The sequence below is a fragment of the Aphelocoma coerulescens genome, chromosome 2 (assembly GCF_041296385.1).
Source record: "Aphelocoma coerulescens isolate FSJ_1873_10779 chromosome 2, UR_Acoe_1.0, whole genome shotgun sequence".
In the NCBI taxonomy this organism is placed as follows: Eukaryota; Metazoa; Chordata; class Aves; order Passeriformes; family Corvidae; genus Aphelocoma; species Aphelocoma coerulescens.
The window spans coordinates 124,091,504-124,313,216 of NC_091015.1; the positions used below are offsets into that span (position 1 = coordinate 124,091,504).

General features: G+C 37.8%; 1 protein-coding gene, 1 long non-coding RNA gene and 1 other non-coding gene across 4 annotated transcripts; 1 reads left to right on the plus strand and 2 right to left on the minus strand.

Moving 5' to 3' along the window:
• Nucleotides 1-18,995: 18,995 nt before the first annotated feature.
• TRNAG-CCC (transfer RNA glycine (anticodon CCC)) lies at nucleotides 18,996-19,066 on the minus strand. The gene has a single exon. It is a non-coding gene; the product is annotated as a tRNA-Gly (tRNA).
• A 6,680-nt stretch (nucleotides 19,067-25,746) lies between these two features.
• Nucleotides 25,747-35,249, minus strand: LOC138105073 (uncharacterized). The gene is made up of 3 exons (XR_011148372.1): nucleotides 35,211-35,249; nucleotides 26,894-26,960; nucleotides 25,747-25,821 (listed from the first exon to the last, which is right to left on the minus strand). It is a non-coding gene; the product is annotated as an uncharacterized lncRNA (long non-coding RNA).
• A 47,811-nt stretch (nucleotides 35,250-83,060) lies between these two features.
• On the plus strand, nucleotides 83,061-203,820 carry ASXL3 (ASXL transcriptional regulator 3). Of its 2 annotated transcripts, XM_069004681.1 has the most exons (13): nucleotides 83,061-83,247; nucleotides 102,968-103,050; nucleotides 103,392-103,394; nucleotides 134,010-134,118; nucleotides 135,473-135,584; nucleotides 145,125-145,246; nucleotides 157,626-157,743; nucleotides 158,665-158,784; nucleotides 163,202-163,365; nucleotides 184,339-184,435; nucleotides 184,910-185,015; nucleotides 190,872-192,813; nucleotides 195,184-203,820. In XM_069004681.1, the coding sequence occupies exons 1-13, from the start codon at nucleotides 83,176-83,178 to the stop codon at nucleotides 198,856-198,858; spliced, it is 6,723 nt and encodes a 2,240-aa protein (XP_068860782.1). In that variant the 5' UTR covers nucleotides 83,061-83,175; the 3' UTR covers nucleotides 198,859-203,820. The 2 variants fall into 2 exon arrangements, with proteins under 2 accessions (XP_068860782.1, XP_068860781.1); XM_069004680.1 differs by lacking the exons at nucleotides 83,061-83,247; nucleotides 102,968-103,050; nucleotides 103,392-103,394 and having other exon boundaries at nucleotides 134,016-134,118.
• Nucleotides 203,821-221,713: the final 17,893 nt, after the last annotated feature.

Consider the following 221,713-nt stretch of genomic DNA (forward strand, 5'->3'; position numbering starts at 1 on the left):
ACAGAAAGGAATTTCTTCCAAATTGGAACAGCACCATCAACAAAAACCCAAAGTATTATTAAAATATTATGAGTGACAAAATTATAACCAAAACTGGTTTGCCATCTTAGAAAGAGCCTTTGTCTTTGTAGAAAGAATAATTAATTGTTTTAGAAAACTAGGCATTACAATAGTTCTCACACTGGTTAAAATACAGTGAGGGTTAATTTGCTTTTAATTATTATGCATATGGCTTGTTTTCCAATGGAGAAATACAAAGCTATCCCTTAAAATTTCTATTAACCTTCCACTTTTATATCCCTTAGAGTTTCACTCAGAGTATTATTGCTGTCATGGCACCCAACCTCTAGCTATGCATATTCCTCAGAAGGCAAGGTATGTGACTTCCCTGTGAGCCAATAAAATCAGTGGGATGGTTATTTGGGTAATTCTGCCGGCACTTCCCACAGGACAGCATGTAAGTTGATATGCAAAGACTACCCAGGAGCATGGGGTAGGATTCAAAACTCTATCTCGTAACATGGGAGTCCCACAGACCACTGTAACACACTGTTGGAAGCCACTGAGTCAACTAATTAAAGAGAATTTTATAGCCAGACCATTTGTTATCTGTACCCTGCACTAACATGGAATAGCCTAAAGGGAGAAATGGCTTTCTAGCTTTTAAAAAAATCCTTTATTGTCATATATCCTTTAATGTAATTCTTGTGTTTACATGGATATGCTGTAACAAAGCTCTCCAGTAAGATTAATATTGATTAACAGTATTTTTTGAAAGTAGGAGAGGGAAACTACACTGAAAGTATTAGTGCAGAAAGACTTAAAAAATGACTAGAAGAAAAGATAACCTAAAAGATGAATAGTAAATGATAACAGAGACCCAGTGGAATTTACCTAATACCATGATGATAAACAGCCCCCTGGATCTAATTCAGTTTTTCCCTTTTTCTTAATTCAGCCTTCAGAAGTATATTATCCTATTTCTATAACAAACCCTTCTGAAATATGCCATTTTGTAGATTATTTCATTAGTAATACTCTCAATATCTGATGAAACAACATATCATGACTAGCTGTTAGAACCAGACATGGATTTTCTGATATATCATTCCCCAGATGGAAAATGGTTTTCTATGAAAAAGGAAGTACTCATAGGAATATGTTGATTTGATTTAAAATGAAAAAGATTTAAGTTAAGATAAAAATATTCCGATCAAACATTTACAGACTAAACAGCAGGTTTTTTAATAAAAAATGATAAAAAACTTATTTTATATCTATAAAATTTAAAGTAATTTTATTTAAGTATATTCCTTCTAAGTTTCCTGCATTGTGATAAGGAGACACTATTGTTGTTCCATTAGATGAATTTCCATATGTCCTTTTATATAGCTGAGAAATTCTCATTCAATTTTAGAAGAGACATTGCTGAGCTTGGTGCAATTCTAAGATACAGTGCTAAAGAAATATCAATTTATTACTGTCTTCTTTTCCAGTACCATGCAACAGCCAAATATATCACAGAAAATTTGGAAAAACTATTGGGATATAAGAGGGTTTTTAGCAGAAGACTAGTGTTCATTCAGTTAGGAAGTTAGGATATTTGCTATTTCCAAGCAAAAAGAAAGTCAGTGTGTTACTATATTTGTAAAGCTTTGTTGATATTTAATATGTTCATCAAAAGTATAAGTCTGCACATGCCTCAATTTAAAAATATCACTAACATATCATCATATGTCCAATAGCAAATACTAATGAGGACAAATGTTAACATTTGAAGAGACTTTTGGTCATTCAAATTGTCTTGCTCAATCTCCAAAAACCACAGTAATCGCTTTTACAGTTCCTTTAATTGAAAGTACAATAATCACATTAGCAGCAGAAAATAAGCGCAAGCAGGCTTGTTTCAAGGTTAAGAAAACAAGGCACAACATAATCATTCTGAACGTGATCCAACCCTCATTACGAATTGTTATGTCAAAGAATTCTTATCTGTGTGTTTAATACAGCACATATCAGCACTGAACCAAATGGCAATATGATAGTTTGGGGACTGTACTGTCTCTGTGGAACAGGAGGTAATGAGATGCTCTGAGAGCAGTTACAGAGAGCACAGTGATAAAATAGGCCTATAAGGTATAACCTCCTCATTAGACACTGAGATTTCACCACATTCAGTAGCATGGTTGCTAGTAAATCAAAAGTCACACCTTCTATTTACTTGTGACATTTGTTACATTCACGAGTCACAGTCTTATCAGTCAGCAATCCTCTCTCCTCTAAGCAGACAGGCTCTAGAAGGTCTGCAAATCAGGAACTCAGCATTCCAGCCAAATCACACATGATGCGTGTTCCTGCAAGAACCAGGCACACAGATATTTCAGTTTCACATCCTTTTCAGTCCTGATCATGAGTAGATGATTTCCATCCCTCAGTGCACTGTGAGAGACACCTCAAAAATTTTCTTTCTCTGTCTGTATCTCTGCTGAAGTCACTAGTTTCTCATGAAGATTCTCCCACTATCAGGACTATCCTTCAATTCCATTTCCCTTCATGACGCCGACAGCAAGCATCCCTAGTTTTCTCACCAAACATCTCACCTAATTTAGGGTCAGTTTGTCTCTTGACAAGAGATTGTTTAGTTTCCTTTAGGCATTTAACAGTCCCTTCTAATCTCCAGGAGAGAGGGGACTTCTAGCTTGAATAAAGATCTAACTTTCTATCTCTTTCCTGTCAAGCTACTTCCAACCTTCTTTTCTTGGCAAAATGTCTTTCCACCCTTTTGTTCTTGCTTACTAGCTTTTACTCACCCTCACAAAACCTGCAAGTCACCACAAAAAGGACATTTTATTGGACCTTTTCATAGACCTCAGACTGGGATTTTCCATCTCACTGGTCTTTCCATTTATTACTTCATCATTCTCTTCTGCATAAGGTGTAATGGCTCATACCTGTCCATCTTAAAAATGAGATAATGAGAATGACTTGTAATTCTGACCTCCAAACTGCACTGCTAGCTGTGCACCTCTAACTATTTGTTACATCATATCATATACATCTTCACTTCTCTTTAAGCAGAAGAAACTATGATCTAACTTTCCATTTTCTGAGTTAAGAGTTTGTTTTCCTGTTAAATCTCTCTCTGAATCAACAAAAGCATCTGACAACACTTCACCCAGACTGAAAGATACAACTTACATTGAGCTCCTTGAGGTTTTCTTTTCACCTTAGCTCTAAGTACATATGGAATTACCATGTATATTCACAGCCTATAAAGGAAACATCCACTTCTAGTTTTTGCAGTTCAAGATGCTTGGAACAAGTAGTCTATTTTTTTCAACTGTCAAGACAGGCAGTTCTCATTCAGTATATCTCACTAGAATTTCTAGAAACCCTAGATGAACTCTTGAACTGCTTCCTTTAATCTGTACTCCAGAAGTTGAGGCGTTGTTTATTTCTTTCTATCCTTGGGCAGAAATTCTCTGTATGTTTTTTTCTTCCTTCTTTAACCTTTTCTCATATTCTGCCAGCTTATCTTGGAGATTATAAAATACCATCTGAATGTTTTGCTGCTTAAACATCGCACCACTTAAAATTTTTATTTGAAAGAGAAAAAAATCAATGAAACAGTCAAAATATTCTTCTGTACTCTTTTTTAGCCTTTACTTACAAGTTTCATTTTTAATTTTGTTCTAGATAAAAGTGTTCTCTCACAACTAATGATACCCTTAAAAAAGGAAGCTGTATGATAGAGCTTATCATGAGCGTTTAGATCACCTAAAGACATTCTCTGTATCAATCCTTATCCAATTAGTCTATTCAGATACATAACTTCCACAGTTTTAAAAAACATCTTTCATTTTTAGAGAACGGACTGACTCCCTACATGTTTAGTATCTGCTTAAACAATGATATTCTGAGACACAGAATTAGCCCATAGCTAATGCTACATTGAGTAACCATACTTTTATTGTTTATTGGGACTGGAAGTGGGAGCTTCCTACCACTTGTACAGTATTTTAGTTTTTTCTCTGTCTATACCTAGCATGGCTTCTTCAACCTGTGCAGACTAAAGAGGTAAAGTTAAGCAATTTTCAGACATTTTCATCTGGTACTGACATGCTGTTCTCTAAGGGTCTGTATTTCTGTTGCTTATAGACAGAAGAATATAAAAAAAAAAATTCTCTAACTGATTTTCTGCAAGATAACCTAAACTAAAGCCTAGGAGATAATGTAGCAGTTGGCTGCATAATAAAGACGGCATCACAATGTCCAGACTAAAAAAAGGAAACTCAGGAGACAAGTTTAAACCTACTTTTTCTAATGGTAAGGCATTGTTATGTAAACTCAATGTTATATTAACACTTAAACAAAATATTTTTTTAACTTTAAAACAAACGAACAGTCAGAGAAAGGGAAGAAGCTGTCATGTAACGATGAAGCTGACCGCTCAGGAGCCACTTACACCACCAAGAAAGGAACAGCTGGGACCAATAATAAGCTGTTATCCTTCTTAGTGATTAGCTGAAACTTGACAGAACAGATGTATTTAGGAGTTTTGGAACCAGCTCTAAATTCTGGAGGTCACAAGTCTCTTACTGAGACTCTTCAGAAAAACAAATCTCTTTGCAGAAAATTAAAGCATCTAGGGCCTCCTCTGAATCTAAAGAGGGGCTTAGGGAACCATCAGAAATGATCTATGGTTGTTTTCACTGAAACACCCTTCCAGCCTTCCTAATCTCCAGTATACCCCCATATCATGTTTCCTGCCCTTATTTCCTTTCCTGATGGAGGTGTAGGCACAGCACTCAGCAACTCATGCATGTAAATGGTGGGGCTCAAAACAAGCAAAGATGCTCCTCATACAAACCTTGAATTCACAGGATCTACTCATCTTCCTTCTACTTTAAACGGCACCAAATTTCACTGAGATGGAGAGAACTGACTGAAGGCATTTTGTCTTCATTCTTAACTTCAGGTATAAAGACATGTCTTTGTCTTCCAGAAATGAAAAAACAGTTTTTCAGAAATGATGGGACCGTTTCTAGATGGAATACCTGAGGAATGTAATTTACTTTGGATAGCATGTTAGGCTACATTTTGCAGCGGAGTTCAGTTTGGTAGTAAATTTTATTGTGGAAAAGTATTTATTTCAAACTACTTTTATTTTGAAACCATTGTGTCACTGTTTCTATTTCACTCTAATGGCTATTACTTGGCCTTTTTATTGCATTAATAGTAAGCAATAATAAGTCATGGAGGTTTTATTCAGAGAAAGATGCTAGGAAGTATCCACAAAAGGACAACAGTGAAGACTGAAAGCAGAAGTAGGGACTCATTTACTTCAAGTCTCTCTGCCAGTTCAGGCTACCAAAAAAATGGAAATAAAAGCCAAGAGTAAATGTAAAAACAGGTATTCCATTATGCCCCGGTTTTCTAAAAAGTCAGACAGGTTTTATGAAGAGAAGAAAGATTAGTTCAAATAAATAAGAATATTTGATACTGAACTACATGCATAACACAAAATCTAACAGGAAATAACTAGTAGAGTAGACTGTGTTAAAATAGATTGACAAAATGCCATGTGATATGGCCTATAACTGAAAATATTAATAGAAGAATAGAAGAATAATAGAGATTAGCCTGAATTTTTTTTTCTGAAAATTGTCCTCATTAATCTTCACTGATGAAAACCAGCAAGCAATGAAAAAGCACCAGCAACACCAAACTCTTCCTCTCCTTCCACCCTTACGTGCAGAGTCTGCTCTATGGATCAGAAGGCAGAAGCATGCTGCCAGTGTTCAGCATGCCACACATTGGAGAGATTCCTGTGTGCTGTGCCTTCTGTATTCAGAGAATGACAAAAAGTAACACTAGCCATTGGGATGGACAAGGTAGAAGTCAGAGGCAGGGGCTGGGGACTTTTTTGACTGTGGTGTTCTTCCTGTCAGGTAGGATCTCTAAAAGTGGGTTCTTGAGAAAAACACAAGTTTTCTTGATTATCTATTTTAAGCCTAGAAGTTGCAGAATTTGCAAGAAAATTTCTCTTTGAAGGAGAGATGTACTTGTTTACTACATAGAAGCAATGAATTGCTGGAATGACCTTTCAGTGCCACTTTATGTTGACATTATCCATTTCTTCTCTGAGTCTGAACATAACACGTCACTGATACGAAACCACTGACTACTGGCTAAAAAACTGTGAAAAATGACAAGGAGATTTTTTCAGTCATGGAAAGATGCCTTCACTTCACTAAGTTCCACTGCACATTCGGTCCCTCTGAATCATTCTGTTTGAAACAAGAGCTGGGAAAAAACATTCCTGTCCCAAATATTCATCTAAAAAAATGTACATAGATGTTTTTTTCCTCAAGTCAAGAATTTTATGGACTAATCTCTCAAAGATCTTTTGACATGAACAGCACATAAATGAAATAGATCATAGAAAGAGAGCCACAGTATAATGATGTAAAAATGACTTTTTCACTACTTAGTCATCCTGTACAATTCAACAATCTGAGCTGCTTTCTTTTGGCATTGCACAGCAGGCTTGCCTCTATCCTTGAAGAGTAAGCCTGCTGTGCAATCAGCATATACAGCCCTCCAAGGCTTGCTTGGCCTAGAAGGCAGCCTGCATTACCAGTTGGATGGAGCCCTTTGAGACTATTTCCAGCAGTCATCAGTCACAGTAAGCTCAGGTCCACACTTCTCAAACCAAAGAAGATGCAACGTGCATTGAATCCTCCATTACTTAAGGATGTAACTGACCATGAATATTATTAGAGTTCTGAAAGTAATTTCAGTGCCCAAAATTCAGTTTGGTAGGCAGACAATTTCTCATTAATAACTTCAACAGATGTGTTTAAACTACAAGCAGTGATCAGACAAAACTACTCTCAAATTATTAATGAAAAGTTCATCTTTTCTAGAAGTAATGCTGCAAAATAACCATCTTTCATAATAAAGTAGAATTACTAATTTACCTTTATTAATGTCATCAATTAGCCTTTAAAATTCATATAATAGGTAAGTCTTACCTCAAATCAGCAAAAGATTTTTCTGTATTGTCTAGCTGTATTTGCTTCCTGTTCCATAATTAATCTAATTCTTTACATTCATTTTTTAAAATTTTCCACAGTGTGATAGTTTTCAGCAATTTAACTAGGAATTTAAGAAACAACCAACCAACCAACCAACCAACCAACCAAGCAACACCACCACCACCAACAAAATCCCATACCATGTAAATTAGTCAAGGCTAGATTTCCAAATACTGAGTTTTAAGCACAGGCATATGATCATGTGCAAAAATTCATGACAGCATATCCCCAAAGAAAGGGAAATTCTTTCAGAGAAGGCACTTAAAGAAATGAGTGCAACTGGAAAAATTGCATTTATGTAAGAGAACAGCTTCACAAATCCAGTTAGAGTTCCCCTTGTTGCACAGTTCTTATATTATCTATGCACAGATTTTATTGTGGCACCTGTATTTTTACAATTGCCTATGTTGTATGTGGATATATGCATATTTGTAGGCCACCATCTTCAAAAAATACATGTCCCTCTTACTTTTGTCCTTATATATGAAATTTTTGTAAATAAGCCCTGCACAGCAAAATCATTTCTAATGACAGCAAAAAGTAACAATATTTGCATATGATCTGAGTCTGGGACTGTTTATTTCAGGGTGTGCAGAGTCAGTGTCTAGCTTTTATTGCTAGACCATTCAAGTACTTAGAAAATATGGAACTATTTTAGGCAGATACCTAAAATACTTGACTTTCAGGAAAAATCAGTGGTTTTAGTTGCCATTCCCCAGAGCATTTTTCATTCAGTTGCCTAAATAGAGAGTTGTCCTCTTTCAATGTCAAGTTTCTCATAACATAATTGTCCATATTCCACAGACAGTGGTGGAATAAAGCACAGAGAGTGACTCCTTTCCTCAGCTGCAACTTGAAGAGATGCTGACATTAAGCCGCTGAAAATTATAAAGTGTTTTCACTAAACTTCCTACTTTATGGAAGAGAGGTTAAATTGCACTGTCTTTCTTGTACCAAATGTGACAGATGGTCACAGGAGCCAAAAATGTGAGCATTCACAACACAAGCAAACTCTACTTTCAAGAGCAAGAGTATCTGGTACACAAAGCTGCAGCTTCCCCACAATGAACAAGGTAAACATAAAGCACTGTAGCAGTTCAGCAGTAATAAACAGGTGGGAGTCTTCTATTTGGGTGATACTTGTAAAGTGGTCTTGCTGCATTAGATTTTGTAACCCAGACTAATGGGCTGTAAGCAGCTATGTAAATGGGTTAAATTAAGAGGGAGGAAAATACCTTTTGATTATCCTTATATATACACATGTATACACATATAAATTAGGTGCACACATACATAAATACCAGGTTTCATGACCTCATAATTCAATAGGCAAAGAATACACCACAGTATTTTAAGATCAGTATTTTTAAAATTTCTTCTTTAGGATCTGTCCCATTTTTCTGGAGCAGTAGTATCCTGCATAGCCTAAGGATCTTTTTCCTTATGAAAGAACTGCTTCTGAAAGGTATACCTGAAAGGTAGTTATAAAAAAAAGCAAGGAATCAAAACTTTTGTAACAGGTGTTAGCACAGATATGCGAAGTTGTGCAAGGTATCACAAGGATGTCAGATTTTTAAGACCCTCAAACTTCAGAATGTGTAATAAGTATCTGTATAGGTATGATAATTAATGCAAATTCCTCTGTTCCTGAACTGCCAATAGTGATTCTCAAACACCTGAGTAAAACTTTTAGGCTCAATACCAGGAGAGCTTGGTGAAATGCGATACCCTCTGATTGTACATACACAAGATATATGTATATCTGTCCTGGCCTTAAACTTTGCAAACCTGAGATGATTATTACATTGTGTCCAGATATAAATATGCACACAAACAAACCATGACATGTTTTGTACCAAAGGCTCAGGTTCATGTTTAAGCTGTGTTGGAAGAAAACTGTCAGTGAAGAGGAATTTTGCATCTTTGACTTCCTGCACTTTTCTCAGGACTTTTTAACCAAGGCAAGCAAATCCTGACAATGTGGGCTTTTGAGCATACGGAGTATTAGCCATTGAGTCAGTGCAAGCTGGTACCTATTACAGGAGACAGAGAATTTGCTGTCAGGTTTTAGGATAAACAAACAAGAATGGTGAGATACTCTACAGTCTGTGATCCAAATATCAATTGACTGAATATCTGCACTTAATGGCTTGCTGTAGTGGATAATAGCCCACTATCCTGGCTAAGCTGAATGAGTCCCTTGGCACCTGGTCATTCAGCCGTTCTATACATGAACAATATTCTTCATTCTTCCTTGCTGCTGAACAAGACCACTGGTGTTTCATGAGGTAGAATTCATATGCTGTTATCTAAGCATTTAGCTTTTAGACATTTAAATGTCAGCTGACCAAACGAACTCACTTCAAATTCAATGGCATGATGCAGTAGCCTCCACCCTGTGATTCACCTTGACTTAAAACAGGCAAACTATGAAGCACTGAGTGAATTGCTTGGTCCGTTCAAAGTTGGAGACTCTATATTACTGTTGTGAGGAGAATACTATAGAATCATAGCCATTCCTTCCATAACATCCTTTAAGCTACACACTGGCTTTGACAAGCCAGTGTCTTAATCATAGAAGAGCAACAATATCTCCAAATACAACTTTAAAAAACTTTCTCTGAAAAACAGTAGAGTGTAATTAGAGGAATCATATAATGTAATCCTGCACAACTAGAGGTATGAGTTATTGTTAAAAACAAGACAGCCCTTTTTATAAAACTTCAATTTCTACAATCAAGGAACTGTATCAGGCTCTAAAAATGCAGTATTTGAGGCATCCAAGTGCTGTTACCAGTTCCGAGCTCTACAAATCTCATAAAATAGGCTTTGTACATTGCTTTATTCCACTTAGCAGTCCTCTAATACTCCTCTAGAACACCAAATCAAATATTGCTCAAGTAAATAATGGATGCAGTTATTTAGAGTTACTAGGAGAGGCAGCATGAAAACAATAAAAAAAAGTATAGGAAATAAATGCCCTGCAAAACATTGTAGAATTACTGAATATCTGCATGCTGACCCATCAGTCATTTCCACATGTTTTTAGATCTCTTGGTAAACCTGCAGTTTGGTAGAGCATAATTTTTAACAGACAGGGATATAAACTTCATCTTCCCTGCCAAATTTAGAAACCTGTGTGAATCAATGAATTTTACCATGCTTAATTTAAGATTCTGTCATATATAAGAAGTCTTGGAATTTTTCCATAGAAATTACAGGCTTTCTAAAAGCTACTCTGAACCACATGAAAGCTTTTATTGTTTTATATATGTATGTACGTGATTCATCTTTGATGCTGTAATATCGAACAAGTTTATACAAGATGCAAATAAAAGAGTAATAAAAATTAACAGAATCTTAGGGGGGAAAATGGTTGTTTCTTCTAATAACATGTTTATACAAAGCACAATGTTCAGTAAAGAAATTCATTAATTCACTTTCCTGGATTGCACAGTTTAGTAAGTGATACAGCAGATACGAGCCATCATTTACAAGAAGATGCCATCTGCTGAGCAAACATGCAATCAGCAGGCACTTCCTACTACACTGGAATCTTTTTTGTCCTTTATTGATTTTCTCCCTTGCATTTCTAAAGCCCCTCAAGCAATCTGAGCCAGTGCAGCAAATGAAGAAAGCAAAGGACTTCTCAATGACCCCAATATCAATTCTGCTTTGTGCTTCACACTGTCTCAAGGCTATGGACCTCATAGGTTAGTTCAAGCAAGAGGCAGAAAATAGTGCATAAAGTGTGTGTATGTATACAGTTCCAAGGCAACTCTGTAGAAATGACAGCCTACCCTTTGAGATTAAACATATTTCAAAAGAGCATTACAACATTAAGCATACTCCAATGCAAGCATTAAATTATTCACCCCTACACCATTTAATTTTTGCTTCATAATACTTCTCTTGCTTTGTTCCACTTATTGTTCAGTTTGCTTCTGCTCTTTATCTACTTCATGTACATTCTGATCCAAACATGAGACCTGGAGAATTTATGCATAAATAGATGTGTTAGTATTCAAAATTTATTGTCCTACATCTATATATGTCAGAAAAAAAGCCTTAGCCATTAAATACTTTCACAGTTACCATTCTTAAACTTATTTTGGTTTTCCCTTCCATACCAACTTTTTCATCATGTAGGTTTAAATATTCTATGCTTTGAATGATAAAGTGCACTTTTAAAATAGAAAATACCTCTGCTGCTTCATAAAATGTTTTTCATCTTGCAGAAAAAAAAAAATCACATAAAGTTCTGAAGTCAAAATATATATTTGAAATAGCTTTCATGGAATGTGTACAAGGGGAAAAATAGAATTTTATTAATTATTATCTCATGCAAAATACAGCTAAGAACAGCTAACAGGAGGAGAGAAAAGGAAGTAATATATTACAATATCTCATTTTTGTCTTTTTCATTAATCCACTCTATAATTAATTGGCATCTCAAGAAAAACAAGTCTTGTCTATTGTATTAATTTCATTTGCATCATTAACATGAGCACCAAATATTAAATGAAAGAAACTATGATTAATGCCTGTAGTAAGGAAAATTTTGCATTGCTTAAACAAATTGCATAATATTTATACTATTCAAAGTTTAAAATTCCATGTAGAAGATATAAAAATTATTAAAATAGGCGTTCATATTCCCATTCTGAAAACCTTTAATCAATGAGAAAGTTCTCCCTGGAAATTACCACTATCTTTTGGATATCATTTGCATACAAATCTGCTTGTGCAAACTCTTTCTCCAAGCTTTTAACACAGAAGCAAATACACAGGTGTAGACCATGATGTATAACTCACACCACACCTCTCTAGGTTTCCTCCAAACTAATGATGTGATCTTTGTCACATTGTGTCTACTTACTTTCAGTTGGGGAAGGGCTAACAACATTAGTCACTGCCATTAATGCCTTGTTTTGAAAATACTATTAGCTATTAGAAGAATCTTCTTTTTTTAAAAAAAAAAAAAATCAGTTTGACTTATTAAACCTGCATTAAAAATAAACTACCACATAATCCATTATCTGAACTCAAACCATTCAACACCCCCCATCTCTCATCCAAAAGTGGGGAAGTATTGCTGCATGCAGACTGTGCCAAGAGCCCTTCAAATGGAGTAACACTAAAAACCTGGGGATGATATTCCATGAAAAGCTGCATACTAACAGTTGGATAGCAGAATTACAAACCTACAGACTGATTGTGCAACAAAACATCCTCCCTGCTGATGCAGCAGAAATTCTTGTCTCTGGGCTTTGAGAAAAAATAAAAAATCCTGTATCTAAACTGAATAGGCTCAATAGATGCTGACACTTCAGTGTTCTCTAACAAGTATATGGTTTACAGAAAACTCCTTGTCTTAGTATTTAATAGCTAGTTTTGCTGCTCTGTCTCACTTATGACAGAAGACTGAAAGCAAATTAAATTTTTCCCACATTTCCTGCTGTTTTCAGAGCCATTCCACAAAAGAAGAAAAGGAACAAGCACCTGCTTAAGACAAAGACATTCAAAAAGTCTAAAGACTGAAGTCTAAAGTGTTTTCTTTTCTAACAATGACAAAAAAATAATGCTAGTGACTGGTCCAGACTCTACTACTTTTACCTCATGGCTGTCTTGAAATGCATCTTTATTCCTAAATCAGCTACTTGGCTCTCAATCTCTTCAATGCTCTTCATATCTCATAGAATGAAGGAATATTAAGGGGCCTTAAGGATCACCTAGTCCCAATCCACTCTTTTCAAAATATTATGGTTGGTGGTAAATAACTCATTTTTCTAGTTTTAAATAACAGACTACAAATATGGTTATGCTTACTGGATATGCAAGCAGGAAATGAAGGATAATCTCTCAATTCCTATATAATGGCACAATATTAGGTAAAGCTACAGATGTGACAATCTAGCTAGTAGATGGAATGGACAAGCTTCCCAAAAAAACACTAACAATTCTGAGTCTCTTTGGCATTAGAAGATCCCCCTTGGCTCTCTTAGAATACAGTCTCATCTGAACTGCTCTGCACTTTGACCGTCACTAGTAAATGACAGCTTTTGTACTTTCAGCAGCCTTTGACATCTTAGTTAAATTTTGTTCTAATAAGAAGAAAAAGCCTCTTGACAGCAATGATATGAATGTTGTCTAACACAGAGAAATAAGGCTTTGGAAGAAAAATAGGAGAAAAAGGCGTAGTTGAAAGAGAACTTAAAAAAAAACACCCTAAAAGGAGTACTACGTGCATCTCGAGGACCTCTTTATCCTGACAAAACATGAACTACAATAAAGAAAAAAAAAATCTTGAGAACAAAACTTACTTCCCTCACTTAAAAATTTACTTTATGAAATTTAGGAAAGTGTTCTTTTTTTCCTGTCTGTAAAAGGAAAAAGTGGGCTAAAAGTGCCACTAGGGATCTTGGTCAAGAATCCAGTGAAGAGAAAGGAGCGTTTTAGTTTCAATGGGTAATCAAAAAGAATAAGTATTGAATAGAGAAAAGAGAGGAAGATGTTTGGAATAAAACCTACAGTACTGTGTCAGTCAGGCCCAGAAATGTTCCCTTCAGCCTTCTCTAAAGCAAAGCCTGAGAAGCAGAGGAAAGTTGGGCATCAATCACAAATGCATGTGATGGAGACCTTGTGCTCCATCTGGCTTAGAAGAGGAACATTTAACACTTTCTGCTAATGTCTTGCACAAACAGGAATTTCAGGATCTCTTTTAGGGCTTAGCTTTCTAGAAATGGGACATGTAGATACCAGATCCTATTCTGAGTTCTTGCACAGTTCAAAGTCACAGAACGGAACAGGACAAGTTTTGTAACAAAAGCAAATGGATACTGTCACTGTTCAGAAGAAAATAAAAAAGGTTCAGAGTTTTCTTTCAAAAAAAGGGGAATGAAAATCTCAGAAGGACTTCTGGTCATCACAGTAAATCCAACATTCTGTTCTAAAGAAAAATAGCCTCTGACAGCTCTCAGAGTAAATCTCTCCTATCTGAGACCACTGCAAAAGGACCCAAATGGGTTTCTAACTCAAGGACTTATAGTAAAAGACTGAAATGCCTCCCTCCAGTTTTGGCTTGTTCTTCTGATCCCATAAGATGTTGGAATCCATCAGAACACTCACAGCATGGGAGTATTCATTTCGGGATGAGCAGAAAGGAACAATGGAGCCAAAAAATCCTTTATTTCATAATGGTAAGTGTGGGAGTATTAAAAGTAAAGATAATTCTCCCAGAGGTATTATAGGTCTCCTTTACACGAAGAAAGAAATTATGAATCCCAATGGCACTGACCTACCAACTGTGAGAAGGCTCTCGGGATGCCTTACACACTGGTGTGCTAATAATTCATCACAGGAGATCTTTTCCAGTTATTAGGAGGAGTTTGGATGAGAAGAAAGTCTTTAATTTTACTGTTTATCTGGTATCAAGTTTTATACAAGAAAAAGGCCATGCTTTTAGGTTGTGCAAGGGATCTGTGTGCAGCCAGTGTTGGCTTGAGGTCTGAACACCATTGTCACTGCATCCTCCTCATCATCCTCACAGAGATGCACAAAAATAGCAACTGGAAATCTATTGCCTGCCTACAGCTGGTTACTGGGCAGTCACCACTAATAACATGGTCAGTTCAGCAGCTGCTGATTTTTCCAGGTGTGTTGGGTTTGTGTGGCAAGCTTCTGGCAGCAGTTGGGGCTACAGGGGTGGCTTCTGTGAGAAGAGCTGCCAGAAGATTCCCACATGGCCGGCGAGCCAATGCCAGCTGGCTCCAGAATGGGCCTGCTGGTGGCTGGGGCCGAGCCCATCAGCAACAGTGGTAGTGCCTCTGGGATAACACAGTTAACAAGCGGGACAGAAAACACACCTACACAAGAGCAAACTACAGCCACAGAGAGAACTGGGAATATGTGAGAACAACAGCTCTGCTAACACCAAGGTCAGTGGAGAAGGAGGGGGAGAAGGTGCTCCAAGTGATGGAGCAGAAATTCCCCTGCAGCCCACAGAGATTCATGTTGGAGAAGATATCCACCTGCAGACTGTGGAGAACCCCATGTTGGAGCAGGTGGATGCCTGAGAGGAGGCTGTGAACCTGTGAGAATCCTGCACTGGAACAGACTGCATGAAGGACCTATGGAACCATGGAGAGAGGAGCCCACAACAGATCAGGTTTGCTGTCAGGACTTCTGATTCCGTGGAGAACCCACCGTGGAGCAGACTGTTCCTGAAGGACTGCAGCCTGTGGAAGCAACCCATGGTGGAGCAGCTTGTGAAGAACTGGAGCCCGTGGTAAGGGCTCGTGCAGGACAATTTCATGGACAACTGTCTCAGTGTCTCCTGTGGAAGGGACTCTACACTGGAGCAGGGGAAGAATGTGAGGAGTCCTCCCACTGAGGAGGAACTAGCATCAGAGACAAGATGTGATGAACTGACCACAGTTTATCTCCCATTCCCCATCCCCTTGCACCATTCTGGGGAAGCAGGTAGGGAAAATCGTAAGTCAATCACAAGCCAGGAAAGAAGGAAGGAATGGGGAGAAAGTGTTTTTAAGGTTTATTTTACTTCTCATTATCCTGGTCTGATTATGTTGTTAATAAATTCAACTGATAGCCCTTTGTTCAGTCTGTTTTGTCTGTGATGGTGTTCAGTGAGTGATCTCTCCCAGTCCTTATCTTGACTCATGAACCCATTGTTATATTTTTTCTCCCCTGTCCAACTGAGAAGGGAAGTAAGCAGGTAGGTAAGTGGTAGGTACCTGGCATGCAGCCAGGGTCAACCCACCACACTTACAAAGACAGCTTAAAGAACAAAAAAATCCAAAAATTAACATTGTAGCCAAATTTAAAATATAAATTAAGATAAAATAAATAAATAAAATAAAATAAAATAAAATAAAATAAAATAAAATAATGTTTTATAAAAATTAGTTTATTAAAAACTTTATGGTGCAACACCTACAAGTAAAATACTTGCAAGCCAGAGGGAGATTATTTACAGATACCATACTGGATGCTTAAAGGACATGCAAGCCAAGCACTGATGGATGCTTTGGAAATATCAAAAAGAAAATCAATGTCACAAACAGAAGGGCAACTATTAGCAACAAGACAAAAAGTTGAAATTATGCCTAAAAGAGGAAAACAGAAAAAATCCTGAACTTTGCTTATTTAAATATAAAAATGCAATCAGGCAAGCTAAACAAGAGTGTTTGGAAAAACCTGCAAGAGACATAAACCAAGTACTTTTCCAAACACATCTGACAGGAAGTCTGTTAGAGACAAAGCAAGACAAATAGATGATCAGAAGGACTTAGAAACAGACTTACTATGAACACTCAGAAAACAAAGTATGATAGGGGAAAAAAGAACCCAAATTCCAAAATAGATAAAATCCGTAAAGTCCTAAGAAGCAAACTCATAATATGAATTACTATTAAAAAAAAAAAAATAGCTTACAAATGGAATACTTGATGCATAGGAGAGGAATCAGCATGACAGGCAGCAGTGCCTCAAAATTCATCAGTATTCTGAAGGATTCAATTAGAATGTGAGAAGGGATATGTGGGTGATACAGTCTACTTGGACTCCTAAGTGGTGTTTGATAAATACGTTTTAATAAAAGGATGTAAGACAGCAAATAAGCAGGGACTTTATATGAATCACCTCTAAAATCCCAATTTCTAGGACTGGTACCTAAAAATCCTTAAATATTTAAGCCATGGGATTCCCCTGATTGTACAGTGGAACAGTCATTTGTGCAAATATTTCAGCACACAACACCGGCCTCCAACTGGACTTTGTGCCACTGAGCAGCACCCTCTGGGCTTGGTCATTCAGCTGATTTTCAATTCACCTGACTGCCTGCTCATCCAGCCCTTGGATCAACAGCTTCTCTATGCAGATCTTAATGGGAGGCAGTGTAAGTCCAGGCAGACAATATCCACTGCTCTTCCCTCATCTGCCAGGCCAGTCACTTCTGTTTGATAAGAGAAGGTTATCAAACTGGTCAAGCTTGATGTTTCTTTGGTGAATCCATGCATGCTACTCCTGATGACTTTCTTGTCCTTGTGAAACATGCCTGGAAAATGTTTAGCTGCTCCATCGCTTTTCTGTGGATTGAAGCGATGCTGAATATCCTGTAGATCCCTGGGCTCTCCTTCTTGCCTTTCTTGAACATAGGGGTGACATTTTCCTTTCTCCAGTCCAGAAGCACTTCTCCCAGTCACAAGCTTCCTCAGGACTCGTGGGTGCATCCCATCAAGGCCCATGGAACTATGAATGTCCAGTTTAAATAAGTACTTGCTGACTGGATCCCCTTCTACGAATGGTATGCACTCCTTTCTCCAGCCTTTCCCCTTGGTCTCTGGGACCCAGGATTCCTGAAGGCTGGCTCTTGCAGAAAAGACTGAAGCAAAGAAGGCATTCAGTACTGCAGTCTTTTCCACATCCTGTGCCATCAGGCTCCCTCCCAGCAATGGGCTCACATTTTCTATAGTCTTCTTTTGTGACCTCTGCACTTACAGAAGTTCTTCTTGTTGCCTTTGACATCTCTTGCCTGATTCAATGCCATTTTGGCTTCAACTTTTCCAACTGCATCTCTGCATGGTCATAAAATGTTGCTGTATTTCTCCCAGGTTACCCATCCCTGATTCCATTTTTTATATTCCACCTTCTATATTCTTCCTTTTTGCATCTGAGTTTTGCCTGGAGTTCCTTGTTCATCCATGCAAGCCTCCTGGCATTTTTGCCTGACTTCCTACTCATTGGAATGGACTGCTCTTGTGTTTGAAGAAGATGATATTTGAATACTAAACAGCTTTTTTTGGCCCCTCTTCCCAAATATAATATAAAACTATCAATTTTGGATGGGAAGAAACTGTCAAGAACAGCCCTTTTATCTGAAAGTGTTAAATTGGTCAAAGAGTCTCAGTTCATCTCTTTCATTATAAATGGCCATGCATATTTCATACCAGTGCAGTGGTACAGGTTAGTTCATATGGCTGATGAGTTCAAACTACAAGTAAGTTACTATTTGCAGAATTCTTAGGTCATGTAAAATAATTTATTTGCATAAAAGCAAACTTTCAGTAGAAGTGAACTCTTTAACAGAAGCAAACTTAAAATACCACTCAATTACACTGTTGGATTACACAGAAAAATCCAGACTGAATCAACTACAGAAAACCTACAGATAAACATTGATATTGCTTTGACTGGCAGAATACAACCTCTGTAACCTTACAGCTTTATGTTTCTCACTGGAATGTTTCTTCGTAGAAGAATGGGTAACTGAAAAATAAACTGTTACTACCACTGAGTATCTACTGGTACATTCTGCAGAATGATAAACCCAAATGGTATTGTAAGGACCTTCACAGGATATACAACCTTGCTTCTGATTCTTAACCTGCACAACAGATCCCACAACACGCCAGCACTTTTCCTTAGCTGAATTAGTGGACAGAATGTTTCTGTCAAAATTTCCTTACTACAGGGTGTCAGTAGCTTACTTAAAGAAAGGAAGCATAATTTGCCTTACAAAAAAAAAAAAAAAAAAAAAAAAGGACCAGTTACGTAACTTGTCAAGGACTAGGTGTCGTGGATTATTTCATAGATGTACACACACACACACACACACACACACACACACACACACTGCACATTTCACTTGCAGTGCATATGAACTGCTGGTTGCTAAATATACAGTCTTACAGTATAAATAGTCCTTGAAATAGCTGTAAGAGGGTGCAATCCCACAGCAGCTTAATTACCCTGCCCAAAATTCAAGCAGCAAAAAGCACAGAGGAAGAGAACAAAACACATTGCTATAGGTGCCTTGATGGAATACACCTAATCTGTAGCATAGGCACTGCACACATTGGCAATGGGGGTTTTCCTTGCACCAGCTGGGAATCGAACCCAGGTCACAAGAATGGGAACCTTGCATGATACCACTACACCACTGGTGCTTCCCTGCAGTTGCCACACCATCAAGTGACCAATCATTCAATGTTGTTTCACTCTAATCCATCCCAAGGGATCTATTAACAAGAGCCTCAGTTACCCTGCCTCAGAGGCAGGTCATAATAAGGACTATGCAGGAAAAAGAATTTTCTATGTGAAAAAAAAATTACCTGAAGAACATCACACATATCCTAAAATACTGACAAAAGGTCACTGGACAATTAACTACTCACTTTTCCTAGGGAAATTTTGAGAGTCAAGGTGGAAAGCCCTAAAAAATTCTTCTGTTTCTTAAAATGTGTATAAGTAAAGCCAATGCTATTTTGGGGAAGGCAATGACTAAACAGCTTCACAGATTCCTTCCAAAATGTCTGTGGTTATAAAAAGACTTAAATTTCAAAGCAGTGAAGCCAAGACTGTAATTCATCTCAACAGTGCAGAGTAAGCAGATGTGTGCTGAAGCTGGAAAGAAAAGAAAGGAACCAAACAATACTTGTTCCATTCTGACTTCCTATACCTTTCATGTGCAGCACAATTGTTTTGATGCATATACAGCTAACCATGACTCTAGAAGTCAAAGCACTTTAGGCATGGTTGCAGGAAGAACATAAATATTCCAGGCAGAAAAGCAAGTGGACTGCAGCTGAAAGAAGTTCTTTGGTGCAATGTGTTCCATGCTCCACTTCATGTACAGGTGTTGAAACTTTTTTCACAGCTTCTGCAGCTTACTCAGGAACTCTGTCCCCATTTGAGAAGTATTCTAAGTGTTTAATTTTTCTTTTCCTAAGATTTCATGCATTTAGCAACTGTACATAGCAGGAGGACCTGAGATTTCCTGATCTAATAGTAAGATATATCCAGTCTTCATGGGAATTGAGTTAATATCAGGTCAAATGTACTGCTTTTCCTCAGCTTCTTTCATCCAAAGTGTCTAACATAATATGAAGGAAAAGTGACACAAAGGAAGACATTAGTGGCAGGCCAAAGAATTTAAAGGTTTTTGAACAGAACCAAATATCCTGCCTCTCTCATAGCACTTAATGGCAACCCCCCAACTATATTTGTTTATAACCTTTGTTTAAAATAAATTCCTTACTCAGTTAATAACTCCAAAAAAGATAAAAGGAGACTTTCAAATAAAAAGACATACGAACAACCCTCTTTCTTTGTCCTTGCACTCAGTAACACGTAAGAGGAATGCACATGTCATATTTAGAGATTAGCAATTGCTTTCTTCCTAAAGATCTAATATGTTACGTGCTGGGCTGGTGGTTTTGAAAGTAGAATTGAGAAAATGTAGGGGTTCCATAAAATAGCATTCTATTAAGAGTTAACTTAAATTATCATAAGAAAGCAATAAACAGAAATCTGGGATTGTATCAGTCTAAGAATCCTGTTTTTACATTAAAGCAAGATGTAGAATGTATTTCTTCTGAATTGAATACTACATTCAGCTTACACTCATTATTTCCTGGGACTAGACTAAATAGCAGTCTGAAAAGATATTTCTTCTTCAAAGGATGGCATTCAGATCATCTTTGAAGACATAAATAGAAGTCCTGGAATCCTTCATTACTAGGAACTTTTCATAATTTGTCATTCTCTGCAACTTGAATCTCAACTTTCACATGCACTTCTTGAATTCCCAAACATGTGGAAGGACAATGACCAGGACACACTCACAACCATACTAATTATATATGAAATAGAGGATGCCCAATCTCTTGTGAATGTCCTGAGCCTTTCTATGATTTCTGTGAAGTTTTAGTGTACAAGATGGTCTCAGTACTTCTCAAATATGTTTTCTGAGAATTCCCCTCTCAATCCTGATTCTCTGTATATTCTTACTAACCTCAGTTTCCTCTTTCACCTTATCAGTTAATACTTCCAAAACAGGCAAGATCTCTCTCCATTATTATAGGTATGATGAAATAAAAATTTTGTCAATCAAGAAAGATATCAATGAAATCGAAAATAATAAATTTGGAAAGCTGTCACTAATTCTAAAATGTTCTAATAACCCCAATAAGTAGTTCCATCGACATCAGAACTGTTGAAGCCTGGTTTATTACCCATTTGTGTCCCATCATTGATTTACATTGGTATGTTAAGGTATGAGCTCTGACTTGGACCATTAATAAGGTCTATGGACATAACTCCTCCTTTCCTTCATCCTTTTATCCCCTCCCTTTACTACACCTCTTTTATGGCATTTTTGGGATCTAGTAAGGAATGTTTTCATGCTAACTGGATGTGTTTATTCAATCCAGCCACCAATTTCTACAAAACTTGTAAGAATCTAATTATTTTCAAGAACTTTATTTATTATTTTTCTTTTTTCTCAGAGGACTTTGTTGAAACAAAATGGCTTTGTTGAGACAATAAAATCCAAAGTTTCTGGGGGATAAAGATGATAACCTGTCAGGTAAATAAAACCAGCATACAAGTAGAGTTCAAAGGAAGAAGGAATGAAAAAAATGGGATTTTTTTTCTGCACTGAGAATATTACATACAATATTGTTTAAAGTATAGATATTTGGAATCAATAAACTGAAAAGCTATGAAATATATGTGCTCATCTTACAAGAATTAACAGAAAATAAAGAAAAACTGTATTTCAGATTCTATGTTTATAACCATCATATATGGAAAAAAAATAATGAAAGCTTTTACCAAAATGTTTTGGGGACTGAGGTTTGTGTTAACAAAAAAGAATTTCAGAATCTTCATTTTCAAGGCATGTATTTTCTTTTGCATAATTTTTAGCTATTTTTCTTTCAAGTAAAACCAAAATATTAGATGATACATTTCAGCCTGAAGCAATTTGAAATTATTGAAATGTGATTTTACAGACAGACTTACAATAAAATTAAGGTTCATTTATAGACACGTTTTAAGTGAAAAAATAAAGTTTTCTTCCTATATTTATATTGCTGGCATTACCTATTTCTGATTTTTTGCACAAATTCTCTATTTTTTTCCCCTCATGTTCTTAATTTTTACATTCCAAACTTTTCAATGCTTCATTAATATAACAACTGCTTTGATTTATAGCCAGTAGATTGCTTACCTTGATGGATTTCTAATTAACAATTAAACCATTAAGACTTCTAGCATAAGCTGAAGTTATTTCAGGCCAACACAGAAGACACATGTATGCAAGTATTTTTACTTCATTTATATTAAAAAAGAAAAAAAAGTACTGATTCTTCCACAGTTTTTATTATTTCAGAAGCAGCATCGATAATTTTACACTTGCATCTCCTTGGGCTGCTATTTTGTTATTCAAACATTCTATACAGAAAATATTTTGTAAAGTAAGCAACACGAATTTCTCCTGTTTCTTTGTCATAACTAAACAATATATTTTAAAAAATAAATTTAAAAGGAAGACTATTAAAGAGCAGTTAGGGATGTTTTATGCTATAGTGTGCACTTGTGCACTGCCCTTGCAGTGCATCCTAGCAGAATCTTTAGGCTTCACAGTCTCAATGAGGGAACACTCAGAGCCTGCTAATTCATACAGGACATATGTGTATAATTAAGCAGAATACCTCTAGTTTCTCTCAGATTTTCCTTACTACCTCAATATCCCTCTTAATTCATAAAATCATGGAGAGATTCATAGATTCACAGAATTGTTTGAGTTGGGAGGGACCTTAAAGATCATCTGTTTCCAACCCCCTTTTCCAGAGGAAGGGACACCATCCACTAGATCAGGTGGCTCAGGGGCCCCATCCAACCTGGCATTAAACACTCTCAGGGATGGAGAATCCATAACTTCCCTGCTCAAATCAATGATGGATCAATCACTGGGGCTTAAGGAATAATGAGGATGTTAGGGAAGCAACCATCTAGAAGGTAAGGAAATCATTTAAAGTGGCTTTAGGTGGATAAAGGCATAGCTGCTCACATGAAGCATAATAAACTTTGTTTCCTTCCCTCTCCTTCCCCTGCAGAAGTTGAAACAACATCACATCCCAGCAGAACTTACCTATACAATTCACACAGTGATCAGAGTCCAACTGGAATATGACCAGACAACAAACATGTTGTTTGGCCTAGCATTATCAAGGTTGATAATAAAAGTCTTAGAGAATAATCCATGTGGGAAAATCAGGACAAAATTAAATAAAAGTCTTAGAGAATAATCCATGTGGGAAAATCAGGACAAAATTAGGATGCATTTACCTGAAATTGAATGTAATTTCCCACTGTTCTCTCAAGCATCTGGTGAAGAGCAGACTTACATAAGAACCTTTGTGACTATGCCCCAGCAGCTAAGGAGTGACTTGTTATCTTGACCAGAATGTCACAGCTCTGCTGTACTTCTCTAGGATTCTGCAATTGTCCTTGGATGGCTGTACCTTCCTAAACAGTTGGGGGCTGAAAGTCCTAACCTGAATGGTTAGAGATTATAAAGCATGATCTGAGAAAAAACTGCAATGAAGCACCTTTACTAACCTAGAAAGAGGAGATAAAAACACAAATTGTTAAACCTCTCAATACGTAAAATACTCTGAGAAATAAAATGCCCCAACCCTGGAAATGTTCAAGGCCAGACTGAATGGGGCTTAGAGCAACCTGAACTAGCAGGAGGTGTCCCTGCCCTCGGCAGGGGGCTGAAACTAGACAGTCTTTAAAGTCCCTTCCTATCCAAACCATTCTATGATTCTAAATATAGTTCAGGTGAAGTGAGACAAAGGCAGAGTTGGCTATATCTACAGGGAAAAAAAAAACCCAACTGATTAAATATGAGCAAAATGTCCTAGTTTTTAAATTGCTAGTACATAGGAAAAACATTATTCAGAAATGTTTTTCACTCTTTCAATGCTTTTAGAGCAAACATTTTGACAGGAATTACTTGAAATAGTGTCACACTGTGCAGGTAATTAATGAAGACAAAAGAATAAAAGAGTAATAGTTGAGTATGAGAACAATTTTATAAGAAGGGTTTCTTCTAATCTCTGAGAAACAAAGCCCATGTAGATACAGAAAATAGGTTTAATTCATACAGATACCTTTTGTAATGTAAATCTGAGTAGTGTGATAAAAAGAAAACTCAGGGTTGTCCTTACAGTGTCAAAGTTGTAACACTCCTAACAGCTCACATATAAAATTTAAAATCAGCATGAATTAACACAAGAAAAAAGAGCAAGGAAAAACAATGCTGAAAAACATTAGTTCACATCACATATTCTGTCTTCAAACTTCCTGGTGTACATGACAATTGTCATGCTGTAATTTGGGTCTGATTCAAACCCCACTGAAGCCACTGAAAACAATCCCAATATTTTCCTGATTCCCAAAATAACTAAATTACTTCCAAGATACTTCTATGATGATCAGAAGAATAACTTTGAGCTTTCTGAATAGCTGCTATTATTTATAATGAGGTATTCAGTTCGTTGATTTAGCCATGTTTCTGAAAGAAATTGGCAATAAAAAAATCATCTTTTTGCTAAACTTAATTTGGCTCACCTTCCATGCTCCAACTTATCTCTGTTGTGCATGTCTATGTCTCGTCTTGGTCTTAATAACCAGGTAGTACCTGATGAAGTATATCTGGTCATCAAAACCAGATGGAAACATATGCAGAAAGAAAAATAAAAGGCAAAAAAAAGGCTTATTTGTAAGTATAGGCTCTATTTGAATATAGTTGTATTCTCGATATCTGTTGGTAGCAATTGCTGTCATCAAAAACAGAAAAAACCCTTTAATACACAGCTGGAAAAAAAAAGGCAAGAACATGCCCATTGGCGGCTGTAATATGACTGTATCTTTGCTTTTGCAGGGGGGATGCTTTGGGGATTTTTTTGTTGAATTCTGGGCATGCCTGGTACATGCAGAAATCCTCCATATATATTCTGGATTCCACTGGGTCCTTAGCAGGATCTAGTTATCTAGAGGGACAATCCACAATGGCTCTGGGCATGTACAAGAGAATTAATTTCATACTTGAATCACACTTTTATACATACACATATACATACACACATGTAAAAAAATAACAGGTTCTGTTGTAGGCATCTGCATTTTCTAGGCATTTTCTACTGGTTCAACAGGAGCTGTCAATTAATTGAAAACTCACAGTCAGGCACTGTGAGGAACTCCAGTTCAGATTTTAGGTTACAAAGTACAAGATCTCAAAAGGAATTATAGGCAAATATTGCAGAAAACAGGGAAATTTTAAGTAAAATAGTGTATCACTGTGCATGATGTAAAAGTGTATCACATGCCATCTCAGGTTAAAATATCTGCTGACTTCAGAGGACACTTACGCTGCACACATTATTCCAGATGGTTTAAGAAGATAAGAAATATTAGGCAGATATGCACACAACAATGAAAAATATCCAGGTCACTTATGGCCCTGTAGGATGTTTATGATATTTTTAATAATTAAAGCAGAAAAATAATAGTAAAACAAAATAATGAACAAGAGAGTTCTATAGAATCTACCACTTCTTATATTAAAATCTGTATTTATATTTTTACTCTTACAGAGGAGATTAACTCTTAAACATACAAAATATTTAGGCATTCATGTACTTTTCAATAAAAGATACTCATTTACTTGCTTGTTTATAAATATTCAAGACTCACTTTGCAGTTCCAACATTTTGCATCTTCCTGGATTTCTGCTTTTTGCTTCACTAACTCCTCAAGGTGTTTTTCATCCTTTATAATCTTCTCCTCTGTTTCTTTTAACTTCATACAGTATTCGGTCCAAATAAATTCAGAATGCTTTAATTCATTCCTAATAGAAATACACACAAAGTGAATCCATCTATTTGGAAATATTCCAAGGTTGTCCCTCTCCATAAAGGAAAATGTAAAGCAGATCTGAATTAGCAAAGATTTATTTTGATTCCCTACTACATTTCTTGAACAGGTAAGCATGAGATAATTTCAAAATATCTACCTTGGGAGGTTCATGCAATTTCAGCCAGATAACAAAACTACTCATGCTACCAGTTCACTTGCACTTAAAGCCTGCCAACATTACAACTTATAATTGGACCTCTGAGAAGACATTGGTGTAGTTAAAGGCAGGGCTTTGTTTCATACCTCACACATTAACTAAACAAAATAGGAGTCAACACTGCTACCGGCTGAATCTACTTCAGAGCCAACCTCACTTAATCAATCCACTGCCCTGTAATTTTGTGGACAAATGTCATTTGTGAATTAAAGTTTTCACTGACACCAATTTTTTGTGTTAAAAGGAACTTGAAGGCAAGGTCAAAGGAGGGGTTAAGGACTTTACTTTCACTCTGAATAGCAGATTTAACAGCATTATAAGAAGGAAAATTTGCCATAATTACAGAACAAGATACTAATAACTACAACTATTGTCAGGAAAACACTCCCATGAGACATGGTTATAGGCCTCATTATAGGCTGTGAAAATGCCTTTTTATACATCTATGAATGGATTTGAAAAAAGGCAAAAGAAATAGAAGTATGTCAGGTTAAAATTTTACAATGGCTGCTGGTGTTTGTCCATCTTTTTTTTTTGTTTGTTTCAGCAGGCAGGAAAAAAGTTTCCTCCATGCTCCTGAGAGAACTCTTCTGGTAAATGACATATTCCAAAATGTGCCTTAAACTGCAAAAGAAATCCACCACAGCAGAACTAAGACCAAGAGTAGTTGAGTTTTAGAGACAACACTAGCATTACAACCAAAAAAATCCCCTGCAGTAAGACAACAGAAAACAATCATGAAGAGGCTTCATCACTAAATCAAGAGCCTTTCCTACAAGATTATTTAAGAGACATTCTTCCTTTACTTGTTTCCAAGATTTCATCCAGTGCTGAAGTAAATGCTTACCTTGCAAGGTGTCCCAGACTGTGTACAGCACGAGCATGAAGCCCAGCACTCTGAACTCCTCCACTTCCTTAGGTCCCACCACCCATGAAAGAGACATAGAAACAGTATTTGGAATTATTCCAACAACAGACATGTAACAGTCATAGGCTGTAATTTTCTTCTCGTTTTGCCTACCAGCTACAACTTTCTGAGTCGTAGCTGTCATGAAAAATTACAGCACTCTCAGCCCCAATGCGTGTGCGTAAGCCACAGACTGTGCCGCGTGATTGATAACAGCCTCAGTATTTTCAGTTTCGTGCAATCTTCATCATTTTCTCAGGGATGGCACTGAACATAAAGAAAAGAGTATGAACTGCAGAGCAGTCTTTCAAGCCTGTGCTGCCACAAATCTGTCTTTCTCATGCCTATCGATACCACGTTATTCTAGTCCTCCCCAGATGGCAGTTGAAGGGATCTACTTCCTCTGTAATGTAAGCACAACTTTAATTACCAGTTTAGCAAGTAGCTGCAAAAAAAAAAAAAAAAAAAACAAAAAAACCCCAAAGTAAAACAAACAAACAAGCAAAAAACCAAACAAAAACCAACCAACCACCCAAAAAACCCCAATCAAAAAACTGAAGCAAACTAAAAAAAAAATGCTTAAATGAGGGACAGAAAAAAGAGGTTTTTTTACTTGACTTTTTCCTGAAAATGCTGATATTCCTAAAACCACTGATATCATTAGCATTTCCAGTTCAGTTCACAGACACACAAAGCAGGTTACAGGGTGTATAAGAGTCTATGTCACTGTCATGTGATATGAAAAGCTATATGAAAATCATATAGCTAGGTGAAACAGAAAACATGCATGGCATATTTCTGTCAGTATAGATGATTAATTTCTCTGTTATTTACCTATTCCCATTATAATGCAGATTTTACTTATGATTTCTTTCAAAAGAACAAAGAAATTTTAATGCATCTCAGAACAAAGGTTTGCTACAGGAAAACATCACACTTCCTTTCTTGCACATGAAACAATCTCAAGCACCTCAATTTCCACCAAGACTACCAAAAACCCCAGGAAGACTGCCCACGCTGCCCTACAACTACTAGGCAAGATGACAGCTGTGACACAATGACAGAATTTAGAGGGAACTGAACAAAATCTTGCACAAAAAAATTTTAAAAAGTGAAGCAGTCACGAGGCAACATGAAAAAATTGTAATGTTAATAAAAAATGCAGAAGTATGACCAAATGATCAATTTTTATTGAAAAAATAGGTTGGAGGACGGTATCTCAAAATCCCTTATCTGCTGTTTTGATATATTTACAAATTATGTGAAAGAGCAGGAGTAGTGAAATTAAAAGTCTGTATATAATGTGATTACAATAGGAAAGGTGAAAACAAGCTAAAAAACTTAAGAAAAATTTCAAGACAAACTAAGTAACTGAAGAACAAAACAGCACATATGATTTCATGTCCAAACTCGAAAAGAAGTAGAAGATCAGAGAAACTAAGCACATCTTAAAATTCTAAACTGTTTCTATTTGAGAAAAGCATGTACATATTTCCACAAACACCCAGAAGGCCTACTCAATATTTTGCACAGTTAAAGAAGCTAAGAAGGTTAAATTAAGCAAGAAATGGGATGGCAAACATTAGAATAAGAAATGAGAGTACGATGTCCCTCTTAAAGTCAGTGACATGGCTTAAGTTGGAATACTCTTTGTATTATCTTTCAGAAAAGCATATCACAGAAATGAAAAGGAAACAGAGGATATCTTTGAAAGGTCATAAAATACAGAATTCTTCTCAAAGTACATTGAAAATAATGAAACTTGCTTAAAAAAAGGAAAGGAATAATGAACAAAGTAAAGTCCTAAGACACAGAGAATACAGCCCAGTGAAGAAGGTTGACAATACACAGCAATATTTATTACTGCATCTTAAGGTTTCAACACCTAAACTACAGCAATTTGCCTACAACAGGAAAAAACCAAATAGTTGTTGATGATCACACTCTATAAATGAGAACCAATAAGGAATAAAGTTTAATAGTATGTATATGATGGAATAATAAAAAAAAATAGAAATAAAGAAAATAGGAAAGAAAATATACTTTTAACAATATTTATTCTGGTGTTACATGACAAAATCACCTCCAGCCACAGTTACTGTAATCAGAGTATCTGAATACATATTAATAAATTACATGACACTTTGGTAATGCATCTTACTCAGTACCTGATCTTTACCATAATTAAAATGAACATGAGGTTTCCAATGAACTTAACAAGTTACAGAATCAAGGTCCATAGTTTCTGATTTCTCTCATCTGGAACCCACAAAGGAGCTAATGAGTATTTGATCAGATCATTTCCATATACATTTCCATATATTTAAACAATAATTAAAATTCTAAACATTATGAAGACATTGTGAAGCTTGCATTCACAGGTTCAAGTACCTTAAAAATAAGTACTATTTCATAGTCTTCACACACCTCTTCTTTTCCTTAGACAGACATAGTGATGTTAATTGAAGAGTTGGTAATTTTCAGAAGTCACTCCAGCTTTGTCAAGTGTTATTACAAAATTCTGGTGTCAGGTTTTGTAAAATAAAATACTTCAATTTTAGTTATGTATCTGACCACAGTTTTAATTTTTCATATATAATACTCTTTCCAGAGTGAAAAGTAGGCTCTGAAATTAAGAAGTTAAATCTTAGTTAACTAAAAACAAATGTGTTGACTGTGAATCTACCTCAGAGGTAAAAAACTGTAATTAGCATAAATATCTCTAATACAATGTCAAAATTATCCTGACTCAATGCCTTCTGTTCCCACATTAGGGGTGAACTTATTACAGAGAGAGCTATGATCCTTCTTTAGTTCTGCTGTTTAGTGCCAATGACAGAGAGATCCACGATGATATGATGTCTTAAAGTAACAAGATTATTGCATCTAAGAAACCTTCCCTTGTTCCAGAATGTGTCAGAAAGGTTTCTGCTCTGACTTGCAAGCACAGATCTCCCTGGATAGCAGACATCAAAAGCACCAGTCATATTAGCCAAAGAAATGAGCTTCTGATGTTGATAATACCTAGGTCAAAATACACTGTAAGAGTGCCCTGTTTTGCAAAAGTCAGGGTTACTTTCTTCTTCAAGGCTAAGTAACTTGTAAGATTCTGAGACAGGCAGCAAGTACTCCTGTGAGATGGAAAGAGGTGTTTCAAGGTCCTGAGCACTAATCAGTTTTTGAAATAAAGTTGCCGGTTTCTGTAACCTAAAGAAACTGGAAATGACACAACCAACTCACATTATTTTAATCAGGTGAAGCTCTTCACTATGGCATATTGAGTACCATAAACAATAAGCAAAACAATAACAGTTATTAATTCCAATTATTTCTTGAAGAAAGAACTTAAAATTTAAAAGCAAGAGAAAATGTCTACAGCTGCTATGACCTCTTCTTTATGTATCTCTGAGAGTGGGTCCTTTCAGAGAGGTGACCAGAATACCTTACTCCCAAATTCTATGTTGTGCCTAGCTTTATTCAACCATATATTACTAAAGCAGTTGACTAACATTTTAAGTAGAATAACAATTCTTCCTATTTGGTACATCAAATGAAAAGGCCACTCGTAGTCTCCCAGTTACTTGAAGATTTTGTTTTGGACTTCATGGTAAACAAGCCTACAGAAGAGATTTCACTGACTGAATGCAAGAATTACAATGGGCAGTGTATAAGTATACTGGGTTGGGCTGGGATACAGTTAATTTTCTTCATAGTAGCAGGTATGAGGCTATGTTGTGGTTTTGTGCTGGAAACAGTGTTGATAACACAGGGATGGATGTTTGCAGGGCTTACACAGAGTCAAGCCCTTTTCTGCACCTTACCCTACCAGCAAGCAGGCTGGGGGTGCACAGGGAGTTGGGAGGGACACAGCCAGGACAGCTGACCCAGCTGACCAAAGGGATATCCCACACCATATGGCATCATGCTCAGCATATCTAGTTGCAGGCAGGAAGGGGTTGTTTGTCAGTGATGATGTTTGTCTTCTCAAGCAACTGTCAGATGTGATGGAGCCTGGCTTTCAGGGAGATGGCTGAACACCTGCCTGCCCATGGGAAGTGGTGAACAAATTCCTTGCTTTGTTTTGCCTGTGTGTATGGCTTCTTCTCTTAAACTGCTTTTATTTCCACCTGCGAGTTTTTTCATTTTTACCCTTCTGATTCACCACACCATTTGGGCTCAGGGGAAGCGAGCGAGTGGCTGTGTGGAGCTCAGCTGCCTATTGGGGTTAAACCATGACAATAAGTTATTCATATTGCTTACTTTTTGTCTTTTTAGAAATTATAGCCATGTGCTGCTGGCTTGTAAACAATGAAAATGATGAAGTTTTTTCTGCTAGTAACAACCCTCTAGAGTTCAATGATTTCTTGGCAGAGATGTGTTGGGATGTGGCATAAGATTCTTAGGTATGTACAGATGAGAATGACCTTTGGCAAATAGGCATTCACTGAGCAGAAGTGAGTAACAGCTCTTACAGGAATTATGTCTGTGCTGGTGGTAAGAGTAGCTCTCATAGCTCACAGTCACATTTGGAAGCATAGAGAAAGACTGTCACAGCATTCTGGATTCACACAGTTGTCTCGCAGATGGCCCATCTCTTTGAGGAATCTAATGCTGCTGCCAGGAACTTAATGAAATTCCACTGTTAGTCCAATAAACAGAATTCCCCTCTACAAATGATCTCTGCAAAACATCAGTATGTTGTGTACACAGTATTTCCAGTGAGCTGAATGGATCTCTGTACGGAAACAGACATCCTGCAGTAAGAGAACTTCATTTTGAGGAGACGTGGCAGTAACCTGAGATGATAAATGAATCTGTAGATAACCGACACCCTTTAAAGTCCTCATTTCTTTAAAAGAAATAAGAAATTCAGTAACAAGAAACTTTTCTTCAGCTCTGTAAATAAATGCTCCTTTACAGCTCTTAGGTAAACTAATGAGGCCAACTCCATAGTGAATTCAAATGAAAATGATCCTTTAGAGGAAACAGGGAATGGGAGATGGGACAGTCCCTCGCAATGATTTCGCTGGATGGGAAATTAACATTTACTGAAATGAGGCTACCAAGGACATGAGTTTGCACATGCAACTTAACCATTAGCATTAGTCTTACTGCCTTGAATGAAGCATCAGTGAGCAGGACAGGTTTTCAACAACTGCTGTACATGAGGCACTTTATAACATGAACTCTCTGGAATATCAGAACAATGCATGCTGACCCAACTCAGGCAGTGCAGAGCACAACTTGAATTATGAACCGGATATAAATTCCTAGTGAACCCAGGTAGTTCTGAATGAATAAGATGGACCAAATTTCATTACTTGCTATGAAATTTATATACTCCATAATTACCATGAACAGCTTTTTAAATACCTGATATTTGGAGAACAGCTGCTGTCACATGGCTGCAGTACAGAAATATCTGCTACAGCCACTCAGGTTATTTCAAAAATTTACTGCTGCCTTTCAGTTATGCCTGTGAGCTTCCCTCATCTCAAGTGAAAAACAAAAGGCCACTGTGTCACTTGCTAGTTTGCCAGATAAAAGCTGGCAGTGAGCCATAGGCATATGCAGCAAAGTCGAGTGTGGCCTCCTACCAAACATCAAATAATTTATATTCTTGTTCTTTGGCACAGTTATTCTTGGTGCTGACTCTTTGGCTGCATGTTCAGAGAAAGAAAGGAAGGATTATTTGTCAGTGATTGGCCATTAGTGGTGTCCAATTGTTACTATAGCTCTACTTGATAATCCAGGGGTTAATAATTTGACTAGAGATTACAGAGAGGAAACTCCACCATAAATCACTGCCACACAGAAGCTACCTTGCAATCCAATAACCTAATTTTGCTGGTTTGCTAAAAAAAAAAAAAAAAAGCAGAAAAGGTATTTTTGACGAGTTCCAATAATCTGTGCAGTGAATAAAAATGATAGCAAAAGGTCCTGTCAAAGGGATTAAAAATTCATAAGCAAGCAATATGAAGGAAAAATGGCACTCTTTAGGAGTGGATTCATGGGACTTTCAGTTAGGGTGTAATTCTGGACATCATATCCTCCTTATTCTGCTAATGCAAGCTGAGACAAAAAAGGCAAATGCTTCTTTTATATATAATTCGAATGTTTTAATTGAAGAAGAAAACAAGAGAATTTAAAACTATTTCTAAAAGCAAAATTTCTATAGTTTGATTGTCACTATTAAAACCAACAGGAAATTATAATGCCATAGTGGATAGCTCCTACTTGTATTGACTCAATAGCATCTCAGCATATTTAATTTTCTCATACATACACTCATCTTTTCAGATTCTTCATCAATTCTTTTTATGGTCTTTTGTGCTTCTATGAGTTCACAATGAACATCACTGCATATTTTTGATGTTAAAGAAAATAAAACAAGTTTTCTGAAAGATTTTATATAAAAAGCATACATAATGTTTGAAATAAAAGACGATTCCAAGATTTGTCTGATCCTTGTCAGTTTAAGAATTCATGTTTAAAGATGAAGTCCTGGGGAGAGACAACAGAATGTGTGGTAAAATTGCAAAATTTAAAGAAATGTTAGCAAGAGGGCTTTCATTCTGTTACAGAATTTTGGAGTTATTTTGAAAAGGTGGCTACTTTCATGGGAAGATAGTGACCTCTGGAGCAGAAAGAAAGAAATAGTGTGCAAAGAAGCCACTGAGGTTTCACTCAGTAACCTGACAAAATCATTACTGAAACATCTCCTAGAGGCTGTGCAGCATTTGTAGACAAAGCAGACATTGACTGTATTTTTTAATAGGATAAATAATATTGGGGAACTCAGTTTGTAACAACTCTCAAATAGAGATATGCACAGTCTGTTGTCTCTGCTTTTTAAAATATTACAAAGGTAAACAAATAACATGATATAAAATCTTTATTATAATGTAGCTTAACTTCACTGCTTAAACTAATTCTCTGGATATTAAAAACTAGAGATTCAAAAGAAAGTAATTGCTTTAATTGCAAAGATAACTCAGTACCAGCTGCCCAAACCTGAGAAACAAACTGTTAAATCAGAGCACAAAAAAAGTCACAGATCATTTACTTGACATTTAAAAATTCTCTTGAAATGAAGTACATAAATAAGACACATATAAGACAGAGATATAAAGATATATAAATACAGTAAGTCTAACTTCTCATGATATGCAGTGCCAATCTTTGGAAAGAAAGAAAAAAAACCCTCTGAAAAAAAAGGATTTACTTAAAATTGCCTCTAGAAAAAAATATTTTAAGTCTACTTCATGAGTTGCATTTAGCACATCTCAATATTTTAGCTGCATATAATGTATTTTGGGATATTAACAAGAAAAAAGATAAAAAATTTTTTTAAATGTTACCAACTTGATTTTTAATTAGTATTTCAAACATATCTCATAGCACTGATAGAACTGTAATGTGTTTCATGTCAGACCTAATTCATCATAGTTCTAATATTATTTGTGTAATAGGCAATTAACTTTTTAATTTTAGAAGTATTTTGACATGACTGCAGAGTTCCCCAAAACTGAATTCAAAATAAAACAAATTAAAGGAAACATTATGAATCACTTACCAAAGAAAGAGACCATTTTAGACTGTAAGTACCTCGAAAAAGAGATTGTACTCTAGATTTGCATTTAAAAGTTATTATAGAAAACACATAGAAAACATAATAATTATTCCTAATATCTGAACATGAAGTAACCCAGTATCCCTCCGGTTTTAGAAATCTACTTGCAACTCTGTTCTACTTTGATTATTTAGACTGGCATCATCCACACTAGGCATTTATTATCAAAAAATAGTAAATTAATATCAATATTACAGCCAATAAATACCATAAGCAAATTAGGAAAAATGCACATCAGCACTCAAGAATTTAACTGAACCTTGTAAACTTTTTTTGACAGCTTCTGACGTCTCCATATTCTGAAACACAGATGTGTGCGAGAAATGTGAAAAGAACCAATGCAAATACCAGATATGTGGCTTCTACCTTTCCCAGGAAAAATCCCACATGAAATCACCTTACCAAGTTAGAATTACATTCCATGTATGCTTAAGAGACATTTATTAAAGGCTAACGGCATTATCCTCCCCAGCCTGTGTCTGCATTGAGGGCCTGTATGTAGTGGAATGGGTGTACAAAATGTAAAGCAGACTTTGGTACTTCCAAAAGACTGCTGTTCTCTAAAACGGCACCTATATAGTGTAAAGGTTCTAAAAGAAACCTCTTCATACGGTTTGAATTTACCTTTTCATACATCCTCCACAGCCTTGCCCTCGGATTCAGCTTTTCTTCCAGCAGAGGGCTGTGTTTCTTCATGAAGTCTATTTCCTCACGAACTTCTCTGTTGGCTGTTTCTTACGTATTTGGTTCTGTACCTGAAGCAGCTGACAGCTTTTACAATCAAAATGCCACCGTAGCACCAAGGTATCTTAAACATACATTTAATATTCTGTTAAAAAGATAATTAGCATAAGAAAATGTGAGTATCTAAATGACACCATGAATAACTAGTGAGATTGGGAAATATCTTGTCATAATGCTAAGATTTCCAAAATTTTGCTTTAAACTACTTTGTGGGCCAGGAAAGGACATTGATGAAAAAAGATCACCAAATATTGCACTAGGAGTGGATCTGGTTTATAAATTCATACGTAGTTATCCTAGTATTCAAGTCAAGCAACTGTTCAAAGCCGGGGTGGTTTTGTTTTTATGAAGGAAATGAAAACACCTCGCCTTAAGGCATATGTAGAGGAGGCTATTATGACACAAGAACAGCTCCACCGAGCTTCCTAGCCTCCAGCTATGTTGATGTATGACATATGTTGGTGCAGAGGAAGAACAGGGCAAGTACAGCTCCCACATCCTCTTGATACAAAAACTATTTTCAGTTCAGGGACACTTCTGAAACTAAACATGGTTTCAGGAAAGTTAAACTAAAGATACAAACTCAAAACCAACAAATAAAACATATTCTTGTTGCCACATAGAAGTATGCCAGTCTTAATTCAGTTTGCTGCATTTGCTTTTCTGACTTCGGCATAAATTTCCTATGGGTCTTTACAAGAAAATATGTGACTAGACCACTGGTTGCTGAATAGCAACGTGTATTTTATTTTATTCTGCCTAGAAAAAAAAAGTTTATTAGAGGTGGTGCTCTGGAGCAGTTTACGGGAAATTTATTGGTATAAAACTATGGAAAGTAAAGTAAGAATATCAGATGAGAAAAAATCAGATAATATCTCAAGAGCAGTAAACTTTGCCATAAATTTGAGAGAGAGAAGCACATTTTACTGAGGTAAAAAACACTCTACCCCTGAGAAGTAGCTGTGGAATATTCAATGCAAATCCTTAACAGTCAATGAATCTTGCTGTGTTAACAAGACACAAATCCAAAATCTGCAAAATTATTATTTGATTGCTAATAAAAGTTAAAGATATTGCAAGAAGAAGTGGCTTTTCTACATTGTACAAAGTGGTGCCTAACATCAAGATGAATAAAATGTGGTTTACATTGGATTCTTGTTCTATTTCATAGAAAGTAATTTCTGAAGACGGTTACATCAATGTAATTACCTGAGTGTGCTACAGGACATAGATGCAGCAGGAAATGGGAATAACGGAAATCAAGATAAATCTGAAGAAATAACAGGATTCGGTGTCTACTCTGAATGGGTCATGCAAACTCTTAATTAATCTCCTGGGTTTGTAATACTTAGATTAAGGATAATTATAACATCCCTGAGGGTCTTTATCCTTAATTTTATGTTGGCATATTTTTTGTCTTAAAAACAATACAAAAGTATTATATAAAAAGTATAAATACAAAATATATAAAAGTTATAATCCTGAAAATGATAAATTTTACCCCAAGAACATGACATCATACTGACATAGACCATTGATAAATCAAGGGAGAAGAAATTGGTCAATTTTCACAGCCAAGCTGCATTCTGCTTTATTTTTATTTTAAAAAAAATGCTGCATCATTGCTCATATTAACAGAACTGAAAATGTGCTAATTATATTCTACAATTCTAAACTTTTGATACTGAAAGAAAATGCTCAACAGTAAAGAAAAAGCAACAGAAAGGTAGAGCAACACACAAAGATAATTTACAGCTACATCACTGTAGGTAAGAACATCAAAGAGTAAAAGGTAACACATCTGCAGCTCAAATCTTGAGCTGCTATGCTTGCAGTTCTTTACTTCTGTAAAATTGACCTTTCAGTGTCACAGGATTTGCTCCTGAAAGCATTCTCTAACCTGTCAACAGTTTTTAGTCCCGAGTCTTTATTCAATCTCCTCCTCTGTTTCCAGGGCATCATAAACGGGTCCGTAAGAGGCAGTTGCTTTTCAGATGAGCAACCTCTGCAAACTGGGAGCACCTTAACACAGATTTCTAATTTCCAAGTCAAGAGTTAGCCATTGGCTAAAGCAAACAAACAAACATTTTTCTCCTATGTTGTTAGGGATGTGCACTATTCGACACTTTGCCTTCAGGGATGGGGGCATTTGAGACTAAACAACTGGCTCACCTCCATTACACACCAAACTTCCCTTAATGCTTACCCATCACTAAGCACAGTTATGGGGGACTCTGGAATGTCAGATATTTGTCCAAAATCTTCGGGTGATGTGCATCAGAACATGCGCTGAAGCACAGCCACGATTTTACATCCAGCAACTTACTGTGACAAATGACGTTACTTCTCTCAAGCCTAGCTTCAGACAGCACCTGCTTTTGCCCAAGAGCCAGAACACAAACAACAAACTGCTAAGTAGCTCCTTTTATTTCCCCCCCCTTCTTTTCTCTAATTTTATTGTGTAGATACCTACAAAAGGTAATGAAAAAGCCCCCAGAACCTGGGGTTTTAAGGATACATATCAATGGTTATGTCAAACAACTTGTATTAAATATGCGAGAACTTTGTTCAAATTTATGGCACTTTAATTTTTCTCAAAAAAACCCAGTTATTTATTTCTGGTTTAATCTGTAGGTTAACTCAAAAGCACTATTTTATAATTTTGTTTCAGCTTCTCATTTCTTGCCCCAAACTAAGTATGTATTATCATCATAAGTGTCTTCTCTGCTTTTATGTTATTCCTCAGAAAATGCTGAACATTTCAGAGTATTTCCCATTTTTTTTCCCAGATGTTTATTCAAGTGTACCATGCTCAGAAATGTAAATATTGTACTCCTATTACAGTAAACACAACCATAGTCATATCTGGAATTTATTCTTGGTAATGAACTGACTGAAAAAGTACAAATATTCTTTGTTTCAATATCAGTACCATTTTGCACGGCTGCAGGGAGCTGCTGAAGCCTCCAAAGTGACATACAATCAATTTTCACACCGTTCCTTCACTATTTCTCCAACTCCAAAGCTTTTTCTCCCTCATGGTCAGCCTTCAGCTGCTTAATTAGCTCAGTAACTTCCAATGGTAAAGCTTCTGTTTCCTGCTTCAAAGTTGACATCTTTGCCATCTTTAAAAATACATTAGAAAAATTTTTTAATGAAAACTTAATCATATGCTCTTTAGTTGAGCTTCATTCTCAACACAAAGTTGGCCTGTTCACAGTAAGCACAATTGGTTGTATTTCTGTCTTTAAAAATACATTAAAATTGTTCCTTATGAAGGCTTAAACGCACACCCTTAATTCCAGCTCCTTTCTCAGGATAAAACTGACTCTTCACATCTATGAAAGCAAGCACAACTGGTTACAAACACAACTGTCATGTTCAATAGCATTTTCCTCCAGCTTATTTCCAATGCAAAGTGCATCAAAAATGTGTTAATATAGATGGCATAAAATTTTCATCTTTGTTTGGGTAAGTAATCTCCAAATAAGAGTGCAAGTTCCTAATTATCTCAATTTTGTCAAGAATAATTATTTAATTTAATTTTTCTAAGTAAGCTTCAATTAATTCATTAAAGTCTTTGGAGTTCTAAGAATATTCAGTATAATATCTCAACAGCACTGTTTTACTTTTGATACACCAAATAATCATTCCATTCTGTAACATTTGGCTATCAAAAATATCTGGGGGTTTGGGATTTTTTTTTTTTTGATAAAAGATTCTTTGAGGTCATCATCCATTGTCCTGATCTACAAAAAATAGGAGTTATATAAGCAAAAGTGCAAGACATTTGTCTTTTGATTCCACAGTCAATAATTCCCTAAATTATTTTGATTAAAATCTGCAAGCATTTAAAAGAAGGAAAACTACTTAAAATCTGGAGTGAAATTTTGGCCATACTGCTATGAACAAAAATTTTATCACACAATTTACTGCAGATGGGATTGCCTCAGGCTAGTAGTACTTAAAAAGGTTGCACACTGGTTTAAAAAAATGCACACAATCTCTTTAATATTTAAAACTTAATTTAAAAAATGCATATTCTGACTAAAGATGCAAACTGCATGAAACAGAATTCTTTGTTGGGAGTATATTAAAAATATCTTGTAACAGCAATGTAGTTTTTTCTTTTATTAAAGAAACTAAACGAAAAAAATTCTAGAGTTTGCAACACCCAACATAACTAGTTTAGTTGGTTCAAATCCCAGAGGGGTTAAAACACAGTATGGATCTAAATACAGACATGTAAATTATCTTCTTGCAAATAGGATGACTTAACAGTACTTAATATATCATTTAAATGTATGTGACTTTCAGCTTGACAGATGACACACACAGATTTCAAAGGATATTCACATCATTTACATAAGACATAGAGCAGGGAACAAAATTAATCTGCAAGCAAGAATGGGAAAGAAGTTACACAAGAAGCCAAGAACACAAGCACATCATTGCAATGAGCATTTAAAAGGCTCATTAGCCTATTGGAGATGAAAACCAGGGGAGCAAAGATAGCCACCACCCACTTATGCCAGCATGTGAGGCTTAAAGAGCACATACGGGTCCTTCATCTTGTCCTAAGATGGAACAAAACCTGTGGTCACAGGGTTACATCACACACACATCCATAACTTGAGCATACATAAATTTGAAAGAACTCCACCCAGAAGAACTCCACAAAAAAACCCTTTGCCATAAAGACATAGCAGGAAAAAGCCGATGCCAAAAACAGGCCAAGAGAAATACTGTCAAAGGCTTCTTAGATCAACACAAAATACATCAAAAGTACAGGGAATAGGGAAAAAATCTGTGCAGTAATGGAAAAGAGCAAGACATTGGACAGGAAAACTGGGACCTGAAGAGGTATCAAATTAGTTACAAAAACAGCAGTTTGATAAACAAGAATTAGATAAGTAGGCAAACACAAAATATCTCAATATGTGTATCTGACATGAAGTAAAAATAGTCAGGGAAATAAAGGGTTTGTTGAGCAAAACAGCCAGGACAACAAGCTCAGTGCATGAGATACAAAGATTAAAAGAGGAGTTTGAAGAGGAGAATGTAACTAGAACTACACCATAAGGTATCCTGCATCATGAAAAATTTAAAGTGACAGATTCAGGCTTATTTTGTGTACTTTCTGAGGTTTTGCCTTTGAAATATACCTGTATTTTATTGTATTCTGTGTCAACTGGACACATGGCTAGAAATAATTTATTATCAAATATATAAATAAATTCATATGTAAACCATTAAAATCAAAACCCTCCATATTTTTAGTATAGTTATTTCATTCTATATGCCTAATTCTTATTTTTGACAGCATTAATGAAATATTCTCATTATAGAAACCCTACCCTTTATCCTTTTAACTTATAGTTTTAATAAGGTCATCATCCAAAGGCTTCAGAATATTTTAAATCTCTGTATATTAAGTAAAAACTTAGAAGTGATGTGAAAAATATACACAAGACCAACAGAAACAATTTAAGCTAACAATAAAATGAATAAACATCTGGGCATGTCAATGCTTATCCAATTCATGTATATTGATGACAAATTAGGACATTGAAATAATTTCACTGTCCTCACATAATTTTAAATAAAGGCAAATGAGCCTATATGCATTTTCCAATCAAATTCATGTCTATCCTGTAAATCTTGATGTGACTGTAGTTCACGCACCTTAGATTCCTGTAGCATCTCTACTGTAGTTGCAGAAATTTCCCTGCAGAGTATTTAACACCATTTGTGGAATACTAATCTGAGACAGCTTTCCTGATGTGCTGCTATGATGACATTACTGCCAGTATTGCAGATAAATTATTTAAATATAACTTGTCTTTGCGGGCAGCTATCAGATCTGCTTGCTGCTATGTAGACATATGTAAAATTTATTAACATTTGGAAAACACTTTTCCAGTAAAAGTGAATAATTTAAATTACACTAATCATGTTCTCAGAGAGGTTAATGGGAAGATTTTACAACACTTTAAAATTATATATATATTGAATTGTTTCTCCATCTACCTTCCCTTTTTTTAAGTTCCCTTTATTCTTGTTCCTATTCGTTTGTATGAACCCATATAGACTAGGAAAACATCATGTACTGCTACAGAAAGAATCATAACGTTTTCAGTTTTGTCTTTCTATAATAAAGAAACCCTTCAATCAAGGAATCCTTAAGTAGTGTTCAATAAAAAGCGTTGCTTACTGCGGTAATGCGGTTACATGTTTTAATGGTTTAACCCGGTTACTCCCCTGCCCCCATTCCCAGTTGGTACACCCCGAACTCCAGCCGCTTCCCCAGTGCTCCCTAGATGGTTGTTCTCCTCCTCTTGTTCCAGTCGGTTCTCCATCAATCACCCAAACCCCTCCCGTTATTCCCGAAAGTTCGATGTCCATCACCTAAGCCCTCCCTGTTTATCCTTATATGGTCCTTGTCAATCCCCTGAAACCCTGCCCCTTCTGGTACCTCCCCTCTGGAAATCCCTGAAACCTCGACGCCCCATTGGGGCATGTGACCCCTTTCCCTCCACCCCTCGAGACTATTGGTCCGCGTGAATGTCTATCCCTGTCCATATCCCTCCCCCAAAGGCCCCTATTGGTCCCCTGTCGGGCCATCCCCGTTGTAACACCTCCCTTTATAAGTTGTTGCACAGCGCTGATCTACGGTTGTGGTCCCTGGACTGCTTCCGGGAATGAACGTGGAAGTGTGTCCAAAGGCAAGCCTCCCCGCAGCTTTCTGTCCTCTCCCTTGTCGGGGCTGCTGACAGCTGCAGCACCTGGGGCTGAATTCAGCTGCCCTGGGCAGAGCTGAGCTCCAGAGGAGCAGCTTTAGAGCTTCGAGCCTTGGGCTGCTCCCCGCTCCTGCCGCACACCAGGGATGCTGGCTGGGCTGGAGAGAGCGGTCACTGCCACAGCTTCCTATAAATGACTGAAAATGGCACACAGCTCAATTTGACTCTCCATTCAAATTAGTAACAAAAACTATGTGACAGATGATACCAGCTTGACTCGGACTCATTATGCGTGAATCTACTAATCCTTACAATATATGGATATTACATTATGGTATTGCGCTATACTGATTGCAATAAAATATTTTCATTTGCCAAAACTGTTAATGAGAAACATATAATGACTAGTAAATTAGATTGTCAGGCACTATTTTGGGGAGTACGTATCACGGGAAATTAAAATTTTTATAAAAATCAACATAGTAACCCTAATTAACTATATATCTGATCCTATAAGAATAAAAATGTACCATGAATGTCCCAGTTGGAAGCGTTTTTCCTCCTTTAATTTTTGAATATGATGAATAAGTTTGTTAATACAGGGTATTGGACTATTTGCAAAAGCACAGCTCTGTTGTCTTGTGGTGATCCACTTACGTCTGGAGAAAGAAAGATAATACAGAAGGCTACTAAACTTCATCTGCAGATTGATTATCAGGTTTTCTCATTCCTTTAATTTTCAACTTTGCTAGCTTTGGTCATGAAAAGGACTAACACAGAATGTAACAGCTACATCTATTACTTTCCACACAATTTGCTCTAACTCGTACTTTTTTTTTTAATACAATGTCATACACGAGGAGGGAGATTGAAAAATGCTTGAAGAATATGAAGGAATATTTTCAAATAAACGAGATACGATAAAAAGGGCAAGGGTCACACTACAATTTGATATAACTGATTTTACATAATTAACCCCAAATGAATAGATTCTTATGATTTTACAGTAGTCCTCAGCACGGATTTTGTCCAAACAGAAAAAATACCACAATCCAAAAAGGCAAATGTGGCAGCTACTATAAAAACACCCAGAGCAAAATGGAAAAGGTCACAAGGACTTACAGACAAGCTTAGTCTACTCTTACGCACACAATACTTAGTTCCAGCAAATGTTTGCTTCCACCTTATGAAGGGGTGAAGTTCCAGAACACTAATTCCTGTGATGGGAATTTAAAGCTACATGACATAAATGAACTGTTTTATGAGAACATGCGGATTTCAGAATTACGTTTTCTTTAAACTCTGTTAGCCTTATAGCTACATAAATAAATGATGGTGTGTCACACTACTGAGTGTTAAATATTGAGTTAATACACAGCACAGGAATTTGATTGCAGAGGTCACTAATGAAAGGTGTCAGGAACCAGAACAAGATACTGAAACCTAGCACTGGAGCTATTAAAAAATCTAAGAAGCTGTCCTACAAACACGAAACATTAACCTAATTAAGTTCAGAGGGATACAATGCTTCAATGTGCCTTGGAGATGGACCAAAAATAACAACAGTAATGGAGATTAAACAGTAAAAGAGAACCAGACAGCCTTCATAGACAGTCTGTAGATCTGTTTGTTGGGGTTTTTTTCAAAGAATAATCTCAGTGTTTTAATTAATTAAAGTGCCAGCCTAAAACATTAACAGCCTGTATGTTACATAAGGCTCTTTTAACATAACTTTATCATAAACAGATGTACTGGAATGGAAGAAATGGTTTGCAATATTTTGTTTAAAAAGACAGCCCACAAAAATGGGTAACAAAACCCATTTTCTAGACTCTTGCTCTGCCTGTTTTTAGAGCCAGAAACCTCTACAGGATGCGTGCACAGCACAATCCTTACAAAGCCTATATAGAATTGGTATTTTTCCAGTACTGTGAAGCCCAACACAGAAGTTCAGATTTTAAGACCAGCATTAATTTCACTTGGTTGCTTCTACTGTTATGTAATTATATTTATTCTGTTTACAGCACTACAGCAACTAACAATATAGGCACTTTAAAAATCCCTAGATTTTTGAAAAGCTTTGATTAAAAAAAATATTGTTCTACTGCCTTGGACTTTCTTGGTAAATGCAAGCAATTTTACATGCAAGTCTTCTAATCCTTTTATAAAAGCAAGTTAGAAATATAAAGTGCAATACATCAGTGATAAACATCAGGTATACTTTTAGGGGTCAGCAAATCCATTTTCACTTTTCCCAGCCAAGGGAAATGCAACAACTAAACAGTCGATGTCATTACAAATTACAGACTGGATCCCATTTAAGTAATGAAATTACAGTTAAAAAGCAAATAAGAATGAAAACAACCCAATTTCAAACTATGTGACCTGGCTTTTTAAATTACACATGTTATTTGGGATCCTATCATGACAGTGGTAACCATTACTAACTGGAAAAATGTGAAAACAAAATGGATAACCTATGGGATTAATTTTAATTAAGAAACTATCAGTGGAAAGGAGGTTCATAAACTTGTAGCATTGTCATTTCAGAGGGCAGGAGACATGTAAGAGAGGAAAAAATCTACTTATTTTCATGTAAATGTATAACTGAAATTTACTACAATAAATCCCCTAATATTATTTCTTTGTAATTTACATAATTCAGAAAATAATACTGGTTGAAAACTTGGGTAGTTAAATCTCAGGACCACAAAATGAGGTAATTTACCAAAATACTTTATCACCTTTCCAGGAAGGCACCTTCTGGATGGTACAATTAGCATATTACAAGTTCCTGGTAAATTGTAGTTTCCAACTGAATTATCAACCTACAAAAAATGACTAGTAAAAAAGCAAAAATTCCCCACACCTACATTACAGTCTTCATCAATACAAAATACTGAAAAAAAAAAAAAAAAAAGATGCACTTCACATTCTTCACACCTCAGTTTATTGATCCACCAAACTCAAACTCAAGACTGTTCCAAAGAAATGTTAGAAGAATGTAAGCGTGCCAAGCCTGCCGGAAGAAATGCTGAATCCATGGCTGACCTTTGACACTCACTCCCACGTACTGCAATGCAGACAGCATTGTTGTTCTGTTACCAGAACAAATTAACTGACTGGGAAGCTCTGGGCAATAGCAAGAAAACTAAATACCTTTCCCACTAAAGCTAGGGATTTTTGAAATAAATTTATAATACATATAACAGAGCTTCAGGTCACCCTATTTTCAGCTATGCAACTCTCCCCAGGAAATGTATGGAAAATGCCTTATATGAGTCATTCTTGCATGTCATTTGCACATTAATAATTTTTTTTCAAGTTTGGTGGCTTTTTAAATTTTATGAATCAATTATTCTCAATGATGGGATTCAGTGCTGTTCAAAGAAATGTACCAATTTGTCAAGCAGGAATTTTTAACTGTATTTGTGACAGGATGTCAGCTTCTTGGACTCTGCAAAGTGAAATTGGAATCTCCTAAAGGCTCATCCTGACAGTCAGACCAGATGGACCATACTAGCTCCAACAACGAGCAGAGAAGAATATGAAATTCTTAGCAAATAATAAAAAAAAAAAAGTATTGACAGAATGGATCCAGACAAAGAAGGAAAGATGAGAAAAATACTACACATGAAAGGATGAAGTCCAGAATAAAAGCTTAAGATGACAGTTTCCATTTGTTGTTCCTTATGCAGCCAGTAATATATCCAGGACAAGGTATGAACTGACTATTACCTGATGTTTGAGCATGTGTTAAGAAAAAGGTGAGAACATCACTTGCCTGATGAGCAGTCAGTTACACAACACAATGATGGATTCCACTGTGCCAAACAACACACTGAGGTAAAAGATATTGGACAAATCCACAGTTGATGACAAAAAACAATTTCAAAATGAGGAATGAAAAACAGAATTAGTCAACATACAGTTCACTTTGTATCTGTTGACAATCTTAGCCCCAATACATATAAATATTACATTATTTTGGTTCACAGCCATAGCTATCAAAATACAAATAAAAAATAATGTATATTGTCTTACACAGAAAAAAATTAGCCAAATCCAGTGAGTTAGCACTCATAATTTTGGAGTGTATAGTTCTGACCTTAGGGAATTGTTATTCTGCACAGTTTTACAGAATTCCAACATTTTCACTCTTATGGAGATAACCACTACTTTAATCATATTACTACAGTATAACTTTTAAGTCATTCTATGCAACTCTGTAAGAAGAAGTAAAAGAAACTTGTGAATCTTCCATCAGATATGCATATTTACATAATTTTCAAAACTTTTGTGCCTCATATGTATTATTAAATATAAATATAACTAAAGCAAGCACATACAACATACTTTCTTGGTGATTTACTGTAACAGAAATAACTTGTCAGCTGCCAAAAATTAATTTCCAATAACAACATCTCAAACAGAAGGATGAGAAACTCAAAATTTCTGTTAAAAGCAAAATCCGTGAAAAAAAATTCCCAATGAAAGAGGGCAGAATAGAGGTGTTAGTATCTCTATCCACCTAACATAAGCTAGTACTACTATTCTTCATCATAAATGCCATTCCCAAAGCAGAGACTTGGAATATTTATAAATATGCTTCAAAAAAAGCTTATTCTATAAGAATCTTTTTCTCATCAGCTCCCACACTTACATCTTCACCAAAAGTCTGGTTCACCATGAAGTAAACTAAGTGCAAATTGAGATTGTCTACCTCATAAGAGCAATTAGAAATGGCTTAATATTTGTTGAAAATGTTCTCATTGATTCCTCCTTCACTGTGGCTATGCCATTTGTGTTAGAATATTTTGTCCTTCCACAAAATTCAGTCAGTCTAAATAAAAATTTTAAACTAATCATAGTTTTAAAAAGCTAACATTCCAGGAACAATCTCCACTTTATCATTTCCTGACCTCCAAATGTTCACTTTCTGAAAATAAAGTATTTTACCATTCTATTTTAGGTTCCTAGAATTTCTTGCACAATTTTGCCTGTCCTGAAGTGATTCAGTGAATTCTTTTAAACACTGAAATGCAGCCCAGGTTTACTTCAGAATACACAGAAGGAGACTTATCTACCTGAAATTCTTGCCCCAAGCTACATTTAGTGCAGGTATTCCAAAACAGTACTTGGTGTTTTTTAAATAGAAATTTTAAGCATTAAAATCTGTTACGGTGATAGTCTGGTCTCCCACTTGAAAACAAGTCTCCTTGTAGAATTTTAAAAGGGGTTAAGATAAACCACCAACTGTAACAAAACTGTTAGAATTACTCGTAAAATCAACAAAGGAGGAGAAAAATTTGTGCTTTCATCCTTTTACAGGAACAGGATCCCAAAACTAGTCCATTACACCAGTCACTTTAGCTTTAAGCAAGAAATTAACATTAAGTAACGTATTCTCACAAACTTCTAATGATATGCAAAACTAAAAATATTACAGCTGAGATGTTACTGCTATCATGCAAATACCTGAAATAGTTCTGTATCAAAATAAATTTGATTTTTTTATCAGTATTCCACTACTCTTGTGGTTCTTTCCAGCTAGACGATCTTCACTTCAAATAAACTTAACACCTGTTCTTCTTCCACACACCTTAGTGCAACTCTGAACTCTAAACAAACAAACCAACCCACAGACAATGACACAGGATGAAAAATCAAGAACACTGGATATTAGTAAGATATAAAGGTACTAAATCCAGGTATTCTGTGCCATAGTCATGAATGCCCCACTTTTCTTTCTCTACATCTTGAGATCTCTACATTCTTGAGTTCCACTTTTCTGTCATGAATTGGAAAAGAGGAATTATACTTCTACCAAGTTGTATTAAGAAAATAAATACCTTGAGACTGAGAGCACATTCTGTGATTTGGGTTCACACAAAACATATCTCTGACTAAAGATGCTAGCTAATCTTCTGTTTCAGTGTCCCTGCTCATACATTCCAAGGCCAGAAACCAAACAACAGGAGAATTACTGTTCTCTTCCTCATTCTTGGGAGGTCAAAGAGACCTGACAGTAGCAGGAGCAATCTCCATGCTCAAGCAAAAAAATGTAATGCAATTGTTAGAAAGGAGCATCCAAGATGCCATTACCACAAGAATCATCCAAATATGTTTTAAATGATTAGTACCAATGTTCATGCTACTAAGCATGTTAGTTATTTGATATATGCCCTTACACATAATTAAAATATCATGTAGTATTGCACAATATTTTTGCAAATATTATTAAATCTTAAATCTACCATCTTCCATTCTGTTGTATATGTCTAAATGAAATACAGTGAATTTTTGTTACCATAGTAACCACAGAACTGTAGAAATTTAGTTTTGGCATAATTGCTGCATATGTTCATACAAATCACATCTCTTATTCTGAGCATTAGAAATGAAGGCACTTCTTAACTCAATTTTTTAAAAATAGAGCAATGAAGAAACAAAAAATGAGATCAAGTATTTATAGACATAACATATTGTTGTTTAATTCACTCATTTGCTTTTCTTTTATAATTAGGGTATATTTTCCTACATTCTATTAAACCATTAGCTAAGTACTGTTTTAGTTATCTTTTTATACTGATAATTAAGCCAGTTCTGTTGTTGTCATTAGGTTCAAATTATTATTTTAGAATAATAAATATATTATTATTTAAACATCCAGGAAGGGCTATAGAAACTACAGCAAAAATAAACACACCCAACAGCCTGGGACACACTTATTTTGTTTTTATCGCTTGCAATGATGTTCACATTGAATAAGGATAAATTTATGTGTGCCTTTAGTTTCAAGAAGTAGTAGAAAAGGAAGAAGCACTCTAGGCATGCTGACAGTCTTACAACAGCATAATTTTCTCAGCAGCATTAAAAAACACACATTCAACAGGAACAAATTAACTCGCTTCAAGCAGCCTATGAGTTATCTACAAATTCCTCTGCACTTCCTTATCAGCTCCCAGAATGAATCTTAAATGTCTCATAAAATCCCCACCCCAAAACAATCCCACAAGCCCATGGGACAGATGAACAGTAGGACAGGGGAATTTCTGTTTTCACTTCAGAACTAGAATTCTTTCATCCTTTCCCTTCTCTAGCTTTGTTTGCTCAATAATTAGTACTGATTGTGTTGTTTCAGAGCTACCTTATACTTACCAAATTTATCATCTGTACCTTTCATTTCAATATTCAGAAATACAAACAAACATAATTTCAGAGATTTTGATAATACAGAACAAAGAGACAAATAAATCCTTATTAACATCAGCACAGATCATTTCTGCTTGAAAACGTTAGGTCTCAGAAACTCAAAATTTTTTCTTAATCCATCTCATACGTTGAACGAAAACCAGCAATCATCCTATGCCTTGCAACAAAGAAATGCAAACTGGAAGTCCAAGAATTTGTTTAGCACACATTGTAATGCTTCTAACTTGAAGTACCAAATATATAATTTTCAGTTTACCTTATCTCCTCAGACCCTTCCCGGCGTGAATGGGCCAAGGTCTTCAAGAACTTGTGGAACTGATCCACACAAATTTTGAAGGCTATAACAGGTTCTCAAAAAAAATTTATGATAAACCAAGAATAATGGATAGATGAATGAAAGTTCATACTATTTGAAATAATCACTGTTTTTAACGAGATGTCTCACAGCTGTTGCAAATAACAGAGGAACAACGCGAAAAAAAATTTTTAACACCCCCATGACCATTAGAATCAGTGAAGCCGGGTTTTCCAGAGATACAAGTGCAACATTGCCTCACAGAAGCCCAGTGTCACTGAGCCCGACCAGCCTAGCTTCCCCTGGTATTCCTTTCTGAGCATATGCACAGGACTGCTTTGGAGCTTGGCTGGCTATTCAAGATGTGTCAATCAGTCAGCTGACTGCTACCCTACAGAATATGTACAGGGCTAATTTGTAATTTCTTTCATTCAGATAAGGAAATAATTTGGGTCTGCCAATTTTCATGAAACTTGGAAGAAGTTAACATCTTTGAGACTCCTAGCCATCTGTCAAATCTGGCTGGAAGAGACAAAAGCTACCGGAGCACAGGCACTGGCAGACCATATATGGTGACAGCATATACTTTGTTTTCTAAGATATACAAAAAACCCTCCCTTTTTACTTGGAGGGTCCCTACAGTGACTGCAGTCATTTGCTTCATAAGCTTTCCATCAAACTACATTTTGTCAGGATCTCAAACTTTGCTATTTCATCAGCAAAACATACACAGGTAAAAAAGAAAAGGATCAGATCTTGCACATAATAAAAACTAAAGAAAAATATAGGGAAAAAAAGACAAAAACAAGTGAGAGAACAAAGCACGAGGGTGCCGGCAATAGTAAAGAAAAGCAGGTGGGATAGTGCATTCAATGAATGAAAGGTGCTTGCAAGAAAAGCTAAAAAACATATGTTACACAGGAGGGAAATGGAGTAAATACAAAGATACAAAGGTGACAAAGGAAATGCGAGTTAAAGGAAAGAAAAAGAAGAGAATGACAAAGCCTATGGGCCAAAACTGGAATGGGAAAATACAAGTAAAAATGACAGAGCATCTGTAAGAGTAAAAAATAAATTGATTACTTGATTAAGCATTTACATAGTTCCATGACAGAGCAGAAGGGGTCCAATTAGGTCAAGAAATTATTTTCTCTTTAGTGATAATGGAAGTGTAGAAGAATGTTAAAACTGATTCCATTGCAAAATAATGCCTCAATGGATTGAAAGATCTAAGACAATTTCATCTAAATCAAAATCATTTATGACAGATTCATGTCAAATCTGTTACAATATCTTTTACTGATGGTTTCTACTAAACATCTAGGCAAACTCAAACCAAGCTTTTTAACCATCTTTGTCATTAGTTAGCCCGCCCAATGTATAATATACTCTCCTCGTCACATTTGTATGGACACAGAAAACAACAGATTGCATTCATTGTGTAAACAACTTCCCAGGGATTTGAGAACTGCTATTGCTTTCCTTCTCTACACTAAATGTCGCTGTTGTCTGCGGGGGCGGCGTGAAGAATGACACGGAATCCAAGTCCAGGATAAAATGGGATTATTTAATTAATTGCAGACTGGTTTATAAAGCTTTATTTGAAGAGTGGTATAACATTATTGGGTGCTTGACCATACACCTCCCAGAGTGATTGGCTGAATGCTACGACACCCATTTCAAAATATTTTCTTCCGTGTGGCAAACAAGACTCTGCATAACAAGTCTGCACCTGTGAGATAAAGGCTTGGTTTACAAAACCCTCTACCCTGTTTTCAGCTGGCTTGTGTGAGAAAGGAGACTTCCACAAGCGGCTGTACAAAATAGGAACATTTCTCTGCCAGGCTTTCTAGCATCTACAACTGAACAGAGCAAATTCTTTTAAGTTTTTGCACACACACCCTCCCACCCCAGAGATTATACTTTCCAACTTTTTCCTGCTCTCTTTCTCCAATTTCTCCCCAGCTGGCCCGGGTCTTTTTGGACATACACATAAGGAGGCCACAGCCTTCCAGCTGATGTCTCACCTTTGAAGAATTGGCAATGCTTTTGGTTTCATATCCCAATAAAGCTCTTGCTTCTGTCACAACAGCATGACACTGGTTTTCATGGTTAGCACTTCAACCAACAGATATTTTTGTATTTTATCTAGCAAATTCTTGACCTCTCTATCCATTATTTCTGCTTACGGATAGTACTTGGTACTTTCTATTCCTGATTTACACCCTATTCTCTGACTTCTCAAGATCATTTCACATTCCAAATGATCTTGTCCTTCGGAATGCTTGCAGCTCCCCTCCACACGGATGTTGTGTCCAAGTTGGGAAAGGATCATGTAGTAAGTGCTTGCAGTCTGCAGCAAGCTTGCAGTTTGTTTCATTGTTCTTCGGTGCCATGCATAAGACATGGCTTTGCTGGTTCTGTGCTCTTTCAAAGAAAAAAAAAGGAGAACATTTTAAAATGCTGATCCATCTCTATTTGAGTTCTCATTTTAAGCTGTATGTATTTTATTACTTTATGTTTCAGAGGGACTTGAAGTTAAATAGTAATTTTAGCCATTATGTATATTATTTAAATAGTTCACTTGCAAAGATTAGAGAAACAAAATGAGTTGAAAATTTGGCAGGATCTTGCAATCTATTTAAAATAAGAAAAGGGAACACAACACACCACTAAACAACATGAAATTGCATCTGTGTGTTCTCTAGCTTGAGAAGATCTTGACAAATTCCAAATCGAGTGCTGAGTAGTCTACAAACATATTCTTATTCAGTTGGAGTAAGATGTATTTTGTGGCACTGCTCACATCTTTGCAGCTAGTTAAGTCTTGATATTATATAGAACTTATACTGTCTCAGACTCCATTTTTATAAGGATTCAACATCAAAGGAAAGACTAACTTACACAATTGAATATAGCTACATTAAGAGTACATCCTTGTACCTGCCATGCAACACAACCACAAAAAGTTATTCCTCTGAGACAAAACTGTGAATGACGGGGAAAAAAAAGAGGAGAAAAAAAGACTAGAAAAGTAATGATAGACAAAATACCAGCAATATCCCCAAGCTAACTGGAGCTGCTGCTCACTCAAGTAAATCCTTTCTCACCATTGTCTGAATTGAGACAATCTAAACCATAAAAAAATTTTCTTTAAGAAATGTGATCATTAGCTTTACTGGGTGTTTGTGCCCCATAATTTAGCAATTCAACTTGAATTTTCAAACGAAGCTTAAAAACACACAATAAAATTAAAACATAAATAGATTTTAAAAACTTTATATGAGATTTTGTTACCTATTTGAGAAAAAGAATGCAAGAGAGACTTTTTGCTAGATTTACTCTCTCTCTAAATTTCTTCTTTATCACATATTTGCTCTCAAATACATAATAGTTCACTATGTACAGAATTCAAGGGTCATATAAACATCCATTCTTTGCTAGGGGAAGAGTTTTAATTTCTTATCCATAGGCACAGACGGGCATGATCCTAAGTGTCTTTACTCTTCTTGATGGGACCGATGCCAGTGCAAAGCCCTTTTAGAGGTATACAACTAGCCTACAACTTGAAATAAAATTCTAACGTCACCCTTGGAAAGCAGATGCTTTCCCTCATTCTGTCTTCACATCAGCAGTTGCAGACCTACCTGTCTTATTATGCAAAATATCAAACCTGAAACAGTCAGCTAGAGTGCAGGTACTGCTACCATGTCTGCTTTTCCTTTAGCTCCATCTGAAAGCTCTTTACAAAAAGGCTTACAAATATATATAATGTATATATGTCTATATGTCTATATGTATATATGTATATATGTGTGCTTATATATATATATAAATATATATATATATATATATACACATGTATATAAAACACTGACCATCTGACCATCATAGGTACATCTTTATACCACACCTTAAAGTCAGGCAAACTCTAATCTCACAGAGGCTGTATAATCTGAAAAGATGAAAGCATTTACAAAAATTGAGAGCCCCTCAGTAGGGAAACAGGTTTAGGAGACAAAGATATCAGTTTTGTACATGATAGTGGGACGGTGTCACTGGAGACAACCATACTGCAAATCCAGGAGGAATGATTTTAGAGGACTCCAAACAAAATACCTTCAAAACCTTAGTTAATCTCTTAGTTGCCAAAAGCATACTCAAATAAAAGGATCTCATTTAGCAAACATTCTCATTTTTCCATTTGAAAGAAAAAGGCAGTTAGAAAGAACATGACCAGTCCCAGAATGAGCACATATTGTATTTTTAATTGGGATCATAACCAACCCCTCAACTTTCAATGTACATCTCAATATGATCAATACAGGAAAACAAGAAGGGGATTTTGCTTAGGGTATGTTCTGTTGAAGCACTCAGTCAAGTCTGCAGGTGCAGCACCCATGAGTCCATCCCTGGCAGTGTTCAAGACCAGGTTGGATGGGGCTCTGAGAAACCTGGTCTAGTGGAAGGTGTCTCTGGTCAGGGCAGGGTGGTTGGAACTAGATGATTTTTAAGGTCCCTTCCAACCCAAACCATTCTAAGATCTGAGAAAACTCAGAACCTGCTCCATGTCCCACTTCTGCCAGATCAGTGCTTTCCAACTTTCAGTGATTGCACGGCCAGTCCCCTGAAACCACCTTGATTTTTCATGTTTTCAGTTAGAACTTTGCTGCTGAGATTGACTGTGCAATGAAATTTTATAATGTTCAACAGCATCATCCAAAATCTGGGAACTAATATTTCAAAGAATAAAGCCAATCTTTGCCTCTTTAATTCTTTTGTATATACATTTTAGTTACTAATAAGGTCCAGGGTTGCTGCCAGTCCTGATTATTCAAAAACAGTCTTGGAAATTCTTGCACTTTGTGAAAAGCCTTTAAATTCAAGTGAGGACAAGGACTCATGGAGGGTTCAAATGGCACTCTCAGTTAAATCTGGTTCCCTCATGAGAAGTATATACTCAGCCTTCCATACTTCTCCTGTACTTTAAAGATAGAAGGTTAAAATTAAGTTAAAGGAATAGGCAAAAGGTGCCTCACTTGTATTTACTCCTAGATTGCCCTTTGCTTCCACTTTCAACGCCTTGTACCATACCAGAAAAAAAAGACATTTAGGGGACAGTCCAAAAATCCAGAAATTACTTTCTCATGTATTCTGTGTCCTTCTCATCTCTTCTTTGCGTAAATTTTATGTGAATTCTAGTATATTTGACTTCAGCCCATATGCTTTTAATGGAAAAAAAAGAGGGATGATGAAGTCTTTAACTTACTGCACTTTACTTCCTCAGTCTAATCTTGGTGAGGGGCACTTCTTAAGTAATCACATAAAAGCAGTGAGTTTTAAAATCTCCAGTTTATTAAATCTCTTTCTCTCTACATATATATATATATATGTATATATATACATATATATCATATGAAGACTAACTATATCTGCATTTTGTTGTCCTGGCAACATCTGGGTGATTGCTGAAAGACCAGACACAAATGGTTCACAAACATCAAGGAATATTGTCCAGTTTCTGTGCACTACTAATATCATGCCCCTTTACGTATCACAAGAACAAAAAAATTATATAAGTGTTATTGTAGCTAAAATGTACCTAAAACTATTTTTAGTAAACGTATGCATCATGCTACAAAGCAAATCTAAGAGCTGTTGTGACAGGTGTTACAACATCACCTGGAAAGAATGGCAATATCAGCTACACATCTTCCTTCATCCTTCTGACAGGCTCTATCAGGGGCACAGGCCACTACCACCATTAATCCCTTGTACTGTACTGTAGGTTCAACATTTGTAGCAAGTATCACTGAACAAAGGAGTCTGTAAAACAGACACTGACTTCAAAGCCAGTTCTAACAATGATGTTTTTTCAATGCCAGCTCCTCCTGGTAAATAGAGAGGCAACTTGAAAAGCAGTCAAAACTACACTTACCTCTTGAACAATGTTGCATTGCAGTATATATCTCAAAATAAACATCCTTTTATAGAGAACAAAAAAAAAAAACTTTTGGAACCCAAGAAAACTGTGGGGCAGCAGTTACCAGGAGAATAAATACCATGTTCTGATATTTTATACACTGTGAAATCACAATTTTAACCTTTATCAAGACTTAAGAAAGGAGATAGGTAAAGGTGATAGATACTGCATTTTTACTTTTCCAGGCTAAATTCAGGACTTCAGATCACCAAGCTGTTGCATGTATTTCTCATTTTTTGATTAATCTTTTTCTATTCTGCAATACACAGGTTTTGCTTTCTTCTGTGCTTTTCCAAGGAGAAATGAAACTACACTTGAAGCAATAAGCCACTCTTCTGAGTCACAAATATATGACTAGTTTCATCATTACTGTGTTTGATCTTGTGGAGTACTTACTGATCTTGGTAACAGTTGTGAAACAAAGAACATGTTGTCTAATCTTCTGATTGCTATCATAAGAGTACTGTGGCCATCCTTAGTTGTAGATTTCTCAACCAAATTAAGAAAAAAAAAATTTAGATAGCTGCCAGATAACTGATACTTTTGAAAAATTTAGATGGTGTTAGTAAAAACTAGATTTATCCAGAATTTGAGTGTCTTTGTAGTTAGATGCATAATTTATTCATAAATGGGAATACAGCTTCAACAGTTTATTAATATATTCATTAATCTCATAAAAAGCATTGTCTGGTGTCTTTTTTTTCTTAGAATAGCATTAAGATTATTCTTACAGTTAAACACTAAAAGTTACGTTTTAAAAGTTGCTGAAAAGAAGCAGGACTGAGCACATTATGTTTTAATCACAGATAGGTATATTAAGAAACATTTTAAATTTTTACAACTGTGGAATTATAAGCATATAAAAAATGGAAAAAAAACCCCATGTAGATCCTCAGCTCCTAGTTAGCATGTTACCAGCTAAATATTTCCAGTGAACATCTTTTTAGACCTTTCTTACAACCTTTCACCTTCATTAAAGACCAACTAAGACTTTAACAGAACTAAGAAGATCCTGAACATGTACTATATGTCACTGTTTTGTGAATTTTTCTGAGATTTATCTTATAGTCCAGAGAACTGAAAACGACACAATAGAGAATATTGCACCATAGCACACCACATGCTAAAATATAGATTATTTTACTCCTCTGTAGGTTTCTTCTGAACCTGCTTTTTTCCCCTTTGTTATTGACAGTAAAATATATGCTAGATCAGTCCATAAAGGAAGTGCAGATGGTCTGCATGGTGTGTGTTGGAGAACAGGAAAATCTGAAAATGTGGGACCAATTGTGTCTTTTTTCCCAGCCTAAACACAAAGCATACACTGCAAACAGAAGCTGCAAGAAGCTGAACTCATAGCATTGAATGCTGGATTGTGATACTGAAATTCAGGGACTGCTTCTTTAATCTTCCCTTCTGCAACACAAGTGAGAAATTTGTACATGAATGACAAAAAAAAATTACTAGAGCAAACATAACATTATGTATCTTCTCCAATAGTGAAGGAGAAGAAATGTTGGAGAGATGTTAAGCCACATCAGAAGCAGCACCAGGCCAGCATCCATAGCAGTATTTCTACACCTAGCTGCTAACTAGGAGCTTAACCCAATGTTTTCACTTAGAATGAGGTGCCTAAAATCATCTACAACTCAAAATTTCAGCACCTGAGTTTACACTTCTCCTGTGCCACCTTTGTGGTCTGCATCTCAAGAAATGGAATGGAGTTGCCCAGTCTCAAGCTGTCTTGAACCAGAGTGTTGCTAAAATAATGCAGCTTTTCTTCCCTTCTTTTTTTTCTTCCATTTCATACTTCAGCAAAAACAAATTATGAGATGTCCAAGTTGTGGCTTTAATTACATATACAGGAGCATAACTTACTTAACTCAAATTTTGCATAGCTTAAAACGATAAATAACACAAATTTTGGTAATGTATAAACTGCAAGCAAGTCCTACTCACTCTGCAGTGTTAGGAGGAATATATAAAGTTGACATGCTCCCTCAATTGCTCGTTAAATGCACTACAAATGTTTCAGCAGATTCAAGGAGAAAATTTATTTGTTTAGCAGTGCACCATTTTCATTAAGTACATTTTCAGAACAAAACCAGATCCTGAGGTTTCCTTTTAAAGAGTTTTTATATTTTCAGCCTTTATGCAATATTTTAATAATACAGTATTGTCTTATGTGGGAAAATAGAACGTGTGTCCCAGATTTACTTCATAATGTCTGCTTTCTACAAATCAAGTAGTGAAAAATTAATTGAATTTATCATGATGAGTTTCCCATTCTGTAACTTCGAGAAACTCCTAGTGTGATGGAGGAAAGTTTAAGTTCTTCCTGTATGACATTTAAAGCTCATCATGTAATATGTAGGGTGGCAGAAAATTAAATGTTTTGCAGGATGTACTACTGCTGCCCCATCCCCAGTTTTTGAACTACATTTCAGGGCAAAATGTAAATAACTCCCCAAAGCAGCTGCATTACTGGAGTGAAGACTAAGCAGCAACACTGTTTTATGAAAGTTCAAGGAAAAGAACGAAACGAGATTTTGTTGAAAGATTTTTTTATTGCATCTTATAGATTATTCAGTGAAATGTATATGCAAATTTTATAATAGTGTGATACAATTATCCAGGTTGCATTCATAACTGAAAAAAAATAGTCAGATGCGATCAAAACAAACCACTTCAGATCAGTACACAAGCTATGAAAACTGGAGGGAGAAGATTTTCTGGCAAGTTAGAAACCTCACTTTTTTTATTATGGTCTCAAAAATGCTGTATTTGGTCCCTTTTAAGCAGGGGGTAGTAGGTCCCTCTCAACCTCAGCTATTCTGTGATTCTGTATGAAATGCTGAATTATTTGAGTTAAATTTGGTGAGGCACAGTTTTAATCCCTCAAGGAATTGCACACGTAAGTCAGAGAAACAGTAGGTATTGGTTTCTTGCACCTGGGGTGGCTTTTCATTACTGGGTTACTGAATAGGAGCAGTCAGCTGTATGTGGATGTCTGTAAGCTTTTCTTTTCTTTCAGCTGCCAAAAAAAAAAAAAAAAATTATGTTACAGCACAAACAATATGTTTAATTTAGCATAATTTTTTTTCCTAGTGTAAAAAGCCGTGAATTTGGTTCTTTATGACTCATTCCCACCACATACATTTTTCACTTTGGCTGAGAAGGCAAATATTCAATAATTCATGTAACTCTCTTTAGAACACACTGCCACTATGACAATGCTGGAAATCCAAATATTATGCTTAAAAATGGTGTCCTGGCTGCCTAAACTAATATACCTGTACATGATTGTTATCATGGCCTCTCACAAAACTGCAACATATCATGTGCTAAAATGCAAGTTCTGTGGCCATCAGGTACTTTTTTCCAGGGTTTGCTTGTCTATGTCTATGTCTATGTCTATGTCTATGTCTATGTCTATGTCTATGTCTATGTCTAGTCTATGTCTACGTCTATATCTATAAATGCTGTCTCTGTTCCATTCTCTAACTAACAGGGATTCTGGGTGATACTTATATTCCTCTTTCTAGGTAACCAATTTCTTTTTGATTCCTGTAAGTCTAAAAGAAATCGTCACTAAAGAAATAGAGTTTCTCACTTGAGTCGAGTAGGTTTGCACTGAACAGCTGACAGAGACCATATCTGGTATCAAAATACATGGTACAGGGAGACAGACATTGTCTTCCAACCATTATGAGGTGAGAGATGCAAAATTTTGTGACAGAGCTGTTGATAACTCAGAAGCTGCTGCCATGAATTTAAAAAGAAAAATTCCCCACTCAGATCTGAGCAGGAAAACAAGGTGAAGCATGTGAAGATAATGCACGAAAACAAAGGCTACAAGCATAATACACACAAAGTAATTTAAAGTAGACAGTAGCAACCAAGGCATTAATAATAGATATGGAAATGCATCACTGTGTGGAAAGACATAATACTGTTTGTAAAACTGTGTCTGACTTTATATTCATTTAAAAGTAAGTTATGGATTGGAAAATTCTGAAACTAAGACTTAAGAACGACATAATAATCAATTTTCGAAAAATAAGCAAAAACGAAACATTGATTGAAACCAACTGAGCATTTCTTCCCAAGAAATACATCTGTGTATAAGAAATCATAAAATATGGATCTGTGTTCCTACATAATCCAGAACATGTACATTAATACATGAATGTCAGCACTCCTAACTAGAAATTGCCCATTAGGGAAACCACTACCTATTCCATTGATTTGGTGTTACTACTTCCCTTTTTTCAAATTCTCACTGTGCAACAATGTAGATCATGAATCTTACCTGAAAAAGCATACGGAGCCCACCCTGGACAAAGAAAAACGTTCCACAGTGTGGATGTGTGGATTAATACCTCCAAACACAAAAAGAATGCATACCCTGTAAACAAATTTTTAACCCAGAGGACCTCATTACAATTAATGCAGAAAAACACAAGAATACTTTCCTTTTTTTTCCCTAGGATCCCTTCCTTAACTAAGCACTCCTATAAATGATACTGAGCCAGGAGAGGCTCCTGAATATATCTTAGATTACCATAATTATACACAGCGAGTGGCTGTGTGGTACTTAGATCCCAGCTGGGGTTAAACCACGACAATATTTAAACACAATCTAATAACAGCAGCAGAAGGCAATGGCGTAAATTTGAGATTTTCCATTTTTTAAACAAAATTTACAATACACTTAACAATGAGATAAACAGCAAATATAAATACCTCCCAAAGTGTGCTCCTGGCAACAAAAAGTGTTTATTCACTTGGAAGCTGTCTAGAAGCTGAAGTCTTGCCAATAATTTTAATCTTATCTCTCACATATGGCAAATGATAATGTTGTTCATTATTTATAATATAGCTTAAATGAAACTTAAGGAAAATACTTAAAGATAGAGAAAAAGAATAATTGTTTTCATAATATTTTTCAGTTTTTTCAGACTGCAACTGATACACTCAAATATACATGTCCCCTGTCAGAACTGTCATTCAAAATCTGTGTCACAGAAGCTCTTAGGTCTCAAAATTTTGCAGTTTCAAGAAGAAAGCAGATAAAACAGCTTACACTTTAGTGAATTTTGAGAAAGCAAATGTGTTTTCTAACTATCAGCATGCTGCCTAGATAATGCAAATAATTTAATTATATGTACTGACAATAGTTCAGATTCTCACAGCAGTGATGCTCCTAGACCTGTAATTATATTTTTTTAGTTTGAATTCTTATTAAAATGCCCTCATAGGAAAAGTTTTAAGGAATCCAATAATGAAAGAGACTTTTTTCTGAATTTTGAAAAACTACAATGAATGTAATGAATTTTTAATCTAGTGAACATTTCAGATAAGTCTAAAATGCATGTTATCTGTTAATGTTTGTTTTACTTGGAGAAAGTGGCATTTTTATTTCACATCATTATCTTCACAGATATTACTGAATAATAAAATCATGTTTTGTTATTCATGTCTATTTTCATGGTACATTATCTAGTGAGAGCACAAAACTAAATAATATATATGCAATGGATTTTGAGAGAACATTCTAAAGGGTTTTGTTACATTGTGAACAAACAGCAGAAGAATTTTTTTTTTTTTTACTTTTATGGTCATGAATGCTTACTATCTAAATTTTCTAGAAGTATATGTAATAAAAGACAAAAAGAGAAAGTAAAAAATGGATCCCTTATTCATATTGGTGTGTCCAAGCATGTGAATTCTTAACGAGCTATCTCACTTTTAACACTTGTAAAACATGTTGGTAACATTCACAAGTAAGAACAATAGATGTTTATTTCAAAGGTGAAAAGGAAGGCATGTGAACCTGCTGAGTAAGAGCTCATTACATGTTAAAGAAATGTTTCATTTCTCTATAATAATTAAAATGCCCTCAGTAGTTTGGACATACCACTGCTGTAGCCTCCCCATATTTCAAATAGAATTCCTTTTCTGGATAAAAAGGTTCCATTGCAAGATCCTCCGATGACCTTTCATTTAAAAATACTGCAGCAGATACAGAGTAATTAAAAGGTGTTATAGATTGAGTAAAATAGAATTATCTGACAAAAACTAGGGAGTTTTCAGAAAGTGCTAACTTTACTTGGACTTTGACAGTGGAAATATTTTTCCAGAAGTTTTGTAGTGGTCTACCTAGAATTTTAATTCCATTAAGATTCACTATTTTATCATCTGGATTTTTAACTACTTCGTTAAAGCACAAGTGAGAGCTCAGAGGAATCCTGAAGGTTCAATCTACAGGAAGCATAGCAGAGTCTTGGGAAGAGGTGTTTGGCTGTTGAAGGAGTTACCTGAAATAAAACGGGAAAGTAAATGCAGCTGGAATCTGAAATTTTTATTTCAAATAAAATGTAAATTGGGGAGGGGAAAGGAATGGGATAGAATGTCACTCTAAATCAGAATCTACAGGTGCAGTGTTCACATTTCCAGCAAAATGGTACTTAAAAATACAAGTCAAATTGAAACCTTTTACTTTGATAAAGTCAATTATATTCTGTTGATGATGCAGACCCCCTTTGCTTCAATACCAAAATGATATTAAGTCCCCAAAATATTCCATTCCAAATGTATCTTTTCATTTACTCTGGACAGCTCTTCTATAATGTTGTCACAGTCTACAAAAACAATATCTACACAAAGTAATGCTCTGCTGGTTACATGAGCATGCAGAAAGAAATGCATTACCTATCACATCTTCATTTGTGGGTCTCACAATTTACTAGTAATATTTGTTCTGCAGTTTGTTTCTAAAAAAGGCCACTGTTAATAACACTGTCCCTGGTAATTTTTAGAGCTGTTATATTTGCAAGTAATTGAAAACATTCACTGGTACAGGAAATTTATGTATTTATATATTCGATGCATGAAGTGCAGATATATTTCTGTACTGCCTATATTTCTGTTACATTTAAATAATGAACATTGTCCCAAATCAGACAGTCTCTTCTATGGTTTTCCACAAGAAAAAGCTCTAGTCAGAGACAAAAAGAAATAGAAACAATTCCTAACACATAATTATGTTAAATAATCATAGTAAAATTACTAAATATTCCCTATTCTGCCAGATTTAGTACGAGTTCTATTTATCAAATGGTTTGTAACTGTGACAGTAGTCTACCTCTCATTCTTTTATATATGTTTTATCTGAGCTGAGGCTTTAATCAATAATCAGACACTTATTATTCTCTTAATTCCGTAAATAACCAAGTAACTGTGACAAGATACATTTTAACAATAGTCAAGGTTTTTAAATCCTCTAACGTTTTTGGAATATTCTTGTTAATCACTGAAAGTAAGCCAGTATTCATTTGCGATGAAAGAAAATGAGTAGTGCACAAAAACAATTAAAAATGCCAATCTTTATCTGCAAATGATCTGCATTTTTACGGTGCCATTATGAAACAGTAATTTCATAATTAATACTTAATTTTCAGGAGGAATTAGTTTAAATAAATTATTGATGGTCTCCTAAAGAAAATAGTCAATTTAAACAAAAGAGAGTCTGTTAATTAAGTTGATTACTCTCAATAAAACCAACAGTGATATTTTAATTTTATTTTCAGACACCATGAAAAATCTGTTGCTTTCTAATGAAATTTTTAGAACTATTTGTTTTCATTATGTGAATAGCCATGTCACTTCTGATGGAACTCTGCTTTTAGATCATAATGAAACACAACACGAATGTAAGTTTATAAAATGTTACATGTGCTGACAAGTATTAGTTGTGCTTTTTACTTGTTAATATTGCTGTCCTTGCAAATTCTAAGGCTTATGGAGTGATGCCCATGAGCTATGTATTATGGAAACATGAATTTCAATAAAATTTGTAAAATCAACATTCCCAGGTTATATAGTGGGGACTGGAAAAAAATCCTGGTCTCACGAAGTCAATGGCGACATTCCTACCAATTTTCTTCTCCTGAGTCTGATTTCCTATTTTTAAATTTCCACTAACGTCAGTTGAAATTTGTCTGTGTTGTTCTTTGAAATATTTTGTCTCTTTTGACATGACTAACACTTTAAAGAGATTAAAACACTTGCAAAATACAATCATAAGAATAATCACCACTAAAGGTGAAATAAGTTTATATCTTTGTGTCTTTTAATTGAGAAAATTAAAATCTGAGAAAATTATGATAGGTAAGACTAGATGTTTGTATAAAATTTGGCTAAGCTATTGAAGATTTATTTCCATATATGTACAATGCTGCCTATCACTCACTTCCTAAAAGAAAGCACTTCATGCATGTAACATCTGAATTCTTTAAAGGCTTAAACAGATTTAAATAATGATTCAATACAAATTATCATTTGTGGTCTCATGGACTAAGAACAAAGGGTAGAAATGCAGAATTCCTTCATTACTAACTAAATGTCTACTGTAAAAGTCTCATGGACAAAGTGAGCTCCAAACAGCTGTTATACATTTTTAATGTATTTGTCTGGAACGAATTGCCTGTCTTTATTCAGTCTGTACAATACACATGAATTACAACAACATTGTCAAGATGTATTGGAGGAGGACAAATCAAAATGTAGGGAACAGATATATCCCAAATATGGTCATAATTATTCCATAAATTACTAGAAGGCATGTCAACAGCACTGTGAATAGTATTGACTTTCATTCCTGAGTTACAAAATGTAGTACATTTTCTGAATTATTTATTTGGAAGAACAAAGTATCAGTTTCCAAACAAAATGTAAGGAAACCGTTTGAAGCATTGTATTGAGTTTGTGCGGCCAGATTTTGGTAGTGGGAGGCTGCAGGGGTGGTTTCTATGAGATGCTGCTAAAAGCTTTCCCCATGTCCTCAAGAGCCAATGCCACCCAGTGCCAGGACAGACCCACTGCCAGCCAAGGCCAAATCCATCAGTGTGGTGACAGCACCTCAGGGACACCAGAGTTAAGAATGGGAGAAAAAATTGTTCAGCTGCAGCCAGAGAGAGATATGAGAATATGTGAGAACAACAACTCTGCAGACACCAAGGTCAGTGCAGGAGGGGCAGGAGGTGCTTCAGGCACCAGAGCTGAGATTCCCCTGCATCCCGTAGTGCAGACCATGGTGAGGCAGCTGTGTCCGTGCAGCCCATGGAGGTCCATGGGGATGCAGAGATCTCCCTGCAGCCCTGGAGGACCTTGTGCTGGAGCAGGTGGATGACCAAAGGAGGCTGTGACCCCTTGGGAAGTCCATGCTGGAGCAGGTTCACTGGCAGGACTTGACACCCTGTGGAGAATGCACACTAGAGTAGTCTGCTCCCGAAGGACTGTCCCCCGTGTTAGAGCATGGGAAGAGTGTGAGGAGTCTTCCCCCTGAGGAGGAAGGAGTGGCAAAGATGTGCAGAGATGACTGACTGCAGCCCCTGTTCCCCCTGTGCCCCTGCAGGGAAGGAGGTAGAGAAAATCATGAGTGAAGTTGAGCCTGCAGATAACGGAGGGATGGTGGAAAGGTGTTTTAAGATTTGGTTTTATTTCTTCTTTTCCTACTCTGATTTGACAGCTAAGAAATTAAACTAATTTCTTCAAGTTGAGTCTGTTTTCCCTGTGACAGTAACTGGTGAGTGATCTCTCCCTGTCCTTTTCCCAACCCACGAGCCTTTTGTTCTATTTTCTTTCCCTTGTCTGACTGAGGAGGTGAGGGATAGAGCAGCTTTGGTGGGCACCTGGCATCCAGCCAGGGTCAACACACCACAAATATAAATATCATAAGTACATAAATCCAAACTATCTGCATCTCAATCTTCTTACATTTTTAATCAACCAGTTATGGGACACACTGAGACTGTTTGTATGGAAAAAATATACTATGTGGATTACTGAACTCCATAAAGCTATTGAAATCTGGCATTTAGGAATAAAGGTCAAAACCTGTAAGTTCCAGATGGAATAATATTCTGTAACCTGAAATCCCCAACTGTAGAAGATAAAATTATTACTGGTTCATATCTTTGTGATGTTCCATTTGTGCAAAATATCCAGAAAGCTGCTGTCATTGGCCAGCTGACAATTTTCTCCCCCTCAGTCCACAGACTAGACTGCTCCCATGCCACATTTCAACATTTGACTTTCCCTAGAAATCTTCATGGGAAAAAAAGTGAGGTAATAATTTTTCACTGGGAAAATTTATTTTTCAAATATCATAAAACTTACCTTAATATATACAGAAATAGATATAAATTATTTCATATGGTAGCCTGAGAGACCAAACCAAGATCAGGTTTCTTCTTTATTCCATGATGTATACATACCAAGAGATTTTCAGTCCCTGTTCTGACAAGCTTTCAATTTGAATAAGCAAGGAAGACAAATGGAGGAAGAAATGAAATATTAATATCTCAAGTTGGAGAACTGTGCTACAGAAAAAGCAGCTGATTTCCAGGGATTCAAAGAAAGAGCAGAGCCAGGATCCAAGTGTACAATTTCTGCGATAGTGCAGCACCTCGATTTGAACATTTTCCTTCTTCTGTGCCTTGTAGAATTTCACATATGATACTTTTTAAACCAAATCTGGTTTGCAGCCCTGACTACAGCAACCACAGTTTTGCTTGTTCAGACCAGAATAACCATCCTCCATTTATTCTGGAACCTGAAACTCTTGTTCCAACCTCTTCCCCACAGAAGAAATGCCAAAGGAAAAGAATGTTTTAATAACATAGGGATAACCACAAAAGTAAAGCTAGAGTAATTTTATGTGAAACTTGATCTTATGAAAGAAAATCTGTATATTTTAGCTAGCTTATTCACTCTTTTAAAAAGTCTAACTACAACATTAAAGAAAGTAAATAAGAGAATACCTTCCTATTTTTCAGAATCAGAGATGGAGTATTAGGTGCCTTAGTAAATTCTTTGATTACAAGTAGACTGTTTTCTTTCAGTAAATCACTAAATGTAACCAGATTCCCCATCACACGCTGCTTGCTACCTTTAAGGTAGTTTGAGGTGCCTTGCCTGGCTGCTCACAGAAGACATGCACAGAAGCAGCATGGTAGCAAGCATGCATGGAATGGGCAGCTCAACAGGGAGGCTCCATGGGACTTTATACATTTCCAGGCATGTGTTGGGGTTTGTGACTTTGGATTAAGGCATTCATGCCTGAGCCTAATTCAGGCATCTTAGCCTTTTTCTTTTAAGCATAAGAAATATTTCTTAGGATCACCTCATGGATGCATGAAATGAATCCTCCACGGAAATGTTTACAGAACTGGTCTTCAAAACAGTTAATTAGAGGAACAGCATTGTACACATCTTAGTACCCTTAGACTAATCCTGATGTGGAAAACTAAAAATGAACAATTTTTCCTTGAAATTGCTAGGACACATTCACTTATAGGCTAAATGGACCTGGGATGGGATGTGGCTGCAGCTGATGTGGTTGGGCTGCTTAGTAGGACTGATCAGCTGAAAAATAGCAGTGATCTCTGTCACGTGGAAGACTAAAAACACATCTTTGTATTTTCACTGTAGTATGCTCTTGCATAACAGGTAATGTAGACTATCATGCATCATGTAAATGATTTACAGGCTGTGAGTTGGCCCCTTCCTCAATGGCAAATTTGCATCTAAGAATTTAGCCAGCATACGTTGTGTAAGGAAGTTTTACAGTAGGCCTTTTGCTGTTGAGTTGTAACACTTCAATTTATCTGCCTAAAATATCATTACAATTGGACTGGCATAAGTGATGTTTTATTCCCACAATGCTTATTAATACAGAATATTGTCATATGCTCTGAAAAACTGCTTGTAATGCACTCCTTGTACGAGCTACCTTGTTTGTTTATAAAAAACCAATTTAGATCTTTTAAACCAAATAAAGGCAACTTCACCCTTTTTATAAAAAGTCTTATTTTTGGTGCATGCAAATGGCTGGCCTTCATAAAGGCAGGGTAAATGCTATGCATACAGAATATTATTCTTTTGCAAACAGTTTCAGTAATTATGCATATCTATTTTCTTTCCTTTTTTGTAAGTTGTTGCAGGATGAATGCAGCAAATTATAAGGTTATTTTAATCATCTCTTAAATGCAAATTGAGTAGAGCAACCGAGTCCGCTATAAAGGCAGTTATCAGAAATTATACTCTCCTGTTAAAAATATGTTAGATTCTTTCATTTCCCAAAATAACTTCTTTACAGGTTTTCCCCTTTATAATTGTTGAGTCTAACCTAAAAGGCAGCTATTTGAAGTGATTGATCTAAAAAGCTCACAGTCCACAAACCTTCATTATGAATTACACACACACTTATAATCTGCCTTGTAACCTTTACTTCCTGCCCCTGCCCTAGCCTAAGGCTCTAAAAAGAGTCATTTGCCATGCAAATCCTCACATTTTCCAAATTAGCTTTCCAGTAACTTATCATAGTTTGTTGAAAGGGTTTCCTATCCATAAACTTCACAAGGGCCATATAAAACCCAGTGTAGTTATGTAGTTAACGTGCAGTAATGACAATGAACATCCATAGGTGCTAATTCTTCTAGAAGAACCTACAAAATCATCTGTGTCTGTGTTTAATTAATTTTAAATGGTTACTTAAAATTAACTTTCTTAACTTCATAAACTCATCATTTAAAAGGTGCTTAAAAAATAAATCTGGAAAATAGAGAATTAAAACATTAATTTCCCTAAGTTATTCCTATATCTTACTACAAGATCTACTAGGCATAGTAGAAAAATGCTACACTCATTTTAGATTTTTTAAGAATCTACAAAGAAACAGCAGATCCAAACATCATAGGTATATGTCTCTTCCATGTGCCCTCTGAAATCCAGCCAAATAGTTTCCAGTATGCATATTACCTGCTGCCATGCTGGGAGCCTGGTTCTACTAATGTTTAAATATTTCCTTAACACAGCTAGACTCATGAACTTCAGTGGGCTACTCACATATTTTAAATTGAAAAAGGTAATACTATTCCCTTACTGGGAATAGTAAGGAATTCAGACTTCAACTTGCTTTAAATTTGAAATATCACTAGGTGGGCAAATACATGCCGACTAAACTGTGATGTGTCATATGCTCAGTATTGATATTATATTTTAATTTAATTTTGTAGCCTATAATGAGCATGATGAACTGTATATATGAATAGAAATGAAAGTTTTACTCCTTAACTATAGTGGGAAATTCTTTCTTACGAAAGGAAAAAGGTGGTATCAAATATTAATTGTCTTTATTTCTATAATGTTTAAGTGATGTGTGGTTGAATGGCTGCAGTATAGAAAATGGATGGCTCAGAGGAACAGAATTGTCCAAGCATGGGCATAAGTTTATCTGAGATATAGCAGAGAGTAGCTGAGAACAAAAACAGAAAGATGATTGAAGAAATCAAGCACTGAAAACTGACATTAAAAAAATTAACCTCATAGTTCTGACTAGCATGTTTTTAAGACTCCTGGTTTCTTGTGTGATATTCATAGAACTTTTAAACTTATTATTTATTGACAGTTTTAAAAGAGTATATAAGTCTAATATGCATAACTTCAACTTATGCATATACACACACCTTTGCTGTTATGATGCCTACAAACTAATGTCTGATGTGATTACCACACTACATTCACACTCCCAAGGACCAGTCTCTGCTGCAAATTACGACACATACATTTTTATGGATAATAAGAAAATATTGTCATTTTAATAACTATGTTATTTGGTCATTATTTGGCTTCTATCATACTACACTTAAATAGCTAATATAAGACAGTATGTAAAATGGCACTGGAGCTGCAAGTATTGATGTGAATGGGGTGTCTTGCAGAGCTGGGGCCTCAATCAGGAGATTTACAGATTCACAGAATCATTAAGGTTGGAAAAGACTTTGAAGATCATTGAGTACAACCTTTGACCAAACACAACCATGCCAACTAAACCACAGCACTAACTGCCATGTCCAGTCATTTCTTGAATGCTTCCAGGGATGGTGACTTCACCACTTCCCTAAGCAGCCCTTTCCAATGCTTGACAACCTCTTTCCATGAAGAAATTCTTCCTAATGTCCAACCTGAACCTTCCCCAGAGCAGCTTGAGGCCATGTCCTCTTGTTTTGTCACTACCTGACTGGGAGAAGAGACCAACACCTACCTTGCTACAACCTCCTTTCAGGTGATTGTAGAGAGTGATAAGGTCTCCCCAAGCCTCCTTTTCTCCAGGTTAAACATCCTCAGCTCCCTCAGCCACTTCTCATAGGACTTACTCTCCAGATCCTTCACAAATGTGGTTGCCCTTCCCTGAACACACTCCAGCATCTCAATGTCTTTCTTTGCTCCAAGCATTCACAGATTACTCTGCTAAGTTCAGGAGAGAAGACGTTGTTCCTCCTGCAGAGCTGGCACAGCTCAAGTAGAGAAATGTAATGTAATACATCTAGATCAGAGCTGTCTATTGATCTGTGCTAAAGCAGTGTAGCTGATGGTTGTTTTCACAGCCATAAAGGAGCAGCAAAAGAGAAAACCCACCATCACTTCTGCAACAAGAGCCTTGACTAAACACAGAGATTCCCCACAATGAAGTTGCTTTTTCACATCAGTGTACCTCAGAAATGCCCTCTGCCTATACTGCAGCAACCCCATTCTCCTTCTTAAGAAGTCTGTGGTGTTAATAAACTAATATTTTATTTCTCTCCTATTTTTGTTATTGTCTAAAAGTTTCAGATGCATGCAGGTAGATACCTGCAAGTAGCAGAAGGCTGAGCAGACTGCGTTGTTCATTTATCTTATAATGCAGAGAAGGTAAGGGAAAGCAATCCATTACGCACAAACAATTCAAAATATTTCTAAGTTGCCTTTGGCAAGCAGGTGCAAGCAGGTGTGTACTTATCCCAAAGATAGCTTATATTGTATGTAGTCCTTTTCCCCCTACAAGCTAGAGAGACAACTTAAATCCTGAATTCCTTTCTCACAGGATTCCAGGCTTTTGAACTTACAAAGACAATTTTGAATTGCACATCTGTAGTACAACCAAGATCTTTATTACTTTTCATGGTGTTGGACTGCGTGTTTTGCATCTGAATCTCAACACAGCAACGTTTAGTTCAATGTGTGTAGGTCTCCAGGCATTAGTTTAGGAAATTATTTATGTGATACATGGCATGTTACTCCTTAAACTTGAAATTAGTCCATTGAAAAGGTCTTCAAATTTTTTTTTATTTTTTGTACTTTTCTCTTTTTTTAGATCATCTGTCAAGTCTCTTTAAAATTCTAGTTATTCATCAGCTTTAACATAACCTGATGATGACCTTTCATATATATACCCAGAAAAAAAAAATACTCATTGTATTATGAGTATTATGCATTATGTATGTATGTTAAATGGTACTATTTCTTACAGCTTTCAATTTTGGCTGAAAACATACCAGAAAGAAAGTGCAGCAGCAGATATCACACAATGTAAATGCTTTTTTTGGTCATTTTATTGTTGTCTATTACAGAAAGATAGCTAGATAGCTGGAGTAATTGCCAAAGGAAGCTGTGATATCAGTCATTCACAGAAAAAAAATGCAAGGGGTAGGCTGTAATGGGACTGCATGAGTCACTTGTCTTAATTTTGGTAAGTAGTTTTAGTATTGAGTGCAGTCCTTCATATCAAGTTCTGGATACCACTACTTGTCCTGCAATTGTTGGTTTGTTGTGACAACTTGAGACTTACCATGAGCATGTTGTATAAATTTTGCCTGTAATTCCTCTGGGACACCTTCACAATTCCTTGAAATGCTATATAACTTGAGGTAATATTTCATTATGTGTCTATCTTGTGGGTAAAGCTCATTCTGTAGGTTGAAAGATGGTATTAGAATAGCATCCATACATTTGGAATTCTGGAATCACTTTCTAGATAGGAAGATACGTAATTTCTGTTAAATCAGACACTGCAAGTAAACAGTTTTAATTTTTTTCTCCTGTAATTGCATATTTATAATCCGTGCAGCAACTTCCATATAATCAACTAGATAAGCATCTAAAAAAGAGCAGATGAGATAAACTATCAGCTGCTCTGGTTTTGATTTGACTAAACTGTGTCATATAAAAACGAAAGTAATCTTGTGAGCCATCTGCAGACAGTTCCTGCTCCTCTGAGGTTTACAAAACTGCCAGGAGGTGTGATCTGTATGCAGTTGGAGTGCAATGCCTCAGAGGCAGGTTCTCTACTCTTCTGTTGTGTATGCACAAAGAAATATTTTCTTTCCAACATTTTTATGGCATCTTGTAAACTGTGCATTGTTCAAAGACAATGGTCTTCTCATAAAAATTGTCCCTGTGGATTTGGGAAAGGGTGGTTCCATATCTGTAGTACAAGAAATGATGGCCAGCATGGCCAAGGGAAGTGCTGCCTGGAGGTAGTTTGGAAGGTGACTGCTTGGGAAGCTCTCTCTGCTTGGTGCATCACTTCTCACACATTGGGAGGGCAAAGTGGACCTCAGCTGAGCTGCAGCCATGTCTATTTGATCAGCTGCAGTGCCATAAAAAAGACCTGAGTGTTTATCTGGTTGTGGCTAGGAGGGAGAACAGGAAATAACCCTACATTTATAGTATTTGGCCATTCCTGGTCTGAGACAAAAGTAATGACAATTGTGGTGAACTCTAAAGCCAACAGAATAAATCCTTGGTATTTACAGTCAAAGCTTTCATCATGTGAAAATTTGCGATGGTGAAACAGGTCTCAGGTAAACTTTAAATTTTACAGCGCACTGTTAATAGTTCTGCACAGTTAGGAATAAATGTACATCACTTAGGTGTACATTGTACACCTTGATTTGAGAACTGAAAAATATGGTTGTGATTGGGTTTTTTTGTGTGAGGGGTTGGGGGCAGGGGGAGAAGAGTGAGCTCTTTCACGTATTCTATGATCTCTTCCAATCTCAAAGAAGAGATGGCATGCTCAAGAAAAGAATACTGTGCATCTGATTTAGTATTTAGCAAGATTAACTTTCACCCTCCTGTATTGACCTGTTCAAGGATAGCCTATAGGATCTGGGCTTTTTCATCAGCTTCAGGAGACTTTCCAAATACAGTAACATCATCCTGATAATACCATCATTCTGATCTTGTCATTAAGAATTAGTAACATACTTGAAAAACTCAGGATGTTGATTCAGGTCCGTATGGCATATGATTAAAAGAGAAAAGTTCCATTAAGTGTAGTAAATGCTGTGAAGCTCAAACTGTCTGGATACTTGGCAACAGGCATTCTTTAAATCAATAGTATAAAACACACTCTACAACTATGACATCAGTATCTGTAAATGGTTAACTGTCAACTGTCAATCCCAATGGCTTTGGTTTCCCTAAGTCCACACAAACCCAAATTTTCTGGTTTTCTTTTTGTCACCACTGTGCTGACACTAATTTAGGAAATGCAGTGACTCCATTAGTATCTTCTGGGATATTTTTTTAATTATCTTGTAACTCAGCATCTCTTGTTCAATTGTAGAGAATATAATTTCCATTGTAGAAATGGCACATTAGATTGAATTGTCATGCTGTGAATAAATCATTCTGCACACATATGGCATTTTCATGTACCAGCTGATACTAGTTCTTTTGTAAGAGCTGAAACTGGAATTTGTATTGAAGCAGTGTTTCATTGTATTGAAGCAATGCATATGTATAAACACTTGCATAAGAAGAAGAGGTCACAGATTTCTGCTTAACAGGAGTATTACTGTACACAAGAATAAATATTAGCAGTAGACATCAAAAGTAATTTTTGTATGCAGGAAACGACAAGAATAATGTTCTTCAGGTGGCTTACTAGATGATGTCAGGCCTAAAACTTCTGTAGCAGTTCAGGCAAATGCATTCGGTGGGTATTGAAGCTCAGAAATCAGCCTCTAATGTTACTTTAGTATTATATGACCATTCTACTGCTTCAAGAAAAAGTAACTGGACACAAATACATCCATAATAAACAACTGATTCCATCCATGGACAAAACAGTAACATCTGGTACTGTAACATCACATAAATATTGCTTAGGTAAAAATTAATTATATATTTTAATGCCACATCTTTCTGCAATATTTGCAGGTTATCCAATCTGGTTTACGATGTGCTCTAAATATTTACACACACACACACACACACACACATACACACTTGTACATGTTATATATGCTGAGCTTATAGCCATAGTTCCAATGATTGCAGTTTGAAGGCAGTTCACCATTTCTCAGTTTTCCTATTGCCAATTCAGTTAGACAAGCAACAGTTATGATATCCAGTACTGTCAGGTCCAATTCATGCAGTAAATACTATCTATAATCAATAGGAAATGCTTTCTTCCATAAGATAAACTTGACCTTTTTCTGCTGTGCTTCTAGACTTACATATGATTTTTAACTCCATTAAAGCAGAAGGGTACTGTTCTGTTGAGGCACTTGTTTTCTGTGTATGCTGGTAAACTTTATTGGATTCAGCTACAAGACTTATTGCAGAGAAAAAAATCTGTTTTAGGAGTAGAGATTCCTTTTGTTTTTTTTTTTTTTCCCCATCATGAAATAGAGAGTACCCTCCAGCTCTCTGCTCTGGTGGGTACTCTCCAGTGGATTTTCCGATACAGCAAACAGCGTAAGAGGTTTTCTTTCTCCAGCAAAGGCAGTGCCACTAACTGTCCCTATATGATTCCCAAATATTTCCATGTGAACAACAGAAGCAGCTTTCAAGGCCAGGTTGGGTGGGGCATTGGCAACCTGGTCTAGTGGGAGATGTCCCTGCCCATGGGAGACTGGTTGGAGTTAGATGATCTTGAAGGTCCCTTCCAACCCAAACCATTCTATGACTTAGGAGCATCTGGATTGTGTAGGAAAGATGCAAATAAATTAAATGACAGCATGACACTGCTCTTGTTTCTTCACCATTGTAATAGAAAGGATATAGAACTAAAAAGATTATTCCAGGGGTCCACAGAAACACCAAAAGAAAGTCTAATCCTGAGTGCAGCAGACAATACTAGAAACCAACCAAACCAACCAAAAAAATCCACAAAGCCAGATTAGCTTTAGGGGCTCACTGAACTTCGTTTCCCAACGAATGTCCTTTTCTGTCCAACACCACTGCTGCAACACCAGAGGTCTTGTGAGTAACAGAAGTTCATGTTACGTACATGAAGCAGCTACCTGTGAATAGATGGGAATTAATGCAGAACATTCTCTCAGTCTTCCAACAGGCAGTTATGATGGGAATGACTGATAAATGTCTCTATGGTGTTTTATTTTGTTGTATTTTCAATACTGAAAACAATGAAGGTATTTCAAAGGCAGTTGTAATGAAGTACTCAATTATTACAGACTTTTAGCAGGGGGGATGAGATGGGAATAAAATCTGTATGCTTTGGAATACAAAGTCACTAAAGGCAAGGAAATACAAATGTAAAAAATTTGAAATAGAGACATAAAAAGGTGAAAATGAAGTCAAACCCACAAAACATAGAGAAGTGATAGTAACAGCAAGCTTTTACTGTCTAAATGTTACTAAGGTGACAAAGAGAGCATTCAGTAAATAACAAACGAATATGTACCTGTTTCAACAGCCGGCTGATTGTAAAAATTTTTGCATGACCTCGTTGTGAAACCTGAAACGTTGCAGTTGCAACATTTTTCTCAAGAACATTTCTGAGGCATACTCAAATCCTCTGCTTAATACTATATAGGCTGGAGTCAAAACTAAATTTAGAAGCAGCTGTTTTGATAGAATTTTGTTTTGCTCACATTTTTAATATTTTTATGTAAGTGGGAGTGAATCAGGAAATCTGGAAAGGTGCTATCTCCATGCATCATTTCCAACTAAAACATAAATATGAGAAGGAAGGGCCAAAACACCAGGCTATGTGACTGCTCGTTTAGAGTGTTTGGGGGATGCTATCAGGTTTCCTTGAGGGGCTGAAGGTCCTCAGGGCTGCCCTGGACCTTTTCTTGATAAAACAGGCTAAGCATTGTGGTAGTTGGGCGTGATTCCCCCCCCCCCCCCCCCCCCCCACTAAACTGTGTATTTATGGAGAAATAAGGTTTAATGTTACCAAAGGAAGAAGGCAAGGCGTAACACGGGTGCTGCTGAGAGGACAAAGGAGGGAGCAGGCACTGAATAGATGGATACAGAAAACCTTGAATAATTTCTAATTCGTTTCAATCCGAACAAAAAAATGCCTAATCTAATTCGATAATATTCCAAATGCAGCTTAATATCTGGGCGAGGGGAGGAAACAAGGGGCGAAAACCCCCGCATCACAATATCCTGCAACTCAGGAAGGTGTGCCAAGTCCCTTCGCTCCGCATTTCGTGGGTATCTTAATCCTGGGTCATCCAATTAAAGAAAACCTCCTTCGGCGGTTTTACGAGCGCAGCACATCAACTCCCTTTGTTTACACACTGGAACAAGATGTTCTTTCCTGTTCCGACAAGAAAAGGAGCTGAAACGCTAACGCGGGGTCCCAGCGCGCTGGCACCGGCCCGGCCGGGGCTGGCTTCGCTTCGGCACATTCCCGCAGCGGCTCCGGCCGGCGCGAGGAGGGCACGGGCGGGCACCGCCGGGGCGGGGGACTGCCCCAGCCGTAAGTAAGAGCCAGGGAACAGCTCGCACGGCGGGGGAGGGCCGGGCGGCATTTCGGGCTGGTTTCACGGAACGCGGCGCGGCGAGCAGCGGGCAGAGGGCGGAGAGGGAGGAGAAGGGGCCGAGGGGGCCGCCCCCGCCGCCACCTCCGACCGCCGCCCCCGCCCCGGCAGCGCCCCCAGCGCCGCGTCCCCGGGGAGCCGCCGCGGAGCACCACGGGAGTTGTAGTGCGGCGGCGCCGGCCGGCCCGCCATCCTGCTCCCCTCCCCGCCGCCCCCGGCCCGCGGCCCCGCTCTCGCGAGGCTTGGGGGGCGGGCGCGCTCTGGGGCGGGGGGCGCCGCCGCCGCCGCCGCCGCCGCGGGGATGTTGGGCGCGGGCGCGGTTCCCCCGCGTGACGTCACAGCGCATTGTTGTGAGCGCGGCGGAGCATCCCTCAAGCTGTCACAGCTGTGCCGCCGCCGCGGGGAGTCTCTCCCCCCACCCTCCTCCTCCTCCTCCTCCTCCTCCTCCTCCGCCCCCGCCCCTCCCGCCCCGGGGGCTCTAGAGCTCGGTGTCACCGTATCATTGTCCGTGCGGAACCCCTCCGGGCCCCCCCCCACTCCCGGTCCGCCCTCCCCCCGCTCCCCCCCCCCGAACCACCTCAATGAGATGCAAACATGAAAGACAAGAGGAAGAAGAAGGACCGCACCTGGGCCGAGGCTGCCCGCCTGGTAGGTGCCGCGGTGGCAGCGGCAGCATTGTGTGTGTGCGTGTGTGTGCGTGTGTGTGCGTGTGTGTGTGCGTGTGTGTGTGTGTGTGTGTGTGCGTGTGTGTGTGTGTGTGTGTGTGTGTGCGTGTGTGTGTGTGTGTGTGTGTGTGTGTGTGTGCGCGGGGTGAGCGCGTCCCGCCGCCAGCCCGGCGCGCTGCCCGCCCGCCGCTTTGTTGCCGGCGGTCGGGGCCACTGTGGGGCGGGACGGGAGGGGGAGAGACACAGGGAGCGAGAGCGTGTGAGCGAGTCTGGGGGAAAGAGTGTGCGAGGGACTCCGAGTGAGAGGGAGAACGAGGGAGAGAGACCCGGGGCGTGTGTGCGAGAGAGCGGGAAGAAGCGCGGGAGTGCCCGTGCGGGAGCGGCAGGAGGGTGCGGGTGCGTGTGCCCGGCTGAGCCGGGCTGGCGGTCCGGGCAGCCCGCGGCTCTGCCGCCCGTCCCCGCCTGCCTGGAGAGGAGAAATACCTACGTCCCCTTCCGCGGTGTGTGCGTGAGGAAATGCCTCTATTCTTTTCTTCTTTTTGCATGTGTGTGTGTGTGTAAATACCCAGGGATCGTGTCTATCTCTGCGAAGTTCGTGCATCAGATATCCCGAGGAAATCCCTCCTTTTACTCTAGAGAAAAGTGAAATAGCCGGGAATTGCCTTTCCATCCCTTTAGTGCAGACAGGACAGGGGTGAGGGGCGTTAGAAACAACTCTGTCCTGGGATTTCGCTTCACCCTCTCTACTTCCACCACCGAGCCGGGCAATATCCAGGGCAATGTAACCTGCTTCTGGAAAGGCTCCGTGGCTCTGGAGACCCGGTCCATTCCCACTTCATTAAGAAACTGTCTGTACCCTACTGTATCTGTTTTCATGATACTGTATTACTGTTTGCTAAGTGTAACAGAGCACATTGTTTATGTTGTTTTTCCGTTTCGGAGTATGTCTGGGTTCTCTCCATTCTAGGAATTTTACAACAAATAGTTACGCACAGTGCAGCACGTATGGTTGTACACGTCCGTATGCGTGTCTTCTGCAAAGTTGGGTCTGGTTCAGCTCCAGCCGAGTGCGTAGAAAGATGACAAAGCTGGAAAGATAGGCTGCTGGCTACGTTGCTTTTTTGTATCTACACGAACTTTATTTTTTATTCATCTCTGATACAGACTGAATTGTTTAAGTAACATGCCATTACTAGCGTTGCATTTGTTAATAGATATCTTATTACTATTATTTATTTAGTGTATTTGTGAAGCACTTACCTTGTAAAAATGTTTTCACCTCGTTATACGAATTCCTAGATAGGAAGTTCAGCCTCTCCTACGTAAATAATTATAAGGTATTAGACAGACACTACCTATAGATGTCTCTGTAAGCTGTATCGAGGTACTCTCGTAGGCTTGGGCAGTGCTAAATTTTGATGTGGCTCATTGTACATCCCCCAACATTTTGTAATAATGCAGCGTTAGTGAAGATGCTCTGATATGGTGTCGCTACTGTACGCTCTTATTTCTCATGATTGTAACACAAGTTTTACTGCAGTAAAATACTCACTCACCTTTGCCAAAATAGTTTTGGCAGCAGATGTTGCTACGGTACTTGTTTCTCCGTGCTCTAAGCTGATGAACATGCATTCAAAAGTCTATAAAATACATCAATTGCTATCCTAAGTTTACTCTTTCATGTTGGTGCTACAGTTACCATTGTAAGCTGTATTTTGTTTGACAAATATCCATAAAGGAATTTATTGTGTATTGAGTAAAATTGCTATTCCCGTGTGGTCTAATACATGGAAAAGTTTAAAGCTTCTGGAGAACAAAGGCTGAGCCACTGCTGTGGAGAAGGGCTAAGAGTCTTATTTTCATGATGTCCTACCGCCTCGCATTTCCCCCCAGAAGAGTAATGATTTGCTAAAATCAAGCAGAATGTAAGATGATACACTGCTGTACGTAAGTGGTGGAGATACACAAGGTCCACAGTGTGGTTTTGTCCAGCCTCCTGGGGTTGCCAAGTTCTGCAGAGCTTGTCTCAAGTCTGTTATGTGAATGATACGTGCTGCTGCTAACTACAGTCTTTCGCTGGTCTTTGCTTTTTGTATATAGTCACGTATGTTTGCAAATCACAATGAAAGATTGAAGCCAAAATTGCTGCTCCTTACAGTGTTTAATGTTAGGACCCTGATGGTTCATTATGACTTTGTTTTCTTGAGATACATCGATAATGTATTACTGCAAGGTTTGATTAAATCAATTTTTTCCACAGACAAGTAAACAATGAAGTGATTGATACCTACTCACAAAAAATGACTCATGACTTACCTAGATCAATATGTTGTTAAATTGTATACTGCTGAATTATTTTTAGGAAAAAGAGAGTGAATTAATACATAGAGCAACTGTATGGATATTTACATTGTAGATTTTTTATAAAAGCCCTTACATTGCAACAATATTAGGCTTTCAAAGTGAATTGCTAAAAGTATGAAATGGTACTGATAATTTTGCTGGTATTGCTGTTTCAGTCTGTTGTTAATGTCTGTATATTACAATGCACACTTTAAATGATGTACTTGCATGCCAGTTTCCCAACTATTTTAAGTTCACTCACTAGAGCTGCAGAATTTTAATTATGTTTTCTTTGTTTGTAGTGAGGTGCCTCACTTAATTTTTTGTACACCTTTCAAACAGTGCTGGAGCAGATTTTTATTTTATGTTTCAATTGTAGGTACACAGCTATTATTAGCAGCACCCAGTAGCTTCCCAAATGCAAATGTTTCTATACTTGCAACATGCCTATGAGGTTAAGTACCTTGACCTCTGCTTTACCCATGCAGAGTTGAGACATGGAAAGATTAAGTACCTTACTCAAAGCTGTTCAGGAAATCTGTGGGAGAGGTAGTTATGATACCAACAGTGTCTAGTGTAGTAGTAGTTCTGTTTCGCAGTCATAAAATCATCTTCCTTCTGTGGCTACACTTTTGCCTCACTCATTCTCTGTTACTACATCTCTCACAGTAATTACGACAGAAATTGATACGGTCATGTCTCTGTATTCAATCTGTATTGAAACTCCTAATGTACTGTACTGTATAATAGTTCTGGATAAAAAGGAGCACAAAAACTGGACTTGAGCCTGAAATTGTTTCACAGCTCTCCATTTCCCATATTCACAATGAAAAAAGCAGAAGTACTTCAGAAAAATATATTACATGGCAGTCTTCAAACACATTGTAATGTGTAAGTGGTGAGGCTCCAAACTGACTGTCAGTGTTGTGTTTACCCATTTGCAGTATTTGATTAAGGGGTCTTTGAAAACTTAAGTTCCCGCAATGCAGTGTTTTTTCAAGCTGTTCCCTTAATTTCTAAAATATAAGCAGGAAAGGACTCCCATTATATTAATCTCTTGCTGTAAATATGTGATACAGGCACTAAAGCAGGAGCCACTGGCATGTCCTGTATCAGAACTTGCATTTTATGGATGAAGTCTCCTGCAGAGAGTCGAATCTTTCTGTCTGTGACACGCTGCTTTTTTCCTCATGCAAGTCTGCTTATCTTAGGGCAAGGCATAGCCCAGCTTACAAGCATTCCTGAGAAATGAACGCATGTGCAGGATCAATGGAATGGTGGCATACCACTAACAGTTCATGTTACAGAGCCCATTTTGTAGAACACACATTTTTATGGACAAAATTGCAACTTGTCTTTACAACCTGCCAAAGGGCATATCTTTGATGTAGACCCGATATGTCAACTCACTTTGTACTTTGCAGGAGACTACAGCAGTGCTTATTGTATGACCTGGGCATTATCTCCATGCCAGTTTTCTGCTTTTTGTGTCTCATAGGCTAAGATGGAACACTTAAAAGAATGAGAACAAAAGAAAACCTTTCAAGGCAGAAGGAGAAACATCCTGTCTTTCCTCTGTCTTTTAGTTGATCCTCATTTGATGTAGCCGTATTGTTGTTTTCTGATCATACATGGAACTCATTAAAATTGTATAGAAAGGTTAAACACTTGAGTAGTTAGAGCAATTTGTAGTGATTCCTTTCAGATGAAACATCTTCTATGTTCAGTTTCACAAGGACTCTCAAGCTATTGCTAGAAGTCCTGAAATGGTGAATTCTGCCTCTTAAAAATTTAATGTCATAAAATTCTGCATAAAAACTATTGAAATGAGAAATACTGAGAACAAAATATGCCCGAGGATATTGTGCCACATAAGACCTGATGACAGTTTTAAGTAGGCTGCAGTGATCCAACTTTTATCATTTGACTTCTAGACGTGATCCTTTGTTATTTGTAGAACTTTGAACCAAAGGCCTGGACAGAATGAGTGGCGACTAGTCACTTTGGGAATGCAGAGCTCAGAAGCATAGACCGTCTGCCTATGAAGGGTGATAGTTCATGGTAACATTTTGAAAAGATTTTTTTTTTTTTTTATTAATAGCTTGCCCTTATTATTGCCCTTTCCTCTTTCCTGTAAGTGGTATTTTGAAATGCAGCTCAGTTAAGTCTCTGTCACAAGCTGACAATAAAGCAGAAGAAAATCCCAAGAATGAGAAGAGTAGTCCTTGTTTGGTTATTTGTGTGCTGGATCACCTCTCTAGTATTTTTGCTCTTTCTTCTCCAAATTTTGTTCTGAAAGAAAGGTTTTCTTGTGTTACTGAAGACTTATGTGCTTTACAGTTGTATGGAGAGCCCTTGTGGTTCAGGTGACATGTGCATATTGGGTGAGTAATATTCATATCTTAATTCTTGTGTTTCTTGCAGTAGTCACCTGACAGCATCCAGCTCTTAACTAGGAGCTGTTTGCTTCCTCTTGTAAACTTTAAGAAAATTATGCTAATTAATTAGGGAAACTGATGACAGAAAAAGCCATGAAAACCAACCATTGGAACTGTTAGCTTGCATACTACTGTTTAATGTGGCTGGCTGTCCAAAAGCTGATTGTTGCTTCATCTGGTATGCTGAGATAGTGTAGTTGAAGCAGATTATGTTGAAGTATGGAAGTATTTTTGTATTGCATCTTCATATTTGAAGACCACAAATGAAACAAAAAAGTAGAAGAGTAACTTCTGCATAGCTAGACCACTGATGATAATCCCTTTGACTTTTATGTTAAGTCTTTGATTTTGTTACTCTAAATAATGTTTTAAAGCATTGTGCTAAAGGAGCTTTGTGTATCTTTAAAAATGGGAAATTTGACATAACTTTGTTTTATGGTATTAAGGATTTCTGTGTAGTTGGCTTCACAGAGACCTGCTATTATTTCCATATTTGTTCTGAGTTAATTCTTTTTCAGACATGCAGCAACATTGTGGCTTGAGAAGTTTTGATGGCCTTTCCCTTTGATCCACAATCAATGCTGCTTTGAAGAGCTATATTTTAGTTTGGTAGGCTCTAGGGTTTCCTCCAGTTTGTTTTATTCAAAGTAATTTTTGCAGTTGTTAGACAAGGTTGAACCTGCACTTTTTTTTTCCCTACCTCCTGTGGTTTTAGTTGTCAATATTTTATTTTGTTAATGTGAATTAATAAGTGTGGCTTTAGTATTTTTATTTTAAAAGGTGTTCTACAATGTCATCTATTTCAGCTCACCTCTTGTATTTTTCTAGGGTAGATTGAGAGAAATGAGATTCCAACTTGTGCTAGTTTGAAAACAAACCAGTGGGAGGCACCAAGTCAGAATAACAATTTAATGGAAATTAAAGAAAAGGAAAAGAAAGTAAAAGAAAACACTGACAGAGTCAAGATACAACCTGAGTCCCTGTTAGGCAGGGTAGTGGTAGCAGTCTGGTGGAATGGTGGCTGCAATCCTCTGAAGTGGTGATCCTGTAGTAGAAGGGTCTGCTCTTCCTCAGAAAGTCCAGTGGTGTCTGTGTAGCTCCTGTCCTCTGGAAATCCAGTGGAAAGGGTGTCTCTGGTGTTCAGAGTCCCAGATTATATGGACGATGGGATGCTTGGTTCCTCCCTCTGGGTGGAGCATCTCACAATGGGGTAATGAGTCATGAGGCCAGGTGTTGATTAGGCTCGTTAACAGAAGGTAGTCCGGAGGGAGTTATCTCTGAGTCATGCAGCAGGACAATGATGGGCCATTAACAGCAAGATAGTCTGGGGGGAGGAGGCAAGGAAACACTGCCCCACCTGATTTCAACAGCTCATGAGGATGGTAATAGAATACACTTCAACCCAGGACACAACTCTTTATCTTGAGACAGCCTTTTAACCCTTGTCATCACAGACCTTTAGGTAGGCAGGAACCTTACCCAGGAGTGGGACCTGTTCTCAGTAATGTCACACTACTTCTGTCAAAGCAGGGTGACATGGGAGAAAACCCTAACAAGAACCTAACTGAGCATTCCTTGGTAGTGTGCAGGTGTTCTCCGTGCCTTAAGGTATGATTTAGTGTTGTCTGTTACAGTGAATGTTTCCAGTGTCTTCTATCTTACCCTTGTCTGTAGAAGAGCCAATATTTTCCTGTTATAGTGGATTTTCTGTTGAAATAACTGATCTGTTTTTTTCTTCTTCCAAGAGTAGATTTGGTCAGTTGCATGTGCAACCATAGTGAAATAGTTTCCAGTAACCACACTCAAGACCCTACCACCCTTCACAGCTAGGTATCTTTGGATTTGATAGCCCGTTTCACCAATTCCCTGGATCCAAACCATGCCTTTGCAGCATCTTAGTCTGGACCAGGTAGCATGCTGTTCTCAAGTTGAAAAGCCAAACTTATTCAACTTCCTGCTGGAGCTTCTTTTGTTCTTTATACTCTCATCAGCAAATTAGAGTCATGTGGAGAATCGTGCTAAACTTGACCTCTTGGCTTTGGAGTAATTGTTTTTCTTTTTGGTGTGTTTTTTTTTTGTTGTTGTTGTTGTTTTGTTGGTTTTTTTTAAATGTTGTAAGCTTCCAAGTGTTTTCTGTTTTGCTGGGTGTGATGCTGATGGTCTTGGTATTCCCTGTAAATAGCAATAACTAAATAGAGGCCTCCTTTTGTGCTATCGAGACCTGGGAGAAGGTGTGATTAGTGGAAATTATTTCATTATGGTTCCATGGGTTCCAGATGAATTTGAGCAAATCCTCCTGAGGAACTTGCAGACTGAAGAAACCAAACATCTTAGCCTTCACTCTGGGTCAGCTTCCAATGCAAAGGCAGAACAATAAGCAGCACATTCTGGTACAACCCATTTGCTCATCCTGTGAGTTCAGGTAGCAAATTCTTGTGCTGCTCAAGTGTAACGGATTGGTCATAAGTGGTCCATTTAATCACTTACCAACTTTGAATGACAATTACCCTCCCTGAAGAACCCCAACTTGCTGATGTACTGGTGCTCTCTTTTTGAGAAGTCCTGCCAGATAGTTTTCTGTTGCTGGAGTTCCTGTCTTGGGATATGTACTTGCTGGGAATGTAAAATGGTAGTGCCTACTGATTTCCTGCAGCTAATCTTGGTTTGAAAGGATGACCTGCAACTTTCTGAATGGTGATAGGGCTTTAGCACAGACATCAGGAGTGTCGGGAGACAGATAAGCCATCTGGCAGCACATGCTGTCTTCCTGGAGCTTCTCTGATGTCAGTGCACTGATTGTGGTTAGGGATGGCACTTAGTGTTAAAGGGGTTTAGAGGAACTCCATTCACTTTGGTTCAAGCAAGCCATGGTGTTTCTGATGTTGGAACAGGAATCTCTGGGTGATCTGATGTTTTCATCCTTTGATTTAAGAGTCCAGCTCTCTTTAACTTCTTGAGCTCAGCAGGACAAAGTCTGTGGACCCTGGCATGTGACTTTCCTCAGTAGTGGAGGACGTTTTCCTTGAGTTTTTTAACATATGGGATCCAGCTCTTGCCATTGCAGATTATGACCAATGTGCCCTCTTGTACCTCAGAAGATTTGCTTTGTAATGGAGCATCGAGTTTTGTTTCTGTCTGGCAGCATTTGCCAGGATCAGCAGCCACAGTTCAGTCTGTTACTCTGGAATCATCAGACTCAGTAGAGGATTGGGCTGCAGCTCTGTGTAAAAGATATTCCGGGTCACATCCGAGATTATTGTTCATGATTTTGGATCATCAGAAAGTAATTTATTTAGAAGGCACATATTACATGCAGTGTTTTGAAGCTTGTCCTCCTATATACATAGATTGGTCTAGAGAAGCCTGTGATGAGAATCTCCTCAGTGCTTGCAGAGGGTGAGCTGTAAAGGTCATTATCCTGTGGGTGTCAGTTGCATCCTATGGAGCATAGTCTGACTTACAGATAACAGCATTTCCTAAACCTCTACAACTTCAGAAGTGTTCCTTGAGAGACAAGATCCTGACCTACTAGGTTATTTGCTTTGGAGAACTCAAGGCTATTTTCTTTCTTTTTTGTGAATTTGCTTAGATCTTACAGACAGAATTAGGAATTTAATGAATCATTCTAGTCAGGGTTTGTAACTGTTTTATCCTAGTTAGTTTCCTGTGTAGCTTGACATCTAGAAAGGGAAGATAGCCTTAGCTGAAGTATATATATATAACATTTGAAGGTCAAAGTTTTCCATTTCAGCTGATCCTTAGCAGCCTGGAGAACCTGCCTAACTGTATGTAGTGGTTCACATATTTGGTGAGATGCCTTATGAAATGTCTATAGTTTAGTAAATCACAGTCGAATTCATGTCCCATATGATTTGTTCCTGCTTTTGTGACTTGAACCTTCTTTTTATATAAGATGAGGCTTTACTACTATCATTGTATTGCCAAATTACTTAACTTCATTTTTCATTAAGTGATACCATCTGGTTTGATTATTTCTTTTTCTGTCCCATAAATTTAAACTGGATATCTATTGATACCTATTTTTAGAGAAATGATAATTCTTTTTATGCCTCAAAATTCCCAGTTATCTATCACCTGCTGGCATTGCTGTATCAGAGAAGCATGTGACATTCCATGTCACTATGCCTGCCTGCCAATATTACCTAGCAGGGGTAATGGGAAAAAATAGATTCTTATTGTCCATAGCCTGCTGTCATTCTTCTGGACCAAGATCCTGGCAGCTATCTCAAAACCAGACATTCTCTCTTCATACTACCTTCTTTAATCTCATTTGGCATTTCTGTCATTTAGAAATTCTGGACAGGTAAGACCAATGAGGATCTTGTTGGACCTTGGTGCTTAGATTGAGAAAAGCATCTTAATTAGAGGATTACTTTGATAATCATAGAAGGTCGACTTGGAAAGGGCCTCAAGGTCACCTTGTCTATTAAGACTTGAAAAGAAGTCATACAACCCAAGTTAGTTTTAGTTTTGTGAAATCAATAAAATTAGTAACTTTTATTACTGATGGGAACTCTGAATTGTCTGGCCTTTTCCAGAATCTGCTCTTTTAGTGAAAATTTACATTCTGCTTTAAAAAATGGGAGAACTAAGAAAATAAAATTATTATGAAAAGTTGTCCAAGTGGGTATGATTTAGAATTCAGATGCATGATGTGTTTTTTCTGACAGTGACTAGACAGAAAGCATCAATTTTCTTGTACAGGTTGAGAATTCTGTATTCAGTTAATGGTTCTCATTCATATTCTCTGGTTTTTTGAGGTATTTTGGGCTTAGTCTCTTGATTTTTTTTTTTTTTTGAGAGTTTGATGCGGCAGTGCTGCAGCAGGTTTGTACGTAGAGTAGTAGTGCTTAATGCATTCTAATCTATTCCATAATTTGTTTCATTCATAATGCAGATTTTTGAGACATTTTGCAAGCACACATCTTCTGTTTTAAAGATTAAAAAGTAGAATAATGTAGTGAGGCTCATCATCTAGGTGTGGAATAAGCTCAGAATTCACTGTAGAAGAAATCTTCCTGTAATGTACTATTAAAGAGATGTTAATACCTTTTTGTTACTGGTTTCAGGATGACCTATGGCTGCATAGGTGTGCACTCCTGAAGGTGCCCTCCTGGGCAGCAGCTAAACTGCTTTTTGCTAGATATCCCAGTAGGCAATACTTGGTGGGAGGGAAGAATAAGGATTAAATCTTTTGATGTGGTCCCTCAAATTCCTGACTTGCAGTCCTAATCTTTTATATATATGTATAAAATACATATAAATATATAAATATATATGTAGATTTTCAAGTATTGTGTTACAGGCCTGTGAAACTGACTGGGAGAATCACAGAAAAAAGGCTAGATGCCTGGGACATTTGATCTGCCCATAATAAGCCTCAGCAACCTTTGCGTAGACAATTATCAGTAGCAAGAAATGGATGCTGCTTCCAGCTCTTGGGCTGGCCCAGTTCTGTGGTTGTTTCATCTTGCAGTCAGATTCTTCATGCTGAAATCCTGTTCCTCCAGTCAGTGTTCAGGGATCAGCTGATTCAGTGCCAACTTCCCCTGTTGCTTTTGGAATGAGAGCTACCATCTGAGTGGAATGTCAGGGATAACCAACCCTATGACTTTGTCTTGGGCTGATATCCCTTGTCTTTAGAAAAAGTCTGTTAGTGAAATATGTGGTTTTTTAGAGCAGGGGATTGGCTCCCAAGGAGCAAATGCTGAAAGAAAATGAAATTACTGCTTTGAGCCATCTTGAATGCTGCAGTTGTCTTATGAGGAAGGATCTTTCCTGCTCTTTGTAGTAACAGTGTTCCAATGACAGTGAGCCCCACTAAGTGGTTGTGATGTTAAAACAGCTCTGGTTTGGATTTGTAGAAGCACTTTGAAAGTAGAGGGCTCTGTCTTCACAAGTTAAACTTGGAGATTTTTATCAGTCTGTGCAAGTTACTGCATGCTTTTGATATGTGTATCGGTGACAACTGTTGCATTTACCAAGTACCTCCACAGGAGCTTTTCAGTACCTGTGCTATTGATCAGCCCTTCACAGTAAATGTTTGATGTTCACTGCAACCACTGTAGGTTGTTAATTTAGCCTCCCATCCCAGCAGCATCAGCACTTGAGGAGGAGGCTTCAGAACTCTCATATGGCTGTCTGGGGAGTTTTCCAATACTCCAATAAAAGGGAGTATAAATATGGGAGAAGTGTGAACAAACAGATGTATGACTGACCGAAGGATGCAGGATATAATGCAAGAGAGTAACAGTAATGGGAGTGAGCAGAGAGAAAGGCCTTGAGAATTAAGTCAGTGTTTGAGCAGCAATTTTAGCTTTTGTGTTTCATGAACTCCAGAAAGGTAGTCTTTCAGGTGGTCTGTGAACTACACAGTGAAAACTTAAATAGAAGATGGGGAGCTATAAAAAATTTGGAGTAATAGAGTCAAAACAGTTGATCAAAAATGTTTTCAATGGATTTTGAAAGTTAGACCAGAAAAGCATTGTCTTACTGACTTTTAATCTGTTTAGAAAAACCAACCAACCAAAAAAAAATCTAAGATACTTTAGTAAAAATAAATAAAATAGTAACAAAAATACAATTTTCTTCTCCAGGAACCTGTTGTTTTTTGATTTTTTTTTTGATTAATATTTAATTAAATAATTGTTATTTTGCAAAACAGGACATTTCTGTCTTCAGCAATTCATAGGGTTAGCTACTTTGCTTGAAAATGTTTGACACATTATCAAAACTTTATCATCATACAAGAAAAGGTTGCCCAGAGGAGTTGTGAATGCCCAGTCCCTGGAACTGTTCAATGCCAGGTTGGAGGGGGCTTTGAACAATGTGGTCTAGTGAAAGGTGTCCCTGCCCAAGGCAGGAGCGCTGAAACTAGATGATCTCTAAAGTCCCTGCCAACCCAAACCATTCTATGGTTCTGTAATTCTCAGAATCCATAACACTTCATTAAATAAAAAAACCCCCATGAAAATAATATGTCTGTCGGTATTAGTCAATTTTAACTGTCCTTGATGAGGACAGACTCAGTTTCTTACTGTAATTTTCTTGTGCTAGTTCATTATATTAGTGTCTGAGCTGTAGGAAAATGTTTCAAGCTATTTAAAGAAATGTTAAATAGAGTGAAATAATGCTCCTGTCTTCATTTTGAGCCAGATCCACAAAAGTGGCAGCTTGGATAAGGGAGGCTGGTATATATGCGTGGTGATTGGAAAATGCTTCTGCATGACCTGCAAAGAGAAGAAAAGGTTTAAGAAAGTTTTAAAAACACTGCTCTTGTTTGCTGTTATCAGCACTGTTGGAACTGTTGTGGCAAGATGCTTCATGTGTTAGTTCAAGTGTTGTTAAATGTTGAAGTTAATTTTATAGAAAGATATGCGTGTGGAGGAAGAGGGAGGGGATCTGGGAAAAGCATTCTGAGAATTAATGTTCTGAAAAAAAAAGAGGTTTGAAATGCTCCATACATACATGATAATAGTTATGAAGCTTATTACTTCGAGTACTTGAATACATTTTCTGGGATTAGGAGAGAATGAAACTGGGTTTATGTCTGTTGGCATGTCGTGGTGAGAAGAGTGTGTGCCTGGGTGATACTGATGTAATCCTGGGGAGAAAAATGACTGTACTGCATTGGGGAGCAGTGGAGAAAATGGAGAAATTCTTGTACCAATGAGAAGTAAAATAGCAAAGATATTGAGGGGAGTAAAAAAATAAATCTGACTGACAATGAAAAAATGAGGAAAAAGCCCCACTTTCTCAATTCAGTGATAAAGTAGTAAATAATTTGTTTATTTATTAATTTTGCTACCATTTTACTTAATTATATCATCAGCTAAAGTCCCCAACCTTCATCTTTAAAATTTGAATTTTTCTCAGACTTTAAGAATATAAGGATTTCAATGAAACACTAAGATTAAAAAAAAAAATAGTCTGTCTTCTTTATAAAATACAGGGCCTTTGTCTTGGAAATGAAATACTATGTTTACATGATGTTACATTCAGTTTATTTTTAGGACAAGTTGTGCTATGGTCTATCTTGGCTAAAGGAGTGTTGTTGAAATGGTAGGTAATGGCTTTGAAATAACTGAAAAAAACCCAGTTTGTCATCTGAATTATTTTCTCATTTATTTGGTAGTAAGATCTCCTATTAGAATTTTTCAGAATTGGTTTCAAATTATCTTTCCCATATTATTACTAGAGCAACAACAATAAAAAAAAAATCTAGATTCTTGCTTTGGAGAGATTCTCCTAGAATCTCCCAGTGGAGACTCTAGGTCCGAGGGCATCTGGGGCACAGCGACCACGATTTGATGGAGTTTTCAGTTCTCAGCATAGTAAGGAAAGGTTCACCAAAACTACCTTGGACTTCTGGAGGGCAGACTTCAGCATGTTCAGGACAGTGCTTCAGAGATCCTCTTGGGAAACAGCACTTAAAAACAAAGGGGTCCAAGAAGGCTGGACATACTTTTAAGAAGGAAATCTTAAAGGCGCAAGAGCAGGCTGTCCCTATGTGCTAGAAGATGAGCCATCAGGGAAGAAGACTGGCCTGGCTGAATAGGGAGCTTTCACTGGAACCTGGGGAGAAAAAAAAGAGTTTATGACCCTGGGAAATAGGGGCAGACAACTCAGGAAGAGTACAAGGATGTCATCAGGTCTTGTAGAGAGAAAATTAGATTGGTGAAAGCTACAGCTCAATGTGGCCATGTTGTGAAAGATAATACAAAGTGTTTTTATAAATACATTAAAAACAATAAGAGGGTCAAGGAAAATCTCCATTCTGTACTGGATGTGGAGGGGAGCATTGTTACCAAAGATGAGGAAAGGGCTGAGGTACTTGATGCCTACTTTGCCTCAGTCTTCAACAGAAAGACCTGATATCCTCAGGCAGGGGCCTGCTGAGTTGGTAGACAGGGAGCACACTGACCCCCTGGAACCCAGGAGGGAGCAGTCAGTGCCCTGCTGTGCCCCTTGACACTCACAAGTCTGTGGGGCCGGATGGGATCCAGGGTACTGAGAGAGCTGCTGGAAGAGCCAGGCTGTTCCATCATTTATCACCAGTCCTGGTCAGCCAGGGGGGACCCAGAGAACTGGAGATTGGCCAGTGTGATACCCACCTGCAGGAAGGGTTGGAAGGAGGATGTGGGGAACTGTCAGCCAGACCTTGGTGTCTGGGAAGGTTGTGGAACAGATCATCTTCTGAGTCATTTTGCAGCACATGCAGGACAACCAGGGGATCACACCCAGACAGAACGGGTTTAGGGAAGTCAGGTCCTGCTTGACCCAGCAGATCCCTCTGTATGACCAGGTGATCAATCGAGTGGATGAGGGAAAGGCTGTGGATGTTGTCTACCAGATTTCAGTAAAGCCTTCGATCTTGGCTCCCACAGCATTCTTGTGTAGAAACTGTCTGCTCATGGCTTTGATGGGTGCACTCTTCTCTGAGTTAAAAACTGGTTGGATGGGTGAGCCCAGAGAGCAGTGGTGAATGATGTTAAATTCAAATGGTGACTGGTCACCAGTGGTGTTCCCCTGGGCTCAGTTTTGGGGCCAGTATTGGAGCCATCCCGTTTAATATCTTTATCGATAATTTGGATGAGGGGATCAAGTCAACCCTCAGTGAGTTTGCAGATAACACCAAGTTGGGTGGGAGTGTTGATCTGGTGGAGGGCAGGAAGGCTCTGCAGAGGGATCTGGACAGGCTGGATCAGTGGGCTGAGGCCAGTGATATGAGGTTCAACAAGGCCACGTGCCAGGTCCTGCACCGGGGTCACAACAACCCCAGGCAGCACCACAGGCTGGGGAAGAGTGGCTGGAAAGTGACCCAATGGAAAAGTACCTGAGGACGCTGGTTGACAGTGGCTGAACGTGAGCCAGCGTGTGCCCAGGTGGCCAAAAAGGCCAATGGCATCCTGGCCACACATGCACAGAAAGCATGTGTCCAGCAGGACCAGGGCAGCGATGGTCCCCCTGTACTCGGCACTGGTGAGGCCACACCTCGAATCCTGTGTTCAGTTCTGGGCCCCTCACTCCAGTAAAGACATTGAGGTGCTGGGGCATGTCCAGAGAAGGGCAACAGAGCTGGGGAAGGGTCTGGAGCACAGGTCTTATGATGAGGAGTGGTTGAGGGAGCTGGACGTGTTTATCCTGGAGAAAAGGAGGCTCAGGGGAGACCTTATAATTCTCTACAACCACCTGAAAGGAGGGTGCAGCCAGGTGGGGGATGGTCTCCCAGGAAACCAGCAGCGGGACAAGAGGAAATGGCCTCATACTGCACCAGGGGAGGTTCAGGTTGAACAACTGGAAGAAAATTTTTACTGGAATGTGTTTAAGCAATGGAACAGACTGCCCAGGAAGGTGGTGGAGTCAGTCACCATCCTGGAAGTGTTCAAAAAATGCCTGGACGTAGCACTTAGTGCTGTGGTCTAGTTGACAAGGTGGTGTTCAGTCAAAGGTTGTACTTGATGATCTTGGAGATATTTTCCAACCTGGGTGATTCTGTGATTCTGATTGTCTCAAAGGTACAGTATGAGGTCGGTAGTTACACCAGAAGCCCAAGTTGAGGCACTGTAATTTTTCCCTACAGCTAAAATAGATTATTTTTCCATACAGCTAAAATGTATTATTATCAACTTCTAAAACATTAAATATAAAATTATGTGCATAAATCCCATAGACATCGAATTTATTTGTCAGTAGCATTTCTTAGGAGCTGACAGTTTTTAGTGCTACATTTGGTGAGATGTGACTTTGGGACAACTCAGATCTTTATGTGTACCTATGTTTTTTCTCATAGAAAAAGCAAAGAATGCATGAGAGCATATACTGTACAACAGCCATGTTTTACTCTCTGTTTGCTTTTCTTGGCTTACAGTTACCATCCTGACAGATGTTTCATCTGTTCATCTGTTCAATGTGTAGTGAAGGGTCTTAGGATAAGAAATATGCTATGATATTAGGGACCCTTAAAAAAAGAAGCCTGTCTTGAACAGGAAGCCTAGTTTTATGAGAAGTCTCTGCATTTGTATTCCCTTATAAAATCCTCTGTGATTCCTCTCTGTTGTCCAATTACTTTGCTGTGATTCTGGCTTTTGGTAGTTGCATGATGTGTGTAGCTGATGGCCATTTCACACTGTAACCTGGTCAGTCCAGTCCAGCTTGACTTGGAGGGGTCAGCCATTCTTGCAGCTTGAAATAATTCCTTTAGGCAGAGTCAGGAGTTTGGAACCTTCACAACAGTTGCAGATTATCCTGAACAGTTTCAGGTCGTACCCCCATGGGGGAAGACATGTTCTGTATTTTGTTTCAAGATCTGATTGCAAACTGTTGGTTTAACAATCAGCATTTTGTCTCTTCATGAACTCCAGCCTTGAATTCACTGTTCACTTTTCTTCTTTATAGACTGGAGGTACTATTGAATTTGTTCACCTGTGCCAAGTGATTGCTCCTATTGGTTTTAATCTCTAAGGAAAATCAGCATCCAGCTGGTAGACAGTTGTACTGATGAGGACCCATTGATTTTTCTCTCCTATCCACTTACCATCAATAAGAAATGTCCTTAGTTTTCACAATACTTTTTCCCTGCCATAATGTTGCCCTGTTACCTGGCTGTCAGGACTGGTCTCAGTTGCTGTTCATGTTGAATGTGGATGTGATTAACAGCCTGATAAAAATGTTTAAGTCAATATTTGAGGAGCCTAGATAAAGATAACACTTTATCATGAGAGCTTTTTAATAAAGTGTTCTGTTTGATGTACACCAATGGTAAGGAATTGCTGTTTTTAACAAAAAAGCCTTTTATATCAAGGGATTTTTTGATTTAGCAGTATTCAGAAAAGGAGATTTAAGAAAATGCAGAATATTCATGTTCGGTTTTGGGGAAAAAGAATTCTTCCCTTTTTAACAGAACTTTTGCTTATCATGCTGGTGTTTTTTTTGTTTGGTTTGTTGGTTTATTGGTTTGTGTTTTATTTTACTACAGTATTATTTGAAATATTTGCTTCCATAAGAAGAAGCAGGCAGCATGTTAACAAAACATTCTGTGTGCATTTCTCCAAAGGTATAAGCTTTTGAAAAATTATTACCTTCAGTTTAGGACGGTCAGATTATTTTACAAGGTCACTGGAAAGAGACGAGCATGTAACTTTTCTCATATCTTGAGGAAAGCTTATACAAACTTAGATACAGAGCCATTGTATACTCTTTCTAATCTGCCTGTGTTGTGACAAATGTTTCTTAGTAATAGCTGTTAAATAGTGTATTTTTTGAACCTTTAAACAGATGCTACCAAAAATTGATATAAACCACTAGTATGGACTTCAGTTTTACAATAAATGATGTGTTTAAGAGGACAAGTGTGGGTGGACTTAGGTGATGAGATGGGGGAAGGAACTATGTGGAAAGACTGCTAAGAAGGACTGAACAAATAAATGACACAAAATGGGGATATGAGTTAGTGAGCTGCAAAATATTCTCCTATTTTTGAAAATCTTAGATGACTAATTGTCAACCGTGCCATATGTAAGTAATGTGGGCTTCCAAACTTGTGGCAATTAAAACTGCTTAGCATCCCACTCCAGCCCTGTGTTATATTCTGTGTACAAGTCAGTACTGAAGACTAATCTCTTATGGCATTAATCATCTCATGAGGAGAGACGGAATAAATCACAGTAGCCCTTCCTCTCTTCACTCATGAAGATAAATGCCATAACACGATGGCTGATCTTCGTTATGACACTAACCATTATATATTTAACAGAGATAGCAAAATCTCACTGACAGCTAACAAAAGAATTCTCTCTTTACACATTCTTTGAGAAGGCTGTATTTCTTTAGTTCAAAAACATGACTTATCATATCTATTCTCAGAGCAATTTAGGCAGTAGATCTGGATTGTGCCAGTGAACTGTACTCTGTACATAATGATGTCATGATTCAGACTAATAAAGCCTGATGTGAAATAATTGTGCAGGGTTTGGAAGGAAAAAAGGTACATAACATGCAAGAACTCGTAGCTCTGCTCTTTCCTATTGTCTGTTCCAACAAGAAGGAATAGCTCTCCTATTTAAAATAAAGAACACTTCTCCCTCCCCCCAAAAACTCCAAAACTAAGCCATTGGTTTTGGATCAAAATTTTTAGTTTTGTGGAAATTTTGGTTTTCCGTTTCCATTTTGTGGACATTTTGGTTTTCTATTTTCTCTCAGTACTTGAACAGGTGGACTCAGGGAACTTAAAGAACTGAAAGTGGCTTTCTGTTCTGTTTTTTTTACTTGCTGTACACCTCTCAGGAATTTAAGTCTGTGTTTTGTGCATTAGACACATTGTGGTCTTTCCTTCTGGGATACAATTATTAAGAAAGATGCTTAGTTATGTTCTGCATCTCCTTTTGCCTATTATTTTGAAGGGTGTATCATCCTGTGAATGAGGAACCGTCCAGACTAATGAGTTGTGAAGCTTATGGATTTCCCTTCTGAGGTTAAGAGGATCAGTGTGACTTATCCTGGTCGTTCACCAAAACATCAAAATGTGCTGTAAATTTAATGAGCTAGTTTCTTGTCATCTATCCTACGCAATTAAAATGGAAGGATAATTTTTATGGTTTTATGTTTGCTGTCATTAAACATACTCTATAAACATAAATATATTCATGGTGCATCAATAGAATCAATGTCAGTTGCACTGTTAAACTTCTTTTTCTAGTGGGTCAATTTTACCTGGATTAAGTGCTTAAAATGGTTAAAAGTAATATTTAAGAATATTTATGCAGAGTGCACAGTTTAAAATATTTTGTTTTCTATTTTCTCTTCTGTTTTCTTTTTTCCTGTTTTCTTTTTCGCCTTCCAGAAGTCTTAGGTCTATATCTTTAGGACACTGTCAAACAAGATAAGCTCTGATAGTAAAGCAATGGCAAGAAAATCAGCACAACTGTCACCTCCTGTTAAATTTGGTGCATTCGGAGAGTAGCCAGTAGGAATTTTATTTCTCACATTAAAAGTAACCCTTACACATTACGCTCGCCTGAGGAAAATAAGCAATGAAAGCTTCTGAAACAAACATATATTCATTCTCTCTGTTGATTTTTCTGTAGAGTTTTGCTCTTTCTAATAATTTTTTAATATATCCTACTATGCTGAAACATAAGTTATACAGCAAACCTTTCAGTGCCTCAGAAAAAAAAAATGAGCATCATCTTCCAGTAGAGAGGACAGCATATATGGAAAAAATATGTTTGAGGTTTGGTGTTTCTTAGTTTTTTCGGGGTGTTTTGTTCCTTTAGTAGTGATGAATGTATATATATGTATACTGATGGTGTAGTTCTTTCCTCTGTTATCTGTAATGTAAAGGCAGCTGACAGGGCACTGGTATCCATTCAGCTCCATTGCTTCCAGTCACCTAAGCAAGGTGTTTCTTCATTTTGTACCAAGTAGGTGCCAAAGGGGAATTTTTATCCCTGCCACAATTAGAGGGATTTCAGGAAAATGGCCTTTGTGGTCATTGAATGAATACAGATTTCAGTAATGTTTTTGGATGCCAGAGCTTTTCTTTTGCTTCTTGTCCCTTCTCTGAAATAATGATTTGTAGTTTTAAAAGCTTTGGCCCAAGTTTTTCAGCTGGGTCAGCACTGGTGAAACTTCTACTCTAAACTAAGTAGGCAAGAGAATATGGTCCACAAGCCAGAGGAGGTTTACATCACAATTTTTCCTGTCAGCACCTAACAGCTGCAGTGTGCTGCCAACAAGGTACCAGTGCTGATTATCTGGGCAGCACTTGTGTGCCTGTGTGCAGATTTTGGGGGACCCATGGCATGAGCTGCATCTGTATGAATGTGCTCATGTTTGAAGGGGTAGAGGACATAGGAGTATCCTGTAGGCCTGTACTGTGGTAAGGACTAGGGACGAAAGGTATTTTGGTAGGGATGTGGGAAGGTGGGATTTAGGGGTATTGCAACACCTCAGAAGATGAGTGTCACTTTGAGAGTAGGGAAAGGCTGGGCAGAGTGAGAGGCAATGGAGTATTGCTGTAGAAAACAAGGAAAGGTGTGGCTTGCATGGCAAAACAGAAGTCTGGGCTTTGCTGTCAGAACTGAGCAGTCATTCTGGGAATCTGGATGCTCCGTTGCTTGAACTGAAATCATTGTTAGTAATCCTGCTGCTAACAGTGGAACCCATACTGGGGTAGCAAATTTGACACCATGCTCACTGGGGTATCTTTGATCCTGATCTTAGAAATCTGATAGGATTCTGTGTGCTCACTAGGTTTATCCTGTTACAGTCACAGAGGTGTTTATGGATCTGTCCTGACTGAGCCTTTAAGTGAAAGTTCCTGGTTGCTTGGACAGGCTGATTGCATTAGTAAAGAGAGAAATATAAGGTTTCCATTTTTTTCAGTATATTGGACTAGATCAATAAGTTATTATGTCAGTTGTTTAGAGCTAAAAACTTTACTCTGCATTTTCTGTTGTGATGTATGAGGCCACTAGCAATGGCAGGATGTCACTGCTGTTAAGGCTTGTGCCTTTTAAAGGAATAGCCCAATTGTATCTTAATTTTAACTGAACTGTAGTCCAATTTCTTTTGAATTCAAAATGTCAAGTGTACAGTTTATCTGGAATTTCCAAAGCTGCCTTTCTATCCATTTGAAATATGACATTATAAGTAAATTTTGGAGAGAACAATAAAACTTTCAGGCATCTTAGAACAAGCCTCAAATGATCCGGTTAAAGCAATGACGTGAACAAAGAAACTATTCAGTTTCTTTCTTGCCCTTTTCTTTCATTCAGTACTTTAGGAGATGATGATAATGCCTTATGTATCTGGCAGGTTAGCAAAGCTAGATGGTTTCAGACTAACTCGCAAACAAATTCTCTAGCAGAAATTCTCTTGCAGGGAACACTTGCCCAGTTGTTCCCTATAGTTCACGCTAAAGGAACAGTAAAGTGCTTTTCACTGAAAGAGAGCTGGGGAAAATGACTTTATGAGTGTGCTTTAAACCATTTGAGCTCTATTGGTCAGTAGCATTACCTCCGAACCTAAAAAAGGTGTGGACTAGCAAGATGGTAAAACTTAATATATTTCATTATGTTACAGTATTTTCTATGTGTTGCTTTGTTATTCATGTGATGCCTTTGTTCCTTTCCTTGCTTGTTGTTTCTTTTCTTGCTTATCTGTAGTGTCCTGTGAATTACAAAGACAAATTCATAATATGGAGCATACTGAGAGCACATATCTTATGAAATACACCTTCTTTTACTTAGATCTTATAATTTCCTTATTGTAATTGCAACTGCCCAAAGACAAAAGTCCTACCAGGAGAATTATTACTCCTGTTTCAAATTCTTTTAATATTTTAGTACCTGGACACTATTCTTTACCTTTCTCTTGATCACTATCATCAAGAGTTCTGTGAATACCTGTATGAGAACTTGTGTTAAAATAGGTCATAGTTCATCTACCCTTATTATCATCCCTCTTTTTTGTGTATCATGTACCCTTTCTTTGCAGTTTTTGCCTCTTCGTCCATCTCTGTGCAGTTCCTTTCTTCCCCCACTGTGTACCCTCCCCTCCTCTCCAAACCATTTACCCATCTTTCTTCACACAAAGGGCTTTGAACTTTTACCAAGCTGCTGATAATTCCCCTATGACTAAAGCTGTTAATCAAAAATGAACACAAAAGATTTGAGTGGGGCATTTCCCACAATAGAAGTCAGTCCTCCTGTTAACCTCACATAAGCAGCTGTAGAAGACAATGCTGGATTTTTTCCAGGATACTGTTATTTCTTGTACTCTGTTTGATACTCCATCTTTCAATTCATTTGTTTAGTAATGGGTGGCTAGAAAATAATTTATATTTTCTGCTTAGGAGAAAGAAAGTTTTTGGGGGGTTTTGTTTGGTGGTTTTGTCTGCTTGCTTGTTTGTTTGTATTTTTTTGTTCTTTTATTCACCCTGCTGTCTTTAGGCAGTAAAGATTGTGTGTTGTGTAGTTCAGCCTGACTTGTATGTTAGCTGATGAGTAGGAGCACTGGGAATAACTGTACTGTTCCTCTTTCTCCTCCTCCTCAGTTTTTTAAAATAATGTTCTAAGGAGAATTGCTTCAGTTTGTGACTAGTGGCTCAGCCTATTATGATAAAATGGTCCTGATTTTTGTCAGCTACCTGACCTTCAGATCCCTGCCAGCAGCATCCAGAAATGGAAGAAGCTCTGGCTGGTTTCAGACTGTCTGGTCACACAATCAGCAGCATCAAGCCCACTAGGCTGATCTGCCCACTGCTTTTGGACTACAACGCAGTATCAGAACACACTTGGTTCTCATTTAGAAGAATTATTTTTTATCAGTGTGATAACTGATAGCTGCAGGCAAAGCTTCCCACTTTCTGCAGGAATGTTTATGGGTGGCAAGAGGGCCAACTCTCTGGTTTGCCTTTCTTCACTTTGTCCCTCTGCTGTGTTCCCTTCAGTGTCTGAAATGCAAATGATTGAGCAGATCTGATCCAGGTAGTCAAAAGCATCTGTGTATATAAATTAAAACTAATAATTCCATCCATTACATAGAAGTTATCTTCTGATTTTGTAGGCAAGCTGAACATTCAGGATTTCTGTCTTATGCAAAGCTGAGTTTTGACTCTGCACTAGTGTTCCTGTTAACAGTTCACTGGAAAGTGTTTTTCCCTGTTGCGGCAACTGAATTTTTCCAAGTAGTTGTCAGCATAGAGATGATGATAGATGTCCTGGTGAGAAAAGGAATTTGTATTTCTTCTTGTCCCATATAACTGGCATGACTTTTCCAATGAAACTGGGAATACATGTGTTTGTGGCATCTGCATGAGTATTTAATATCTCTGAAGCTGTGAGTTGATATCTGTAGGTGACACAAATACAACAATTTGTCAGGCTGCTGCCGTTTGTTGGGAGGTTTGATTTCCACTGTGCTTGGTAGGATCTGAGCCTTCTTCTCTTTGAGCTGTTAAACAGGGTTTGAATGAACACCAAGAATGTGCTCTGTGCAGAGACTACTTGTGTTCTCTTTCCGACTGTCCTGATGGGTATCACATTATTTGTCCCAGTTATTTAGCGGCTGTCCCTTTTTAAGGCTGTGGTTGAATGGCAGGAATAAGTAGAGCATATTTGATCCGCCCTGATAGGGGTTGCAGTCAGTGCAAACTATTCTCCTGCCATTGTCCTTCATAACAAAATATATTGAAACAGTCATTTTCTTCATGACAGTACTTTGGCATGCTTTAATTTCAGCATTATTAGTCACTGCCCATATATGATACGAGTGTTGGTGGATGGAGTGGGAGGAAGAAGAAAGATATTTAAAACAAATTAGGGCTTCCTCCCCTGATGTGCATTACTGTGTCTGACCAAGAAGCCTATGACTTAACTATGCCTTCTGCGTTTCAGTGTGTTGTTTGCCTTAAGGCACAGTTAGTTATTCAGTTTGAATTTCTAATATTATTTTTAAAAGTCATAGAAATGCAAAAGGAATTGCAGGCGTTTAGCAGTGTTAGTGGTGAGATACAGAAGCGAGAGATACTAGTATAATTATCAGTTCAGTGTATTCATTAGTTCACAGAATCTTAAATAATATTCTGATGCTATTTTCCATAACTCAGGGGGGAAAATTATATTATCATTGAAAGGTTTTTACAAGTAATTATTTTTATTTTCTTACTGTGATAAATGATTAGGGTAAACTGGGGGGGAGGAACAACGATGAGGATGGACAGCATGGTGGGAGCAACAGAAAAAACCCATCCTTACGAAGGTTGTCTGCTAATTAATCTTTGTTATGATAAGGAAAACTTAATCGTGTACATAATAACAGGATTTTCAACTTCAGCAGTGTTTGAATCAGAGAATTAATGCTTTTCAGTTAGGGTATGAACAGTTCTTTAAATAACAGGGTTTAAAGGGTTAGATGAACAGAACTAAATTCATGGGGTATATGAACTGCAGCCCACGCTACACATCCAGCGTAAGGCAAATCCACACAATGGGCAATTGTTTACTCCAGCACTTTCAGCCTGTCTGACATAGTCTGCATTTCAATTTGTCATTATACCCTGAATGTGCTCACTTCATACTGTGGTATTTGAAATCTGCCCTGTGGGTTTCATTAAACTTTCTGTAGTGGTGTTACGCATCCTACTTGTTGGTTTCATTGTTGTTTGGTGAAGATGATCTTCCGTATCGGTATGTCTGGCCATTGTTTCCACAACCAGTTCAGTGCAGCTTCCTCAGCACAAACTGCTCTCCCTTCTCCTGTTGTCCAGGACAGGGTGACTTCTGATGTTTACATAGCTTTATTGTTTCTTTCCCATTATTGTCGAACTCTCGTGGTAATACTTGGCACTTTTACTGACTTTATAGAGTAGGATGTGATGTCGTAGAGAAGGGGACAGGGCTACCCAAATTTTCTCAATTGCAGGGAGGAGCTGCCCAGGTGTGCTGAGGGGCCTGTACTCAGGAAGAGAAACAGGGAATCCTCCACAGTGAGTAACCCCACTTTCAAGTGCACACAGTTTCCTTCATAGCCGTGTCCAGTACAGTGTAGTATCCTCTCCTGTCCTTTCCAGTTTGCCCTCTGGAATGTTCCCAGTTTAGTTCTCCTCTTTCCCCTTTATTTTGTTGTATTCTCATTTTACCTTGTACTTTGTCTTCTCTCTGAAGGTTAAAGTTTCCATTTTTGTCTCTTTTCACAATTAATCTTTTCTCATCCTACTCTTAATCTTTATACACATTGTCATTTTTCCAATGTGTCATTGTTGTTCTGTCACTAATACATCATATCATTTCTCTTCCCTTGTGTGCAATGGCCCTTTTCCCAGCCCTGTGCAGTTTCTTCTGTCCTTACTCATTGTACTTTTACTCTTTCCAACCCTCTCTTCTTTCTCCTTTCAAATCACCTTTCGGTTTTCCTTTCCTGATGGGTCCCTTTTGAATCTTGCCTATTGATGTACACGAGATAAGCTCAGTTCAGCTCCCAGACCTTTCTAGTGCAGCTTTCACCTATATGTTTCCCTTTGTGGAACTGAAAGATAAAGGATGCAAAGCTCATCTCTAACAAAGAATTGAAGGATTTGGTAAGCTGCATTTTGGCTGTGAAAGAGAACAGGCAGGAAATCAGAGCGGTAAAATGGCAGAAAAGGGCTGAGCTGGTCAAGCTGTAATGAGTAGGCTGTCTTTGGCTTTAGGTGAGCTGCTGAATTACAGCCCTGGCCAGCACCCTTCACAGTTTGACTTGTGTGATATGATGTGGTGGTGTCTCTAGTTCCTAGTGGGCAGGTATCCACACAGTAGTAGCTACTTTTGCAATTGCCATTATTTGGTAACTACTAGGGAGAAGCTCAGGATCATTTGAATCAGACCAAACTGATTTCATATTTACGGGGGGTAGAAATATAAGTTCTGGCTGAGATACGTTGGCAAGATGCTCTGGGAAGCTTGATTGCTGTGGCCTGTGCCGCACCTTTTACTTCTGATTGAAGGGTTTCATTTTCCAGGGCTATCAGTCTGGCATTTTACATGAGCAAAAGAGTGGCTGTTTGTTTAACAGCATAAAACTGATGGGGACTAAAAAGGAAGTGGAAAATCAGAAAAATCCTTACAAGATGGTTCTATCTGTAAAGAGGACTGAGTTACTTTGGGCTCAATTGGAAAAGGCAAAGGAGTGGAAAACTGAGCTGAACTGTAAAAATATACTGCACTCTGTCATGTAGCATCTTGTGTGCTGTGACTGTTCTGACTGCTTCATTTTTCATTGTTTTTAGAATAAAAAAGCATTTTAAAATTGAAATCCCACTGTGTCAATTCTTACAGTAGCTCCTGGTCTACAAATGGAAGGTTTTAGCCAATTTTTTTCTGAGGTCATGACAAAGCTAAGTGTAGAATAGTTAAATGACCTCAAAGAATTCTAAAGTAATAAAAATCAGAGAAAGTGCTACTGGGTTTTTTTGGGTTTTTTTTTTACTCTTTGGCTCTGTGTTTTATGTTTTTCCCCTCACGCCTGAAAGAAAATCTGTTGCTGTGTGATAAAACCAGTTGCATATTCCAACTGTTTTATTTGTAACCTGGTAAGAGTTTTCCCAGGCAGATGTAGCAGACGATGTACAGAAGCAGCAAGTATATCTTTTTCTTGCTGCCGTTTCCGGGGTTGTACCTGGCCTTCCAACAGACAGAGGACTCCAGTCTCAACACTATCGTTCCCTGCCTTTCACAAATGACTGCATAAAAACTGCATGATCATATAACCTTTCAGATTCACAGGACAGCTGTGTCTTGTCACTTACACATTTATTATTTTTTTTTAGGCATTGGAAAAGTACCCCAACTCACCAATGACTGCAAAACAAATACTGGAAGTCATTCAGAAAGAAGGGTTAAAAGAAACAAGGTCAGTGTTTATATATTCTGTATTTTTGCTATCTTTGTGAAAATGATCTAGGAATGGTATATAATCTTTACAAAACTTAAAAGTGCTGACTGAATCGATCTCCAGTATCAGAGTGGGAGATACAACAGATGGGTTTTGATTGTTAGTTCAAGACTATTAAAAGGGTTAGTGACTGGCTTAACTTCGTATCTTCCCAAAGGAGTCTGTGGGCCAGCTCCAGTCCAGTGGCCTTCCTTTAGAAAGACAGTGTGATCTGCTCAAACAGCCCAGTGCTACGTCTCATTTTTGCTTAAGGACTGAAGCTCGACAGCCGGGTTCCCTCTGTCACTGTGTGCATGGAGAAAGTGCAAGATGACGCTTGGTGCACTTCTCCCTTGGGTTTATGGTCTGGCACTTAAACCACTGTTAGGACATGTTGGTGTTGCCTGTGGTAACAGAGACTGTGCCGATGGAAGAACTGGGATGGAAGGAGAGCGGGGTTTGGACACTAGTTTGTATCCGCAGAGCATGGATACGGTAACTGATACAGCAACTCAACTGCAGACTTGCTCAATAACAGCGTACTTTGGATGTAGATTCAAGCGATGATAGTTAGGCTTTTAGAGGATAGATAGGTTATCCAGAGACTGTGGAAATCAGTCAACTGTCTTCCATTGCTGCCTGGTTCAGATGTACGTGCAGCTTTTTGTTCTCAAAGGTGACTGTCTACCTGCTAGGTGCTCTAGTGACCTGCAAGTGGAAACTTGGGCAGGAAGTAAAAATAAGGACAAATTGGTTGGCTGGTGGGGGTCTCCTACAAGATGGACTTGCCTCTTCTCCAAATATTATAGTAAAATTTTTCTACTTTGATAAATTGTTTTAATACTTGTTGCTGTCTAAGAGCACAGGGAGACATGTGCTTTTATTTTAATTATATTTTTCTAGTGTGGAACCTAATGTTCAGAACAAGAGAACTTCAAAGTCCATGTAAAGGTGAACCAGAAGTAACCATGGGACTTATTTTTACTGAATTCTGTGTTCCTAGGAAACAGATCAGAACACAATCTGCATGATTGTTTGCACGGCATAACCATGCACTTCTTTGTTGGTAGCCTCATAACATGCTCATAATAGCTGTATTTTGATAAAATTGCAAAAGAGATGGTATGCAAAGTGAAATTGAATTTTCTACCTTTTACAGATTTAAAATGCTTTAGTTGCTGTCAAGAAATTGCTTTGAGTATATTTGGCAGTGATTTCAAGGAAGCAAGGGGATGAAAACTTTTGAAAATGAATGTCCAAACATGCAATAATTTGCATGCAACAACAACAAAATGCAAAAAACCACAGTTTTGAAAATCTGTTCTATTAAGATACTGTTTCTCACAGCAGTGAATGGATTGCTTTCTTTTTATGTCTTGTGATATGAGACAATTGCATGGGAGGGGCTCAAATGCCTGATAATAGCATTTCTTTGTAATTCTAAAATGTTCTTGTTTTTGTGATCAGTTCATGAATAAAATTTTGAGTGGAAAACCTATGGGAGGGAGCGAAGGCAATGTTTTATATTTTAAATATAGAAAAAGTCAAAGCCCTTTTTAATTGCTGCAGAATGAATAGTAAGAGAAAGATTCCTTTAAAGAGGTTCCAAACTAGATGATCTTTCATTTCGTCGGTTACTAAGAAACTGAGAATTGCAGAGAAATAGAAAAGAAATTCAGATTCATTCTGATTTTTATTCATGGTACATGCAGGTATATGTGACAGTGTAGTAGATTGCAGGATGCTATATGTGGTCATGAGTTCTGAAAAACTGAGAAGGATAAAATTCAATGCTCTTTATACTTGAAACATTTTCATCCCAAACTCCTTAGCCTAAAAATTGTAAATTCGGCAATTGTAAAATGAAAAAATGTTCATTTTGTATTGATTTTTAAGTATTTTAATTTTCATTTAACTTCTGATTTCATGTAAAAGTTGTGTTTCTGCTGCATTTTAATATTGATTAGGGAAAAACTTTCAGAGTTGTCTGAGTGCCTAATGTATAATAGGAGCCAATAAGGTGTTTAACTTCATACACAGATTTGTTGATCGGGCCTCAGCGTGTAAGGAATGTTTGGTTTTCCCAGGACTTGAATTTAAAGTCTGCTGTTCGCTTCAGCCAGCTCTGCAATTTCTTTCAGTACCTTTCTGCCAGTTGGTTCCTTTGCCATTACTAAAGATGGTCTTTCCTGGTCTCTCTGCTGCAGCCAGCTAAAACGAGCAAGGGATGTAAATTTATGATGCGCAGTCACCTGTCCATAAGCAGTAGAATGGCACTAGCATATTTTATTCTGTACTAATTTGTGTATTCTTCCAAGTCTGAACTTGTGCCAGGAATATGGTACTACTCTAGTACACTTTACTTATTCCTTTATACTGATTATCATTGTCAGTAGAAACTTGGCAATTCTACGTTAAGTTCTTAAAAAACTCTCCTCTCTACTCTTCCACTTAGAGATGAATAAGGTTAATTGGCTTAGTCATTTTTCATATATATTGCAGCATTAATTAATCTAAAACTTTTTGCTGTGATAGTAAATCTGAAAGAATAATATGTGATTTTCAGCTATCTCATTGTCATTATGTGTGATCTTTAAAAAAACACTGTCAGACTATTCAGCCTCTTTTTCTTTTTTTGCCATAAGTACGTCAAGTTGCACGTTTATTTTTGTATTACTTGTGTAATTAAATACAAAAGGATTAAATTCCAAATTTACAAAGCAGATATATGTTAGAAAAAAACCAACAACTCTACTGATATGTCCTGTGAGAGGGTATACACATACCTAGTCTTTTGTATCTTGGGGAAGGAAAAACTCATTTTTGTTTCTTAAATATCTTTCCTGTTATGCTGGTTCGTTGTAAAATGGTTAGCAGGCAGCTCTTCTGTTACCTAGAAGGAATAAAAACTTTTAAAGCAAACCTTTCAGAGATGTAGAAAATGTATGGCTTTCTTCTGTGGGTGGTGGGGAGGAGGGAGAAGTGTTTGCTTAGCATTCGTGCCTGTGGTGATAGCGAACAGTGTCAGGCCAACAGACCTGGACACTGAAATCTCTTTACAAGGAAAATAGACAGCAGCTCACTTCAGTGCACAGTGCTCTGGATTTTCTGTCCTGAAAACGTTTCCCCGTCCTGCTGTAAATTTCTAGGCTCTCCACCTGCTATCTATACACCCTAGCATGAGATTTTGCTGATTTTGCTAGTGTGACAGACTACTAGTCAGAGTATGATCCACTCTTGCCTCAGTGCTCCTTTTCTGCTGTGCTGCTGCCTCACTAGTTGTTCTCCATCTTGCATTTCTTTTATTACTTTTTCTTGTTAAGCTCTAAAATTTCTCTCACTGAATTGTATTTAGGTTTTTGCAGACTGTTTCTCAAATTCAGTAGGATTGCTTTAACAATGTACTCTTGTCATCCAGCATGCATGCAGCTTTTCCAAGGTTTAGAGTCCATGGAAAGTCCATGGAAAACAGTGACCAAAAACTTGGGTTTGGGCTATACGATTATTACTATTAAGTTGGGCTATATGGTACTTACTGCTGCTTCTCTAGCTACAGGTCTGCTGCTATGTCACCGAGAATATTTTGATAGATGTGAAGTAACTTGTTCTTGACAGGCCTATATATTACTCAACTTCTTATCTGCTAAATACTTCCAAATAATTTTTATTCCTTATTTTGGGGGAATTGAAATTCAGTTGCTGCATCTCCACTTCTTTGGACCTGTCTTTTTTCATTTTTTTTTTAAAGCTAATCTCTGAGCATTTTCCATTCTTTTGGAATCACTGCTATCCTCTACAAATTCTCAAAAATTACTACTGATAATTCTGAGACTGATCCAGTCAGCTTTAATTACCTATGGCGAATTTCAGCACATTTAACTGATGTGAGAATACCTAATTTATTTAATTATCATCATCTAATCAATTTTCCCATGTTTGTTCCTGGTGTTGGTTTTAGCAGCTGTCTAATCATAGACATGTTTCTGATTAGGCATTAGCCACTCCTGTGCTTTGAGTGTAAGTACTCAGTGCCAACCCCTTCTTGGAAGAGCAAGTCAGTTTCCTTTCTGCTGGTGTGCTTACACAAATTTCTTTGTGCATGTTGTGTGGGTGAGTTTGCTGAAATTTAATTTCCTGAAGCCCTTTTTCTTCTTTTTGTGTTCTCCCTTGCTTTCCTAAAAATGAGGAATCATCTCTTCGTGTTTTAGCTGCTTCTTCCCATGGGTTCAAGTGAACCTAGTACAGTCCCAGGAACTTGCCAGATACTTTTCTGTCCCTATCTTTCTTTTCCCTTGTTTTTGTCCTTTTTTGTCATTCCCTGGAAACTGCCTGTAGAACCACCAGAAGTAACCTATCTATTCCATTCTGTTTGGAGCACTGCACCTTTGTGAGGAATAGGATCAATTGAAGACCACTTAAGATTATCAGGGAGATAACAATAAGAGAGAAGCTGGTATGAATTAGTTTGGATAAAGGAAGAGAAGGTTGAGTACAGGCATAGTAAATCTTCAGCTACACAAAAGATAGGAAAAGAAGGAGGGAGTAAGTTATCCTGAATGTCTGTTATGGACAGAACAAGAAATAAGGCCTTTAAATTGTAGAAAGAGAAGATTCCAATTAGAAAGTACAAAGATCTTTCTTTTTTTCATAACAGGAATAATTAATTTCTTTCATGAGCTATGGAAGAGATGTTAGAGATTGGCAGGTCTCACCAAAAACCACTGTAGCAGTGTGTCTGTCAGGAGTTATGTAGATTAGGTTGATCCTGCCTTGAACTAGGGGAATGAACTAGTATATCCCTTGATCCAGGTTTTTCTATGAATTTTTTTAGAACAATATTCAGTACTTGGGCCATACACGTTGTTTGAGTCCTAAGGGAGAATATCCAGCCAAACTCTGATAAATGTTTGATGCTAATAACCCTAGATTATGTCTTGGCTTTCTGTAGTTCCCTTTCTCCTTTGCTTGGTTAGGCTGGGAAATTGACTTGTCTGGATAAGATTAAAGCCAAAGATTCTCAGTACAAGTTAAAAGCCAATAAACTTTCAAAATGGGACAAGCTGCTTAATTTCTTGGAGTACAACTTTAGCCCACAGCTATGCTAACTATTTATGTTCCTCCTCCATGAGACTCAGGAGTGTGAACTCTGGAATGGGATAATTTCATAGTGTTCTGCTGTTCAGCTGGAGTAATTGCCTTCTGTATGGTCAGCTAACTTGCATTATTCTGTTCACGTGATTCATAGAAGAGTTTTTAAAAAGCTGCTTTGTCTGACTCTGTTTTCCATTTTCCGGTAGGAATTTTAAACTTCTTTCTCTTGATGTTTCTTTGTTGATCTTAATTTCAACTATGGGAATCAGAGCACCAGTCATATCTCCTCCACTTCATCTGTTTTTTCCTCTGCATATTTTGCCTTTTGCTTTGCAAGACTAAGCTATCTATTGATTTGTTGTTGTGACAGTAGTCTTTCAGAAGACTAAGAAGAGATGCTTGCCACTGGCACTGGCAGTAGTGCTGTTTCTTCTGCACTCCACAGTGTTGATAATATTTATCACGAATGATATCATAATATATTAAGTCTTCTGAGCCTAGGAAAGCAGCAAGTATGACCCAAATAAATCTCAACGACACTCTTACTAGATTTACAGTCTTTGTGCAAAAATGTGGAACTAGTGGGTTGGCTAGAATTAAACCCATTTTGAACTGTGGAGGGGAGTCATCAATGGAATAAAACACATGATCCGTGCAGGGTCTGTCTTTAGCTTTGAAGTTAGAGGGGACTCCTGAAAATATTACCATCATTTGTGAATCCTTTGATCTTTTTGACAGTGTCTCTTTAAGCCTTAGCATACTTCATCCTTAGAGCTATTGACTTATTAAAAAATCCCTTCTGAATGCTGCTGTTTCTGTAAATAGGCTAAATGAGCTGGCAACTGTCTTCTGTTGTTTATTGTTTTCAGGTTCCTTGTGTTATTGTGTGAATATAGACAGAGAATTTTTTACTTTCTTTCTATGTAAAGTCATTCCAAGATGTCATTGTGATTCATAATTATTAAGTCACAGTTTTTATCTTTCACTTAGAAAAGAAAAAGAAAACCAAACAAATGCCCTGCAATTACTAAAACCGCTTAAAAATTTAATTGAAAAAAACACAGTTTTTGTCTTAAGGCTATGGTTGCCAACAGAAGAGCACAGAGAGTTAGGAGGCTTCTGTGGTTGCATATATCTGATAGAATTTATTTGGGAGCCTCTTCAGCTGAAGGGAGTGCATTGTTTTGTCTGAAGGTAGTTATTGCCTGCAATGGACTGAAACCAAGCCGTGATGGAAAGAGAGGGAGAAAGCTATTCAGATTCTTTTGCCTGGCATTATTAGGTTGATTTTCATGCTTCTACAGATGTGGCTTTTGGCTGTAGAGCAATGAAAGAAGCAAACTTTCAGTACAACCTGTCTTTCTGCATAAATTCACTTCAGACATGCCTTTGAAATGCTGTTCTTCCCAGTGTACCAACAGACCACCTAATTCGGTAGGCAGTTCTGATAGCAGCAATTTGCCAGCTGAAAATCTCGGGCTTGCTCCTTCTTGCCTAGACATTCCCAGCATTGTTATATGTGGTGCAGTTTAAGCTGGTAAAAAAACGTGGGTTTCCTATATTGCATTCCAGGATTGGAACTGTAACTTGCATAATCACACCCCTGTCACCTCTGTAATAATTATTTCAGTTTTTGTTTGTGATGTAGCCCTAGAACAGCTAATGTATTAACTCAAGCCTAAAGTCCGGGTTGTGAATTCTTGATTGCATATTGCTGCATAGTGATTAACCTACTGTTAAAAGCTTGCTTTTATCTGGACAGAAGTAATCCCACCTTTGTATTGATTTGGAAAACTGGTTTTGAGTGAGATGTAAAACAGATGCAAAATAATAAAACCTCAAATGTTTTCCCTCAGTGAATTGCAAAGACGAAGAATTTTTTAGTCATGGTGAGTTTTCCATTGTGTATACCTATATAAGATATATTTCAATATAAGACATTTAGCTGCCTGGTATGTTTTTTGTTTTTTGTTTTTTGGGGTTTTTTTTTGCCTGAGCCACCATTATCTTAATTTTTTCTCCATATTTTAGTATTTTAGAAATTACTTGGAGAGTTGTATTTGTTTTAATGCTGCTCTTCTTTCCTTCACAGGACAGTGGAGTCTCTGTCTAGGGACTTTAATAAACAGTCAAGTAAAATCAGTCTCCACATCAGTGGTTTTTATAAAACTACCTTTATAATTAAGGTGTGAATTTGAGTTTCAGATGATAAATGGCATAGCTTAAATTTTAAGTACCTTTTGAGTATGACACAGAATACTTTGGAGGATACTGTTCATACTGATAAGAGTATTAATTGAGCATATGTAAAAAGAGAGTGGAGACAGAAGCAAAGTAATATTTATCAAAGCTAAACATACAGCTAGGTCCTTGGCTCCTCCACTCCCAATATCCTGTCCATTAAATTGGTGTTGCCTGTGCACTATCTGCTAGTTCCCACCTATATGCAGTCCTGTGTCCCAGAAGTTTTCTGCAAGATAAATCTTCCTGCCTTCTCATACAAGGTCACCCACTCCATGGTCTCCAGTTACCCTGATCTGCTGTCATCCTTCTTGCCTTCTTTTGAGGACTCAAACTCAATTCCATGTGCCTGAAATTTTCTCAAGTGTTACCTTGTAAACATCCCAGTATTTATTTGATATTCTGACTTGGGACCAGTCAAGCGCTCTTCCTTAGTTTGGTTCCAGGATGAGTTATGAGAAAATAAAATAATTCCATTATTTTGCCATGTCTGGGACTTTCAACAGATGGTTTAGAAAAGTTAATATGGTTTCCTCTTTTGTACTTAGCCCTTGATTTGTCATCATGTTGAAGTTTGTTCCTGCATTCTTGGGTCAACTGAGATTTTAGAGCAGTCAATTCTCTTTTCTTTAAGATTAGTGTGTTGCTGTTACTTTTCCATATGCATTTTTGCCCATTTAGTGTGAGGACTTCAGTTTTCCATTTGGTACAATATTTCTCTGTATTTGGGTGCTAAAACATACATGGTAACCGCCTTTCCACCTTTCATGTAAATGACAGGAAATGTCCTGCTTGATTTTTTTTTTAAATTTTTTTAAATTTTTTTTTTTTTAAGGTCTGCCATAGACCTTTTTTGCTTTCCATCTATTAACAGTTCTGCAAAATACATTTGCAAAGATTGGGAAAACAGGAATCCAGTCTGTGTGACATGCTTGTCTCCTCGGTGCTGTTAAACTATTTTTATTTTACTTGTGCTGTTTAGGTTTCTGCTCTTTCCACTCAAGCTTAATCTGTCTATAAAGCACTGTATAAAGCTTTTTTTATTTGGTTGATGCTTTACTGGTAAGGGAGAGTGCCTGTACGATTGTTAGATATTCAAGTTATAATAATTCAGAGGATATGTGAAAAATTTAAAAGTTTATCTTTTTTACCTGTACTAGGAAAAATTATGATAGTTGGATTTTGTGATGTGATAAATGTTTCAAGTTCTAAAGATCTATATTTCAAAAATTTTTTATGTTTAAGTGCATCCAAGTCCTTCTTCCTTATCACAGCCTAATATTCTGAAATTAAGACCTCCATTAATGTAATGTTAAAGATGCTCCTTTTTTAAAAGAAGTGGAAATCCAGCAACTTAAATGTAACAAATAATTGATAGCAGTGCAGATCTTAAAATATTTACTAGCTTTGTGCAGTCATGACATCACTTCCTGTTAAAGGTTGTTTTATTTTGAAGTAGGAGGAGGACATCAGCTGTGACTAGATAATGTAAATTTGTCAACAATTCCAGTGTTGCTTTTCATATTGTGGTGATTCCTTTATCAGTTTTTTCTGATGTTTAATGGAAGAATCTAAGTTGTGTTGGCTTTTTCCTATGTTGTGTCTCTCAGTGTAGACTACTATGGAAGGAGACTGAAAAGCAACAATGTAGTTCAGGCTGATGAAAAGAGAAACCTTCTGCATTATAAATTGGTGTTACCAAAAGAGTATATTGTGTCATGTCTGTCTTCCCACATTTCTCCTAGACAGTGTAACTACAATGTATGCTACAGATCTTTTTTCTTTAATGTTTCTGTATTTTGAAGAGTAATTCTGCATTAAAAATAGTGTCTCTTTTTCAGAAAGAGAAATTAAATAAAGATATGCGAGAGACCTAAATACATTCAAAATAATCACATACTCTCTGAAGTTACATCAGGAAAGTTTCACCATATCTTCAATCCATCCTCCAAGCAGTGAAAGTTTTAGGGTTGGTTTATTTGTTTTGGGGTGGGGGGTTTGTTTGGTTTGGTAGTTTTGTTTTGTGTGTGTGTAGTATGTTTCCTATAATGTAGTGCACTAAGCCTCATTTAAAAAAAAAAACCAAATTACTGAAGAGATGCAGTTTTCCAGTCTACAGACTGTTTTCTTGTCCTTTTATCCGAGGTCTGGCTGCAGTTCTATAAACATGACTATGTGAGAGGTAGGTAGATTAAATGCATTCTCTGATTTTACTGCCTTTATCATATTGTTTTGCCAGCATCGCTTTAAGAGAAGCAAGGACATAGAAGAATATAGTTGTCCATTGTAGTCCAGACACAAAATTTTCAAAAGTATTTTATGGAAACTGAAAGTTGACAGAATGTGTTTTTCTTTCCATCATTGTCCTGAAATGAAGATCTACCACGTATTTACACTAGAGAGGTAATAAACCAGTGGTTTTGAAATAGAAGTCAGAAGGAAGAGAGATTAATGTCAGTGCAACTGATATAACTAATAGATACAACTGATGCTAGTTAGGGGCAAAATGTGGGAATCTTGCTGAGTAGCCAGTAACCTTGCTCAGCTCTCTTGTGCTTGGAAAAGGCAAGAATAATCTACTGTATTTACTTCACGTAGTAGTTGGACAAATGTGATTCAACACATAAGCCTGTCAGGAGCAGCCATATATATAAAAATTTCAAACACTGAAGGATACAGACACTTTAGCTAGAAGGAGTCACCTTTTGAATGTACACTCTAGTAAAATATGCTTAGGAAAAGGGTTTAATCTGCTGAAGGCTTAAAACCTGCAGTGAAAATTGAAGTCTGGCTGAGAAATTGAAGGCATGCCTGCGTTTAATGGATTTGTGAGCTTTTGTTGCACCATACAAGTTAACCTAAGAAGCTGCTTTTCCTTGCAGGTGTAAAATGAATTACTCTAGGTTTCAACTTGCTGGTTGCTGATTGAGATTTATTTGTTGGGGTTGAATTTTTTTGGCAATTGTTTTTGTTCCGTGTATTTCTCTTTTGCATTGAAAAGTTAGTATTTAAGCCTATTATTTATTACTGCTTTGAATTTCATTTATCCCACAGCTGACTTTTGTCTTTATTTATAAGCATTCTGTCCTAAGGGACATGCACAACATCCCACAAAACAGTATAATCTTCTTCATGCTATTTCTAGTATTCCATAGCAACTGAGGAAAAAAAAAAGAGACTAAACTGAACACTACAACACAGGCAATTCATTACAGATTTTCCGCTTAGTATTCAGTAAATTGTCAAGTCCTTATTTTCATCATTAGCATATTTTTCACAGAGCAGAAGCATAGCCATTTCTGGCAGACTGAATTAAATCTGTTTTACTTGAATGTGAAAGAAGAAAACATTGTCAGGCTTTCTATGAAAGCACCATTTTCTAGTAATAATTTATTACTCTGGAACAGTGTGCTGTGGATGTCTTTATGTTTCTATAAAGATATGGGTGTGTATGTTTCAGTCTACCTGTAGTTAAACCATTCCTTAGCCTGTAGGGGGAAAAAAAGCAGAAAAATCTATAAGGTGGTTTGGTTTGTTTTTTTTTTTTTTTGGCTATTCATATTGCATGAGCTGAGAAATTTACTAGTTCTCTTTTAGAGAGATTGATGGCTATGCACTGGCACATTTAATTTAAATTTTTGTAGTACATTTTTATAGAATCAAACCCCAAAAAAAGCCTCAGAATTTCAGTGTCTGAGGACAATGAAAAGTATCAGGCATAACTATTCAGAAAATTTCTTACATACATTAATTTCTTTTCTTTGTAAGGCTAGCTGATAGCAGTTCCATTTTATTCGAGTCTCATAGGTAGTCTTAAGTACTATGAAATTAAATTATGTGCATCCTTGTCATTTCAAAACAGAATTTAAAAAGTGCCTGAACATATTTTCCTTGCCTATGTACTGTCATGTGAAGTAAAAATGTTTTATTCAATATCTGATTTTTCTTTCAGCAGTTTAGAAAGCTCTTGTCTTCAAGTCTGTTTTATGATGGCTGTATGCTAGAACCAGTAATTGTGTGGCTGACAAATATTTACAATATTAAAAGAGAACTGGGGACCAAAATGTATACCTCAAAGGAAAGTATAAATAAAAGAACTTAAAAACTGCGTGTATGATACTGTGTTTATGGGCTTGAGTGTGCAAATAACACCTCCAGAGACAAATTCACCACTGTACGTGTACACATGCCCTTATATGCATATAAATTGTAAATCACAAAATTAAGATCAAATACATCCTTTGCTCAGTTATTCCAAGAGCTGAGTATCGGAGCTCAAACGATCCTCAAGAACTGTTTTGCTGTTTGCCCTCAATAGCTAGAAGAGGACAAATTGATTTCTCCCTCATTTCCTTTGGTTTTCATTGTATTTGTAATATGAGGAAAGGAAAATGGGTTCTAGCAGCTCTTTTCAGTAAGTGCTACCTCCCAGCAAGAAAAAAAAACAAGTGCACATAGCTGAGTCACCCTATTTAGGATCTTGCAGCATCCACAGCTACTGCAATGTTTCAATAAGCTTGCTTAAGATACCTTTATTTGCTCTCAGAATCCATGAAGATACACCATTTAGAGATTCACTGGCATGCCTTTATATTTAATTAGCTAATAAAACAAGTGTGGGATCCAGACAACTATTCTCTCTTGCAAATGGCCCTTAATACTTTCTAGTCCATCCTTTTTTTTTATGTTACCAAGACACCCTGAGTTTTTCTTTCCTGGATTGCTAAGTATTTTATGTTACCATTATCAACCATGAAATCCTTGTGTAAAAAATAACGTGTGTCCTCTACAACCATCACAAAGGAAAAAAAAAACTATGACCCATAAGTGACAGAAAGGAACTTTTTGAGAAGATACCTTAAAGAATATATGACAAGCAAGAAGTTGTTGTTTGGCTTTTATTTGTTACTTTGTTTTGTTAAAGACTGCTTGCTTTCTATCAGGGAATCTTTCCTTAGCCAGTGAAAATTCAACAGTTTCAAAGTGTATTTGTACTCCTGTCTGTCCCCTTTGTCCAAAGCCAACATTATTAAACCCAGTCCAACCACTGACCTTTCTCTGTTTGTAGTAGCAGCCTAATGATATAAATGTAAACTATTGCATCAAAATATCATTCAGTCAAATAATACACTGAACTATATAAAGTAGTGTTGGTACAAGATTATTTGTGCCCAAGCTACAATCCAGGATTTATGACATGATTGGTACTGTTGGTACTGTGAATTAATTTCATATTCTACTTCTCATTCATTTTTTATTGAAAACAGAAAGCAATTTTGGGTTAAGACTGATTTTCTTTTGTGGTCCACATTATTTTTTAGTTTCTTTTGCATGTGTGGCTCAGCTCCTCCATTCAAAGGGACTTTAATAAGGACTTCAAGCTTCCTTTCAGGTGGAATGATGTGGCTATCAAAAATGACCAGTCTGAAACTTTTATTTTTGTCATCAATGCTGTATTTTCACAAAATATTTGATGGTTTCTTTTGTATAATTTGAAAACATTGTATGTGACATTTTGAAATTAGATTGACTTCTAATTATAAGTTAAATAGAAACTTAAGTTTCCCAGTTCTAGACTTAAGGAGCTGTCTTAAGTCAAAGAAGAAAAAGGAGATCTGCTAATAGACTAATTTGCAACAGCTGGAGTAAGTTAAACACAAAAATAAAAGTATCTGCTTGATCCTTTGAGGGAAGGAAAAAAAGTTTTACTGTGCTGTTTTGCCAAGTTAAACTCCCTTACGTACAGCAAGTATAACTTAAACATTTCACATCAATGCAAATATTTTAATTTGACACAATACAATAAATCATACGTTGCTGTATTTTTAAAGGTACAGGGTGTACTCTGATTGCCCATTCTGTATTTATTTTCAGGCTTTTCTTACAGGCAAGGGCAAGGGCTCTTAACAAAAATATTTTACACACATAATTGGCATGTATTAGTCAGCAAAGATGTAGTAGTTACATTTATTTTAATATTTAGGGTGAAAGTATGGTCTTGCTTGTACAACTGTTTTTCTAGGAATAAGTATTACTAGAAAACAGTAATTTGCTTCAGATCTAATTTTATTTGTGATTACTCCCAGCTTCCTTATTCTTTGTATCAGTTTGATTTTTCTGCCTGTTTTGGTGATTGACTAAAACATTCTCAAGTTCTGAAAGACTGTTTAAGTACAAGAATAATGAGAAAAGTCTTCTGTAAGGAAAGGAATGATTCTTTTTATTCATTCATTCTCTCGCATTATACAACAGACGGTAGAATTTATTTTTCTTCAATTGAATGTGAATTGAAGATGTAGAAATAGATTGGTTTTTTATGTCCTAGCATTCTCTTTTTGGATTGGTTGCAATGTTTTGGATGTTAAAAATAAGCATGTGGCTTCTTCATAATTGTGCCAGAATTTGATGTTTAGTTTCAAAATTCTGAATTCCTTCAGTTAGAAGTTATGTCCTAATTGAAAACTGGAGAGGAGGAACAAAGAAACTGTGGAGATTTTCCTGAACTTTGGTGAATGACAAGGAATAAGATATGGTGCACTTTCTTTGGTTTTGAACAGAAATGGACAAAACTAAAATTAAATTTACGGATTTCAGTTGTTCTTGCTTCATAAAAAGGTTTAGTATCATTTTATACTGCTTTAAAAGAAATATGATTCTTTTATCAGAATAGGAAGTTGTAGGATGAAGGTGGGGAGGGCAGGAGAGAAAGAGAGAAGACACTGGGAGAAGAATAAGGAAGAGAGAAGAGATAGGAAGCAAAGACAGAAGATAGAAAAGTAGAAGGATAAAAGAGAGAGGAAAGGGAAATAAAAGAAAACAGACAATGAGGATGTGTTCATGACAATGCTCTGGCAGTGTGGGGCTGCAGGGCCAGACACAGCCTTGTGGCTGAGATAGTGGTGCCTCTGGAGTAACATATTCAAGAAAATGCAAAACCAGCACTCAGGCAGAAGAGGAGAGTGGAAAGAGAGTGTGGAACAGTGGTATGAACACCAAGGCCAGAGAAGAAGGAGGAGGGAAGGAGGCGCTCTGGGCACCACAGCAGAGGATCCCTTGCGGGCTGTGGAGGGCCGCAGCAGAGCAGATATCTGCACTGCAGCCAGTGGAGGACACCACGCTGGGACATTTGGATATTTCCTGAAGGAGATGTTGCCCACAGAGAGAGCAGGCTGCAGCAGACAAAAACTGTGAGGAGGAAGCAGTGGCAGAGAGGAGCAGTTGTGGACTGACCGTAAACCCCATGCTTCAGCACCCCTCAGTGTGGGAAATGTGGAGGAACTGGGAATGAAAGAGAAAAATTGACCCTGGAAGGGGAAAGCTGTTGTTTTAATTTTTTTTTTTTTTCTTTATTTCTCTCTACCCAAATCTTTTTAAATTGGCAATAAATATATTTTCATCAAGTCGACTCTGTTTTGTCTCTTGCTGTAACTTGTAAGCAATCTTAACAAGTTTTTCATCCCCTCTTTTCCCTGTTTCCTGTTGGGGAGGGGGAGGGAAAGGCTGGGTGGGCATTTGGCTGCTAGCCAAGGCAAACCCAGCACTAGAGGAAAGAAAGGAAAAACAAGGGAGAAAAAGAGCAGAACAAATAAGGTAAAGAGAAAAGAAAGGAGAAGAATAAAGATAGAAGGAAAAAAGTAAAGGAGAAGGAAGAGAGAAGTAAAAAAGAAGAAAAAAAACTGAGAAGAGAGAAAATAAGGAAGAAAAGATGAAAGAATGAAAAGAATAGAGGAAAGGAAGAAAGGGCTAGGAAAAAAATACAGGAAAAGAGAAAACAATGAAAAGTAAGAAAAAAGAAAACAGGGAACATAGAAGAAGAAGAGGAGAACAGAGGAGGGAGAAAAGATGAAAAGAAGAGAGAAATTAAAGGGGAAAGAAAAAGAGACATGCAGTGAGAGAGAGAAAAGGAGAGAAAAAAAGAGGAAGAGAAATAAAGAGAAGATTGAGAAGAGAAAGATAAGGGAAAGAACTGGAGAAAAGGAGACAGAAAAGAAAATGAGAGAAAAAAATAATGAAAAGGAAGCAAGTCGAAGCAAGTTCACTGTGGTTGAGGAATCTGTAGCTGAATGCTGTTAGCAGCAAAGTTTAAAATTTTAACTGACAGAAAGAAGCTTGTATGTGGTAACCAAGACCCTGGAAATTACTTTCCATCAAGTAAAAGTGGTAAAATCCCTATATTAAAATAACTCAGCTTTGGTTTCAGCAGTGCCATTCAATGAATAGGTACATTATTTCCAGGTAAAAATTTCCAAAGAAATTGTAATAAGCATTAAGAACTTTCTTACTGATTTGGACTGATTACTTAAGTGGGTGGGTGGGTGGTGTGGCTGAAATGGCATAGCAAACTCTGGCAGGCCAGCATGTTGGCATGCATCAGTTTTTAAGAAGGGGCAAAGTTACTGAGCCAGTTTAGATGGGATAACTGAGTAGGTTTTTGATAGTAAAAAAGAAAAATAATCAGTTTAAATTCAGCATAGCTATTTACTTTCACGCTGTTGTTTCTGTCAGGAAGAAATATTGTTTAATAAAGTAATGGCATATTACAGCCTGGTAGCTCAACATTCACTAAGAGATTAAAGATTTCGAGATTTGTGATATGAAAAAATAAATCCATAATTCTCATAAAATATAAAGAATAGTTTTAAACTGTGTAGTACTTAGTAAAGTTCTCTATATAGTACTTTGCTTGGCAGTACTCTTTTATTATTTCCTTAAATGGTTAAATCTCGCCATAATTTAAGCCTTTTCTCTGACATACATCACATGCCTTTTAGAATTTAATTCTGATAGGTCTTAACAGCATGTTGTGTTTTGCCTTTTGTGTTTTGTTTTCATTACTGGGGCAAGGTAGAAGGAGATGTATGTTCATAGGCGCATCTTTCAGTTTTATAAATTTAGTTGCAACTGGTTTTAATGGCAGCGGCTGGGAAATTGCGTCAAAATCATGTGAGGGAGCCAGGAACATGACAGAAGGCTCCAGTGGTGGAAGGTGTGGGTGTGTGGGGCTCCATCCAGCTTGGTAATTCTTCTTTCCCTCAGCAGGGTGGTACCCGCGCCTCTCCCCTCCTCTGCGTCCTCTGGCGCCAGATGCAGCAACCCAAGGGGTTACGGCTGAGGCGAGCCAGCTGCATCTGGCACGTAGGGTCGGGAGCGCTGGAGGGAGCGTGGTGCGTTAGCTGACAAAAGGTGAAATACAGGCCTTGCTCTGAGGAGTCTGAAATGGGAATCAGTTGTGTCAGTCTGAGGCCATCCTTCTCCAGTTACTGTAAACCAATATTGTAGCCGAAAGAATAATCCTGCTCCGTCCAAGCTGCTTTTTCTATTCTGGTCTGCCCACCTCCCTGTATGCTGGCACAAGAGTCCACATGGCTGTTTGGGGAAATAACCAAGTTTTAAATAAAGAAAAAAGGGGTGTGGGGGGAGAACGTGTCATGGAGACAGGAACACGTGGTCTGCCTTAGAGGGAAGCCGCTCAAGCTGCCTTTTTTGAGTGGTAGAGCTGGTAGAAAGTGACATGAGTCCTGTATTTGTCCTGGTGCAAACCTCGCTGGTGAAAGCAGCAACTGCTCCATAGCCTTACAAAAAGGTACAGAAATGCACTTTTGCTGGCATAACTGCAGGGTGGTGTCTTGTAACCATTACAGCTGTGGTAACAGGAGTTCCTGCTGTGGATGATAAGAAAGGCTGGAAATTCTTCTTACCAATCAGGGGAGGAATATGGGTGGAAGCTGTGACCTGCATCAGGGTTATGGTCCTGGTATAGCATGATAAAGTAGGAATCCTTCTCAGTCTTCTGAACTAGGCCTGCCTCACAGTGGTTTTCTGGCAACACTTTGTTCTTCTTTTTTTCCCCCTTTTCTTTGTGCAACAGAGTTAATGAAGCCACTGTCAGATGCTGCATGGGCTTCCTCTGTGGGTGGTGCAGCAGCTCAGACGTCCTGTTGTTCTTTTGCAGTATATTTTGTCACTTTGTTGCAGATCTCCAGCAGAGGCAGCTAAGCAGAGAATGAGCAGTTGCAGCAGTTTCCAGGCTTCTTGAGGAAGCTTCCGGGAAAATCTTCTGGGAGCTTCTGTTTCTGGGAACTTTGGTGGTATGCTGCAGCATGTCAGGGCTATTGGAGGCATTTGACTCAGTTCTGACAGACAGCTTTTGTTGGCTACTTACTGGTTGTGGACTACCTATGTAGTAGTCATAAGATCACTGTGGATAGAGACTCCTAAAATTGGGAAGATGGAAATGACTTCTGGCAATAGAAGAAAGCTTCTCTGCCTACAGAGGATAGGTGTAATGCACTGGAGGGAGGTGAGTAGGATTGTCAGAGGAGACAATCAGAGCCAGCTGAGGCCCAGCCACACTGTGTACATGAAGAGGAAAATGAGTGACAGTTGTTTGAGATCATCATCATGACAGAGACATCACCCGTCTTCCAGCCTGGTGGACTTGATATAGCTGGAGGTTTACTTCTTGTTGGGTACTTGAATCACAGATGTTGCCAATGGGCATTGAAGCCCTCAGACTTCATCCCTTGGTGTTCACCCATGATACTACTGGGGTGAACCCAAGTGTGTTAAAAGTGACTTCGCTGACTGGTGGCAAGGGTGAAGATCACAAATACCTAAGTGGTGTTTTTCTCAATCCTGCCAGTGAGGTGGAAATGCTCAGGTGGCAGAGGACACATCCATCAAGTCCAAGTCTGGCTGCATGACTGGTGTCACAGACAAAGCCATAGCACCCCGTTTGAGGAATAAGAACTACTGAATAGGGACAGGATTCATGAGATGGAGTGTGGCAAAGGTATCTTTGCTGACACAATCTGAGTCATCTCTTCTATAGGGCTTTGAAGCAGCTTCTTGATGTGCAGGTTGCTGGAATTTGAAGAGAAGTAAAGGCATGGGGATCATTGTGGAGGTGTCTGATGATAAACATAATTGGAGAAACCTTGTGTTTTCTTTATGCAGTCTCTGCACACTTTCAGAACGCCTTAGGGTTACAAACATGGGGAGGTAATGCACACAATAGGGTGCTACTCTGGATAGATAGAGGGATGCAGGCTGACAAAGAGGGGCAGTGCTTGCAAAGGAGGGGTGTCAGTGCACAGTGCCTTGCCCTGGAATGAGCACTGAGCCTCAGGCAGAGCAACACAAATAATGCTGTGGTGAGCATCTGCTGCAGACCATCTGGCCAAGAAGTAGATGAGGCCTTAAAGTAACTGCTGGGTACCTTGCAATTATTTCAGACCATAGCAGTTGTGTGGGATGCAAGCGAGCCAGGCCATTCCTGAAAGTCAATTTCTTGATGCAGGTGATGTGCTGTCCTGGACTCCTTACATGTGAACAAGGAAGGACTGATTGAATGTATGAAGGTCGATGACTGCTTTGGCCATGGTTAATCATCAAACTATGGACAAAAGGATCCAGGAAAGCTGTTTTATCTTCCTTGGTGAATGAGAATGGCTCATTATAATGCACAAAAAGTTTAGCAAATGTGGCAGAAAGCCAATATGAGCGAGAAGAGGCAAATCATGCCTGGCCAGCCTCTTTACCTTCTATGTTCAGATGACTGGTTCTGTGCATGAGAGGACAGCAGTGGATATCTTCTACCTCAGCTCTAGCCAGACGTTTGGCATCATTTCCCATAGTGTCTTCACAGCAAATTGATGACATAGGAGCTCAAAGAGCTGACAGTAAGGTAGATGGGAATTTGCTTTGACTGCAGGCCCCAAAGTGTTTTGATCGAAGGTGCTACCTCCAGTTGGTGACCAGTTACTAGGTGGCGTTGCTCAGACATTGATACTAAGGCTGTTACAGGTAGCGTTGCTGTTAAACACGTAGAATCTGGGACAGAGTGCACAATTCAGCAGGTTTAGAGGAAGCAATTGGTACACTGAAGACTGGGCTGTTGTTCAGAGGGATCTAGACAGCAGAGAACTGTGCTAACAGGATCCTCGTGAAATTCCACACAGGCAAGAGCAAACTTCTTCATCTGGAACACAGTAATCCATCTGGTGGTATAGGCTGGGGGCTAACAGGGCACGAATCAGCTTTGCAGAAAATTACGTGGGAGTGTGGTGGTTAACAAGGCAGCTATTAGTCCATCAATGTGCCCTTGCAGCAAAGATGGGCAAGCTCATGTCGGGTTGTGTTGGCAGGAGTGTGGTCAGCAGGCAAAGTGAACTGATCCATCCCCTCTGTTCAGCACTTGTGAGACCTTGTTTGGAGAACCATGTTCAGTTTTGGGCCCATTCTTCCAGGAAAGAGGTTGATACATCAGAGTGAGTCCATTGAAGGTTCACCAAGATGGCTGGAGGCTGGAGCATATGGTATATGAGGAAAGGCTGAGAGCTGGACTTGTTCACACAACAGAAGGGAAGGCTCAGGGGGATCCCGTGGCACTCCACTGCTAACTAATGGGAGTGTGTAGGGAAGACAGAGCCAGGCTTTTCTTGGAGGTTGCATAGTGACAGCATGAGAAGCAAAGAATGAGAGGCATCAGACACAAACTGGGACATGAAAACTTTGATTTGATACTAAGAAAAATGCCTTCCCAGTTCGAGCAGTTAAGCACAGGAGGAAGGTTGTCCAGGGAGGCTGTGAGGTCTCCATTCTTGGAGATTGAACAAATCTTGAGTGGACAAGGCTGAGATTGAAGTGGCCCTGCTTTGAGCAGAAGGTTGGACTAGGTAACTTCTGGATGTTCCTACCAGAATAAATTATATGAGTGCATGAAACTTGGTGGAGCTGAATGTTCTTAAAAATAGCTGTAACTTTTTTTTTTTTTTTGGGGGGGTGGGGTGGGTGGGGTAGGTTGGTGTGTATTTTTTATTTTGCATTTGACTAACCCGTTGTATATCAATAACACATTAACACACACACACAAAGATATTCTTAAAATACTACAGGGAAAGTTGTGGGACTGGCCAATTAAAAAGCCAAATTAAACAAGAGAACTTGGGATAACTTCATACAGGTCCCTTGTGTAGGGTGATTAAGTTTTAGAGGCCAAAAGGCATTCAGTGATTATTGACTATGTCTTGTTCAGCATAGTCACTTTACTTTCCACCTTAACTATTTTTTTTTCCTTGAGGAGTAAGCTTCACCCACCATGAAGCCAAGAATATTTGGAAGGGTGGGGTGGTTTTTTTCATTTTATACACTGCACATTTTGTGGCAATGTTTTTCTTGGGTTTAGTACATTTTTGAATGTAGCACAGTCATTACTTCATTTTTCTAAACATATGTATTTAAAGCCCACAAGGGTCTGTGAAATCTGATACTAAAATAAGACATCGTATATATAAAAACCATGGTTTCGTTAAGAAAGCCATTTTTTAACCTCTACTCCAGAATTCCTTTAATGTGGCAGGAATTCATTTTTTTCCTTTATTTATGGTTTTGTCCTTCATGGTGATTATTGATATTGGAGTAGAAAATGAAAAATGTACTACTGCTTTTTAATGAAATCAGTTAAAACTATTAAAAGGAAATGTTTTATTAAAAGAGAAAGGTACAAAAAAGTACATTTTTGAATAGGAAGTAGCCGTCAGACAGAACTGTGTTATTTAACCAGTATAAGAATTTGTTACACAAAAAAAAATCAAATGGTTTCTTTTAAGTGGTGTTGAATGAGGAGGGTGTTTTCAGTCCAGGAGACACCTTAGCTGTCATGACTCTCTCTGACGCATGCTGATTTCTTGTTCTTTTGGCATGATTTCCTTTCTGAAACATTTTTCTTTCAGGATGATTCCAAAAGGTGCTCTTTATTATTTGCCTGTGTCTTTCAACGTGTTCAAAGTGCCCTTTTTTGTTAGCATTGCTCTTTTTCTTGTATTATTTGTATTTCTTGTATTATTCTTGTATCTTGTACTACATCTAATGAAATGGTAAGGATTCAAAGTGCAGAGATGCATTTACATATATCCTTTCCTTAAGACTTTTCTTCACAAAGAAGAAAAACCTGCGGTTTTCCCAGGTGTTAGGGAGCACAGAGAAGTGTAAACATTTCTCCATAAAACTTGTATTCTCATTTCCTCTCTGGCTGAGGAATGCTTGTTGCCATATGTGAATATCATTTAAAGAGGTGTCGTGGAGTTTCAAACATACTTTACAGAACAGAGTATTCAAGGAGACCTACTCAGAGGCATGACTGGCAAAAGATAATCAGCAAAAATAACAGCATGGGGTATTTGAATTTCAGGAAAATTGTTAATACCTTTCAGTCTGTAATATATAATGTGGCATTGGTACGATGGGTTTGTGTGCTTTTTATTTTCTCTTCTCAAATTTACCTGCTATACTGACAGCATCTTGTTTTCAGATACATTATAAATATTTTCGGGGGAAAATTTCTAACAGTAGCTCTGTAAAATTCTGTTCAGGAACGCTTAAATTTTACACAGGTTCTGGAACTTTTATAAATAAAGGCTTTCTTGTGACGGAAAATGGTTAAAAAAAAAAAGGAAAAAACCTGGCTGACTTAAGGAGTACTGAGATTTTCAGTGAACTTTTGTTCACAGGGCTTTTCATTTTATTGTTTTAGAAGAGTTGTAATAAAGCTCCACTTTCAGCATGGATGAACTCCATTTGCTGTTTTCTTCTGAAACATTAATGTGGCTATTGTCACCAGGTTTGACACCATCAGAAGTTTTCTCAGGCTGCCAGCACCATGAGATAAAATAGACTTTGCTCTAGACAGTAAAAAGATTCATTACCCACGTTGTACAGTATCAGAACTTCATCTACCTTGGCCTCAGACCAGAGAGCACTCAAAAGGTAAGGGTGGAAATGCCAAACTTGATTGAAATGTCTATGAAAGGCCATTGCACAGAGCAGAGGGCAGGATCAGATGTGTTTTCAGTAATCTTTACCCCTGAGGAAAAGAAGAGACATCAGGTATACAATAGTGCTGCAATACAGCTAAAAGGTGAAAAATATGCCTAAGTCTGTGCCATCATTTGGAAAAGTAAGACAAACTCTTAGCTACTGAGAGGAAATTAGAATAAAAATTTATGTGTAGCCATGCATGAAAGCTTTGCTTTCCAAGAAACATCTTTGATTGTGTGGTCAGTCACTTGTAACTGGCTATGGGTGAATGCAGCCAGTCTGGCCAACTCTTAAAAAAACCCCCCACATTTTCTTACCAGCATACTCTCTCTTTTTGTCCTGTATGCCTTCAGCTAGCAGTTTCATTCACTTGTCCACCTTAGTTCTGACATGGTGATGTATGTCTAGAGGTTTATTACATTTGTGCTTTATTGTATGTGTTAATGCCCTGTAATTACTGCACACAGTGACTGTATCTAGATGTACAAAAGGCCCAGAGGGAGATTGCTTCATGCAAGAGGATCCGAGGATTAGTAGAAATAGGTCTTAAGGGTAGTGACATAAGCTCCAGTATTTGTTTATTATGTATATTCTTCACAGAAGACTTGAATAATATTTGTATGTCTCTCTTCTAAGGAGAGACGGTGTTGCTTAATGCTTCAAAGGCGGTTTGGTAATAGAGCGAGGAACCCTGTTCTGTGAGAGCAGCTTCACTTCTGACCCCTTCCCTAATTTGAGTTTTGGTTAATTCAGAATGTAAAACTAGACTCAGGTGAGTTTGTAAATGAGATTACCTGCTGAGAATGCACAAAGATTATTTTTTTATAATACCTAGCTTGAATTTAGGATCCAGGTTGAGTTTTTATATATTATTGCTGCAGATTATTTCATATTTGAAGGACATTGATAAGGTTCAGTTTCTTGGTCACATATCACTTTAGTCAACTGTGATTCCAGCTGCTTGTAACTCCCTCAAAGCTGCAAAGGGCAGGGTTCAAGTTCATTACTAGGTTCTTCTGGTTTAGATATTTGGGGTTCAGTACTTCGGTTAACTTCAGTGAAAACTGATAGCTAAGTTCTGCTAGTTTGTGAGATAGACCTTGGGTATCTCTGACAGATGTGTTACATCTGTGTACGTGTCTGTACTGGTCCTTGTTTTTTCCATCATGCTACCAATAACCAGGCTTCTATCTCCACCTGTTTTTAAAAAACAAGAAATTTGTATGAGAGTTGAGTATGAAGCAGTGTCAGTAGTACCAATAATGGATCTTTTCCCCTAGCATCTTATGGTAGTTATTTGCAGTCTGTGAGACTACAGACAAATTAACTGCACTACTCTCTCTTGTTGCCTGATAGCCTGGCTTATTTGCTCTGCCCAAGAATAGTAGTTGGTGGTATTGGAAGGCTGAAAGTCAGGTACCATGTGTGAAGCATAAGTAGGACCAGAGATGTAAAAATTTTCTTCAGGGTGCTGCCCAAATGAGAACAAAACTGATGTTAATTCTGGTTAATGTAGATAAAAATGATTGAAAATAAACTTTAAAAAATGTATTTAAGAATTGTCTTTTAATCCTTTAAAATGCATTTAAAGATTCAAGTGGGAGAGCTTATGTAAGCAATAAAATTTAAGTATGATTTATTGAGACTGTGTAAATAGTATTCAACCTGTACATACTTCAATTCCTATAAAACTTAAGCAAATAACTTAAGGCTTAAGACTTTATTTATTATGACTTTATTATTTAAATGATTAAGTCTTCAGAACATAAATAGTTTTGACAGTCACGTCGACTATTCATATTGAGTATTTTCTGTAGTTCTCATTAGTAGTCCCTTTAAAATTAAAAAGCCAAATGGAAGCTCCAAAAGAAAAATGTTTTTTTTATTGCACCAATTTATGAATAAGAACTTTGTGAGAGAGGCTGAGATCTTCCAGCTCTACAGTTTCACTAGACTGTATATATAAAAATAGTAGATGGTTCCCTAGCTACCTACTACCCACATATTAAGAGATGGTTTTATTGTTTAATAAATCACATTGGATATGTGATATTTTGGAAAGTTTCTCCTTTTTTCCTTTTATATCCCACACATCTAGTGTATTTTCGTTCAGCATTTAAGAGTCAATATCTTAATCAAATCAAGGTTCTTTCCAGAAATTATTTTACAGAAATAAGTACACTTGTAATGATTTAGTAAATATGGTGTCATTGCTATTTTAACATCAGAAAATACGCACAGATTAATTTCTGTACAATAAGTTAGATAATTGATGACTACATTTGTAGTGTGAATAAACAAAAAGTGAGGTTACATTAAAGCTCTATTTATTGGCTGATTGTGGTATTTAATAATTTCAAGCAATGAACAAATTAACCTAGGAGTAGGAAAATAAATGGAAAAAATCAAAAGCAAGATTTTAATTGATAGTTCAAATCAAGTTTTCTGTTTGATAATTTAAATTGGTTTAATTTGGATTTCCATGTTTAGTCTTATGATTTTGCTACTGAAATAAAGATGTCTGAGTGCAACTGTACCTGGAATATGTGGTCTGTATATAACATTGGCTGAGAAAGCAAATATACCACTTGCAGTCTTCCTGTGTTTTGGGTTTTCATGGCCAGGTTTTGATAGTGGGGGGCTACAGGGGTGGCTTCTGTGAGAAGCTTCCCTCATGTCCAATGGGGCCAATGCCAGCTGGCTCCAAAACAGGCCCACTGCTGGCTGAGGCTGAGCCCATCAGCAATGATGGTGGTGCCTCTGGGGTAACGGAGCTAAGGAGGGAGAAAAATCCCTGCACAATAGCAACTACTGCTGCAGCGAGGAGTGAGAATATGTGAGAGCAACAGCTCTGCAGACACCAGGGTCAGTGAAGAAAGAGGAAGAGGAGGTGCTCCAGATGCTGGAGGAGAGATTCCCATGCAGCCCGTGGTGAAGACCATGGTCCTGAAGGACTGCACCCTCTGGAAGGAACCCACCCTGGAGCAGGGGGAGAGCGTGAGGGGTCCCCACCCTAAAGGGGTGAGCAGCAGAGACAATGTGTGATGAACTGACCACAACTCCCATTCCCTGTTCCCCTTTGCTGCTGGGGAGGAGGTAGAGAAAACCTTGAGTGAAATTAAGCCCAGGAAGGAGGGAAGGGTGGAGGGAAGGAAGGTGTTTTAAGGTTGGGTTTTATTTCTCTTTTTTCTACTGTGATTTGATTGGTAATAAATTCAATTCTCATTTCCCCAAGTCGAGTCTGTTTTGCCCATGATGATTATTGCTGAGTGATCTTCCCTGTCCTTACTTCATGAGCCTTTCCTTATATTTTCTCTCCACAGCCCAGCTGAGGAGAGTGATAAAGCAGCTTTGGTGGGCAAGTGATGTCCAGCCAGGGTCTTCTGGTTGGTTTGTTTAGACTAACTTGTAGCGTTTTTTGCTGAAAAAGTTGTAGGTGATTGGCAGGAAATCTTGCACTCGCCAGCTTTATTTTCCACTATTTGCCTGTGCTCTCTGCTTCCCTCTGTGCCAAGGGAAGGATCCTGTGCCTGTGCCATTAGAATATAGTGAAACGTCTGAGTCTTTTATTCAGTCTTCAATTCACTGGACCTCTCCTGGTTGTTCCTCCTGAGCCCAGGCTGGAAGAATTTGCCTTGGCCCCAGCACTAACTGCTGCTGCAGCACTGCCAGCTCAGTCAAGCCTGGCTGTGGGAGGAGAGCAGCTCTCGACTGGTCAGCAGCAGTTTGCCTGTCATCTTCATAAATAGCATAGCTATCTTCTTGTCTTGGTATAGCTGCTTAGGTTCCTGGTGGTTTTCTGTGTCACTCCTGAGCTAGGTCACAGCTACAGTCTTGTGAGGCAGGTTGGGACATTTTGCTGACACCTGACAGCAGGACTCCTTGGAGATTGTGGGAAAGCTTTTAAGAGAAGCCAGAGGGCTTCCCCACACTGGGCATGCAGTGCTGTGTGGAACACTTCAGCAAACAATGCACATCTAGACATTGAGTCAATTTTCCAGCGTTTCTAGCTGCTGTATATGTTGGAACAAGTATACTTAGGGTGCATGATTAACCTCAGCCCTAACCAAATTTTTGATTTATTGAAGAGATAAAGGATCACAGATTTCATTGCTGGATGGATGCTCAAGAGATCATTCAATACAAACACTGGGACAGGTTCCAGTCTATGTATCAGCCAGGACTGCTGTCTGTATGATCTTCTGATGAAGGTCATTTTATAAACTCCCCTGCTCTGTTCTGATGTTGGTTAAAACATCAGCAGCTACATTCACACTTTTAGGCTATCCATGAACTTTCTTTTTCTTCCCCCAGTGGCCATGAAGAACATTAATCTCCATTGACTTCAACAGCCTTTTACGTATTTGTGGAAAATTACAATTATGCCTTCTTTTATTTTTCCCTTTACGTAATACACAAATGGATTTTCTGCAGCCTTCCCTGATAAGTTTTATTTTCTTTATCTGTTATCACTCTGAAATTATGTAACTTACATGCATTATGAACATATTGTCTTCTGTGTGACTTCAAATCATGCCGAGAAATTAGTTCTTAAGCCTTTTGGTTTTACTTTGTTTCTAGCAGTGAGTAAAAATTGTTGCTCCCTTGTGACTATTTATGGATGCATGTAAAAAGAGCAGATTATTTCAAACAAATAAGTACTGACCAAATTTACGACACCTAGGTGCTCTTCTTACAGCAGTCATCATTAGATTTGGGAACATGTCAGGAAGAGGAGGGAGTTACACCACGTACAGTGGGGCTGAGTGGCTGAAATGCTGCCTGCTGCAGGACCCAAGGTGCCTCGTCTGCAGTGTCAGGGAACTTCCACTGTCTGCCACACTATTGCCTGGACAAGGCAGCTTTAGTCAATTTGTTTTCCATATAAAAGGCATCTTTTTTTTGCCAAGATCATAATTTTTGTCTCTTGGCAGGCAGTCTAGCAAAGACCATTAGAACTATATATGTATAACCGTAGAAGTTTTCTGTGTTTTTCTGACAGAACCATGTGTTTGAGAAGTCAACAACATAAAAATAAGTAGCGCTTTTACTGATGTTTTTACAAGTTTTTTATAGGTTTTTGGGGAGGGTGGCAGAGGAGGAAGTAACTGAAGTCTGTACTTCTCCTACATGTTTTAGCAGAGATTGGTGTGTGCCGAGTCTGGCATTTCGATTTAAGGTAACACGGGCTGTGTGACCAGTAGAGGGAGCCCAGAGTCACAAAATGTTGGCGATATTTTTGACTGGGGGAGTTGGGGGTGCAAAGTTTGATTTGATAATGTACAGCAATTTTGAAGGGATGCACTGAATACTACCAGCTTATAGTGATTTTGGGAGGCAGAATTTATGAAACATTGAAATGTCCAATGTCTTTTAAATGATCAAATTGCATTAGCAATTTTTATGTTGAAAGGTTAATGAGTGTTTTCTTTTCTTTCCTATGTTGCTGATTGTTGTAACATCCTAACATCACCTTTACAGAAAGTAAGTAACTTTTCATCTTCTAAACCTTTTTGAAAGTGTGTGTGTGGGGAGGGTATACTGCTTGTATATGTGTATAGATGTGTATGTATATAAAATAAACATAGAAGCAGAAAAATACCAATCTTAAAGACATACTGCTACAGATTGTAACTTCCATATATGAATGACTTCTAGAATACCACAGTGGTTTAAAGCAGTCTCACTTAAATGATGATAAATAGTGTGAAAGTTCTGCATCTGAGGACTGTAAATGGTAAACATATTTCTTGTGTGCAGACTATGGCAATAAAACTTGCAGCATATCGATTTAAAATATATTATGGCTCTAAAAATTCACAGATATCAAGTTGCAGAGTAAAGTGTTATTGTATCCAATTTCATTTAACTGAATCAAAGTTGAACCGATTTGGAGTGTTTCAAGAACTTAGGTCAAGCTGTGCCATTTTTGATATTCAAAGATACTCAGCCTTATGTTTGGCAGGCCTTGACTGCTGTATTAATACATGCCGGGAGCTCTGAGCAGAAAGAACATGTCCTCAGGCTGTAGGAGAGTTTAGAAAGCATGCAATAAGTAGTACAGATCCCTTGGAAAGTGCTCTATGATTCAGACATCAGTCTGCATCATGGGATCTTTGATTGCTGCTGTTTTGAACCTCAGTCCCATGTGCTGTGATAGCATGTGTTGCAAGCATCAGTTTGGGTAACATTTGGGAATTTTAATACAGTGTTTTAAGGATGCCAGTGCTGACAGAAGAATTGGCAAGTCATTGGTTGACATGGGGCAAAGTAGCACTGACAAAGGGCATCATGGAACTTAGCTTGATCTGTTAGTTCAAAATAAATCCCACCCCTCAGTGTTCCCAGGTTATTTTCATTTGCAACTTAAAAATATTCTGCGTGGGGTTTTTGTGCTCATTATGGATGTACCCAAGTCTAGTTTTCAGGAAGGGTAGATATGGCCCTTTGGTTGCATGCCATTAGGAGTTGCAGGTCTCTGTAAGAAACAAGCATTGCCGTAGTTAAAGTGCTTCTTGGCTCAGTAGCCGATACAGGTTTCTTTGTAAGTCAGAGAGTAGTTTCTATTGTCCACTTGCCAGTTGTCTAGACTTTGAAGATTAAGATATCTGCTGTGAGCACAGTAGTGATCATGAGATGTTGCCAGATCCTCTATTTTGCGTTCATTCATCCTGTATCATTTTTATTGTTTAATGATATCTAAAAATAAGTGTGGAGTCTAGAGTATCTCCATCAGAATAGGAGGAGAATACAAATCGTGCATACAGGCACACACAGTTTTGTTTCTTGTTGACATACCAAGTTTGTGTTCTGCTGCAGAGTCAGCAAGTTCTTTCTATCTTGCAGAGAAAGCCTTAATCGGTGATAATGTTTCACTAAAAAGATCCAAGTCTGAGAGAGTTGAAATTGCTTCACGTTATGTATGTTAACATATGGAAGAAATTACACAACCATAACTGCTGTATTAAATGCTTTGTGTCTTTGCTTGTCAAGCATTAATACAGTAAGGAAAATGTGTAAAGAGAAGTATCCTACATATTGCAAAAGTGTTTAAGTAATCATTAAACTCAATGAACTCTCTTAATGTTTTCTGTCCCACTGCTAGCAGTATCATTTTAGTTCCAACATATTTTGGTTTGTATTTTTTTAAAGTGTTATATCAAAACCAAATGTGGAGCTAGTTTTATTTGCAGGGAAGAAAAAGAAACAGCAAAAACTTGTCAGAATTTTCATATTGTGTGACCATGTTCAGAATACCCATAAAGTAAGTACCTATTACAAATCGGATGTGTTTATCAACAAGCAGCATTTTTACCTGCAATTTTTTATTTTAGATGTAGTAATATGATACATTAGGTGACCTATAGTAAATAAATTGTAATAGACAGGATTTCCTGGCCTGAGGGCACTTTATAGTTTAATTTTTACCGGAAGAGCAATTACCACACTATTGATCTTGCCATTAAAATAATGATACGTGTACAATAAGGATGAATTTTGTTGTAACAGAGCCATGGCAATCAACAGAAAGCATAACCATCTGAAATACAACAATTTCAATCCATTTTCACGTTTAAAAAAAAAAAATTAGACGTGTAATTTTTAACCAAGATTGGATGTTGTCTTACGATACTGCAGAATAAAGGAGAGTAGTTTCTGATGAACTTTGAAGCCCTGTTCCTGGTTTATGGTTGAGTATATAATTAATCCTGAAATACTTAGCAACACACTTAATTTAATGCACAGGCATTGTTCCACTTAACCAAGTGGAATATATTTATGTGGCTAAAGATAAGCGTGCGTGCAGACTGGGGACCCCAGGGAAGAAGCACAGTTTCAGATTCAGTCCCTGAGTACATCGTGTACATTAGCCAGTAAATGGGGACAAAGATGTGATAGTACATCTGTAGATCTTGTACTTCAATTCTTAAATTAAAATTAAATAAAAAAATTTATGACAGCCTTCTTCCCCACCATTTTTAGATCAACTTTTCAGAATAGTATACCTCTAGCTAGGCTAGAAATATTTGCTTTCTTTTTCTGATGTAAACATGTATATACTTCAAAGATATCTCTGTCCAAATACTGATTTTTTTTCGTAATGTGTTGTGTTTCTTTTTAAATAGTCCTTTAACATGCATTCCACAGTGGTATTACAATTACTACCTTGAGTAGGTCAGTCTCTTAATCTCTAAACCAATTCTAATTAGAAAAGATAGTGCTTCATAAAAGGCACAAGTGTGCTTATATTTGCGTATAATAATGCATGCTGACCATGTTGAGCCAGAAGAAGGCTTTACTATATATCACTTTTAATTTTAAATGTGTTCTTTCTGGGCTCTTTATTATTCTTTTGTTGCCTTTCATCCTATGGGATGCAGCTGCCCTTGAACTTGGTACTGTTTTGATCATTCATGTGCAGCAGCCACATTGTCTGTAACATTTTAAAAATGAGGCTTCATGGTGTTATTTATGAAGTAATTTCACATAAATATTTGGACTTTGGTTCTTTCAGAATGTGGAGCTGGTTGCTGTATGAAGAAAAGCATAATTATAATTCACAGACTTTTTGCCTCAAGCCTAGGGGACAGATGCATATGATTAAGTTTGAAACTGGCCTGTTATTGTAATGTAGATGTTGTCAGGGTTGAGAGAATTAAAAAAAAGGGGGGGGGGGCACAAAAAAAAAAAAAAAAAGGCCAGGCAAGCATGAGTTTTTAAAAAAAATAGACCAAGGGAATAGTTTTACAGAGGCACTCAATCTTAGACTGCACAATTTTATTTTTCAGTGGAACCTCTCCATTAGCTTGCCTGAATGCAATGCTTCATACTAACACTCGTGTAGGTGATGGAACATTCTTCAAAATCCCTGGGAAATCAGGACTCTATGCTCTCAAAGTAAGTTTAAATTTTGTCTATGGATTGTACATATAGCTATTAATCCATTTTATGAATGTCTCAATAGATATAAAGGTAAACAGATTAGATTCTTTGGAGAGGAAATGACCTGATAGTCCTTCTAACTGCTTTCAGATGTCTTTTAAAAGGATTTATAATGAAAGTAAACATTGAATGCTTTATCCTAGAAAGCATGTACATGTTCTTGAATTTGTCACATGGTATAAAAAACATGTAGCTTAGTTAAAATGCTGCTTTTTCCGAGTTGTTCACAGTAAGGCCTTTGTTTTATGAGCAGTGAGCTCAAGAGGATCACTGACTTTCTAATTAAGTAATTGTATTAATGTTTGATTTTTGAATAGTGAAAAATTATTTGCAAGTCTAATATAAATCAGCTTTTAATTTAAAGGTTGCATCATTGCTTTTGAGAAGGAATATAATTACAATGATAGAATTTTGCCTTTATGCTATTTATATTCCTTTTTATTTTTCTGTTTTGGTATGAACATGATGTTTACTGTGGGTGGAAAATTTTTCTTGTCGTACGTAATCAAACTTAGAGGGTTTCACAATAGAAGTGGAAGATTGTGAGGCAGAGATGAGAAAAAAGAAAGTGAGGTTATCTGCTTGGCAGTCTAAATGTAGTCAACTAAAATTTTGGGCCGGGGGAAGGATCTTTTGTAATTTATGACAGATGTATTTGATGTTAGCGTATAAAAATATAAAAGTATATAGATTTGTCTGTTCCTGCTAACTAAAAATCCTGTACCTGAAATTGAATTAATAGTTTTCAGAAGCTGTCTTTCCTAATTTACTAGAACAAATGCTGTTGTTTTTCTTTAAATCAAGAGATATTCTTGGCACAATTCCAGGAATTCACAATCACTCCCATGCTTGTGAGCTCCAGGTTGCTTCAGCTATTTGAATTCAGGAAACAGGCAAAGGCAGAAAAGAAACATTAAAGGATTTGTGTTTTGCTGCAGTGTTGTAGACACTCAAGTGGAAAACTAGGATTTTTAACAGCCACACAAGTCCGTTTCTGTCAAAAAAAAAGAAAAAAAAAGAAGAAAACTGGAAGATCTTGCATCTTATGTGACTTTTTTGGTTTTAAAAAGAGCATGTTATGACTTCAGAAAACAGCTTTTTTGCTTTTGGTTTGCAAGTTTTTTCATAAAAGTCTTTTTTTATGGCTCTCTCTAAAGTAACTCACAAACATATTCTATTTTATTCTTGGGTTTTTTTTGAAGTGTAAGCATGAGAGTACACTGCAGTAATCTATTTTCAGAGATGCAGCCGGATCATGATTGATTTTTTTCTTGTTAATTTTATTTTTATTTTTATTTTTTAACTGTAGAAAGAAGAATCAGCATGCCCTACTGATGGAACATTGGATTTAGGATGTGAATCTGAGTTAGATGGCACTGAAATGGCTGAGACAAACAATAATAATGGAGAAGAAAATGGTGGTAGGTGATTTAATCTCAATATTAGAGGGCATATTTTGGGAAAATAAAAAGTACTGTTTTCTTCAGATTTTCATGGTGTGATTTCTAAGCGGTATAAATAATATTTTGTACTCAGTGGAACTATTTTGAGTGGCTCCCTTTCTTTCTTGGACTTATGAAGGAATCAGGAACACTAAGTGCCTTTATTTGACTTAGGGTTTTAAAAGACAAAGAATAGTGCTGTTGGGTGTGTTTTCAGTAGGTAATCTTTTAGCTTGCAATTTTTTTGTTTAGGGCCCAGAGCTAAAGAATAATTTGCCTTTGCCAGGCTTCAGACTTGGCAGTTGTCAGATTCAGACATTTCATTGATTTCAGTGTGGACATGCAGGGTTGGTCCCTCAGTAGAGTTCTGTGCAGAGGACAAAGGTTTGTATTTTTTTCTTTCAGCCAGAGATACTCCTGTGTGCCATCCTGACATAAAGACATGTTGAAGTATCAAATTCTATGCATTTTTTTTTCTCTAAGATAATGTCAAACTGAAACATTGAGATAACTTAAAAATGGCAGGCTTAGAATTTTTTTTTTCCATTTTGAGAGTTAATAGTTGGTCATAAAGAGAGCATCAGTCACCTAAAATTACTTGCAAATAACAGGAGTATTATTCTTATTGCAACTTAGCTCATGTAATGATTATAAAGTGAATGCTTTCTAAAGAAAATCCAGCTGTCCAGGACTTTTGAAATACACCTTTCTTTGATCAGTTCACTTCTTTTGTCCCATCATAACCTGTCCCACTGCTGGACTGTAGCCTGCAGTTTTGGCTTGCTTGGTGTATGGTGAGACGGTGTCCTGTTTACAACTAGGACATGAAAAGGCTCAGCTCTTGTTGTTGTTGTTCTGCTACAGGTTTCCTTTTTTAGCTGGAGCAACTTACTTAGCTGTCTGGCTGCACCTTTACAGGACTGATACTGCAATTTCAGTATTGCTCTCCAGCAGCATTGAAAAATCATAAAGTGTTCAGAGATAGGAGTAGCGGAACTATCCAAGAGACGTTGTTGTGGGTTTGTCTAGGACTGCAGTTTTGAAGCTCTGTGGAAACAAAAGTCAAGAGTTATTAAATGTCTCTGTTTCTTCATTTTCTTTGATATATTTTGTCTACAAATTAACAGACTCTGCATGTGCAGTGGTTTGATGCTTATGTGGTGTATGCTACATGTTTAAGTGACCTTACATGCTTGTAGTTCTTTGACAATTCCTGTTCGATACTCAGAAAATTTGTTGATGCACAATTCCTCAAATTGCAGGAAGAATAGAGCAGTAAAAAGCAGTGTAAATGCAGTTACAAATACAAAGCAAAAGTTGATGTTACTTGTTATAAACAAAAATCATGACAAAAAATGGGCAATTATTTAGGAGTGTTAGGATGTAAATAGGATGTTACAGAATGTAAATGGGATGTCATAATTCCAGAAGTAGAAAATTGCTGGGTTTTCACTGGGAGCAGGCTATGTACTGTTTTCACAGTTCACAGTAATAAAAATAATTATAGCACTTGTGATGGCATAAAAGAGAAGCTGCAAAAATTTAACATTTTATTTGGAATAGAGCATTAAATTACACCTAGATTGGTTTTAAAGCTGAGAACTTTCCTTCATTTGTCATCTTTACCAAATCTTGAAACACAACAATATATTTAACATTTTGAAAACAAGACATTTTAATTTTTTTTTTTTCATGCAATGGATATCAATGGATATATTTTAAAAAAGTAAATGGGAGGGCAGTAGTGAGTCTCTGTTGCCAGTGCTGCATGTGATCAATTAAGAATTAAAGGCAGCATATATTTCATGAATAGCATATCAGTCAGCTAATACAGAACATAATTTTGTCAAACATGTCTGATAATAGCTTTTCTTGAGACTACAAGTTTTGTTGTTAAAGATGTCATTTATATATGCTTAGAATTCTAATTTCATTTACAGTGTAGAAGGCTTGGCTTAAAAATAGGACCATGCCCAAGAAATACAGCCAGTTTTTAGTGGATTGAAATTGCAAATTATTTAATCTGCAAAGGCATAAGAATCACCATCCACAGTAGGCATTTTGCTCTGGAGGGTGGCTTAAGCATTCTTCATTCAATATTTTTTTTAATGTCAATACTTTTTGAAAACTATAAAATCATTCTAGCTTAAATTTATTGGTAATAAATAATTTTGAGACTTCTCTTGATTGCCTTGTAAATATTGCAGTTGAACAGCATGAATTTTTTTTAGACTTTCAAGCAAGGAAAAAAGGTCACGTTTATGCAGTAGAAACATGTATTCAATAAATCTGTATATCTGAAAAGCATTTAAGGATCACAACAGAAAATAAATTGAACATGTATGAGATGCTTTTGCTAATTAGTCCAATGCAGTTCTTGAACTATAATTCTGATAGCACTGATTAAAGAATATAGGCACAGATTTTCCTTTGAGTATAGCACTAGTTAAATTATTACCAGCGTATTGCATTCATTATAGCTGTAAGAAAGAATTAAGGTAAACAGGAAAGGATTTAGAAAAGACATGTAAGAAGTCCTGAGTGAACAAATGCCTCCTTTGTTCTGGGAGATTTAATAGGGATGGTCTCATTAGTTTATGAAAGGTGAGGTGGTGACTTGATTGGTTTGTAAATATTTGAGAAAAGTTATTTCTATAGAAAATACTTGGTCTAAGAGACCAATTACACTTTTCACACTAAAGCTGTTTTTTTTTGTTTCCGGGAAACTATTCTGTGACAAAAAGGTAACATTTAATTCAGTGTAAAAAACACTTTATGAAATTCTCTGACTTGTGTTTTAGCATATGTGATACATAGGAGGATGGGCATTGCTTGCACATTGAATTCTTAGTTGCCCGATAGTTTGCATTTTTATTTGCTCTTTTCCACTGTGATAGAGTCCAGAAGCCCCAGTTCTGACAGAGTGATCAGAAATTGTTTAGCAAGAGTTTAAAAAATGCCTCTTTAAATGTAGCTGGAAGCAAAAGGATGAAACTGCAAGCAACAGCCTCAGCCCATTTGTGGGTTTTTTGACCATAGTCTTTCGGAATAAATGTACCAGCTGACACTCAGACAGAGAAGAATCACATCATTCCTCAGCAGGTACATTTTTCACAGTATAAATGTGGGCTACTGAACAATTTTATTAGCATAATAATATAAAAATTCCTAACCATTATAAACAGATGACTTGGCAAAAGCTGTTATATCACATCAGTATTGCTAAGTGGACAAGTAGAATGGTCACAGCTCAGGATTTTGCAGATGCTGTGGAGAATTTTTCTTTCCCCACCTTCTCCAAAGCGATATGTTAAAGAAACTCTTTACGCTACAGTTGATTTTGTTTGGAATGAGATTTCTAATAGAAGCTCTGTAGCAGTCTCATATCTCTAAAATTCCATTTCCCTCAAATACAGGGGTAGCATGTAAAGATGCTGTGGGTAAAAGAATTAAAATCCCAATTACTGTTGCCTGGGAAAATGATGACTATAATATCCTTTTGCCCATCAATAGGAGGTTCAGTTCTCAAAAAGCATTTGTCCCTAGGGTTTCTGAAGCCAGGGCTAATCCATCAGCCACGGAGCGCAGTTGATTAAAAATTGTCTTCGTGCGAGCCAATGGAATGCACAATGATGTCAGTGTGGAGGAGGCAGCAGCTCCTGCTACAGCGTGACTTCCCTCCCCACCTCAGCCCAAACAGGGCTGCTGATGTGTGCCCAAATATGAGCAAACGTATGTCTTCTCTTGAGACACTTTTCAGCACTTCCTAGAAATGTATGTTTCTCAACTATGAACATGAAATGGCAGTTAATTCCTTAGGCAGTTTTCCTAGAGGAGGTTGACAAAATGATGGACAGCAGAGGATCAGGTTCATGCTGAATCCTAAAATTTTGCTTTGCAGCTACTGTGTTTTTGCACACCTTGTGCTTTTTGGACTAGGAAACCCTAGGATGACTGTAGCAAGGAATGTACATTCTCCACTGTCTGAAACCTGAGTCCACATTTGGATATTCAGTTCTTTTTCAGGAATGGTATTACTGGCAATTCAGTGAAACCTGTTACTATTAGCATCTTGTCTCTTGGGAATAATATTGGATGATTCTACTGAAAATGTTTGTGACATGTGGCAACATCTGGATGTGAGATAGACTCTTCTAAAAGCAGAAGAGCAGCAATGGAGTAGCAGCTTGAACATAAGAGTTTTGGGTGATGCATCAGCAAGAGATAGATTTTCACTTTGCTTTAGATTTTTTTGTGGTTTTTTCTTCCATCTCCCTGCAACTATAAAATAAAAATCTGGTACCCAGGATTGAGCTTAACTTCTTTTGTTCCACTACCACTTGAAGGGAGTCATAAGAATAAGAGAAGATAGTGTGGAGCTTGAGGATGTTTCTCATCTGGTTTTTTTTTTTTTTTTTCTGTACAGTAGTTAATGAGGTCTAAGAAATTGGTGGCTTAGTGATGACAGGCAGTATATTTTTAGTGGAAAATGTTGACTTGCTTTGGAATAAGGATTCACAGTTTTCTAAGCTTTGTGAAATGTTTGGGCTCAAAAGCATGCTGTGAATATAATGGGATTCAGTGCAAGTTACGAAGCTGATTTGGTATTTGATGTCTTTTTCCAAAAAATACTATTCAATACCATTTATTAATTCACAGTACTAGTATTGGTTTTCAGAAAGAATATTGCAGTCACTGTAGTACCCTTGATGTATACATCTGTTTTTGCTTGCTTTGGCAAACTCATACAATTAACTAACTCCCAAACTGGTTTTCATTTTCAAGAGCTGATGGCAACAGCCGAGTTCTGAATTGTTCAGTTTTGGCAAGTCGGGCTCTGGAGATCAAAGAGTGACGGAGGTGAATTACTCGATACATCTGTGTTGGCAAAGTGCAACCATTTCTGTCAATACAAGTATAGATCTGTGTCACCCAAAGAAAATACTGAATTTTATGGATATTTTAGAGAGAGGTTGTGTGTGTATGTTTTCCTAAGGGAGTTCTCTCTGAAGTTTCGTATCTCCAGAGTGTGTGCATACATTTTATGCTTGAGGTAGACTCTAGTCTTTAACATATGGTAACAATATTAATTTGTGTTTTGTAATGTGGTCTTTAGTAAACAATCCTCATCTGCTGTGGTTACTTTAACAAAGAGGGAAGTGAACAGCTGTTGATTTTGCTGGTTTAATTTTAAATCAGTATGATCTGACTGAAATCAAAATTAGTTGTGCTGTTGATTTTGGGAAAATAAGCCCTTTACTGGACAGGAATTTCTCTGTCCCTCCTGTTTCATACATCTGTTTACAGTTACTCCTAATAACTTTCAGTGGCAAGGAGACAGAATAACTTTTAGTTGTATTTCTCAAAAAATTGTTTCTTTGAAGAAACATGTCTTCTAATATATTTTACATAGGTGTCATTTCTTGAGTGGCGAAGGTAAAAGGTAAAAAAAACCAGCAGAGATAGCCTGTAAAATTTGAAATTCAAAGACAGCACTGCTGATTTTTATAAATTATAGACTTCTGTAATAATTAACAAAACTAATTGTGGAAAAATGGAAGAGAGGAAGTTATTTTAAATGGAGTTTGGCAAAAACATTTTTAACATACTCTTTTTGCTAAGTAATTCTAATTCTGTCATTCATATTAACAGTCTCTGAACACTCACTAAGGAGGTCTTATCTTCAGAAACCCAGCTGCTCTTCCAGCTCATAACCTAACAGTTTACAGCTTAATAGTTGCTTTTTCTTTATTCCTTCACTCGGTCCTGGCCCTTGAGGAAGCTGATTTAAAGAATGGAGCCTAATTATTCTCCACTAAATGGAAATGCCTCCTGTAGGCTTAAAACTGCTCTTCTTTCCTTTTTCTACTGTAGCAATAATGGTGAATCCTCTTTATTCGCTACCCAAATATTTTCCCTTTATCTGTCACATTCTCTCAGGCTTTTTTTTTCCTCCCCAGCATCCAGTTTATTTTTAGCATTCTTTTCTGATATAGCTTTCCAAGTGAACATGGATCTGATAATATTCATGGATCTTCAGCGCTTAAGGAAAAAGTAGTTGCAGCTTTCCAAAGCTGTGTATATGTACAAAGAACACTTTGAATTTGTTTTTCTTTTCCTTCGATCTTTGGTTTCTGTAGCAGAAATGCCTGCTCTGTACTTAAGGCATTGTTTTTTTCACTAGGATCTTCAATGTTGACTTCACATGATATATAATCTTTGTGTCATATTTTTCCCTTTCCTTAAGTCTGACCCATTCAGAGAAAAGCAGTTGGACTTTATCCATAGAAATTAAGAAAAAATAATGACAATTTTATGTGGTCACAGGCATTTTAACATAGTCCTATTTTGGCACAGATTGATTTAAATTACTAAGTAGCAGAACATTTTTTGAAGATTAAATTTATTTATTGTCTCATATTTGTATTTAATTTCCTACAGAAAAGACAATTCATATTGTTTTTAAACAATATCTTGATTATCTTCTAAATAAAGCCTGTATGTCAATTTTAGTATTACTTTTTGTTAATAAAGTGAGTAGACTGTATAAGTTATTAATCAACTGTATAATTTAACACAATGTATTTAGATTTTTAATGCTTGTATCTTCTACTTTTGAAAAATAGGCAATGACATGTCTTATTTACTAGACGGTTAGATTCAGAGCCATGTTTTGTATCAAGCTGGTTTTAAATGGAAATGGAAATGTAATTAAAACATAAAAAAAGTAATGTTTAAAATAGTTTCCTACTATCCTGCTATTTTAAGCTACAAGGTATATGAAGAAAGATATAATGTACAAAGTAAGTTTTAGGAAGTAAGTATCATTTGTTCTAAATAAATTAGGTTGACTTTCTCTAATCAAAGTGTCATTTTAAATATTTTAAGCAGCAGATTTCAACCTCATGTATCTATGTCCTTAATCATGGACTACAGGAAAAAGTTGGGATTTTTTTCAAAACTCTGAACAAACTAGGTTCAGGTTGTGCTAAAGAACCAGCCTGAAGTGAGGTATTCCTGAAGTGAGGTATCTGTAGGAGAGATTACAATGATGGAAAGCTATTTTATTGTTTCAGTGGGTTTCAGTTCCAGTTGTTTCAGCCACTACAACAGTCACTGTTCCTTGGTTTAACTTTGTTGTAAAAGATTCAAAGGAACAGAAGCAAAATAAACCAATACACTGATAATGTTTTTATGCAAAATTGAAGTAATGATAGAAAAAAGAAGTATGGCCTCTTATAAATCCTGTCACAACTCCAGGTTTATTGTTAAAAGAGAAATGAATGAAAGTACAAAATTAATACAGAGCTATGCTTATTTTTATTCCTTCTTTATCATGACTTTGACATTAATGGTTGTAGTGTTGAGCATCATCAGGTAGTGTTGTCAAACCTCTTCAGGACGAACTTTATAACCAAAATAAATAGGGGAGACTCTTGGATAATATCCTGTATCACCGTAATGAAAATCAGAATTTCCCATTTGAACAAGAGTGTAATAGGAGTTGCAGTCATTCTGGGGAACAGGAGTAGGTTTATCATGACAGGTCCTGTTGTATCTATCCTCTTTTGGCAGCGAAACTTAAGTTTAACAGTTTCCATTCTTCAGGGATTTTTAAATGTGTTCTATTCTCTACTCGTTAACTTCAGGGTTTGTGTGCACATACTATTTCTGGATTTTTTTTCTTCAATTTTTTGACTCTCAAAATTTTCCAGAACACAGTTAAAAACAAGTTTCTTTGAAGGAGAAGACAAAATCTGGCAATTTGAAATGTCAGGCTTTTATTTCAGTGTAGATGCTCTTTGTCTCAGGAGCTTAAGTATTTGGATTATATAAACCAGCCATTGTTTGCTGCTCCTTTACATTGTCTTATTTGATAGTAAGCATTGCTCATCATGTGGAAAAGATTGATCCAAACCAGGTGATTCTGTAAACTCAGAACTTGTTTTGTGTTGCAACTTCTTTGTATATTTTGACAAATCCTTCAAGTGTAAGGAAAAAAAAAAGACAAAAATCAGTTATAAATCTTGTGACAAAACAGCATTTCTCTTACCTGGTAATGAAGGATTTTAATCTGACAATTATCTTGGCATAACAGCAGTGCCATAGAGTTTATTCTCTGTTACTGAAGTAAGTATTAAATATTTTTTATTTCAGTGTGAAAAAAAAGTATAATATCACATGCATCTTATGATGGCCATTAATTATTGATAACTAAATTGTCTGTGTCTTTTTTTCTTACAAACACAAATCAAAAAACATTGCAATGTTTCTTCTATGAAATTTTGCTAAGGCAGGGGACTTAGAAAGCTACTTCAGGTGTCTGCTCATCCCACTGAAGGATGGGAGGAGAAAATAGGTGAACACTGGGCTGCATTATTTCTGGCACATGTCTGTGCAGCTGTTTTGAGTGTCTTCAGACTATTCTGGTTGTGTGCCAAGTATGGCAAATCTTGGAAAACCATTTACTGCTGCAAAACATTATAAAGAAGGTATGGCAACATGCAAACCAGCTTTGAGCACTGCTGGAAGGCAGACTTGAACTGACTCAGCAGAGGAGAATGGAAGAAAAGCTGCTCCATTTCTGGATCCATGCTAATGCTGGTTTTGCTGGGCAGCCTTAAGATACTAGTGAGAGTAATAGTAATGCAAGGCATTAAGAGTGGAAAAGTTTCTACAGCCCTTTTAGTTGAGTTTTCTGACCATCAAGACTAATAGGATCCTCCAGTTATTCTCACAGCTTCATATCTGTTTAATAAAGCTGTTTCTTAAAAAACAAAAATTAATCATAATAAAAAACAAAAATTAATCATTTAACCAGGAGACTTTTTTGCGTCTCACACAACATTTATTCAAGAGGCTGTTTAATGCAAGTGCTGTAGTATTTGTTCATGAAAGCATGTATTATTTAGAAGGCTGACAAGTATAGCAGCATTTTTTGTATTACCTGAGAAACCAGAATTCGTCTTTGCAGGATATTCCAGTCTACCTATTAAACAGGAAAGTGTGTGTTCTTTGCTTTACCAAGAAGTACTTGTAAAATAAGTGAGTCTGGCTTCTAAGAAGGCATTACAATCTGCTATGAAGTTACATATATATGAATCTTTCTAGATTCAGGGGTCATCAGTGTCTCTTGTATAAATGCTCATTTAGATACCTTATAATCCATTAAAATGTGTTGGTGAGGAAGATAGTTTTTATCTAGCTTCTATGTGAAATCTGTTGTTAAACTATTCCAGTTACCTTTCAGGATCTGAAAGGCAAAATATGCAAGGCCTCCTGAACTGCATAGGAAGGGTATGATGAGGTACAGATACTTTTGAAGCAATGCATTTACTTAGAATATGGCTGGATTTTCAGCTCATGTGTACCTCATGATCAGCTGAATTTTTTACAGCAAGCTTTTGGGTTTGAGGAATTTGCTTGTATTGGTTTATTTTTCCACCCTTATGACTCTCTAAGAAACAGGGAAGCTAACCCCTATAACAGTATTCTGATTTTTTGTTTCTTTTTGTAAAGTTTGCCCAAAGCAGACATCTGAGGAAATGTCTTCCAACCGTGATTCAAGCCTTACTAATGCACCAGTGCAAAGCAAGCTAGTATCTTCCTTCCAGCAGCACACAAAGAAAGCACTTAAACAGGTAAGCTTGTATTGACTGATCATCAATTGGCTTCCCTTTAGCATCTCTGTCATTCCTATGTGAATGGGATGTCAGCAGAATTTAAAGAGTCTTCCGAGGATTTTTAGTGCTGTGTTTAGTGGTGTTTTGCTGCGGGTTTTGCTGTGTTTTTACCAAGGGTGCAGTCCTATTTGTTGTGAGTTTAAAGGGGTTTTAAGTGCATTTCAAGTAAGCAGAATTCTTTATATTATCACACCCCTGCTTTTCCTATGCAAGCATTTGTGTTGAAAATTTTATGTGAGGTTAAAAATAAATTTAAAAAAAAATTTGAAAGAAGTGCTGCAGATAGGTAGGAATCTAGGTATGCTTGTTCAGTTTTTCTTTAAGATCTGTTAAATAATTTTTTTTCAAGCTGCATTTGCTACTACAGGGTATAAAAGTAGGGTACGGTTATTTTTATTAAAAAAACTTATGATTTGGATGATTTAGGTTCCATGATAAGTATTAAAGCTTGCAAAAACAGCTGATTATTCAAAGTCAGCTATTAGCTGAAAGCATGATAATGTGAAAATTATTTTCCAACATTGCCAAATTAATTCAGCTTACAGCCAGAAAAATGAAAAACTAAAAAACCAGAATTAAAAAAAAATTATCATTACCTCTTCTCCATTTTGAGTTGTGACTTTTCTAAAGTTTCAGGATAATGAGATGATGTTGTAATTTTTCTCACCACTGCTCTCCAAGTTAGGTTAATGGAGATCTAGTATTTCTACTATATATGAGTATATCTATTATATATGAGCTTATTGCTCAGTTCTTGGTTTAGGCTTAAGTTAAGCAAAGCCTGTCCACATCCCCTCTAAACACTTTAGTTTTTCATGCAGGCTGGGTTTAAATCCAGTAAAATTAATAGATGTTTATCATTCACACAAGGTTATGTTGTATTTAGAGGCTTTAAGGACTGAAAAGGATTATTAGATTGAGGTCTTATATGTGTTTGTTCAGGAAAATTGAGCAATGGGCACAAAGCAGCTCACTAACCACTAAGATATGAAAAACACACACTTTTTGGAAATTCTTCTATACAGGTCTTTTGTGGTCTCTGCACTTCCCTAGGGGTGGAGGGAGCTGGCGAAGGGAAAGGTGAAGGGGAAAGAAGGGAAAAAAAAGAGCAAAGCCACAAATGTTTGAACTTCCCTAATTGTTTAAACTCTACCATTTGTCACTTACCAGATATATAGCATTGAAAATAATTTTAAAAGGGCAAATTAGTCAGAATAGCTTAATTAATATAAAAAGTCATAACACTGATGTGACTCTTTGAAAACATTCCCTAAGGCAGTAGGGTTAAAGCAACATCAGAAAGTTAAGTAATCGATAAAAAGAAATTAGTTTTAATTAAGTTGATGGTAATTAGATCCTGTACTTCAGAGAATGAGAGTAGCATTACAGATACCAGCAAAATGTTTTCTCTATGCACAGTGTGAGATAAATGGACGTTTGTATGATGGAATAGTAGATTTTTGCATTGTTTTCTCTTAAAGTTTCAGGTGTTGGCTACTGCCATATATACACATTGCAGGTTTGATTTGTTACTGTAGCAGAGGTGAATAAACCTTAACAGTGATTTTATTTGTAAAATTGCTGTTGGAAATTTATTCTTTCACTTTGCAATCTTTCAATTGCTTTTATGGATGCATAGTACCTAAAATTCATACAAAGAACCTGTAATACCTTTAAATACTGAAGAAGCTTTTAGACACGCTATGCAGCACTCTTCCAATTGATACAAACTTACTGATTCCATGCTGAAGTAACAGAGGATAAGCCATCATCCTACTCTCAGGAAGTGCTTGTAATATATAACCATGTATATACTGTATATCATATATTGTAATGGGGTCTTCCTTAGCTATTGCCTTTTATCTACTGCAAAACAGTCTTCACGGAATGAAAACCTACAAGATAGTTTTCAGTTTCCTACTCAATTTATTTAAAACCAGTGGGTTCTTCACATTACTCTGATCTTGTGCATATTTGTTTTGTAGCCACTAAGAATAAAGTGAGAGGGAAGTTGATAATGTCCAGTTCTGCTTGAAGATCTGAGCTAGAATTAGAAGACTTTCTCTACTGTTTATCTACTTATTAATCACTCTACTCATATGTAATTCTCTTAAAATTATTATGTGCTGGATTTACATATGATTTGTTTTTTAATGAATTCTAGATATATTCCTGGGTTTAGATTGCAAAGAGCAATCTCGTGTTTGGCTTGTAACAGCCTGCATTTCAGGATGTTCTCATGAATCAAATTAGTCACAATGCTGCATTTCTTGAGCTCTGCAAGGAGCATGGAGAAAAGGGCGTTTTTGAGCCCTGTCTGGCTCTTGGTTCTGATTTCTCTCAGGTAGCAGTGAATTTGGGGTACTTTGGATTTGGATTTGGGGACTAAGGAGGTTTGCAGTTGCAGTGGATTTTCATAAGGTCTGTGTTACAGGTCAGACCTTGGTCCTCACCTTTCAGAGGCTGGGCTGCCATTTTGGTCTGGAAACTTGCTAGCTTCACCACCTTCCATGGTGTCCTTGTTGGGAAAGAGATTTTGAGTGTTTCACCGCTGAGTGTGTCTTGTGCTTCTCTTTGGTTTCTGAGGGAGTTTCATTATTGCTCTTGTATAATGCTTACACTTTGCTCTGAGCGTAATGTCCCACAAACCAGTTCCTGTTCATGAGGCTTTAGACAAAAGAGCCTATGGTGTAGAGCTGCCTTTTATGCTTGGCTTTCTGATGGCAGATTTTACAGATTTCTGTTTCCCTTTTGCTGTTGGAAGTGCTTGGGCATGTGTGCCCAGCTGTTGCTGCTCTTGTACCTTTGAAAAGAAGGCTTATGGCACGCTGTCACACGCTGATTTCCTATCAGTACTGATCAGTTCCATACTGATTTGCCTCATTTTGACACTCGAGAGTTTTGGCATGCAGACCCATGTAAGGACCTCTTCCTGGGAAAGTGCTGAACTACACCTGCATCTGCTAGCAGTGGTACATGGTCACACTACTGTGTGCATTATTCTTGCTCTGGACAAAGCTAACTCCAGTATGGACATCAAGTCATGGCATAGTATCTACATGCTTCTGTCTGGTCCAGTTTCTGTTCCATTGACTTGAGGTGACACTTTTTTTGGAAGTCTTCACTGTATACAGATTTATCTGTATCTATCAAGATGTTCTTGGAACATTTCTCAGAAGAAGCGATCATACCTGCAAACTGGCCTCACGTAGGTAACACTGAGAATGTGTGAATATCCAGGACATTGAGGTGGTGTTAGTGTCTGTTGGACTCTGATAGCCAAGTGTAAGAGCACCTTGCCCGTCAGTGTACCAGGTGTTCCCTGGGGCAGTACCAAGAGAGGAGAAAGAACTTGAAGATGCGCTATAATGGTGTCTGGGATGATAGTAGACCTCCCAGACATGGAAGAAAATCCTGCCTCACTTTTGGCACTTTGGAATCAGCACCAAGAAGGGTACCCATAAAATTTCTGTTGGGAGAAGAGAAGGATACTCCATTCAGACTCAGGATCTGAATACAGAACCAGGACATGTCTGAGACTGTGCTGGGCATCCAGATCTCTTTGTAGAGACAGAAACTCCAGAGACAGCAGCCAAGTGGGTTTGGGAGGAGAGAAGCTCAGGAAATAAGGGAATCAACTCAAGGTATGTCACTGCCATGATTTGTTTTGTTTTTCTTAACTTTGGGCTTTGTCTGCATGCTTGGTGGCTGGGTTCATATATGTGCCACTATTTAATTCATAAAGTGGGTAGGTGCAGTTTTTTAATGAGAAGGAAGGCACCCATTTGCAGGATTTGTTCTTATAATAGAATTGACAACTACTCCACCCCTTATTTTTTTTCCAGTGGATGCTGCCACACCCCGAGAAGTGGGGAGGTTATGGTTTAGCTCATGTGTTGCTTCTGAATTGTAGGATATTAGACCTGTACAGCTCCAAATAACATTTCAGGTTGACGTTTCTACCACAACTGTAATTCTTATTAGAAACCAACCTACAAGAGACTAAATTTCAGAGCAGGATGGTTAACACTGTAATTTAGCCCTGATTTACCCGAATCTATAGAACTAGTTTATCAAGATTTCTTTGTTTGTTTCTTTTTTTTTGGACACAGGTGTCCAAGTGCCTAGGTTGGCACTGAAGGTAGAATCCTGATCTCCCATGATGCTGGTGTGAATTTGCTTTCCTGTCTTCAGCTCACACTGCTTACCTTTCTTTGAGAGAAGAACAAGAGCAAACTCACCAGTCTTGCTCCCTCCACACTCATTCTGTTAGGACTTCTTTCCTTGACTACAGCCAGATGCAGGTTATCTTGAAGCATTTTGCTGTCCATAGAAAATAATCCCGTATGAGTCTGTCTGTGGTGTCTCTCCTTTGACTCATCTGAGCAACTGCTTCTACACATGCTCTAATATAAGCCTGATATATTTGCCTGCCCTGCTTTCCTTTCCTCACCCCAAAGAAGCAAAAGTGAAAGAGGAGATCATTATGATTCTGTCCTAATCATTTAGAATTTAAGTGCAGGGTGTCTTCCTGAAAGGCTCTGAAAATCCACTGTGAACTGAGAGGTATTTTTTGTACTGAATTCCTCGTTACAGAGAGTTTGCTGCACTTGCTCATTGTCTCTGTTAACCATCTTCCTATGTTTCATTTCAGATGCCACAAATGTACCAAGGCCACAGTTGGAGAATTCTGGCTCCCTAGCTGAAGCATTTGATCAGATGTCTGGCAACATAAGTGATGATTCTTGACAAATTTTCCTGACAACAAATGGAAAAGAAGGAAAACATGTTGCTTTTTGACTTCTAGAGAGACATGGGAAGGGACACTGGAGTTTACAAAATGCATTCAGGAGAATGGAAGTTCGAAGAGGATAAGCTAAACTGATTTTCTGATTGCCAAGACAAGTCTAGGGAAGAGGACAGAGAAACTATGGCAGGGAGACTGCATAAAGGGGAAAAGAAGCTGGGAGAGCAAGAGTTCCAGCAGAAGCTGTTCAGGGAGTACATGCATTGCCCGAAGGCTGGCTGCACGGTATGTCCCTCTAAAGGTCCCTATGCATGGGCAGCATGTACCAGCTGCTCAACACAGTGCTTTGGTAAGACGCAAGACAATATTTATGAGACTCTCTTCTGGGTCATCCCCCTGGTCCTCAGCCCTTACCTGTGATGGAAAGAAAGGGACAGGAATCCACACAATCCCTGCTTTCTTTTTGTACTGCTTTTTAGTAACTAGCTCCCAGTTGCTGGAGCGTTCTGCTTGTTTCTCCTCTGGGGCTGTTTGCACAGCATGCTTTTTACGGTGCCCCTGCACCTTTTCTGTTTTAATAAATGTATTTTACAGAATTTCTTAGTCTGAGAAATAACTAAAGAATTTTAAAGCAACTTCAGAACTACTGTGCTGAAGTGTAGTTGCCCCTCTGCCTCAGTGTAGGACAGTACCCCTCACTTAAAATATGTCCTGAGCATGAACATTACCTTTGTTTAAACCTACCACTGCTACGTAGTGGAATCTTCTTCCCAAATATAGGTTGAAAGTGTTGTCTTTCTTCTGTTCTGTAGAGATGCAGTTGCTTTTTCCAAGTCTCAGATAGTCAAGCTGAAGACAGCAGCCTAGTTCTAAGCCTTGCTTTGTCTGATAATATTTTTCAATAAGTAGCTTGTCCCTTAAGTAGCCTGGGGAACTATTTCAGATGGATTGGTCATTGTTATTGTATTAATGAAAATATAATCACTAGAGATTAGAGTCCCAGTTAAGCTTTTCCAGTGGTGTTACCTGATTTTTCCTTATAGTGGCAGTGAATATCTGTGTGAGTATCTTCTTTTGGGCCATGTGAAAAGAACAGCTTTTGATTTGAATAGTTTGTAACATGGAATTATATCCAGGTGACAATGAATCATGTCTTGATTTTGAAGTGCATCCTAGAAAATGTTGGCCTTTTCAGGAAAAGACAGGATTTGGAACAGCTCACAACTCTTCTGAGCTCTAGGAAGCCTCCTACAAAATGCTGAGAAGCAGTTATCTACAAATGGTGTTCCAGGAGCTGTTGGGTAGGTCCCCAGAAGGCTGTGTGCTCAGGATGTGTGGGCAAGCAGGAGTACCCAGGCTCAAACAGGATGTCAGGCAGAAAGACATTACACTGCTTACGCTGGTGCAATGTAAATTCTCTGAGGGGTAATGTGAGAAGATTTTTTTGCCTGGGAAGTCTAGACATGAAGCCCCTGCTGTATGCTTTGGCCCCTGTGCAGAGTGTGTTTGAAAATTTAACCTCATGGAAAATGTTGATTACTGTTTTAAGATTTTGTATTGACGTTGCTCTCTTTATTTTAATTTGTTTTTAAGCTGCTTTCTACATACTGTTTTCTTACCTATATCTGCTTTGTTGTGCCAAAGAACAGATTCCCCATAAAACACTTTTCAGCTGATAGATGTTATTAATTTAATACTACACAAACCATTAAAAAATCCCAATTCTTCTCTCTATAAAAAAGCTTTCACTGAGTTGATGCATATGCCATCATCATTCCCATTCACATGCAAGTCAAAACAGACATTGAACACATCACATGTGTTTTTTGCCTATGGTTCTGTGCTTGGGAAAGCACCAAAAACATTTGCTTTGCAGTCCATTGTGATCTGCAGCAACTTTAGCTGTGGCTGCATTACTGCAATCCCGTAGAAAGTAGTGCTGGCTTGCAGGTGTAGAGACACACATATCAACACACAAATCTCTGTGTCTCTGCCCCACAAAGGTCCAAGCACTTCCAAGTTGGTTGGTACACAGGTAAATGTTCAGTGTTAATGTGTACTGTAGTCCTACAGAAAGACCCTGAGACCTACTGAGAGCTAAAGAACAAATACACAGCAAGACATTCTTTTTATTCCAAATACAGATGTAAATATCACAAGGAAGGAGGATGGCATGGGACAAGAATAGATGCTTATTTGAGGAGGTATTAGCATTTGTTTGAAAATAAACCCCAGGTCTCCAAACTTCCATCCTGCTGATTCTGACACTGCTCTTCATCTCCAGATGATAATTGTGTACACTTGGCACCATACCAACATGTTTAGTGTATGGTCTGGTTGGAAGTAAATTAATTTGCTTTGGAAATGGCACTTTGTACTTTGTAGTTGTTTTCATAGGACATCTTTATTGTGTTTTAATCTTATGTTTGCATGCTTATAACTGAGTACTTTGTTTAATATAAGAATTAGTGGCATCCAGGATACAATAATGGGTTTACTCTTTGTGATTTGTGGTACTTACTGTTTTAGTTCAACTGCTCTGTCTGTCTGTGAAACAGGTTGCCACTGAGAAATTTTAATTTAACAGACGTGGGACTTAAAGGTTCTTAATTTTATTAACAAAATGAGGGTGAGAGAGAGGACAAAGACTGAATTTTATGGTGGTGTTAAGTGTATCAGTGATAAACCATAAACCTGTCCCATCTTTGTCAATTTGGGATCCATGACCATGATGTGGAGTTGTTATTTATTTTGTGCGAGAGACTTTGCTCAGTCTATCATAGCTTGTATTTTCACATGGCAGAATGGAAGAATTCCATAGCTTTACATTTCTGATCTGAAATGTGTGAAATTTCAAAGGCTATGTTTCATGATATGAGTTTCAGAATGTAGACTTGACGTTTATGGAACAAGTAGAAATCTGGGAAGATATTTCTTAATGCAACCAAGTGTTACATGCCTTTGTTGTTAATAACTTAATTTTTAACTTTCTCAGCGTGTCACGCATTTAAGCTCAAATGAAAGTGGTTTTCTGCATTAATGGTTTATCTGTGTGCTGCATTTTTTCTTTCTGAGTTGAAAAGATGTGGGAAAGAAAAATAACAAAATAAAATTGATGAGCAGCGGTAAAATCAGAGCACAGAGATTGACATTTTGCTTCTGGTGCTCTTTTGGGGAGGTATTTTGCCCCCATCTCCAGTTACCTTTTGGTTTATATTGTTTCCTTTTATTCTTACTTGAAAGATGGCTTTATGAGTTTCTAATGAAGACAGTCAACCATTTTGTTACATAGGTGAAGAAGCCTTTCCTGTGTTAAGATCAACTAAACATGACATTATTGTTATTAAGAGCATATAATGGCATTCATGAAACCTCCAAAATACTGCCATACTCCAGTAGGGATAGAAACTCCCTGAAAAAAAAAAAAGGAACCTTGCTCTTGTCACCTCTTTATTAAAAAAAAAAAAAAACAACTCTTGGAATTAGAAGTTCACTGTTAATTTCATGGTGTTTTTCTTTTGCCATCTATCTTCAGAGTTTATGTTTTCTTAATTATCATCTTTTTATTTTATTTTGAGTTCTTTGGATGAAAATGGATTGATAGTTTACTTAAAGATTTTGGCAATAAAAATAACTTCATTAAACCAAATAATTATGCCAAGCACTGTATAATGACCATGGCAGTGTTATTCAACAGATGGTCACAGGTTCATTTTTATGAATGGGAATATTGGGAATTCTCCATACTCATTATGTGCAAGAGATTCACAGATGTCCTTTGCAAATCTGCTTGTGAAAGGCTGGATGTAAGTATTATATTTTGGTGGTAATTTTAAGAGAGCCTTTAATGTTTTAACTTGTATATTACATGAACTTTCATTTCCTTTCCTTCTTTTGATGTACAAACAGGATGGTAGTAATGTCTTACAGAATACTTCAACAGTGATCAGTTCTAGGTATTTAAAACTTGCAGCTTTTTTAACTCAGGCATTTAGCATGGATTGATTGAATGCATTTAAAATGTAAACAGAGAGTCTCATTAAAGAAAAATATTCTTTATGTAAGCTATCATATGCACTACATGTGTTTTTCTCTAATTTTCCATAGTGAAAATGACACCTTACCATTTGGTAAAATCATCATCTGTTTCTTGCAGTTCTGCAGGAAGTCCAGCTAGGAGGTTATCTATCTCTAAATATGGATGAGATGCAAAAGGCTGTGTCGGTAAAGGATGACAATGTAATATGTGTTAGTTACTGTTTCCATATCTGCAGTGATATCTGGAACCATTTTTCCGTGGAATAAGTTACAACATTTCTCGTTTTCTTCAGTGCTAGTTATAAATTTGATTTATTTGGTTGTGGTGACTAGGAAAGCACTAAATTAGCTTGGTGCACTAAAAGCTCAGTATAGCAGGCATTTGGTGCATGTTTCACTTGGAGTAATCTCATTGACTTCCCAGCTAAGTAGAATTAATCTTGGGTTACAAGATTCTTGTCTTATCCTACAGTAGTCTTGTATTCTAAAATGAATATCCCTCAGGCTAGGTGTAGAGAAGTTATATATTTGTCCTCAGCAGAGACTACAGAGATTGTCCTTCATTTATACTTAACTCCTTCTAGTATTTGGCTTCCCTTGGATCTGGGTGTCAATCAGCAGTTTCTCCCACCGATGGGCTGCTCCTAGTGTTGTCTTGCAAAGATTTGTCTATCCAAAATTTCAGGCCCTGCAGCTTCAAATTCAAAGGAGAATTTAACACAAAATTGTTGTGATTAGCCAGGCATATCACAAGAATGTCTGTGCAGAATCTCAGCCATCTCTTTGCCCTGCAAATCATATGTTACATTATTTACTTGATATCTTTGTACCCTCCTCCTCTGCCTCAAGTCTTTCATTTGACAACTGGAAAGACAGAGAGGCATGAGGAAGGTTATGTGTCTATTCTCTGTACACAGGGTGATTCATTGGTAATTCATTCACTTTGTGTTAAAAGTTTTACTTAGATTTTAATATCCACATGGTGGGGGTTGGGTTTGGGGTGGGGGATTTGGCAGTGGGGGGGGGAGGTTTCTACAGCCTGTCCTTCAGGTGTATGTGGCTTTACTGTCAGCTTGATTGTCAGACTTAACTTGGGCCCTATTTGGTGATCAGTTCCTTGTGCTGTGAAGCTGGAGGAGCTGGGGAAGGGACTGGCAGTGAATCAATGGGTGTTAGGGGAAAAAGAAACCCTGAAAAACAAATGTGCATCAAAGGGAAATGGTGTCTTTAAGGTTTGTGCTTGACCCTCACATATAGAAGTGCTTAGCCTGTAGCTTGAGAAGTGTGCTATGCCTCGAAGTAAATAGTTCTGGTAGCTTTGTCTGCTCCCAGCTGTATTTCCTCATCTAACTGTCCAGGGGGTGCCTTGCATTAGTGCTTCATGGGCATGAGTTGGCCTGTGCTTCTTGGAAATGCCAAATCAGTTGCATAAATGTGTCCTTAAGGGCCACAAGGGGCCTTCCAGTAACAGAAACGAAGGTAAGTGGTGCACCCGACAAAGATTGGGTACTGCCCTCGCTCCAGCAGCATGTGTGTCACCTGAGGTGTATGAACATTGTGTGCCTGTCACTGGTGGTGGATACACTGCTGGTTCCTTTCTCTCCTTCATGGGAGCTCAGTCAAAGGATTGACAAAGAATCTCCCCTTGCCACAGTGGCTGTATAAATCATTAAAATGGTATTTCCATATGGATGCTGGCAGCAAGGCTATGTACCCTTGGTAGAGGTGGAAATTGTCTTGGAAAGTCAGGAGGAGGCAGGAGGAGAGCATGGAGCATTGTTTGGGCTCTATTTGTCTAGGGAGGATGGCATGAGGATGACATCAGGGAAATCAGGCTGTGGGGCACCATGATACAAAGTTTGGGTTGTGGTTGTATTGGTGTGTTGTTAGTGCAGACACTGCCTGTCTTTTCTGTTAATTTTTAGTGAACTGTTTCCCACTGTCTCCATGGTATTACTGTTAATTAAGGATCCCCTAGTTTGACACTTAGGTTTGTAGGGTCATTTTTGGAATTTTGAGGAATTTTTGAGAAATGTTAGCACTTTAGAATTTTCTGTCCACAGGTCTGGCTGTGCTTGCTCATTAGCAGTATGAATTTTCTGTCTCAAAAATGTTTGAAGTATAGATTGTTCTTTATGGCTTTCTTCTGCCTCTTTGGTTCAGTGCAGATCTGACCAGCTTCCTTTCTTTGTTTGGTTTCAAGTGTTCTAATTTGCTTTTTTATTGCACAGTGCTTACGTGTCTTTTAAGAAGTACAATAAAATGGGTTAATCCATGAAATAGCTTCTATGTGGCCTGGTGTATTTTACACTGTGTAGAGTGTTATTTAGAGGAATAGACCAATATTGATTTCTTTCTTCTCAGGGTTTTTTTTTTCTTCTATTATTTAGCTATGTGAACAATTTGGAAAGGTATTACAATCCATTAAAGTTACAGACATAAATCTTATAGGGCATCAGTCATTCATGCTCATAAACCTATAGGGATAATTCGTATCAAATATGTTCCTTGTTCGTATGATATTACTTTAATAAATCCCCGAAATTCCTAACACAAATCACAATTGTAAAAATAGAGTGTACAGTAAGAATGGAGAAAAATAGGCAGGAGGCTAGGAGAGATCTGTATTAAGCCCATCCCATTCTGATTAATTCCAGAATTTTAATGCTTGCAGATGCATTAATTGGCAGGTGTTCATATTTGTATGTTTTAAGACCTTTTGAATGAGGTATCATTTTCTGTATAAAACAGTCTGATGGGTATTTGCTATTTCTAGTCTGTAGATATTTTATATTACACTATCAGCCCTGTATTCGATACATTTATGAAACACAAAGCACTACCATTTGTAGAGATTTATTCATGTATCATTTTTCCCCAGATTTGCCAGAACACCATCATGTTCGTGTTCTGAAGGTTAATGCCCAAAGTCAAACAGACAGAAGCCAAATGCTGCAAGGTTTCCAAGATTAGGACTGATTCCCTTCACGAAAATAAATGATTCCTGCCATGTTCAGTGATTTTGTGCAGCACTACTCACGGCTGAGTGAGTGCATCAATACTGTAGTCCTTACATGCTGTACATACTGATGACACTCTGTGTTAACTTGATTGACTGAGCAGTATACTGGAGAGGATGCACCTGCGAGAGATGTGCAGACATATATATTTTTATTCTGGTTTTGAAACATTTTGGTTTCAATTTTTTTTTTTTTTTTTTTTTTGGAAGTCTTAGTTTCACATTTCAGGGGTTATCACGTTGTGCTGTTAAGGTAGAGGAAACAGTTACGTGCTTCTTTGTTGTCAAAACTGGATTGGAAAATGATCTAAGGTGCATCTTCTTTCTCTATTAAAAAAAGGGAAAAAAGCCTGAATTTATATTTTAAAAGAAAATGACATAAAGAGGACGAGTGTGAAGTCTGGCAAGTCAGTAGCTGTGTAAATTATGCTTATTTTAAGGGTTTCAGTTTAATGGTAGAGAAATGTCATGTGTAATTCACTTACAAGCATTATTTTTTGCTACAGCTTTATGTTTTGTTATCGTTTTTGTAGGCTTTAAGACAACAGCAGAAAAGAAGAAATGGAGTCTCAATGATGGTAAACAAGACTGTTCCTCGTGTTGTTTTGACACCATTAAAGGTGTCCGATGAGCAGTCGGATTCACCTTCAGGTAAATAGCTAAAGGACTGTCTGCAAGATCAGCTCTAGTCACAGAGCCTTCTTCTGAATCAGCTGTGTAGCATACAGAATTTGGAATTGCTGAAATAATATTTCCACTGGGTGGCTTTGTTTAACATCTTTATTTCCTTATCAAGTCTCGTGTCTCAAGGATGGAGATTTTTCGTTAATAAAGAACTGAAGGCACACAGTAGAATGACAATTGGTAATAGCAGCAGCTTTAAAGGAATGTAAAGTAACATTTTGTTTGGCTCTGGAGCTCTAATGGAGGACCACATGCTGGTATTCAGTGCCATAAAAAAAGGAGGGGGGGAAGGCAAGCTTCTCTGTGAATGTGAATTTGTGTCTCAGTTCGGCGTCGCAATACTCAAATCCTTTTGTTAGCTTTTCTTCTTCTTATACCGTGCTTATCACTGCAGCATAACCTTGACCTTTAGCTCTGGTGGTTAAGTTGCTTCATTTTAAGAGATTTCTGTGTCTATGTCTAACACAAATTGACAATTGTATTTCCAAATACATCTCTTCTTTAAATGTTTCTTCACAAAGAAATGATCTTTTTTCAGCTGTAGATTGCTTTACTGCCCCATAACTTGAGGTTAAAATATTTTTTAAAATACCTCTTGGGCATTATAGAGCTATGTTTTTTTTATTAGATCAGTGAACATTTTTATTGACTACAAGTTCAGTAAACTTTAGTTTTCAGCACTTAATTGATTTATTGAGCTTTTACTTCCAATTCTTCTGATGAGGAGGAATTGTATTGTGACCAGAAAAGTATATTGCCTTTCAGCAAGAAGATGTCAATTTTTTTAAAATCCTATTTTTGTTTTGTTTACGGTGTAGGGGGTGCTGAGGGGATTGTTAGTAAAAGTGCAAAAGCATCACATTTGAGGGATTTTTTTTTTTTTTAAAGGATCTGAATCTAAAAATGGTGAAGCAGATGGTTCTGATAAAGAGATGAAACATGGGCAAAAGTCTCCAACTGGAAAGCAGACAAGCCAGCACTTAAAGAGGTTAAAAAAATCTGGTTTAGGTGAGTAGGAGTAAAATAAATATCTTACTTATATTTTTATAAACTCTCTGTTCTCTTGAAAAGTTTTATTTTTCTGTTTACTTGTCCCTTTTTCAAACTCAGCAGCTGAGCCTCTCTCAAGAAGAGATCTTTCTGTCTACCTAGAAAATCCATGGTCAATTTTTTTTTCCTCCTCAGAATGATTGTCTGTAGTCGCTTCTTAAAGTTTGACAGAGCTGAGCAACTGCAGGCAGAGAGGTGATTTAGCAATTAGAATCTGATTGTTACATAATGACTTTTTGGGGGATGGAGGCAGGGTGTAACAGAAATTCTTTCTTTGTGGTGAATTTGCTTGCCATCTATGTGCATTTATTCCCAGAGTTAGTAACATATTTGCTTACATCGTTGCCCTGTTAGGAGATAACCTTCTCTTTTCTTCATTTGCATTATTGCATGTCATATAGAGATTTGGCATAAAATTTTTGGTTGGTTCTCCTTCTTTGGCTGATTTATTTCTTCATTGGATCTGTAATTATTTTGAAGCTACATCTCTTGAGGTGGTAGATACAGTTCTGGTTTTATTTTCTGTGGGTTTTTTAGCAAGGTTCATGGATCATGTTCTGTAATTAACAAAGAATTTTCTCTGAAGAGATGCTAAGAGTAAATTCTCAATCTCCATGTGATAGGCAGATTTTCCTGCCCTGCATGAAATTTAATTGGAAAAGTTCCCTAGGGAGCACAAAATATAGTGTTCACTAAGACTCTTGTCTCTGCTTAAGTAAAGTCAAATAATGACATAACTGTTTCTTTATCTTTACCGAGTACTTTTTGCATTCAGCCAAGTGCTGAATCATTTAGAGAAGTATTTTGCAATGTGACCATGTTGGAAAAGATAACAAACAAGCTTTTTGTCGTGGCTAAATCCTAAAAGTTATTTTCTGTCTGTCTTTGTGGGGATAAGATTGTTCTTCTTTATTAGTCATCCATCCTAGTCCTATTTTTATACATAATGATCCTGTAAATTAGCTCCAAGGCACTTTTCTTCCTAAATGCCATGGGTGATTTGTTCAGTATGGTATTGCCCGTTCCTGGAAATGTAACCTACAAGCCTTATTGTATCACAGCCTCCCATGAAAGTGTACTTTGGTTTCATACATGATCTTTCTGCAGATTATCAGTCAGTCCCATATGGATAGATACTGCTCTATGTTGATCCAACAGCGTTATTCAAAATAGACAATACTCCTTCAGTATAACAGCTTTTGCTATGCAAAGTTATGTTCAATGTTAGATGATTTCCTGTCATTTTTCTCTACATTTAAGACTGAGATACATCATTTCAAGCGTACATTCCTCCCCATCTTCAGATACTACATCAGCTGTTGGCTAATGATATCAAATGAATTCATTAGGGGTTTTTTTGGTGGATTTTGGAAAATAAATTCTCTGGCCTTTTGGGACACCACACACGGAATGTAGGGAACTTTGTATAAGGTTTAAGGGTTTCTGTTCTTGTACTTACTGAAATGTTTCTCTCATGACACAATATTTCTTGGGATGCTAAAAGTGCAGTTGTAGAGCAGCTTTGAGAATGGCTCCAGAGTCCTGTATAGTGCACAATTCAGCTCCAGATACTGTTTCATTGTCTGAAACTTTGCTGATCTGCCCAACATTCAGTGTATGTTGTGTTTGATAGACCTTCTGAGCTCTGATTAAATACGACTTTTTTCCCTTTTAGTTAACAGATTCTTCCAGCTGTGTGATTTCTGTCCTTTTTCTGTTTTCATTTTTATACCTTGATGTAGAACCATGGTGCTCCCATCTCCTTACAGTTAATTCTCTATGTTGGAGACTGTTCTCGTATTTTCCAAGGCTGCAAGCCTGAATTTCTCTCTTATCTTACAGCTCCTATTTCTGATCTGGACAGTGATACCTCTGAACTATATAAGGATTCAAAATGTCTTTCTCTGTGGAAAACAACATAGAAAACATTGGCACATGTTTTGTCATAAACTCCTCTCAGAGCTCTGATTAGTGATGCAGTAGTGCCATGCTTCCATGCTGCTCTCAAATACTTCACTAAATCTTATTACAAACTTGGGACCTGCTGTACAGATCCTAAATTAGCCATAGGAAGGGTGCAGGAGAGAAAATTTGTTGTTCTTCTGAACAGATTTTGAGGATTATTTTTTTAAAATAGGAGTGTGGTGGGGATCCACAGTTTGCTACTGGCCTAGAATTAATACACACATTTCTTCCAGAAGTTGGTAAAACCTCCATAGTATTCTGTAAGTGATAGCAGGTCAAATAAATCAGAAGACTTAGGTTTGTCTTTTTTTCTTGGGCTTTTCACACTCTGAGAATATCTGCCACTGAAGGATGTTACTGATTTTGCAGTCATGTATCTTATTTGAGTTTGGATTATCTCTGTGTGTATGCCTTCCCATAGGATATGAAGTGCTAGCTGGGGAAAATGTTACTCTATTTTGGAGTCACTTAGAAGAGGGGGATATGTATTTTGTATTGATTAAAGAAGAGAATATACATACAAGCATTAAAATTCAATACATCATACAACTTGTGTTATGCTCAGGGACTGCGTTCTTTCTACATTTATATTTAGTGGGTGGAACAGATGGTGCAGATAGTTTATTGTGATGCATTCATGAAAATGGGCACTTCTTCCATGCAATTGTCCTGTATAACAGGGCATTCATTTGTTGGTAATGGAGTCTTTGCTGTACTGAAGTAGAGTGTGTTGGAAATATGTGTTGGAAAAGGTTATCCTGTGCTGAGTGCAAAGTAGTCCTTGTCTCATTCAGATACTATTGTCTGCTGAAAAATAAAATAAAATTACAAGAATGTTTGCAGGAGGCTGTGACTGAAGTGGAGCTTTTAGAATTTACAAATCTGCATTTTCTTGCATATGCATATTTTGTGGTTACAGACTTTCAGGGAAGAGACCACCATAGGTCCTCTAAGAAATCTCAAGCATAACTGCATTCCTGCTATTAATGTTAAGTAGCTTGTAGCATTTGAGACATTCCTAATAATCAGTATGCTCAAATTTTCTCATTTTTAAAACATATTTATTCTTAACATGTCAGTTGTAATTGTTGCTGAGAGGTCCTATGTAAATGCCAAATGCCATCATTGCTCATAGCAGCAGAATAATCTTTAAATCACTTTTTTAGAGATTCTGGTGGAGTGTGTGTTTTATATAGATCTGATCCCTCTTATACCATCTTTGAAATATTTGAAAGTACCACAGACTGAAACCTGAAGAAGTTTCCTGGGGGGGGGGGGGGGGGGGGTTAGGAGTTTTTGAGTTTTTCCAGCCACCTGGACTTGGATATATTAAAACTTAGAGGAAAAAAGGATTGTAGCAGTATATATACCTTGAAGCAGGTAGCTCTTTAAGAAGCTTTAAAAAGTATCTTCTAAATATTATCCTCGAAATACTAACAAAATCAGGCCACATGGGATCTCCAGTGGTCATCTAATTTGCTCATCAGTCACAGGTCAAAATCAGGTGTGCATCTGTCATTACTGACAGGTATTTGTCTGACATATTCTTACAAGGTTTCCACTGATGGAGACTGTAATACCTCCCTATGGATCTAATCCAGCGTCTCCTTGTTCTTGGTGGCTGAAAGCTTTCTCTTCCCAGTATCTTAACAGATATACTTCTTAACTGTGCAAGAATTTAAGCTGATAGTCCTTCTGTCCACTGTAAAGTAAGAAGACATTGTTCTGTAGCACTGTGCATGAGTGTATTTCCCTTTCCCTCTGCTGGGTCTTTATCTTACTCCTGGGTTTGTACTGTCCCTCACCTACTCTGTTTTCTAATCTCATAACTCCTGCTGCTGCCTTCTGTGTGTTGATCATTTTAGATCATCAGTTCTTAGGAAAATTCTGAAAAATGCATGCTTTCAGACATTAACATATTAAATATTCTCATCTCCTTGATCATTCTCTATTCACAGAGGTAGTTTTATCAGGTGCAATGGGACAAGTTGTGCAGGCCATAGGGCGCTGCTGATGATAAAAGAGAAGCTGACCATAATTGATTCACATCAGCCTCATCAAGCAGCCTTTTGCTTGAAAATAGGTGCTTATATAATTATTGGTGGTGACATGGCAGGATTATTTTCTGCAGCTGTTCATTTGAGTTGGTCTCGAGCTGGAAGTAGGAGTATGTCAGCTGTGATGTTGACTGGAACATGGATCCTGTAAGAGGTCAAGAGACAAATGTAGGGAATATAAAAGCAGTGACACCTAGAATAACACCTAGAAAAGGCTGTGTTACCCTTCTCAGAATACCATTTCTCTAGTGCTTACTGTATTGTACAATAAAAGCTAAAAACTTAAAAAGAAGACTTGTTCCTACTCTCTTCCTTTATTTGTGTTTAAAGTTATTTCTGTTTATTTACTCCAGGACATTTGAAATGGACCAAAGCTGAGGATATTGACATAGAAACACCGGGATCTATTCTAGTGAACACTAACCTGAGGGCTTTAATAAATAAACACACCTTTGCTTCTTTACCTCAGCATTTTCAACAATACCTCCTGCTTTTGCTTCCAGAAGTAGACAGGCAGGTAAGTAGCATCGTACAATATTTCTTTTTTTAATAAGACTTTTTTACAGCGTGTTTGTGTAGGCTGATTTGACTGACTAGGAATTGTTCCAGGACAGAGTAAGGAGAAAATTTCAGTTCTTTCTTAGGTAAAACTGTTAGATGTAGAATGACTGTAAAGTTTGTCTATTAAAACCAGCTCCTGCTTCTTTGCTTCCTGAAAACTGTGCAGCTCCTTGATTTGTCTAAATGGAAACTGGGCAGTAAATCTTTCGAACTTGCCAAATCACTTAATTACCTTTTCTACCTATGGTGTTGAAGATAAACTTCTCATTCTCAAGGTTTTCTTTATTTTGGGTCTCTTTTCGCCTGTGGTCATCCTTGGTGCTCTGCCAGCAATGTCCAGCTCAATATCAGTGCTGTTAGTTTGTTCTCCTGCCCTTCACCTTTCACACAAGCTTATGGATGCTTTCTCAGCGCCAGTGCACTGAGTCCACTCATTCACACTTTTGTAAGGAATATCTTCTCCGGAGCTTAAGGCTTTGTGCTCAGATCTGTTGAGGAAAATGATTTGGAGAGTAACAGGCTGGAAATGAAATTTCAGTTTCATGATCTTTCCTACAATGTCTGTTCCTTCCTGCATTTGGCGGTAAGATTGCAGGGTTTCTCAGAGTGAGAAAAAAGGCTTTCCAGCATGTCTAGTAGTTAAAACAGAAGAGAGACTGCAAACCAATTTCATTTGCTCACTTGCCTCACTTAGGGATTTAAACAGTCTTACCATTTTCAATGATGAATACTCATACACCTAATTCAGACTCATTAACCTACCCAAATAGGGCATTATATTTTTTGCAGATGGTCAGTATCCCTCTTTTAATGTAATAACTAGAGAATGCAGATAATTTAAATGACTAATTAAAACCTGCATCTTAAATCAATATTTCATTTCAGTATTGCAGGTTTCATTTCTTAAACTGTAAGTAGTTAGTCTACCACTAAAGCAGGGAGAAAAAATGCAATATGACACAAAAAGAGAAAGAACAATTGTACTGATGTACATTTACTCAGCCTCTTATCAAATTAGATACTGTATGTTGTGGATGGTAATTATGCATTTAATAACAGAATGCTTGATAAGGAACATCAAAACAAGATCCATAGGACAAACAATATAAATGTATTTATTCTCAAGCTCCCACAATGCAGTCCAAGTCAATATTGACAAGTTTTAAGAAAACTTTTTTCCCTGCTGTCAAACAGATTTTACTTAGTGCCCAGCACACATTTTCCTGATAGTTTGGATTTTTTGTTCTCTGTCCAGTTAATTCATAGAAGAGATTAAAAAAAATGTACTAGGTAAAATCATGTTTTCTCTCCAAGCATCAAAGACCTAATGTTCATAAATTACATTTCAAGTATGGGGTCTTTATTTAGAAGTTTTTTACATTAAAATTTATTTTTAACAATGGAGTATCTACAGCTGACAAGCCACTTACCTTCTTATCAGTGTTCTTACAGCAGAGTTTTTTGGCAAGAAAATCAAGAGAATATTTGTTGAATTTAAACATGCCTCACTAGTTAAAAGCAATGCATTTTTTTAATTTTTATTTCAAAAGGCATTCAAATAATGCATATAATATGTTATTTCAGAGGCCCAACACTACATAATTGGACACTGTTACTTCACAAGCAAACGTTGTGATGAGATGTTTGCAGGTGTCCTTCCATCTGTCATCTTCTCCCAGCATTCTGTGGGTTTGTGTAGCATACCAGGTTTTCACCTGCATTTGGAAGGCAGGAGTCACCAGTCATCTCTGGAAGTGTAATGGAAATGTTTGGCCTCTAAGTGTGATAGTTTGAAAATTGTTTTCTGGTGGAGAGTGGAATAGCCCTGAACCCTCACTTTGCAGAAGTCATAGCAGAGAAAGAAATGCATCTCTTTTCTTGATGTCTTGAGAATACATCCTTGGCTATGCCTAGAGTGTGGCATCCCAGATACAGACTGATGAAAGCAATTGAGCTGATGTTCTTTTCCTTCCCGTGGAAAGTGGAAAATGCCAGTGTAGTGCTCAAGGATCAAGTAAAAGGAGAGAGAATTTCAGCCAGGGAGCTCTGGTGGGAGTCTCTGCTGTTGGTCACTCTGACTGAACAAGGCAAGGGTATTCCGTTTTCCTCTTATTTCTAATTTCTAAATCAAATGGGGTATCAGGCAAGCAAAACTGGTGCAACACTATTCTTTGAGTTAGCTGCACATCTCTGGGGGTTCAGTTTTGTTGTTTTATACCGTCCTTTTCTTGGTTCATCTGAGAATTCTTATTTCTGTTCTTCTGGCTCAGAAGGGTTTCCTCCCTGTGTGCTGCTCTGCAGTTGGCTGCTGTTGTCTTCCCCAGAGAAAGCTGCATTTCTGTGTTGCCATGTGGATATAGTATGTGAAGTACAGTAATAAATGGCACTATAAAAATGTAATAGAGTTATGCTATTTGTGTATATATAGTGATCTGTGAAATAAATTACTAGTGAAGTGCAGTCTCATTTAGGCTTTATTACAGCTCCACATAGAAAAACCCTGTGATGAATGATTCTTTGTCATTTCTGTCATAAACACCATTTTTCTGGGTGGTATAACTCCTCCTCCTTAAATCGTACTCAGCCAAAACTTGTCATGCATGTGTCAGTTTGAATAAGCATTTTTAGAAACCATTAGTTAAGGGAGTTGAGGTTTTCTATTTTTTTGTGTGCAAGTGTTTATTGTAAATAAATTACTTCTGTCCCAACCTTGGTTAGTCTCGTGTGTTAAAGAAGAGTTCAGGGACAAGTTAGGAGCTTGTTGGGATGTGTTTTCTGATCTTTCTTTTGTTTTCAAGTTTTTTAGTTGCTATTGGGGAGCTATTCATGAAACAGAAAGCCTTAGGAAAGATGTCCCAGAATGGAAGAAATTGAGAACAACTCTTCTGATGTTCATGTTGTCATTTTTCCTACTCCAGCTAGATTTTTGACAAAGTAGAAGAGTAGGATCATTCCCCTTTTTTTTTCCTTGGTAAAAGATAAACCATATCATGAGTTATACTCACAATTTAAATTGATTTCAGCTTGTATATTAGTTTAAATTTTGTTTTAATAGCTATGAGGCTTTGTGTAATTTTCTGTATTCAAAATGCCTATGAAAGAAATTGGAGTAAGTTGGCAGTTATGGTAGATGCATTTTATCAAGGATTTTATTTGTTTTGATTTGGGTTTAGAGGGAATTAGTATGTAGACATTGTTCAAATGATAGAAACATGGAATGTCCTGAGTTGGATGGGACCCATGAGGATCATCCAGTCAAGCTTCTCACCCTGCACAGGACAGCCCCAAGAATCACACCATGTGCTCTGTTCAAATGCTTCTTGAATTCTGTCAGGCTGGTGCTGTAAGCTCTTCCCTGGGGAGCCAGCTCCAGTGCCCAAACAGCCTCTGGATGAAGAACCTTTTTTCTAATATCCAACCTAAACCTCCCCTGGCATGACTTCAGGCCATCCCCTCCGGTCCTTTCACTGGTCACCACAGAGAAGAGAGATCAGTGCCTGAGAAGCAGCCATGTCCCAGACTTGTCTGTTCAGCAGACTACTCCAAAATCTTGCATCACTGGATACTGGAAACCTCATGACTGAAATTTGAACATGCAGATTATCAGCTCTTCGTTAATCTGTTTGAATTCAAAGGCTCAAAATCCTTGAAGCTCAGCAGATACAGAAGCCTGTTGAGTGATTCCCTGGGAGATCTATATGACTGAGCTGGAGATATAGAAAACATGCAGGTGTAGAAGCGATATGAAAAGAAAAGTGTCTGCACAAGAGATTTCAGTTATCACAAATTCCAGCCAAGTGTTTCTCTTTACAGCTCTAATTATAGCATTCTACAGCTAAACATCAATGGATTTTTCATCAAATAACTGCCTCTGACATTGATACATCAAGCTGATAATTATGTGTAACAGAAGCTTTCTTGACCACCTCTCAGTAAAACTCACCTTCAAAGCAGGAAGTTTCTCTCTGTAGGTAGATTGCTGTGTGGCATCAGTGAGTCTTTAAATTTTAATTAACCAGTGTATTTTGTGCAAGGATGAGTAACAGATCTGTACAACAGGTTGCTGAAAAGGATTGGCAGTTGGCAATATTGTGTCTACACCAGCTTTCCTTTTTGGTGCTTCTGGAAAGTCAAATTTCTGCTCTTAACACTGGGGTATGGGCAAAAGGAAGGGAAACACACCCACCTACTTAGCTTCCAAGAAGAGAAGTGCAGCCTTACCTGAAGAGTAGCAGAAAGCTGAAGTGATTTTACTAATCCTGAGAGAGTTAAATAAAATGATCTTTCCTGAATGCTCTGGGAAAAAAAAAAAAGTATCTTTCCACACTCTATGACTGCTTAACACCTTTCTGATCTTTGAGAATTTAATTCTGTTTATCATTTTCTCTTCTGGTAATATTGGACTCTTTTTAGTCTCTTGTGATTTGCACTTGCCCTGCCCTTTCACACAGGATGTGAATTTCTTCCTAGAAAAACACTGCAAAGCCTCGTCAGATGTGTGTGTTAGGTAGCAGTGCTATTTTATCAGACTAAATCTATTCAGGAGGAGCATTTAAAACAGTAGAGAAAAATCCCAGTAATAGCTATACCTTGTCTCAGCTTTACTTGTTTAATGAATGAAATTTAGCAATTTTCTTTTATGTACAGTTTATAGATATTAAAGTTAGTTACTTAAAAACTTCAGTATTCTTAAGGAATTACCTAAGTCAGGTGGTATTGCAGAAGGGCCTGTGAATATTTCCCATTTGTAGCAGGTCAGTCTGCTAAAAAGAAAAACATGATGCACAATTCAAAGGATTCTAAAATGGGTCAAAACCCACTTTATTCTCTTTCTTTTAATTTCTAAATCAGTGAATCCCAAAATAATTCCTGTCTCTTGGGTCAGTGCTAGTATTGCTATGCAATAACATCACAGGATCCATTTATTTCAAGGTTGGTGCAGGTTCTGTGTTTCTGTCTTGGCCTGTTTGATTTGGGTTGGTGCTGGTGCTTCCAGTTTGACTCTGTGACCTTGCAAAGATTCCTTCTCACCTTGTGTTGAGAAAAGGCACAGGGTGATGTCAGTTAGTGATTTACTCTGTTTGGTTTAAAATAATAAGAAGTAATTCTGGGAGAGGTTATCTACAGAATTCCAATTCAAACCTCTTTGTTTTCATGCAGTATGAATCAGCTTAATATCTGTTCCTACAATTTGAGCAATGATAGCAAAAGGTAACCATTGTTTTTGATGTGCAAAATTACTCCAACTCCCAAGCACATCAGCTGGAATTCTATGGTGGAGAGTGGGTAATGAATAATACAAAATATTCTTTTCTTTGTAAAAGACAAGAAGAGAAGTCTGGTATCTGACATTCTGAACACTTAGTACGTATCATGCTGTATATTAGTTTTATATCAGAAGAGAGTAAGCAAAGCTTGATTTACACAGTTTCTTTCTTGTAGCAATGTAACCATCTCCCTGCTTGTTTTATTAACTTCGTCAGTGCTTGAGGATTATACTTGCCATTGGTCTTTTGCAGAATTTCCTTTATAAAAAGACCAACTGCAGAAATTACTGCTGCGTGTATTATTTGCTTCCAGGTTTATTTTATGTTTCTCTCCGTGGAATTATTGTGTAGTGGTAGTTAAATGGTTACCTTATCTTACTTAGCTGCCTTTTTGCTGATACTACAACACTTTAGCTGTGTCCTTTTCCATTCTCTATCATCAGTAGCTTTCAAATATTTATTATTATGTTCCTGTAAATGTTTGAGTTTTACACTGAAATAGTTTTAGGGTTATGACAAAAGCATTTAGTTCAGAGGAGAACATTTGCAATTGAAGGTTAAATGTAACATATGTCATCTGCACCTAAGCAGATTTAAAAAGCTGTTAAATTGGCACCCTTGTGTGTGCAGTAATTGAAGGTCATTTTATGTCACATTTCTCCCTTTAGCTGACATTTTTTCTTCGGTTTTACTGGTTGATGTGGACAGCATGGTGTCGTTATAATGTGCTTTATTTGTACAGCTTTATTAGGGTAGTTTTAATGCAGGTATCTTGCAGACTAGATATATGAAGAAATTCCAAATATTTAAGTTGCCTTTTCAATAAGACTCTGGCTCTGATTCCTGAGCTGAGCTAGCCAAGGGTTTTCAAACAGGTTACTACCCCCAGCTGACCCTCTGTCCTTATGAGCAAGTTAATATTATTTTACCTAACACACCTGTATGGATGGCGTATGTGTGTATTTCACAGTCATGTATTAACAGCAAACATCAGCTTCACTTTACGTGAGTTGAAAGCTGAAGCATTTTACTTTAAAATCCCAGTTGTCTTTAGCTACAAGAAAGCTACTCTTTAGCTTCCCTAGGCAGTCCACAAAGGCTCACTGCAATTGCATTGCAATCTGGCTGCTCTGATTGATGTGGTAATGGAATTCTTGTTTGCTTGTTTGCAGTAATCCCTAGAGGTCCTCCTTAGTATCAGTATGTCTACATATCTGAATAGGAAGCTTTACATTTTTGATTAAGTGTCATGGTTTTGTATTTCTGCAGGCTTGGTCACTGTGTTTCAGAAGTGTGATGCTGTGTTTTCCACCTTGCCGCATCCATGTTGTGGAAGTTCTTGTTTGATTTCTAAAGCTCTAGTTACAAGCTCTTGTCACACTCAAAATATATCTCATCTTTAAGAACAAGTTTTGCAGAGGTGTTAGCAGAACTATTGCATTTGCTTTTGTCTGTAACAAGGCTAAACTCAACTGGAACATCTAGTAGGACACAGCAATGGTGCTGTGCCCCCTGAAAGCTAAAAATACAAGAGCCACAGCTGTCTCTGCAGCATCCTTTCCCTTAAGTCCTTCTGATGTGTGAGGGGCCCTTCACTCAAGGTTGTTCTTCTGATGCAGACTAGTGAAGCTTTTGTTCCCCTCTTGTTCCCTTCAAGCAAGTTTTATAAAGTACGGTGCACAGCTGTTAGTGCTTAAAAAAAAGAGGACTTTGAATGCAATGCAAGCCCCATTTACATTTGACAGAATTATTAGTATTTTAGAAAGAGAACTGATAAAGCGCCTCACTTCCAGTGGGAAAGTAAGTGCCTCACATAAGTGCCTTTTTAAAACACTGTGCTAGGAGCTGTGTTACGAGAGTATAACTAATGTGTGGACATAAGTGGTAACGTATATGGGCACAAGAGACTGATGTGTTCCAAGTTAGGGAGCTGTGAAGGATGCACTGCAGTACTGCAGTGTGTAGTGTTCCAATTGCGCCTCCCTTGCAAAGTGCACATCACATTAAGTGATGTGAGTCGGTCTGCAGGGCCTCCAGTGTTGCCACTGTAGGGCTGCACTGGAATTAGATGGAGAACAGAACATTCCTTACTGTTCTTAACCTGAAGACAGCCAGGGACTGGAAACAGGATGTTGGATGCAGGTGCAGCAAAAAGAAGAGTGAGCGGAAGTGATCCGTCCACGCTTCTGCCGCAAAAGGAAGATCAAGCAGAAGTGATCCATCCATGCTTCTGCAGCAATCTCTCCCCCTCTTCACCCTTACTCTCACCCTCTTTCTGCTTCTCCCATCGCCTTTCCCTCCCCTCGCCCTTTTCCAATATATTTGTTAGGCTTAAATACAAAACGGAAAAAAGAAGTTGAGATTTTTTTCCAAATTATTTCACAACATTACTATTCTTTGAATTATTTAGACTCAAATTTCATTTAGCTTGTTCTCTCTTGTGTTAAGGACATGCAGCCATTTGTTTGCGTGGAAGGGCAGTGTTTTCTAATGCCTAGAAAAAAGAAATTGGAAGCAGGATTTTCATTTTTGACACTCATCAAAGATGACTGACTAATTTTAGATGCTTATGTGTAACTTTCCCTCACCTTCTGCTTCTTGGGCTCAAAGGTATAAGTCTATAATTTTAATTAAAAGCTAGGTGAATAAACCCTGGCTGTTTATATCCATTTTCCTGCACTCTCCACATAATATGAGCATTCTTGGATAATTTAATAATGTTTAACTTTCTCTAGTCATCTTACCTTAAACAAGTTCCATACATGCTTGTCTTGGTCACAATCCATGTATGTTTTTCTATTTTGCTTGTTTTCCCCCCAGGCTTATGTGTCTTTTCTACTACCTTAGTAAATACTTGCTTTTTGCTGTGTGTTCTGACATGCTGGGGTTCACTAATTATGTGAAGTATGTATTAGAAAAAAAGCTTTTAACTGTTACTTCTATAATTTGAATGCAGTTAGAAGGTACTGTTTGCTGCATGTTCTGTTTTTTTTCTATTTTGCTTGGGTTTTGTTTCATTTTAAAACATGCTTTATCTTTTCATTTTGCCAGATTTATTACTTGCCTAAAATTCTTCATCTAATTTCTTGCATCTGAGCTCCAACAGATTGGATTCTATTGTCTTTTTTGACACTACAGTGTATTGGAATGAATATAGCTATCCCACTTGTCTTCTTGATTTAGACAAGGTCTAAATTAACAAGTCACATTTCATTTTGAAAACATATGTTTGCAATTCTTCAGTCTTACTCGGCATATTTCCCACTTTAGTGAAGATGGAAAAGGTCTTTGTTTCTTTCTCTAAAAGATGCTTCTTGCTTTTCTCCTCATGTCCAAAGCAATTATTCCTGTAGTAGGAGATATTTTCTTTTTCATCCTTTGATGTTTTACTTCGAAGTTTAATCTGGTTATTTTTTATAGGACTAAAGTAATACTCAGAATCACTTTCACCATCTGTCTTCAAAATCTGTCTCTTCATTTTGTATTTGAAGGCAGACTGTTTATTTTATGTCGATGATCAAGTGGGAATGACAAAGAGCTTTTCTGGTAAGGATTGATAACTTCATAATCAGAACTGAGGAAAACTAGCCATATTCTGGGTCGTGTTACCCTTTACTGTGAAAAGGTGAGACCCATGGAAGAGAGCTTATACAGAGGTGAACATGAACACCCAAGCTGAGGTACATCAGAATTGCTGAGAGAGCCATAGGATGATTTGATATCCATGTCACCTCCCCAGACCTGAAGTTGTGATGGCTGACTTTGTTCTGGCAGCAGCTCTTGAGTCAGACCATCTATTGCTGTCTGCTGTATTTATGTATGTATATAGTGTTGGATGTGTCTCTTACCATTCATGTATTTCTCAGTGTTACTGTGGCTATTTTCTGGTCACAATAGCATAAAGGTCCTGGTAATTACATCTTGTCAGGAGTATTTTTCTTATATTCCTGTTTATAAACCTCCTGTTCAGAAACTCTGCCATTGTTGGCTTTAAATACATGGTAACTGACTTAAGAAAGGATGGATTTTTCATCAGTCATAGCACTGTGTAAATGTGTGCATTTTTCTGTTTGAGATGAGCCTCTGAGTGTTGCTTATCTTCAGGCAAAGAAGCAGTATTGTGTCTGTGGGTTTTTTCAAGGCCTGTCTTTTTTAAATACTCTGCATCTTCAGCTGCATTACTTTTTCCACATCCCTACCATCTGTGTCCTCAAGACCTGAAATCATCAGTGTTTTGTATTAAACTTGGTAATTACCGACTCCTTAACTATTCATTCCCCTCCTATTTTTGTTTCTCTCCAGTATTGCACCGTGCCTTTCTCTGCACATTTCTATTTCCTTTTTGTTTTATGTATATCAGAACTGTTGACAAGCTTTTGCTTCTCTTGAAACAAAAGACAGGCAGAGAAGAAAATGAGTGTGGTTGTTGCCCTCAAGGGGACCAGCATGTATGCAGACCTCTTCTATAGGGTGGATTAGGGTCTGGTTCAGATTTTAGGGGTCGGGGTCAGAGAAGAGGCAGTGGCATGAATGCCATTGTGATGTGAGTTTAACAGACCATCCCATCTGGCTCCGCACTCATAAGGCCACTCCTAGAGTACCTTGTCCAGTTCTAGGACTTTGCCTAGATAAGAGAAGAGCCAGGGGCAGTTTTACCAATGTGTATAAGAGGATGTGACACAACCAGAGGCAATAGGTACAAACCAAAAGGCAGGAGCTTCCATATGGACATAAAGTAAAAATTTTTTAGTGAGGGTATAGGCTGCCTAGACAGGTTGTGAGTTCTCCATCCTTGGATATATTAAAATCTAATTGATTTTTATTTCTATCTGAAGTGTGTTATTATAGTTCAATAACACAAACATGTTATTACTTTCAATGTGGTTCTTCCAGGTCTGAGATAAATGAAAGGCTTGTGCCTTAACCTGATAGGTTATCTATCACACGTACAGGTACCTCCCGTGGATGGGGTTTTGTGCAGCCTGGCCTAGTGCAAGGTGTCTCAGGTCATGGCAGGGGGCTGGAACTAGATGATCTTTTAAGGTCCCTTCCAACCCAAGCCATTCTTTGATTTAGTGTAGGAAAGCATACACCGTTTTTTGCTGGAAATTATGTGGGTTATTCCATTTCTAAATTCTAAATCAAATTTGAAAATATGGTCATGATTATGGACAGCTCAGCAGAAATGTCTGTTCAGTCAACCTTTAAGCAACAACAACACCAGGGAGGCTGCACTAAACAAAATACCCTTTCATGAAATAAATACTATTAAGTCATCATCTTCAGTATTCAGCATGCCCAGTTCAGTTCAGAAGCTGTGGAAAGAATCCAGAGAAAGGCACTAAAATTTTTATGCACAAGCCATAAAAATGTCTAAAGAAAAATTACTGGACTTGCGTCTACTTTAATCTACCAGAACAAAATTAAAAGTGAAGAGTGTCAAGTTTAATACAATCAACTGCTGTATTTCATACAATAGACAACTAACCCATGGAAGTCTTTTGCATACTAAAAGTTAGTATTGATTGCTGCCACAGTTTAACTGATATAAATAGAAAATGGTGGATGCATATATATGAGTAGCAGCCACAGTTATATCAAACAGTCTGAAATATTTATGGACATTAAAATTCCCTTTCTCAGTCTTTTGCCAGCTAAACTAAATAGAAAACTTTTATTTGACAGCTTTCCTAGTAATTGGCTATTATGTGGTCTTTCACAAGCTTTATCTACATAATCTGTTCCTTGCAATTATCAAGGGTTAGCTCAACCTCTGCTTTGATCTGATGTTGTTACCATATGGTACCACTCAGATATGACTAAATGCCGAAAAATACAGTATCTCTGCTTAGCACTGAGTTGTGTAGCAGAAACACTACCATCAGAAGTGCAGCCATTGTTTAACAGAACTTACAGATTTTTTGTGACAACTACAACTGCTTTTCCTTTTGATCCAAGTGCATTCACACTCATTCTCTTTTATAGACTTGCGAATTGTTAGAGCATCCTTTTAGTTTGGTCCCATTTATCACAATCTCTTTGAATAGTAGTTGTGTAAGTGGAAAAATGACTTTTAGATAGGTAATGGCATACTTGAACAGTCAGCACTATTCTATGGGAAATGGAGAAACTCAATTATTTTCATACTAGAAATACATGCGAGCTCACTTAAAAGTATTTTGCTGATGGATAGAAGTTAAGTTTTATAATTGCCATCTATTCTCTAACAAGGAAAGCTCTAGCTGTGGATAACTCCTTGACATAATTGGTTCCCAGGTCATTAGCCAAAGTAGTGAACAGGATAATGATTGTTTTGCATTATTGTAGAGAATTCAGGCTTTATAAGTGCAAGCAGATCTTGTTAGTTTCTGAAGAATGTGTCAGTCAGAACATGAACAGTCCAGAGACCTAAAGGAGCACATACAGTAATAAGTTCTGTTCCACTTTTTAGTATCTCATCCATTTTATTATGAAAAACGTTTGTATGGAGAAAGTATATGGCCTTATAATACTACTACTGTCTGCAGCCATTCAGTATTTCCCAGTGAGAATGTCTGTCTCTTCTGTCTCTTTCTCACTGGACTTAATGAGAAATCTCTTCCACAGGGTTGCCACACTCAGCCTCAGGGCAGAAAGTATCTACCTTGACTTTTAACGTGCCTCAAGCTATCAACTGCTAGTAAAAAAGTTGTTCATTAATAAGGATCCTTCCAGCCATCATGAAGCATAACTGGTAGCAGATACAACGGGTTTGAGAGTGAAGGTTCCAGAAACTGAGTGTAATCTAAGGTTTTAATTGCATGCAGGCAAGCTAAGCCATTATCTTATGAAATCACAGTGTTTCTGAAGGTCATTCTGTCCAAAGCTCTTTCAGATACAAATCACGAGCTGTGGTCAGGTATATTAGACTGCATAGAGGGACTCCACTGGAAGGGCATTAAGAGGTTAGAAGCCTGGAAGCCAGATTACAAGGACTGGCTCTTAAGCACCTTTCTTTGAAAATGGATGTTGGCAATTGGTCAGAAATTACACATGTGCAGGAGCACTTTTAGTTTTCTTTTTAATTATGATGTAATAGATGGCAATTTGATATACCATCTTGAAGTAGAAAACAAGGCAAAAAAGGACAATTTATCTTGTCTTCTCTACACTAAGGCAAAATCAACAGTGTCTGCTCTTCTTTATATTGTCTAAAACTGGTTTTGGCTGTTCAGTGGTGGAGAATTCACAGCCTCTCCCAAAGAAATCTAGTGCTTCATTGTTTTCACTGATAGAAAGTTTTTTCCTCAGGGTCTGATCTGAATCTCTCTTGCTGCATTTCTGACTGTTACTCTTTGTTCGTTTTGGCATCTACGTGTAGTGTGTGGAGATTGCTGTGTCCTTGTTTCTTTTTCTTGAGAAACAGCTCATATTAATGCAGTCTTTTTAGATCTAGGACCTTAGATCTGTTCTCAGCCTCATTTATCTTGTTTGCATTTTGTATGGGTTCTGAGTTGCATCAGTCAGAATTGAATATATTACTCCAACTCAAGTGATAACACCAAGGAGAGCAAAACTCATTCCTCTGCTTTTACACAGTACTCCTGTTTGTATTGTGCTCATCTTCTTTGCAATTGCAAGGTTGATTTATATTCAGTTTGTGAGCAGTCCATCAGTGCAAGTACCTTCCTACAGAACCATTGCATAGCCACTTTGTTTCCTCATTTTGTATTTCTCTAGTTACATACTATACAAGAGTGTCAAACTTTGCATTTGCCATTATTGCAATGCCCTGCTTATCCCTGTTGTTTCCAAAGTAATTCACAAAACCATCAAGAGAATTCTGAATTTAGGTTGTGCATTTCAGTGTACTCGCTCTCGGACTGATACTATTTTCAAATTACTTCCATCTTTTTATCGTGCCTCTGAATAGACAGACTCCCAGTTGATAATAAATAAACATTTTTTCCCTGAGTAGTTCTTTGGCAACCTAATTAGAATTTAAATATCCTGGCTTTGCTTAAGAAAATGTTGAACAACACTGCATTGTTACGATCAAGGTACACCACTTGTGCTGCTTCACTTCTATCTCTTTTATGCTGTCAGAGGGAAAATAGACTAATCTGATGTGACCTATTCTTGACAAATCTGTGTTGGCTGTTGCTCAGCTCCTGGTTAATTTCCAGGCAGTTGTGTGTAGTGTGATACCTTACATGGGTTAGTGGTGGGCTTGGCACTGCTGGGTTAATGGTTGGACTCAATGATCCTATGATTTTTCCACCCTAGATGATCCTATGATTCTATCTTGTGCTTTAACCATTGCACATATTTTCCAGAGCATGAAGACAGGTGGAAGAAGCAAGGTATTTAAACACAGGTTTCTTGGGTCAGCTGAGAGGCTAGGACTTAACTTCTTCAAAATGTTAAAGGTCATGTAGATTCTGGGTTGTGTCTGGCCAGAATATGTCCATATCAGTATCTTAGGACACCTTAGGTTATCACAAAAAAGAATGGGCTGTGTATAGGCCATAGAGTTCTGAAGCTGGCTAAGTCTGTAAGTCCTTAGCTGTTCTTACACCCTTCTTTAGACACAGGTGACACTTGTGTGCTATATATGTATAACTAGCATGTATGATTTTGCATTTGTACTCTTCATTTCTTCAAAATCCATCTTTTAACAAGTCTGAAACAGATTCATATCTGGGCATTTAACAGGCTAGACTGTCAAGCTTAGATGATTTTAATGCATTTAAATAATATTTGTTGCGCTCCTTGCTTGTACAAGGTCAGTTCTTACCCTTTTGCCTTTTGTTACAGGTATTAATTGTATTAAGTACCTCAACCCAGTAGATTTGTGGTGAAGATTCATGGAAAAGAGAGGAAGTATGAGCATTAGCTTTGTCTCTGTATTCCTCTAGTTTTCTGCCAGTGTTGTACAGTGGGCTTTTTCTTTCATCATCTTCTTGCTTTAATGTACTTACAGAATTATTTCTTCTGGAGTTTGATGTGTCCCTTTCCAACTGTGTCTAATTTTGGCCCATTATACCATGTTCTGCTGTGGTATTCCTGCTTAGTAAGTTGACCTCTTTTCCATTCCCTACATGCTGTGAGATCAACAGTGAGATCCTAACTAAGACAATGTGGTCTTATTGTACAACCCCCATTACTCCTTTGCAGGAGGCTTTGCATGCCATGTGGTCAGCATTGTTTATTTAAAGAACTGTGACAGTTTTTTTAACTCCTTTTTCACTAGCACCATGTTCTTCGGGATTCTTCCAACTAATTCTGCATTTATGAAAGTATGCCTACTTAAAACACATTTTTAAAATTCTGTTGTCATTTCTTTCTTTTCTTCTTTTTTCACAAACAACCTTAATCTTTTATATTACTATCAGTCATGAATTATCAGATCATCATTTTGCCAGTTAAGTCAAAAATGTCAATTGTCAGCTAAATCTTCCAAGTCCTCCTACGTACCGTTTGCAGTTCTTGCATTAGTGTTCAGCCATCAAAGACTGAAATAAATGTACCACTTCCATCACATTATCCTCTTCTTTAACCCCTCCTTTTATAAATAAACTTATTTTGGCAGTGGATCACAGAACAGGACTTATTTGAATTTGATTTGCCCATACTATTGGGCCATGCGTATAAGTGCAGCATTCAAATTTTGGAGAGATCAGCAAGTCTGTCTATAGAGCACGTTCCTTTCCTCCACAAGGGCTGCTTTCAATCACTGCTTACCTATTGCCATATCTCTAAACCTTCTTGGGGCATCACCACATGGTGAAGATGACAAAGCCGTTCTGCCCATAGCACCTGTTAAACCACAAGTTCATTACCAGTATATGTCTGTCACTGCTGATAAAAATATCAACCGATCCCTAGGTTCCATGATGATTCCTACAGCTTCCTTGTTGCTTCTGATCCACTCAGTCTCATGTCTGGCAATATTCTTAGAGTGAAGGTGGAGGGAGATCATGAACAGTGAAAATGGTAGGTTTTGCAGGTATCATACCTACCAACACCTTCCTGAGGTTCTTCACGTGGTTTCTGTTGTCCTCATTCCCTCATTTCAGATGATGTAGAACAAGTCAATACTTGAGCATAAAGCTCTCTGAAGTGTTTGCCTTCAGAATGTCAGTCACTAAAGTTGCTGCATCGTCAGATGCTCCACTGGCACTGTACAAGCATCACAGGTCAGTGGGATGCTGGTGCCCAGCACCAGAGAACTGCATTTTTTACAAATTCGTGTTACAAAACAGTGGTGTCTCTCCACACACATAAATACAGCATAATGTTTCCTCTGTGTGTTATAAATGCTGCTAAATTTTTCATTTGTAATATTTTGGAAGCTTTAATGCAAAAGCATCAAAATGTATCTTCTCATATCTTCCATCTTTTGTAGATAATTTCTTTTACATACCTTTGGGAAAGTATGTGAATTACAGGATTTTTCTTCCCCCAGGATAAAATAAAGAATTAGTAGCAATTTTTAGGAAGGGTATAAAAAATGAGTGGTACTGGACTCTTCATATGGATGAATCTTCACTTCTCTTGCTGATTTTTTGATTGGTTTTATATTTGTATTTTTGTTTGTTTGGGTTTGGTTTTGTTTGGTATTTTTATTGTAAGGCTGAGAGAATTGGGATGGTTGCGCCTGTAAAAAAGATGGGGAAAAACTTCTTTGCAGGGCCTGTTGCTATGGTAGTACTGAGGGGGTAGTGGTTTTAAACTGAAGGAGGGTCGATTTAGATTGGATATAACAAAGAATGTTTTCTATGAAGAGGGTGGTAAAACCTCCTGGAACAGGTTGCCCATGGAGGTGGTAGGTGCCTCATCCTAGAAACTTTCAAGGTCAGTTTGGGTGAGGCTCTAAGATACCTGATGATGAATGTGTCCCACTGATAGTTCAGTGTGTTCCTCATTGCAGAGGGGTTGGACCAGATGACCTTTAAAAGATCCCTTCCAACTCAAACTCATCTATGATTCTTGTCGAATGGCATGGTATTCACACATAAGCTTTCATGTAAGAAATACATTATACTACACGAGAACTGGGTACAGTGGATCATTAGACATTTTATAAATACATTAGGAGAATTTTGAATCATTTGAAAGAGATATAGAAATAATAGATTGACTAATTCCTTGTCTTTCAAGACTCTAGCCAAAATCAGATAACCTACCAGTATAGACCTATGCTATGGGACTGAGGGGTAATGGTTGCAGTAGTTGCTGTCTACTTACTAAACCACCAGTGTGCATCTTCAGGTTGAGCTAAAAAAATAATCCCTGCCTTATTTTCAGAAGAGAATTTTCAGTGAAACTTGGAGGAAAATAATTGAAGTAGTTGTTCTAGAAAGGTTACTCAGTTCATTTTGATAAGAGTGTTTGACATTTGCTTTGTAATGCAAATAGATGCTGGGTTTTAGCAGATACGTTTTGGGGTTGGGTGGTTTTTTGTTTGCTTTCAATAAAAAGAGAAACTTTCAAAAGCCATTGTGAATTCTGCATGAAAGTATTAATTAGAAAACATAATTCTAGCATTGTGCTTAATCAGAAAAAAACAGAAATTTAAAGCCCAACAGAATAAAACATAAACTTTCCAAGAAATGTTTGTTGTTCCAGCTCATTAACACACTGTCTCTGTTGGACAGCATTTTTTAAATACCATAAAAATTAACAGTGTATTTAAGAACTGCTTTATTGGCATGTTTCTCCAAATTCTAATTTAGAGCTAGTGGTTAATTGTGCTGTCTCTACCATCACAGCTTAGAGAAGTGAAGACACTCTGTGGCTTCAAAATTTCCCCTTTAACTTGTTGGCTCAGGTGAAAATGCATTCTCCAAGTGAAGAAAGAAAAGATTTCAGTAGAGGCTGTTAGCTAACATTATAGAAGGATGACCTCTTAGTCCTTCAAAGTTTAACAGAGCATAAAATATGTCAGCTTGATTTTGCATGATAGGGTATTGAGAAAAAGCATAAAACATCTTTGTTAGTTTTGTTTTTTCTGATGGACTCTTTCAAAAATACTAGATGTAAAATTACTTGGGTTTTGTCTGTTCCAACTTGTTCAAACTCTTTTTCACTGTGTAAAAATCTTTAAATGAACTGAAAATGGCTAAAGAATTGAACTTTTTGTTAGTTTAGTTTGGATAGTGGTACCCACTTTCTGCTTAGTGCTTTATTCTTTCTATAACATCATCAAAATTTCTGTTTCATTCACTTTATCTCTTTGGCCATTTTGAGTTTCTTTAGCATTTTTGTGATCATCTTTTTCTCTTTGAGCTTTTTCTGGTTGAGTAAGTTCTTCCTGTTCCATTCCCAGCAAATGTTTTCTTTGATCTCAAATTGCTAAGCAAGTTTGGGGCTGCACAATTTTTTATTTCTTCCATTTTGAATATTGGTATCCATATATGTACCAAGTCTAGATAATGATGTCTGCTTTCATATATTCCTCTATAATGTTTAAGCATGAAATGTTTCTTTCATGTGTTAAAATAGATCATTGTGAACTTCTCCTCTAATTAATTAGTGTTTTTCCACCTTCTGTATCATTAGGTGCTCTTGTATTTAGATTTTGGTTGTTCCAGCTACATAAATCTTCCAGGAGTTATGTGGTCCCATGAACACAGGTCTCTGGAAAGGCCCTCCTCTGCCAGTTCATCAGAGGCAATGACTATCATGAAGTCAGTGACTTCATGTTTAGTTTGTTGTTCTTACATTTCTTAACGTAAGCATCTTTAACATCACCTTTTCAGTCTTTTGGACACAGTTCCCCAGTATTTGTGAGCTGCCATGTGTATCTGGTTTTTGATACAGTTCACAAATGGACTGTTATTCCATTGTTAGTTGACCTATAATTTTTTTTCCTCTTAGGTAACAAATATAATTCTCCCTTTTTGCTATTCTTTCGGGAGTTTGTTTCCCTTTCCTTTTTTTCTTTTACTGATACTTACTACTTGGCATTTTTTTATGGTCCACAAGAGCTAATGATCTTTACCCATGACCTTGCTAACATTTGCTTTCTATTCTGAAGTTCCAGCCTGTGCTTTTTTCTCAGGTGAACTAGCTCACATTTAAATTTGTTTGGACCTTTTTCTAGCATTTAGCTCTGGGCTCACAGTTTCTTTTTGAAACTTTGTAAGAAATTTGGGCCCAGAAACTTGGCACTTCTTTCCAAAGTATGTTAGCCAACAAAAATAAAAGGTGGGGTAACTCTTCCTGCAAAGCTTGCTTTTCTCCTGTCCTTACAACAACAGGGTTACAATGGAGCTAACACTGTTCTTCTTGTATTCACATGGCAATATAACTTGGCAGTCTTTATAATGCTCTTCATTTATGCAGTCTGGTGAAATAGCTCGATCATACTTGGCTGCCAGTTCATATTATGTTTAATGCAATCTGATAGTGGGTTGCTGCTGACAACTGGAAACCTCTTCCCACCTATTGTGGTACATTCCAGCTTTGCATGAAATCTAATAGTCGTGTGACCTTAGAATAAGTTGGATATTTTCTCATTTAACAAAAATTACTGTCCACAAATCATTACTTTCCTATGAGATCTTTTGATCTGGTTGGTGATACAGCTACACTGTTTGCTGAGCCATGGAGTTTCAGGAGGTCCATACCTTTCAGATACAGCCTGCAGTTAAATGTGGCTAAATACTGTAATATAAGAATTTCATGTCTGTATGACTCTTTTCTGCAAAATACTGACAGGCTTAGAGACAAAATCTTGAATTTAATGAAGATTGGAGTAGAACCTACGTTGACATTTGGGTGTTTCCATTTCATCTCCTTTTATATTGAAACTTAAGGTAGCTTCAGCACCTTTCTTAGAGGAACAGAGTTGTTTATTTAGTAATTTGTGATTCTTTTCTTTGTGACTTTGCATCTGACCTTTCTAGAAAATTGTGTAAGTGCTGGTTTTGACCATATACTGGTTTGTTTGTTCAGGTACAAGAGGGACTGGTATTTAAAAATCCCACTTTAATATATTAATTGTGGAATTTAAGTATTTCTGGTAAAGGTTATTTGTGCGGGAAGAACATGATATGTCATAGTACTTTGATTTATACAATAAGTACATGTTCTTTATGGCCTTCCTCACCTCAATGGTTTTATTTTCTTGCTGCTTCTGCTGCATGTTTCACTGTTTCTTTCCAGTTTTTCTTTAGTTTCAGCATTAGTCATAGCCTACCTGTAATTAATATGCATGTGTTCCATAACCCACATCATGAGATGTATAGAAACGTTACATATCCAGCCCACTTAAATCCAAATTCTGTGACATGTTGGCAAAACAATGCCATAATGTAGCAGGAAAGCACAGGCGGCAGTACTGTCGGTTCATATCCTGCTGAGGAACTCTGTACCACACACATATTATTTTCTTGCTGGAATCAAATGCCTTTAGCATTACCTACTTTTCAGAGTCCTTGCTTATTACTATTTCTCTGTTTACTACTTCCCATCTTTCCGGTTTATTCCTCTGAGATAATTGTGGGATGGGATGTCAACTAGGCAATGAGTAAATTAGCAAAGATTTCTCAAAACAGGGCCTGTGTTATTAGTGAAATATAGAGCTCTGCAAGGGAACTACATCGAAATATCATTCAATGTTTCTGGCTTGCCTGTGTCTTTGTGGCTCCTATTTGAAACAGGCACTGAGAACTAGAGGATATTACTTAGCTAAAACATCTGTTAATATGCTGGAAAACGTGCTGGATTTTACTGCTAGATTACAAACAGTGTTCTCAAACATTTATCTCTTACTTACCTTGAAGGCTGTAAAATAGTGGGAGTGGTTTTTCTAGCAACATTACCTCTTCTGCTGCTTCCTCTCTTTTTAACTTGCTAATTTGTTTTTATTGTCTATTTATTATGCTGGAGGTGATACCCACTGCTAATTTGTTTCATATAGTTACTTTTTTCAATTATTAGAATTCCTTTGGAAACAGACATATCCTCACAATCCTGAAAATATACTTTAAGTTTTATGGTAAAAGACAGCTCAATAGTTGGATTGCTTTTAAAAATGATTGTAGAAAATGCTGTGATTAAGACTTTTAATGTCATCTTATCACTGAATATTTGACAGATGTAGAAAATAAAGATAATTCTAATGTTCTTCCACAGTTCTCACTTTTGATGCCTATAAAATTATGAGTAGAGCTGTTTTCAGTTTCAGTGCTGAGTTTACATCAGTTCTTTTGTTAAGGATGTCTGTCATCCACTCTGGCCAATACAGCTTATTAGCTAACATGAGTATTAGGTTTGTTTAGAAGCAGCAAAGTTACTGTCTTCATGGCATTTAATTAATTTGTTTTGTACCATATTATAGGCAGATGCACAAGTACAATAACGATCTTGATTTTTGATTGTACAATGCCTCTAGACACAGTCTCAAGACAGGGCTGTGATTAAAGCACATCCATCAGTTGTAAACTGAGTTATCATCAGTAACACTTATGACTGAAGAGAGCACATTGATGCTGGATTAGTTCACTTCCACTTACAGTAACGACTACCCTGAAAATGCTATTTTAGTAGTAGTCATTTTCTGTTCTTCCCACTGCCTACACTTCCCCCATTTCCCCTTATTGAAACTGTTTTGATGTGATCTTAGCTGATGCTGTTTCTGACACTATCTTCTGCTACCACTGGTTATTTTCTAGATGGGAAGCGATGGAGTTTTGCGCCTCAGTAGCTCTGCTCTAAATAATGAGTTCTTCGCATATGCAGCACAAGGGTGGAAACAGCGATTGGCAGAAGGTAACTCTCTGCTTGCTCTCAGGTTTGCCCAAGGTTAATTGTTTTTATGAAGAATGCCTCTTTTTCTACATTTGAGAAATACTTTTTGAATAGAAACTGTAATAGACCAGTAATTCGGCAAAAGAGAAGTTGCTGATTCCATTTTGAATTTAGAGTACATTTTTGCAGTTTGCTGTAGCAGCTTATTTTGACAGTTAAAGAAAAAAACCCAAGTATTTTTGTCACTGTCAGCCTCGGAAACATGAATGCATGCAACTAAATCCCGCCAATATACCTTTGAAATACTGATGTAATATAGTAAATTAAATCTTTCTGTGTCACTCTCCCTTTTGGTTGTCATTATTTTCATTTGGCATTGTTGGATGACTGTGTCAGAAATCACTGTATGTCATCACTGTATCTGCAGTTTATAATTACCCATATTAAGCTAATCCTTGACAGCTTTTATTCAATATGTTAGTATTTGTTTTTTAGGAGAATTTACACCAGAAATGCAGTTGCGCATCAGACAAGAGATTGAAAAGGAAAAGAAAACAGAACCTTGGAAAGAAAAATTCTTTGAAAGGTTTTATGGTGAAAAGTAAGTACTGAAGCAAATAAAAGGATTTTTTTCTATTTTCTTTTAGGAGGAAATGAAAATATAATTCTATGCTTCACATAGCACGGTCATATGCTGTAAAACTTAATAAAGCAGTTATCAAGAGCAGTCATTCCCCAATATAAGAAGTTGTGGGTAGAATTATAGTCGTGTATCTGCACTTGCATTACAATTGCATTTTTAAAGAGTCATAACTCATCCATAAAAATTCATTCCAAAGAGAGCTTAAGACATAAGCAAGTGAATATTTTTTAATTATCTTTTAAAAGATAGCATTAGGGCAATTCCTCCCTACTGCAAAATATAAATACAGCTTCTACAGATGAGAAGACCAGTAGCAATATTTCTGTAATACGTTTTAATTTGTTTTATTTTTTCTAAGCTAGTTGCAAAGTTATTAAAATCAAATAGAGATCTTTTTATTTTTTGACTGAGATGGCCCATTGGCCTGAGAAAAAGATATGATATAGAAGAAATACTAGCTAGAGACAAACAAAAGTGACAATGACTAATCTAATTTTAGAAGTGAGACTCAAAGAATAAATAAATGTCTTTAACTGACTAAAATTAAATATAGTACCACTCCAGGTGCACAACTGGGGTGAGTCAGCACAATTTCATTGATGATGATACAGAGATGGCACTCTTTAGCAGGTGAAGATTCAGTTCTTAATTCCATTTTTTTAAAAAAAAAACAAAATTTAAGGAGATTCGCGTCTTCTTAAAATCCAAGAATTTTCCTTTTAGAAATTATTTTAAAAAGTTAATTTATCAATACTTAGAATTATATAGCTGTTTTTAAAAACACTAAGAATTTATTATAAAGTATAAACTAGCTATTTAAAAGTTACTGATTTTTTTCTTTTTATTTTCAAGTATTTTTTAATTATATCACAGAACCACAGAATGGATAAAATTGGAAGGGACCATAGTCATTCATCTGGTCCAAGCTCCCTGCTCAAACAGGGTTATCCTAGAACACATGGCACAGGATTGCCTTCAGGCAGTTTTCCAGTGAGGAAGACTCCACACCCTCTCTGGGTAATCTGTTCCAGTGCTCGGTCACTGCACAGTAAAGGTCTTCCTCACACTCACATGGAATTTTCTGTGCCTCAGTTTCTGCCTTTTGCCCTTGTCCTATTGCTTGGCATCACTGAGAAGAGCCTGGCTCCATCCTCTTGACACCCTCCCTTTAGGTACTTATAAAAATTGATAAAGTCCCCTCAGTTGTCAAGGCTGAGCAGGCCCGGCTCACTCAGCCTGTCCTCATAACAGAGATGCTCCAGTCCCTTAATCACCTTTGTTGCCCACCACTAGACCATCTCCAGGAGCTCCATGCCTCTCTTGTACTGAGAACTGGACCCAGCACAGAACTGGACACAGCACCCCAGGTGTGCCTCACTAGGGCTGAGTAGAGGAGTAGGATCACTGCTGGCAATGCTGTTCCTAATGCTTCCAGGATACCATTGGCCTTCCTGGCCACCAGGGCACCCTGCTGGCTCAGGGACAGCTCATTGTCCACCAGGGCCCCCAGGTCCTCCTCCGCAGAGCTGCTTCCCAGCAGGTCAGCCCCCAGCCTGTGCTGGTGCCTGGGGTTATTCCTCCCCAGGTGCAGGACCCTGCAGTTGCCTTTACTGAATCTCAGACACTTCTCTGCCCACCTCTCCCATCTGTCAAAATCCTTCTGAAGGGCTGCACAGGCTCTGGGGTATCGGCCACTCCTCCCAGCTTTGTGTTGTCAGTGAACTTGCTGGGGAGGCATCTGCCCCTTCATCCAAGTCATTGATGAGTAAGTTAAACAGTACTGGGCCTAGTATTGACCCTTGGGGGACACCACTAGTGACAGGCCTCCAAATACACCCCGTGACAAAGATTACAACCTGGTGGGATCTGCCATTTCAGTCATTTCTCAATCTACCTCACTGTCTACTCAATCAAATTTATGCATTATACTTAGCAGAAAAATTGTGCAGTGGGAACCATCATCACATAAGTTGTCTTAGTTTTGCTGTCAGATGTTTTTCACTTAAGAAATCCAGGGCACTTCATATAAGTGATTATCTTAAAGATTAACAAAAATGTTTCTGCAGTAACAGTACTACTTCTCACAATCTGCTGCTTTGACCATTGGGAAATGTAGTGAAAATGAGGCAAGAAATGGACAGATCCATTTTAATATTTTATTTTGTGCACCCTTGCTAGATGATTTGCCCCAGTGTATTTTTTCTACAGCACTTTACATATAATGGAAATTTTAGGCTCTTAATGTGTCAGACTTCCTTACTGTAAGGTGCTTAATTTCTTAGTAAACAGCTTTGAGACTTCATTTTAGTCCAGGTGTTGATCCTTTTAGTATCAAAAAAAAATACTAGTTGGGTTTTCAGATAAAGAATATAATGGCTTTTCATTATGCATGTCAAGAGAAGAGTTGGTGACTAACCTTTCACAGAGGAAAGGGCTGTGTAAGATAATGGTATAGGGCATTCCACAAGAAGTAGAATATTAGCAGCAATGCAGGAGTTCCTAAGTCAAAAATGACTGTCACATGTACAGAGAATGATGCTCATAATTCTGCAGAGCCAGCTGTCCTGCTGTGCTGGCTGAATGCTGGATACCACAGTGGTTGGCAGATAATTGCTCAGTCTGTGATGATACATGTCATTTGGTTTCATAGGTTTCTGACATCAACATTGTTATGCAAAATGTCATATTGCACGTAATTTCCATTTTGACTGAAGTATTGAATCTGGTCCTCCCTGCCCTTTCCCCTGCTTGCATTATTTCACTTGCATTCTTCTGCTTGGCTGTTCTGTAGGCAGATCTACTTTGCTGACTTAAGTCCTTTTCCTCATTGTTTACTGACTGAATAGTAGCTTTTGCTGTAACTTCCACCTTGTGTTGGTTCATGGGGCAATCCTGTGCAGGGCCAGGAGTTGGACTCTGTGATTCTCTCACCTTTTCTCACTTTGGTTTTTAAACTAGCATTCAGTATGATTGGGCTTTGTCTCTTTTCAGCTATGTTGATTTGACTGAACTAGCAGAATTTGTAAGCTTCCCCAAGCTATTTCTCACATGCACTGTCTGCAAAACTAATCTGTCTTGCAGGCTAACTTGCTCACTTTACAATCAGAGTAGTATTTTTGCTCTGACTTAAGAGAACTTGATCTTCTAATATTTTATAAGTAAGTTCAAGTTTTGCCTTCTGCTTTGAGAAGACCATTAATAGATATGGAATCTTTGTAAACATTTTTATACCCTCCACAGCTGATGGCAATCAAAGCTTTTTCCCTGTTAGCTCCAAGTGTTGCATTTGTGTTTGCTCTTATCTGTACCCAGGCTGTTTATCATGGCTCTGTCTGCTGTAGTTTACTTCCATCCATTTTTGTTCTTTTTCCACTTCCTCATATTTGTTCATTTTTCCTCTGACTTTCTTCAAAATACAGAAACTTACTCTGCAGTCATTTATCTAGGATCAGCTGATTCATGTTGCTAGAAATCCACATTCTTCTGGCTTGTTGCCCCAAGATTGCCAGGGTTATACTCTATTATGTCAATATATTATTTCTTTTCCCACTTTTGAGAGTTACATGTCAGAGTAGTACTACCAGCTAGATCGAAGCTTTTATGGAGAGGTAGACCTCCTCCAAATTCTATTGCTCATTTAATCCTTTTCTTACTTTGTTTTTTTTTCCCCCCAGTACTACCTATCACAGCACTAGAATATCAGCATTCATATATCCCTGAGTAGCTGTTTGGGTTTTTTTACTGGATGACTGAGTGCCCTTTCTTTACCAGTTAAGTCATGTCCTTAGCACTTTCATTGAAATCTGCTTGCTGCTGTGCTCATAATTTTGTGCTGTTTTGCAAACTTTGGGTATCTTTTTCTCTAAGGGAGAAGACAGATCAGCTGTTTATTTTGCAATCTGAGATTGCCTTAAATATGCTGATCTTGAGCCTTCTTCTTTAGAAAGCCTTTTTCTTTACTGCAGTCCCTTCTTCAACAGAGTAGCATTTCCAATATTGAAAAAAACGGTTAATATTCAGTACATGTTCTGCTGGCCCTAATCCACTTTATCTTATTTTCCTTACAGTTCTTTATCTTCAGTTTGTTACTAGAATGTGTGTATTTGTGTAACGTCTGTGTGACAGTTTCATTCACCTTTATCCTGTCCTTCATTCCTTTGCTGATTTTCAATCCATAAAGATAACCATCAGGCAATATCTTTTCATGATGTAAGCCAGCTAGAGAAAATAGACCATTGATTCAGTTTTCAGTAACGGAGTGGATTTGTTTTCCCTTCTCGTTTTCTTGACATAACTTTGGCTCCTTAACACAAGGAATTTTAGAGGAAGTTACTCATCTAAACCTAGGTAAACTAAACTTTACACACCTAAACTTACAACCTACACTTAGACTGTATGGGGAACTTATAGTCTATACAGAAGAAAGACACATCTTCTGAAATGCATTCAATGTAGGAAATGTGAATTTGCTGCTCTGAATTGCTCTCTAGAGGATCCTTCCTCAGTGTATTGGTGACATAGGGAGATTTTGTTCATGTTAAGTGTCTAGTAGTAGGCAATAATAATAATTAAGTGTATTTTTTGGGATGCCAATTCCACACTGGGTTGGTTTGGGGGGGGGGGTTGTGTTTACAGCTCTCATTGCAATACATCTGTTCAGTATTTTTAAAATGCATGACCACAGATTTTGGTTTTTTATGTGTTCTGTACTTTCATATGAACAGGCCTTTGTGATTTCTGTATCCTTTGGCTATGCACTGACAAGCAATTTTGCTTCCATAGCTTCTGAGTGTCTTTTATGCTTGCTTGTTTCCATTTTATTCTTTATTTTCTGATTAAAATGATAACAGAGATCTGTTTTGTCGATTAGAAGATCCTTAAGACCATGAAATTTCTTTTAAGGCCTCCCACCAAGCTTTTGTGTATTTTCTACTGTTATGGAATTGCTGAGGCATAAAGTCTGCTTGGAAAATCTTACTAAACATGCTGAACGCCTGTACTCCCACTGGCCTTAGGAGGAAATGAGGATGTCAGAGCACATACATTTTTTAAAATAACCTTTTTTTTTTTTAATCACCTCCTGGCTTTGGTTTTGTTTTGGGGTTTTTTGTGGATTTTTTAATTCTGCTGAAGTAATAAAACTTTATTTAAACTAGTATTTCCAGAATCAAAGGTAAGAAAATTTTCAGAAGAATACATAGTACATATGGTTCCTTTGCACTTCATGCCTGAGAATGAAGGCATAGATTGTAAATATGTGTCTTTTACCTCCTTAAGAATGCTAAACTTCTGTCATATGGCTGGCTGTTGCCCCTAAAAGCAGGTGAAGGAGGGAAAAAGGGATTTCCTTTTCAACTGTTACTGCTAGAAGAATATACAGGTGCTCATTTCTTCTGCAGTGGATGCTGTTCTAGTGTTGCAGTTTTGTGCTGGTATTTTAAGAAAAAAAAAAGGTAAAAAACCAAAACAAAACAAAACCCCAACAGGAATGTAAACTGAGCATGAATAGTGGTGAATCTGTGTAGCTTGCTTTTTTGTTTCATTCAGGTGCCAAATAATTAAATAATGAATAATAGATTACTTATTTAAAAAATATTTGTGGTTTTTAACACTTGTAAGAAAATCTCAGTAGTTAGGTTTCCAAAATACATAAAACTGTAAATAAATTAGTTAACCATCACTTAAGCAAGCCACTATTTTAAACTAGAAAATATGTATTTTTTTGTAAATAAAAAATGTGGGTGAGAAAAGCTAACCTATTCCCTTATCCTTAATGTTATGGAAATGCCTATTTTAATTTCTATTTTTCTTTAGGTTGGGAATGTCAAGAGCAGAATCAATGAAGCTCACTGCAGTGCAGAACAATGATGAAGATGAAAGCAATTCTTTGTGCAGATCTTCTGGCACACCTGGTCCTTCTAAGCAAGCAACTTTTAAGGATCAAGAGGAGAAAGGTGCTAAAGTTCCGCCTGTAGCAGAGAGGGATTATAGTCCATCTCATTGTAGTATGGAACAGGTTCCTGTCAAGGATCTAACGGCAGATTCTGAGGATATACTGATACCTGAGGAATCAGTCATTCAGGAGGAAATTGCTGAAGAGGTCGAGACAAGTATTTGTGAATGCCAAGAGGAGAACCATAAGCCAGAACGTGAGTTTTCTGAGGAGTCTGTAAGTTCAGCTGGCACAAGTGAGGAAACAGAGGCAGTACAGCTTGCAGACAGCACTGAGTCCTGTGTCATGATGAATGATGTAACCGATACTGTATCTCACATTGAAATTAAAGTGGAGTTGAAGTCAGAGTGCCCTCAGGAGGAGATGTCAGTTGTGATAGATCAGCTGGAGGATTGCATATCACCAGCAAGATCAGCTTCATCCACAAACTCTGTCAGCAGTACAGTTGAGAAGGATTCTGAGTCTGCAAAAGAGCTAATTGTGCCAGAAATGCAAAGTGCTGCTCTGGAAGGCTCCTTGTTCACTGGTGGAGGCATTGCAGTGGATATGGAGCTTCATAGTGACCCTGAGGAACAGTTGTCTGAGAATGCTTGTATTTCTGAAACTTCCTTTTCTTCTGGAAGCCCAGAAGTTTGTATTGCCTCTCCTGGAGGAGACACTCAGTCGACTTCAGAGGAACCCTGTACTCCAGCATCTCTTGAAACAGCTTGCTCATCTGAAGTGTCCAGTTCTGAAAACATTGAAGGTGATATTCAGCAAAAGGCCAATGATGAAAACTTGCACACACCCTTAATGTCGGAAATTTCTCCGATGTCCACCTCACCTGTAACCTCAGAAGCATCTCTGTTGTCAAATTTACCTTTAACATCAGAGGCATCACCAGCTTCTAATTTACCTTTAACATCAGAAACATCTCCAATGTCTGATTTGCCTTTAGCATCAGAAACATCTTCAGTATCTTCTGTTCTTCTAACTTCTGAAACATTTGTGACAAGTAGTTTGCCTCTTCCATCAGAGATATCTCCAGTTTCTAATTCCCCAAGCAGTGAAAGACTTACTCTGCAACAAAGGAAATCACCATGTTTGTTGGAAGACTCCCTTCCTGCTCTGAAAGAAGAAAGCCCTGTCATTCCTAAGGTGGTTCAAGAAGAGAATCTTATTCAGCCAAAACAACTTCAGAGTGCCCCTGAAAATATGAAAGTTGGTCCATTAACAATTATACCTGATACTTCAGTATTGGAAGAGTCCCAAAGCAAAAACCTCAGTCATCAGCCATGTAAGTCACATTCTGAAATTGAGAAGTCCTACATTGCATCCATCCCAGAACACACTCCTCCAGAGGTGATCAAAAATAAAAATCACAGTGTTCAGCAAAGAGGTGACAAGAAAGGTGCGCTCTTGCCCTCAGAGGTATCTGTCTTATCAGAAGGATCACTTGGCAAAAATATCGAGTTGCTTCCATCAAAGGCACATGATAAACTATATACCTCATCTCTAGAGAAAGCTACGTTCTCTGAAGTGTGCAGAAGTAAATCTCACAAGCTAACAGGCAGCACCCAAAGTCGTCTAGAGAGTTCACATTCTTCCAAGTCTTTAGAACCCACAAAATCACCAGAAGCAAGAAATGAAAGTAGAGACCCAGAGATCTCAAAGAGGAAAACAGCAGAACAGCATGGTTTTGGAATCTGTAAAGAGAAGAGAGCTAGAATAGATGATGATCAGCCTAACCGTAATGTTTCATCAACGAGTCCATCTGATAAGGAACAGCCACCCAGAGAGGAACCCCGAGTTCCACCCCTTAAGGTAAAGTAGTGAATAAACAGGATGGCTTGGAAACAAAAGGTTTATTATCTCCCTCTATGAACTGCGTACAGGCGCAGTTCATGCTGTGCTTTTTGTGGATGTATAAGGGCTGTTAGTACTGATGGTTTTGCTTTACTATTACATTTCCACCATGCCAAATTACTTCTGATGCAAATATATCTACTGTTGTTCAGTAGGGGTCTTTGCTAAAAAATTGATTTTGTGTGTGGGAAAGCTTTCCAGGATCCATGGCTTAATCTAATTCAAGATCTTCCCCATCAGTCATACACAGTACTTGTTTTTCTAATTGCCCATCTGTATTTTGTGCTTGTTCTCCTGTGGATGTCTTCTCCAGAAAGCATGAATAATAAATGTTATCATAACCAATACTTAGAAAAACAACCAGCGCCTTAATCCAGCAAGAGAACCAAGAGTCAGAATACTTGAAGATCCCTTTGCAAGCCCCAGGCTTGGGATAGGCTGAAATGAAAGGTTTCCCAGTAGAATTAACTGGAAACAGAGATCTATCAGGAGGAAGTATCAGACTGATAAATTAATAGATACCTCTGTTAATGGCAAAGAAAAACGTAAAAAAACCCACACCACCTAAGCAAACACTTTCATGTGTATTATTCTGCTCTGTACGAAAGTATATTTCAGTTGAAAAGGGCTTTTTCCCTAACAGAGAGTTCTATAGATTTAGTTATATATAGGCTCAGTGTTTTGACCCTTTTAATTTTCTACTTGATGACATCAGCCAAGTTTAAGATCCAATTTGCTGAATTTAAGCCCTTGACTTTGCAATACTAGTTCCTGATTATTCAGAAATGCCCTTTTCTGCATTTATTTTTAACTGCTGCAGTCACTGAACATTGTTAATATGGCCAGGAGGGCAAATAGACTAACTGCTTTAATCACTAGTGCAGAAGCATATTTCAGTAATTTATTTTTAAGAGCAGTGATGCAATTGGAAGTTAGCCCTGCTCTGAGTTTAGTGATATTCTTTCATATTTGGAAGGTGTCTATCTAGCCTAATAAATTCTAATAACTCTCTGAGCATAAAGGAAAATAGATCACTAGGGAATAAAAAAAGGTCGCTACTATAATAATAATGAAAATAATGAAGCACTTAAAGCTCTAGGAGGTCTGGTAATGCAAAGTGGAAACTGAAAAGTGTTGCTGCTGAAACAGAAAGCAGAATGTTTTGAAGAATCGTGGGCAGTCAGTTCTGGTATGCTTTTTGTGTAACAAATATTTGGCTCTTGTATCATCTCACCAACAGACCCCTCCTTTGTAATTAAAAGAGGAGAAATAACCCCAGTTCTTCTAAGTCATTCTGCTATATGGCTGACATTTCCCATCATGTCTTATGATTGCATTTTCTACAAATACTACCTAGTTTTCTTCTCAGTTCCTTTTGGAAGATAAGTCCTAGCATTAACCACGAAGTCCTATTACTATGAACAGCCAGTAGACATATGTTCATTTTAAGAAATTGAAATTTTTTTGACAGCCTTGGGATATTCTGAGAGAGTTTATGAGTTACAAAGAGGTTCCACGACTCTTAATCCTGAAAAACGATATGCCTAATTGGAAACATCCTAATAATTCCAGTGATTTTACAGGTTATTATTTTGCTTAAAGTGCTAGGTATTTAAATTTTTAATATTTGTGGGTTTATTATTTATAGGCTGGAGGATTTCATTTCTGAAGTGCAGTAATGTAGAAGTTATCCAGGGATGTACTAAAGCAACTCTCTTAAAAATGCAAGTGAGGAAAGGCAAGGCATATCCTTTAGTGACTCACTTCTTTTACACCTCTTAAATCCTCAGTGTTGGAACTTAGAAAAACAGGCTCAGTGGAGATACCACTATGTCCTATCTAAAGGCAAGATTTGTTATCTGGTATATAAGCAAAACACAGGCTGTTCCTGATGTCTTAATCACTGGACACCAAGGAGAAAGGCACTACATGATCGTTACTTTTTCACACGTTTGCAGGGAGGGGTTGCTGCAGGTTCTTGTCCAGTATCACTGCATCAGGCTTGCTGATCATCTTAGGTAGATGAACTGAATATGAAACAGGTCTGACAAATTGTATCTGATAAGCATCATGTTGTCATCCAGTTCAATCTTTCCTCCTGTCAGAAGGATCAGTGTGAGTAGGCTAATACAGGTGTCAGTTATTCACATTGGAGGATGATTAAATATTGAAGCATAAATGTTGAAGTGTTAGCAGTTTTCTGTCTACCTGTACTGAACAGTAATTTCCTTCATTACCTTTCTCTGACCCTTAAAGAGACAGCTTGTTATTTTAGTGAGTTGATGATCTCATTAAAATTTACTGGGTTTTTTCTTTATCTTCCTTTAGATTCAGCTTTCAAAAATTGGACCACCTTTTATCATCAAGAGCCAGCCTGTTTCGAAACCAGAACCTCGAGTTTCCCCAAGTACATCAGTCAGCAGTGGGAGAAACACTGGGGCTAGAACTCTGGCAGATATCAAAGCAAGAGCTCAGCAAGCAAGAGCCCAAAGAGAAGCTGCAGCTGCAGCAGCCGTGGCAGCAGCTGCGAGCATAGTCTCTGGAGCAATGGGGACCCCATGCGAAGGTGGAAAGACAAGAACACTGGCACACATCAAGGAGCAAACAAAGGCCAAGCTATTTGCAAAGCATCAAGCCAGAGCTCATTTACTCCAGACTAATAAAGAATCAAAGTCACAGTTCAGCTCAAAGGAAAGTAGTACCTCATCTCTGGAGATACCAACGACTACTGACACAAAGATTGAAGGTTCTACTGGTGTCATTATAGTTAATCCTAACTGCAGGTCCCCTAGCAACAAGTCTTCTCATCACCGTGAGACCACCACTTTATTGCAGCAGTCCCTTAACACAGCGACATTACCAGAAACTGCTACTGAGATATCTGTGCACAGTTCTGATGAAAATATACCTGTGCCACAATTGTGTGAGAAAATCATTTCATCTACCTCTACTGAAAGTAACAGTGTGCCAGTGCTTTATAATAAAAGTTCAGTCCCTGTGTGTGTTTGCAGCACTGCTATGTCTGGAGCAATTAAAGAACTTTCTTTTGCAAGTTCTGTTGATAAATCCTCTGTGTTAATGTCTGTTGACAGCACAAACACAGCAATTTCAGCCTGTAATATAAATATGCTGAAAACCATCCAAGGGGCTGATACTCCCTGCATAACTGTTGGACCAAAATGTATTGATAACAGTAATGTACCAGTCTCCATAGACAACACAGTCTTATCAAATGCCATCGATGACAAAAGGTTGCCACTACCCAGTAGCAATGTGAATAATGCGGTCTCCAGTCATTATGCCACTGTGCCAGCTTCATCTATTGCAAGTAACTTGCCAAATCATCTCTCTGGTAGTTCTGTACTGATTCCCCCAGTGGGGACTACCAACAGATTTCCTTCTGATAAGATAGCCATAACCGGGTGTAGCGAGCAGAGCGCTGTCTCCATCCACACGACCGCCAGGTCAGCTTTAAGTTGCAGTGAGGCGCTTGCAGCGGCAGATTCTGTTGCAAGGCCGCCCATTTCAATGTTTACTGGTAACATGGTGACAATAAGCTCTTACGATAACGCTACTAAACTGAATGCTGATCTCTTAGAAAAAAGCTCTGGAGCACGAAACCGGATGGATCTCTCTGGTAAATCTCAGCCACTGAGCTTTACGCAAACTGCCATGAATAGGTCTATACCTTGTAAAGTCATTGTTGACCACACCACGAACCAGAATTCCAGTCTGTCACTTTCTTCCTCTATTGAAACTGCAGAGAACAGCATTGACCTGCAGAGCAGACCTGTAAGGACAGAAGCTGCCTTACAAAGTATAGCCTGTCCTCAGGTGTCTGTCATAAGCAGGCCTGAAGTGGTCACTAATGAAAACCTTGAGCACAGTTCCAGCTTTATCACCATTACAGCAAAGCAAGACAGCAAAAGCTTGCAGGCAGGGTGTTCAAGTCTTCGAGAAGTGCCTCTTGCTCCTCAAGATAAATTAATTGAGGTGGTTACTACCAGCCAAGGCTTTGCTGAGCAACTAAGAGGCCCTTCAGCACTGAAAAATGAAGCCAGTGCAGCCTGTGCCAATCAGTACAACACTAACAATAGAATTTGTTGGCGTGATGAGGAGGCAATGAATACAGACCAGCCAGTGGTCAGCCATCTTACCTCTGGTAAGCATAAGGAATATGCAGAGCAAGGCTGCTTGAAAAATGTCAAAAGCGAACCTTCCAGTTACACACAAATGCCAGAACTGCAATCCAGGAGTCTTTTGACAAGCATTGCTGTTCCTGTTAAATCGGAAACTAATGAGTCTGACAAGTGCTTCAGGATGGACACCGAGGATTTTACAGGACCTGAAATGCCTGTCCAGACTGCAGAAATAGCCACGAGTGTGCAGCCACCACAGACCTCCAAGACATCCATCGCGGACTCCATGGAAGACTCCCTGTCCCTGACAACGGAAACCCTAAAGAGAGTTACGAGTGCTGGGGGCTCTAGCTGTCGCTTGTCGTCAGTGGAGGCCAACAATCCTTTAGTGACACAGTTACTGCAAGGCAATCTGCCTTTAGAAAAAGTGCTGCCGCAGCCCAGATCAGGAGCCAAACTAGAAATTAACAGGCTTCCCTTGCCTTTGCAAACTACCTCAGTATGTAAAACAGCAGTGGCCGAGAGAAATATTGTTGAACATGCTTCCAACTCTCCTAATCCAGATGGTAAAGGATTTACAGCAGGCAGCATAGCCCCGCTACAAATCAGAAAGCGTGAAAACCATCCGAAAAAGAGGATGGCCAGGACTATAGGGGAACATGCTCAAATTAAATGTGAGCCTGGGAAGGTGTCAATGGACACAGATGTTAAAGTGGCTCCTTGTGTAATTAGTTCCAGCATGAATCAGCTAGGGCACGGACAGCCGTTTAAGCAGGAGTGGCTTAACAAACATGCCATTCAGAGCCGGATCGCTCACAGCCCGGAGATCAAGCAGCAGAAGAGACCATTGCCTTCATGCAGTTTCCAGCAGAGCTTATTTCACATTGATAAAAATGGCAGCTTTCAGGCAGAAGCCAGTACCTCACATAGACAGCATTTTTACCAAATGTCCATGGCTGCAAGAGGCCCCATTCCTACGGCAGCTTTGTTGCAAACTACTTCAAAAGGCCCACCTGGCTGCAACGCATTTGCTTTTAGCAGACACCTGGAACAGAAGGGTTTGGGAGATGTGAATATTTCTACAGCAGCTCACCAGCTGAGGCTAGGAAGTGTGTTTTCCCCTAATATTCAAATTAAGGAAGGTGATGACATTGCCAGTGCCTCTCAAACTCTGCAGAGTAAAACATTAGTGCATCCCCCTGCTCCCCCTCCACCCCTGCCACCTCCTCCCCCTCCTCACCCAAATGCAGAAGTCCCCTCTGATCAAAAACAACCGACAGTTACTATGGAAACCACTAAAAGACTTAGTTGGCCTCAGCCAGCAAGCATCTGTAGCAATATAAAATCTGAACCTATTTCTTTTGAGGAAGGTTTAAGCAGCAGCTGCGAACTGGGCATGAAACAAGCTTCCTATGATCAGAACGAAGTGAAAGAACAGTTAAAAGCGTTTGCATTAAAAAATGCAGATTTCTCTTCCTATTTACTTTCTGAGCCACAGAAGCCTTTTACCCAACTTGCTGCTCAGAAAATACAGATGCAGCACCCACAGCAGCAGCAGCAGCAGCTCTGTGGAAATTATCCAACAATACACTTTGGTAGCACAAGTTTCAAAAGGGCAGCATCTGCAATTGAGAAATCGATTGGGATTTTAGGAAGTGGTTCAAACACTGCCACAGGCCTGTCTAACCAGAATGCACAGATCCCGGTTCAGAAATTTGCTGACAGCAGCAATGCCGATGAACTGGAATTGAAATGCTCTTGCAGGCTGAAAGCCATGATTGTGTGCAAAGGCTGCGGAGCCTTCTGTCATGATGACTGCATAGGGCCTTCCAAACTGTGTGTAGCTTGTCTGGTGGTGCGGTAGGAGCTGAAGCAAAGATGCAGTATCCCTTATCCAACGTGGGAGAGCAGGACAAAGAAACAGTGAAATTGGAACAGTTTAGGCCACTAATGGTTTGCAATTAGTGGATTGATTTTTATTTTTTTTTAACTGTTTGGCTTTTTTTTCTTCTACGTGGTGCTTTCAGAACTTAGTTATTCCTGCCTGAGTGCCATTTACTGGGAAGAAGAGGAAACCTGTAGAAGTAGTTTAAAACAAAGATAGCCTTGTTACTGAAGCATCTGTGAGCTCTCTTGCTGTGCTAAAAAAAAAAAAAAGAAAAATGCATTAGTGCTTGTCATTCATAGCTTCTATTTATTTGCACAAAGTGCAGCACATTTTTTCTCCACTTTTTGATAGCTGATACGAGCTGCAAGTTAAAGATCAGTGGAAGAATAGCACTGTAAGAAGTGGAGTAACTATGCAGAATGAATAACACACTGAATAGCAACTGGTGTGAATGGGGTAGTGGCGAGGTGGGGGTGCCAACCATCGTAGCTTCAAAGTCAGTTTGCAGTTTTTCTGCAGAAAAGATTTTCTCTTCAATTGACTTTCACTATCTAGGTCTGAAATATAGTCACTTCACCTAACAAAAGAGATCTGAAAGAGGAATTTAGATTGTTAGAGAGGTTTCCTTATGTGCCTGCCAGGGACTGTGGAACTCAAATCTTACTCATCATCTCTTCTTTGTTGATTCCTTGAGAAAGATTTGTACATGTGATGAATTAGTGGGACCAACACTGGAAACACATTGGCTTCAGTAGAGTCTGGAGAAAGTAACTTCTCTGCTGGAGATTATAGATCTCTTTTTCCTTCCTGTTTCTCACTCAAATGGTCTTTATTTGTATTTGTCTCTCTAATGTGTCCACTAGGTTTGTCAGTCCCAAATATATATAAAAATAAGGTCAGACTAAGGTCATTGGTTCTCGAGGTTGTAGCCTTTCTGTGGCCTAAAAATGATGTGTTCTTCTGATGAATGAATGAGAAAATATTTTAATTGCATATTGGTTGAATGTTGGATTATAATTTCTTTTTCCTCTTATGTGACCTACTCTATTTAAGTAACATCTGAGAGTTTTGCCATTTAAAGTAATTTTTAGAAGTACATACAGCACTGACTTTTTTTTTTCTTACAGGAAGTCAGACCCCTTTTAGAAATTTGGAAGCAAAATGTATTTTTAAAAGGGATACTGCATCTTTAAAGTAACCTTCAGTATTTATCCAGTACTGTATTTACATTCAGGACTATAGCTGCATTCCAGATGTGCTAGCCACCATAACAGCAGAAAAGAAAACCAGTGATTTTGGAGTCCTATTCACCTACAAGGAAAATATTATAAAGGGATAAAGCACATGCAGTTGCTGGGGAGATAAAAACACCTTGGGTTATTTTTTACTCCCACTTCAAGAACACAAAATGTGGAGTTCAAGTCATCCATCTGCCAGTATGTGGTTGGGTCTGCCCAAATGTCAGAGTCAAGAAAAATGGGGTTTTTTACCATCACAGTAGAACCTCACTAATCCAAAGACCTTACAGCCTGCCCAAGAAAACTGATTTTCCTTGCACAGTTTTAAGAGAGCAGTGTAGTAAGAATGTGTGGGATGTAAGAGAGCTTGGTTTCATCGTGCAGTGAACTGTTGCATTCTGAATTACTAATGTGAATGATAGAGCTACGTTTAGGAAATGGAAAATATGCTGTATTTTAGAGTATACTTTTTTTAATCTGATTTTTTTTGTGTACTTTTCATCAGCTGTAACCGGTCTCCCTGACTCAGGGACATATTAGTGAGGTTCTGCTGAATGAAGTAATCACATCTATTTTCTTGTGGGACCATGTTCACGAACATGATAAATGCCATTTATTGTCTTAAAAGTGAGCTGGAATATCTACAACATACATTCCTGTCATAGGAAGCTCTATGGTGCACCTTGATGTTCTCTTTTGTTGTAATTAGCAACATATCAATATTATTTTTGACACTGTGTGGTACAAAGGCCATTTGTAATAACTAACAAATTTGTTACTGATACAATAATCTTTTTTTTTTTCTGTACAAAAGTGCTCCTTAATATGACATGTGAACTAAGGAATGGCTTCTCAGCACTTTCAGGTCTTCTGGTAGGAAAATAAGCCAGCCAAGCAAAAACCTAAAAGTAACCAAGTGAAAATTAGCATCCACTGCTATGCCAGCTGCTGACAAAACAGCGCCTGGGCAATACTCATGAGTAAGCGTGAGTGTAGTCAGTTAGTGCGTATCAGATTCATATTTGAGGAGCCTTTGTATTGGAATTGTATTGCATTGTATTTATACTTTGTAGAGCTAGGATACTTCTATTTAAAAAAAAAAGAAAAAGAGAGCAACCAGTCTTAGACTTCTATTTACCTATGTTTATATAAGCCTGCTGGGAATCCTTATTTCTAGCTCAGGTTTTCCTGTCCACAGCACATAAGTCAGTATTTGTTTGTATTTGCATCTTGAAATAGGTCTTGTATTGACTGACATAATACAGAAATAAATTCTGGCCACAACATAGTTTTACTTTGTTCAAAGGGTAAGAGTGTGACTAATGTGGTAGGTCACTCGTTTGTGTCATGTCGTCATTTTTGTATCAGGATTGCAACTTGCATGTGTGAGATCACGATAAAATGTATTTAAAATGGCGTTAGACTGGATGGTGCTATGTTACATTACGCAACTGACCAAACTCTTCCATAGTGCAGTTCCACTCCTTTCAGTTTTGAGTCATTGGAGTTGCACCAGGAATAAATTTGAGCATTAGTTAGACACAGTGGTGAAGTGTTGTTACAGATTAGGTTTAGGGTATGAAAATACTCAAAAGCAACCGCAGTGATGTGAGAGCCTGATTGAATCCTAGTGTGACTGAAAACCTTACTTGGATTTTGGTATCACACAAATGCTTAGGGGAGAGCGACTCTAGGCCTTTGGTAAGAACCCAGTCACATTTAGAAGTTAATTTTGAATGATTCCTTTTTTTGTTGTTGTTTCATTGTTCCGGTTTCAGGCTCAATGTCATCGTGTTTTCTCATGACCATGCAGTTTGCACCGTGGGGTGTTAATAGTTTATGCACTGAAAAGTGGTGAAAGAATTACTTAAGAACACACTGCTCTGTGTTTGTGTGTACGTACGTATGTGTCCCAGTGTCCAGCATGTATAATTTACCTTTTTTTATTTTTTTTTGAATCTCCAAAATTGTCCCCCTACTCCTACCCCTGGAGCAGCACTTTTGGGTGAGAGGGAGAAACACTTTTTTCTTTCCTCCCTCTTTATTGTTTTAATTGCATACCTGTGAGATATGCAGATAACGTTAGGGCATTTGCAGTGAGTGTGTTTGTGTGTTTCTGTTCTGAAATAATTTTCCAAGCAGAAACTCCCTTTGAAATAATGTTAAAAAAAATAATTAAGAAATGGTGAACTGGATGCTCCCTGTTTGCATTTTATTTATCTGCTGAGATCTAGTACATGAAATAGCATTTAAAAGACAAAAATAAAGGTTGAGCCATAAAGCGAAAGGTATATTCTCTGTACTATAGACTTTCTTCTTGAGGGTGGTGCATGTTGTTAGGGTAAGCTACAGAACGTGCAGATGGTTTTTCAGGGCCCTGCAATTCCTTGCACAGTTTTTAAGCTGGTGCATATGGTGCTTTATAATGCAATTTCTGAAGTAAAATTACCTTATGCTGCACCCCCTTCCCCTTATGAACACACGCACAATTTCAGAATCATTATTGTAGCCTCTGGTTTAGCAGTTTCTCCAAGGTGTGGTGAAGTACCAGGATAAACACTCAAGCTGAAAAGTGTCACCAAAAGGGATCATTTTAGCTGACACACGTGAAGGGCCCTGCTCTGAACACTGAATGACTTCTGCAGTCTCCTGGCAGCGGCGCAGCAGCTCATCTTCCGTGGCTCTGCGAACACTGGGGGGGAAGCAACGAAATATTCAGTGGCTTTATCATGGACCTGTGTAGCTAAATGTTTCTGAATCTATGAAATCCTGTTGTCTTTGGTCATCATGCTTTGTCACTGTAAAACCAATGGAAAGAAAAGAAAGCATTTTTTAGTCTAATTTAAGGAGCTGCTTCTTTTATAGCACATAATATTTCGCTTTGTACTATATTTGATAGTTAAAGAATAATTTAGTCCGTAGAATAACTTTGTTGTATTTGTACTGTTCATGAATGTTACAAGAAAAGTGCTTTACTTTGTTGCCATAATTCTCTTGTACTGCTGTAAAATATTTTTTCTGCTTTATGGAAACCTAACTCGATTCACATTTTCAGTACAGGGTTTTTTGTGTGTATGTATTATTTTTTGTCAGTATTCTGAATGTTTACATCTGTTCAACATTAGCCATTCTATGCCTTTATAGGGCAGTATTACTCCTGCAGTATAACAGCAATGTGAAATCCACTCGTACCTAACATGCATGAGAAATACAGATTTATTGGGGAGGTCCCTATCGTGCATAGATATTTTTTCTATCCGCATTCAGTGAAGTAAATACCCTCCTTCAGTCCTCTACCAAAGAAAATGTTACTCTCACAGGACAAGCTCGGAAAGTGGTTCTCTGAATCTTCAGAAGGGGGTGTAGTTGGTTTCAGCAAGATTGCTACAGTTTAATGCTGTTATGCTTTGCTTTGTTACCCCACCAGATGTGACTGGGTGAAACAAGCATTTTAGCAATTTTTTGTGTTTCAAGACAGTGTTTTGTTTAGAATTCAGGGATCATGCTTTCTTTAATGGTGCTGTTTGTTTTATTATTTTTTTTAAGAAAACAACCTTTTGTTGCCTACAGAAATGACCATTCACAAAACCATAAATTAAATAAAATAATTTGTCTTCATAACTTTTCTCCCTTTCCTTTCCCCCTTCCCTGTCCCTTGAAAATAACAACTTGGGCTTCAATATTAAAATATTCTCAAAAAGAAAATAAAGAGATAAAATAATATTTCTCATTTGTTTATTTATTTTGTGTTCAGTGCCTTAGGCAGGAGATCCTGCTTGTGCACATCCATTGTGTGTTCAGGTTGATGAACTAGAAATGTGAGAGAAAAATCAGCCCTTTGTAAAGGATTTTTCAGTTATGATGATGTAAGGCGCAGTTTGAATGACTTCTGATGTAATTCGAGTATTAATCATCTTATACTAGTAAAATAAAAGTAGGTGTTGTATATTAAGTTGTTTAAGTAGAATAGTTTGTGGATGAAAATGATTATATTTCTTTGGGTAGTTTATGCTGGGTGTATTTTAGTGCTTTGCCTCCGTCTGCAACCCTGTCCAGAACATCCTTAACAACAGCAACCATCCCAGCATGCACTTTCCTATTTCCCATTCCCAAAGCAGAAGAAATTAAATGTCCATGGTGCATCAAAGGCAACCAGTCCAAGTTACATTCCTCAAAGCAGTTATTTCGTCAGGTCTGGAAGGCCTTCCTGAAATGGAAATTCAGTAGCCATTATATTAAAATGTAGAAAAAACCCACCATTTTCATCATGTTAATCTAAGAAAGAGAGCTTTGAGTACTGATTATGAGGGTGCAAATGTTACAGGGTGGGCAACAAACAGCTTTTTCACAAGCTTGCTTGGAAATATCAGAACTAAACACCATCTTTTGTCCAGCCTCCTGTCATTATTATTATTTCAGATGTGATACCATCTGAGGGTCTTGTTAGCAGCAGATGACAGCCCTGTCTGCCAAAATCTGTCCAAATGCAGAAAGGCTGTATCAACCTCTGTAGCTTTATCATTCAGGGACTTTTTTTTCATATCCAATACCCATCTGGCAAAGCCCCTCCGTATCTACTGTCATGTGGATTATTTAACTTAGTTTGTTTTGGTTAGAATTTTCTTTTCAGGGACCAGGTCTGCTTCTGGCAGTACCAGCTTTTTAAAAACAGTTTTATTTTTCATCTAAACAATGTAATGTAAATCATTTTGTTAAATCTGTGCTAGCTAAATATTCACTTTTGTCCTTTCCCTTAATTTTAAGCCTGTAAAATAATTTTGTGCATTTTTTTTTTATTCCATCCTAAAAAAAATAAGTATTCCATTTTTATGAGGGGTTTGCTGAGGACTTTGCAAGTGTTGCTAAGTGAAGTCTTGTGATGGCTTTTACGTCGGTGTGCTGTCTGCCTGGGCGAGCGCAGCCTCACCCTGGCAGCTCAGCCAGCAGATGGCATCAGGAGAAAACAGGCTGCTGTGCTCTCCAAGCATTCCATCCCCCGGCAGGAGCGCACGGCGTGGAGAAAGCCTGCCGCGCATACAGAGGGTTTCTGGGTTCGTCTTCCTTTCGTGCACAGCTTTAGTTGTAGGGAAAACAGGCCTTCCTTCCCCCTCCCCAGTCCTGGAACTTGGCTCTCGGTAGAAATGATGCCCTGAAGCTCACTTCATCCTTTCCTGCGCTTGGCGCTGTCTGAGTTGTGCAGTCTGGAATTGAAGTACTGATACACTGGAAAAAATTCTTCCCCAGGCCAGAGCCAGAGCTTTTTTTTCCCCTCCCTGCAGTTTCCTATGTCACTCGTGGATGAAGAGCAGCAGCAACAAAGCTCTTTGTATGGAGGTGCTCCACAGAATATAATATGAAGGTATTACCACGGCTTGGTGTGCAGAGGCTGGGCTGTTATGGAGCCTGGCCTTGGCTGGGTGACAGGACTTGCAGTGGAAGGACCATCAATGTGCAATCATAGAATGATTTGGGTTGGAAGGAATCTTAAAGACCATCTAGTTCCAATTCCCCTGCCATGGGAAGGAACACCTTCCACTAGACCAGGTGGCTCAAAGCCCCATCCAGCCTGAATTTGAACACTTTCAGGGACAGGGCATCCACAGCTTCTCTGGGCAACCATGTTCCAATATCCCACCACCCTCACAGTAGAGAATTTCCTGTTAATACCTAATCTAAACCTACCTAAATCTAATCTAAACCTATTCAGTTCAAATACCTTGGAGCACCACCACCTTGGAGACAGCTTTCCATGCTAAGGAAAGTACACAGTCACGTGTTACCTGCTGGTAACTGCTTGTGGAGGCAGAGTACATTATTTGTACAGCTGGGTTGTTATGCAAACTGAGCTAGACATAGAAATAAAGCCCTATTCATTGAGATAGTTCAGGCACCTGGACATAGGCACTCTGCAAATACACAGGAGGCACTGATAAGAGAAGCTTGTATCTCAGTTAAGTGTCAGGCACTTGCTTTTAAGTATTGAAGGTTCGTGCTCGGAGCTTGGGAGATGCCTCTTGATTCACCATCAGTGATGAAATCAACAGTTGTTTCACATAGTCATGGGGGCAAAATACCTGGATTGTACTTTTTGGAAGCTGATGACACTGGATAAATGTGAGTTTCTGTGTACAGTTCACCTTTCTGTTCTGTGTCTTTTGTCCTGATCTTGTATAGTTCATCCATCATTTTTATCGGCATATTTTCCAACAAAAACTGAGAGCTTTCTTCCGGTACTCTGGCATCCTCATGCATCTGCCAGCAGGGCAGAGAATGGTTTCATGTCCCACATAGAAGAAGACAGATTTTGGAAATAAGCTGAATATACTGGATAGTTGGCTTCTGTTAATAAGAAATCATTGCTATATTGAGAAAATAAATTACTATTTATATCAATATAAAGGGGGAGATGTGAGGGGTTTGTTAAATGTTGGTCCTTGCTCTAGTCTTATTTGCTTCTGATTCCCAACTGTTCAGATCCATTCAGCAAATCACTTTTTCATTCTCCTTGATTGTGAATTCTCAGCCCAACATCTGTCGTGCAGAATCTTTGCTACTGCTGTGTGCATTTCTGGCATTTAAAGGAGGAGATCTGGACAATGGCGGAGAGACTTGTATGCAGTGCCTCAATCTTCACTCATTTACTCCTGCATTGTGCAGAATAAGATGGAGTCTTGAGGGAAGATAATAGAATTAGCTGTGAAAATGCAGGAATACACGTTCCTTGACTTCCTTTAGGTTATTGAGTGGAAAAGTCTCTGCCTCTGGTTTTTTTAATGAAAGTGAGCAGGAGCTGACCTGCAGGAGTAAGAATAGACCATAGTCTCAAGTTCCATCCAGAAGCGAAGATTTACAGTTCAGTGAGTCCAAAATGTCCTCAGAATATTAGGAAAACTGAACCAACAAAGATAAAATCATAGAATTGTTAAGGTTGGAACAAAATCTCTAGGATCTTTCAGTCCAAATCAGCGTCAGCCAAGTCTGTCACAGGAAAGAAGCGTTGATAAGGACATAGCATGAGACTAGAGAAGCTTAGTTACATTTTTGGAACAAGTGATCCTGCCAACTGTTTTAATTTTTCAGTGTCCATAGAATTGCAAACATTAAGAATCTTTTGTAACTCTAAATTCAGAGAGAAATTGAAATATTTAAGGAAAAACAGGTCCACAACTAGTTGATAGGATAAAATTGCCAAAATTCATGGCTAGTATTTTTCTGGTTATAAAATTTAAGTTACTGTATAATCAACATTTTTCAAATTAAGGGTCTTTGTTTTGATTTCCTAAAATAGGAATTTCAGAACATTAGTTTCCTGGTTATAAAATTACTTGCTTGCACTGCCACACAAGTCTAATTATGTTCTTCATTGTGTAGGACAGCTCAAAAAGTAATCTAGAAATACATTCAGTGTCACCTATTTCAGATAACTACATCATGTGGCCTAAAATGAATTAATCTAAATTGGAGGGGAAATCTGCATTTGTCTTTTCAGTTCCTTCAAAATCAAGTGAAAGGCCAGTGAAAATACCCATGGGATTCCAGGGAATTTGAAGAGTGTTACTGGATTTGGGGAATGTACCTTCTCCATTCTGCATCTTCTAAATTTTTGGAGAAATAATGTTTATGAAGTGTGTAGGTGACAGCAAAGAGGAATTATATGTACAGTGGTGCCAGTGGTACTCGAATACTTAATAAAAAAGGATTTAGAGAAACTTGGGCAGAAAATGAAATAACTCTTGGGAGGAATAGAAAGAAATACGTGTGAGGTGTCAGTCAAAAGGTGTTCTTCTCTCTGGCATCTGATGATTGTGAGAGGGTTACAAAAATAAAGAAATTAAGGACTACTGGAACAGAGCAAAGCTTTAGGAAAGTGGGCTATGAAGTACATTTAAATCAGGATTAACTATTACAGAATTTCTTCTGCTGCAAAAAGAAGGATGATTTTATTCACATAATTTAGAACCTAAGCAATAGGATTGCCAGAAATCTGAAGGCTGACTTCTCTCTGGTGCCCCTCAGTAGTCTTACACTGCTGAGGGTGGTGCTGCTGGTGGTGGTCTGCTGGGAAGGTCTGCTTCACCCAACCTGCAGGGCCTTCACTCATGGAGACAGTTTGTTTCAGTGCTTCACTGTTCTTAAAATTAGAGGACTTATCCTGATGTTTAACCCAAATCTTCCTTGCTGCCCTTTTAAGCCCATTCAGTCTTATCTGCTCTTCACAGGCAGGGAAAATAACTTCTTCCTATACTCTTTCCAGCAGTCTGTTAGATAGCTAGGCTGTTAATTTTTCCCTCTTGTTTTTCCATTGTTTTATCGAAATAGTCCTGATAATCAGCCTTTCTTCATAGATCATATTTTCTGCAGTCTTAGAATTTTCAGTGATCTTCTGTGGACTCCTCCAGTCGATTCAGATTCTTTCTGCTTTCAGATCCCAAGAATGACCGTGTTATCTCAATTTGAGGCTGAGCAGAAGGGTGGGACTGGTCTGCATGCCCTAGGGCTAAAATTGTACCCAGTGTCCCAGATCACTGTTTGGTTTGTCCATGACCTGTTTGACTTGGGTTCAGTTTGGGCCCAGCAACCCCCTGCATCCTTTTTGATAAAACTACTTTTAGCTGTTTCTTTCCCATACTGTATTTGAAGAATTATTTCTAAGTATAAAATATTTTGTTTATCAGTATTTAGTGATATCATAAGCTTTTAAACCATAACTTGAACTTCTCTGAATCATTTTAAAATCTGGTCCTATATCACAAGAAGCTGACAGTATTTCCCAGGTAGATATCATCTGTAAATTCAGAAAAAAGGGCCATGCTATCATAGGATAATTCCTATTGTTGGGCCCTCAGTAAGTCATCAAGCCCAGTCTTCTGCTCAGAACTTGGGGTCCCACCACTCATCTCATCGACTAAAATGCTGGAAGGAACTGGAGCCGAGCCAGAATTGACTCTGCTGCAGTTGCTGCTGTGACTGTGTAACTAGTTTTCCACCCATTTTTGACTGACTGGTTAACAGTCTTGCCTAGACCTTATTTTTCCTGTTTACTTATGAAAAGGCCATAGAAATAATGCTAAAAGCTTTACTGAAATTGAGATGTGAGATCTACTGCTTTTCAGTCCGTGGAGCTTGTTACTCTGTCAGGGAGGGAGGTTAGACTGGGTTGGCTCAGCGTCTTCTTGACAAATTCATATTGACCGTAGCTGGTTTATTTTTTATCTCTGAGGGTGCTTATAAACCATTGAGTTGTGCTAACACTCCTCTAGAGAATGCAATGAAGCTGATAATATTAACTCCCTGTCTCTGCTTCTGTTTTTTTGAAATCTAGGTGGTTATTATGTTCATTCTTCCCCAGTTTTCCTTGCATCACCTGATTTCACAAGTTCTGGAAGATAACTCCTGATGGCCGTGTGACTGAATCAGTCACCCCTTCAAGTGCTACCCAGTGACAATCCTCAAGCTCACATCAGTATAAAACATACAGCTCATAGGTGTTCTCTCTAACTTTCTTGAGATTGAGATGTACCCTTTTGTCTCTGTTGCCAATTGTGTTAGTTATCTGATTATAATCAATATTTTTAGGAATGGTTTTCCCTCGTAGCTGACCAGCTGGCACCTTGCTGTTCCCTTTAACTGCTGATGTCCATCAAAAGTGCTCTTTTTTGTTGTTTTTAATGTCCTTTCCTGGTCACACTTAATTTTTTGTTTGGCGTTTCTTATTTCACCATTACAGGCTTGTACTATAGGTTATCGCTTTTTGTGTACTACCTTTCCTCAAGGAAAGAAGTTCTCCAGAAGAGGAAACATTGTTAAAAGTTGTCCTCTGGCAATACTTATCACTTCTCTGCACTAAAAATTGACTTGCTTCTTCAAAACCTTGTTTGAACTGAAAAAGAAACACAAAAAAACCTGTGTGACAATCAAAGCCCATCAAGTAATTTTCAGCTAAATATTAATACCTCCCAACCGTTATTGAAAATTTCTAAAATTTAAAGGTAAAATGGATTTCAAGGTCTTCAAGATCAATAATATACAATACACGAGAGGAACTATGATGTTCAGATCATAAAGACAAACTGAAGAAAACAATACTTTGACACAGCATATGTTTTTATCAAGCCAAAGCTAGTCCTGAAACAAAAAGAGGGGTCCATACTGAATATCAGAAAATGAATACTAACTACAGAAAAATGATAAAGAAATAGTGAGCACAATGTCTGTTTTGTCCAAACATGAAGAGCCTAATGGATTAAATCCCTTTTATGTACCACACAAAAATAATTTCAAAGGACTAATTTACCTATCATAATCACTAAATTAAAATTAGCTGCACTTTCTCATTTTCCTACACATTTTGCAGAATTTAGTATTTTTTGACTGGTTCTCTGTGGCTATACAGCTGGTATTTATTTGCACCAGTGTTAGGAAGTGTAAATAGGTACCAGTTCACTATTAAAGGATTTTAAATCAACTTAATGTTCATTTTACCTGTGAATAGATCTCTGTCACTTGTCAAGAAGAATGAATCTATTTCATCTAATGTTAATTTATGGTTTGGGGCCTCCTCTTGCAGAAGCATTACATGTACATGAAGTAAAAACTCTGGTTCAAAGCATGCACACAGAAAATAAAACCACTGGCATTATTTATGTTTTGATTCTTTTTTTCCTTAAAATAGAGTGAGATTTGTTTGGAACTGAAATGCATATGCAGAAGCACCCCAAAGTTTAACATCCAACCAACCAAAGTGCTGCAAAACCCCCACTGCAGCTGCCACTATCAGTCCTCTGCAGTGATGCCCCCCAGTCACTTCGCCAGGAAGGAGCTGTTGCAGAAAATAAATAAATTCTCTATCATTCAACCAAGCAGGAGAGGTCTCAGCTTTGGCAGACGCAGAAGTGAGAAAGAAATAAACGCTAATCAGATATTTAGAAAGGTAAACATTCCTTGTTCCTGCCTCAAAAATAATCTGTCTGCTTCTTGGTGCAAAACGTTATTAAAGAATATGGGGTTCATACACACAGAATTTCTTCTATCGAAGATCAGTGGCATAGAGAAGTAGGTTTATTATTGCTTAAATGATAGGGTTTTATTTAAAAAGTACTTGGTATTACACAATAATCTTTCCTTATGTTTTAAAATTGTTACTCTTTAGTTGTCTCTCTACTTGCACTCTAAAACTTATTAATGTACTTTATACTCACCCACCTACCAAGAGCTGCATGAATTTACCATGTTCACTCTGAAGCAGCCGGGAATTAAGCTAAGTTATGCAGCACAAGCACATAAAGTGTCCCAAAGTACGTGGATGGGGTAATCACGATTGCTTCTTAATAATGCATGCATTAGTGTGCATTGTGCATGTAAGTTACACTGTAGTTACAGAGTATATCTGCCAAAGACTTCTTCTGCTGAAAATTATCACCTTTGTAAGCAGGAGGACCTTGCCCTGCAGTCAGTGTGGACAGCAGGCCATACTGAGCAAGCCTCTAATGTCTGGGAATGTTTGTACCTGTGTCTGGAAATGTTTGTGAGCTCCAAGGACAACTGGAAGAGCCCAGGAGCACTGGGAGTTTCCTGGAATGGTGCTTCTTGGCACAGGCCAGAACCTCGGCAGAAGTTGTTCCTACAGTGTATTAGTAGGCATGACTGTGTTTAATTGCTGACAAAAGTCCTGGATGCTTCTTAATTTACAGTCACAGAAGAAACCAAGATGTCCATCAAGGTGTACCGGGTTTATTTCCTGTATGGGAGTTGCTTAAGTCATGTGTGAAGGCACAGGCATAGAAGGATTCTGAGATGTATCACTTTGTACAGGCCCACCTCAGTCATCAGGGAATGTGGGCATATCAGAATTGCTTCATGTGCACTATGGGCACACTTTTAGCCTGAAAATTTCAGGCAGTAATATGGTAACCCTAAGAGTGGGTCTGAGTCTGTGCAAAAAATTGTTTTAACTTTTGATCTGACTCTTCCTTTTACCATTTGCCAGTGTGCTTTGCTGAAAAGCTGTTAAGTGTAAGACTAACGTCATTGCAGATTTTACTCATGATCTCCTTATTGTGGTGTTTCTCAGTTTTTTCTCATTCAGCAGCTTAACATGCTTATGTTCACAAGAGGAAAATACAGATGTAGCTCACTTATACTGTCGGGCTCAGCATTACACATCTATCACCTCAACTTTATTTCAGTATAATCTGGTTCTTTTCTTCTCTCTAAACATGCTGTGTTAGTCAACTGTCCTTCTGAAAGTCAGAATTTACTTCACAGAAAGCAAAAAGAAAAATTAAGAGCTCTAATAGAGGAAATAATTCCTTTCTCTCGTATTTATGAGACATTTTGGAATTTTCATTGTTTTTTGCAGTCTCAGTATTGTATTTTTCCTCAGGCAAGAACATTCACAATGTCAACACTGACTTTTTCATGATCTCTCCTCTGCTTCAGAAATGTAACCTTTCTCCAGCTCCTCTTCTAATCCTCTGATTATATCTCTTCCATACCTACTTTCCTTCTCATTTTACTGCTCTGACTTGTCCAGTGGTGCTGTGTCTCCTGCGTCTGTTGTTTTGCTCTAATTTTTTTTTAGTTCCTTGGAGTTTACTTGTTCAACACTTGCTGGCTGCCAACACTGAGACGAGTCCTCATTTCCCAGGGATGCTTATCTACAAAGGATAGTGGAGACACAGTTGGATGTATTTAAGATGGAGTGTGATTCTTTTATACATCCACAAGTCCAAAGATCTGCTTGGGAGAATCCCATGGGATACAGCTTTGGAGAAAACAAGGGTCCAGGAGAACTGGCTGATTTTCAAGGTTGACTTATCTGAGCTCAAGAATGGCCCATCTCTACAAATACGTAATCAAGCCAAGCCAGCAGCAGGAGGCCTGCATGAATGAATGAGGAACTCCTCTCTCTGGGAATAAGGGTGTTATCTTTTCTTTCTAATTCTTTCTAACACAAGAACTCTCCTTTTCTCTTACTTTTATTTTGGACTTTTCACCCTATTATGGTCTCTGAATGTAACTCTTCAGGATATGGCAGTGTGTAAAAATCACATATGAGCTGTTGCTGCAGTTTTGTGTCTCAGAGCTGTCGTGGAAAAATGCATAGATAAATGGGGGGATATTTCCTTCCAGCATTAGAACTTTATTGCAATAAAGAAAATATTGTTATTCTTGTAATTATTAGTTATTATTTATAAATATTACTATTACTAGTTATTACTTATTATTGTCTTCTCCTATTTTTCACTATTTAGCTTTTGAATATCCTTCTTCTCTTTGCTTCTCAATCACTAACTAGGGGAAAAAAACCTGTAAAAACTGTTTGTGCAGTCTCACAAATCCCAGCATAATTAATCTTGGTTTATGTGAGCTGTATGAAGGGATGGTCCCAACCAATTTCTGCTGAAAGAACGTTCAGTGAGGAAAGAAAAAGAAAGGTTTCATTGGTGACCATCCTGTTCATACCACCTCTGGCTATCCTCTGGACTCTGTTATTCAGGTTATATAAAGCAATGGAGTTCCTGTTGTGGGTATTAACTGACCTATCACTCTTGGTGACCAGGATTTACAACTAAATTACTGGTTCCCAAAACACCTGATGAAGACATTTGGTGAGCAGAATTCCAAGGTGTGCTTGGTACGATGAAGAGGTAATAAGGGTAGAGGCCAGATGACATTTCCAGTAAAAATCATCCTTTTCAACACATTGTATACTGTATTCAAGAGAAGTAAGCCTGAATAATGCTTGTTTTTAAAAAAAAAGTGTTTGTATAGGATTTCAAATGTCTGCAATAATTTCTTCCTCTTTTCAATCCCTTGTCATTGCTTTGGGAGAGGTGACTGAGCTCAAGGAAGTTGTTTAAGTGGAGGGGAACATGTGTAAAGCAACCTTTTGTTGAGCTAATCACCCATATTCTGTAGTCTGTGCTGGGGAATATAACTGGCTTCTCAAGTCTGTTAAAACATTTGAATTTAGGATTTCAGGATTAAAAAAACTTCTCAAAATCACAAGTTGGAGTTCTGACCTCATTAAAAAATATCCAAAAGGAGAAATATTCTATTACACTATTAGATTTATACATTCTTTTTCATTATTTTAATGATCTATACATACCTAATATGGCTAGTTTAATTAAAAATAAAAGTAGACAGATTATTCCAGGAAGAAAATGCTAATTCTTTCCCTTTTGTTTGAAACATTTGACTAAATGTACTTCCCCATTATTTAACTTTAAATGCAAATTGCACTTTGATATGTAATTAACCTTATTTTATTCTTCCTAAGAATCATACTGTACTTTCAAAAATGTAATTTGACTTTCAGGAAACTATGGTTTCACCACCAGTTTTTTACCTACAATATGAACAGAAATTCATATTTTTCTCAAGAAAACTGAGCAACAGACTATTGAATTAACACAGCAAATATCAGTCCAAGTTAAAATTCACAAAAACACAGGCTGAGTTAAAAATTTCTTACTCTTACATTGATGCCATGATGATTTTTTGCCTTTTCTTTTGTACCCCTTTTATACCTTTTTACAACTTCTGTATTCTTTGTGCTATTTGCCTACATTCTTGGACTTGTTTGTCAAGCTAGGAGATGAAACATTTTAGAAGCTTTGTAGTTAGGAGATCAGTGTGCCCCAGGTCCCAAGGTCCTCTCCAGAACACATTCTGTAAACTGAGATAGAACCATCCAGGGGAAGGTTCCTTGGGGAGGGGAGCTCATTCAAGCCTCTCACTGGGGAATCTTTGATAGATATGCTAATTAGTAAGACCTATAATGTTATACCAGATCTTTTGGGGGTGGGCATTGTGGTGTGCATTGAGGTGCATTTGACCTGGACATGGTGCACCTAAGGATCCTTAAAATAAACACCAAGGTAACATCCCTTTTTCCCTTCTAACCATGTTTGACTCTTGATTTTAAGACCTAGAAAAGGCATCAACATGGATAATCACCAAATTTTATAGACTGAGTTTAACAAATTACTGTATCTTTTTTTTGGCAATAGACAATCCTGTTTTGATTTAAATTGGAACGTAGAGATGGTATTAACTTTTTCTTTGGCTTTTGTGCAGTAAAACCCTCCAATTCAGGAAACTAATGAATAAATTCAAAAACTTGGTAAGGATTTGCCAAATATCTGTAAAATTATTTGAAAAAAGCTGGAAATAAAAGACTCTGAAGGTTCATAGTATCTAAATACTGAAGGTAGTTAAACAAGTGACTTGAACATGGATTTTTAATAGATAACTCTTTTTGTTGAAGGTGTAAAAAAATATATTGGCTAGAAGCTAAATGGAGCAATTTAAAATTACATTTTTAACAGTGACAGGAAACTGATAAACCTCTGTAAAGAGGTCCTGAAGTGTCAAGAGTTGAGGCCAATTCTCCATCATCCATTGTGTACTTATAAGTCAAACATTTCACTATCTGGTCTTATCTATTTCAACCATTACAACTGAAAACAGGTGTCACGGGTGAAACAGTCACAAATGGGGGAATTTTTACTTGATTTGATTTCAATTAGCACCATCTTCTGATTCAGGTGTGTGGTGGGGGGTGTCATAAATGAGAAAGTAACTCTCTTTCCTTTCTCTTTCTTAAGGTAAGATGCTTAAGGTAAACATCTCTACTTCTCTTACTAGCATCACCCTGCCTTGGGTTTGTTTTGGATTATCCTCAGTCCCTCCTTATTCATTCCACGAGTACATGGGCAGTTCCCGCACCTAATGGTTTCTTTCTGCCGTTCCTTGCTCATTTTCCCCCTGCTCCATGGCCACAGTCCCTCAGGGGTGCTCCCAGGCTGCAGTCCCTTGAGCTGTCCCCACTCTGACATGGGTCACCGCTGTGCCCCAGAATATCTCCTTCCGTGCGGCTCCTTCACGCATCTGCCCAAGATCCTCTCCCTGTGTGCCCCCTGACCTTTGTGACTGCTGCCTTTTCTGAGGTGCATTTGAGCAGAAGCACCACATGCCCCTTCAACATTGAAGATTTGCAGGCTGTGAGTTGCTCACACCTGTGTCAGAGCTGGCTGGACCTACCTGTTACCTGCCCAGGGCACCCTGTGACCTTCTCCCATGCCGCCCCCAGTGACCTAAATGCTGCCTGTTATGCTCAATACAGTAGATTAGCTTTTCTTTTTCATATGTCAGTGTACTTGAGGCTTTATTATCAAAACATTGCCCAGCCCATGCCTAAAGCAAGGCATAGCAGGTGCCATTTTCAGGGTTCCAAAATGGCTTGTGTTATGTGACTTATTCTGCCTAATGTTTCCTGTTAACATAGAATAAAGTCCTGTTTGGAAGTACCATGTTCTTCTGATTTTATGAGAATTATTTTCAGCTACTTTGTCATCTTGTTCTATAATGACAAGAAAGCATATTCCATTATGTCAAAAAAAAAAAAAGGACATAAAAATGTGTATTTTCTCTGAAACTAAAGGCAACATTTCCATTTGCCTTCAATCATTCTGTATTTGGCCTGATTTCAGTAATTCAGGAACTCTTTGTTCAGTCTATAAGACTTCACTGATAAAGTCACGCACTTAAAAAGGTCCCATTTCAACAAGGCAGTTATGTCAGTAGATAACTGTAAACACATGCATTTAAGTCAGTCCTTTTTTTATCGGAAAAGCCCTTTTAAATGTCTAAAAAATAAAGTAGCAGTTACGTTCTCTTAAGTGTCTGAAATAAGCTCTTTTTTGAAACTCAAATGGTGCTTTTGCAATCCTTTTGCTACTCTTTTGCAATCAACACTCCCATTGAGTACCATTAGGTGTCAAGATTTCGCCTTGAAAAATAATCTGTTATTGGATTTTAACAAACAAAACCATGAGGGCAGTCTGACCACAGGAGAATGAAACCTACCAGTGACATTTGTTACTGATAATGTGGGGCCCTGATAGATGATTCAATTTGAGAGTGCAAATTCAATTCCTGACCCACATGTCACTATACAGAAGGTTTATGTAATTATCATTAGTGTGTTGTTATTTATCCGTGTGTAGATCCTGCTGACTTTTTATTACTTGCTGCTAATGTTGGCATTAAAAATGCATACCAATTAACATAATTTTAAAAGGCGACATGAAAAATACCTAATTTAGCTTTAAATTTCCATTTCCTTTATTTATTTTACTTTCTCTTCAGCAATTTCAAATAGTAGCCAAGTTTAGTAATTCTCTCACCTCTGTAGGTAAAGGTGACAAGCTTGTCATTTTGTGCTAAGCAAATCACAAGCTGTCACCAGTCTTTGGCCAGTCATTTCTTTTTATTTAAAAAAACCCAAACCCTTGCACAAATGTCATATCTTGTTGTAGCATTGCGGTTTCAGGCCCTTCATGAATCACTTGAGTAGGTAAAATAGCATCTGTCAATTTTACTATATTGGATTTATTGAAACCAGGAAATTAGGAGGATGTAAGTATATATTAGTCTCTACTTGGCATTTTATTGCAGTACTCAGTTACCCAGGACGGCAAATTCAAATCTGTTTACTAAAACTTTTAGATATAATTTTCTTTCCTGCTTTACTTGACTGAGGAGGTTTAATGATCACAGTTTTATAAGGCTCTGTTTCTTATAACAGTAAAAGCCTTGACATTTCTTTGTAGATCAGCTTCTCAGAGCCTTATAAAGAACACAGGTTTCACATAAGCTTCAAGATGAAGATGGAAAGTGGGGAGTGATCTTAGCAGGGAGCTAAAATCAACAATTTCAGCACAAGAAAATGATTGCTCTACTCAGGAGAAACCCATTCCCTGGAACTGCTGCCTCCTGTTCTGCCAGGAGGGCTCAGTCCCAAGGGCCTCCCAGATGTCAGAGAGAGTTAAGGACCAAATGTCAGAAATGCTGAAATGAACCTGTGGCTGGTGATTGGGTCCCTCAGGCGAGACAGTAGGTTGCCTAAGTCTAAGTTTCTTGCTGAAGAACCATATCTATACATGGCTCTTTCAGTAATAATAGTCACTTGCACTTAACATGTATAGCACCTTTAGTTAATGCTGTCTGCTCTATTTTGCCTTTGTTTTTGAGCAGATGGGAAATCAGAGCAAGCAAGGTCACATGGGTTTTTTTTCCATCATGCACACTCTAGATTCATTAACAAGAATATAAATTGAATTTGAGAGTAATCATTTTTATACACTTTCCTTTGATTCTTTTGAATATTTGCATAGAATGTGGTGAGTTGGCAGGGACCCACCAGAATCATGGAGTCTGACTCTATAGTTACAGTCAGTTTGAAATACATTTGTGATTTTTGATTTGAACAGAGCAAAAGAGTGAACGCTGCTAATGCTGAAACATGCACCTTGTCAGTCAGATCCAGTGCCCCACCAAAATCTAATCTTATCTGGCCACCTGGATCTTGTAAATTCCTGATATTTCACCTGATATTGCCATCTGGTGAAATATTAGTCATGTTGCAGCTTTGATTGCTGTTCCATTTCTCCAGTAGATAAATGACATTGTGTATTTTAAAGGAAGAGAGAGACTTGGAAGTTGGATCTTCCATCCATAAACTATCTAGTCTTTTATTTCTTTCAGGATCCATTCCAGCAGTTCCATCTGAAAAATCTTCCAGCATTTCCAACTTCTTTCCTGGTTTCCATAGTGAATATCCCAGAACTGAAGCCGTACCTATCTCTGCCCTGATAGGGAGTAAGATCCTGAAACACGAGCTCAGCCATAGGGAACAGAAGTGAAACATGATATTGATGGAGGTCACTTGTGCAATGGAGGAAAGAAAGTGCTGACACAGTGAATATTTTTTGCTTGTTTTTAGCCATACTGAGCTCTTGAATGGCTTGATAAGAAAGATTTGTGGTGTATTTCAGCACAAAAAGACACACGGTGTCGGAAATTAGCTTTTATAAATGTCACTGCAAAAGAAACATTCTGCTCATTAAGTGTATGCATAACAAGATTCTGCTCTAGGTGGAAGCTCCTGTACTGTTCTGTTTTCCTGCTTTGTTCCTTTTTCTTTCCCCTTTTTTATTTTTACTTTTTATTATTTTTTTTAATATGTGTTCTCCTGGCAGGACTTAGCAGATCAAGTGAGATTTACTAGCACTAGACCAACAACGCTAGTTGAAACAAATGTATAATATCCTGTAGTACATTATCTGGTACTAAAGGTTTTAGTTCCTTTGATAGCACCACACTTGGCCCTTTGCATTGCTATTCTCCTCAGTATGAGGAAGGCTAAGACAAAGATGGTGATGAGATGGAAAGTGCTCTGTCACAGCAGCAGCAGAATATCCAAAGGTGGTGGTGTGTGGCTGGTGGGTTCACATTGAGGTGTTCAGGAAAAAGGGAGCCTGTCTGCCAGCCAGGGTTTAAGGCCAGGATGCTGAGACCTTGGATCAGGAAGAGAAACTGAAATAAGGTGAGGACTATCAAAAGCTCAATAGTTTTTAACATTTCTTTTTATGTTATTACTCATGATGGGGACCAAGTGAGTTCAAAAACTCATATTGATGACAATTTAATTGGGCATATTTATCTTGGAATGCAGAGCATTTGTTAGAAATGGGAAAATTGTAAGTATATATAGCAATTAATCAAATGCTAGTTATAACTGTGTTAGCTTCCTATTTCAGAGATCAAATACTTGGAAAAACTCTGTAATGTATGAAATACATTCACTGATAGAAAAGTCTGTGAGTTTTAGTGGTTCATCCTATGCTTTGTTTTAATTCACAGTTTTAAATAAAGATCAGAAATAGCAGCTTCATAAGAGAGCTCTATGGGAGTAGGTTTGTATGTTAATTTACAGAATTATCCATTAATAATTTAGAACAAACATTATATTAGAGAAGTGGTGCTTTATCTTCTAATAATAAAATTAAAGAAAAATTAAGAAACAGGTAAGTTTATTTCTTGAACCAGCAATGCAATATTTGCCTGATGGATTAGTCCTATTTAATCAGAACAGTGAGCAGCTGGATAAATCCTAGCTAGGAGAATATTAGGTCATTTGTTAGCCCTTCAGCCAATTACAGCTGCAGCTGCTCTGTGCTATCTTTTTCTTCTCATCACTGAGCTTCTTTTTTTTTTCCTTGAAAACACTAGATGATGAGCCCTCAATAGATAAGAATGTAGGGCAGAGAGATCTTACAGCATCAGGGTGCTGGTGGGTAAAATACGGTCCCTCTCATCACCAACAGAGAGTGTCAGTGAAACTTGTTTGTGGAACTGGAGAGCTGCAGGACCAGGGTCTAGTCCCGATTTGGCAAGAAGACAGCTGAAGTGCCTTTTCCTCTTCTGCCTAATAAACCTTTTTTCTTCATTTTTTTTTTCTTAAACTACTTAGTTCTTGGGGGCTTATATTTTTTATTATTCTAATTTTCATTTAAACTGTCATTATAATGGCAATATTTGTGCTGAGCAGTTTGCTTTTGGGTTTGGGGTTTTTTTATGGGTTTTATTTTGTTAAAAAGCAAGCAAATCCAGGTGAGAAAATAGTTGAAAAGTCTTGTCAGTGCTCCTGAAAGCAGGGATGAGTGGAGTCTTCCTGGATCTTCAGAGAATCCTTTGTCTGGAAGCTGGCAAATATTGCCCCAGCTTTCAAGAAGGGTAAGGAGAAAGGCCTTGGTAATTACAGGCTTGTCCGTCCCATTTCAGTGATTAGTAAAATTATGGAAAAGGTTTTTCTGGGAGTTACTGAAAAGCACTTGAGAGACAATGCAGTCCTTAGTCATGGCCAGCACAGGTTCACAAGGGGAAAGTCCTGCTTAACGAACTTAGTTTCCCTTTATGACAAGGTCACCCATCTAGTCGACCAAGGGGAGATGTGGGGGCTTGTGGTTTTAGCAAAGCTTTTGATACTGTCTCTCACAGTATCCTTCTGGTTAATCTGTCCAGCGCACAGCTGGATAAACACATCAGGCAATTGGTGAGCAACTGGCTCACAGGTCGGGCACAAAGGATTATAGTATATGGGGTCACATCAGGCTGGTGACCAGTCGCTCACAGGGCTCAGGGCCGGCGGCGATGGCAGCGCGGGGCCGCGCAGAGCCCAGACAGGCCCCGGAGCAGCGCCGCTCGGAGAGCGCAGAGCGGCCGCGGCGCGGGGGCCTGGCCAAGACATTGGAGTCAGCGAGGCGGCGGCCACGCGGGACCGGCACCCACGACGAACACGCAAGCACGTGATAGGAGACGTTCTAGCCACGAAAGTCACAGGAACTGTGAAATGGTACAATGTAAAAAACAACTATGGATTTATAACACGAGATGATACAGGGGAAGATTTATTCATCCATTGAATGGCTGTTAAAAGGAATAACCCTAAAAATTACCTGCAAAGTGTAGATGGGGAAGTTGTTCAATTTGATATAGTGCAAGGAAAGAAGGGTTTACAAGCAGCGAATGTTACTGGGCCTGGGGGTATTCCAGTTAAAGGCAGCTGTTATGCACAAAATTATAAACAATATCCATCCCAGCAGCTTCCCTATGCACAACCTACTTTCCCCTTTTACCCTATACCCAATATGAACCCTTTCCTAAGTTTACCGTATCCCCAATTTATCCCTAATCCATTTTTCACCCCATGGCTTCCCTATACAATTCCCTTTCCCTACAAC

Coding starts and splice junctions, on each gene's coding strand:
- ASXL3 (XM_069004681.1), top strand. CDS start 83,176: ATGGGAGAAAACCCTAACAAGAACCTAACTGAGCATTCCTTGGTAGTG. Junction 157,744..158,664: donor GCAGTCGGATTCACCTTCAG/GTAAATAGCTAA, acceptor TTTTTTTTAAAG/GATCTGAATCTAAAAATGGT. Junction 192,814..195,183: donor CCCGAGTTCCACCCCTTAAG/GTAAAGTAGTGA, acceptor ATCTTCCTTTAG/ATTCAGCTTTCAAAAATTGG.